Raw genomic sequence first — 288358 nt, forward strand, 5'->3', positions numbered from 1 at the left:
TTTCTCACATAGTTCTTGTACATCCTAATTCTTGAATGATCACCCATTATTAGTGATAATGGTCATGGGTATTCCATGGCAACAAATGATGTAGTTCAAGATAAATGCAACAATTTGTTTTCTTGTGATATTTGTGAGAGGTACTGCCTCAATCCATTTTGTGAAATATTCCGTAGCTACCAGGATGAATTTGTGACCATTAGATGAAGAAGGATTTATATTTCCTACTATATCAAGACCCCATTGATAGAAAGGCCTAGATGTTTCCAAAGCATGAATTTGTTGTGCTGGTGCATGAATCAAATTCTCATAGATCTGACATTGTTTGCATGTTCTAGCTATCTAAAAAGAATCTCATTCCATAGTTGGCCAATAATAGCCCAAGCATATGAGTTTTTTTGAAAGGGTAAGACCACTTGAATGAGTGCCACAAATTCCATTATGGACTTCATGTAAGGCCTTCTCAGATTCTTTTTGTTCGATAAATCTTAAAAGAGTATTGTCTAGACCTCGTTTAAACAGGGTATCCACGACAAGAGTATAATGGGAGGATTGGCGAATAAAGTTTCTCTTTTGGTTTTTTGATAGGTCAGGAGGGAGGATATTATATTTTAGGTATGTGTAAGTTTGACCATAATGGGAGGAATCATGCCCAACGAGGTGACAGATAGTTTGGGAATCAGGACAATTATGAGCAGGGTAAAACAACTCTTCCACCAAGAAGTCATAACGCTATTGATTTTCCCGTGTCTGAAGGAGAGAAGCAAGTGTAGCCATGGCATCTACTGCTTTGTTATCATTCCTTGGAATCTACTAAAAAGTTATTTCTATAAATTATTTCTTGATATCATCAACCATCTTTTTATAAGGCATCAACTTTTCGTCCTTTGTTTGATAATCGCCATTAATTTGATTACTGACGAGCTGAGAGTCTCCAAAGACTTGAAGTTGTGTAATGTTCCATTCTATAGCCATTTTGTTGTCTGTAACCAAAGCTTCATATTCTGTTGTATTGTTGGTGCATGGAAATCTTAATTTGTATGCTTTGGGGATTGTATGACCTTTCGATGTGATAAATAGAATACCTGCTCCTGATCCATGTTGTGTTCCATTATTGATGCCTTCTCCTAGACTAATATTCAGGTGATGTATTGTAAGATATGGATCGAACCCTGAAATGTCTGCATATGACTAGGTAAGAATGATTTGCCATCTTTTGAAGAGTTCTAGATATTTTTTCCTTGCTAGTTCTGATAGAGAAGTTGCTGGATATAGATCAATTGTGCCAATGGTAACTGCCTTTGTTAGTTCTATCAAGATAGATGACCTTTCTTGATAGTATTCAGGTAAGGTGTCAAATCTCCCATCTTTCGACGCCTCGAGGCAGTTTTCACTGTTAGATGCATCCTTTCTTTTTACTTTTTCTTGATCTAATGTTGCCAAGAAATGATTTTCAGCATTAGACCTAATATTGTTTTCTTGATTTTCACTTTTGCGACTAGGAGATTTAACACCCACTTGACTTGAAGATACATTAGCAAAATCCCTGGTGAAAGTTGTTGTGGGTTCGATTTCATTAAGATATACAGATATAGCATGGTCATTAGGAAAGGTATCAATGGTGGCATGTCTTTCTTTTTCCCAGTCCATAGGTTCAGGAGGGATTAAGGATAAAGGATCCTCATGTTGAATTATTTTAAAGATATTAGGGGTCATGATAGAGATGTCAGAGCTTTCAATATGTATTTCCATGTCTAGAACGATACTCTCGTCAAAATGACCTTTCGCAAGTAGCTCCTGATTGTCCTTGATTAAGTCCAAGTTAACCAAATGTGATTCTGATTCAAGTGGGCTAGTTCCTAATGTTTGTCCTACATACACATGAGCTAGATCGACATCTACATATGCTTCTTCCCTTTCAATTTCAAGTTGCTCTTGTTTGCTTTTCCATGATAGCAAATATTCTTCGGTCCCTTAATCTCTTAGCTGCATTTATTTTTCCATGCTTGACAAAATTGATGCGAATGATTGTTCTTTGGATTGTGTGCTTGAAGATGCTGCCTCTATGTTATGTGAAACAATAACCTCTTGAGCTGATTTTAGATTACTACAACACTGCAATGGATTTGAGTCTGCTGAGATCGTGATTTCCTCCCTATTGTAGGGAAATTTTAGGTACTGATGACATGTTGATGGAATAGCCTGTATGTCATGTATCCATGGTCTTCCCAAGAGTATGTTGTATGGTAAGTCCAAGTCTAGAACTTGGCATGTTGTGTCTTTCTGCAAAGGTCCCACTCTGATGGGTAATATCACAATTCCTTTAGAGAAATGTTCTTCTTCATCATATGCTTTGAATGTGATCTTTTTCTAGGGATCAACTGCATCTTCTGAATAACCTAGAGCATGGAAAAGACTCAAAAAGAAAATGTTTAAGCTAGCTCCACCATCTATTAGGACACGTTTAATGAGCATTCTATGAATAAGGACTTCAATTTGCAAGGGAGCGTTATGGGGATGTTGCAAGGAATCAATGCTTGGATATGAAGGAGATGAGCTTTGAATAGGATCCTCTGAAATAGGTTTGATGGCCATTATGGATATCCCTTGGGGAACTTCATCTTTGGGTGTATTGTTTGGTGATGATGCTATGGAAGGTTCTTGCAATTTTTTAAGAGGTGTAGGAATAGATTCCTTTGGAGAGTCAATTTGCTTATGGGGGGATGAACCATTGCTAGACATAGGTGCACGATTTTGATCTTCTTTAGCAAAATCCTTTAGGGATCTCTTTAAGAGTTGTATAAGAGAGTCACCTTTCTTTGGAGATGTATTTGAATCCTTGTGATGTTTTGACATAGTTGGATTTTGATTTTGGACTTGTTTGATTGCTGTGATATGTTGGCTTGTTATACCTTCTTCTTGTATTTTGCTTTGGTATTCCATGTTGATATGATTTTCAGTTATTTCAAATGTTTCGATTTCTGCTTTTGTGATCTTTCATCTCTGAGCCCTGGTTAAAACGGGCATACACGTGTATTAGATATTGCGCTAGGATTTGATTGTCCAAAAGTTGTTTTGATCGCGATCAACTGTAAACGTAAATGCGATATGACACGAAAAGATGATTCAAGTGTTTAAAATTTTGCAAGTTTTTTGATCTTTGGTTTTGGAGTGCAATGATGATGATTTTGATAAATACCGAGTCCAATAGGAACAATATATCCTACGATGTGGGACAAGGTTATCCTGAGAAAACGTTGTAGTTTTGTGATAGAGGATGATAGATCCCGATGAGAAACTATGTTTCAAGTGAGCAGTTTATCAAAGAGGTTGATGATGCACTTTGAGATGTTTAGATCTTGAACTTGTTGAATGTGAATACTTGAAAATCTTGAGGTGTCTATTTCTAGAGTCTGATTTGACAGATGATAACTTGACCAAGCAAATATGACAATCTAAGCACAAAATGACAGATAATAGGTGTCTATGCTCACTGTAAACTGTTAGGATTCCCACAAATACTGAGAGGGGGGGTGAATCAGTATCTAATCGGTTTGTAGATTTTATTAACTTAAAACATGTAGAGCATATTAATATAGTGTACCGGTAAGTAGAAAGTAATGCAATAAACAGAGATAAAAACAACCACATGAAAAACACACCATAACACAAGGATTTAACGAGGAAACCTGATGTGGGAAAAACCTCGGTGGGATTTGTGACCCACAATATTCACTTACTGGCTAATAAGAGAATATTACTGCTACAAGAGGGGCCTGCACATGCAGGAAGGCCGACTGCCTAGAGCTCACTGCTCAAATACAAAATAGGAAGTCTCACTGAATTACAAAATGGATTATATAAATCCAATGTCTTGTACTGCTTCAAAGTAGCATCTATAATGCCAGATCCAGTACCGGTTTCTACTCTGCTTCTTACATAAACCCTTAACCTATAATTTGCATAATAGGTCTACTTTATTTCGCCTAATTACAATCTTCTTCCTTCATTACAAATGTTCTACAATGATCTCTCTTATATAAGAGTCATTTTACAACTTGCCAAGTTGGCTTACAAAGATTTTACAGATAATAAACAAAATATATTAATAACAAAAATCATGTCGGCCTTTGTGCCGGTATGCTTCCTTTCACTGCCGATGTCGGTGATCTGAGTGCCGGTGTAGAGTCTGATCTTGCTAGTGCTGGTGGAATGCCTTGCCAGTGTCATAGGATTGTAAGGTTTCCATCAATGACAAAACCCTCAATCACCTACAATGTCTCATTGGAGTGTGCATATGCCAACAATCTCCCCCTTTGGCATTGATGGCAAAACTCATGAGAAAATTCCAAAACTTGTAATCCAAAAATTATGTACCAAAAATATCTGAGCTCCCCCTGAGCAGATAAGTATTTTGCTGATTATTTTCTCATACTACTACTTCCCCTTTGGCATCAATGACAAAGGTTGTCAAGGTGTCAATAGAGTTGTAGTTTTTTTGTCTCAACCTTGCAACTGGGTGGTTACAATTTGAAAAAGATCCGCCAAAACCAAATTTATGCTTTCCATAAAGTTCTTACTGTCTTTTATTGCTGCCTATGTTCTTTGAACTATACCAGTGAGTTGCTGCATATGCTCTGTCGGTGTTTTCTGTCCTTGTACTAATGCCTCAGATATTTCCTTTCTCAGGGATGCTAGATAGTCCAGTCTTGGACTTAGTCTTAGTCTCAGATTCTTAGCCTTGTTTATTATTCTCTCCTTTTCTCTCTCTAGCTTCAGTAACTTTTCCTCAAAACCTGTTATCTTTTGCTCAAAAACTGATAATGTATCAGGTGGATTAACAAAATTGTCAGCAAGTTTATTAATTTCTTCTTGTGCCTTGCTCATTTTCTTATCTATGTCCACTGTCAAAAAGTTTGTCTTGCAAGTATCTTTGTACAAAGTTTTACATTCCTTCAATATGTTGCATAGTTCCGGTAGAAGTGTGTCAAATTCCCTAGTACACTTCTTTATTTGATCCTCAAAGAATTTTTGTTTTTCAATTTCCAACCTGTCTTTGAATGCTTGTTCCTTTATTTGTTCAACTGTCACTGTGTTGTCAATAATATACTTCAACAAAGTGTCAAATTGACTCAAAGAATCCTTATTATCTATGTTGCATTTTGGAGCTATCATCCTGAAAATTGGGATTGTGTCATCTATAGCTTTATAAGCTTGTGAACTACAATCAATTATTTTCTTCAAAGAATCTAAAAGAACTTTAGTTACATTGGTTGATTTGTAATCTACTGAGGAGGAACCAACATTCTAAATTCCGCCGGTGGAGGAAGTAACCATGCTTGTAGTGACCTCTGGTAGGTCAGTCTGTGTTTCCATTTCCTTAAGCAAGGGTTTTTGTTTCTCTCCTGTTGCTGATGGCACTGTTTCCACATGAACCTGTTCTTGTTCCGGAGCCTGTTGCTTTGCTTGTCTCTCTATCTGTTGATCTGTTCCAGTCTCTATTTGTTTCCTTGTGCTATCATCTTCAACTTTTCCTTCAGTGTTATCAATGTTGTCAGTTGTCGGTGGCTCACTAGCCAGGTCAGTCTTACCAGTTGTGTCTTTATCTACCACAATGTTGACCTTTTGAGTATCAACATCAACTGTGTATAGTATCTCTGAATTAGGATTAGTATCCTCTTGTGATACATCCATACTGTTATTTGTTGGTTGGTCTTCTGTTGTTGTTACCGGTGGAGTAATCAGAGGCTGTGGGGATAAGTTATCTTTTATTTTGATACTAGGAGGTCCACCAATCTTTCCTTTACCCTTATCTTTGTCCTTTTGATAGACTTTGATAGGCTTGGGGTTCCTGTACTCTTCCTGCTTTTCCTTCTCCACAAGGAATATATCCCATCCATTTTCTGTTTCTTTTGTTACCTCTTTTACTCTTCCTGCCATTAGTGCAATATGTTGGTGTGCAGTAGAGAATACTGACCGGTTGGCTTTTGCAATTAGATTATCTATTTCTTTTGGAGAGTTGACTGGGTAGACATCAATTAATTTCTCAATTTTGATTTTCTTGTCAAGTTATACAACAGATTGTCTTCTTTGCTTCTAGTCTCTTGAATAATTCATCTGGTAGTTCATCTACAACTTCCATCAAAAACTTCTTATAGATATCCAGGTGTAAAATAACATTGTTTTCAACTTGCTCTTTCTCATCTACTGATAGTGTATCATATAATTTTTCTATGTTCTTGAGTTTTCCTTCTTCTGTGATTTCGTCCAACAGTCTGTCAATCGGAGAAATATTCTATTGAGTCCTTTTCTTCTTAGGTGTTAGCTTTTTCTTTGGGGTTGTCTTCTTTACCGGAAACCTCACTACCCATTGTTTTTGTCTAGTTCTTCTAGGCGAGGGTGTGGATACCGATGAAGGTTGTCTTTTCCTTACAACTCTTTTGAATTTAGTTGGCATGTCACTCTCTGAAGAAGTTGCTACCAGTGAAAGGTGATTTTTTGGTTGTTGAGCATGTAACTCATCTTCAGTGATACCGGTTTGTTTCAGTACATCTTCTTTTATAGCCTTAGCCTGCCTTGAACCTCTCCTCACTGTTGCTTCTACTTTCTTTATTCTCTTCTTAGATTGAATTTGGATTTCAATGGTCTCAGTACTACCAAATACTTCTTCCTTAGGTTCATTTGGTGCTTCTAGAAGTGCTTTAGCATATGTTTCAATGATGTGGTCATCAGTCTCATAACCCATTTCAGTAACCCAAATTGTTCTTGGGATAACTCCTTCCATCCAGATCTAATCCTTTTTAATCACAAAACATATATCATCTTTGTATTTGTTTACAATTTTTTGTGACAGTCTGACTCTTTTGTTCATTATGGCCTTTAGTGCTTGAAAATACTCATCAATATTCTTTTGTTTTCTTTCACCCATGTTGTTGAACAAGTTTGATAACTGTTTTCCTACCAGTATGTCAAATCCAAGGTTCTTGATACCTATACCGGGCACCTGTTTGGTTATGTGTAGCATTAAGAATACAAGTAAGTTACCAAATCTAAATGTTCCTTTCTTATCCTTCTTGATCTTCCCTAAATTGTCAATCAATTCATCCTTTAACCATTCACATACATCAATTTTTACATTATCCTTAACCATATCATGTGCACTTTTTATGCATAAACTGGAGACTGAGTTAATTTGGTTTGCATGTGTTGCTTTGTAACCTAAAATCATGCTAACAAATCTCACATTTATGTCGGTCACATCATTAACCCTTAGAGACCTTCTGTCGGATGTTGCACCAGTTAGGTTTATTACCAGGTCATTTGAGACCTTCTTTGTCTTGTCTGGTTTGTTACCGGTGGAAGGTAACCCTGTTACAACTTTACAACTTCCTTGGTAATTTTATTAATTGAATCTAGCCAAAAGAATTCTCCATTTACCCTGCTCAATACTATCCTTATCACTTCCTTGGGGAATTCCAGATTGCGGAGGATTTCTGTGAATCCTAGGGTTTCAACAATCTTGTGTTCAGGTTTTACATTTCCGGAGTCATCACATATGACAGTTTTGTACATATTTTTGACTTCTTCATCTCCTAATTCTTCTATATAGCAATGGATATAAATTCTAGGGTCTTCTGCAAAAACAACTCCTTTGGGAATTTGGGAAAAAGCACCTACATTGTCATCCCTTTTAGCTATCTCGGGAACTAACTGAAATATGGGCCTAGGGCATTTGATTACCTCGACCACAGTAGGGTTTGCTATGAATTCAGGTACAAAAGAGGATGTCATGATTATAAATACCTTTTTCTGCCTTTGGAAGGATTGATCGCTAAAATGCTTTGCCTCTTTGCTCAAAATGCCTTAGCTTTGGAAATTTCGCACTCTTCGAATGTTGGAATGCTCGGTGAAGTGAAATGGAGCCAAAAACATTAATTTATAATGTCAATCTGCCAACTACCACATTTAATGTATATCAGTTAAGTAATAACTTAACATAACTGCTGGTATAGAAGTAATTTCAACTTCTTACCATCAACCGAGGGAATAATAGAATATGTCTCATTGATTGCCAAACCCTCAAAGAAATTTCTTCAATTTGATGAAGAGACTTCTGCTGGTGGAGTGCTACTCTGTCCTACCGGTGGAGTGTTGCTTGGTTCTACCGGTGGAGGAGTATTCCTATCCACATTCAGTTTTGATTTCTTGATCCATTGTTTTGAAAATTCTTTCTTAACCTCTTCAACTTTTTCTTTACCTTTCAAACTAGGACCTTTGTTGTCTGCCGGTGAGGACTTGCTTCTACAAAATTTAGCAATATGCCCAATTTTGTTACATGCATAACAAGTCACATTATTTCTCTGAATAGCCTTTCCATAACCTATGTCGGTTTGTGTTCTGCATTGATTAGATAAGTGTCCAAACCTTCCACAAACATAACATCTCACATTCATTCTGCAATTCTCAAAGTTATGACCAACTTTGTTGCATTTTGAACATTGACTGGTGGGTGCATTAGTATTCTGATAGTTTCTAGATCTACATTCATTTTCTCTATGACCATACTTATTATAGTTAAAGCATTTTCCATTGAATTTATAAGCAGTAGGTTGTCTTACCGGTTTGCTATGATCTCGTGTGTTTGCAGTACCGGAGCTTTCACCAACTTCAAAGCCAATTCCAAAAGTGTCACCTTTAGGTTTTTTATTCTTCAACAAGTTACCAAGTACCTCTAAGCTTTTCTTGAATTTTTCTTTATGTTGATTTGTAGTATCTAGTTCTCTTTCTAAGACTTCTTTTTGCCTCATTAGTTCATTTGAGTCATTCTGAGTGTGCATCAGATCTGTCTTCAACAAATCATTTTCATAGCTAAGTCTTGTGTTCTCATTTGCATCATCACTTAGTCTTCTAGTCAAATCTTATTCATTCTTCTTTCTATCTTCAATTTCTTTACAAAATCTCATAGTCATATCCTGCATCTCATTCTTTGTTGTCATGTTCTCTTGCTTCGGCTTGTTTATCATATCATTAAAAGTTTATTTTTCATCATTCTCATTTTGCATCTTTTCACAAATTTCTCTTCTCTTGTTTCTTTAAATAGTAAGATTTTCTTGAAGTGCTTGAATAATATCCTGAGCAGCCTTTAGATCATCTTCAAGTTTGATATTTTTCAATTTTTCTGCATCATAGTCTGAGAGAGCTCCTTCAAGTTGCTTCATCAAGTTTTCCATCTCTACCGGTGTCAAGATCTTCCTCAACTTGTTAGGCTTCTGAAAATAGAGGACCAAGCTCTGATACCAATTGTTAGGATTCCCACAGATACTGAGAGTGGGGGGTGAATCAGTATCTAACCAGTTTGTAGATTTTCTTAACTTAAAACATGTAGAGCATATTAATAAAGTGTACCGAAAAGCAAAAAGTAATGCAATAAACAGAGATAAAAACAACCACATGAAAAACACATCATAACATAAGGATTTAACGAGGAAACCCAGTGTGGGAAAAACCTCGGTGGTATTTGTGACCCACAATATTCACTTACTAGCCAATAAGAGAATATTATTGCTACAAGAGGGGCCTACACATGTAGGAAGGCCAACTGCCTAGAGCTCACTGCTCAAATACAAATAGGAAGTCTCACTAACTTACAAAATGGATTATATAAATTTAGTGTCTTGTACTGCTTCAAAGTAGCATCTATAATGCCAGATCTAGTACCGGTTTCTACTCTGCTTCTTACATAAACCCTTAACCTATAATTCGCATAATAGGTCTGCCTTATTTCGCTTAATTACAATCTTCTTCCTTCATTACAAATGTTCTACAATGATCTCTCTTATATAAGAGTCATTTTACAACTTGCCAAGTTGGCTTACAAAGATTTTACAAATAATAAACAAAATATATTAATAACAAAAATCCTGTCGGCCTTTGTGTCGGTATGCTTCCTTTCACTGTCGGTGCCGATGATTTGAGTGCCGGTGTAGAGTCTGATCTTGCTAGTGCCGGTGGAATGCCTTGTTAGTGTCATAGGATTGTAAGGTTGCCATCAATGACAAAACCTTCAATCACCTACAATGTCTCATTGGAGTGTGCATATGCCAACATAAACTAACCAAGCAAATATGACAGATCTGAAAAAGGCATGCAAGAAGACAGTTCTGGACAGACAGAGACATAAATTCGTACGACAAACTACATAGCCCCAAACGACAATTTATACAGGCTCATACGACAAACCAGAAATCTCTCACGAAAGAAGATATAAACTCGTACGAGCTTTCTCACAGAACCAGATGACAAATGATGGCATAAAATTCCTTGCTAAATTGGCTCGTATGACAATTCTCATTGGACCAGACGGTGAAAGATGACATAAATTGTTTTTCTAAACCAGCTCATACAACAATTCTCACTAGACCATACAACAAAGTAGATACCTTGTACGACAAAATAACAAACTCGTACGACAAAGGACAGAATAGAGAAAAAGATGTTTGTTTGGCAGAATTTTGATTAATGAAGTTTGATGTTTTGCTTATGTTTTCTAGTTTTAAAATGTTTGATTTTCTATTTTAGGGATGAACACAGAACAAACACGCGATATGATAAGTGACCTCAACAACATTATGCTACCTAAGGAATTTGGCTAAGAGAGAAAACCTTTGCTTGCAAACTTAGGTACACACCCAATAGCTAATCAAAATACGGCCGCTGAGTCTCACGAAATGGATTCTCAATGCCGTATCATCTGACTCCAAACGCTAATGGGGGCACGATATGGTAAGTGCCTTGGGAGAGTTACTATCTCTCTTGCACAAAGATTATCACCCTTTTGGAGGTGAATTGGGTAGCTTCTAATTTAATTGGAAATAGAAAGGGATTCGTTCGGCGCGTCGGGGTATAAACTCAATTAAGAGGTCTCTCAGCCTTGAAAACCAAGGTTTCATATACCTGAAGGTATGGAGGAGAGCTATTCTCGAGCAGTGTCATTCACTTGATTTTCATCAAATCACATTTATTTTATAGTGGGTTGGAGTACTTGGCGTTAGCCATTCCCACTTGGGTCGTTCCCCTCTCACCGGCCTTAATGGCTTAGAGTTATTAGCTCCTCGGGAGGGCAAGCCCACTAAAGATATGCACTATTTAAAGCAAAGGATGAGTCTAGCTTTCTGATCACCTAAGAAAGGTGAGAGCATACTTTCCTATCATCAAAACACATAATACATGTTTGTTCATTCCCTTTAGCAAAAACAAGTGTGCCTAGAAAAATTAAAGAAGACATAAAGTTTGGTTGAGTCCTCCTAGGCAACCTGCAAAATAGATGCATTAGTAGTCATGATGTTTGGATGAAATGAAGCTTTGACAAGCATAATCTTCGACAATCGTCCTGCAAAAACTAGTTAGGCTGCCGAAAAACTCACAAACAGACTAGGGTTAGCATTAGTAATAGTCAAATTGAAGCATGAAAACCCTAAAATGCAAAATGTTTTGAAAACACAGAAACATAATTTCGTACGACAATTCTCACCTAATCGTACGACAATTATCTCTGCTCGTATGAGGACACAAAGGAACTTGTACAAGGCACAAAGGGAACTCGTACGAAATTCTGAATCAAACCCAGCCAACAACCTACTAAATTGGAAATTTGATGATGCTAAGAGGCCAAAAATGAGTTTTTTGGCCCCACGGTGGGCGCCAAAAGGTTGTGTCTATGATATGTGATACATGCAGTTGCAACACAAACATTTAATAGATCATTACAAGCATGGTTAGAAAATAAGAAGCAAATGAAGATGAACCATGACAAAGTGACCTATCGCCTCCTAAGAGATGCGAGTAGGGATTTGCTCTCAGATTTGGATAAGCAATCCCAGTGACTTGACTACACCTAGATGGAGGGTTTGAAATGATAATGATATGCAAAGATGAGATTGATTGTTCTAGATTGATCCAAGAGACTAATTAAGCTTATGATATTCATGATTAAGCTAGGATGATGGTGCAATTAAGCTAGAAAAGAGATTGATTAAGCTACATGATTCAACAATTATGCTAGAAAATGATCAAATTAAGCTAATGCAATTGCCTATAACAATGATGCTCAAATGATATGCCTATAGTAACAATGCCTAAATTGATAATGAGATGGGATCTGCTTATAATAACAATGCATAAGATGAAAAATGAGATGGGATCTACCTATAATAACAACGCATAAGATGAAAATGAGATGGTATCCTTTGTGCTCCAAAATGGGGGATATTTATAGGATTTCCAAGGCCAAGGGTGATGTGGCAAGAATCAACGGTCAAGATTGAGTCTGAAGATATCAAGGGTGAAATTGGAGGAGATTTGAGAAGAGGTTGGAGGAAGGGACACTTGTGATCTTTGTGGTGACAAGTGTCAAGGAGCTTTTCTCATAAAAGGGCAAGTGTCCAAGAGAGGAGACATGTGGCCAAAGTGCCATGTGTCTCAAGAAGAAAATATCCACACCATAGGAGGTTAGGATGTTCAAGATAGGATAGGGTTAGTTAAACCCAATGCTAGGTGGAATGGGTTAGGTTAGAGGGATGGTTAGGTTAGGTGGTTAGAAGTTAGGAGGCATGTGGGTAATTTGAATTTAAAAATTTAAATAATAGGAAAAGACTAATTAATTCTCAACAACTCATAAATTGATTTGTTTTAAATAATTAGAGGATTAGAAGAATTGATTGAAATGGGGGGGAAGATTAATTAATCAAAGGGGACTATGGAAATGAAGCTATTAAATAAATCCTTAGATTTATTAATAAGTAGATGAAAGGGAGAACTTAATCAAATTGCCTAATGAATTCAATTAAATTAGGAAGGGGGATTAATTAAATAATTGCTTATTTAATTAATTATCTTCAGACCATTTTTAGGTGTATACAACAGGTTTTGTGTACAAATTTCATAGACGCGGTTAAATATTTCACATTCATCCAGACATAACATCACATTCACCCTGACAGAAATTTGCAATCGTGTTGACAAAAAATCACATTCGTGGTGAGATCAATTCGTAGTTGTCCTCAATTCTCATCACATTCGTCCTTAAGACGTGTCTCATTTGTCTAGATCAATTTTCCATTCTTTTAGTTTAGCCATTTAGGGTGGTAATTTTGTTTTCTAGCTAACCCCTCAGTGATTTATGAATTCTAAATTGATTGCTGCTTAAAATACATTAAATCTTATGGTAAGCAAAGTCATGTTTAAAATTTTAGGTTCCAGAAGGACAACTAAGCAGAGGAGACAAGCAAGACACTATCAGGGTATGCAAAAAGAAAAAAAGAGAATCCAAGACCTGGAAGATCAAATTGCCTTATCTAAATACCATAATATCATGCACAAGTACATCATGAGATACAATATGGTGAACGAAACTGAAGAAATGGTTAACGTGATCTTGGATTGATTCTCTATTTTTGTAGGTTCCTTTATTTAATAGATTCAACTAATCTCCTATGTATTTATTAGATCGCTCATACTAGATTTAGTAAGTGGGTTGAGTTCACACTAGATATATAGTTCTAATTAGTAAAATGCATAGTTATAATTAGTAAAATGCAGAGGAGTGTTTTTTCTAATTTTATTGTTGAGTTTCCTTCCACTATATTAATCACTTACATCAGGTAAATTTTTTATCATATCAACAGTTTGGTCATTTAGAAAGTTGCTACTTGCAACAACTTAATCATTAAGACATTATTCATAATTGTTTTCTATTCAATTTCTTATGAATTTTTTGAGGGGTGCATTCTTAGTAAGAATCCTAAAGGAAAATATGATAAAGACAAATAATGGAGGGGCACATAGATACTAGAGTTATTACACTGTGAGTTGGAAAGATAATTTCCACATCCATATTTCAGTAGTGCTTGATATTTCTTGAAATTTATTGATGATCTCTTAGATACACTTAGATTTATTTTATCAAATCGAAGTTTTAGGTCTTTGAATAATTTTAAGAATTCAAATATTTTACAAATAAATAATTAAAGAATACCATCAATAATTTGCATACATATAATGGGGGTGAATATGTTAACCATTGGTTTGAACAACTTTCTACTTCAAAAGGTATTGAATTACAACACATAGTTTCATATAGTCCCTAGTATAATTGTGCCAAAAAATATAAAAATAGGTCCTTGAAGGAGATGCCAAATTATAAGATACACATCAAATCATTGGAAGCTCAATACTAATTGGGGACCAACTATTGTGCATGTTACATATAGATTTGAGTTGTGAAGGGGTTAACTCCTTTTCAAGATCGGACAATGTCGGGACTCAAATATGTAGTGTCATTTTTTGCTTGATTCCCTTCCATTTTATGTGTTCGTCATTTTTGGCCTATTGTTTATAACTAATTTGAGACATCTTAAATATGTTTTCTAAGTGTCAAAAGATGCAAGAATCCATTAAAAAATCCCAAGTTTGGGTTATCTTTTATTTTTTCTTTGTGTTTTATGTGTTTGTTGGCCTTTTAAAATTTTTGGGTTGCCTACATATCTTTCCTCTCAATCCTAACAACCCACTTAAGTCTTTGCTAATAATTTTTTGAAGCGTTATTTTGTCAAAGTATTAGAGTTTCCCATCCCCTAATACCATCCCATTGACATCATTGAGCCCCAAATCCTAAAAGTATGCTTCAATTGTAAGTCCTTTTTATTTTTTGAACTTTTGGATCTCCCATCCATCCATCCCTTGGTACCCATTCTGATGCATCTCCACTCCCCAAACTTTGATCCCTTGTACTCTAATTTTTTTCTATCTTACGGGTCCAAAATTTTAGCCTTGTCGTTAATTAAGTACCCCTTTCCATCACCCCCAAAATTTTGAAACTTTATTGATTCCTCCATACATCCTATCAAAGTTGGAATTTCAACCTTGAACTTAATTAAATACCTTTCTCCACCCAACCCTAAAAGTCCAAAACTTTGTCGATTTGCTCTATATATCAAATTCAAACTTTTAGCCTTCCCTTAACTTGGTACCAAGTCCAAGTCATGTCCCTTCTCCCCAATCCTAACTTCCCAAAAACATTTTCTATAATGGGGTTTCATTGTTATCCTTTCCCATCTCACATCCTCTCTAGCATGAATTATCTCAATTCCTCAATGCTCTTATCTTTGGTAGGTAACATGAGTTTTCTCAACTTTTTGATCTCGATATCCCAAAACACAAGAGAATATATAGTTATTAATCAAAATTTTGGAGAGGGGCATGCTCCCTTTTGAAATAACATATGATGGCAAGTTCGATAATCTTGAAGAGTCTGACAGTGGTACATAGTGAGTGTCCTTGAATCTGTTGGAGGTCCTAAAATTTGAAATGGGAATTATTATAATATTTATCAAAATTTTGTAGGCATCAATTGAGAATGACATGAATTTTTAGGAAATAATACATAATACCCACATGTTAAATCCATTTCCTACATAACCCCATGAGAAAAAAGTATGCATACAAGCTTATAGAATAACCAAATGCATAGATCAAATAGAAAAACCACAAGATAGCATAGGATACAATCTAATAAAACCCTCAAGAGGGAAAATATTATCCTCCAAATTCATCCATACTTCATCTATTATTTAGCGATAAAATAATACATGCACTTATAGAGTTAAAATAAATAAATTTGAATCATCAAGCCTCTCCAATGTATCTTCAATGTCTCTAAGCATGAATTAACACATCCCATGTCATGATTCACACATGCACACTTCAAAAGAATCAATATTATGATATCCTATTCATTTAGCCAACCTTAACCACTAAACATGTGCTTTCTTATATAGATTCAAGCTCATGTATACAATGAAGTGGTAAGATAAAATCACATGCCTCGAACCCATGAGAACAAAAAAATATTGACCTTACTTTTGAATACTAAGTTTGTAAAATATTAAATATCTTCCCCCAAATAAAACTTAATTATTCTATGTCCTCCACACATAAAATAATCAACCCAATATTACATACAACTCTACAAGTGGTCCCAAATAATTACCTAATGTAGCTAAACACATCTCTTAGATTTGCACCGCAAGTAAAAATTATTTAATTTACAATATTATAATATACATGTTATTCAATGGTGTATAACACCTTATCCTAACATTCTCCCACTTTTTTAACAAATTTCATAAGGTTAAATCAATGAAATACATCATCATAGTTATACTTGAAACCACATGAATCTCCAACATGCCCTCGTGCTCCATCAAGTTAATAGCAATAAAAAAAGGTAACCATAATCTCAAACAAGAACTCCTCTCATCCTTCAACATGCCACCTATGGAAGAAAAGGAACATGCCAAGGTGAAGATGCACCAATATAAGAACACATGCATCAAATATAAGTAATAACAAAGGATTCAAGCTATTGTCAAAGGAAAAAAAAACCACATGAGCAGAAATAAAATCCACAACACATGCCAATACATCCAACCATCCATACCTAGGAGGCATCAATAACATCAATAAAATAATGTAAAAAACATATGCAACCTGTAAACTGTAACCATTAGCTCGTTAGATAAAACCTGTCAATGAAGAATATACACATCCAAGAACTCTCATAGCACGAGTAATGTAAAATCTAAAAACAGAGCAAGGAATATCAAGTTTACTAATAGATGCTCAAACCAAGGTGTAGAAAATAATCAAACCATGTAGTATCAAGAATAAACATAATTATCCACATATGCAACACAAACAACTACATAATCTCTCATAACATTTCATCTCAACTCTTACAAATCATATGAGTATGAACCTCAAGGAAGTAGCAATAGAACGAATAGAGAAAACCTATAAACCATACAATTTTATTCTACCAACACCTCAAATCATGCTAAATTTTGTCAAGTATGATCTACTTTCAACTCTAAATGAAAAAAATTAACAAAACCCAACTACTAAATCTCGTAGATCAAATGCAACAATGTATCATGTAAAACTAAATTGAATATAAGCCTCTCTAACGAAGGAAGATGAAACTCAAAATATCCATTCCCAAACTAGGAAATCATCCCAATAAAACAATCTCCTATATTCCTCATGAACAATATCATAATATAACTCATACATGCACAAGGAGATAACCATGGCAAACATTCCTCAAAATGAATCCTCTAAAACTAACTATTGATAGCTCAAAATCCATATCTCTGAGAAAATAAAGCATAAAGACATAACACATCTCAAACAAGAATGGTAAAATAAATTTCAAATGAAAAACCACTAAGTAGACCAAGATGGTAATGAGAATAATCCTCCAAGATAATCGTTTCATCACGACTCACTCCAGGATTAATATCATCTCAAGTCCATATCCAAGTGAAGGTTCCTTGATCTTCTTGTTGAACCTTCAACATAGAGTACTTGTCTAAAACAATTTCTAGTATCCAAATATCCATGAGCACCTACCATGATCAATCCATGCTAAGCTCCAAATGCAACACCTCACTATCATGAAGCTCCCAAGCACAACCAATGTAATAAACACAAAGAGAACTAACAAGATCATTATTAAAGCTCCAACTGAAGAATTCAGAATCCAATCATGAAATCATTATAGATAACATCTTCTCCTAGGAGATCTCATGCACCAATGCACACATCCTAGTCTCAAGAGAACCTAAATCATGTGAAACCTCTAAGATAGCATCAAGAGTAAACCAAGATACAATACCAAAACACTAAAAATGGAGAATCAATATCTCTAATCACATGCATATGATCATCTCCTTATAGTGAACTTTTAAATGTGAAAAAACTCATACTATAACACATGGTCTTAAATCTCTTTAAATGTATAAATAAACACTAAAGAATATCATCCACTACTATGTGATAGATCTACATCACTACTGAAGCTCCCATTGTGTTGTGATACTAAGCTATACATGATATCATGACAACAATCTCATAAATGAAGATCACTCATGGTGTGCCACTCTCAATTATAATATCAACAACTCCAAAGAACAAGCAGAACCAAGATCTCCAAGCCCAATAGTTACAACTACCATCAAACCATTAGTAATCAATCCTACACCACTAGATTATAGACCCTTAAGATGTCCTTTTAAATATTTAGAGAAAATGTAGCTTCATGATTTAAATATTAAAAATAAGATAAAAGCATGGTGGATTGAGGCCCTTTTGATAAAAGGCTCCAAATTATCTAAAATTTTATAGAAATTAGGCTATGTCAAAGGGAAGATTGAGGATTGGATTTATTTTAAATAACATCTTCATAGAGAAGGAAAAAATAGAGGAGGATTTAGTTTCCCTCAATGAAGTGATCATCATGGATGGAATGGACTAAAGTAGTTATGAGATGGATCCTTACAATCTCTTTGAAGAACAACCCTACTATGTAGGAGGCATCATTAGTGCATTTGCATTGCACAAAGTGTGCTATCTTGCTGAATCCATCCACTATGACATAGACGTCATCATATCCTCTTGGAGATCTAGGTAAACCAAGAAAAAATTCCATACTCACACACTCCCATGGACTTGTTGGTATGGCTAGATGCTGATATAAACCTTCATTACTGGAGGTACCCTTAGCCCTCTGACAAATAACATGTTGCTCCAAAAATCTCCTAACATCTAACTATAGTTTAGGCCAATGGTAGAACCTGCCAACCTACTCTAAGGTCTTGTCAAGACCAAAATGTCCACTTAGATTGCCTTGATGCTTCTCCTTGATGATATTGTCTCTACAGAGAACTGTGGTATACAAAGTAGGTGTTCTTTAAACAATAAACCTTCCTGCAACATAAAATTAAAATAGGCAACATGACAAGCATTAGCAAACTTTGAGCAAACATCATATTTTCACCAAAATCTTTGTCACCTTGGTAGAGGTCTTTGAGGTCATTTAACCCCACACTTTTTAGCTGTACTTCTTGAATGGTTAGAACAATTTTACTTAAGGCATATGCTATCTTATTAGTGACTCCTTTCTTGTGCTTGATGGAAAAGGTGTAGGCCTGCAAATACTCAACCCACTTGAGGTGTCTTTGATTCAATTTCTCCTGCCCATTCAAAAAACTAAGTGCATGATTATGAGTGTAGACTATGAACTCTTTAGGTAACAGATAATGCCGCCATTTCTTGAGTGCTTGCACCATGGCATATAATTCTAGATCATAGGTAGAATACTTTTGTTTTTCTTCATTGAGTTTCTTAGAGAAAAATGCAACTGGGTGACCTTCTTGGCTCAAAATGGCCCCTATAGCCAACTTGCTAGAATCACACTCTATGGTGAAGAGATGATTGAAATCAGGGAGCCTAAGGTAAGGTAGTTCTGCTACCTTTTGCTTTAACAACTCAAACCCCTTGTTTGCTGCACTAGTCCACTTAAACTGACATTTTATCCCACCTTTAATGGTGTTCAAGATAGGTGCACACACACGGCTAAAACCTCTAATGATTTTCCTTTAAAAAGAAGGTAAACCATGGAAACTTCTTACATCTCCTATTGACTTAGGAGTAGGCCAATTCACTATTGCTTCCACTTTTGATGGATCCATTTTTAAACAACCTTGAGAAACTACAAAACCAAGATACACCAATTCATTTTTGAAAAACTCACATTTATCCAAGTTGATTGTCAACTTTTGTTGATGTAGATTCCTCAAAACTTGATTCAAGTGTTTGTTATGCTCCTCCTTCGACCTGCTAAAAATCATAATGTCATCAAGATAAACAATGACAAACTTACCAATGAACTCTACAAGAACCTCATTCACGAGTCTCATGAAGGTGCTAGGTGAATTTGTGAGCCCAAAGGGCATCACCAACCATTCATAGAGCCCTTCATTTGTTTTAAAGGTTGTCTTCCATTCATCACTAGGTCTGATCCTAATTTGATGATAACCGAATTTCAAATCCACCTTAGAAAAGTAGCAAGCTCCACTCAAGTAGTCCATTAGATCCTCAATCCTTGGCATTGGAAACTAGTATCTAATTGTGATTTTGTTTATGGTCCTTGAATCAGTGCACATCCTCCACTTGCCATCTTTCTTAGGTGCCAAAACTGTAGGCACTGCACATGGACTTAAACTCTTTTTTATCAACCCTTTATCTAGCAATTCCTGCACTTGCTTTGCTACTTCCTCATTTTGAGTAGGTGTCATTTTGTAAGCACCTTTGTTTGGCAAAGTTGAACCAGGTATGAGGTCTATTTGATGGTTGATATCTCTCATAGGGGGTAAGGCATCTGGTATCTCATTGATAACTATGCCCTTGTACCGGTCTAGTAAGGTCTGCACCTCTTGAGGTATCAGTGGTTTGGTTTCAGGCTTTATCTCTTCTTTGGGTTTCACTATGAGAGAACATCCTTGGTTCTCTTCATGCTTCAACAACTTCAAGAATTCTTCCCCACTAAGAAACATAACACTTGATCCAACATGTCTATCTTCACCCTGATCAACCAAGGGATCCATTTGAAACTTTCTACCCTCCTTGGTGATAACATAGGATTTATTCTCCCTATCATGTATGTCTTTGACATCATACTGCCAAGGGCATCCCAACAACAAGTGACATGCATCCATGGGTAATATGTCACATAGCAGACTATCCTTGTAATCTCCTATTTCAAAATCTACCCAAGTTTGCTCATCTACAAGCACATGCTGACCCTTACTCAACCAAGATACCTTATAGGGGGTGGTATGTGGCAACCTTTTCAATTTTAGTTTGTCTACCATCTCAACTGCTACAATATTCTCAGTATACCTTGAATCTACTATAACTTTACAAATCTTACCATGAGATCTGCAAGTGGTTTTGAAAAGTGTCTTCCTTTGTGTAGGTTCTTTGGACTGTGGTACCTTCAACAAGGTCTTTCTTAGCATCAAGTTCTCTCTCTCTCTCTAGGACTGGTCATGCCTTGCTGATTGGTGAGGTAACACTTTGATAGTCTTCTTCTTGCACCAACTAAGTTCTCTTGTCTCCCATGTGAGAGCTTGAAGTCTTTTAGGGACATGAGCTCATGCTATGCCCCACTTGATGACAATGGTAGCATTTGCTAGTGAAGACTATGGTTCCTCTTCCTGAATTGCCAAATCTGCCTCTATAGTTATTTCTCCCTCTAGGGTTGCCTCTAAATTGTCCTCCTTCTTTAGGATTATCACCATCGTTCTTTGATTGATTTCCTTCATCATTCTTGCTTGGATTATAGCCCCTTCCAAAGGTGCCTCTTCCTCTATAACCTCTGCCACCTCTGCCCCTTTGATTATGTTCACCTTTCCTTTTGATCTTATCTTCTACTCTCAAGGCTAATTGAAAGCATTTATGGACTATGTCAGGTGCTATCATGCTGATCTAATCTTGAATGTTTTGTCTAAGGCCATTTAAGTACCTTGCAACCTTCTCCACTTCTTCCTCTTGCTTCCTAGCTCTTAGGGTAAGTTTGTTGAACTCCTCTGTATAGGTACTCACATCCATTTCTCTTTGTTTCAAATTCTGCAACTTCTTGTGCATCTGCACCTCATAATCTATAGGTAGGAATTGAGTTTTAATCCTCATCTTCATTCTCTCCCAAGAGATGATCTTCTTCCTCCCGGTTTGTTCTCTTTCTTCTTGCATCATGTTCTACCACACTAGGGCTGATCCCTTCAATCTTGACTTGGCCAAATTGAACCTCTTTTCTTCTGCAACTTCCTTGTATTCAAAATGATTGTTCAAGGCTTCTATCCAATCCAATAACTCTTCTCCATTTAGGTTTCTATTGTAGTTAGGTAAACCTTCTATGTTGTCTTTATTGAGTGACTTGAGGGAATCAAGGAAGATATGATGATCTTTGTCCAACTCCTTCTTTTCTATTATGACTCCTATCACACCTACATCTTCATCATCAGTTGCATCACCCCATTCAGTGACTTTGCCCTTGCCTTTCTTGGTTTCTTGCTCCCGGTCTTCACTAAGCATGTCTTGGACCAACTTCCTAATGGCTTCTTGACTCATTATCTTTGGTGACATGTTGCTGGCTTCTGACTCTACCTCTAGGTCTGACATACATCACTTTGTTCAATCAATTGTCTTTGATACCAATCTGATGTAGAGTGAGTTGACTCTTCAACTTTTTGTGCTACCTTGTCTAGGTATCTCCTCCAAGCTACACAAGAATCATCTAATTATTCTTCACCTCACACCCTCCAAGGGTCTGCAAGAATTACCCTCATTGACCTTCCCAAGGTCCTTAGGCTAAGATAAGCACTTGTTGTTTTGTGAATTCCATTTTCTTGCTTCAAAGACCTTGTTTTCCCACTCCCTTTCACACTCAACGAGAGAGTTCAACCCCTCTACCATATGATCTTCATTCCCCACACTACACACACAAGGATGGATGATTTTAAATGGATTTCCAACCCTACTCCTTTGTTGAAGAGATTTTAACCCTACCGGTTTGGAGTTTTACAAGTAAACTGCACTTTTAGGCCTAATCGGAGACCTAATTCTAGTAGCCCCGTTAGCGAGGAATTCTGCATTTACCGGTTAAACTTCCTTAACAACCCTACAAAATCTTTTACATTCTAGACACCCTTTTAGGTTTTACATATAATATCTAAAAATCGGAGGTGGGTTATGTCATTAACATATCTAACCCTTATCGGTTAATTAGGCTCGATTGCCCCTTCCTAGGCCTAAAAAGTAGGGATTGGCCAAAAATCCTTCACTAGTCTGTTTGCCTAAGTGAATTGATGATAGTTTGGGTTTGTTATTCCATATGGAATTCTAAACCAATCATTCTTCACCTCCACCCACCAGACTCGCCCAATTAGGGCCTGTTATTCATGATTCCTAATGCTTGCCAACTCAACGTGCCAAGCTTAGGGTATGGTGGCAAATCTCTGATCTGGCTTCCCCTATCTCAAAACAAAAAATAAAACATATTATACAATGAAACCTAACATTCCACAAGGTTTCAGAGAGGAAATCCACCAAGGAACGTTAGGTTGGAGCCATTTTGCTCTAAAAACCCTGATTTTTAGGGCTCTTGGACCCGCCTACAACAAAATGAAATTTATTCACAAACTACAACACTTCAAGACTCCAAATAAAAAAAAAATGAAGGTAAGACACTAGACTAACAATCCATGACCCTATTTTGGGATTCTCAATCTGTACAGGTCGTACAACTTGCAAAGAACAACAAAAACTCGGAAGAATACACCCAATGGGAAACCAAAACTTGTTTATTTGCTTTAAGATCTTCAACCACCTTCAACAAACAATTATCTTTTGTCTTTCCAAGCGTTATACTATCCTTGGAGTATTTACACACACTCATAACCCAATGTGTCAACCAACTAGCTTTTGATGCATGAAAACATTACAAAGTTGCTATGAGCAAGTTTTGTAACTTTTGCAATTTGTTGCATAGGTGAACAAATTTTCTCAAACCCAAACTTGGTCACTTTCAAATGACTCATATGATCTTAACAACCTCAAAAATATCAACCAACCTACATTAACCCAAAAACAACTTATCCTATTAAGTGCTCTACTTGGCACCCTTAAGAGCTCACATGCCAACATTGGCCAAAAAAAGACTCTTAGGGCCCTTACAATCATTTTAGCACACACTCAATGATCTCTTAGCCTTATTACAAAACTAAAAACATGATTCTAACATCTTGGAAACAAACTCAACAAAAATTGCTAAGTGCGCCCAGGTTTCAGGTAGGGAAACCCCATTTCCCTGTTTCTTTTCAATATTATGGTAAAAACCCTAGGAAGATTAATACAAGGTGAATGCAATAAAGGAGAATGAAAGATAATTTAAAAGTAGTTCCCAATGTAAGTATTGTTGCTCACGAATAGTTCATAGATGACACTCTTTTGTTTGGTATAACCAATTGAAAAGAGGCTAAAACAATAAAAAATACCTTGAATAAGTATAGTCAAGCTTTGGGTCAAAAAATTAATTTTAATTTTAATTTTTCTTCTTTAGCACTAATTTGAGGAAACATAAAGAGATTGTGTAGATTCTAGGCTTCAAGGTAAGTCAATTGCTAAACAAATATTTAAGGATGCCTTTATTTGTAGGACCTTGTAAATTGAGGTTATGGAATTCTTTAATCTTGTAATGCCCGCCAAATACCCTAGAGAATTAAACCAAAATCTGCCAATAATTTTTTTTTTCTTTTAAATTAATCTTCACTACAACACTAATACTAACTTCTAGTTTGCATCATTATTTGCATCATTACTACCAATAATGCATCATGAATCAACATGAACATAACCATGAATCATATTATGCAATCAAAACATGTATTTAATATTTAACATAACTACATAATAAAAACATATAATGCATTTCCATTCCCTAGGGTATCTCAACGTCACTACTTGACATTAAACTAACACATCACATATCCATCTAGAACACCATATAGTATTATCCAACTAAACATTTACTTCCCATGCAACTATGATAAAACATTAACACATATGCATAACTCTATTCCCTTTCATACTCTTTCTAAGGTTCATTTTAAGTACCAATCGAATGTTTCTAATACCTGTCTTTACTCATTTGAACACTTAACACATCATGAAACTAAATGCATTTATCCTTCTTTTACTAATGGTATTCGGTTATTTTCTCAAGCACAACTCATCAAGAATACTATCCATATCAATATGCAAGATCATAGCAGCAAGTACTTATCTACATCCAAATAGGATTCCAATCTACTAAACAGGTTCGAGAGTCATATGATTCTACAAGAATAAATACAATCTAATATTTCAATCTCCTAATTTCAACATAGGATTTCATTCTCAACATGATAAACGTATCTATAACGTGAACCACATACAAATACATCATCTTATTACAATATCATAGTTCTTCTATATCAAGTTCATTTACATAAGAGCACATGGAGAAAGCACATAGTCTCTTTGCTACGTCCCATCCTAATGCTTAATAATACAAGTTACATAGACACATATTCATATTACTCATTTACAAGACATCATAATATGGTAACATCTCTAATACATAGAAATCAACACCATAGGACAACTGCATAATAAAGAGCCATATTTTCCATATGAACCACAACTACTCTCTTAACTTCCATATCTCAAGATATCTAACATTGGAGATTAACATCTTTCAAATCAAGGCATATATGATAATTAAAATAATCACTACTATCCATAAAATATACTCAAGACATAGCATGCATATCTCTAAATCATTCAGTTCCTTTCTAATCAAGAACATCATCTACAATAGAATATCCATTTTCAACAATCTTATTCAATACATTTCATTCAGAAATCATCCTACTACATGTTCTCAATACACTGATTACATAGCCTTCTTTACATTTCCATCTTTCATAACACATGGTATCAATTTTGATTACATAAATATGCTCCAAGAACCCAAGCTCATGATGAGATACTATAGATCCACATCCACGCACACTAACATCCAAGAAAAATATCTCAATGGTAGAAGGCATCAAACCACCTGACCACATGGAACCAAATAGGAATCACCCCCCGTGCTAGGAGATGACATAAGGTTCCAACTCACACACAAGACCTAAGTTGGCACCTAACAACCATATGATACAACATGACACTACAAGACTCCAACATAGGAATATAACATCAAAATACATCACATGGCTAAATCAAAGCAATCAACCTCCAAAGGCACAATCAACAACAAGGCATATGGATAATGGACACATGTGGGGTAGAGTGTCATCACATGTTAACCTCATGTGGCATCCGTCTCCACCTTGGAGTCACTCAAGGGAGATTAGGTATACCGCTCCAATGACCTTTCCAATCTAGGATCCCAAAAACCACCTCCCCCGGTCTGTCCAATTTGGGCACACAACAACATATTCTTTATCTTGATTAGGTGAATTAATAATTACCTAACTCACTAACCAATTATTAACATTGTTATCACTTGCAAGTTAAACCATAAACTCTTCATGTGGTTTCATCAAGTCTAGACCCCCTCCTAGAGGCCTAATGCTCAAGACCCTAGTCCACACATGCAAGAGCCCACTCTCCCAACCATGGACCATAACCCTAGGGTAAAACACAACAAAAGAAAACACAATAACAACATGAAGATCAACATGGAAAGCATCCAAAAGTCATTACAAAATTGATACAACTGAATCTCAAACCAAGAGCTACTTAACAAGGATCAAGCCATAAGATCATAATGGCAAAATGCAATAAGAAAGAGAGCCTCAAGAATGTAAAATACACATAAACATGGGCAATGCATGAATCCAATAACATAGAATGATCCTCCTGGGAGCTACAATTAACCATCCTCAATAGCAAGGAATCACTCAACTGGGTGGAGCAACATATCAAAACCTCAACGGACAAGCACAAAACCACTTGCCAGAGCCAAAAGGGATTCACACATATCACAAATGAATGACACAGTGCCCCAAAACCATAAAACATAACAAACACGCCTCTCGAATGAAGCCCAAACATATAAATCAACTGAGAGACTAAAAAACCAACCCAAAAATCTCCTGACACTAATTTGGCGCTATTGAAGCCTAGAGTAGTGCTATTGTAACAGGGGACGAACTCATGGAAAACTAGATACAAAGATACTCAAATTTGCCTAGATTCGGGCACAAGCCTTACAATGGCATAAATACGACCTCAAAGTCACTAAAAGCCAATAAGAAACAAAAAGAAAGCCTTGTTAAGGCCAACGATACAACGCATCCAAGAATTCCAACTTATACCGACAATAACTTACACATAAATGATCACAGACATAGCCACTCTAGATCTAATCAAACCAAATGGACACTAGACATGGTATGCAACAACAAATAAACCTCACAAAACCAACAGTTACCACAATGCATTCACAAACAACTTATAATCAACATATCAACATACACAAATGCCCTTTTCCAGCAATACAACACACATATTCATAAAATCATATATAAATCTTTTTCCCAAAATATTATTCCCAATTACTTATAATATAATAACCATTCATTCCCAAATCTCTCCAAACAATCTTTTAGCAGTCACGAAGAAAACAACTCTTTTCAAAAATCAAAATGCAAGAATGCAAAAAAGATCTCCAACTTGGAAGTAGAGTGATGGTAATGCAATCGTAGAAGAGACAAAAATCCAAACCAACAAGCTTTCCAAAATTCAACCCAACCAAGCAATTCTCCCTCCAAGCAATTCTAAAATCCAAAAGTCGCAAAAAGATATCTAGAAGCACACCCACAAAAATGCTCACAAAGCCAATAAATAGAATCTCATTCAAAACTACAGAAGAATATCCACCAATCAAAATATTCCAATAAAATATATTCTATACCAACCCCCCTTCCAAAAATCGAGGTAAGAATATAAAATTATATTATTTACTTACCCTCAAATCTCAACCAATAAAATAATATGGTAGGTATAAACATAATATTCAATTAATCAATTAGTAACAAGAGAATGTAATAATAATATAATAAACAATAATAATATAATAAATAATAATAATAAATTAAAGCCTAATAAAATAAATCAAATGCAATATAAATAAATGCTTCAATTAAATCTAAAACCACAAATAATATAAATAAATAAACAAACAATTAAATAATATTATCCTCACAATCACAACTCTCAAGAGGGCCAATCATAACAAGGGGTAAGTACACAAATAATAGCAAATAAATAAAATAATAATGCAAATAAATAATCAAAACAATAAATAATTAGATAAACAATAAATAATCCAACAATAAATAAATAAATAAATAATCAATAAAGAAGATAAATAAATAAACGGACATACATAAATACCGATCTAGTAATTAAACAATAAATAAATAAATAATAATCCAATAAATCAAAAGCTCAAATAATAAATCAAAACCAATATAAATAAATAATAAATAACCAGTAAATAGATGAGCCAAAAACAAATAAATAGATAAACAATAAACAAATAATTAAATGTGCATATACATATAAATGCTCTAGCCAATATAATTTAAACTCAATACTATAAATATCTCCCACATAGATATAAAGTAATCAAATAAATAATAAATAAACAAATGGATGTATTGATACACATAAATAGTCAACTAATATAATTCCACCATTAATTATTAATTAATTATAAAATTCTAGTAAATAAATATGTATAAATATATTGTATTCGTACTAACCATTATTTAATAATTTACACCAATGACTATATGATGTAATTGATTAATTAATTTTCACAATTTCAAATAACCAATAAAATATAAATCCATAAAATAAACATTAATAAGTAATAATTCTCCAATAATAATAATAATAATAATCGCACATTAATATTAAATATTAATGTCATCTATTGATTTAATTTAATATTTATAAACTATAAACTGATTAATTATTAATTAATAAATAATCACAAACTCACAAGGCAACCCGACATAAGGTTGAACAACATACCCCATGACACAGAGCAACGACTCAAGCCAAGACACTAATTGACAAGGATATCAACTTAAGCCTAAACTATGAGAGGGAAACACATGCCATCTCCAACAACTTGCCATTGGGATAAAGACACACTCAGAACTGTGAGACCAGGTGGAGTAGATGTTTGGAAACTGCAATCCTGTATCCACCATTAAACACAATACACCATATATACAACACATATACATCATAAATGATCAGGCAAGTGATAGAGAATCACAACGTCATATCGTGCTCACATTGAGTTGTATGACATCGTCTCTAATCATGAAGACACTAGAAGACAATCACAAACATCGTAGCATCAACTTAGTCATCATAATCATAGAGTAGGGTTAGTATAATCATAATGTCATCAAAATCCCATAAGCAATATGATCCATCATGAGTAATAATCAAATATAGATCCATCACCATATCCAATACAATCATGAAACATGGTTAATACATAACATGATACCATCAAATCATCATAAAGTAGACTAAGCTAGATCAATATATTCCTTTGATGTTTGTCTTTTGTTGGTAGGGTTTTGAAGCTTAAATAATTTATATGCCATTCCCATGTACTTGATGTTATGCTTAATACCATTTATTTATGATGATATTGCATAGGAAGGTTGTGCTCTCATGCATTTGGATTATTACTTGTCTATCATAATATGGGAGCTAAGGAAACAAACAGATTGATGTACTTTACATGACAAAGCAATGGAGGGTAAGTTTGTTAGAAAATTAGAAGATGTTATTGTGGAAGTAGCAAATTTTGTAATGTTGAGGAACAAATCTTTCACAAATTGGCATGGGGAGATTTCGAAAGATTAAAAAGGATTGATTGTGCCATTTGCTTATGGGAAGCCAAGGGATTATTTATAAAAGAATGCAAGTCTTATGCAAAAGGAAAGCCATTAAAACAAAGGTTAAATTGAATTTTGGTGACACATCTAGGGGAAACCTAGGTGCCTTGGGTGCAAGATATATTTTTGAGAACCATGTTGGAGTTGTTATTGGGATAGTACTGAAAATTTGTCTATTGACACTAATAATGAAGCTAACTTTCAAGTGGTGTTATACACCATTCAAGAAGGAATCAAACTAGGACTAAATAAATTAGTCATCGAGGGAAACTCATTGATAAGAATTAATGCTATTCATAGCGGAATGAGCTTGAACGGGAAATTAAACAATATACTATAGTGTTATTAGGAATTATTGGATTCTTTTGATGCCTTCCATGTGCAACACATGTAGAGAGAATAAAATAGAAAGGTGAATAAGTATGCGAATGTGGTGGCCGATATGGAAGGCAAGTTGGTAGATGTCAAATTGGAAAGTGTGCAAGAAGATTATCATAAAGATTCTCACTTTTTTGGCATTATCATACATTAAAATAATGTGAATGGCATATGAGTTTTTGGACTTGTTGCTTGTAAGAATTGTAAGAGGGTACACAATTAATACTTGAAAAATGATGAGTGCCGATAGGTGTGAGCAAAAATTCATTGGAATTGGTTGGAGAGTCTTTACAAATGAAAAAATGGATTTGACTATGTGTCTCATAGCAAAAAAGAGCAAATATCTTTTATAGGATAGATATTCGAGCTTCAATTGAAGGAGGAGTTTAAAACTAAGTGTGCAATGGTGTTGTGGGTTGTGCAAATGACGATTGGAAAAATATTCACATCTTCAACTCATTGACATAGGGTGAACATAAATATAGCATCAATGTTGTATTGGTAATGTTGGATTTGGGTGAACCAAAAGATTACATTAGGGTGGTGGCTAATATGTTAATCAAGCTGAGTTGGCGTGGAGGCCTAAAGAAAGTGGTGGATGATGTTGTGTTGGGTCTTGATTTGGGCACTTGGCCCTCTATTTTTACCCACACTATAATAGACCATGGGTGCCCTTCGTCATCAATGTAGTGGGTGAAAAACAATTCAAATGTAAACACAATGCAATGTGAGGTTTGATTGATGGTGATTGATGGTGTCTCAAATGTAGAAGAGAAGGATTGATCATTTACTACATAATCCAATGCTACTGTCATTTTAGACTAATTAATTTTGGTTAAAAATAACATTTTTATGGGATATAACTATTTTATAAAAAACTAAAAAGTTTATTGATAATAGAAACAAATAAATGAATAAATAAACGAAATATTTTAATAACATCCAAAACCCAAAATTAGCACACATCCCAAAAACAGAGCATCAAATTAACACACAAATGAGTTGCTAAATAGTGGATTTTCTTGATATGGAAAAGTCCGGAAAAGACCCGAGCGACAGTATATCTTTCCCGACTAATATCTAACATACAAATAGATCGTAGCCGTCCAATATAATAAATTACATCGTAGCCGTCCGATTCACTTTTGTGAATTTTTTGTCGTTCTTTAAAACTGAAGAAGGCCCAAAGAACAAAAAATGCCGTAGCCCTGGAATTTGATATGATCAGCCTTGGGAGTCGAACCATGGACCTGATTGAAAGCAAACGTACATTTCAGTTTATATCTGAATTCTTCAGGGCAGAAATTGCTCAGAGGAATGATGACGAATACGATTACAGTTAACTGAGATTTTCTGTGGTTTAATAGAAGCAAGCTATCAAGAATATCTTGATCCATAGGACAATTCCACTCTCCGAAAAATTACAAGTAAAATTGTAAAGAAATTTCTGAGCGAAGACCGTCATTTGTGTTTTTATGTGCATTTTATTCGTAAATAATTCTTTTGGAGTTTATGTTTAGAAATTGAAAGTATTTTGTTTTTCAGTGTGTTTTTAGAGTTCAATATTTGCTTGAGAGAGGTCGCAATCGTTTTAAAAATATGCATTTGTGTAGCAGAAGGATTCGGTTTGGTCTTTTTGCGTGGATTTGCGTTTACAAGTAAATGACTTCGAGTTCACGCAATTGAGTTCGAAATTGTCTGTAATATACTGTTTAGGTGTGTTTAGGAGTTAATCTTCCATGCTTGCAATGGCTTTTGATGATATTAATTTTGGTTTTAGGGATGGTAAGGTCAGTCTAGAGCTGTAACTTTTGGCAACGTTATAGGTCGGGATTTTTATCTTATATTCTAATTCCACTAGAGTTACACATTTTTTCATATTTCCAGTCTCCCTTTGTTGTACAGGAGTTTCTGTCTTCTGCTGTCACGAGAAAGCTTGCAATATACTTTTTGTTTTCTTGGTTTTGGTCAAGGCTAGGCTGCGTTCATGGGACCTTGTAGGTTATGATTGTGTAGTTTATCATCAGGGGGAATTCAGGATATGTGTTTGAATTTTTTATGTTAATTTTTTGAATTAAGCCGGGATAAATTGAGTGGTGGAGAATTTGAATTGAGGGGGGTGAAATTGAGCACCGGAAATTGTGGTGGAATTGAGAAAATTTTTGGTGCTAATATAATGGGCAATGTGACATCTAATGTGGCTGCAAGATTTGCATTTTTCCCTCCCAAACCACCTACTTATCAGGTGTATGAGGATGGCAACAGATTTTACATTACTGGGAGTCCTCCTGTTAACAATATGGATGTTACTGTGCTGGATACTAAAGTAGGGAATAAAATAGTGGCAACTTATTGGCGTCATCCTTATGCTCACTTCACATTGCTTTATTCCCATGGCAATGCTGCTGATTTGGGTCAGATGTACGATCTTTTTATGGAGCTCAGAGCACATTTACGAGTCAATGTAATGAGGTAGGCGTGTGCATAGGCATTTTCTATCCTCCTTAATTACTAGGGAAAAAAAAGGATAACCTTTTATAATTTTTTAAATGTGTGTTAAAATGTGCTTATTTAAAGAAGATTGGACTCGGTAACTAATCCTGATTCGTCAGACCAAATTTATTTTTGGAATTTCGCAACTCAAAAGCAGAAAACTTGGATGGTAAAAAATAAAACTAAGACATGTTATTCCGTTAGACAAAACCTGAATACAGATATGCACACACTTTGATATTTCAAACTTAAATGAGATTATATCTTAAACTGTAATTATGGGCTCTCTTTCTCCCCGATTTTTGTTTGAGGATATTTTCATTTTGCATGTTCTATACAGAAAAAAGGATATTTTGTTTCCTCATAGAAACATCCAACATTGGTTATTTGTAGGATATTGCAAGCCTAAAACAACAGACCGGCATCAATATTAGAATGTCCTCTTCTTGATTTACCCTAGAATTTGCCCACACAATAATTATTATTGCCATTAGCTGTTTGACATGAGGAATCTGGAGCTGATCTATTACAGGTCCGATCCTTTGCTTGTCTCTGGTGTTCACAATAATCTTTGCCTGATTGGATGATTGCTGTAGATGTTCGATCCTATGGATGCTCTTTTCCAAATGATTGCTTGTTCTTCTTTGATTTACTTCCCTTTTTGTTCTGCTGTTCGATTTGAAATGATACCTTCCTTCTTCTTAAACACCCTTCTATTTCGCTGAGGTTGTGTCTCTTAGGCGGTTACCATTCTTTCCAAACAATGGTGTCTCATGCATGTGCCCCTTACTAATTAATTCTTAACATAAGGATCGCTACCTTGACTCAAATTGTTATTTCTTAATTAATTCGCTACCTTATGATCGCTGCTTTAACTTAATTGCTTTCTGGTCATAATCGCTGTCAATTGGAATATGGTCACTGTCCTGAGTATGCTGATTTCTGTCTCAAATATTTATACTACCTAGGCGGGTGCATTACAGTCCGCCCTTCCCAAAATTTGCTTGTCCTCAAGCAAAGTTACTATTTATTAAATAAAAAATAGAAATATGATGATAGGAATATGTTGACAGTAATCATTGAAAACATATCAGGTATGAACCAAACATGGATCATACACATAAAAACACAAAGAATACACATGAATATATGCAGACACGAAGCATACACACAACTACACATATTGCTAGATCCCTTCTTATTGACTAGAATGCACCCATTGATTTGTTTTTACCTTGAAGGCAGGCAGGATCAAGAAGAAAGAAAGAAGTGTTTTGATTTGCAATAGGCAAGTGCATCAAAGGTTTTGGAGGAGGAAGCATGATAAGGTCTGCCCAAAACCATCCCCGCACTAAGCCCAAGAGCGGACACTTACCCTCTTGGTTTTAGTGGCAGGCACATTGGACATCCACTCGAGGTGGTCTACCTAGTGGGGTGTTCGTATCTGCTTTCCCTATTCACTCTTCATCCTTTTAAGTCAATAGTCAATCATCGAGGGGTAGGAAGAGGGCCTAACCCCGCCTTACTACTCCCATGAGCTGGGAAGGGGGCTTAACCCCACCTTGCTGTTCATAAGTCATTTAGAGCCAAAAAGTGGGCCTAACCCCATCTTGTTGTTCATAAGCCTTCTAGAGCCAGAAAGTGGGTCTAACCTCATCTTGCTGCTCATAAGCCATTTAGAGCCAGAAAGTGGGCTTAACCCCATCTTGCTACTCATAAGCCATTTAGAGTTAGAAAGTGGGCCTAACCACATCTTTCTGTCTATAACCCATTTAAAGCCAAAAGGTGGGCCTAACCCTATCTTGCTGCACATAAGCCATTTAGAGTTAGAAAGTGAGCCTAACCCCATCTTACTACTCATAAGCCATTTAGAGTCAAAAAGTGGGCTTGACCCCATCTTGCTACTCCCACGTGCTTATTAAATTTTCTCCAATATGCTTCAATCCTTTGCTTAATACGTCTCATAGATCTTGAGGATATAAGGGTGTTGTAGTTACTAGATTGACTCCTCCACAAAGCTCCACTTGTTTATTGTCCTTTCTTCTTTTGATTGGATGCCTCTAAGATCTTCCTCATCGTGCATTGTTTTCTTACTTGGATTTCATTTTGCTTCTTCATCAGACATTGCCTCTATATTATGTATTTGGTTTACACATGTGTCTTGGCCTCCTCTCTTCCTTGCATTTGAAGCACACCTTTCTCTTTTGGGTCTTCTTGTCGGCTTTTAAGTTTTTCTTGTTTACAATCGTGTCCATGCTCTCATTTTCTCTTACATTGGAAACAAAGTTCTTTGTTTATGAGCTCCTCTCTTTCATTGTAAGATAGAAGGGATAAGGTTGTTTCTTTGTATGGTATTTGTCCTTTGTAGGTGTAATGTCCAAATTTAGTGCTTTTTGGATTGCATCGTCAAGAGATGTAGGATCGAGGGCACTTACTAAGCCACAAATAGTTTCTTTTAATCTCTCGACAAATAAGTAGGCAAGTCTACTTTGAGATACTTCGGGTACCATAACTAAAAGGTTTTGGAATTTAGTGTCATACTCTTCTACGGTTCCATGTTACCTTATTTGAGTTAGCTCCTTAAAGTAACACTCTAGGTGTTTTTGATCAAACCTTTGTGAAGCAGTCACCGGTAAGGAGGGACCTCAAAGAGATCAATCCGGACCGGTCAGCACAACAGAAACACATAGATATGATGGAGGCAATGCAAAACAGGTTATTTTATTGCATGAAATTTGATTACATCCAACTGGTAACAACTAGGTTACAACATACCGACACACATGCTTGGTAGAATAGGTCACAACCGGGACCTTGAATTGAAAGATCTATCTTCTATGCACAATCTAGATGTCTAATTCTCTGACTTTTCTTGATTACATTCTAAAGCATAATTACAAATATATATATCGATCCAAAGGACCCGGTCGGCCCAAAAGGGATCAAAACCCAAAGAATAAGACCTAACATGAAATTAACAAAGGTCAGCCTCCGCCAAGAGATTCCTCCGGAAAATCCGAAGGATGAAATGTAGAAGGTTGGCCACACGCCAAGAAACATCGAGATCAACGTTCAAGGCTCCACAAGCTTCAGAATGGGTTCCGGTAGATCACCATAATAGGTCTCAGGCAACCGGTAACAAAGGAACAACCGGTAACAATAAACTGTCAAGGAAACCGGTAGCGATATCTTGCTGGAAAGTGATCCAAATGCGATGCGGTCTGAGAGCAAGAAGGATGATCAAGTCTTCAAGTAGAATCCAACTCCACAAGATCTGGTGAGCCAAAACCGGGACACACGGAAAGGAAATCTGAAACTGCAAACAGAAAACAAAACAAAAAGGAAAATGTTTTTGGTTGATGCAAGATTGCTGTGAACCGGGGATGCTCCTGCATCACTTTGGACAAGTTTTTGAGTGGAATTCATCATATGTTGTTATATGTTGGTGGCCTTGGGTAATAAAGCTATGATGCCACCAATCATGGACTGTTCCTTCTAAGTGGAGTATGGCAAAATTTACAGCATCTTCCTTTGTCATGGGACTACGTGAGAGGTAGGTGTCTATCTTTTGGACCCTTGAATGTGTCGTGACTTTCCCAGATCCATCAAAATTAGAAAGGGTTATTTTACTTATCCTTTGTTTCAAATCTTTGTTGGGTTGTTTTCTTTCCCTACTAGAGATAGTTGCACTTTAGCATTACAGTAATCCCTAAAAGAGACATTCTCCTGAATTTGGGATTAAGTCTTGAGTATGCTTCTACAATTTCATCAATATTATCCATGGTTGGAATATTTGCTTCTTCCTCTTCTATGTGTTCTTCCCTAGGTAGGAAGGGAGGTCTTGTTGGCCTAGGGTTTGATACCCTTTGTGACATGTTATTTTTGGAGTGGTTGGAGTTGGTATCCCTCCCATTGGTTTGGCTGGGTTGAAAATTATTGCTACTCATATTTTGAATGGCTTGGAGGAGAAGTTGGGTTGTTCTTTCATTTCTCTCATTTTGTTCCATGAGAGCTTGAGTGGTTTGCTCCATGAAGGTCCTCAATTTGTGCCCATTTGTTCGCCCATTGTGTTGTTTGGTGTAGGATTGGCGGATGCAAAGTCCTTTGAGCCCTTTGGCTGGGTTGCATCAACTACCTAACACAGGATGGCAGGAAGGATTGCTCTGATACCAATTGTAATGCCCCCTTCTTGATTTACCCTAGAATTTGCCCACACAATAGTTATTAATGCTATTAGTTGTTTGACATGAGGAATCTGGAGCTGATCTATTACAGGTCTGATCCTTTGCTTGTCTCTGCTGTTCACAATAATCTTTGTCTGATTGGATGACTGCTGTAGATGTTCAATCCTATGGATGCTCTTCTCCAAATGATTGCTTGTTCTTCTTCGATTACTTCCATTTTTGTTCTTCTATTTGACGCCTTTGGAATGATCCCTTCCTTCTTAAATACCCTTCCATTTCGCTGAAAGGTTGTGTCTCTTAGGCGGCTACCATTCTTTTCAAAGAATGGTGTCTCTTCCATGTGCCCCTGACTAATTAATTCTAAACAATACAGGATAGCTGCCTTGACTCAATTCTTATTTCTTAATTAATTTGCTACCTTATGATCACCGCTTTAACCTAATTGCTTTCTGGGCATAGTCGCTGTCAATTAGAATATAGTTGCTGTCTTGAGTATGCTGATTTCTCTCTCAAATATTCACACTACCTAGGTGGGGGCATAAAGTTTTCACAGTTTATTAGATTGAGATTAAGGGCTTTTTGAAGATCTCTTTTTTTAACATCAATATTTTGGATTACATTCTGTTTCTTCCTGAGCATTTTCAAGGGGCTACTTTTACAATTCTGCTATCATTTGCTATCATCTTGATGATGGATCATGGAGTGCAATCCCCAAACTTTGATGTAAACAAAAAGTGCAATTTCTCCAGAAGTTCTTACTTCTAAACTAGAATTAAATATTATAACTAAGCCATATTAAATCTGTGGTACAACTGGCCTAGTGACAATTGAGGGTGATATTGGCCATTGAACAGGCCCTGAAATGCAATGTTACTAGCAGATAGATAAACACTGCAATGCAAACAAAATTGTATACATATGTTAGTATGAGCTGAATCAATTTTCTTGAGATAATATCTAGTATATACTATGTATTTCAGCTCAGTATACCTTATTTTAAAAGGCTCCAAACCCACCAAAAGGCCAAGTGGCTTACCCAAAGAAAGACAACCTTATTTATTAAATTGATGGAGATAAAATGGCTGGATGGCTGGACAATGCCTAAAGTAAATCAGATTTTTTTCTGAACTCATATACATTTAACTTTTCTCAGTCAAAGTGCTTATGGAATGAAAAGATCTAAGTTCTAACAGTTAACAGCAAATACGAAGGCTTCTGTGAAACTGAATATTAGCGTATTCCCCAAATAAAACAGCATTTCTAATTCCCATCAAGCTTATGAAAATCTACAAGTGATTTTCAATCCTCCTCTTTCTAACACAGGTGCCAACAGAAACAGCCCACGATACTGAATATGCATTATTTATCCTCTCTCATGCACTCAGAAACTTACAATAATTATATCATACTCCTAATTTAGGGTCTTGCGGGCCAAGAAGCCCCATCAAGTTCACAAACTTCTCACATTCTGGTTCAAAGCAAAAAATGAGAAACCTAAAAGGAATACGGTAAATTGAAAGCCCTTCCACATCTTGCTTCTCTGTCATGATCCAAACAGACATTGCTATTTTCTCTCAACATTGCATTACCTCTATTTGTTTTTCATATCTGCTTTGTACACAAAATAAGATAAACATCAAAGAGCCCTTGGTTTGCTGGTGAAATTGAATGGTTCTGAATGAGCCTACCAAGGATCAAGTCTTGCTGAATGCAAGGCCCTCGACATCATAAGGGATGAATCGTGCCTCAAGTGACTTTGGTGGAATGGATAACCTTCAGTCCTTGACTCTTAGTAAAGAGGTTTCAGCTTAGACTTGTGCTTCCAAATCAGGCTGCAAAAACTATCTGGGTTTGACATAAAGCCTTCCATCTTAAAACGAAGAATAAACAGGAAAATGGATTGCAAAAGAAGAAACTAAATATGCAAGTTCTCTTCCACCAAAATCCTGGATGGAGAAACAAGGATGCGATTTATAATAAAATCAGAAGCAGGTCTACATGGCCCAGCACTGTTATCAATGCCAGTATAGATTCAGCACCTGCTTGTCCTTAATGGGAACTCTTAAAAAATGCATATCATATAGATTAATTTTTGAGGGTTATATGAATATCCAAGTTTGAAGTTAAAGCCTCTTTGGCTTCTTTTTAATCGTTATCTGAGGATTCAACTTTGATCAGTTCTTAATCTTGAGGGTTCTCCCTCATATGGTGTGAAGAGCTTCATCAGGTAGTCAAGAAAAAATAAGTCAAAGCAGCATGCCAACAGAATTATTATTTCCTGAAGGGATCTCATTCGGACAAGAATCCTGAAGAGTTAACTGTAGATTTCTCTATGTCAATTTGATAAGGATTCCTCCAGATCATTGTGGTACTGGTGCAATAAATAGTTACCTCCTGCTTCAAAAAGGATTCCTGTAATAGATAGATTTGCACCAGCTTCAAAAATATTCTTTTTCTCAAAGGTTCCTCTTGGGTTAGGCATCATTTCTCTAATGACTTTCCTCAAGTCGGTCCTTCTAGCTCCTTCAAGTCTTGAGTACATTCAAACATATTGCGAACCTATATGCTGAGTTTAGTTTTCTGGATCCTATTATTGGTGAAATAGGTAATATCCAGTTCCATCTCTTTAACAGTCACATTGGATGCTCTCTTTCTTTTCTCAATTTCAGGGTGATAGACAAAAAATATGTTCCCTTTGGCCTTCACTTTGTCATCCCCACTACTACCTCCCTTTGGCATATCTCCTTCACTACCTGCTGAAGATGCCATTTGAAACAAATACAGCTAGGGTACTGGAGAGTGAATACTTAGAAATAGAGTGGTATGAGTAGAAGAAGGATTGAGACTAATAAACGGATTCCTTGCTTGAAACCTACCACAAACCTTTCTCAACAGGTGCTAACCTTTCACAATACTTCTCATTCAATGAGCATAATGAATAGGAATCAGGCCGGACGCATCCTTCATAATTTTTTTCTACTCTCCTAGTCATCAGAATTCCATAAAGCTTCAGAAATTTCATCATATGCAGAAAAGTATGATGCTTGATTTTTTCCTACATTAATTGTTCCAATATCTACATACTGAGAAAAGGTTAACTGGAGAAAGAGGAGAAAGAGGGAAGCAGAAGTGGCAGGTTGCATATGTGCTGAAGGCAGATATACAGCCCTCTACACCCTTATACATTCATTTCTTTCCTTCCAGGAAAAAGTTAATCAGCTTATCATCCTATACAATGATCTTCTTGAAGAAAAATCCAACCAAATAGGTTGAAGGTCCTGAAGAGCTTAAATCTTTACAAATTTGTGCATGTTCACAACAGGTAAGGGAGAACTGAAGGTCACTTTATTCCACTTCTGAAATCCAAGAAGCTTCTCATGAGTGTTTCTCTGAGTTTTGGGGCCAGGGGGATTTGGGGGTGTGGTTTTGGGAATGACATTTTTTTGGCTTTTGGGGCCAGTAGGGGCCGGGGCTCAGTGGTGGGTAGCAATTAAAAATTCTATAAAAAATAATATTTGAAAAAGTCAGTTCAAAAAATAGTAAAAGATGCTAAATTTGTACAAAGTGCTGAAGGTTACATTGACAATTTGACAACTAAATGATTCAGTGATCAACAATAAGCATTTGTAGTATAATATTAATATTCAACAAGTTCAAGATATGAAGTACAAATTACACACAAAATACAAGGCTAATCTAATTCATTTTTTGCTGTAAATGCCATGGAATACTCCCCATAAATGGAATTGCTAGACTTGTTTAGTTGTGCAATGGGAACCTAACTAAACCCTTTGTGTCCAATGTGATCGTCATCAATCTGCATTGGCTCCTTAGGATATATATCCTACCCTATTGCTAGACTCATATGCACACAGTCATAGCCGCAAGCTTCTTCAGTTTCTTAGAGTTAAGCTTGTTTGTCTTGATAGAGAAAATAGAGCTATATGTAGATTATTTCCTCTTAACAGCAGATAAACTACAAAATTGTTGTAAGAAATGAATGGTCTCTGTGTGTATCAATGATGGAGACCTATACAAATGCCACCAATTCATTGAGTTCTTCTATGTCAGATGTGAACACTAAAAAGTTAAAACAGTAAGAAACAAATATCAAAAAGTGAATCCTATCCTATAAAAAGCATGCACCTCAGATTAGAGCAAAAGAAATGCAAATAATAACAAAAAGCATGAAACCTCTTACAATTTAAACCTTTGATGACCTAGGTGTTGTGCTCCAACTCCAGGTGATGGTTGATTGTTGAATCAGAGTGTGGTTGCCCAATTGTGTAGCATACCTTATTGCATCCAATCTTTTTCCTTAAAAATGGCTTAAGGATTGCTTGATTTATAGATTTGATGATGATAAATGGAGGGCTGTGACTGATTTTGGATGGATGGATATGACTGCTAGAGAGAATATCCGAATTTGAATTTGAGAGGGAGAAGGGATTTAATGCTAGTGGTTGGTGGATGGAGGGTTATGAATGATTTCATGTAAGATGCCTCCTTACTGACCTCTGATTTTTGTTTTAAACAGTTTGTTTGCAAGCTGTTCATTAATTTGGTTTGTTCTAAGTTTACAGTTGCTTGTTTGTTGAGTTTGTAGTTGTTTGGACAAGGTATAGATAGTATTGGCAAACACAGTACAACACAGAATTTATCTATATTGCAACTTCACAACATTCATGAACCAAATATATATATAATGTTTATTCAACACCATGATTCTAAAACTGAAACAGTGAATAATGTTCTGATTTCTCAATTAAGAACAACAACAACAAGGGTCTGCACACCAAATCGCTGCTCTGGAATACAATATTGATCACTGTTTATAACAGCAGCTTCACTCACATAAAACCCTTCCTCTTGGCCACGTACAGCAATGCCTACTGCCAGTACGGCCTCCTAGCTCCTGGTACAGCACTCCCAGTGCAGGAACGGCAGTCTGAAGTCTTCTACAGCCTTGTGCGACTCAGTTCTTATGCACTTTGGACAGCTTCAGCACCACATTAATAACACCATTCACCATTCGCTGCTCAAGGTTTGTTATTGTTTACTGGGCACATTTCCAGCATTCACAAGTCCTTGTCTCTCACACTTAGAAGACAATCATTTTATCAATGATTGATAATGCTCAAATAGAAGTCAACTATCAGAATACTGCTTACAAATAATGTAGAAGGAGATGCAATAGAATGAATCTGCACACCCAAATGTTCACAGCTGAACATAAATGATCCACTCAGAAAATCAGATACAAGGTCCCAGCAGAAGACCATTCAAAGAATATCGATCACCATCTTATAATGACCCATGGCACACGAATAAATAATATGCTTCAAACCCGTTAACTCCTCAAGAAGAAGGTGGAAGATAAATAAAAAAGAACAGTGTTAGTTACACACTGACACACACAATGAGTTGGTGAACTTAAATAAAGGAACCGAATTCCAGAAAATACAAGTCGGTGGCAGCTATAAAGAATACAAACCAAGAAGAAGGAATGGAACCATCTCCAGCTGTAGAAGAAGGAACTCAAATAGGAGGAGCACGGCAGCATGATATCTACTGAAGTTATAATCTTTAACAAATCTCAGCTGATAGTTTCACAGCCTCAAAATTGCTTAACCTATGAGAGTTTCTGTTCCCAAAGGCTAAAAAATGGCAGAAACCCAAACTGGTTCCTTCTCCATACAAGAACTCCAAATCAAATATAAAATCCTGGATGATTAGAAGCTTAACTTGACCTCCTTTTATACTTTTTCTCCAACCTTTCAAGAAGCTTCTAGAAATAATATTATTTTAACTTAAGTGACTTTTATGATATTATATTAACTTAAGTCACTTTATTAAATTAATTAAATATAAAGTCACTTTTTTTAATTTTTATTTATTTGATAACTTTATAAATAATTAACTTAATACTTTTAATTAAAATAATCAATTAAGCTATCCTTTAAGAAATATCATTAATTGGGACAACTTAATTAATTAAATTATTCAGCCTCAAAAAATGGGGACATTACACCGATCCCTTAAATGTCTTGGTTAGCCCACAAGATCATCTAAGAATAGTCTAACGTCAAATCATAGGTTAATTGGCTAGAAAGGGGACATAACATTTGATTAGAATGGTTGGGATTATAAATTATTTCGAATTTGGGTCAAATGTGGTTGGAGATGAATGGCTAGGATTAGTTTTGTTGATGTGATGGTTAGGATTGAATGTTGACTTTATTTCGAAATGATGATTTGTATTTCTTTTAATTTTAAATTGTGAATGTGACACGATTGTCCCATTGATGGGGGATTAGAATAGGTTTGGGGATCTATGCTAATTAATCACATAATTAGATTATTTATTCAATTAGGCAAAATGGATGTAGGATGTTAGTTTAATTAAATAAATATGATTTATTTAATTAATATGCTTAGTTTAATTAAATAAATATGATTTATTTAATTAATATGTGGTGAGAGAGAGAATATTAGAGGATTGTCCTAGTTAATTAAATAAATAATATATTTAATTAATTATTGTTGAGACGATGTGAGTGTGGTCATGATGGGGTCTAGAATGGTGTCAAAAGTGGTGAAAGTGATGTTGTTAGGATGTGGTTGATTTTAGGTGTCTACACTAAAGTTCTTTATCTTTTTGTGCTAGACTTATGTAACTCTGAGTTTTACTAATTTTGTCTACAGTGTTTGATGTATGTTGCTTTCTTTGCATTTGACATCTTCTCAATGTTCTTCATGAAACCTCTCTTCATCGCCTCCTCATCTATGAGAGAATTCTGTAATGTCCCTATTTTTTAGGTTCTCTAGCAGTTCTTTTGTCACTTCTTTCTGGGTTTGTGTCAACTTGTTGAAAGGAGTAATTTGATGTTACCCATGAGCTTAGATGGTTTAGAGGAGTCTGTTAAGTTTTCTGATCAGATTAGGTAACACAATAATGCACAGATATTACCCTGGGAAAACCTCCCTCTTAAAGGTGAAAAACCCAGCAATTAAATATGACTTTAATATTTCAAATGTGTGAAGAGATTTTACAAAGGATTTGGCTTCACTCTTGAAGCTATATATATTAATAATATAATATGTGAAATATCTGATCTACAATAAGGAATAGGTATTCCTTTGTTGATCCTCAACCTGTTGCAGATTGTCTTCTTCAATCATACACTATCAACGAACTATTATATATGTCTTCAATCTGCTATGCAATCTCCATGAGGTGTATGCCGAGTGATATACAATTTCCACGAACTATCTGCTATGAATAATCTAATAATCACCGACTATCTGCTTTCTATACATTGGATAAGAATACAAACCTTCATAAATATACCCGATTGAGAGAGTTTTCAACCATCGCAACTCTTCAAATGTTGGTTTCCAATCACACGTTTTGCATTTGTTAAGTTTAATTACACATCGGTTTATTAATCACGACTCCTGAGGTTGACAGGATTTATGTGACTCTATATATTTAATGAATATGCAAATCGTGTTTTACTTTAATCATTTTATATTCAACTATTTAATTTGTCTAAAGCCGATAGGCCAATTAGGCCAATTAGTTATGTCGTTTAGTTAAGAAGGATATCGATCGAAGCTATTTCATCAACACTCCCTCTTAGCTTAGGGATGAATCCTTCTTGATGACTGAGTCACATAGTCACATTCATCATGGCTACTCTCAGAAAGTAAGTATGCACAAGTGCAGGACCATGACATCCACCATACCTACTCGCAGAGTGTGGATCCACCATGCCTAGTCGCAGAGAGTGGAACAAGGGCTGGAACCTCAAACTTCTCTCATAGAGAAGAATGCACAACAAGGGTTGATACCTCAAACTTCTCTCACAAAGAAGAATGCACGACAAGGGCTGATACCTCAAACTTCTCTCACAGAGAAAAATGCACGACAAGGGCTGATACCTCAAACTTCTCTCACAAAGAAGAATGCATGACAAGGGCTATTACCTCAAACTTCTCTCACAGAGAAGAATGCATGACAAGGGCTTGCACCTCAAACTTCTCTCACAGAGAAGAATGCATAATAATACATATTAGGTAATTACTGATGTTGAGACTCCCTCTCAACAAGAGCTTCATTTTCCACGCACCTCAAACTTCTCTCACAGAGAAGAATGCATAATAATACATATCAGGTAATTACTGATGTTGAGACTCCCTCTCAACAAGAGATTCATTTTCCACAATTCCAAGCTTGTCTCGAAAATGCACAAATTTCACTTTCGCAAGAGGCTTGGTGAAAATGTCAGTTGTTTGTTCCTCAATACAAATGTATCTCAACTGAACAACATTCCTTTGTACCATATCTCTGATATAGTGGTACTGAATCTCTACATGTTTCGTTCTGTCATGAAATACTGGATTGACTGAAAGCTTTACACAGCTTTGGTTATCACAATGTATGATGGTAGGCTCCAATGATTGACCAAACATTCCTGCAAGGAGATTACGAAGCCACACTGCTTCGCGAGTTGCTACACATGCTGCAATGTATTCTGCCTCTGCAGTGCTTGGAGCTACTGAAGATTGCTTCCTGCTACACCAGGAAATCATAGCAAATCCCAAACTAAAGCAACAACCAGAAGTGCTCTTCCGATCAGTAACACTCCCTGCCCAATCAAAATCAGAATATCCTTCAAGAATCAGGTCCATACTGGAAGAGTATTTCAAGCCATATCCAACTATGCCACACAAGTATCTCAAGATATGCTTGACTGCAACTAGATGTATCTGTCTAGGTTCACTCATGAACTCACTAAGTGCACTCACCGCATAACAAATATTTGGTCTAGTGTTAACTAAATACATCAGGGACCCAATTAATTGCCTGTACATAGTGTTTACCTCACTGGGTAAACAGGAAGAATACAGAAACTGAACAGCAATGCACAATGCAATTACAAAGGAAGTACCAGAATAAGCTTTCCATTAATGTCAAAAGATGTTCATATTATAATCTGTCGTCAATATTACATCCCCTCCAACACCCGGAGGTGGTACAATATATGATAGCCGAAGGGGTGCGACACAACTGTCGCGACTCCAACTACCTACCCGTCGGCTAACTGACTATCAATAATCAACATTACTAAACATACATATTTTCCGATAACATCATCCCCCCCAAAAAAGAAGAAGTCTCCGACGACTAACAACAAAATGGAGACAATGCATATATACACCCAAACAAAGTCAAGGAGGGTGCTAAGGAAGCGTCCTTGAAGTCGAAGGCTGGGATGCTGGTGTCTGGGCCGCCAGGCGGGCGCGGAGGTCATAAACCTGCTGAGTGCGTGCTGCCACATCCCGCTCCGCCACCAACACCTTCTCTAAAGCCGTCTTCACCATATGCGCAGCTTCCAGCAACTCCTTCTCCTTGGTATCCGCGGACTCTGTCATACCGACCAACTGAGTCTGCAACAAACCCCGCTCTGCAGTAACAGCATCCAACTCCTGTTGCACAAGGCTCCGCGCACTCTGCTCCTCCAACAGGCGGATGTCAACCGCAACCTTCTCTGCACGGGGTGTCTCAAGCTGTGCTAACAACTGCGTCCTCTCGGCTGCCCACGAAGCCTGCTGTCTGGCGAGATCTCTCTCTATTTCTACACGAGCAGCCTCGCGGACCGCGGACTCATGCTGCGTCTGCCGCAGTGCATAGTAGGCATCCCTGTAAACCTGCTCAATCTGTCGGACGAGAGTAGTCACCCTACTCTCCACGACGGGCTGAGGCACACTCCAAGCCTCGAGCATTGCATCTGTCTGAATAGTTGGCCACCCTTGTGACTCAAAGCATGTAGAAAAAGCTGTAGAACAACCTACCCGCATAAACTGGAGGACCTGCTCTAATTCCTCCACAACCTGCTGCAAAGCTCGCGTCTGAGCCGATGCCACCACTCGCCGACCCCTCGTCACCATATCTGCTAAGTAAGCCTCAATGTCCTCCCCATCCTGCCCCGAAGGCTGGGACCCCGATATAGGTGCAGGGGGCTCGAGTGGGACCAAAACTGCTGCATCCTGCTGGCACAAAGGTGTCTCCTCTACCCCTGCCTGCTCCTGGATAGCAGGGACGACTTCTCCTATCTCATGCCCTACTGCTGGTACCTGTGTCTCACCCGATGAATCCTCCAAGTCTACCACCTCCGTCAGAGGCTCTCGCCGAGGTGAGAATACAGCAGCTCCCATTGGTGGCATCACCGTCATCTGAAATCGCCGTGTCAGCCAACTCCCCATAGCCACCACCGATGGATCTGTACTCAACACCTCCGGGCCTCTCTCCACCTCTAAAGTGTGTCTATCCAGGGGCTCCTCCAACAAAGAGGCAGACACAGTCACTACTGCCTCGGATCCCACAACGTCCAACCGCACCTGAGGCTCTGCGTGGACCACCTCCCTGTGCTCCTCCTCTGCCACTACTTGCTGCGGTGATCCACACGACTCCGCCATGCCTTCTGTACGTGCCTCTATGGCCGGAGGCGGTCCCGCGGGTGGCGCACTAGCCTGCGGAGGTGGTACAATGGAAGGTGATGCCACCTGCTACATGGGCCCAAGTGCAACGGGCGTGCGGCCCTCCCCAAAAGCTAGAATCGACGTGCCTCCCACTCCCGCGGATGACCTCACAAGTGTGCCAAGTGGTAGTGAGGGTGGCGCAAACAAGACTCGCTCCCCCGCAGGCTCCATCCTCCCCTCTTCTGTCGCCCTACTGCTACTATCCTCCTCTGAATCCTCTTCCTCTGAAGCCTCTTCGCTGCTGGAAGTCTCTCTTCCACTATTAGGTTCTGCCGAGGGGGTCTCTACTATCCTTTTCCGTTTCACGGAAGAATGGCCAATGTCAAGGTGTCTCCAATGCATGATAGGAGGCTCACCTACAGTCAATGGTCTCTGCGGCTGTATCTCCAATTCTGCCTCCGGTACTACTTCTCGCGTGGCCTCCAGAAACAATCTGATGGCATAGTGGGGCATGTAGAACGTGCGATGCTCCATCCTCAAGAACTCGCACATCCGCTCTGATAACAATGTAGCCCAATCATACACAACGCCATTCAGAAGTTCATTCATCAATATGATCTGCGGTAGAGCGATATCCGATGCCCTACCAGACCCTGTCAACCTGCTCTTGAGGACGTCCATTATGCACCGCCAATGGCCCTCGGCAACAAAAGACCTACGCATCCCACGGCTCTTCGTGGCATCAACAATGCTCTCCAATTCTGCTGTGGTCAAGTCTCGGGATACTCGTTTAATCCAATATTCTTTTTCCTCCCGCGTCATCTTCTTAGCTTTCAATTCCACTTTCTTTCCATGTACTCCTGGAATGCCAAACACTTTCGTGAAATCTGCCGGTTTGAAGGATATCGTGAGATCCTTCCCAAGGTCCTCAAAAGTACTCGTCCGTGAATGGCTATCAAAGGTATCAACCATGAACCGTAATGCTCCCTCATACTCACGGATAGCAAACACAGGCATTCGGATGGCCCACTCCACTCCTACTTTCCGAAGGCTCTTCTTCACCAAATCATCATCTGGTGTATCCTGCCACCACCTCCTGCATTCGGACCCATTCAATCCCTCAAAGGTGATATTCTGCGGAGTCAATGCGTTCTTCCCTCGTGCGGCATGCTGCTGTGGTGTCTTTCTCTTCTGCCTGGCGTGCATTGTGTTACCGGCTATGCGAACACCCGAAGGAAGAACTCGCGTATCCTTATTCCTATGGCTGCTATCCTGCAACTGTTTTTTCCAATTTCTTTTACCTGCCGACTCCATTAACTTCTTCCTGATACTTACTTCTTGGTTTTGCCGATGCGAAAAACCCCTTCAGTACAGGCCTAATTACCTCCTGGCAGCTGGGACCGTGCGGTGGCAGTGAGTGTAACTACCTCCCGCGGCAAGACTTGAATTCCTTCACGACTCAAGCTGCCAACCAATACACTCCCGGCCAATGGTATACAACCATGCAGCTACTGCAATTGCTCGCGCCCACAAATAGGTCAACCGTGCTCGGTAATAATCCACGTCTTCCATTCCGAGGGTTCCATGGCGCTCTTTTCTGGGGTTTCTTCCCCTGTTTTAGAAGATCGCGACGGGTTTGCTCGCCGGTGGCATTGGGGCCGCTGTGGGAAACCCTGCGGATGTGGTGATGGTGAGAATGCAGGCGGACGTACGGCTGCCTTTGGAGCAGAGGCAGAATTACAAAAGTGTTGCTGATGCGGTGGCGCAAATGGTTAGGCAGGAGGGTGTCACTTCGCTCTGGACTGGTTCGGCTTTGACGGTGCAGAGGGCTATGATTGTGACGGCTTCGCAGTTGGCTTCTTATGACCAGTTCAAGGAGAGCATTCTTTCGCATCGTTTAATGGCAGACGGAATCGGTACTCATGTGACTGCAAGTTTTGGGGCCGGATTTGTGGCCGCTGTGGCTTCGAATCCTGTGGATGTCATCAAGACGCGAATCATGAACTGTGCTCTTATGATGTTTGCACGGTGTTTTCTTTTTATCTCCTCGCGCTGTCCGGTGGGGGTTGTAGGTGGTGCGGTGGACACCGCACGGTGGTTCCACCGCGTGGTGGTCACCGCACGGCAGACCCAAATTTAATTTTTTTTTTTTTTTAATATATATATATATATATATATATTTTTTTTTTTATTTTTTTCAATTGTCGAGCTGCCTGCTTGCCTCCAGCCTCTGATGATAGACTTTAAGTTTTGAGCCATTGACAACCTCCGGAATTTTTTGTCCGTTGAGGGTCCAGAGTTTAACGGACCCGTTTGCTACGACCTCTCGGACCCTGTACGGGCCTAACCACTTGACCTTGAACTTGCCAGGCTTAATCTCGTTTCGTCCATTATATTTCAAGACTAACTGCCCCGGGGTGAACCTCGCCCGCCGAATGTGTTGGTCGTGCCAATGTTTCCTTCGTTGCTGGGCCACGTCTGTCACCCATTGTGCCATCAGCCTGCGTTCATCGAGTTTGTTTAGGGCATACAGGCGCTCCCTCAGGCTCTCCATATCGCCAAGTTTATTCTCAATAGCAATTCGGAGACTTGGCACCATGAACTCCATCGGTACTACCGCTTCCTGTCCGTACATTAATTGAAATGGTGTCTGGCCCGTTGTTACTTTGTAGGTGGTGCGGTATGCCCATAACACCGACGGTAGTCGCTCTCCCAATCTTCCTTTTCTACCCCGCACGACTTATAGATGACCGAAACCAGAATCTTGTTGGTCGCCTCCGCTTGACCATTGGCCCTCGGGTAATACGGACTGGACAAGGAGTGAAAAATTTTGAACTCCGTCGTAAGGAGTCTCACCACATGGTTCACAAAATGGCCTCCTCTGTCACTGGTTATCTGAAGCGGGATTCCATATCTCGTGATAATTTGTTCATAAATAAATCTGGCTGTACTCACCGCGGTGTTATCGGGTAGGGCCCGTGCTTTGACCCATTTTGTCAAGTATTCCGTAGCTACCACGATGTATGTACATCGCCGCGGTCTGCTGACTTTTAAAGGCCCCACAAAATCAAGCCCCCAACGTTCGAATAACTCTTGTGCCGCTGAAGGGTTTAATGGCATGAAGTCTCGTTTTAGTGGTTTTCCGGCCCTCTGGCATGTATCACAGCTTCTGACCCATTCTCTGGTGTCGCTGTGTAGCGTCGGCCACCATAGTCCGGCTAACAGTACTTTCCTGGCCGTCGTGTCTGGCCCCATATGACCTCCTGCGGGTCCTTCGTGTGCTTCCTTCAAAATCCCTGGTATCTCTTCCTCCATCACGCATCGGCGGAGTACTTGATCTGTCCCCATTTTGTAAAGGAGTCCATTGATCAGTTGGAACGTTCGGCTCCTCAGAACCAGTTTGCGTCGTTCCCTTGGTGGCATGTCCCGAGGGAACTGGGACGTCGATAGGTACTCGCCAATACGAGTGTACCATGATGGTAAAACCGCAATCCGGAAAATCATCATTCACCCCCTTCGCTCGTTCTCCCGACTTGATTCGTGACAGTTGGTCAGCGATCACATGGCTCTTCCCTGGCCGTACTATAATGTTGAATGTGAATTCTTGCAGTAGTAACAACCACCGACTCACCCGTCCTTGAATAATAGGTTTATTCACCAAGTACATCAAAGCTTGGTGGTCTACATAGAAGGTGAAGGGTGTCGCCAACAAATAATGCCGGAACTTCTGTACTGCGTAAACCATGCCGAGCGCTTCCCGTTCAGTTGTACTGTAATTCCTCTCAGCTTTCGAGAGTAGTCTACTGGCGAAGTAGATCGGGTGATCCAACCCATGATCCCCAACTTGTGCTAATGTTGCACCTATTGCATAGTTGGAGGCGTCGACGTGCACATGAAATTCTCTGTCCCAGTTCGGGTAGGCCAATATTGGTGCTGCCAACAGTCGTGATTTCAATTCCTCGAAGGATTCCGACTGCACTATTCCCCATACGTACGGTTCCCCTGTTCTTGTGAGGTTATCCAGGGGGTAAGATATCTGGGAGAAATTTTTTATAAACCTTCGGTAATATCCGATGTGTCCCAAAAAAGATTTTACCCCTGAGACATCTTGTGGGGGTTCCATCTCCACAATCACCCGAACTTTATCCGGGTCTGTTTTAAGTCCCGCTTTACACACTATGTGTCCGAGTAGTCTACCCTGAGGTACCATGAATCTGCATTTCTTAGGGTTCAGTGCGAGTCGTGCCCTTCGGCACCTGTCCATACATTCTCCGAGTGCCTTCAGATGCGTCTCCTCCCCACTGTAGATGGACCAATCATCCAGGAACGCCTTGAAGTTACCCACGGACATCTTATCAAAAATGTGGAGAATTATTCGTTGGAACGTTGCTGGAGCATTGCAGAGACCGAAGGGCATCCAGTTGTAAGCATATACTCCGTCCTCCACCACAAATGTTGTCTTCAGCGTATCTTCCTCCGCTATTGATATCTGATTATAGCCGAAAAATCCATCCATAAATGAATAGATTTCATGGCCGGCCACCTCTTCAAGAATAGAGTCCGTGAACGGTATGGGAAATGGATCTTTGATGGTAACTGCATTGAGTCGCCGGAAGTCGACACAAATCCGGATCTCGTTACCGTCCTTTTTGAGAGATATTACAATGGGGGATACCCATTCGCTATTCTGCACCCTAAAGATAATCTTGGCCTCCAGCATTCGTTCAATCTCTTTTTGTACTTTTGCAACATAGTTTTTATTCATCCTGTACGGTCGCTGCCGTATTGGTACTGCGCCTGGTACCAACAGAATCCGATGAACACATAACTCCAGTGGGACTCCCTTCAAATCCTTATAAGTCCATGTGAATACATCTTTGTACTCGGTGAAAATCTTGAATGCGGCCGTTTTCAGCACTGGGTTCCAGTCATCTCCTACCAGAATGATTTTCTTATCTGTCTCCGTACCTAGATTCAAAGGTTTCACCGTCGGTTCTTCATACTTCATGGCCTCCTTGTTTCTAAATTGATGTGCGGGTACGGTGTCCATTGTAGCTTCTCCTTCCTTATACTCCCCGTATTCTGGAGGATATTGATCTGGCTCCTCTCCTTCGACGCTTAATACGTTACAGGAGGGTGAGAACATCTCATAGTCCTCCTGCTGCCAATGGAACAATCCATTTAGTGAATCTGTGTCATCCTTCGAATAGCAACCTCCGATTTTTAATATGCCTTCGGCATCTGGGTCCATCCCCTCTCTCCCTTTGTCTCGTGGGTCATTTTCCCTCTCGGATTCAGATCCCGAGGAAGAGGCAAGTTCCTCGCTCACCAACTGCGTCCGGAGATCAATAGTGAATTTCTTGCCTCCGCTCTCCATCGAGAGTGTATTTCGTTTCCAGTTGTGGTTTGCTTTCGCTGCCACCAACCATCCTCTTCCAAGTATGGCGTCATACCCTTTCTGTTTCAATGGAATGACCACGAAGTCGAGTACAAAAGGTTGTGCACCCACGGTGACTTGCTATGCCATCAACATGCCGAGGGGTTTAATCCCGTGTTGGTCTGCACCTAGCAGATTAAACGTAGGTGGCCACAGAGTGGGCTTTCCTAGCTTTTTCCATGTTTCCTCCGGAAGGACATTTACTCCGGAACCGCCGTCTACTATAGTATCCGTCAGGATGGTGCCCAGGATGCCCATCTCCACCACGGCTGGGTGTCGGCCATTGTTGACGGTAAGTACAACTGGATTTGTTGCCGAGCTTCCTAGTATGGGAGCGTCTATGTCTCTGGGTTTGGATTTATCAACCTTTGTGCCCAACAACACTGTCCCCAATTGCGGTATGGTGTGTAGGAGGTCTTCCAGTTTCACAGGTACCTCCATTTGGAGCATCTACCGTACAATGTTCCTCTCCGCGTCTGTGCAGTAGGGTCCAGATGACTCGTGTGTCTCCCCCCGTTGGGCTTTCATGGCCCTTACTATTTCCTCCCTTGCCTCCGTCATTCTCTGCTTCTCCGTGCGGGGATGGGGGTATCGAGCTTCCTTTGCCTGCCCTCGGGTAAGGGCAAGGACGACTTCTTTACCCCGTGTGTTGCCTTCGATATCAATCAAATTGGCCCCTACGCCAGACTTCGGACAATCGGCATCTTCATGGTCACCGGGGCCACACCACCGACATAGCTTTTGAGCGGTGTCATTGTTATTACACTCTCGTGCGTAATGACCCCATTGATTGCAAGCCCTACATTGAATCATCGGGCGTCCCTTCGCATCGTATTGGACCCTGTTTCTGGTGGAATTATTATTATTCCCCCGTCCGCCTCGTCGGTTTCCTCGGTAGCCTCCGGAAGATGCATTATTGTTTGAATCCGATGTGGAGGGCTGCTCCTGGGCAAAGAGCACTTGCTGGTTACATGCCTTCAGATTGTATGGGCATTCCTTCGTAGCATGTCCCATGATCTGGCAGATGTCACAGAATGCCTTCTTGGGACAGGCACCCTTTGTGTGGCTGCTCTCCTTACAATCCGTGCACCACAGTTCGTCATCCTTGCTTGTGGTCCCCTTCATTGTCTTAAACTCTTTTAACATCCGTTCCATATCCTTCTGAAGGGCCGTGACTTTCTTCTTCGGCTTCTCATCACTGCTACTCTCCTCTTCCGACGTATCATCTTCAGAGGATGACGAAGATCTATTCTTCTTCTTTTTGGCCGTCTTGTTTTCACTTTCCAAGTCCATGGCCCAGTTGTATGCATCATCGTAGGATGTCGGAGGCACGATTTTCATCTTTCGTCGTAGCTTAGGGTTCAAACCCTCGACAAACCACCGCTTCTTTAAGCCATCAGCCGGTTGGCTTTCCATCTTTCCGACTAATTCCTTCAACCGGCGGCCATACGCCCGTACGGTCTCCTTCTTTCCTTGCTTTGTTCCATAGATTTCGGAGATTATCTCATTATCATCTCGGAGAAGCCGAAATTCCTTCTCGAATGCTTTCTTCAGTTCATCCCACGTAGTTACCCCGGTTTTATCCAAGTCTGAATACCAGTCAATAGCCACTCCTCTCAGTGTGGTGGGGAACTGCTTCATCCATTCATCCTGGTCAGTCACCCCGTTGGCTGTCCAGATGGTTTCGCATGTACGGCAATGCCGTGCGGGATCATCTTTGCTATCCCCGTTGAATTTGGGCAACTTCTGTTTGCTTGCCATTGATGGAAGTCGTCCACTTGGAGGTGGTTGTGGCTGTGTTTGCCCTCCGGCGCTGCTCCCTCCGATGTCGCTGATGTCTCCTGTGGTGGTGACCGAAGGTACGGTATTCTGCCTTATACCTACCGTGTGGTTAGCTTCCCCTTCGTCGTTACCCGTGCCCGGCTCCCTTCGGTGATCCTCCCTTTGTGGCGTGAGAGATAAGTCTATGAACCGATTTCGAGTCTCTTCAACTAGTTCTCTCCGTAACCTAGTTTCCTCCAGAAACTCTTCGAGGCTTCTCGCTCTACAGTAGTCTGGCGATGCGTAGGAATTCCCCTCGGCTTCTGCACCTTCCGTGACACCTCCTTGGTTCCCCTCGGGCAACCCTTCGGCAGGTCATCCTTCGGCAAGTTGCCTTAGCCTCCGTCTGCGTTCTACACGTTGTTCCAGAATCAAAGCCTTCTGCGCAGCCTCCCACTCGTCGGTTTCTAATTTCTTATTTCGGTCTTTATTCAATAAATTGGGCATTAATTGTGGTACAATTTCATGTTTCACAACACATAAACCAAAACACAACACGTCTTTATTAATTCATTCTTTTGTATACAATCAACATAATTCTTCTGCTTCTAACAGTGTTCTTTATTTCTCTCCCTTCACAATTTAAGGATTATTTGTCCTTCGTCGGTCTTCTCTACGTCCGTCATCCTGGCGCTCATGAAATTCTCGTAAGATTTGCTGTCGTCGGTTCTCACGGTAGGTGTCTTCTCTGCGGTTTTGAAGAGCCAAAAATGCTTGAGCCAGAAGGTTAGGTAAATTGCTCATCAACCGATTCACCGCCAGGCTTACACCAAGCGCGCTCCACACAGCATCCTCTGGAACAGCCTCAATGGTGGCTTCCCTTCGTACGTGTGTTTCGATGGCCGCCTGAAGGATGCAAGCGAAATCTTTTGTGAGTGCTCGTTCTCCTTCGAACAATTCTTGGTGATCTTCGTCAGGGTTACTGCTCGTCCCCTCGGGCAATGGTTGTCCCATTATCCCTGTGCCATGTAGTATATTCCCGTCCCTCCCGAAATAATTTCGGCAACGGCGCCAAATGTTTACCTCACTGGGTAAAGAGGAAGAATACAGAAACTGAACAACAATGCACAATGCAATTACAAAGGAAGTACCAGAATAAGCTTTCCATTAATGTCAAAAGATGTTCATATTATAATCTGTCGTCAATATTACATCCCCTCCAACACCCGAAGGTGGTACAATATATGACAGCCGAAGGGGTGCGACACAACCGTCGCGACTCCAACTACCTACCCGTCGGCTAACTGACTATCAATAATTAACATTACTAAACATACATATTTTCCGATAACACATAGTAGGGTCCACAAGATCTGAACTAGCTGCAGCTTCCCTTAATTTCTTCAAGTTAGTTTCCATGGATGTGAACATGGATTTACCATTCCAAATCTTTTCAATATGTCGATGATGTATTTACCTTGACTTAGGATAATTCCATTGGGCCTCTGCCACACCTCCAACCCCAGAAAGAAGTTCATAACTCCTAAGTCCATCTCAAATTCTGAAGTCAACTCCTCCTTACATCTATTAATGAGATGATCTTCTCCAGTAATAAATAGATCATCAACATAAAGTACCAAGATCAACATATCACCATTGAATGCTTTGAAGTAAAGATTTGGATCAGCATCATTTTTGCAGAAACCCAAACCCACTAAGTATCTATCAATTCTTTCATACCAAGCCCGATGAGCTTGTTTAAGACCATATAGGGCTTTCTTCAATTTACACACATGAGACTCTTTCCCATGAATCATGAACCCCTCAGGTTGCTCGATGTAGACTTCTTCTTCAATCACGCCATTGAGAAAAGCAGTCTTCACATCCATCTGATGTAACTTCCATCCTTTAGCTGCTGCAATAGCAATGATGGTTCTAATGGAAGTATAGCGAGCAACAGGAGCAAATGTTTCTTCGTAGTCTATTCCTTCTTGTTGGGAGAAACCACGAGCCACAAATCTAGCTTTGTACTTTTCAATGTTGCCATCAGCTGCATGTTTTATCTTGAACAACCACTTGGAAGATGCAACAGACTTCCCTTCTAGTCTAGGCACAATATCCCACACATTGTTCTTGAGAATGGATTGATACTCTTTGTCCATTGCATCTTTCCAAACTTGTTGATTTGAGGCTTCTTCTACACTAGAAGGTTCAGATTCAATAAGATTACACATTAATGCAACATAACCAGAGAATCTTTATGGTCTTTTGCTTTCTCTAAATGTGCCTCTAGGAGCAACAAACTGTTCTGCTTCCTGCATAGTGTTTTGTGCCCAAAGAGGTCTCTTTCGAGACACAACAATATCCCTAGGCCCATCAGTGGGATCCAAGGGTTCAATTGGATCATTACTTATATCAGGTTTTGTAGACTCCCTCTGAACCTCAGGAGTATGATCAACATCCATGTCTTGAGGAGTCTCATCATCTATTTCCATGCATGAGCCTTTTGACTTCCTAAATGCAACATCTTCCTCAAATGTGACGTCCTTGCTAACCTCTATCTGCTTCTGTCTAGGAATGTAAATACGGTAGGCTTTGGAGGTTTCACTGTAGCCTACAAATATTCCTCTTTTGCCAAAGGGCTCCAACTTGGTTCTCTTGTCCTTGGGAATATGCACATATATAGGACAACCAAATATTCTCAAGTGGCTAATATCGGGCTTGATACCTGAGAAGGCTTCTTTAGGAGTCATATTTTGTAATATCTGATGGGACATCTATTTTGAATATACACTGCTGTTCTAGAGGCTTCTGCCCATAGAGCAATCTGAAGGTCTTGATCATGAATCATAGCTTTTGCAGCTTCAATAATAGATCTGTTCTTCCTTTCAGCAACCCCATTTTGTTGAGGGTTGTAAGGAACACATAACTCCCTCTTGATCCCTGCCTCAATACAAAAATCACGAAAGCTACCCGATGTGTATTCACCTCCATTATCAAACCTTAAAATTTTAATTTTCTTTCTAGAGATATTTTGTACAAGAGCTTTAAACTCTTTAAACCTACCTAGGACTTCATCAGACTCTTTAGACCTTAAGAAATAAATCCAAGTCTTCCTAGAGTAGTCATCTCTAAAAGTTACATAATACAAACATCCACTTATGGATGAAATTGACATTGGACCACATAAATCTGAATGTACAAGATCTAGTATTTCTTTAGACCTACTTTCACTGCTATGGAAAGGACTTTTAATATTTTTACCCATAGCACAACCTTTACAAGTACCATTATTTACATGAATGAGTTTAGAAATACCTTTTACCATCTTCTCCAAAGATGGAAGAGCCCTGAAGTGAAGATGTCCAAGTCTTCTGTGCCAGAGTTCGCTGGAACTTGCAGAATCATGAATAAGTGCTTGAACTGGGAGAGTGGAGAGTTTGTATAAATTCTCATGTCAATTTCCGATCACACAAGCAGTCTTGATGCTGGAGTTCTTAGGCCAAGCAAGAACTCTTCCTTCAGAAAATGGAATTTGATATCCCTTATCCTCCAAGGCTGAAACGGATACTAGGTTCCTCTTGATCCTTGGTACGAACAATACATCACTTAGGTGTAGAGAAACTCTTGATTGAAGTTTTAGAGATGTAGCACCAACTCCTCTTACAACATAGTGTGCATCATCCCCAATGATGATTTGGAGATGTGACTCTTTCTCTACTAAATCGGAAAGGCGCTCCTGATGACCGGTGATATGTCGAGAGGCTCCACTATCAATTTACCATGTATCACTGCCCGTAGGAACATTGCCTGATAATGTTGATATGAAAAGAAAATCATTGGAGTTATCTTCAACCTCCTTCTAAGATGAGACTTCATTCATGTTTGCTCCTTGATGATTAGGTCTTGTTAAACAATCCTTTGCAAAGTGACCAAACTTGTCACATCTAAAATACTGGATGTAAGAGAGATCTTTCTTCCTCTTCCTAGAATCAGGTGCAAAATTTGATTTGAAATCTCTATTCCTTTTGAAGTTACCCTTCTTCCAATACTTTTGTTTCTTGGTAGATTGAGTGGCAAGAACATGTGTATCTTCATTTTGAGAACTCTTGACGATTCCTCTGGCAGTCAATCTTGATTCTTCTTGAATACAATCTGCACGAAGTCGATCAAACTTAGGTAATTTTGACCTTCCACTTATGCTTTGAATAAATGGCTCCCATTAATGAGGCAGACCATTCAAGGCTAGCATAACAAGGTCTTTATCTATCACTTGATCCCCAATTGCGCATAGTTGATCTCTCAATTCTGAAATTTTCATGAAGTAGGTGATGACTGAATCTCCTTTTGCCATCTTCATCTGGTGGAGTTGTTGTCTCAAGGCAAGAGCCCTACTTACGTTGTTAATCTCATATAAATCCTCCAAGGTCTTGAACATATCTCTTGCAGTTGTCGTCTTGGAGATGAGAGGCACCAAGTGATCCCTTACGGAGTCGATTAATATCTTCTTTTCCTTGATTGCATTCTTCTTGAATTGTAGTTTCTCCTCATGCTCTTCAGGTTCGGATAAATCCTTCTCCTCTATGAATTGAAGAAGATCATTTTCTTCAAGTGCAATAAGCATTCTGAACTTCCATGAGGTGAAGTTAGATGCACCTTCAAGCCTATCTTCGACTTTAAGACCGTTCACCATTTTCGAGACTTAGAGGTACTGCTCGACGGAGAGAGAGGAGAGTATACTTAGAAGTTGTAGAGAATCTGATCACGATCTTCTTTCACCGTGGCTCTGATACCATGTTAAGTTTTATGATCAAATTAGGTAACACAATAATGCACAGATATTACCCTGGGAAAACTTTCCTCTTAAAGGTGAAAAACCTAGCAATTAAATATGACTTTAATATTTCAAACGTGTGAAGAGATTTTACAAAGGATTTGGCTTCACTCTTGAAGCTATATATATTAATAATATAATATGGGATATATCTGATTTGCAATAAGGAATATGTATTCCTTTGTTGATCCTCAACCTGTTGTAGATTGTCTTTTTCAATCATACACTATCAACAAATTATTATATATGTCTTCAATCTGCTATGCAATCTCCACGAGATGTATGCTGAGTGATATACAATTTCCACGAACTATCTGCTGTGAATAATTTGATAATCACCGATTATCTGCTTTCTATACATTGGATAAGAATACGAACCTTCATAAATATACCCAATTGAGAGAAGTCTTCAACCATCGCAACTCTTCAAATGTCGGTTTCCAATCACACATTTTGCATTTGTTAAGTTTAATTACACATCGGTTTATTAATCACGACTCCTGAAGGTTGATGGGATTTATGTGACTCGATATATTTAATGAATATGCAAATCGTGTTTTACTTTAATCATTTTATATTCAACGATTTAATTTGTCTAAGGCCGATAGGCTAATTAGGCAAATTAGTTATGTCGTTTAGTTAAGAAGGATATCGACCGAAGCTATTTCATCAACAGAGTCATATGACGCTTTCAGATAGTGTTTTTGGGCATCCAATTTGGGCTCTAAGTTTCTACGAGGGAGTGTCTATTTTTAGTAAGTCACACTATTGGGTTTATTTATCATCTTTCATCATTGTCATCATTGAGGTCACTCCTATGTGATCAAATTTTGACTTTGATGCATTTTGACCATTGTCGCTAATTGGGTGTATTATTGAGCTATATTTAATTGATTTTAGTAAGGTTGCCATTTCAATTATAATAATTTATCAGGCACCTTAGTATTATAGCTCACTGGAAAGATAATAGAAAGTTTTAAATGTTGAGATGTTTAAAAGTGACTTTAAGTGCTAGAAATGTAAAAGAAATAAATTAAATTACTTTTTGGAGTTAAAAGGCTTAATAAATTATTAAAGTGAATTTAAAAGAGAGTTTTCGGAAAGTTCTCTATAAAGCTTATAAAAAGGGAGATGGAGAGCTCATTTGGTATGTTGGGTTTATTATTTCAGCTATTTCTCTTTGAGAAACCTTGCGTGATTCTAGAGATAAGGACTTGGTCCATCTTAACCTTCTTGAGGATGAAAAACCTTCTTGGAGAAGATAAGCTTTGGTGGTGAAAGATCTATCCTGGCTATAATATTTATTGGAGATATTGTTTAGATATTTCATAGTGCATTCAAGCTTGAGTTATCCATTTGTGTGAGGTGCGTAGGGGTTCCATATCTGATTTCATCTGCTAGATGCCCATTGAGAGTTTGAAGCAAATAATATTAGAGTTCCTTTGACATGGGTGTTTGGATACCTTGGCTAAGTATATTGTTTTGGTGTGGAAATTTGGAAATTATTGCTTTATAAAATCGTCTTGCTGGACATGAGGGTTTGATATTGTTTTTATGTTGGATGCTATGCATTTGCGATGGCGTGAGTCACCTCTTCCTTAGAGCATGGACTTGCTGATCAAAGTGATGCAAGTTGGGCATAAGGATAGTGTGTGTGGCTCTATTTGAGATAGATCAGTTGGTTTATATTGCTTGATGATTGGGATGTGAATTTGAGAAGATTAGTGTCTCTAGGAATCCATGCCTGCCCTTGGGCACTTTGGACCCTCAAAAAACTCTTCCATAACTTCTTGCTTAAATTTTTCCCTTTTTTTTTTTTTTTTTCTCTCATCTTATTTAGATAGACATAAAAAAGCATTGCAAGGTTTACTAGTTCCTAAGCATATATAACTTGAAAATCATGAACAAATTTTGTTTTAGGATGCTTATGGACTTGCATTATACTATATTAAATGACGAAATTGCCCAACAACATTGTCAATACTCGGTTTAGAAAAGCAAACACTTTGAATTTTTGAGTTCATAAACCCTCTTATCTACAAAGTCAATTAAAAATCATAAATACATATTCAAAAATTGAAATTGAATTTAATAGGATTACAATGTCCATTCCTCCATTGTGGAATTCACATTATGTATCTTGATGCCAAATTGTATATACAATTGTGAAAAGTTCTCCAAGTTTCCAAAGCTCCAAAGCCAACCATTGTAATGCTCTTGACCATTACCACACCTTGTTTAAGAGAGAGCAAGTATGGATCCACATTGTCACAAGGTTCAAGTTCGAGTTTGTGTTCGACAACCATTAAATTTAGATGAAAGTTGACAAGGGGAAAAAGTTTGAAAAAAAATTCGTGATTAAATTCACTTTTATACATTTGATTTTTTTAAATATAAGTAATAAATCAATAAAAATAAAACACTATTATATTAAATTTGAATACATGATAATAAATTTTTAAAAGTTATAATATAATGTATTTAAAAATATAATTCAGTTATTATTAATAAACATATTAAATTTTAAATGTTAAATAATGAATATATTATAATTAAAATCTAATTTAAATATTTTAAAATATTAAATTTTAATATATTAAGTAAAAAATAAAAATAAATAACAAATAGACATAGTTTAAATATAAAATATGAATATATAATTTTTATTAGAAAAAACAAAAAAATAAAATAAAAATAAAACAAAATAAATACTTTAAAATATTAAATTTTAATATATTAAGTAAAAAATAAAAATAAATAACAAATAGACATGGTTTAAATATAAAATATGAGTCTATAAATTTTATTAGAAAAAACAAAAAAATAAAATAAAAATAAAACAAAAAAATTAAAATCAAGATATTTAATATTAAAACAATAGCTGCATCACAAACGAACCCTAAAAATAAAAATCGAAATATTAAATATTAAATAGTAGCTGCATTACCCTTCTCCGACCCGAAGCATATAGTCAGTGTGTTCTTGTTTTTTGTGGATCTAGAACACGTTTGTGATTCAGCCTGACCAACTGCTAGAACAAGGAATGACATCGCGTGCTATGATTTGTGGAAATCTTGTCATGAATAAATTGCAAGGCTATATGTGTGTGATTTCTTCTCCTTGGACTTGAAAGAAACAAAAAAAAAACCATTATTTTTAAAATATATTTTGTTAAAAAAAATGCCTTAAACTTGTACAAATTTTAGGTGAATTTAATTTTTTTTTTCATGTTTTAAAGTTCGCAATTTCAAATCTCATGGCCAAAATTGGGCGAACGTTGTGACTAAGGTTCTACACACATAAACATCCAAATATAGGTTTGGCTACAATGAAGAATACATCAATGAAATATAAGATATGATAGCCATTGGAACTCAAGGCAAAGAGTGTATAGCACAAAGTGCATCCTCCATGAAGACAATAGTTCATATACCACATTTCTTTAACAAGAACATAACCATCAAGCAAAATGAATCACCCACTCTTTGTCTCCCACATTTATGGAATCCTACTTGTTAAGGAAAAGTCATCTCATGAAAGGACCTTACCAATACAAGGTAAGCCTAAATCACAAAAGACTTGCTTAACAAGGTCAAACAATCTTACAACTCTTGATGTGTTTTTCATGCACTTCGAACACAAAATAAAGTACCAAGGTATTCTATCCTGTCTTGAACAAAGAAACTTTGAATGCTAAACAAAGTGATCAATCAAAGCAACTCCAAGGTTTACAATGCGAACAATGCAACTTGATTGCTGTGGATAGACTTAGTGATATGATGTGATATTGATGGAATCACAAGGGGACTTACGCTCATGAACTCTTGCTGGAATGTGGGATCTAATTGATTCACTTAGAAGATAAAAGACAAAAGAGATAAAGGGTTTAGAGATCCTATACTAATCCTAAGAAAAATGACAATAAAGGATGATGCTTTGATAGACAAATTCCATAATCAAGCCTTGCTTCGCCATGCAAAAGCAAATACAGAAAACTGATGCAATCTTCTAAGGAATAATGAATGGTTTTCAGATCATGAACATTCTATCAGAAAAATGGGGAATCATATAAGCCAAACATGAAAATTTTCTATACAATAATACTATTTCTATATTCCACACTTCGTTCAATAAACTATTACATATTTATAGGATTGTAATATCCTATTTTGTAGGAAACAACTCCTTAATATATTGAGGTGTTTCAACAACTCAACAAATGTACAAATAAGCACTCCTTAAATAAATATTTTATCACCTAGAATAGTTTCATGAGTTGTTACTACAACTCACTTTTATTTTCGCTTAAAACACATTATTAGACTTACTATTGTGAACACTAACATGATTTCCCAACATTCCCTCCCTTAGTGTGAACATGGTAAGAACTCACAGCCTTTATCTACAGTAAGCCCAACTCTTGTGGCTCATGATCTTGATTCAAAACGAAAGGCACCTCTCATCAACCTTTCATGGTTTTCTCACAGGCTTACCACAAACCTGGACATGAACAAGAATCCACCAACTATCCACCTCATGTAGTTTTCTGGATCCTCCCACAAACCCTTTCAAGATCCATGAACTGATTTGCTTTGGTGCTTTTGTTCACTACTATGCTTGTACATGAGGGAAGTTATATAGAAATCAACATACATATCACAAATCTGAAAAACGCATTCCATATGAACACAATGTTCTTAATTGTAGTCACTATTATTGATTATTGTCACTCGATCTCGAACAACATAGACAACCGCCAATGCCACTAGAAGCTACCCTTGACTTATGTCATTTTGGCATAAAATGGGAATGGAACATTGGTTATTATTCCCCCCCACAATGTGAAATTTCCACTTAATCACACAACTAAGAACACTGAAAAGCATAGAAAATGAAATGCCACCAAAGCTGATAAGCGGCCCCTTTGTTGGTGACTGATGAGAGGACGTTGATTGTCCTCCTTCCTCCATCGCCTCCTACCTCCAATAGCTTTGCTACTTGCTTAGCAAATTTGGCTTTTGAGGCTCATTTCGTTAATTATGAGAAAATAATATATCTTCCATTTTATTATTATTATTATTTTATACAATAAACATATACATGTAGCTCAACATTATATAGAAAGATTACAAAGCTTTAAGGAAGGACTTGTTGATATTTGACCAGATTGAATGTGAGAGATGTGCTAATTCTGCCCCTCAACTTCTATTTGGACCAACAAGATGTTGATGCTTCACCAATAGGTACAACACCTTCTAGATAAAGACACATCAAGGAAAATGGAGCAATTTTCTGTTATGATTCCATGTGATGTTGCAACCAGCATTTATATATACATGGCGATTGGTTGCAGCTTTTGGTGTACTCCCTATCTACCACACACAGCTACAAAATCTGAATATTCCTGCCCAAATAATGTGATTTGCTATACCACAGTGCCCAGATCAAGCTCAACCTCCTATGTGATTCCAAGTCACCAATCCAAATCGATATGGATTTGCCTTGTAAATATGACTTGATATCCCAGCAAGATACTGTACAACGCCAATACTTACAACTTTTCCAAACCAAGGATGAGCCACGAAATGTGGCACCGAATCATTCCAATTCTCGTTTGACCTGCTCTTCCTTGAGTGATGGTTGCTAGATAGGAGATCTAAAACTAACTCGATGCATTCAATCCTTCAATGAAATCCATGCCAATAAAGAGAACTAACGGTCATCAACTGCAAATGGTATCCCCCTTGCTGTCTTAAGCATACACGGCCACCTCCAACTAAAATGACGTGTCAAGGGCAATATACGGCCCACAACATATAAATGTTGCGATCATCAATTCTTCCAATCACAGAAAACTGAGATCCCTCTCACACAAGCTTGCACTTAATAACATGGGCCTCTCAAATTGCAGATACTGCAGTGATCCAAATGTGGAATAGGAGGCGGCCGGTTGATCAAAACCAAGCGTCGGTTAAACAAAAACTCTTCACCATGATTTGCATAAAAGACTCTCTAATCACAATTCTTTTGACACGTAGATCAATGGCAAGTCTGCCTGGTCCAATTGCTCCCAAAATGCCAAGTCCGCTTGCCTTTGTCTTCTATACGATCTACACATGAATGAATGTGGATCAAATAATTCCAGGAGTGATTCCAACATTAAGCAAAGCTCATATATTTGATCACTGCACTAAAAATAGAATTGTATCCTCATCGCAAAATAATAGTCATAGAAAATGAACCTGCTTTGATATCATATCAGGAAAATAGGGTATCATAGAAGCCAAACATGAAAATTTTCTATACAATAATATTGTTTCTATATTCCACACTTCGTTCAATAAACTATTACATATTTATAGGATTGTAATATCCTATATTGTAGGAAACAACTCCTTAATATATTGAGTTGTTTCAACAACTCAACAAATGTACAAACAAGCGCTCCTTAAATAAATATTTTTGCTTCAACCACATTATTAGACTTATAATGTGAACACTAACACGATCTCCCAACACATTCATTCAAATACCCAAGACTGGTGCAATTCAAGTGAACATTCACAATCGAAATTGTGCTTAATGAAGTTCAAACTAACCATACACTGCAACTTACAATCAGCAAATTACAAATGGTAGGAACAGTAATTCCATCAAGATATGATCACATTTCTCCATTTCAATCAATGAAGTTTATCTAAACTTGAGAAGTGACAAGAAACCATGCAACATGTGGAAATTACACATAGAAATCCACCATGCCTCAATGAAGATCATGTATTAAACTCAACAAGTCTTAGCAACAATCTTTGGCTTCCTCCTCCTACTCTACTGCTACTTCTATCTGCTAATTATTAACCTTTACAAATGGGAAGGTTGAGCCTTATATAGAGGTCTCATTACATTTTGAAGGCTCTGATTGATTCTCAAATTAACAACCAATATTTAACTATAAAACCCTAATTAGGGTTTGTTACAACAAACTCCCTGTGGCCAATGAAATAATTACATCATTTGGATGCATGTCCCTCTTCTGAGTGTGTGCCAATAGGATCTGAGGTTAGGTACATAAAATAATATTTGATGAAGCGCCATGTGTCAATTGCTCCACCATGAGATGAATCAGGTTCAACGCATTTGGACGTTTTGATGTGGCACAACTTTGAGTGGGTTGATGATGACTAGGATGCCACCTCATTTTGCTCATCACAAAGTGTTTGAGATTGAGACATCTCTTGATACTCAACATTTCCAATTTGCTCAATGTGTTGATGATGGGGCATATTCCCAAATTGTATCATCTAAGTGATCAAGTTTCTAACTTTGATTAACTCTTTTGAAACTATCTGCTTCCTTGATCACATTTACATTTCAATCCTCTTATCTTGGGAATCTTGAACTTGTATTTGCATGGATGTAGTTCTTGACTTCATGTAGTGATGTTTCTCATCCTTGTTGTACTAATTGTCTTGATGTCCTCCTGAAATATGGAACATGTTGCCTTGGAATGTAGACTTGGACTTTGGTCTTGTTGTAGAGCCTTGATGTGATGCTTTCTTTGACCTTGAACATCCTGGCTTTATGATGTAACTTTATCCTTAATCTTGCATTGCACAATCGAGATTATCTTCCTTGTAGTGGTACCTATTCTTGGATTTCCGAAGGAAGTTCAAGATTGTCTTATGTTTTTCCACATTGAACTCTTGTAATTTGAACATCTTGATGCTTGCAAGGTGAAGCCCTTCACTTTGATTTGGAAATGTAACTCTTTGTTGCAATGCCTCGGACCTTCTTTGGAGTTCCTCTTTGAATGTGTTGAGCTTTATCCTACTGATGTTGTAGTGCAAAGACTGGAAACGCCTCTTTACATGCCTTAATCTTCTTGGCATCTTCCTTCACCTTCACTTGCCTTTGCAACTATACCTGAAAAAGAACAAACACTTATGAATTACAATTGAGAATATAGAGTAATACAAGTAACTTGTGGTGAGGAAATTAAAAAAACTTAAACTTGCACCAATTTGTTCCTTGAGGTTTGCATCAAGATTTGCCCTAATCTTGTTTGTGCTGGTAATTATTTACAATTGCTTGAAAAGTTATTTGAAATTGCCCTTTAATGCACTCAGATCTGAATGAATTCCGCACTCCTTGATAAAAATCAAACTTCCTTTTAAATACCACACTCTTCTTTAATTCGGACTTTCTTTGATCTAGTATGCTTTTCAAATTGAAAGCGAATGCATTGTAAACAAAAAAAAAGAAACGACCTCGAAGTTCTCCATTTTATATGTTCTCTTACCCCTCTACATGCTCAAATTTGACTTAGGTTGGCCAAGGCAAGAAAAAGAACAGACAATTAGCTTTGCTTTGCCCCCTCTTTCAAAAAAGACTGACCTAATTTCTTAACCCTCCTTCAACGGGTTTTAGGATCTGTTGTGCACAAGTAAGAGCGGGTTTAGGAGGTTTAAATGCACGAGGGAAGTGTTGATGTGTTTTTTACGCACATGCAAACTCAGAATAAAATACCAAAGTATCTTATCCTCTCTTGAACAAAATCTCTCAGATGCTGAAGATTGGCTTAAGGATCATTTGAGATGACTCCAAGGTTCTTGAATGTAGGGTCACTACGTGTGGATAAGCTTAGTTGGTTTGATGTGATTATGCTGGAATCACAAGGGGACTTACATTCGAATGCCTGAATGCTTGATTTGCTGGAACTTAGGTCCTATCTAATCAATTGGAAGATAAAAAAGAGCAAAAGAGGTAGCGTTTGAGAGAGTCTATTCTAAGACCTAGAATGTAAGAACATGGATGAATGACTATATGGAATCCTACTGGGCGAGGTCTCACCATCAAACTGAACAATTTGACACAAGCTCAGTGCAATCTTTTAAGGACATTTCAAAGATATTCGAACGAATACTGCCAAACATTGATCACAATTCAAGTTAACGCATAAACAATGAGTGTAGGATGATTCGTGGTTAAGCTCATGTTACTCTAGTTGACCACACAAGGCATGCTCACAATCAGTAAGAGGCTAGTGGTATGGACTAAGCGGATTCCATATGAATACATTCAACAACTTCTTCCATTCAATCCTCAAGAAACCATGCACATTGTAAAGAAACCACTCACTTCACCATAACTTCAATGAAAATAGAGTTCATTTACAACTTAGGCAACAATTTATGCCTTCTCCTACTTTACTTTAACTTCTATTCTATTCTGTTAAGACTATCTATTGACTATTAACTCACTATTAGCTATTTGCTATTAACTATTCACTATTAACTATTCTACTCACTATTAACCAACTATTAACCTTTACAAATGAAGAGCTTGAGCCTTTTATAGTGCTCTCAATACAATTCAATGGCTCATATCAATTTGAGATCAATGGCCAGGATTTTACAATGAAAACCCTAATTAGGGTTTGTTACAACAAACTCTCCTTAGCCAATGAGAAAATTACATTTCATGAGTGTGGACCAATAGATATCATGGCTAGGTGCCTCGGAGTTTGTGCCAGCATAGAGGAATCAAATACATTGTATCTAGACATGCTGATGTAGACCTTCCTTGATTGGTGAGTGGTGACTGGGACGATGACTAGGATTCCACCTCAACTTGCACTTGTAGGTTTGGAAGATTTGATACTCAATATTACAAGCCTGCTCAAAGTAGTGGTGATAGGAAGTATTCATCATGGTCAACCTCCAATCCTTGCTTGTCTATCTTAGGGTGATTGCATGATCTCTTCCTTTAGATCCTTACTCCAATCTTCTTCATGCCTCCAGGGTGTGGTGAGAATATTTGACTATCTGGAGATCTTCTCCTCTTGATGTTCTTGTATTTGCATGGTGAAGCTTTTTTGAACGCATCTTCCTTGTATCTTGTCCTTGGTCTTGCATAGTGATGATAGGAAGTGTTTGTCATGATCAAGTCATCCCTCCATCCTTGCTTGTGTCTCTTGCCTTAGGGTGGTTGTATGATCTTTCCTTCCATTTCTGCAAAACAAAGCAATTATAATATCAAACTCATATGATTTCTTAATTTTGACACAATCTCTGATTTTGAATGATTGCAATCAATAAGTTCATTGGGTAATTTGAATGCCCTAGGGCAAATCTAGGCTGTCTAAAGATGAGTTTGCTGGTTGATAGGCCTCTTAGCTGAGAAAATTCGCTTCTCCTCAATACTTGACTGATAAATTCGCCTTTTCAAGACATCAAACCTGCATCCTCAACAATGAATTTCGCCTATACGCTGGATGAAATTCGCAAATATGCTGATGAAATTCTTTGTCCTGCTGGAGTAATTTGCTGACCTGCCACCGATGGAGGAAAAAAATGTTTGAAATGATGCTTAGAATGATTGATTTGACCTCCCTTTATATGCGATCTAGGATAAAGATACAAGGCCGACCTGATTTAGTATGAATAAAAATAACTTTCAAAGTGTTGGCCGACTTGATCTCTTCTTAGCAATTTGAAATTTTGAATTTGTTTAGCTGTCAAAATACTTGTCTTGTTGAATTTCGCTTTGGATCTCATGCAATCGCTCTATGTCCTTGCCAAGGACGGGACCTATAATAAAGTTCGTTGGCTGACCTTTCTAAGAAGAAGCCTCCTAAGGCAGTTTGCTCTCTGACCAGCCTAAGGAGAAGTTCTAAAACATAATTCGCTCACTAACTTTTGAGAGGACAAGACCTAAATGAGATTTTTCGCTCTTTGTCCTTGCTAAGGACAGGACCTATATTTGTGAGTTTCGCTTGATGACCAGCCCAAGGACAGGTCAAGTTCGTTCAATAACTCTTCTAAGGACATGACATGATTGATTTCACTCTTGATCCAAGGTAATGACAGGCTTGAAACAAAATTTGCTCTATGTCCTTGATGAGGACAGACCCTATAATAGATCGCTCAATGACCATGGTAAGGACAAGGACAAGACATATCAGTTACTTCGCTCTGTGTCCTTCCAAAGGACAAGACCTAAAAGAGGTATTTCGCTTTGTGTCCTTCCCAAGGACAGGACCTATAATGCTGTTCACTCCAAGACCTTGGCAAGGTACGCTCATGATTCTAGACAAAGTTTGCTTTATGACTTCCCCAAGATACATATTCAAGTTCGCTTTGGACCCTCAACAACGACAAGGCAAGGTGACAATTTCGCTCCACATCCTTTGGAAGGACAGGCCCTATATGACAATTTTCGCTCCAAAACCTTTCTAAGGACAAGACCCAAAATGTAAATTTCGCTGTGTGTCCAGCCCAAGGACAAGACTCACAAGAGAGTTCGCTCTGTGTCCTTCCTAAGGACAAGCCCCAAAATGTAAATTTCGCTGTGTGTCCAGCCCAAGGACAAGACTCACAAGAGAGTTCGCTCTGTGTCCTTCCTAAGGACAAGCCCCAAAATGTAAATTTCTCTCTCTGACCTGTCTAAGGACATGATTAGGTTCGCTCAATTGATAGCTCTAAAGACATGATCAAATGACTAATTTCGCTCTCTTGGACCAAGGCAAGGGCAGGCTAGAAAACAAAATTCGCTCTATGTCCTTCCTAAGGACAGGCCCTAAAATAGATCTTTCCATGTCCTTCCTAAGGACAAGATTGATAAGGCAGTTCGGTTTGGAAGGCCAGCAAGGTACATGGTTTGATGGAGAAGTTCGCTTCAAGTGGTGAGTGAGGTACATATTCTCAAGAAAATTTGCTCTAAGCTTTCTCTAAGGTACATAGAAAGAATTCTCTCTAAGACCCTTGCAAGGACAAGGCAAAGACATGTTCAAATTCACTCAATGACCATCAACAGATCGCTCTAGACCCTTAGCAAGGACAAGGTTAAGGTAGGTAAATTTGCCCAATGTCCTTTCCAAGGACATGACCTATATGATCAAGTTCGCTTGATAACTGGCCTAAGGACAAGATTTGAGGTGAATTTAGTCTATGACCATGGTGAGGACAAGCCTTAAAAGGAATTTCGCTTTGTGTCCTTAGTATGGACAAGGCTCAAAGACAAAGCTCGCTCTGGGACCTTGATGAGGACAGGACCTAAAGTGCAGCTCTCGGACCTTTGGGAGGACATTCGCCCTTGGCTATACTTTATTGATCGAAAATTCCAATTCTTGAGTCACTTCAATGTCCATATCAAATTAATCTTCAAAAATGACCCTAGGGAAGACTTCTCATTCAATTCCTTTCCACCTGAGTTGATGAATTCTCTGGCCACTCAAGAAATTTTATCCCTTTAATGCAAAGATTAATAGCTAAGACCCTAAGACAACCTAGGACTAAGCAAAAAGGATTAACCCTAGAAAGTGAAAAGTGGGGGTCCCCATTTGCAATGGGGCAATAACAAGAAGCACACTTCATCTTGATGTTTACACAAACATAGGTCAGCTAGGGAAGACTACCATTGAAACACATATAAATAAAGGTTGAAATGCATTAATCCAACACTATTCACCTTCATTCCTAAATTCAATTAACCTTTGTTCTTGTTGTCGGGAATAATCATTATGTCATTATGTTATGTTGTTATGTTATGTTTATGTTGTCGTCGGTAATAATGAATTACGGCGGTCAGTTAGTTAGCCGACGGGTAGGTAGTTGGAGTCGCGACGGTTGTGTCGCACCCCTTCGGTAGTCATATATTGTATCACCTCCGGGTGTTAGAGGACATGTATTGTTAACGACGGATATAATATGAACATCCTTTGACATTAATGAAAAAGCTTATTCTGGTACTTTTATATTTGCATTGTACATTGCTGTTCAATTTCTGTATTCTTCCTGTTTACCCAGTGAGGTAAACATTTGGCGCCGTTGCCGACACGAACTCAAGAACGGAAGACACGGATGGCGCACAGACACAATGGGCCTACCTGTTGGTGAAGTAAACCCGGAGAACCGACGACAGCAAAAGACGTGTTGTGTTTTGATTTATGTGTGGAGAAACATGAAATTGTACCACAATTAATGCCCAATTTACTGAATAAAGACAGAAATAAGAAATTAGAAACCGACGAGTGGGAGGCTGCGCAGAAGGCTTTGATTCTGGAACAACGTGTAGAACGTAGACGGAGGCTGAGGCAACTTGCCGAAGGACGACCTGCCGAAGGGTTGCCCGAAGGGAACCAAGGAGGTGTCACGGAAGGTGTAGAAGCCGAGGGGAATTTCTACGCGTCGCCAGACTACGGTAGAGCGAGAAGCCTTGAAGAGTTTCTGGAGGAAACTAGGTTACGGAGAGAACTAGTTGAAGAGACTCGAGATCGGTTCAAAAACTTATCTCTCACGCCACAAAGGGAGGATCACCGAAGGGAGCCGCGCACGGGTGACGACGAAGCGCCACAAAGGGAGGATCGCCGAAGGGAGCCTGGCACGGGTGACGACGAAGGGGAAGTTAACCGCACGGTAGGTACAAGGCAGAACACCATACCTTTGGTCACCACCACAGGAGGCATCAGCGGCATCGGAGGGAGCAGCACCGGAGGGCAGACACAGCCACAACCACCTCCAAGTAGACGATTTCCATCAATGGCGACCAAACAGAAGTTACCCAAATTCAACGGGGATAGCAAAGATGATCCCGCACGACATTGCCGTACATGCGAAACCATCTGGACAGCCAACGGGGTGACTGACCAGGATGAATGGATGAAGCAGTTCCCCGCCACACTGAGAGGAGTGGCTATTGACTGGTATGCAGACTTGGATAAAACCAGTGTAACTACATGGGATGAATTGAAGAAGGCATTCGAGAAGGAATTCCGGCTTCTCCGGGATGATAACGAGATAGTTTCCGAAATCTACGGAACAAAGCAAGGAAAGAAGGAGACTGTACGGGCGTACGGGCGCCGACTAAAAGAGTTAGTCGGGAAAATGGAAAGCCAATCGGCCTATGGCTTGAAGAAGAGGTGGTTTGTCGAGGGTTTGAACCCTAAGCTACGACGGAAGATGAAAATTGTGCCTCCAACATCCTACGACGACGCATACAACCGGGCCATGGACCTGGAAAGTGAAAATAAGACGGCCAAAAAGAAGAAGAATAGACCTTCATCATCATCTGAAGATGATGACACATCGGAAGAAGAGAGTAGTAGTGACGAGAAGCCGAGGAAGAAAGTCACAGCCCTTCAAAAAGATATGGAAAGGATGTTAAAAGAATTTAAGACAATGAAGGGGACTACAAGTAAGGACGATGAACTATGGTGCACGGAGTGTAAGGAGAGCGGCCACACGAAAGGTGCCTGTCCCAAGAAGGCATTTTGCGACATCTGCCAGATTATGGGGCATTCTACGAAGGAATGTCCATACAATCTGAAGGCACGTAACCAGCAAGTGCTCTTTGCGCAGGAGCAGCCATCCACATCGGAGGCAAACAATAATGCATCATCTGGAGGATACCGGGACAACAGACGCGGCGGTGGAAGGAATAGCAACAATACCAATAACGGAAGCCGTATCCAGTATGACGTCAAGGGCCGGCCAATTATCCAATGTAGGGCCTGTAATCAGTGGGGGCACTTCGCCCGTGATTGCACGAAGGAAGCCACCCCTCAGCACCTCTGCCGTTGGTGTGGGCCAGGCGACCATGAGGACGCAAATTGCCCGCAGGCAGGGGTGAATCTCCTCAACATTGAGAAGGCTGAGAAGACTGGTGAGAAAGAAGTATTGGCGATCACCCGCGCCCAGACGAAAAAAGCCACTTATCCCGACCCCCGTACGGAGAAGGAGAGATTACGGGAGGCAAAGGCCAATATTGAACGTGAGATGACAACCGAACGACGGGACAACGAGGTGGCGAGTACATCATTCCGTACGGAAGTGGAAAATAACATCATTGGGCAAATATTGCAGATGGAGGTGCCGATAAAGGTAAAAGACCTTCTAGACTCTATGCCACAATTGAGGACTGCCATCCTCACCAATGTGCAAAGCACCGCATCGTCGAGTGCACCACAGGTAGGGGTTCCCGCCACTGCTACGAAGAGTACACCACAGGTGGAGGTTTCCGTTAGCCCTTCGACTGACCCGATGTTACTAGCCTTGAGCAGTGGTAGACACCCAGCTGTGGTAGAAATGGGTATCTGTGGGACCATTCTGAAGGACACCATTGTGGACGGTGGATCTGGGGTGAATGTACTACCAGAAGAAACATGGAAGCGGCTGGGGAAGCCCACCCTGTGGCCACCCACATTCAACCTGGTGGGAGCGGACCAACACGGCATTAAGCCACTCGGCCTGTTGATGGCCCAGCAAGTGACAATTGGTACGCAACCATTCTTGTTAGATTTCGTGGTCATTCCCTCGAAGAAGAAAGGCTATGACGCATCCTGGGGAGAGTGTGGTTGATCAACGCAAGGGTAAACCACAACTGGAAGAAAAATACACTTTCCATGGAGAAGGGAGGGCGAAAATATACCATTGACCTACACACCCAAAATGTCGGCGAAGAGCTCGCCTCTTCCGACTCGGAGGACTCTAATAAAGGGGAAGGGGGTCCCGATGGAAGTAAGGGCAAGAACGTGATGGAGCCGAACAGTGAAGGGGTGCTAGAATTGGAGGGATGTTCTGAAGATGAGAGATGCTCACTTAACGGGCTCTTCCATTGGCAGATGGAAGATTACGAAATGTTCCAAAGCTACAGGCTCGAAGTAGAGGAACCAGAGCAACCAACAGAGGTGTACCTGCCGGAATACAAAGAATATTGGAAGGGAGACGCCCCAAACCCTGGCGACGTAAATAATCCGAAGAGTGTCGGCACCGATTGGAACCCTGTGTGGAAGGCCGCAGCCTTCAAAATCTTTATTATCCTTCTTCTTCTTATGTACGGGAAGGAGGTCGTGGTCCCTGTAGAATTTGTGGTTCCAGGTCTTTCAATGACCAGTGAAAATAGATTGGCCACCAACGGGTACAAATTGAAACCTTACCACGCGAAGCGCGCAGGGGACCCGAGAGGCCAGACAGACACTCGAGAGTCCGGAGGGGGACCCGAGAGGATGGAAGGAGACTCGAGAGGCCGGGCAGGCGACTCGCCAGGTATAGGACCAAAACAGGAGACTGTCGAGCGAGGAAAACCGAGAAGGATGAAGGGCAATCCCAGAGACACGGGACCCGAATAGACGACTTTCTAAGACATCTAAATTAGGAGAGGGAAAAAAAAACCGTACGGTCATATGACAGGCGACTGTACGGTCAAAAAAAAATTAAAAAAAAAAAGAAAGAAAGAAAGAAAGAAAAACGAAGGAAAAGAGACCACCGTACGGTGGCACCACCAACAGTGGACACCACCGAAGGTGGAACCCACCGTGCGGTGGAAGCCACCGATGGTGGAACCCATCGTGCGGTGGACACCACCGAAGGTGGAAGCCACCGTGCGGTGGCACCACCGAAGGTGGAGCCCATCGTGCGGTGGAAGCCACCGTGCGGTGGAAGCCGCGAAGGGCCGCGTGGGCATAAAGCCGCCTACCGAAGGAAAAACCGCCGAAGGAGATAAAAAGCTACCGAAGGGAAAGCCGCACATGCCGAAGGAGATAAAAAGCTACCGAAGGGAAAGCCGCACATGCCGAAGGAAGAAAAGCAGCCGAAGGGAAGACAATCACCGCACAAATGCAAAAAGAACCAATTACACCGCACGAAGTAGGGAAGTCACCGCACGATTGGAGGTGGTATGGCGGGACATTACAGTGCCTTAAAAATAAAAAAAAATAAAAAACGACGACGGATTGAAAAATGATTCGATGACATCTGGAGCCTGGACACTGAAAATATTGGAGTGTAGAAGAAGGGTTTTTGACATCATAAAATATCACAGAAATGCAGTGCGCCATGGACTTTCATGGGGTTCTAAAGGTTGTAAATTGGTGTTGGCGGCGGGGGCACTGCCCCTCGACCCCGCCCTGTACTGCGAGGGGCGCTGCCCCTGGACCCCGCGAGGGGCGCTGCCCCTCGACCCCGCGGGGGCGCTGCCCCTCGACCCCGCTGGGGCGCTGCCCCAGACCCCCCGGGGGCGTTGCCCCCAGACCCCCAGTTTATTTTGGAGCTACAGAATACCACGGGAAGTGTTGTGCTTGTCCGTACTGTGAGAAGGAAGCCTGCAGCTAAGCATTGGCGGGAATGCCATAAGCCGTAGAGGGAGACGGATTTGGAGGTTGGGAACAAACAGAGTTTGAGGGAAGGCATTGCAGGTCCGCACAGTTGTATGACACCAGGGAGTTATTCAGTTCAGTTTTTAGCCTTTGGGGAGTGTGATGGAGGATTTGAGGTGTCTCCTAGCATTTGTGCCAGTGGATTGTGGCCACCTCCAGGCATGACTGGTACGCTTTGAGGAACTCGGAGGATGTCTCGGTTGGACGTGAGATTGCCGTGGTGGATGCACAAAGGGCTCGGGAGGAGCTGACCACCAGGTTGGAGGCAATAGTCGCGTGAGACTTAGTTCAGCATACCCAGGAGAGCGGCATGGGTGGCTATCAAGGACAAATTGGCTAGGGAGACAGTATCATTTGAGTAGCAGTTGGTGGAAGCTGAGACTGAAAAACGTGTTTTGTAGACAAGTTTGGGTTAGGCACAGGAGGACTGTGATGGCTAAGGAAGCCATCTTGGTGAAATCTGCACTTGAGCATCGTGTTGACGTGTCTGAAATCGCATTGCTGCAAACTCCATACGGCCAACGCAGAATAGAATAGCCGACTGATTATCCTACTCTCTCTTGAGATAAGGAAGTCTCTAATGCTGTTTTCTAAGTTTGATCAAAGGAGACTACCTCAAGGTTTCTTTTGTCAGGTCTTGACTGCGGGATCTCTCAGTGGCTTGATGTGTTTATTGCTGGAAACACAAGGGGGCTTATGTTTGATTAGTAATTTCATATACGAATTCCCAGGGACCTCTTTTGGTTTTCTTTCTGGTGATGTTGATTAATTTGAAGCTGATTCAGCAAGACTGTGGATTTCTAAAAAAGGGATAAAATTGGGAGGAAAGAAAGGAAGGGTAGAGAGAGAGAGAACAGTAAATGTTAACTAGGACAACAGATTTACCCAAGCAGACAGACACCTCCAGGAAACCAGGTTAAGCATCATCAGTCATTCAGACACAATGTTTGCATAAACTTAGTGCAATCTTCAAAGGAGAAACCAGATTTTCATATTACCAAATACAATATTAGAACTTCTACATTCATGATATGTGTACTTTTGATAATCGAACTGAATCATAAAATAGCCCAGATTAACCATGCAGAAAGGAAAAAAAGCAATCAGCTATCCTCTAATGGTATGGACTGTGGAGATTCTATCAGATGCTTGGTAAGAACTGCTGTGTAAAATGAACAGACATAATTAAAAGCTTTCTAATTTAAATGAAGAAGGAGACAATGCACTCACAAGGAAATTTGAAGGTAATTTCAATCCATTGTATTAATTCCTGCAAAATTTCTTCAGATCTTTCGCAACAATTCAAGAACTTCCTCCCAAATGAGGGAAAACCAGTCCCCTTAAATAGGTTTCCAAAAATGGATGAATGGCCAAGATCTAATCTAAACAAGTGGCCCAGATTCATCCTTACAAAAAGAGGGACCCACACTCATAAATAGGGAGATAAATATCTACAACTACTCCAAAAGGAGCAATAACTACCAAAGGATAATTACAACTTTGAAATAATCCAAAAAGGGGAGGTGCACAAAAAAAACTTTACAATATGTTGACCAAAAGTCAACTGTCACCCTTTTGGGACAAAAGTGCACTTTTAAGACTTGGAGGGAAAAAAGCATTTTTGAGAAACTACTTTCTCTATCCTGGTTTCACATTCCTTTTGCAGAAATTGGTCTTCGCCATGCAGGTATTCTCGCCATAAATCACGACCTGCTGCTCGTTCCTCGCGGACATATTCCTGAAACTTGATGCATAATTGGAAGAGGGGATTAAAAGGTGGCATGGGAGGGTGGCGAATTTTGTATTGCATGCCTTCGAGATACTGGTCCACGTGCCTTAAACCGTCCTTCCAGCTGGAGCGATTACGCTCGAAGCATAATATGTCTGAATGGAACTGACCAGCAAAACTCAAGTCTTCAATGGAATAAGAAGCCTTGTCTGCTCCCAATCTTCCCTCCCAATCCGGCCGGATTACACTGTCGGACAGGTCATTTATCCACCCCGAAACCATTGATCGGAGGATGGTCTTGCCTAGTTCTTGCATGTTCCCCAGAATCGCCTCACACGCGTCATTTTCTTTGTCAATAATTTCCTGGGCGTCGTTCTTCATGGTGACGGTCCAATACCATTCCTTGAGAACACCGATGCTATGGGGATTCAAGATGTCAGGCAGTGTGGGAATTTGTGTATGTGTCCAGAAAAGAGCTCTTAGGAGTGGAAGGGTAGAGGCCGCTACTTCATGCATGTGAAGGGATTCTCTCTTTACTTCCAACAACCTGACGAGAGTGAGCTCTCTATGGAGAGCCATTTCCTTTACTTCTTTGAGGATCTGTTCTCCCTTTTTCTTGATGTCTTGCACCCATTCCTTAACGGCCTTTGCGGTATCTCGGATTCCTTCAAATTCAGTTGTGGTCCTTTGCGCCAATGCCATTGGGGGAATATGGGATTCAGAGGGGTTGTGTAGTGGCCGTAGGAGCTTATCGATGTATCCCTCGGCTTGTTCAGCACGAGCCCGATACATGTCCTTTTCAATCGTGATTTCCTCGAGCTGTCTGAGTATGTTTTGCACCGAGTCCTTAAATTCCTCCTTTTCTTGCTCTTTTGTAGCTCGTCCGATGGGGACAGTCGTAATGCTATAATCTGCCAGGGTTATTTGATCTGCTGGCTTGTTTACGGGCGGGGTAGCAATATGAAGAGTGCGGTTCCTTTGCCCATCCTTGGTTATCTTAGAGTATGTTCTCGGTTTCTTCTTCCCTTTTGCTTTTGTTTGATCCATTCGTGAGAAGATGTCTTCAAGGTCGATGGGCGCCTTGGTTGCGGCCCTGCGCTGAGCTCTGGCGATCAGCCACTCTTGAGGCACCGTCTGGGTTGAGGATAGGGTTAAGTTAGCACCTTGTGCTCCCATATTTCCAACTGGCTGATCACAAATTAACAGCTGTCCCGCCATCGGAGGGGTGGAAGAAGGAGGAAGCTCTTTGTTTGCATCTGAGTTCTCCCCTATCTCACTGAATAATTGTCTGACATCTTCCTGTGATGGTGGCTCCTTGGTTCCCTCGAGCTCATGGATCTCGTCTGTTCTTTGTTCCCCTTCGACCGTTGAGTCGTCCTTGGCTGCATGGAGGAGTAGTAATTCATGGCGGCTCTGCTGGGTAGGTTCATGCACTTCGATCCCCTGGGTGGATGGGATTTCTCCTTCCTCTATCTGGTCACCCGGCTTAGTCGGATTGGGGCCCTTTTGCTCGGTGTCCGGCATATCTGGAGCAGGAGGATCATTGGCTTGGAATGCCTCTATGTCGCTCTGGGAAGGCGGAGCAGGTATGCAATCCAAATCTATGGCATCATCGGGCGAACTGGGGTCTGAAGATGAAGTGGTCGCTAGCCTTCTTATGGGAATCTTCTCCCTCCTTGTCCTCTTGGACGTCCGAGTCCCTCTGCAAGCCTTAGTTTTCTTCCTTTTCTCTGGTTTTTCAGCTGATGTCCTTTCATCTTCGGAAGACTGAGAGTCGAAATTGCCCATCAGATGGTAAGTAAACTGGACCCCTTCATGGACTAGCCTCTCGATCTGGTGTTGTAACCATTGATCTGTGTATCTTGCCGGGGCTGCCATGATTGCTTCGAAATCCGTGATTGGGTCTTGAGACCAATCAACGCCTGGCAAGAGATGCCTCACTGCTTCGAATTCCCGGACTTGGAGACAGTTCCCCGAGTCTGTGAGCTGATCCGGGACCCGACGGTACTCAAAGAGTCGCATTTGCTGCACACTCAATCTAGAATATTCCCGTCGCCTGACTTCGTAGTCATCGGAGCAATTTTTCTAGTAATCTTCAATTGACTCCTTTGCTCTGTAGCGCCTACCGTAAGCTCTCTTTGCCAAATTGTCATGATCAAAACATTTTCTTGGGAAATGTTCCTGTAGGCCATAGGAGGCTAGCTCTGCAAGGGACTCTTCTGCTAGGGTGGGAGTTCTCAATTGGACATCATGGTTGCCTATGATCATTGGAAATGCGAATCCAGCCTGCTTGCTTTCTCGTAATAATATGCCGGCAGGGCGTGATTGTCTTGCCACCTCCATGAGGACTACTTTATCGGTTGGGTACCGCGGAAGTCGAAGGGGGGCACCTTCAAAGCCAGCGATTCGGATGTAGGAGAATCTTGGGAACTGAATAAACCAGGCCCCATACCTCTGCACTAAAATGGTAGCTTGCTCCGAGAGCCTTATGTGTAACCCTCCCTGCATTAGCCTGACTAGGCGCATTGTGAAGGCGTCGTTGACACGTTCGTACTGTCCAACCGCGTAAGCCGGGCTGCTCTTTTCCCTTTGAGCTATATCCTGGTAGTGCAGCTGCGGGTAGCAATCATAAACCTTTACCTGACCAGGCCCATTCCCGATCTCACCTTTCATTATCAATCCTGGCAGTGGCTGGTTCTTTGCGAACATATAGACCAAATAGGAGGTCATGGTGAAATACTTCTTTGTCTCAAGCTCAATCAGCTGAGCGTGGATGTTATCACTTATGATCTGAGCCCAGTCAAACTTAGACTTTCCGGCAAAGACCTGTTCTGTAAAATAGAACATCCATTCTTCAAAGTAGTTGGACTTAGGGAGTCCCATGACTCGGCTAAGTAAGGTGACCATATCGCCATGTTCATTATGAAAGTCACTTCTGGGGGTCTTTTTCACAATCCTGGTGCTTGAAGGCCTTTTTTCTTTGAACCATTCTTCGTTAATTAGTGCCCTGCATCGAGCTGGGTTCATATCATATGCCCCCTGTGCCTCGTCCATTGTTGTAGCTATGGGATTATTTGGAAAGGGGATATCAAATGCATCGCCGATAGCCTCAGGGGAGAAGTCGGCAATAGTGATATCTTCCAGAAGCACTAATCTGGACTTTGGTTCGTAATGCCGAGCAGCTTCCACTACTAATTCATAGTTCTGGATTGCTGGAGGAAAACCTGCTGCTTGGGCGATGCCACTTTCCAGCATTTGCCTAGGTCTGCCATATGCATTGGGTGAGAAGACCCGATCCCTGAAATCCTGAATATCAATGTGGCCAAGGTCGGTGTCACCGATGTTGTCCCAGATACTCTGGACCTTTGACTCTCTTAACCCTCCTCTCTGATACTGATACTTCATTTTTTCAACTTTCCGTGGGATGTCTGATTTGGATGCTCGTGAGGTTTCTGCTGCAGCGGGTGTTCTTGATGATTCCGCCGCTGATTTAGGCATTTATCCTGCACAGCCAGACACGGATTACAAGGTGACACGAGAATGACGATGCGGGTTAGATAATAACAGAAGTGTTTCAACAGACCGAGATTAGTTTAAATATCACTCTGGGCTAACAATCTGATTAACTTCTACAGCATCATATTCCTGAAGATTTATGACTAAGCATTCTTACTCTCAAATTTTTTGGATTAATTTTAACAAAGGCAAAACATGAGAATTTTGAAAAGAGATGCAGTTTTCGGCCAAACTCCGGGAATAAGTCCTAAATTTTGGATGTTCGCATAACGGAGATGCAGACTCTAAACATTTCAAATTTTGCGTATTTGCTTATTTGATTCACACATTTTAAATGACCGTACGCGATAAGGCGTACTTACCTGATTGGAGCGAATGATAGGTGATTGCCTGACCTTGTTGCGCGGGGCGAGCGGATGATCCTGAAAAATTTGAATCCCAACGGTTATCCTTCCTGTTTAAATTTTCGCGGTTTGGAGGATGAAAGAGGATTTATCAATTTCACATGGTTCTGTGCCTAGCAACCTGAATTTTAAATGGTTGATGGGAGGATGATGCGGTGTCTTACCTCCTTGTTTTCGGATTTAAGAGTTCTTTCAAATTTTGAATCGCATTCTTTGAATTTTGACAAATTGGAGGCTTCTTGATTTAGCCTTCGCGGACTTCGGACCTGGGGTAAGGGGTGTGGTTTGCGCTGAAATAGTAGATTCTGCGTTAAAACTGTGCCTTCTACGTTAAAACTTCGCTTTCTTTTAGGACTTCGTTTTCTGCGTTTTTTGCTTGGCCTGGCCTTGTGTTACAAACTGTGCCTTCGCGTACCAAAGTTCGGATCTTTAGCCCGAAGAGGAGATGCGTTGGATTTTAAACTCGGCTTTGCCCTCGTTTTGGTTCGGACCTAAAGTCCGAAATGCGATCGCACAGTGTTAATTTCCTCGACTTTCGCCGGCGCTCGAGGCTTAGGGTCCGAAAACGATAATCGCGCTTTGTTTCGTTTTTAAACTTTCACTTTGCCCTTTCGGACGCTTAGGGTCCGAAAACAGCATTCGCCCGATGTTTTAACTTTTTAAAACTTCACTTTGTTGAAGTTCGGACCTAAGGTCCGAAATGGATGTTTGCACAATGTTTTAAAACTTCTCTTTGTTTTTTTTTTTCGGAGCTTAGGGTCCGAAGTGCGATGTTCGCCCTATGTTTTAACTTTTAAAACTTCACTTTGCCTTTTTCGGAGCTTAGGGTCCGAAGTGCGATGTTCGCCCTATGTTTTAACTTTTAAAACTTCACTTTGCCTTTGGTCGATATTCGGACGCGGGGGGTCCGAAACGTGGTCTTTTGACGTTGCTTAAAAAAAACTTTAACTTTGTCTCTTTTCGGAGCCTAGGGTCCGAAGACGCTGTTTGATATATTTTTTTTTTTTTAGAACTTAACAGCTTGTGTTATTCGGACACGGGGGTCCGAAGTATGCTATTGCACTGTGTTTTAAACTTAACCTTCACTAAAATTCGGACCTAAGGTCCGAAATGGATGTTGGGCAGTGTTATGTTTTGAAACTTTAATTTTTTGGAAATTTCGGACCTAGGGTCCAGAATGCGATTGCCACCTTATGCTTTCAAATTTTTTGAATTTTCACCTTCGGATGCTTACATCCAAAAAGGGGGGAGTGCACAACGTTTTAAAACTTAACGGCTCATCTTGATTTTCGCCAAGTTCGGACCTGAAGTCCGAAAAGATGCTTGCATTGCGTTAAGTTTTGAAATTTTGGAACAAACTCTCGGTATTTACGCCCGAAAGCCAGATCAGTCAAAAGGGCTCATTGGTTCATTACTCCAACGTTGATCAGCTTACGGACTGATCACGAACTCGCTCGAGGAGACACGAGAAACTCTGATTCGATTCTCGGGATGACGATCAAAAAACTCAAAACTGGAAAGGGGGACCCTGTCGGCGACAGGGGGCGTGTGCAACGCACAACACATCGGAGGGTAGAAAGGGGTTTTCAGGCGAGGACGCAGCAAGTGTATAAGATCTGGGCCCGACTAGCGTCAGTAGTTCCTGCCGTTCCTCTCTAATTTGTATTAAGTCGTCGGAGTCGACTTCTTTTCTTGGGGGGGATGATGTTGTCGGGAATAATCATTATGTCATTATGTTATGTTGTTATGTTATGTTTATGTTGTCGTCGGTAATAATGAATTACGGCGGTCAGTTAGTTAGCCAACGGGTAGGTAGTTGGAGTCGCGACGGTTGTGTCGCACCCCTTCGGTAGTCATATATTGTATCACCTCCGGGTGTTAGAGGACATGTATTGTTAACGACGGATATAATATGAACATCCTTTGACATTAATGAAAAAGCTTATTCTGGTACTTTTATATTTGCATTGTACATTGCTGTTCAATTTCTGTATTCTTCCTGTTTACCCAGTGAGGTAAACAGTTCTACCCTTAGCAAATTAGGTCTTATTTCCAGGTTGGAGTTCCTTCAAATGTTGCATTGAGACAAGTCGGACTTTTATGAAGTCTTGCATTGTGTAAGCCGGACTTCATTTCAACCTTGCACTTTGCACACCACTGCCTCATTGGAGTTTCAACTAAATTTGCATTCCAAGGTCGGAATTTATTCTTGATTTGCATTCTTTTGATAGGGTTAGACTTTGTGATAATTTTGCAATCTTGACCAGATTGGAGTTCATTGAGATTGTGTAACAATCACAGGCAGGTCGGACTTCATTATGGTTTGGCATTAATACATTAGGATGGTCAGACTTTGTAGAAAACTTGCATTGAAGGCATCATTGGTAGATCAGACTTTCACAAAGTTCAACAATGTGTAGGGTCGGAGTTTATAACATATTTGCATTAACGAGGTCAAACTTTGGATCAGTTCTGCAGTCATGCTCTTATTTGGAATTTACACCACTTTTGCACAAGGTGGAGTTTGATACAATTTTGCACAATGCAAGATCAGACCTAACTCAAGTTTGACATCATTGAGGAAATAACCCTCTAAACATTTTTGCATTGTTTCCTGCTTTCTTTGAGCCAGAGTCTTTGAATTGATTTCATCGTTGGAGGTCGGAATTTTAGGCACTTTTGCATTGACAAGTTGGACCTCAAATCATTTTAACATTGATCGACACCTTAACATCATGGCAAACTTTGGCTAGGTTTTGTAATCTTCTCTTCACCATTGGGTTGGGATTTTGATGAGGTTCAGCAATGTGTCAAGGTTGGAGTTTGAAAAAGTTTTGCATTGACAATGCCCCAACAATAATTGAATTTGCATTTTGCACATTAAGATTGGAGTTTAAGAAGAATTTGCAATGATTCACACTCCCCTTAGTGCAAAAATATTAACACAAATGCAACACCCCCAAGTGCTTGACAACTTTAATACTATACCAACACTTGACATCTTGACCATTTCACTCGTTATTCCTTGACACCTCTAATGATCACTTCAACGTTGTAGATCAAGACCGACATGAAAGACTTGCAATTCTCAACAGAATCGTAAGTAAATTTCCACTCCTACATTTGAGCTTGCACTTCAACAATATGCCATAACAACACTTTGCAACTTTTCTAGCATTTCTGACAATTCTGCAATTTTGACAATTCTTGACAACAATTTTCATCCCTTGCACAACATTGCTGACCTAACAAGCTTTAGCAATTTTCAACCCTGAAATTTACAAGACGCATCCTCTCTCGCTAGCAAAGGTTAACAACTTAAGAAACTACTACCAAGCCAAGCAAATCAAGAAAACGACTACCCTAAAAGCAAAAAGTGGGAGTCCTCATTTGCAATGGGGTGATGTGTGAAAACAACACAACAGCAGCCTTCAAGGAGATATATCCATCCTTGGAAACAATAAATGTAGAGGAAAGATACATGGGGTTTTAATGCATCGGGAAGACTTCCATTTTATGAAAGCATCGTAGTCAATGAAAGTATATAGTTGTAGTCAGCTAAATAAATATTGTTATGTTTTGTAATTGAGAAGATTAGTTCCCAACTACCTGTGGGTTGGCAGTTGGCAGTTATCGACGCTTGATAGTCTTAACCTACCCAGTACACTATTTATATGTAGTTTGTAGTGGGGACATGTCTCTCCGATGTCATTGTCCTTATTGCATATGTAGAATGCAATGGATTAAAGCCTCCTATGATCAAAATCAATGAGCAATCAGGTATACCAGCGCTGAATAAGGTCTGATTTCAATAAAGATGATCAAATGTCAGTTAATTCAGACCTGCAGATCGATTAATAATGGGCTGGTAATCTTTGGATAAGTTGTATCTTTTGACAAAATTGCCCTTTATTAAGGCTTCCTTGCTGACGTAGAATTGATAATTTCTTTCCAAATACATTGTTTGATCATTGATAGGTTCGCTGAAGTTCAATAGTCAATGTTGCTGATTCAAGAAGTCAATTTGCTGTGGATGATGATCAAGTTTGATGCCTTCAATGACTTCGCCTTAGTCTTAATGAAAATCGCTGTCAACAAGGAATGAATTCGCCTTCTTAGCAATGGCAAACTTGACCAATTGAAATGTCTGATATGTCTGTTTGGAATCGCTGCCTTCACAAGAGCATTTGCCATATCGATTTTGTGTTGATCAAATGAAATGTTCAACACAACTTTATAGTTGCTTGAAGTGTGCGATACTTAATCACAAGGCTGACTTGTGATTATCAATTAATTATTTGCAATTAAAATCAAAAGGCCGACTTGTGAATTCAATTTCAAATTTAATAAAAAAACGTTTCCTTCAATTTCGTGGGGCCCATTCAAGGTGATAAACACATCAAATGCATCTTCTTTACAAAATATCTTTTCCTTAAGTCGCACATTTTGGGGGTCAATGACAATCGCTCACCCCTTAAGTCGCACTTTTTTGGGGGCCAAAGGAAGTGACCAATCTCTTAAGTTGCACTTTCAGCATGGCAAAGGAAGTGTTCAATCCCTTAGGTCGCACTTTCAAAGGGTCAATGGAACCTAACATAATCCTTATGTTGCATTTTTCACATAGCAAAGGAAATTGCACAATTCCTTAAGTCGCTGATCTAGGCAATCAAAGGAAGCAATGGAAATGCTTAAGTCGCTCATTTGAGGGGTCAATGACAGTCCTCTAAAATGCAAACTTTCGCTGTCTTGATTTGACTTGCTCCAAGCCTCATGATAATTTCAACTTTAGCTCCCTTTCTTTGGAATGTTTGACCTCCAAAATCATCTTGCCTTAGCCAAATTTGCACCTCATTTCCATTAAAGAAAGCAAACGATATGAACCCTTGACTCTTCAAAATGCCGAATGTGAGGTCAACTCAAACTTATTCACTCTCGAAGGATCGCTCCTAACAATCTAACCTAACAAACCCTAAAATTGAAAACAAAAGAGGGCGTCCCCATTTGTGATGGGGCGATGTGTGAAATGGTCACAACAAAACCTTTTGCTCATTTCGTGGGCTTCGCATTTGCACTTGCAACTATGTTCCTAAGGACACTCTGTTTTAGCTAAAGAACACAGCTCCTACACTAACTTTCGGCTTCTCACATGCAACCAAAATATCCTCGAAAAATTTCCCACCATTGCCTCCAATATCATTGGCTTCTTCCATAAATGAAACTAGTACCACCTCATATGGACCAAAAGAGCAAGCCCATACCATGGGGCCTTGCATGCTTGGCCAATAACTCTTCAATCCAAAAATCAAAATCCCTGCCACAAATGAACAATTTTAAAAAGAGAAAGGAATGTAGTCACAAAACAAATGACGATATAATTCAATAAAAAACAAAGCCTTACCAAAGGCCTAATACTGCAACAAGATGGACCATGCAAAACACAATGGCCAACATTCACAAATAAAACTAAGAATGAGAAAGGAAGCAAGTGTGAAAGGAGCAATGGAGGATGACTCTTTGACTTCCCCACCAGATCTCTTCCCAACATTCACAAATAAAACTAAGAATGAGAAAGGAAGAAAGTGTGAAAGGAGCAATGGAGGATGGCTCTTTGACTTCCCCACCAGATCTCTTCCCAGCACCTTCTCTGTTGTATCTCTTTTTTAGGAACCAATCCTCCCCTTTTAAAGGTCTTCTCTTTCTTGCACATTTTTCAAGATAACCAAAAAGAAGTCTTAGCCAAAAATCTGACCTTAAGCATGTTTTCATCATTTATGTTTGATTCAAATAAAAAAATTGTCTCCATAGAGAGCCATACATGCATAATATACAGATCCTAGGATTACCAGATGAAAATTCTACCTCTAGGATAAAATCTGAACCCTCTAGGTCAATTTGTCAATCACCTTTTACAAATTGAAGAGCTAGCTAAAGAACTTGTAGATGAGAAAGGGTTATTTCTTTCCTTTTTGTGGTGTGTATCTCTTTTGGTGGGCAAGATTTGATCTTCTTTTTGCATTCTGCTCCAAAATTCTTGTAATTGGAATACATCTTACTTTGATTTGCTTGTTATCTGTTTAACAAATCCTTTTCCCACGTCACTTTTTGGTTTCTCTCGACATGCCTGATTCTCACTATCTTGTTGCCTTCTTGTAAATTACTTCTTTGCTCTTGCTTTTGCTTCACCCATTCTTTATACTTCTGCCTTTTGTAATGTCCCCTATTTATAAAGTGCCTTAAAATACTATAATTAGAGTTTTTCAGTTCTTAGGATAAGGGTTTAGGAATGTGCTTTAGCCTCTGCTGTGGTCAACCTGCAAAACAAGGTCAGAAGGATACTACAAATTACATAAAGAAGTGACCTAAGTAGAGCATAAAAGAGATTCATATGACAGAGTCATAATCTTATGATTGAGACAACCTCAACACTGTGTGCTATTATGCAGGGTTGATAGGGTGTCTTGATCAATTGTTCAAGCATAATCATGTAGGGTGTCTTATACAACAGTTCCCCTACTAATTATGATCATGTAGGGTGTCTTATATAACAGTTCCCCCACTCATTATGATCATGTAGGGTGTCTTATATAACAGTTCCCCCACTCATTATGATCATGTAGGGTGTCTTATAACAGTTCCCTTACTCAATATGATCATGTAGGGTGTCTTATAACAGTTCCCCTACTCATTATGATCATGTAGGGTGTCTTTCATACCAGTTCCCCTACTCATATGATCATGTAGGGTGTATTTCATAACAATTCCCCTACTCATATTATCAGTCTGGTTTATTCAGATTCTAAATGTTTGAATCGTAACCAGCATTCAGATGTATTACCAGTTGTTTGAATTATTATCAGAAGTTATTATCAATACTCAGATTATTACTAGCTAATTACTTTGTTACCAGTGCTAAAAATTATTATCAGTTATCTAATCTATTAACAGTATTAGAATGGTTATTAAACTCCAGTTTATCCATCAGCACTTTAACAGTTACAGAGAACTAGTAATTTTCAGATTATTCCTAGTTTTATTTTCAAGTGTCATTTGTTACCGTATATCAGTGATCATTCTAATATATATGAGTATTTAAAGGTTATTATTATCATTACTGGAATAACTTACTTATTATTTGCAGAAGTATTGGACCGATAATATACAGAGATTAATACGGTAGTTGCAGTATATGCAAGTTTTAAACATAAATACGTACCAGAATGTCTTAATGTCTTAAACATGGATATGATAGAGAGTCCCTTACTTATGGTCAGTTCAATCTGCTTATAGTAAACAATAACTGCGGTGAATATGAGAAGTTCTGCTGTTGATTTATCTATTATGGGACAGGAATCGTATTCGTGCCTTTCCTTTATATCTCTCAATGTGAGGAAAGGGTCACACTTCTTCATCATGTATGCCCTTTGGCAAGAGGCACACCCTTTCACCATTAGCACCCTTTGGAAGAGACACAACCTTTCACAATCAGATCTGCACTTCTTATTTAAATCAGATTTGCACTTTTGATTCCCAAATTATTCCCCTTTCAAATGAGGTTCACAACCCTTTCACCATTAGCCTACATTATTTCTGCCCTTTGAAAGGGACACAACCTTTCAAAATCATATCTGCACTTCTTATTTAAATCAGATTTGCACTTTTGATTCCCAAATTATTCCCCTTTCAAATGAGGTTCTCCTCTTCCTTTTATATCTCATGTTTGAGGGAGTCACAACTTTTCATTTTGTCTTTTGACCATTCATTAACTTAATTAAATTTTAATAATATTTAATTATATTCTTATATATATATATATATATATATATTTTAATATTTTAATTTTATTATTATTATTATTATTAATTATTAAATTCTATTTCAAAGTGGGGACATTACACCTTTGCCATACCTAAACTTGCTTGCCATTCTGATGACTAGTACAACTTTCAGTTTTATATTTTATGTATGAATTTGATGCTATGAAGTATGAACTATATCACTATCTACCATTAGTACCTTCATTTTTATTTTGTGTCCAGTATACTCCCTACATTGCTATTCTAAAAATATGAGCCTCATTTGCCCATAAAGGGATTCTACATTCGTATTTTATGAATATTGCAAGCCTTAAGAAGATGATCCGCAGTGTAAGAATTTGAACTAAAGCCCTATGATTTCTATAGTGAAACTTACTAGGGGACAGTCCAGGTTTAAGATAGCCATTGGACAAGCCCTAGAATGGCTTGGAAGGAAATTGAAAATAGATGTTTAAAATAAGCAAGTCAATTTTTTGTGAACAAGATATCAAGTTTCAACTGCTACTGTCATCCTTTATTTTTTCAATTTTTGTTCTAGCATATTTTGTTCCTAAATACTCAATTATGAAGAAAGGCTGCCTCTTTTTCTTACATAAAGAATCCAACGTTGACAGGAACTAAGTAATCTTGTGATACCTGTTGACGTGTCTAAGGTCGTGGAACTACGACTTCATCCGGCCAACGCAGAATAGAAATGCTAAGAATCCTATCCTCTCTTGAGATAAGGAAATCCCTAATGTTGTGTTAATTTTGATCAATGGGGATTACCTCAATGTTTCGGTTGTTAGGTCTTGACTGTGGGATAGCTTAGTAGATGATGTGTTTTGCTGGAAACACAAAGGGGACTTACGGTTAGACAGAATTGGTTTCGTACAGGTTCCCTGAAGTTTTACAGTCCTATATCATCTGATTTGCTTCTAATTGATATTATTTCAGCTTGACTGGCGGGTTTCTTTAATTAAAAAAAGGAAAAAAAGAGGATAAAGATAAAGAGTGAGTAAGAACAACTAACTAATTTAACTAAGACAACATATTTCAACACATGGACGGAAGTCTTAAAATAACTAGAAATTACTTTGCTAGCTAATTAGCACAACTAGGTAAAAACCAGTGCAATCATCGAAGGATTTTGAATTTTCAAGCTATTAGATACGAATGATAGACTCTTACACCCGTTCATCCAAATCTAATAACCAAACTTAGCACAAAAGGGGCTCAGACTAACCATGCAGAGGAAACAATAATCAACTATTTCCTAATGGTTGAACCAAGATTTTCCATCAAATACATGCATAAATAACTGTCTGAAAGTAAACACAGTTGCAGAAATACAAAATAAATGGAGAAGAGGACCATGCACTCACAGTAAAACAAACACAACTTTAACATCCATTAAATTCTTTATATATTTCGCCAGAGTTTTTGCAACAATCTTTGTTTTCTGCCTACAACAAAGGAGAAACTAACTCCTTTACATAGAACTCCCAAAAATGGATGAATGGCCAAGATTTAAACTTAAACAAGTGGGTTAGATTCATCCTTTATCAAAACTGCCCATAACCATAAATGGGAGGCAAAATATCAACAACAAAAAAAGAAGAAACAATAACTACCAAAAAGGTAATCAATAACTACCCAAAAAGCTGCTCCAAAAAGTGCACATGCACGGAGCTCAAGATTTACAACTGTTTTGGTAGTTAGGAATGAACTTTATGTCTGAAAAGTGTTTTTTAAGATTTAAAAAGAAACTTGTATTTTAGGAAAGCACTTTCTCCTTTCCTGCTGTGGACTCCTTTTCAATAAATTTGACCTCGTCGCGCAAGTACTCTCCCCAGATATCCCGATCGGCTACACGCTCTACCCGAACGTAATCTTGGAATCTCAGGCACAACTTGAACAGTTCGGTTGTTGGAGGCATAGGAGGATTAAACATTTTATAATGAATACCCTCTAGGAGGCTATCTACATTCTCCAGCTCCTCTCTCCAGTATGATCTATGATCCTCAAAGCATGATATATCTGCTTGTAGCCCACTAGCAAAATCCAGGTCCTCCATGGAGTAGGTGACCCTAGTTTTTAGCCTGTCCTCCCATTGTGGTCGTGCCTCATTGTCTATCATACTACTTTTTCAACCAGGAACCATTGATCTGAGGATCTTTTCACCAAGATCCTTCACATTTGACAAAGCATCATCGAACTTATCTTGCATTTTATTGATATCATCCATCATGTCGTTCTTCATGCTGAGAATCCAATACCATTCCTTGAAGGTATTGACATTACAAGGATCTAGGATAGTATCAAGTGTGGGGATTTGAGAGCAGGTCCAAAATAGAGCCCTTATGAGGGGTAATGCCTTGGCAATCGCCTCATGAGCGTTATAACATTCTTTCCTCAACTTACACATTTTGATAAGAGTGGATTCCCTATGGAGAGCCATTTCTCGCAGATCTTTGAAGATTTGCTCTCCCTTTTCCTTAATGCCTTGAATCCATTCCTTGATGGCTTTGGTGGTATCATGCACTTCGTCAAATTCAGCTATGGTCCTTTGTGTTAATGCTAATGGGGGATCATGGGATTCAGTGGCATGCTGTAGTGACCTCAACAGGTGATCAATATACCCCTCAACCTGCTCAGCACGAGCTCGATACATGTCTCTCTCAATGGTCATTTCGTCGAGCTATCTGAGCATATTCTGCACGAAATCTTTGAACTCTTCCCTTTCTTGCTCTTTGGTGGCTCACCCCATTGGGATGGTCGTAATACTATAATCGGCCAATGCAATCTGATCCGCTGGCTTATCTGTAGGTCGGGTAGCGATATGAATGGTGCAATTCCTCTGCTCATCCTTAGTGATCCTGGAGTAGGTCTTGGGCTTTTTCTTACCTTTGGACTTTATCTCTCCTATGCAAGAGAAGATATCCTCCAGGTTGATAGGTGGCTTGACGACTGCTTTCCGTTGTGTATGAGCAATTAACCAGTCTTGAGGGATGGTTTGTCCGGATGTTATTGCCAAATTACCACTCTGTTCCTTGGAGATTTCAACTAGGTCACTGCCTATCTGCAATTGATCGGTCATAGAAGGAACGAACGCAGTATCCAATCCCTTACTTATGGTTGAGTTTTCCCCTACCTTGTTGAACAATTGTCGGGTATCCCCTTGTGATGGTTGCTCTTTAGTTTTGTTGGGCTCCTGGGTCTCATCCCCCTTTTGTTCTCCCTCAATGGTGGTGTCATCTTTGCCACCGCTATTCAATTGTAATTCATGTAGACTTCCTTGTGTGAGCTCATGCTTACTAGCCTCTTGATTAGGTGCACTTCCTCCCCCCTCAACTTGATTTTCAGGTTCATCAGGGCCAACGATCTCTACCTCTGCATCTAGATCACCTTGTGCCGGAGGATTATTAGCCTCGAACACATCAACATCACTCTGGGAAGGCGGAGCAGGTATATAGTCAAGTTCAACTACATCATCCTTCGAACTAGGGTCTTTGGATGACGAATTGACTTTCGGCCTCCTGATAGGGATCTTTTCCCTTTTGGTCCTTTTTGATGTCCGAGTCCCTCTATTGGCTCTGGCTTTTTTCCTCTTCTTTCTAGGTTTCTTAACCTCTTCCTTTGGCACGCTCGAGGTTCCCTCATCCTTTGAAGACTGGGAATCGAGACTACCCATCAGATTATATGTGCATTGAGTCCCTTCATGGGTCAGTTTCTCAATTTGCTGGGATAACCAATGATCGATATACCTTCTTGGAGCCTCCATGACCGCCTCAAAATCAGTAATTGGATCTTGAGTCCAATCAATGCTTGGCAAGAGGTATTTAACTGCCTCAAATTCTTGGACTCGCAAGCAATTGCCATAATCTGTTACCTGATCTGGGACCCGACGATACTCATAAAGCCGCATTTGCTGCACACTTAGCCTAGAATACTCACGCCGTCGGACCTCATAGTCATCGGAACAGTTGCTCCAATAATCCTCAATTGATGCCTTTGCTTTGTAGCGCCTGCCATAGGCTCTCTTTGCCAAATTGTCATAATCGAAACACTTCCTCGGAAAATGTTCCTGTAGGCCATAGGATGCTAATTCAGCAAATGACTCATCAACTTGCACCGAATTTTTGAAATGCACATCGAGGGCACCCAAGATCATGGGGAAGGTGAATCCGGACTGTTTCTTATCTTTGAGTAAGCCGCCTGCTGGGTGTGCTTGTCTTGCGACTTCCATAAGGACTATTTTGTCTATCGGATAGCGTGGAAGTCGGAATGGTGCTCCCTCAAAGCCTGCTATCCTGAGGTAAGTGAACCTACGGAATTGGATAAACCATGCGCCATACTTCTGTATCAAAATGGTAGCTTGCTCTGAAAGCCTTATGTGCAATCCTCCTTGCATCAACCTGACTAGGTGCATTGTAAAGGCGTCATTGACACGCTAATACTAACCAATTGCGTAAGCAATGTTGTTCTTTTCTCTTTGAGCTATGTCATAGTAATGCAGTTGAGGGTAGCATTCATACACCTTTACCTGATTCGGCCCGTTCCCTATCTCACCTTTCTTGATTAACTCTGTCAGTGGCTGGTGTCGGGCAAACATGTAAATCAGGTAGGAAGTCATGGCAAAGTACTTCTTTTCTTCAAGCTCGACCAATTGTGTATGGATATTATCGCTGATGATTTGAGCCCAGTCGAACTTGGACTTCCCGGCAAAGACCTGTTCAGTAAAGTAGAACATCCATTCCTCAAAAAAATTGGATTGAGGGAGTCCCATAACCTAGCTGAGTAAGGTGACCATGTCGCCATACATTATAAAAATCACTTCTGGGGGTCTTTTTACTGATCCTAATGCTTGGGGGCCTCCTTTCCTTGTACCATTCTTCGTTTATCAACGTCTTGCATTTAGTAGGATTCATGTCATAAGCAACCTGCACCTCATCAATAGTTGTAGTGATAGGATTATCCGGAAATGGGATGTCAAATGCCTCCCCAATGGCCTCATGTGTGAAATCAGCTAGCACCATATTTTCTAGGACCACTAATCTGGTCTCTAGCTGATAATGTCTGGCAGCCTCAACTACTAGTTCATAATTTTGCATGCATGGAGGGAAACCTGCTGCCCGAGCAATACCACTCTCCATCATTCGCCTGGGCTTGCCATAGGCGTTAGGGGAGTATACCCTGTTTTTGAAATCCTGAATGTCTATGTGGCCCAAATCAGTATCACCTATGTTCTCCCATATGCTTTGGACTTTCGACTCCCTAACTCCTTTTTGGTATTGGTACTTCATTTTCTCGCATCTATGGGGAATGTCAGACTTGGAGACCCGAGATGTTCTGGTTGCACCAGGTGTCTTTGAGGATTCTACCGCCGGTCTAGGCATTTATCCTGCACAACCGGACACGGATTACAAGACGAGATGAAGGAAGTGAACGGGTTAGCCAAAACAGAGGATGATGCTAGCGTATAATGATCAATGGGAAAACCGAATTTGAAAAGAGTATGATGCTTCAATAAAAGAGCTTGATTAATTGGAAATGAAATGCTACTTGAAACAGGAAATTAAGCTGGCTCGGTTTAAAATTTACTACTTGGAGCGGGTTCCAAAAAGTGCCACTTCCAACCAATTATGATGATATGGGGAAATGTTCAATTTTACAGCTCAGGGCTCGGATGTTCTAATGATTGCCAATTTTCGCACTTGGAGAAGAGTTTTGCCTAAGTTCAATTTTTTTTTTTAGATATTCAAAATTTCTCTAAGTCTGAATTTTTTTCTACGGTCATTTTCCTGGCAGGTTTTGCTTTTGCACTATGTTTAATGCTTTGCTTGATATCTTTTAAAAAGAAAATTATGATCTACAAAATTTCACCATCTGATTAATTCTTCGATCCACTATTTAAGCATTATGACCAATTTTGCACAAATTAAATACTTACAGGAGAGAATTGAATCGTACCTGGCGAATTGCCCAATCGATGAACGAACTTCGGCCGAAAACGACCCTCTACAAATTGGAATTCTTGGAATTTCGGAGACTTAGGCGATTTTGCAAAGTGCAACACCTTTCGCGACTTTGGACAACAAGGGTTTTGCAAACTTTGAAAGATCAACGTCGCCCTTCCATTCTTCCTAACTTACGTTTTTGCTTCAAGAGGGCTTTTGAAAAAATGTTTAATAGCTCCATGATTTTGGATGTTGGGCGATTTTCGGGGCTGAGGAGACAAATGCAAACCTATAAAATGCCTTACCTACAACTCGCACGATTCTCTGTTTGCCCAATTTTCAGGCTGGAGGAAATAAATGTAAATCTTAAGACACCGCCTGGGCTTTTCATTTCGCGACTTCCACTCCCTTTGCCCATTTTCGGGCTAAGAGATGAAATGCAAACTAAAAAAAAAAAATGACTCTTTATAATTTTTGGGCAAAACGAACCCTTTGCAAGCGCTTTCTAAACTGTGACCCGCGATTTTCTCTTGTATTGTGTGATTTCACTTAACTTGTTTTTGGGTTGAAACGAACTTTTGAAAACTTTAACGCCTTATGTGTATTGCGCGATTTTCCTTGTTTGTCCAATTTCGGGCCCAAAGGATGAAATGTAAACCTCATTCAAGTTAAAAAACGCCCTTTATAACTCATGCAATTTTCCTTGTTTGCCCAATTTCGGGCCCAAACAATCTTTTGCAAACTTTACGATTTTAACTTTCACACCATCTTTGTGTTTTTCGGCTACAAGGCGATTTTTGAAAGTTGATTTTAACGTTAAACACCCTTTATGACTTTTTTTTGGGTTGGAAGGACCATTTGCAAACTTCAAAAACGCCTTTTTTTATTTTCGGGTAAAAAGCTCCTTTTGCGAAATGTTTTAAGTGACACATTACTTCATGACTTACGTGATTTTCACCCTTTTTGCCCAATTTCGGGGTGAAAAGACTTTTTGCAAGCATTTTAAAGTTTTAACGTTTTCTCCCTATTAGGCGATTTTCGGGGCAAGATGGGCATTTTGAAAAGTTTTAAAATTTTAAAGCTTCCCTTCGTGCTTGAAGTTCAGCGTGAAGAGGCCTTTTGAAAAGTTTTATTTTTAAAATGCCTTCGCTAACTTCCCATTTTCGGGCTAGAATCATTTTTTGCAAACGTTAAAATTAAACTACCTTTTTACGTGGTTTTTAAAATTCGGGCAAAAAGGACGTTATGAAAAGTCCTAAGCTTAACGCCTTCCAACTGCACCTCATGATTTTGGATGTTTGCCCATTTTCGGGCCGAAATGACTTTTCGCAAAGTTTAGCTCAATGCCCTTTTGAAATATTGGCATTTTCGGGCTAGAAGGCGATTTTGGAAAGCCTAATAAAGACAAATTCGGCCTAAAAGGCCATTTTGCAAACGCATGGACAACTGACATTCTTGTCTACTTAGCCGACTTTCAAGCTTATGCTAAAACTAGTCTCCCTTGGAAGAAATCTTGAACATTTCAGATTGCTAGACTCTCTGCAAATTAACCCCCTGGCCTTGCGACTTAAAACTTACGGACGCCCCAAAACTTAATGGTTGCATAGCTGATGATTCAATCCTCTTATCCCGGAGGGGATCATTGCTGACCCCCCTACGAACTCCTCAAGACTGGAATAAATGGGCAGGCTTAATTTCCTGTAGGATCACTGCTTCACTACTACCTGCTGGATCCCAAAATGGCGGATAAAAATTCAAAATCCTACACCAGGCGAGACGAAGACTAGAAAAGAAACGAGGGGGACTCTGTCGGCAACAGGGAGTGTGTGCAACGCACAACAATACCTTAAGAGGGCTATGTATATTTGTCTCAATATCGTGTTTATTGATTAAGGGTGAAGAGGTTTTATAGGGATTCTCAAGCCCAGTTACAACAAAGCATCAGCTAAAGAACAACTGACCATCAACATATGAGAAGTAAAAGAAAAGGAGTTTAAGAATAAGAGATAGAATAGAAACCAAAAAACACAAACCTATAGACAAGCTACAACTTCCTCAAGGCCTCAGTGGTCTTTAGCTCCTCATTATGTTGCTATTTTGCCTTGGGTGCAGATATAATCTGTCATTTTTTCTTTGAAGAGACAAAGTAGAACCAATGCTTTTGTCAATGGACAAAGTAACAAATGCTTTCCACTTTCAATTTTGTCTTTTATTTTTTTCTGTCACTCTAATGTATTCCTTTTTTCACTGATTATTGTTGCTCTTGTTAGTTATTGTCTATCATTTAGTGCTTTAGTGGCTTAGCCTCACAAGACGAAATGCTACTATTGAAGAATAGTGGAATAATTTCAATTGAAGAATAGTGGAATAATTTCAAAATTTAGATGAAGTTAACAAATAGTGTGAACTCCATGAACAAGAATAATGAAAAACAACCAAAGCCATCAGCCAATACTTTAAATTAAGCAAGGGACTCTCACTTCAATCTGATAATTCACATTGAAGTTCTTTGCTAAGTTGTCCTATTCTTGCTCATTTAGTAAAGGATTTATAAGCTTCATAATATTGTCCTTTGCTGAATCAAAAGGTTCTTGGTGATTGTATTACCAATGTACATTGTGTAAAGATCATGCAAGGAAAGCTTTACAATTTATGTGAATATTTGTTTTATAGGTCTGATAGACAAGGTTGGTCATAGAGGATGTGCAGAAATCATTGCGTGTTTCATTTATTATTATTTTTTCTTTGCAAGTTATGCAAAACACTTTGTAAAGGTCCATATTCTATGTCAATATGATTCTAAAGTGAATAAGGGAAAATAAGGAATCATTCACTGAAAAGTGAAAACTGTTGCCTTAGAATCTTCACTAGCATTGGTTTAAGAAATTTACATGAGTGCTTGCTGGATAAGGCCAAGGACATGCGAAGAACCTGACAACTGGGTATACAGAGTGAGCTCAGCTAATCTAACTTACTCCCTATCACTTAAGACTCCAGTGAATGGGACCAAGTATATATGCCAAGAGTGATATATTTACAAGATAAAAAAATAGATACAAGGAGAGGAACTCATCAAAATCATTCACTAAGACAAAGAAATCGCATATCGATCACATAATAAAAAGAGGCATTTACTTCAAGAAGTTTACCAACACTTGGTTTAAGCTGTATAAAATTAGCAGGTCTATTTAGTTTTTTCTCTTTGAATTAATTTTGAGGTTCAAATATGCCACATTGGTTTTTATCTGAAGCCTTGTGCTTTTTAACAACCATAGTGACTCAACTATTAAAGTACTTGTTTCTTCATAGTATAACACATTTCTGCTAGTTGGTAATTGGAATGCAGTTAACTTTGTGATCAATGCTGTAGAGAAATAATTTGATAATTAGTAATTACTCATCATTTTCTTGTGGCTTATGTGTACAGTTATGATTACTCAGGATATGGAGCTTCTTCTGGGAAGGTAACCATAAAACACATCATGGCCAGAGAAATTGGATCCCCTCATTGAGACTGTGTGGGGGAAGATGATCAATACTACCAAGTTTTTCTTTCTCTTTAAGTTGGGGATTTCATTATACTTGCAACTTCATTGCTGGGGTCAATATCAGTGACAAATTCAAGCCATTGATGATTCTTATTTTACTTAAGTCAGCTTAGTCTTCTGTATTTGTCAATACATTTTGGATGTTTTCATGCTCAATATAGAGGGTAAGCTTATTTGTAGCATTTGTTACAATGTGCAGGCAACTGAGTTCAATACTTATGCTGACATAGAAGCAGTATACCACTGTTTGAAGAGAGACTATGGAATAAGACAGGAAGACTTGATTTTGTATGGCCAGTCTGTTGGAAGTGGGCCAACATTACATTTGGCCTCCCGTTTACCAAACTTGAGGGCTGTTGTTCTTCACAGTGCCATTCTATCGGGCATCCGTGTACTATACCCTGTCAAAAGGACATTTTGGTTTGACATCTTCAAAGTAAGTTCCGGGCACTCAAAATTGTAAGTTGTATGCATTTAAAATGTTATTTAATGCCTCTGTACAAATGAATTAGTTAGATTTCAAATCAGTGCAGCAGTTTTGAATGGGGCTAATTCTGTATGTGCAGAATATTAATAAGATTCAACATGTCAAATGCTCAGTACTTGTTATGCACGTAAGTCACTTTCTCGATATGGTATAAATATTTTTGAAATCAAGATTCCAATCACTAGTGGTGTCTGATTGAAAATGATACCCTTCATTTGAATCTAGTAGTGTACTAAATATCACTTCTTCCTAGCCCTATTCTGTTTTTCTGCTCTATCGGCATTAGAATGTTTTTATGTATTGCATTGTCAACTTTGAATGCATTGTTTAAGTTTAGCTCTCTTTGGAAAAATATTGCAGCATTAGCCTTTTAAGTACAAATTGCTAGGTTACTTTTCCATGATGATGGCTATGTGCATCATGATTTACACATTTCTTGGTTCATGCCAGTAGTTGATTGCCTTATCATTATATTGTCGGTTGCCTTAAAAACAGAAAGTAAACAAATTATTGTTTTTCAAATCTTGAAAATTCTTGAAGAATGGAGTCATATAATGAAGGTACTATGAGAAAGTAATTAGGGAAAGAGGAAAGCTAGGAGGAGGGAAGATGTTCAGTGGCATCCATTCACAAAGTTGATTAAATCTTTCCTGACTGCAAATAAGCAAAGCCTGAGGGGATTCTATATTGAGATTTACTAATGTCTCTCTTATTTTGTCATTTAGACTCTGAAAAGTTAATATATTTATCAATTTGACAACAAGATTGTCTATCTTTGTTTTCACAAGGTTAGGTTCTTCAAACCTACCCATCATCAAGGCTGTTGTAACATTTCATATTTGAAGCGAATTTGATGAATGAGAAACCCATACATTTTCTTGGCAGGGTTTTCATAATCTAAGTCTTTGTGACCAATGCTTGTTCTATCTTGAATAAGAAAATCCTTGCCTTTGCTCAAACAAAATATTGTAGAATAATCAATTTATTAGTTATTCTTGCATTCTTTCTAGCAAATAAAAGTATTTTCTAAATAGCCAATTTTTCTTTTTTTTCTTTTTCCAATGGACTCCAATAGGATAACCAGTTTGATATGTTTTGAGAAATGTTATTGCATTTTTTCTAGCAAACAAAAGTATTTTTCGAGATAGTCAAAAATGTTTTTTTTAATTCAAATTACTTCATTCAACTGGAGTTATATTATTTTCTAGATGCAATTCACATCATACCTTCTCAATCCTGAGGCTTTTGGTTCCCAAAAGCTCTATAAGTGAAACAATAAAAGATACCTTCGTTAGTTCTAATGGTGGGAATTTGATTGTTGGAGTTTAATGTTCCTATCCAGGTTTGTTTTGGAGTTTATTACTTGTTGTTAGCTTCTTTTTGTTTCTTTGCTAAACCAGACTAAGTTGTAGCCCCACTTGATCAATAAACTGAGCCATATGAACTCCCCATTGCAACCAAATAAAACATAGCACATATTTCCATAACAACATATGCAAATAAGAAAAACAAAGCATTCGTTAACAAGACATCTACCATCATTGATATATATTATATACCTAACAATGGAAATGAAGTTAATACATTTATTATGCGGATAAGCAAAATATAGCATTCATTAACAAAACATTTATTATTATTTAGATCTGCCTAGAAGTGGAAATTAAGTTTACAAAGACAAATGACAACAAGAGAAACTAGAATCAGAAAAAGGAAACTCCATTGTTTTTTTGTCATTTTGTATACAATAGATCAACCTATACTTAAATTATCACCATTTTCTTCTCGTTTTGTCTCATAATATACACTTTGTTGGAGCTCAAATTTGTATTCCCTTTTTTCACTCCAATTATCCTCCCTTTTGTGTTTTTGTGCAGTATGATTACTCCTTGATAATCAATCTTAGATAGTCTACATGTGTCATCTTGTTAGAATCTACCTCTAGTGTGTTCCCTTTTCTTTCCCCTAGCTAATTCATCAAAACTCAAAAATCCGAAAATTGGCTAAGGGAGGGATTTGTTTCTACCCTCCACCTTGTAAAAAAGACAAATGAGTATTTGTGTTTCAATTTTGGCATAATTTGGAGTTGTTTTGAGCAAGTTACGGATGGTCGAAGGTTTCCTTGGTCCTAAGAAACTTCGTCGACGTAGACAGCAATTTTTGAAACCATTAAAAATGCCGATGAGTTTCTAGTTCCTTCCTTGCCGTTGACTGTCAACTTCCTCTTTATGCCTTGGTAGATTTTTTGGGCATGTCGATCGAGAGTTTTTCTGTTTCCTTGGACCATCAGAATCGTCAATGTAATGTCCCCATTTTAGTAGACATGGATTTTGGCTGATTAGCCTATCATTCTGACCCTCGTAGGCTAATAATTGTGGATAGAGGGTCTTCTGAGGCAGAGGTATGGTTAATGGAGGTTCTTATCTTCTATTGAATTCAGTATGTTCCAGTTTGGTCTTCGTTTGTCTTAGATTGGACTTCGTTCGGGCTCAGTTTCATATACTTACTATTTATAGTAATTCAAGAGACGATCAAGATGGACCCTTTCTATTTTTAGTAAGTCATTGGATAGAGGACAAAATGGTCAACACGCTGTTGCAGACAAAATGAAGAAATACTAATAATTCATGGAGTTATGCTTATTTGATTATTAATAAAGTGATAACTTTATTAATAAATTTTATTATGAGGCCATTTAATGTTATATTATAAGTTATTATTATTTCATAAAGAAAGGGTCATATTCATCATTAAAATGGGGCCATGTTTTAATTAATTATTGAGCGCCTAGTCAAGGAGGAAATTAAATGACATAAAGTGCAAAAATAATTTTATAAAAGAGAATCTTCTAGAAGGAGGCTGACCCATGTGAGGAAAAGAATAAATAGAGGGTGAGGCTCATTATTTTGGCATCGAATATTTTGACACCTCCTTTGTTTGATAGCTTGTGGAGCCGAAGGATTCCTACAGTTTATCTTCAGCCATTGGGTACAGTAATGAAAGATCCCAAATGGATCCTTTTGCTGTTGCTGCTGTAAATTCTTAATTAAACATACTATATTTTTGTAATTTTCCGGTGATCTTATAGAATAGACAGAAGTTGCAGAAAGGGATTGTTTCTTTTTGGGTTTTGATGTTATAAGTAAAGTAATTGATAAATAGCAACAACTGTGAAATAAAACAGTAAACAATGTTCATATGTAAGAACACTTAAGCAATCTGAAAATACTGCAAATCATACCAGGCAAATAACCTAGTTTTGTATTTAGCAAGAATCCATACATTTATTTGAAGCTGTTCTCAATCTGGATTGATGCCAGATGGAGGAATATTACTGGCAACGAACAAGGAAGACCAAATAAGCTGAATACAACCCTTCAAGCCAACATACAAACAAGGCGTGGTTGCAAAGGAGGCGTGGAAGCTACTGCAAATCACGTGCCAGCTAAAATAGACCAGCCGCCCTGTTGAAACCCCCAATATGCACGCTGAATCTTCAAGACAAGAAGATGTGTCTTCTACCTCTGACAATCTCTGTGCAATCCTGGATAAATCCACTGTCAACTCTTGCTGAGGGCTATGTCCCAGCAAGCTCAGACCTGGGGTTTGCGTCCCAGACCAAAATCACTCTTCCAGAGCAATTCCCAAATTCGCAAGTTTCAAAATGATCAAAGATGCTATCAATTAGGTTCTCATCTCTTTATAAATCCTTTCCCTTTGCAAGTCGAACCCTAAAGAATAATAAAGATTGCGCTTTATAATTAAAGTGACACTTTCCCAATTATGGCGTCAAACTATAGAAAAATATCACTTTATTGCGAATAAATAGCTTCAAGCATCCAAAAAGACTCCGGGAGGTGAGAATCATGTAGCAAAGTTCAAGACCTTTCCAACGAGCTATAACACATAGGCATATCAAACCAGATGAAGCCAAAAATCCCTTATTATTCCAAAATGGCTATATACATAGCCTTATTTTAATTTATTTAACCGCTAACTTAGGAAATATTTAAATATATTTAAATATTTCCATAGATCCAATAATAGCCCAAAATAACCAACCAAACATGAATCTGACTTTGTCACCTGTCTGTGACTGATGCCAGACAAGATGGGCCAACTGGCAGTCCCATCCCTAAAATCTAGGGATGCTCCTAGAAACTAGGAAACACACCCAATCTTCCTGAAACTGAAACCATGGTATGGTTCCGTGGAACCTCAAATATGGAAACTGCCACAACCTCCTAAAAAGTAGGGAATCGCCCTAAAAAGTAGGAACCTCTCTCCAAACACCTGTAATTGCTCAAAAGGATCCTGCTCTACTCCTTGGTCCCCCAGGTGGTCATTCAGTCAACTGCCAATTCTCCCTAAAAAATAGGAGACCTCCCTAAAATGTAGGAACTGTCGTTTGAAGGTCCAAAACGGCTCACAGAGCCCCTGCAAAGCTCCATGACCCTCAGAATGAATCCCCTAACCATGTCATTGACCTACGGGAACTCGAATGGTAGGTCAACCTCTGCTCATCTCATGTCACCTAGAAAAGGGGACATTACAGGTAACTCTCAATTGGAAATGCGATTTTGAGGTTGTGAAATATCATCCGAATTATTGCTGGTTGTGAGCTCTACTTGAGGAGTTCAACTCGGAGTTTATTGTGTTTTGCAGCAGCATTCATGGAGGTCGAACTGGGAGAATGCTTCAGCTATAGGGTTAATTGACATCCATGTTATGACTGCACTCCAAGGGAAGATAGGTGATCATCTTGGAGGTGACTTGGGAGTATTTTTAGGGTGTTGAAGGCACTTTCTGAGGACTTTATCAGTTCTGTCATGAGGGTCTATCAGACCCATTAATACCCACATTTTCACTCATTTCTATCTGCTGGTTGATCAGAATTTTGTGGGGGCACTGGTGCATTGGTTTCGTGAATTCGAGACAATCATTTTCATAATGATTTGGGAGCTGATGACAACCTACTTAATTTTATTTTACATCTACAATTCCTAGGGCAGGGTGGTCAGCTTTCAAGGGGGCGATTTCTATCATAAAGGCCTCTAAAAATCCTAATTAAATTCTGCAGTCATCGTGGAAGGGGCTTCATTCATTTGGCATCATCAAAAACCAAGTTCTTGTTCATTCTTGGTCCTTGTTAGTCATTTTTTGAGTACTGTCAGTCTGAAGTCCGAGGCAGCCATTAGTATTCCATCTAAGTTAATTAGGTCTAGGTAATGAATGCTATTGTATCTTTTCTATGGTCTTATATTGTAATCAGAATCTTGGACAGCAGTATGGAATAATCATTTTGTAATTTTGAAGCATGTATGGCAACTATTTGACAAATGACAATTTCCCAATTTGATGCATATTCAAGTTGTTTTCAGTTTAGTGTTTCATTTATATGCATTGGAAATATCAAAAAAGTCGTTATGCATTGAGTTTGTAATGTAAAAAATCATTGAAATCTTTTGCAAATACATTCCATGTGTATCAATGTCAATAACACACAAAGTTATGCAAAGCCTTTTCCTGTGTCAATAACACGCAAGGTTATCAGTCTGAAACTCAGAACAACAATCCTAATGTTTGTATGTGAATTGTTTGATATATACCTTGAGCCATAAACATCAAGAAAGCAATCAGATTTTAGTAACAGCTAGTTTGAGGTTTGAAGGACAATTGTTTGACAATATTCCTTGAGCCTATCTTTAGCATTTTAAGGCCATAATCAGCAAGGGATATTATAGTAGTATCAGAGTCTTGATCCTGCCATCCTGGAGGGTTAAAGGCTTCGTATGCAGCCCCAAGAAGTTGGTCCTCACAGGTATTATACACGCAGAAGGGCATTACTATAGAGAGATCAGATTTTAGACATCCGACAGGATACCATGGTTGATAGAAGAGAGAATAGTCCACCACGTGATGAGGCTAGATAAGTGAGGGAAACAATGAGAGGATTACAAGATGGGCAGTAGCGTATAGCAGATACATTGCAGCAACTCATCGCAGCTATACAACAGTTGGCTAATCCTAGGAGGTAGAATCATGAGCAGGAGGATAATAGGAGTGTGGTTGGAACTCCCAGGGTTCGTAGAACTCCTACACACACTGTTGATCGACCTACTAGACCTACTTTCCTGAGGAATGAGCTAGGAGGCGTAGGAGAAGATGACGATGCTATGTTTGTAGACAATGTCATGGCAGTGCATGATGAGTGGAGCTTACTACCCCCTGATGTAAGAGAAAATTTGAACTTTGACAGGTTCCTGACTCAGAAGAGGGAGCATGCTAGAGCTGGGCAGGATAGAAGGCCACAGAATCAGAACAGGGATCTAGAATATGCTACCAGTAAATTGAACCTACCATTGTTTGATGGAAGTGGAAAGGTCACAACACGGTCATGGATACATAAATTGGACACCTATTTCTATTCGCGGCCTATGACAGAGGGAGATGCAATCAAATTTTCTACATTGCATCTTGATGGAGTGGCTAATGATTGGTGGTATAATGAAATGGTCACCCTGCAACATAACCTCATCAATTCATATCAGGAGTTCGCTGATCGGTTGGTTGAACGCTTTGATAAGAAATATCCAGAGTCCTATTTCAGGGAACTTGTTCAACTTAAACAAGTTGGGAGTCTGGAAAATTACATTGGAGATTTTCAGTGGTTATCAATTATGGTTCCCAACATTTCAGGGCAGAGATTAGTTGTGCTCTTCATTGAGGGCTTATTGGAGCCTTTGAGAGGATGGATAAAGGCTTTTGACCCACCATCATTATAGGAGGCAATGAAGAAGGCTAGAAGTATGGAGTTCGCAGTCCCAAAAAACAAGAGTTTACATAAAGATGTTCCTTCTACCAGCAATGAGAGTCCTCAACAATTTGCTGATAAGAAAAAGAAATCAGCAACCTTGGTGGATGAGTCACGGGAGGAGTTGAGGAAAAAGAAACTGTGTTTTTGGTGCAAGGAGCCTTACAACAAAGAGCATGACTGCCCCTTGAGGCCTAAGGGCAAGGCAAATCGTATAGTGTGGGCTTATTATGAGGATTATGATTTTGAAATTTCAGATCAGCAAGCTGCTTCAAGGAATGATCAGGGTGGAAAAGCTTCAGTAGAGTTTGGGCCTAATGGGAATCTATCTCCTATGGCATTATTTGCTAATGTACAGGATGAGATTTCATTCAAATTCAGGGGATTGGTCAATGGACTATGTTGCATTGCTTTGCTTGACACTGGAGCATCGTATAATTTTATCGATGAGGGATTTTTGTCCAAATGTAGACTTCAGGTAGAGGACTTCAATGGATTTAGAGTTATAGTCATCAATGGATATACCCTCACATGCACTAGGCGGATAGGTAATCTCACCTTATAGTTGAATGATTATGAGTTACAAGCTAACTTCTACGTGGTCAACATGGGTGCAGTGGACATAATATTGGGTATGAAATGGCTCCAAGACATTGGAAAATTTACCCTCAATGTACCAAAATTGGAAATGAAATTTGGGTTGAATAGCAAGGAGTATGTGTTGAGGGGAATTGCAGATGGGAGCTTGCATTCTATCTCACTCTGTAGAGAAGAGAATAGGAAGTTAGAGAATGAGATCATTCAGGAAGAGTTCACGTTTGCTCATGACTCCAGGGGTATAGAGTGGTATGATATGGATCAGCATGAAGGTATTGTTCAATTTGTGAACAATCCCTTATTTAAGGCAAATGCTACAATGTCTTATGATAATCCCCTTTTTGAGTTAGATGTTGACCACTCTTTTGACCAAAGTCCTGTGATGAGCAATGATCATAGTGTTTGGGATCCTTCCAGTGCATCGAGATTTCAGACAGGGCTTGCGGAGGAGTTTTCAGCAATGTACATGGTGAGGAGTGCATACAGCTTCACATTTGATCCACATTTACATGACTTATTTCATATGTGCAGTTCAGGGGTGCATGTGATGGACAATTTGTTTGATAGCTCACTTTGCGCAGAGATTATAAGCAAGTATGGTCAGTCTCTTGACTTGCTTCCTCTTGAGGCTTATACTCCTGTGACACTTGATAAGGAGATTGCGTGGGTTCAATAGATTCAGTTAGATGAGTTAGTGTTACAGGAGCTAATTGATGATGATAGGGACATTACACAGATCTTCACTTGGGGCTAGGTGGAGGAGTTATTTCTAGTCGAGATTGCTTGGGGGAAGCAATTTCAGGATGGGCGGACTGTAATGTCCCCATTTTAGCAGACATGAATTTTGGATGATTAACCTATCATTCTGATCCTCGTAGGCTAATAATTGTGGATAGAGGGTCTTCTGAGGCAGAGGTATGGTTAATGGAGGTTCTTGTCTTCTCTTGAATTCAGTATGTTCCAGTTTGGTCTTCGTTTGGCTTAGATTGGACTTCGTTTGGGCTCAATTTCATATACTTACTATTTATACTAATTCAAGAGACGATCAAGTGGGACCCTTTCTATTTTTAGTAAGTCAGTGGGTTGGAAAGAGGACAAAATGGTCAACTCCCCGATGCAGACAAAATGAAGAAATATTGATTAATCATGGAGTTATGCTTATTTGATTTTTAATAAAGTGATAACTTTATTAATAAATTTTATTATGAGGCCATTTAATGTTATATTATAAGTTATTATTATTTCATAAAGAAAGGGTCATATTCATCATTAAAATGGGGCCATGTTTTAATTAATTATTGAGCGCCTAGTCAAAGAGGAAATTAAATGACATAAAGTGCGAATATTATTTTATAAAAGAGAATCTTCTAGAAGGAGGCCGACCCATGTGAGGAAAAGGATAAATTGAGGGTGAGGCTTATTATTTTGTCATCGAATGTTTTGACACCTTCTTTGTTTGATAGCTTGTGGAGCCTTTCTGCAGTTTATCTTCAGCCATTGTGAACGGTAACTCTCAATTGGAAATGCGATTTTAAGGTTGTGAAATATCATCCGAATTATTGCTGGTTGTGAGCTCTATTTGAAGAGTTCAACTGGAAGCTTATTGTGTTTTGCAGCAGCATTCATGGAGGTCGAATTGGGAGAATGCTTCAGCTATAGGGTTAATTGACATCCATGTTATGACTGCACTCCAAGGGAAGATAGGCGATCATCTTGGAGGTGACTTGGGAGTATTTTCAGGGTGTTGAAGGCACTTTCTAAGGACTTTATCAGTTCTGTCATGAGGGTCTATCAGACCCATTAATACCCACATTTTCACTCATTTCTATCTGCTGGTTGATCAGAATTTTGTGCACACTAGTGCATTGGTTTCATGAGTTTGAGACAATCATTTTCATAACAATTTGGGAGCTGATGACAGCCTACTTAATTTTATTTTACATCTGCAATTTCTAGGGCAGGGTGGTCAGCTTTTAATGGGGCGATTTCTATCGTAAAGGCCTCTAAAAATCCTAATTAAATTCTGCAGTCATCGTGGAAGGGGCTTCATTCATTTGGCATCATCAAAAACCAGGTTCTTGTTCATTCTTGGTCCTTGTTAGTCATTTTTCCGAGTACTGTCAGTTTGAAGTCTGAGGAAGCCATAAATATTCCACCTAAGTCAATTGGGTCTGGGTAATGAATGCTATTGTATCTTTTCTATGGTCTTATATTGTAATCAGAATCTTGGACAGCAGTATGGAATAATCATTTTGTAATTCTAAAGCATGTATGGCAACTATTTGACAAAATGACAATTTCCCAATTTGATGCATTTTTCAAGTTGTTTTCAGTTTAGTGTTTCATTTATATGCATTGGAAATATCAAAAGAGTCATTATGCATTGAGTTTGTAATGTAAGAAATCACTGAAATCTTTTGCAAATAAATTCCATGTGTATCGGTGTCAATAACACGCAAAGTTATGCAAAGCCTTTTCCTGTGTCAATATCACGCAAGGTTATCAGTCTGAAACTCAGAACAACAATCCTAATGTTTGTATGTGAATTGTTTGATATAATACCTTGAGCCATAAACATCAAGAAAGTAATCAGATTTTAGTAACAGCTAGTTTGAGGTTTGAAGGACAACTGTTGACAATATTCCTTGAGCCTATCTTTAGCATTTTAAGACCATAATCAGCAAGGGATATTACAGTCGATGGTTCCTATTCCTAATCCTAGACAAAGTGCTGATGGAAGGTGGAGATTTAGTCTAAATGTTGGCATTGATGGTTCTTTCTATTCCTCGAATCGTTGGAACCACCGATTTGTTCTTGGCCTCCCTTTTGTTGTGACCATTTCACACATCGCCCCATTAAAATGGGGACCCCCTCTTTTTTGCTTTTGTTTTTGCTTGTTCTTCTCTCTGCTTTAGGGTTTTGAATTAAATGTGTGAGTCGTCTGGATTAGGGTTAAGCCTTAGAGTTGCCTTTTGATGTTTTCGAGCCGAAGTCCAATCCAATTTTGACAGATTATTAAGCATCCTCGCATTGATTGCAATTTTGAAATAAGATGAGCCTGCCAGGAAGTCAAGTTTGTCTCAGGATGGGTCCAGTTATGATTTTGAGGGCACATTCAAGTTAGGTTTAAAGGGGTTAGCATTTCAATGATTAAATTTTGCAATTTTGTCCAGGTGAATTTTGACCAAATTTTGGAAAGTTTACTAACTTGCCCCTGGCCTTGGAAATGGCCTAATTTTGCCTTGTCAAGTGATTGAAGACCAAAAATGTGGATATTTTAGCCTATAGAGGTGAAATCGCTCCTGTCCCTCACCCAGGGACCAGGGCGAAATTGATATTTAGTGCAAATTGGTTATTGACTTGCTTAATTTGTTTTGTGCAGGATCGCCAGGGGATATGATCGAACACGAATTGAAGATTTTGAAGATTTCGAAGACTCAAAAACGATGAATTTTGAAGATTCAAGACAAGTTCGCTCCTGTCCCTCACCCAGGGACCTGAGCGATTTTCCTCAAACACATCTCCTTGGACGTTTTTGGGATTTTGACTCTTGGTCATAGCTTGCAAAATGATGATATCTTCCCCAGCAAAGAGAATTGAGATGAAAATTATGAAGATTTGACCCTAAGGACCAAAATCGCTCCTGTCCTTCACTGAAGGACCGGAGCTTGTTTTTCAAAGTTGCATCGTCCTTGCAGGGCCAAGACATTTTTTTTGATTGGAAGAGGTCAAGGAGGGCACGTTTTGTCCATGGAATATAATTTGAGCGACCAACTAACAAGGAAATATGCTAAAATGACAAGGATCGCTCCTGTCCCTCACTGAAGGACCGGAGCTTGAAATCCAAACTTACATTGTCCACACAAGATTTAAGTGATTTTGCGATTTAAGAAGGTCAGGAGAAGAATGCTTTGTTCATTGAATATAACTTGAGCCGTCTACGATGTTGAAAATCAACCCAAATTGACTAAGGCGCTCCTGTCCTTGACCAAGGGACCAAAGCGAATATCAAAGGTAGCTCCTGTCCCTCTCCTAGGGACCAGAGCGATTTTCCCTCAAGACATGTTTTTGGCCAAAGTAAAGCGAATTTCAAGATTGATATGAAGGAAAGAGGGCATAGTCACTCCATTTGAAGATAATTTTGAAGGTTGCAAAACGCAAAGTGAGCCTGTAATAGCCAAGGCGCTCCTGTCCCTCTCCAAGGGACCAGAGCGATTTCCTCATAAGGCAAATTTCCCGCAAAGTTAGAACGAATTCTATGATGGAGATGAGTGAAAGAAGGCACAATCAACCCGTTGGAGACAATTTTGAAAGTTGGCGAAACACCAAAGCTTATAAAAGCATGAGGCGCTCCTGTCCCTCACCAAGGGACCAGAGCGATCTTGTTAATATCTATTGTTTTCCATGCTTGGGCGCCAATATCATTCGAAGTGCATTAAATGCCAGTTTCGCTAAAACTCCAAGATATTTTGAAATTAAATTGGCATTTAATGAGAGCGCCTACATTTATTAATTGATTTTAGCCTTTTAAAAAATCGAAATTCAATTGCAAAGGCATTTAATTAATTAATTAAATTATTAAATGAAAGGAATACGCTTGGGGTTTTATTTTAAATATTTTGTAAAGGGTCGGCCTCCTTTCTATTTAATTTTGTTTATTATTTGCTTCATTTCCACCAAGTCGGCCTATTGGAAATTGCCAAGGTAAGCGCCTATATAGTGGAGGGGTGTTGAGCGATTTTAATCCATCATTCATTCATTTGTTCAAATGCGATTTGGAGAAGCCAAGGAAGGAGCGAAATCTCATCCAAGGAGGGGTGCGAATCTTGATCCAAGGAGAGGTGCGAAATCTCAATCCAAGGAGAAGTGCGAGCTTTGCTAGAGGTTAGAGGAGGAGCGATTTTTCCTCAAGGCGTTGAAGGCTAAGGGTGGTGAAATTGCTAGAGGAAGCTCACGTTGAAGACTTCGATCCACATTTTGCCTAGCAAATTCCTTAATTTTTGCATCTTTTTTAGAGATAGTTCTCAAAGAAGGGTATGGCAAGATCTTCCTCAATTTTGAATTTTGAAATTTTGAATTTCCAATTGCATAATCGTCATATTTAGGAAATGATAATTCAAAGATTTATCATGAAGTTTCCTAAATTTAAAGCTTAAACTTAATCTATATCTTTTTTTACGCTCCAAGGTATATTGCTCATTATGAAATGTTATGTAGGTATCACGATGGCGACCCCAAAGGCAGGAGCATCCACCAGTCGTCCAGCCCTTATGAAGGAAGATCAAAAGAATGAAGAATTGGAGACCAAGATCGTGTCAAAGTGGAGCAACATTGGAGATACCAACTTGGGAAACTTCAGTGTGAAGAAGTTTCGAGAGGTCCCTTACATTGGGAAGCCATCACCTGTCGCAAGGAGAATAATTGAGAGTGGCATTATCAAGGCAGCTGGCTTCCCTCCAGCAGTCCAGTGCCATGAGCTGATGATCGAGTGTGCCCGCCATTATGACCCACAGTCAAGATCGATCGTGACCAAGGAAGGAAACACTTTGGCTTATCTTTCAGATGAGGCTATCAGTGAAGCTCTTCATCTACCAGAACATAAGGACATGATTTACAAAAGCTTGGAAGGAGCTAGGTCCATGTACGAAGATGATCCAGACACTTGCTTGAGCATCATCAACAAGAATTGGCTACTCAAAAGTCGTCCTCGCCTGAGCAAAATTCCCAACACACCACATAGGATCGACTTCCAGGAGGAGTACAGAGATTTGATAACCTTACTCAATCGAGTTACAGGGGCTCCTCAAGCCTTCTATTTTGAGAAGTGGATGTTCTTCTTCATCCAAGTGATAGTTCAAGGAAAAGGAACAATTCATTGGGCTAGAATCATTAGCCATTGCTTGGACGTACAGTTGAGAAGACTAAAGGCTACTAAATCCTTCCACATGAGCTTGTACATCATATATGCCTTGATCAGGAGTTTTGAATATGCAGGACTACCTCACAGAGGATCGATTGGAAGAGGACCTGGAGAAGTCAGAGTTTGTGAATCTTATGTTCATTTGCATCATCCACCTGGGAGTAATTACAAGTTAGTCAATGATACCTTCACAATGAACATCACTAGGACACTGCAAGGCGGGATTCATAATCGGCCATCTCAGGAGGCACAAGAACTTGTAAAGAGGTATGGTGCTTGGTTTATCCAATTCCAGAAGTTTACATATATCAGAGTTCATGGATGTCCTTCACCTCCATACATGTTGCCAAGATATCCGACAGACAGGATAGTACTACTTGAGGTAACTAGGCAACTGGCAGCTTATGCGAAGGCATTCAGACACAGACATGGAAATGGGATTCCTGTACCTATCATACTAGGAAATTCAGTTGAGGTGTGTCCTAATGTTCCAGCTTTAGATGATGCAGAAAGGGAGTTGGCCTTATATTCATTTTCATTCTTTTCATTAAGGGAGAATTTTGATCCTTATGGCCATATAGAAGAGACAGTTGGTAGAAAATACAAGCATGAATGTCAGGTAGAAGACTTTTGGATGAATCTCTCAGATGATTTAGAAGTAAAAAGAAAGATGCATTCCAGATTGCCTTTGGATTTCATCAGGAAATGCAAAGTTTACAGAGTGGCCGATCAAACTCAGGACAGTGGCAGGCACCTCCAATCCTCTTATGATAGAGAGGACAAGGCAGTAAAGATAGATTGGAATGAACCTGAGGTTGTGGACTTGAAGACTTTGATGGCTCCAGTTTTGTCCTGTACTCGCAGATGGGTTGATGTGCAACATCAAAAGTTGAGAGAGCAAAACATATCAATGACTTTTACTTTGGAGGAAAGGTCGGTAGAAGGAGCAAGCGTAAGTGAGGGCCATCCTCATCCTAGAAGCACAAGCGAAGGCAATCCTCACCCCAGAAGCGTAAGTGAGGGCAATCGCCATCATAGAGGTGCGAAGAGGAAGGAAAGACCTGAGAAAAGAGAATCTTCCAAGAAAAAGCAAGAGGCCAATCGAGATCGCTCATCCGGCAAATCTTATCGACAAGAGAAGAGGACACTTGAAGTTGAGGAATCTATGGAGTCAATGGTTCAGAATGATAAACCTGAAGAAGGACAGGCATCTCAACGTTCATCAAGTCAATCTCCCCAGGTCAATGAGCTACATGAAGACAAGGATGATGATGAAGCAACATCTCCTCTCCGGAAAGAAGAGTCACTACCTAAAGAAATACAAGTTAGAGAGACAAGGTCTGCCATTCCAGATTGGTTGAAGGAGAGATTAACAAGGGTAATTGTGATCGAAGACGAAGATAATGTGATTGATTTAGATAGCCTTGTTGGAGATTCTCAGGGAGTAACAGAAAAGAGGAAGGCCACCAAAATGTCCAAGATGATCAGAGATGAGACAGGGTCCAGGAAGTTGCAGATAGCTACACCGGCAGTGGACAAATATGAAGGTGAGATCCTTGCAGAAGAATATGATGTAGAAACCGTTGAGCTTGGTCCACTCACCACCGAGCAGGCATTGGATGAGGCAACTGATTCATTTGAGGCACTTAAAGATAAACTTAAGGAAGAGATGGAAAAGAGTAGAAAACTTGAGAGAGAGGTCAGTGCTTGGAGAGGCTACTTTAGCCACCTCAGTCAGCCTTTGGGACGTCAGGATCCAGCAGTACCTCCTGTGCAAGCACTTCCCCTTGAATCAGTTGGTGAAGCAGAGAAAGTTAAGAGCTTGGTCCAGCTTATGAGCTCTTGGATTGACAAATCCCATACAGTCGTCGTTGAGTTTGCAACAAGAATGATGCAGACCATTCATCGGGCTATCCAGGTCCTTGAGATCATCCACAACCTAATGATAACCGTAGGCGCCTTTGCTCATACTAAAGATGTTATCATTCCTGTCCTTCAAGTAATCAGGCAAACACCAAGAAAGATCTTAGCACAAGAAAAGATAATGGATGGAGGAGCTCATAATTTACTCCAGTGGTCTACTTTACTCCAGATGAAGGAAGTTCTCTTCGAGGACACCAGCACTAAATGCAATCAAGTAGAGGAGGTCATCAATCCAATCCAGGACAAGGTGTTTGGGGTTTTATGTACTATTCTCGGCAGAAGGATCGAAGTTGAGACAGATGTGGATCTTCAAGAATTAGAAGAAAGGGTCAAAGTCATCTTTTGCAAGGATGAGAATGTGATTACAGACGAGCAAAGAGATCAAATGTTTGCTACTATGCTCCTGATTGAGAAAATTAAGGAACTCGAACCTGAATGGGATGCAACTCTTCTCAAGGCCTTTGATCAGATTATTCACTTGGAGGAACGAATGAGGAATCTTCCTGAGATTCCTATTGCTGAGATCGAGGGAATCGTGTCTAGATTCATTACATATGCTAAAAAGGAGCATTGGAAAGGGAATAAGGTTCTAGAAGAGAGGTTGCTATAGATGACATGGCACCTTAATTGTCATTGGTCTATGTTTCCTAGATTTTTGTGCCAAATTAAATATTTGGCTATGCATTTAATGTTGTGCAATAAAAAGGGAACTTTTGTAATAAAACCCTAATTAGGGTTTAGGTGTCAGAATCTCAGCCATTGATCTTCTTTTGATCTGGGCCGTTCATTGTAATTGAGGATGCTATATATACCCTCACTCATTTTCATTTTGTAATAATAAGAAATTAGAGATTAGAGAGCAATAAGAAATAGTTAGAAGATTAGAGTTTTGGAGAGAAGAAAGTTATTTTGTAGCAAGATTGAGTTTGAAGAAAGGATTTCAAACAATTGTTGTCTATTTTGGCTTTGAGATCAATAAAATATTGAAGTTATGGTGTTTTATTGCAATTCTTGTGGCTATCTTCATGGTTGTTCATTTTCTTGAATCATTCTCAATCGAAGTAGTTTTTAAGTTTGAAGGACTAAGTGTTGGGCTTGATTTTGGTGAGATTCACGTTCCAAACCACTAGCTTCTTACTGATTGTGGGAACGCCTTGCGTGGTCAACTGGAGATACCTGAATTACTTAAACCTTCAATCGTCATTGAGCTTTGGATATGTGCCTTTGTGGTAGTGTCCATGATCCTTGATGAATTGAAAAATCATTTGTTACCTTAGAAGATCGCATTTCAGTTGGGTTGTTACTTCATGGCAATATTGAAATTGGTAGAATCTTGCCAAGTCTAGCCTACATTGGGTCATTCATAGGATTAGATCAGAATTTATCCCTTGCAAACTCTACCTTTTGATCTTTTTGGAGAAATTGTTAGTTTTAGGAAAACTTGTTCCTGCAGCTTGGAGAACGTAAGGCCCCTTGATGAAACAGCATTCACAACGACCACTGGTGCTTATCCACACGTAGAGACCCTACATAAAAGAACATTGGAGTCACCCTAATTGATCCTTTTTTGTGACATCTTCAGCAATCAGAGGCTTTATTCAAGAGAGGATAAGGTACCCTTGGGTATTTTATTCTGTGTATGATTGTGTACAAAATACACGTCAACACCTTTCCACACTGACAAAGAAGCAGAAAAAGTTTCAAGTGTTGCATCAAGAGTTTCTTTTGGTTCTAGAGTTGGCTTCAATCTTTGATGTGGTTCTTGGAACCTTCTTCTTTGCTGACTTTGTTCTTGAAGAAGTCCAAGTTGCCAATTTGGGAAAAATGAGTGTGGCGCATGTATTTTCAAGTTGTCATCTAGTAGATGAGCTTGTTGGGTGGCCTTGATTTCTTTTTGGCAAGTTTTTTGGAAAATTCGGTAAAGTTATGATGGGTTGAAGATTTTGGTGGTTCTAGGAACTATTGGAACCTCCAACTTGGTTCCTAGTTCCTAATATGTTGCCAATCACTAATTTTGAGATGGTGGAGTTTGGAAAGGCAGAGTTTTGTGTCAAGGTTTTCCATTATTCTTGGAAACATGGGAAGCCTTGACAAGTCCATGTTCCTCTCTAGGTGCCGATGTCAATTTCTTAAATAATTGTCAAAGTGCTTCTTTCGCATGTGTCAAGGTGCACTCTCGATGCTCAATGTTAAATGTGGCTTGGTTGATCAAGGTGTTAGTGGTAAGTGTTTTCTTTCAAGCTTGATGTTCATTGGCATGCAATGGGACTGAAGGTTGTAGCCTTGTATGCAGTCTTTTGGCAAGACTTCATAGCCTCTCTTGTTCCACTACGTGATGGCCATGCAATTGAAGGTGGACTTGAGGGCTAATGCTCAATGGCCTAACGACAAAGTGCTTCAGCAAGATTTTTGTTTTATCCTTCCTTGTTTTGGCCTATTTTGGCATGCGATTATGAGGCTGGTTGATGGTCCGACCCCTGATAACTCTTTTTGTTAGGGTCCGATGATTTTAATGCCAATTTCAAGTTTTGGCTTGTTTGGCACAGTTCATGCTTTTTGGTAATTTTGAACTTTTTTGGTGACCTGACACTATTTTTTGTTGCTGACTTGTTAAATCTACTCACATTGATGGCCCCTGTCCCCCTATAGCTACTAATATATTTGGTGGATGGCCCAATCTGATTGTTGTTGGATTCCCTTTGATCTAGGGCATCCTTTTGGGTGCATTTTCTTCGTCAACCATGGATTTGGGCAGTGTTGATGTTTTTTTTATGACACTTTCAAACACAAAATAAAATACTAAGTATCTTATCCTCTCTTGAACAAAGACTTCTTGGATGCTAAACTATGTGATCAAACAAGACGATTCCAAGGTTTTAATATTCAGGTCTTGAGTTTACATTGTGGATAGACTCAGTGATTGTGATGTGATTATGCTGGAATCACAAGGGGACTTTTGTTTATAGTTGAATGTAGCTGGAACTTGGAAGTTTACTTGACTTAAAAATAAATAAAAGGATGAGGGTTTATAAAGCTAGCCTAATCCTAGAATGTAAGAAACTATGAATGACTCGATGAAATTCAACCATGTTGTGTTTCACCATGTAAGGAACAACTAGGCAAAGCTGGTGCGATCTTCTAAGGAAAGCGAATGATGTTTAAATCACTACTAACTATCATCAACACCATCAAAGGCATGGATATCAATGAGTAAGTAGTAATTGAAGTTAAGCTTATTTTAAGAGTTTAAGCCAACCATACACTACAACTTATAATCAATAAATTGTAAATGGTATGAACTTTAGAGTTTCACCATGAATCGTACACAATAACTTCCATCCATCTAATCAACATTAAAACAAAAAGAAGTAGAGACCATGCAAAATGTTCAATCAATACATGAAATTCACCATGTCTTCAATGAAAATAATATGCTTCTTGCAACAAAGTCTTGGCAACAATCTCCTTTTCTCCTACTCTACTCTAACTGTCTGGTTATTATCTATTGATCAACTAATAACTATTAACCTTCACAAATGAGAGGTTTGAGTCTTATATTGTGCTCTCCATACAATTAATGGCTCAAATTGATTCTCAAATAAATGGTCGAGGTCTTACAATAAAACCCTAATTAGGGTTTTCTAGAAAAAATTTCCTTTTGGCCAATGAAATAGTTACAATGAATTGGACACATGTCCATCTTGATTTCTAACCAATGAGAGTTGAGGTTAGGCACATAAAACAATATTTGATAAAGTGCCATGTGTTAATTGCTCCTCCTTGGATGAATTAGGTACGATGTATTTGGACATGTTGATGTGGCACAACTTTAATGGTTTGAAAGTGAATAGGATGCCACCTCAACTTGTCTTCTTTATAGATCATTACAAAGTATGGGGTTCAACAATATCTCTTGATACTCAACATTTCCAACTTGTTCAACATGATGAAGATGGGGCATATTCCCAAATTGTATCATCTGGGGTGATCAAGCAAACCTTCTAACTTTGCTTAACTCTTTTGAAACTATCTTTGTTTGATCGCACTTGCTTTTTCATTTTCTAAATTGGGAATTTTCTTCCTTGTGAAGTACTTCATCTTGATGATGTTTGATGCAATCTTCATGATGCCTATGCTGGATTCTCTCTTTGTGCATGATGCACTTGAATAGCACACCTTGGTGTGGGGAAGTATCCTCATGTATGTGGTGTATTTGCATATATAGTCTCTCACTATGAAGCCATCTTCATTAATCTCTCCTTGTACTGACAGTAACCTTGGATTTCTGAAGGAAATTCAAGGTTGCAAAGCTTCTTCATCTTCATTGTTATGTCTTGAACCTCGTCCATGATGTTCTTGCACGAAGCTAGAAGTCAAAAATACTGATTTGGAGATGGATAATGCTCAAGGAAATGCTTCAAAATTATTTGTTCCAGAATTTATTTAAGCTCTGTTTTTATTATAATTTTTAAATTTAATTTTAGAAATCAGAATAAGCATTCAAATGGCAATCTTAGGAACACATCATGATCTTGCAAATGACAATTCTCACAAATTGTAAAAAGAAAATCTGGTTTTCTGTCTGATTACTGAATGCTGTTTTAGAATCTATCTCTTTTCCCATGGTGGAAGACGGTTTGGGATTTGATCAATGATCAGCCCTCTTCCTTTAACGATTTTCTTCAAATTCTCACTTTGTCAATCAAATCTTTGAATGTGACCGGCCGAGCGATTCACTTCTTGTGCAAATTTATCTTCCAGCTCTGCCTGAATATTTGAAAGTCTCTATCCTTCTCTAAGCGATTTTGAGATGCTCTTCCTTAGAGCGAATTTGAGAACAATTTCTCTTACTGTGACTTCTGTGTCTTCCTTTTCTCCACATGAATTTGGGAGAGAAGATTGTAATTTAATTCGAATTCGTTCTATTGAAATGCTTCTCTCCTTTCATATATAAGCCTTATAGGTTGATACTCTGTAATGTCCCCATTTTCGGATTCTCTAGTATGTGTGGTTGTCGCTGATATTTTGGGTTTGTGTCAGCATGATCCAAGGGGTGTTTTGGTATTTCCAATAAGCTTGGATGGTTTAGAGGAGTTAAATGATGCTTTCAAATGTTATTTTCAACTTCTGGTTTGGGCTCCAATATTCTTGGAGAGAGCGTCTATTTTTAGTAAGTTACCTAGTCAAGTTCGTTTATCATCTTTCATCATCAGGATCACTTATGTGCCATCAAATTTCAATTCTGATGCTTTTCGGCCATTTTCGCAAGTCGGGTGTACTATTGACTATAATTTAATTAAATTTACTAAGGTTGCTATTTTAATTAAAATTGTTAAATGAGCACCTTAGTGTTATAGCTCGTTGGAACCGGGATGAGAAGTTGTAAATCTTGGGCGCATAAAATACGGATCTTGTGTGTCAAATTATCATTATATTAATGAAAAGGTCATTTTTGGAGCAGCAGGGGAGTTTAAATTAATAAAGTGACTTTATTATAATGTCAACTGCAAATTATAACATTAAGTTACTTTTGAAGGGAAAATGAAATAAAAGAAAGTATTTCTCTCAAAAAGGGAAAAGGCTATCATAAAAGGAGGATAAAGGGAATTGGAATTCATTCAAGAGTTTATTTGTTTTCACTTGTTTTGGAGAGATATCTCTTGGATCATCTTCTAGGACGAAAACCCTTGGAGATATGGCGTGACTTGGACGGAAACCCAATATCACTTAGGGAGGGATTCATCACGGAATTCCATTGGACCTTCATTGCATTTTCAGATCAGATTTGGAACTACATTGCACCGCAGATTTTCAGATCAGTTTGGAGGCATTCATTGGTGGTGTTGTGACTTGAAGACTTAGGGTTTCAAACCTGTTGACGTGTATTTTGTACACTATCAGACACAGAATAAAATACCCAAGGGTACCTTATCCTCTCTTGAGTAAAGCCTCTGAGTGTTGAAGATATCGCGAGAAAGGATCAATCAGGGTGACTTAAAGGTTCTTCGTTGTAGGATCTCTACGTGTGGATAAGCACCAGTGGTCGTTGTGAATGTTGTTTCTTCAAGGGGCCTTACGTTTTCGAGTTGCAGGAACAGGATTTTCCTAAAGCTAACAGGTTCTCAAAAAAAATCAAAAGATAGGGTTTGCAAGAGATGAATTCTAATCTAATCCTAAGAATGCCTCAATGTAGGCTAGTCTTGGTAAGATCCTACCAATTTCAGTATTGCCAAGGAATTACAACTCTACTGTAATTGATGCGATCTTCTAAGGTGATTAGTGATTTTTCAAATCATCAAGAATTATAGACACTACCATGAAGGTATTTATCAATAGTTCAATAATGATTGAAGGTTCAAGCAATCTAGATATCTCCAGTTGACCACACAAGGCGTCCTTACAATCAGTAAGAAGCTAGTGGTTTGGAACGTGAACCTCACCAAAGATCAAGCCCGACACTCAGTCCTTCAAACTTAAATACTACTTCGACCGAGAATGATTCAAGAAAGTAAACAACCATGAAAATAGCCACAAGAATTGCAATAAAACACCATAACTTCAATATTTTATTGATCTCAAAGCCAAAATAGACAACAATTGTTTGGAATTCTTTCTTCAATACTCAATCTTGCTACAAAATAACTTTCTTCTCTCCAAAAGCTCTAACCTTCTAATTTCTAATTGCTAATTATCTAATTTCTAATGACAAAATGAAAATGAGTGAGGGTATATATAGCATCCACAATTACAATGAACGGCCTAGATCAAAAGATCAATGGCTGAGATTTTGACACCTAAACCCTAATTAGGGTTTGTTACAAAAAGTTCCCTTTTTAGTTGAACATTATTAAATGCATAGCCAAATATTTAATTGGCACAAAAATCGAGGAAACATAGACCAATGATAATTAAGATGCCACATCATTCTATAACAACCTTTCTTCTAGAACCTTATTCCCCTTCCAATGTTCTTTCTTAGCATATGCAATGAATTTGGACACAATTCCTTCAATCTCAGCAATAGGAATCTCGGGAAGATTCCTCATTCGCTCCTCCAAGTGGATAACCTGATCAAAGGCCTTGAGAAGAGCAACTTCCCATCCAGGTTCGAGTTCTTTGATCTTCTCAATCAGGAGCATAATAGTGAACATTAGATCCCGTTGCTCATTTGTGATGACACTCTCATTTTTGCAAAAGATGACCTTGACTCTTTCTTCCAACTCTTGAAGGTCCACATCTGTCTCAACTTCGATCCTCCTGCCAAGAATGGTACACAACACCTCAAACACCTTGTCCTGAATTGGATGGATGACACCCTCAACTTGATTGCATTTGGTGCTGATGTCCTCGAAAAGAACCTCTTTCATCTGGAGTAGAGTCGACCACTGAAGTAAATTATGAGCTCCTCCATCCATTATCTTTTCTTGTGCTAGGATCTTCCTAGATGTTTGCCTGATTACATGCAGAACAGGAATGATAACATCTCTAGTGTGAGCGAAAGCAGCTACTGTTATCATTAGGTTGTGGACGATCTCAAGGACCTGGATAGCTCGGTGGATTGTCTGCATCATTCTTGTTGCAAATTCAATGGCTACTGGGTGGGATTTGTCAATCCAAGAGCTCATAAGATGAACCAAGCTCTTGATTCTTTCTGCCTCGCCAACTGATTCAAGGGGAAGTGCTTGCACAGGAGACACTGCTGGATCCTGACGTCCCAGGGGCTGATTGAGATGGCTAAAGTAACCTCTCCAAGCACCGACCTCTCTCTCAAGCTTTCTATTCTTTTCCATTTCTTCCTTAAGCTTGTCTTTAAGTGCTTCAAATGAATCGGTTGCCTCATCCAGTGCCTGTTCAGCATTAAGTGGACCAAGCTCGAATGTTTCTACATCATACTCATCTGCAAGGATTTCACCTTCATACTTGTCCACTACTGGTGTAGCAATCTGCAATTTCCTAGACCCTGTCTCATCTCTGATCATCTTGGACATCTTGGTGGCCTTCTTCTTCTCCGTTGCTTCTTGAGAATTTCCTATAAGGCTCTCTAAGTCAATTACATCATCCTCGTCCTCAATCACAATCACCCTCGTCAGTCTCTCCTTCAACCAATCTGGAATGGCGGATCTCGTCTCTTTAACTTGTATTTCCTTAAGCAATGGTTCATCTTCTCGGAGAGGAGATGTCACTTCATCATCATTCTTTTCTTCATGTAGCTCATCAACTTCGGGAGATCGACTTGACGAATGCTGAGGTGCCTTCCCTTTTTCAGGTTTATCATTTTGTACCATCGACTCCATAGACTCATCAACCTTAGGCACTGTCTTCTCTTGTCCTTCAACTTGACTTGTCCTTTTTTCATGTCGAGAAGATGTGCTTGATGAGCGATCTCGATTGGCCTCTTGCTTCTTCTTGGAGGGCTCTCTTTTCTCAGGTCTTTCTTTCCTCTTCGCGCCTCTAGGATGAGAATTGCCTTCACTTGCGCTTGATCCTCCTCCTTCTGGTTTTTCCTCCAAAGTAAAAGTCATTGGTACGTTATGTTCTCTTAACTTTTGATGTTGTACATCCACCCATCTGCGAGTACATGACAAAACTGGGGCCATCAAAGTTCTTAAGTCTGAAATCTCAGGCTCGTTCCAATCTATCTTCACTGCTTTGTCTTCTCTATCATAGGATGACTAGAGATGTCTGCCACTGTCCTGAGCTTGATCGGCCACTCTGTAGACTTTGCACTTCCTGATGAAATCTAAAGGTAATCTGGAATGCATCTTTCTTTTCACTTCTAAATCATTTGAGAGATTCATACAAAAGTCCTCTACCTGAAATTCATGCTTGTACTTCCTACCAGCTGTCTCTTCCATATACCCATGAGGATCAAAATTCTCCCTCAAGGCAAAGAACGTGAATGAATATAAAGCTAATTCCTTCTCCGCATCATCCAAGGCTTGAGCACTAGGACATACCTCAACTGAATTCCCCAATATGATGGGCACGGGAATTCCATTTCCATGCCTGTGTCTGAATGTCCTCGCATAAGCAGCTAACTGCCTAGTCACCTCAAGTAGCACTATCCTGTCTGTCGGATACCTCGACAACATGTAGGGAGGTGAAGGACACCCATGAACTCTGATATATGTAAACTTTTGAAATTGGATGAACCAAGCACCATACCTCTTTACAAGCTCTTGTGCATCCAGAGATAGTCGATTGTGAATCCCGCCTTGCAATATCCTAGTGATGTTCATCGTGAAGGTATCATTGACTAACTTGTAGTTACTTCTAGGTGGACGATGCAAATGAACATAAGAGTCACAAACTCTCACTTCTCTGGGTCCTCTTCCGATCACTCCTCTGTGAGGTAGTCCTGCATATTCGAAACTCCTGATCAAGGCATATATGATGTATGAGCTCATGTGAAATGACTTGGTAGGCTTTAGTCTTCTTAACTGCACATCCAGGCAATGGCTAATAATTCTAGCCCAATGAATCGTCCCTTTTCCTTGAACTGTCACTTGGATGAAGTAGAACATCCACTTCTCAAAGTAGAAGGCTTGAGGGGCCCCTGTAACTCGATTGAGCAAAGTTATCAAATCCCTGTACTCCTCCTGGAAGTCAATCCTATGTGGTGTGTTGGGAATCTTGCTCAGGCGAGGACGACTTTTGAGTAACCAATTCTTATTGATGATGCTCAAGCAAGTGTCTGGATCATCTTCATACATTGACCTGGCTCCTTATAGGCTTTTGTAAATCATATCTTTATGCTCTGGAAGATGGAGGGCCTCACTTATAGCCTCCTCTGAAAGGTAAGCCAAAGTGTTCCCTTCCTTGGATACGATCGATCTTGATTGTGAGTCATAATGGCGGGCACACTCGATCATCAGCTCATGGCACTGGACTGCTGGAGGGAAACCGACCGCTTTGATGATGCCACTTTCAATTATCCTCTTTGCGACAGGTGATGGTTTTCCAATGTAAGGGACCTCTCGAAACTTCTTGACATTGAAGTTTCCCAAGTTGGTATCTCCAATATTGCTCCACTTGGACACGATCTTGGTCTCCAATTCTTCATTCCTCTGATCTTCCTTCACGAGAGCTGGACGACTAGTAGATGCTCCTGCCTTTGGAGTCGCCATCTTGACACCTACACAACATTTCATAATGAGTAATATATTTTGAAGCGTAGAAATATAGAGTAGAAAGGAAGATAAAAGATATCCATTAGGAAACTTCATGATAAATCTTGAGTTATCATTTCCTAATTAACTACGTCAAACTTAGGATTTTCAAAACAAAGCGCAAAATTCAGATCTTCAATAATGGTGTCAAGGTGATTTCGCCATACCTCCTCTTGAGAATTAACTCTAAGAAATGATGCAAAAATAGGAGAATTTGCTAGGCAAAAATGTGGATCAAAACTCCCTTCAGCAAAATGCGCCTCCTTTAGTCCTCACAAGAATCAACTCCACCTCTTAATTTCCAACACTTGAGGTAAATTCATTCCAAATAGACCAGATTTCGCACTTCCTTCTTGATCTCCAAATTCGCACTTGAAATAATGAGTGAATGATTGATTAAACTTGATCAAAACACCCCTAATATATAGGGCGCTCACCACTTTGCCTCCCCATAGGCCGACTTGGCAAAATAAGTCTAAAAAATAAATAAAATTGCAAAAAGGAGAGGCTGACTTGACAAAATAATAAAAAAAGACCTCAAGTGCTCTATTTTCAATTTTAATTTCACAAAAATTAATTTTAAACGCCTTTATAATAAAAAATTCAATTTTCTAAGGCTCAAAATTAATTTATTAAATACCAATGCGCCTTTTATTAAATACCAATTTAATTTAATTTTTTTTCAAATATTTCGAAGTTAGCAATTTTGGCATTTAATGCAATTTGGGAGGATGTTAACGCTCAAATATGGTAAAAATAAAAATGCCAATAACTTCGCCCTGGACCCTTGGAGAGGGACAGGAGCGAACCTTCAATTTTGGCCTTGCATTCCTCATTTTTAATTGCCAAAACTTCATCTAGGCATCTAAAATGGCATTTTAATTGGAATCTCGAGTTTAATTTCACTTGATCTTTAGAAGGAACGTGCCTTTAAGACTTTTTTGCCTTGGACCCTTGGAGAGGGACAGGAGTTCACTTTTGTCCTCAATCCTTCATCTTTTAATTGCCAACTCTCAATGCGGAGTAAGTAATGATCTCTTTCATTCATTCTATGCATGCTTAACTCGTTTTTGCAAGGCAAAATTGATTCTCCAAAGATTTTCGCCCTGGTCCTCCAGTGAAGGACAGGAGCGACTTTTGCATTTTAGGCTAGGATTATCAAGTTTTGAAGTCAAATCTTTGTTCACCATGCTTTAGAAGACCTTTCCCATCTTGCACAACCTTGCCTAAGCGTAGTCTTGGAGAGAAGTTGTTGATTTTGTAAAAATCGCCCTGGTCCTTCAGTGAGGGACAGGAGCACTTTTTGAGTCCTTTGTACAAATTCTTGATCACTTCAACTTCAAATTACCCTCTAGGCGTAGAATATCACACTTCACTACCTCTTGAGTCTTGGAAACAAAAATATCATCTTGAAATGTAAGGTAAATGGGCACATTTGGAAATTTCGCCCTGGACCCTTGGAGAGGGACAGGAGCGATTTTCCTTATTATCATCAAAATTTGTAAATCTTGCATCTCAATTCCACCTCAAGGCATTTTAAACATCCTTTCAAACTTGCACCTTGGCTTAGGTTTGTCCAAACTTGGAGAGAAAGGCTAGATATTAGGTTTTTCGCCCTGGTCCCTCAGAGAGGGACAGGAGTGATTTTGCAATTTCAAGCTTATCCGTCCTTTGCTAGCCTTCCAAATTATCTTCAACAGGCTAAACATGCCTTCTTCCATTCATTTCAATCACAAAACTTGCCTTGTCTTTGCAAGAAATTTGCACTTTTAGAAAATTGCTCTGGACCCTTGGAGAGGGACAGGAGCGCCTTTTGCCTCCTAGGTATATTTCCTTGTTTTGAAAACCCCCCAATCGCATCTGAGGTATAAAACATCATTTCTCCCTCCTATCCAAGTCAGGTTTTGCCTCAAAATCTCAAACAAAGAGGAGAATCTTGAAAAAATGCCATGGTCCTTCAGTGAGGGACAGGAGCGCCTTTAGTCATTTGGGTTGATTTCCTCCTTTGTGGACCACTCAAATTATATTCAATGGACAAAACATGCTTTCCTTGATCTCTTCCAATCATAAAATCACTTTGATCCTGCAAGAACAGTGCAAATTTGAAAATCAAGCTCCTGACCTTCAGTGAGGGACAGGAGCGAACTTTGTCTTCTAGGCCAAAATGCTTCGTCTTTCATCGTGAAATGTCTTTGCTAGGGAAGATTTCATCTTGTTACATGCCATGAATAAGAGTTCAAGTCCAAGAAGGGTCCAAAAATGTGTACACGAAGAATTTCGCTCTGGACCCTTGGAGAGGGACAGGAGCAAAATTACCCCTCTAGGCAAAACTCCATCATTTCATTGTCTTTAATCAAGTCTGGATGCTTCAATCACGTTCATTTCGTCCTCCACCATGCCTTTGATGTTTCAATTTGACCAAACAAGGTCAGGAATGACTCAAATAAGCTTTTTCGCCCAGGACCTCCAGTGAAGGACAAGAGCGATTTTGATGATTCAAACAAAATCCTTCATCATCTCGAGCTAAAACTCCTTCAGGCAGGTGGAGAAAGTTACTTGTCTTCCATTCATGCTCAACATTTGGCCCCTTTTCACTGCTAGATGAGGGAAATCAAGATTTCGCCCTGGACCCTTGGAGAGGGACAGGAGCGATTCTTCCCTTAATCTTCAAAATTCACCATTTTCATGCCTTCAACATCTTCAAAAGTGTAAAGTTACGTCCAATCATCTCTCCTGGAGACCCTGCACAAAACAAAATAGAAAAGTCAGTGACAAATATGCATTACATAACATTTTCGCCCTGGACCCTCAGTAAGGGACAGGAGCGATTTCATCCTTTTTGGCTAATCCATCCAAAATTTAAGTCCCCAATTACTTCACTAGGCAGAGTTAGGTCATCTTCAAGGCCAGGAACCAGTTAGCAAGCCATCTCAAAACAAGAATTTGCACTTAGAATGAATTTCGCCCTGGACCTCCAGTAAAGGACAGGAGCGAATTCTCTGTTTCAGGCGTCATCTTGCCTCCAAAATTTGATCAAAATTCACCTAGGCAAGAACACACAATTCCACCTTCAAAATGCTAACACTTAGACAAAATTTGGATTTTACCCCAAAACCCTGATTAGACCTAACCTGAGACCTATCTGACTTTCTTGACAGGCTTACCCTATTGCCTCAATCTCAATCCTTGGGAGGACGCTTAACAACTCTCAAAATTTGACTGGACTCAGCTTGAAAAACATTCGGAAGAAACCCCTAAAGCTTAGCCCTAGCCCAGACAGACAACTCACTCACTCAAAACCCTAAAAGCAGAGAGAAGAACAGACAAAACAAAAGCGAAAAAGAGGGGGTCCCCATTCTAATGGGGCGATATGTGAAATGTTCACATCAAAACCCTAACCTTGACGCCATTCATTGAGGAAGGTAGCGACTTGATCAAACGAGTGTTTTTATGCGTATGTTGGCTGCCAGGGTTTGGTTGGCAATCTGATTCTCAAAGCAGACCTTTGGAACAGTCCTTCTACATTTAGATCAGCATTTTCTTCCCTTTTTGGGACAGCCCTGCACATCTCACTTCAGCAAATCCTTGCGCTGCCATTAGGAGGTATTTTTGGAGCTAATTTGTATGTCATTTGATTGTAATACATCTTTCTTGTTTGGAGGGATGGGTTCACCCAGCTAGGTCGTGTTTATCAATATTGTAAATGTATATGCAATTTTCAAATTGAAAAGCAAGTTTTATATATATATATATATTGTAGTGTACTTATTATTTCTTTGATTCACAATATAATATGTCTGGTTTTTTCTTTGCTGCAGATGGAGAGAGAACATTAATTGATTTCGATGCCCTTCTCCAAGCAAATGAATCGGGTTATATATGGCAATGAGGGGAGACCAAGTGTTACCTTGGTCGGTTATGTCCGATCAAGATAACCCTTGATCACACCTTTTGATTACCCAAACAACACATTGCTAATTAACCCGATATAAATCGGTGCCATTACATGTTTCATATTAACCGATATGTGTATCGGTGTCAATGCATAACCCGATAATATATATCGGTAACTATGATATCCTTAACTAATTCCCAATCGATGGCAGTTAAAGAGGCCCGATAACTATATCAATCGGTGGCAATAAATAAACAAAACATACCCGATAACTAAGCGGGGTATTACTAATAACATCCGATAATATATCGGTGGCATCATTATTAAGTGCAATTTGATAATTATGAAGGGGTTCGGTATATTATAAATCATGCATATAGAAATGATATATCAATATATATTCATATATATTTATACATCTCCAAGATCGAACATATATATCTGCATTAATGCCATTCTTCATTTGATGTAAATGGATCTATATTAGATTTTATCTGGCCGATGCTATTTGCATCAACACTCCCTCTTAGCTAGGGAAGATAAAGTCATCATGTCTAGAATCTCATTTCTCATGATGGTCAGGATTCCTTATGGAGTCTCATAATCTCACTCTACATAGGATCATACCATACAAACATGAAGTATCACCTAAACACGTGATACAAGAAGTTCATCATCTTGTGATGACATGATATCACCTAACCTCGTGATATCAGTACTACCTAAACACGCAATACTTAAGGATAAACATATGAAAATAGTTAAATCTTCAACTTCTCCAAGTTGCGGTATGTGCACTAACATTTTATTCAAATGTTATACCACAACACAATCATGACACATCCATGACATACCAGAGATCCAACATGATAACTGGTTTGAACATCATAAGATCGTCACCTTACAATGTCTACATACAAGTGTTCATTATCTGAGAGATCGTCACCTCTTGGACATGAACACAGGGGGTTAAACCCATAAAAGTCCTAACATGACAAAGAAGTTTACACATTAAGCATCTTATTGATATGCAAGTACAGATTATAAAGAAAATTACCTTTCTATCATACCTAAACCTTTTCTGAAGTGATCAACCTTCACTCTGGAAAGTGGTTTGGTCAGAATATGTGCAGTCTGATCCCCTGTATTAACATATTCCAATTTGATCACATTTTTGTCTACCACGTCTCGCACATAATGGTATGGAATCTCAATATGCTTGGATCTGTCATGGAATACTGGATTTACAGAAATTTTTATGCAGCTCTGGTTGTCACAATGGATGACAGTGGGTTTCATAGGTTCACCAAACAATCCCACAAGCAACTTCCTAAGCCATACTGCCCCTCGGGCAGCCATGGAAGCTACAATGTACTCGGCCTTGGTAGAACTCTAAGCTATAGAAGACTGTTTTCTGTTGATCCAAGATATCATGGCTGACCCTAAACTGAAGCAACACCTTGAAGTGCTTTTCCTGTCAGTCACACTTCCAGCCCAATTTGAGTTTGTAAATCTGTGTAGGTCTAAATCAACTTTCTCATATTTGAGACCAAGGTTTAGAGTACCTTGTAAGTATCTCATAATGTGTTTCACTACAATCAGGTGGATCTCTTTAGGCTCACACATAAATTGACTTAAGGCATTGACTGCATAACAAATATCTGGCCTTGTATTTATCAGGTACATCAGGGACCCAATCATCTGCCTGTATTGAGTAGGATCAGTGGATTGTGACTCTGTTGCTGCTTCCTTAAGATTATGTAAATTTGTCTCCATGGGAGAGGTCATAGGTCTACAGTTTAGCATTTCGAATCTCTTCAAAATGTCCAAGGTATACTTACCTTGGTTTAGTATAATGTTATCAGAATTTTGCCATATTTCCAAACCTAGGAAGTAATGAAGGAGTCCCAAGTCCTTCATATCAAATTCTTTAGATAGATCTTTCTTGCATTGATCTATAAGGTGATCTTCTCCTGTGATTAATAAGTCATCAACATATAGAATCAATATTAGCATATCACCTTTATTTTGTTTGTAGTAGAGATTAGGATCTGCATCATTTTTAGAGAAGCCTAGTTCTGAGAGATAGGTGTCAATTTTTTCATACCATGCTCTGGGAGCCTGTTTAAGCCCATAGAGAGCTTTCTTGAGTCTACACACATGAGACTTTGTATCATGAATTTCAAATCCTTCAGGTTGCTCTAGGTAGACTTCTTCTGAAATCTCACCATTAAGAAATGATGTCTTAACATCCATCTGGTGCACCTTCCACCCTTTTGCTACTGCAATGGCTAGTACTGCTCTTACTGAGGTATATCTGGCTACAGGTGCAAAGGTTTCTTCATAATCTATCCCTTCCCTTTGAGAGAACCCTCTAGCTACAAATCTGGCCTTGTGCTTTTCAATACTGCCATCTGCAACATGTTTGATCTTGAAAAGCCATTTAGATGAAACAACAGATTTCTTAGTACGCCTAGGAACAATCTCCCAAACATCATTCTTCATAATGGACTGATACTCTTCAGACATGGCATCCTTCCATACTTGATGTTTAAGTGCATCTGATACATTGTTTGGTTCAACTTTAGAGAGATCATTCATAAGGGCAACATAGCTAGTGAATTTATTAGGTCTTTTGCTTTCTCTGAAGGTTCCTGAAGGAGCAGTAAACTTCTGAGCTTCTGTTATAGTCTTGGTGGCCCATAGTGGTCTTTTCTTGAGGTTTTCTCTAGGTGGGTTTTGAGTTTCACCTATAGTTTCCTCAAGATCCTCCCTCTGAAGCTCAGGAGTAGGATCTTCTTCTCTGTTAGGAGTAGGGATATAGATTTCAGGCTCTATTGTACTTTGGGCTCTTTTGAAGGCTTAGTTTTCTTCAAAGATTACATCCCTACTAAGTTCAATATTTCTCTGACCTTGTATATAGATTCTATAGGCCTTGGATGTTTCACTATATCCTACAAGTATTCCCCTTTTTCCAGAAGGTTCTAGTTTCAGTCTTTTCTCTTTAGGTACATGTATATAGACAGGACACCCAAATATCCTAAGGTGGCTGATATCTGGCTTTATTTTGGTAAAGACTTCCTTAGGAGTTTTATCTCCAAGATGGGAGTGAGGACATCTGTTTTGTATATACACAACAGTGCTAGTTGCTTCTGCCCAAAGATTGATATTTAGATTCTGATCAAGAATCATGGCTTTGGCAGCTTCTACAATTGTCCTATTTTTCCTCTCAGCTACCCCATTTTGTTGAGGATTATAAGGTATTGTTAACTCTCTCTTAATCCCTGATTTTTTACAAAAATCTTTAAATAATTCTGATGTGTATTCCCCCCCATTATCAGTTCTTAGGGTTTTAATTTTATTTCCTGAATAGTTCTCTGTTATTGATTTAAACTCTTTAAACCTATTGAGGTTCTCTTCTGATTCTTTACACTTTAGAAAGTAGATCCAAGTTTTCCTAGAGTAGTCATCAACAAATATTACATAATACAAAAATCCCCCTAGAGAGGGTACGGACATAGGTCCACATACATTAGAATGAACTAACTCTAAAACTTTGCTTGTCTTCCTAGTACTATTTTGGAAGGCACCCTTGGTATTTTTACCTAGGGCACATCCCTTGCATGCCTCTGAATGATATTGCTTCAACTTAGGTAGACCTATGACAAGGTTTCCCATAGATGATAAAGCTCTATAATTCAGATGGCCTAGTCTTCTATGCCAAACTTCATTTGCATTTGTCGCTTCATGAATTAGGGCTAGGTTGGGCTCTATGCATAACTCATACAAATAGGCTCGTCTTTGACCAATGACTTTAGCTTTCTTGATGGAAGAATTCCTTGGCCAAGCCAACACCTTGTTTTCCATGAAGGTTACTCTGTATCCGTTATCTTCTAGTGCTGATAAGGAGACTAGATTTCTCTTGATGCTGGGGACATATAGTACTCCTTCGAGTTGCAATGATATGCCTGTCTTCAGTTTGATGGTGCAGGATTCAATTCCTCTGACTGGATGTGAGGAATCATCTCCAATAGTCACTTCTTCATCATTCTCCTCTATCATGGAGTCTAGCACTTCTCTAAACCCTGTAATGTGTTTGGACGAGCCACTGTCGATCACCTAGGAGTTACACTTGTTTGTTGCATGGCTTGTAAGTGCTGAGTAGAGGACATAGTTCTTGGAGTCATCTTCTCTTTTGGATTTTCCTGCTTTGGCAAATGTGGCTTGATGTTTGGCTCTCTCCGGACATTTTGCAACATAGTGCCCGAATTTGTCACACCTATAGCATTGAATATGTGATAGGTCTTTCTTTGAAGTGTTCTTGCCTTGATGACCTTTCCTCTTCCTAAATTGCTTCTTCTTGGTTTTCTTATTTGTGTTAGTATTTAGGACTTGAAGGTCTTCGTCTATGTTCTTTTGTTTTATTCCCATCTTGTTCAATCTTGATTCTTCTTGGAGACAATCATCTCTTAATCTTTCAAACTTAGGATATTTGGACCTTGCACTGATGCCTTGAACGAATGTACTCCATCCACTAGGCAACCCATCTAGAGCAATGAGTGTTAACTTTTTTGCTTTGGATCTCGTAATCAAGAGTTTGCTAGTTCATCTCTTAGGGTTGATATCCACATAAAGTAGGCATTGATTGTCTCCCCTTTGTTCATGGTGATATGATTTATCTCTTGTTTTAATGCCAAAGTTCGACTTGCATTTGATATCTCAAATGTGCTTTCAAGTGCTTTGAACATTTTATAGGTCGTCTGATGTTTCCTTATGATGGGCATTATGTTGTTTCTCACCCCATCAACTATTATTTTAATGGCCTTTTCATTTCCCTCAATCCATGCTGCTTTGTCAAGTTCATTTTCAGGTTGTGCATTTTCAGTTTGAACAAATGAATCCATTTTGTTTTCCTTTAAGATCATCTTGATTCTAAACTTCCAAGCTGAAAAATCATCGCCACCTCCAAGTCTATCTTCGAATCTGATAGCGCTGGCCATTTGAGAAATGTGATGTAGTATATAACCTTGTTCTTAAATTATTCACAAAATCGAATAGCCTTAGGTTCGATCAACTATAGCTCTGATACCATGTAAATGTATATGCAATTTTCAATTTGAAGAGCAAGTTTTATATATATATATATATATATAATGTAGTGTACTTATTATTTCTTTGATTCACAATATAATATGTCTGATTTTTTCTTTGCTGCAGATGGAGAGAGAACATTAATTGATTTTGATGCCCTTCTCCAAGCAAATGAATCGGGTTATATATGGCAATGAGGGGACACCAAGTGTTACCTTGGTCGGTTATGTCCTTTGGACATAACCGACCAAGATAACCCTTGATCGCACCTTTTGATTACCCAAACAACACATTGCTAATTAACCCGATATAAATTGGTGCCATTACATGTTTCATATTAACCGATATGTGTATCGGTGTCAATGCATAACCCAATAATATATATCAGTAACTATGATATCCTTAACCGATTCCCAATTGGTGGCAGTTAAACAGGCCCGATAACTATATCAATCAGTGGCAATAAATAAACCAAACATACCCAATAACTAATCGGGGTATTACTAATAACATCCGATAATAGATCGGTGGCATCATTATTAAGTGCAATTTGATAATTATGAAGGGGTTCGATATATTATAAATCATGCATATAGAAATGATCTATCAATATATATTAATATACATATGAAGTAATAATAATTACTTCATATATATTTATACATGTCCAAGATCGAACATATATATCTGCATTAATGCCATTCTTCTTTTGATGTAAATGGATCTGTATTAGATTTTATCTGACCAATGCTATTTGCATCAACAAATATCTTTTGGCATACTTCATGAGACTTGAAGGATTCAAATTTTATGCATGATATAAGTGACTGAGATGTTTATGCATGGTATTTCTGAAGATTCTGAGCATTATAAGTTTGATATAATTACACAGGTCAGCAAGTAAAGTCAGATATTCACATTATTGGTTTGTAGTCTGCATATATGTTATTTCTGCAGTCACTGTTATTTCATTATATTTATGTTCTCTCCTAAAATAATGTGAGGGCAACAAAGTTTCCATGAAATATGAAAGGTTGTTGATTGTGGACAGCATAATATTCATTCTCTATGCATTCTATCTGAAGTGGCAATAGTCATAAACCCCCAAAACATAAACTATAATTAGAAATCAGATAGCAGTAGGTTGTGTGCCAAGTGTTGACAAATTGTCAAACATCTAAAAATAGGAGAAAATTAGTCGAGATTTAGTAGGGGTTCTTAAATAGTCACACCCTTTCACCTCCATGATACAACCGACTTGGAAAAAAATACATTTTTTTGTTTTCTTTGACTTACCAAGGGAATTGCACCCACTCACTTAGCAGCCTAGCCGACTTGGCAAATAAATGAAACGTTTTTTGTTTGCTATCAAATTCGCATTACTTTGATTTCCTTTGCAGCCGACTTCATCCTTTCTACAAAAAACGTTCATGTGTTTTGCCTCTAAAATTCGTCTTCCTCATTTGTGAGGGAAAATTTGTATCATGTATCTTCTTCTTTGTTTTTTAGAATATAAATTTGAATTCCTTAATTTCCAACGGCTAGCTTGCATCTCTTGCAATTTGATCCTTAAGTGGGGTAATTTTTACCTTTGCCTTCTGATGGAAATATTGTCATTGATGTCAAAGGTGTGAAGGAGTTGTCTTTGATGTCAAAGGAATTTGTTAATGAAGGTTTTGATGAACACATTGTCCTAAATCTGATAGATATTTTACAGTGCAGTTTGATCATACAGTGGTTATATAATGCTAGTATATGATGCTAGTAGATATGAAGCTATAAACTCAGTATACTGTGTATACTGCACAAATAAATGCAGTGATAAAGTCAGTCTGATCTTACAGTAATCAGATATATTGAAGATACAGTGATCTTCATAAGCAAGCGGTCTGGAAGATACATTGTCTTGCAGCGATGTGAATGGAATGAACACCCAAGCAAAGTATCCCATACATCAGCAGTTTGTCCAAGTAACATGCAGCAATGTGAATGATAAAGAATTAATAAAAGCAGAGGCCTCATCAAAGATTTTTTTATAAGCAACAAATGTGTTTGACAAGTCAGCGAGTATATGGGTGATCATACCTGTGATCTAAAAGCAAGCATTTGTTAAAGTGATCAACAGCAATTACATTTATTGTATAGGTGGTGGGATGATAAAGAAGGCATCGACCTATCAGCAATCTAGTTATTTGTATGCATGCAGCACTAAGGAGCAAGTTCGATAAAGTGTGGAATGATGCGACAATTTTGGAGGTTTCATTAATCTGGCCGGCTCACTGAAGATAGCCAACATTTTGTATTAAACAAATGAACTATTGTGAAGAGCGGCTTCAGTTTGTAGACAGTAAGGATTGATTTATATTGCAAAGGATCTATTTGAGTAATACAGCGATTTCATTGTGTGAACAGCAACAGTATAAAGGCAGAAATGTAAATAATCTAATGAAAAGAATTTGCAATGTAATTTGATGGTAATCGATTGACTAAGATTGGTGCAAATTGAAGAAGATGTCATTATTTTCAAAGCCGAATCATATGATGGGAATTATTTGTAGGAATCTTGATGCATCAAGGCAATGATATAAGCAGCGATTAATTATTGAGAAGCAAGCTGATACAAAAATAGTTGAAACTAATAAATGAAATCATTCATGTTTGTGACAGCGTCTTAGAGAATAGAGCAGTGGCGGGGTCAACATATCAGCAATCAAAAATCGACTTATTAAAAAGAGACTGAGATTAACATAACCATGAGACAGCCATGGTCAAGTCAAAACAATAAGAAAACACGTACATGTAATCCTCAACAGCGACAACAGTAATAATTGTTTCATGAGAAAGCATTGATCATGAACAAAGACAGCGATAATATAATATGATGTCAATAAGTCCACAGCTTAGCGACTATACTCTACGAGACTGGATTTTTCTTGTATTGAAAAGACCCGAGACCTATTATCCAATTGGAGTTGAAGACCTTATTATCGATGGCCTTGTCAAAAGAAATCGGGCACTATATATATAGTTGGTTTCGACTTATTTGACAGAGTCGATAAAGAAAGAACAGCAATTTGTTTGATAAAAAAAAATGGCAACAGTTTCAGGAATTTTATTAGAGACAAATGACAAAGCAACGTGGCAGGTTTATTTCCTCATAAGGTGGCGATTTGAGCTATAGACAACAACTATATCTAATATGTTATGCAGCGGTGGATTATTATAAAGTGTTGTGATCCACTAATAATACAAATTGTCTTCTTCATAAAAGATATAAAAGTGGAGCAATTAAATTAAATAAAGTGTTAACAATATGGTGCAAGTAAAATGAATGTTAAAGGAGTCAGCGGCACATTAACAAAGGCCACGATTTCATTAAAAGTCAGCGATACAAATAATAAAGTATAATGATTTGATTATGAATGATGGAATTTTTTTATAGACAAAACCAATTCATTAAAGGATTTGTTGATGTAAAGAAAAGGTGCAATTAGTGAAAAGAGAGATATTAAAATTGGGGGTGCATTGTCCTATGAAATGATATGTCTTTCCACGTAAAGACATAAAGGTACAATAAGGTATATAAGAAAATAGAAGTCAGAAAATAAAAGTAGAGTTGAGTAATAAAATAAAAATTATCTCTGAGAAAAGAGTGAGTATATGGAATAGAAAGAATATCTTAAAAGGTGTGTGTAGAGTATGGAATAAAAAGAAGGAAGATCTTTGAGATGTAAGTGTGCAGTATATGAGAAGTTTATATCAGATATACATATGAAGAAATATGAGCAGATAGGATAGATCTCAAGGCAGAAATGTATATGAAGAAATTACCATATTTATGATCAGATTTATAACAGAGTTGAGAAGGGAATTGCAGCATATATAGAAGAAGATAATACAGATTTAAAGGTAGATTTGTAGAGTTTATAACAGAATTATAAGTGCAGATTGGAGAACAGATTGGAAAGGATTTTATCAGGGAATTGTGATCAGTTTTGTGTTTTGCCTCTAAAATTCACCTTCCTCATTTGTGAGGGTAAATTTGTATCATGTTTCTTCTTCTTTGTTTTTTAGAAGAAAAATTTGAATTCCTTAATTTCCAATGACTAGCTTGCATCTCTTGCAATTTGATCCTTAAAGTGGGGTAATTTTTACCTTTGCCTTCCACGTTTTGGGAGGTTGACTTTCTTTGCCTTCCACGTTTGTGGAAGTTGACTTTCTTACCTTCCACATTTACCTAGCTTGTTGTACACCTCTTCCATGTTTACCTAGGTTGATTCGCACTCCTTCCATGTTTATGTAGGTTGATCTGCACCGTTTCCATGTTTATCTAGGTTGATCCACACTTTTCTTCCACACTTTGGAGGGTTAAACCTTTACTTAGGCAATTATCTTCCTTAGAAGGATGTGATGCAACATCCCCGGTTGATGAGCAATCTTGCATCAACCAAAAATATTTGTTTTCAGTTTTGTGTTGCAGCTTCCGTGTTTCTTTCAACATTCTCCGATAGTTGTTCATTTTCCGTTGCGGATCAGATTTTTGGCTTCCAGACTTGTTCTCGTTCCTTGTTCTAGATTTTCAATTCATTTGGATCCTTTTTTGGCAAGTTGTTGCTTCCAGATTGTCTGTTTCTTGGTACTCGGAGTAGTTTGACCTTAATGGCTAGTTGGAGAGTCCTTCTCTTGCGGATCTAATTGACACCGCACACGATGTTCCCAGGCCCTTGGCCGACCTTCCTTTGTGGTTTGCGCTTCATTTTTTTGTCCTTGGCGGAGGAGATCTTCACACTTTGGGTCTGACCTATTTTACACGTTTCATTTTCCTGTCTTGGAGAATGTAATCTTTTGTGGCCGACCCGGATGTGTTCCAGATGCTATATATATTGTTGTATTTGATCCTTTGGGGGATAGGAAAGAGATAGAATGATATCGATTCATGATCTATGATTAGAACACCTCTTGGAGGTCCGGATGGATTGTAATCTGGAATGTATTCTGTAACTAGGTTTGTAAGCCTGCAAGTTTACCCGCATGTTGCCGGCTAGTTTATGATGAATCTATGATATTGGGGATGTCTGATCTTGCATTTCTCTATTTTGTGTTGGTGCTTCTGTTGTGTTACTCTTGCTACATGATCTAGATTGTTCTCCTTGAGGACCCCCCGGACCATGGCCGCATCAGGATGACTTCACTTCCTTGTTTACCTAGCTTAATCCGCACCCCACTTCCATGTTTTAGGAGGTTAAAATCGCACAAGGTAATTTTTTATTTTTTTTCTTCCTCACTAGCTTAAGTTATTGTGCACCCCCTTCCTTGTTTGCTAAGGTTGTCGTGCACCCCTTTCCTTGTTTGCTAAGGTTGTCATGCGCCCCCTTGTTTGCTAAGGTTGTTTTGTACCCCCTTCCACTTTTTTGGATGTTAAGTTTTTGCAAGGCAATTAAAGTTCGTTGTTTTTGGAGGAATTTTTTTTTATCACTCATGTTTGAAAACTTCCTTATTTTTTAGCCTTTATGATTTCCACTTAATTTCCACTTTCTTGATTTTTGAGGAAAATTGATTTGGGCATTTTGAAAGTAACATTTTTTTAAGGAAGACTTCCACATTTTGGAGGGTAGATTTGCACTTCCATGTTTTGGAGGTTGATGTGAACTTAGACTTGAAATCTTCCGTGTTGTAGAGGTAAATTCGCACCCCCTTGTGGTTGATTGACTTCCTGACAACCTTGGCAATTATTTCAACATATTGACATTATTGACAACTTCTTAGAACCTCAAGCGATTTCACAACGTGACCTCAACCTGACATCTCTTACTCAGTAGCAAAGGTTAATGACTAAAGAAACTATTGCCAAGCTAAGCAAACTAAGACACCTAACTAAGGCACCTAATCTAAGAAAAAATTGGGGTCCCCATTTGCAATGGGGTGATGTGTGAAAACATCACAACAGGCAGTACTATAGTGTTGTCGTTTAGGTTTTGGAACCCAGGTAAATGTTGTGAAATTGTTATCATTTTGATGAGGTTGGTTCTTTTGGTGGTTGCTTGAGGCTATGCAAGTGCAGAGTTTTGTCTAGGGTTTCAAATCACACTTTGTCCAATTCTAGGATGGTTATGGATTCCCAGAGCATGTATACATATATAAAAGTGTGTGTGTGTGTGTAGGTATTGTATTGAGATTGTCTCCATCATTGTTTGTATTTCTCTAGGAAGTCTTTTATGGTTGTAAAGGTTTTCCCTTGCCACATTCACTAGTATGATTGTAAATGAAATTGGTGAATGTAATAGATTTCCAAATATTGCAAGCTTTGTAATGGCCTTTTGCATGTTTCAAATGGATGCATGCAGTTCAATGTGGATTACTAAGTATTATCTTTGTGTGATGTTTTCTCTTTGTTGGCATGTATACCTAGATCATTTCTTTTATGCTTCCTCCATGGTTTTCTTTCTTACTATTTGTGACTTTGTAGTCCAATGGATAGGCACCAGTCTCTTTGCCCACTTGGCCAATATCAATCTTTTAAAATAAAAAAACACAAATCAATAGTTAAGGAGTAGGGTAGTTTTGCGTGTTCATAAAGCCTTGTATCACAACTAGGAATCTATTTTCAAAGAATAGTTAATAAATCTTGTTGTGTCCTAAACACACGCCCCATTGCAAATGAGAACCCCCTTTTTTTAAGCTTGTTAGCTTAGTTTGGCTTAGCTTGGCAGCATTTTTTGTCTCCTAGCCTTTGGGAGAAGGTGGCAATGTCTTGTCAATCCGTAGGAAAACACTGATCAATCCATGAAGTGTGAAGTTCGTCCTTGGAAAAGGGGCATGTTCAAGTCAGGAACAGCTAGGCCGAGTCGAGAATTCCAAGTCCAAGATGAGGAATGAATACTCAATCCTTAAGGAAAATTAGGAAAATCCAAGACTTGAACAAGGAATGTGTAATTAATCCAAGTCTAAAATCCATGAATGTGCAACTTGCAAGATGAGAAATAAGGGCAGAATCATGAGGAAACTCACTTGACAAAACATGAAATTTGATGAGGGTGAGGGATGTCAAGGATAGGATGATGAATCCAAAATTGAGTCATGGAAAAATTCCTAAGTTGAAATGTGGAAAGAAGGAAAGTCCAAAGTTGAGACAAGGATTATAGAGGAAAATTCCAAGGTTAGGATGAGGATTATGAAAATTCCAAAATTTGAAGGAGGATTTTATCCTTGGAACGAAAGTGAAATAAGGGTTTTATCCTTGGGAATGAAAATATAATGAGGAAATTATCCAAGGAATGGAGATATTAAAAGGGATTTTTTCCAAAACTCAACAAAAGGAAAGGATTTATTTTCTACATAACCCAGGGACGTGTCCCTGGCCTGAAAACTCCCGTCCCGGTCCCGGGGACGTTTCGGGGATGGCCAGAGGACGTTTCCCCCCATCCCCAAAATGTGGGAATTTGTTGGGGATGTCCTGGAAACAGGAGGACATTTGCCCCAGCCGTGGGGGATGTCCGTACGTCCCGAGGATGGAGGGGGGCGGTTGGGATGTCCCCAATCTGTCCCAAGGACAGCCGGACGTCCCCCACGGCTGGGGCTAGTTAAAAAATTAAGAAAATGTCATATTTTTAATTTTCTTTTCCTAATGTGGGCCCCAAATTTTTTGCCCTAAATCGTTCCATTTATTAAAAATTTAAAAGGCAACGATATTAAATTATTAATATAAGTCTTGACTATGTGATAATTCATAATATCGTTGCCTTGTATTAAAATTTAATATAATTTGAAGATCAAGACTGTGATAAATTATTAAAGACAATGATAAATATTTATGTTTCATATCAGACCATATTTCATGTTTGACTATATGATATATTTAAAACTTTAAAAGGGAATGATATAAATATTTCATATCTTACTATATGATATTCATATATTTAAAAGGGAAGGATATGCCATATGAGAGATAAAAACAATTATTTCCGGCGGTTATTGTTTAAGCAGAGCGATCAGGTTTTCAGCAAATCAAACAAGTGCTGGCATATTGACAATGAATTTTCAATTATGAATGCATATTGAGTATTGATAATGAATTCTGAATTATGAATGCATATTTGAGTATTGACAATTAATTTTGAATACAAATGTGGTATTTTAAGGTTCTATAATGTACACATAGCTTCTTTATCCATGTTTTCATATGAATATAATGTATATATACATGCTTTATCTATTTTTCATATGAAAATTTAAATTTCCCGATATATTGTAAATTTTCCATATATTTTATCTAGCCGTCCCCCCTTTGTCCCCAACATTGGCAAAAAAAATTGTCGTCCTGGAAACCCGTCCCGCTGTCCCCTGTCTTCCCCGTCCCAAAAACTTGGGGTAACATAGTTTATTTTCCATGGAAAAAAGTGGGGAAATCCATGTCCAAGGAGAAGAAATCCACGTCCAAGGAGAAATCCTGCTCAAAAATCCTTGTCCATGCTCAAATCCCGCTTAGAAATCCAAGGAGGAGAATTCTGCCCAGCTATCCTTGCATACCTCAAATTCCCACTAGGAAATGCATGCTTAAGGCTAATCTCCACTGGAAATTCCAGACTTAGGGAAGACATCTGCCCAATAATCCACATGCAAGGCAAAATACTGCTGGAAAATCCACCTCTAAGGCAGAAATTCGCATGGAGTCAATGCATGGGCACTTCAAATTCTTGCCAAGGAAAATGAGCGCTCATCTTAAATTTATAGCCCTTCATGGCAATGTTGAATCAAGGAGGCCGACCTGGATTGAGACACAAAAAGTTCCTTCCAAAAACTCAATTTAAAATGGAAAAAATCAACCTGAGAAGGCGAAAGTTGCAATATGAAAAATGAAATAAAATCCATCTCCTATAGCTGACCCTTACCAAGGAGAAGGGATTACTATATGAGTGCCTATAAAGGTAAGATAAGGGGATTCTTCTCTACAATGCAATTCACATCAAATCAAAACAATTCCCAGCAGAGCAAAGCAAATTGTAGCAGACTTCAATGCAAATCAAAAGTGAAATCAGACCCGAGGAAAACAAATCAGACCTGAAGAAAAGTGAATCAGATCCAAAAGAGGTAAAATTGTGTCAAGGATCGGATCAAAGCAAACAAGAAGCAAATTCACAACAGAGAAGACCAGAAGTGAACCATGGCAGCAGATACGTGTGAATTTGGACAAGGAAAATCAGGATTTCAAGTCAAATAAAAAGAGGGAAGGTTGATGTTTAAAATAGTAAGGAGATTTCTTGAAGGGCATAGAAGTAATTTATGTGCAGATCTGACTGAATTTCCTCACCCAATTTGAGCATTTCCAGTTTGAAACATCATTTCAGAATTTTCCAAATCAAGAATTCCCAGCTTGAAAGTGAATTTCCAGATTGTTGTAAGCAAAACCAGAAGTCATTAAGATTAATTTTCTGGAAATTTTGTGCAAAAAAATGAAAATCAAGGGATTTTGAGGGGTTTGTGAAACATTCCATTGCATTATGGATTGTGAATTCTTGATGACGTTTTGAAAAATCCTAATGATTTTGTTGGTTAGGCTAAGATTTGTTTCACAATTTCACAATTGAAGAATGAGTTGTCATGTTTAAAATTTTAACTGTTTGAAGATGAATTAGGAATGAAAGGTTTTGGATTTTCATTTTCTTATTATAAATTTCTTTCATTTCACTTAAGGAATTCCAAAATCTGGAATTAATAAGAGTAATTTATCCATAACCTTAATCCAAGGATTCTCTCTCTTTTTTCAGGTATTGCAAGGAAGCTAATGATGGAGAAGGATGAAGAAACAAGAATTATGGAAGACAAGATCAACATGTTCAAGAGGAGGATGGCGAAACATGAAGAACATTTCAAGAAGATAACAAAGGACTCAACAACACGAAGGATACAACTACAACAAGATGGCTTTTCAAGGATTGTCATGAAGATGAAGATGGAAATGCAAATGAAAGACCAAGGAAAGCACTTTGAAGTTTTAGAAGAGTTAATCAAAGTTAGAAACTCATGAGGCGAAGATACAAAGACATCTTTATGATAATATAGAATTGGAGTTCAAACAAAGAGCTAGATGAAATGAAAAGAGAAACTTTGCAAGGTGTACAAGCTGAGGTGGCATCTATTCACCTTCACCAATCAAATAATCTGAGGTCAACATGTCCAGATTCATCAAACCTAACTCATCCAAAGAACGAGTTAATGGGCACACAATCATAGAAGACGTGTAATTTTCTTATTTTCTCTTGCTCCTCGCAAATTGTGCCATGGAGGATATCTTATTCTTCATTGGTCAAAAGTTTTAAAAAGATGGATGACATTAAATATTGTATGAGGTGTTAGCTATAACTAATCCCACCTTAGAGTTTCATTGAATTATCTTGGCCATTGATTTAGAATCAATTTGGGCCCTTGCTTTGTAACTTTAAGTCTATAAAAGGCTTGCTTAGTTCATTTGTAAGGGTTAATAGCAAGTTAGAAGTTAATAGCAACAATATTAGGAATAGGAGTAATAGTAGTAGGAGGAGGATATCAGAAATTGTTGCCAAGACTATGTTGAAATCAATACATCATTTTCATTGAAGATATGGTGGATCTTTGTATGAGTTTCAACATTTTGCTTGGTTTCTACTTCTCAAGTTTTAGTTGAAGTTCATTGATTTTAATGGAAGAATGTGAAGATATCTGATGAATTCCTTGGTTCATACCATCTGTAGTTTGTTGATTGCAAATTGTAGTGTATGGTTAGTCTAAACTTATTATGATCTTAGTTTGATTGTGGATGATCATTTGAATTGTGCTAGCATTGGGTATTTGGATGAATGTTTACAATATGAAAATCTTTCACTACCTTTGGAGATCGCATAAGTTTTGTATAGTTGTTTTCATGTCGCAAAGAAAAGCTTGATTTAAGGAGTTTGTCTATCTAAATCACCATCCATTATCATCATTGTTCATAGGTCTTAGATTAGATTCCCTAACCCTAATCCTTTTGTCTTTTGTTTGGTGGAAGTTTGAGTTAGTTTAGGAAGAAAACATCACCTAAATTTCTATATCAGATGTTCAAGTTCTAGCTGCTTTGTAGAAGTGTACAACATAAGTCCCTTTGTGAGAACAAAATATCACATCATTTCATTGAGTCTATCCATTGCAACATCAAGACCTGACTATAGGAACCTTGGGGTAACCTTTTTTGATCATATTGTTTAGCATTTGAGGTTTCCTTGTTCAAGAGAGAATAGAATACTTGGTATTTTATTTTGTGTTGGAGAGTGTCACAAAACACCCATCAACAATGCAAAATCATATCACCTATATAGGGATCATGGATGCTAGTGTTTCTTGGTCCAGTGGTCATCCTTGGGACCAAGACATCAAGTTGGGTTTGGTTGTAATTGGTTATTGATTGTATATTCTATGTGAATTTAATACCTATTAAGGTATACCTCTAGGAACACCCTCTTGATTCTAAGCTAAGCTTGAATCATGGGAGATCTAACCCACTCTTGTAGAGTTAACCATTAACCCTCCACAATTTGTGGATGAGCTGCTTTCACTTGCACAATGACAACCTTGGCCTTGTGAGTGAGATTTGTTTCTAGGAAGTGGAGCAGCGTTTTGAGCACCAACACATTTCACATGTCTAAGTTGACAATAATTATACAATCTAACTAGCATCCATCTATACTTGTTTATTTTCCCAAGCCAACAAAGTTCTAATTGATACACAACTACAATGTGTTGCAATTCACACCATTTGTTTAGCCCATTTGATCACATCATATTTCTCACTGTGACATAAGGTTGTATTCTCCTTAACATTCTCCTAGATTAAAGTGTTGTTTTGTCTTGAGACAACATCTACCAATAACATTATTCCACAAAAATGAGTAATTTTCGTCAAACGTCAATGCAAAATACATATAAGCAACATTGGTAGTTGATGATTTGGTCATGGGACCCTTGTAGGTTATCACTATTTCTACTCCACCTAGAGCACTGTACTTGTTTTCACTATAGTAAGACTTAGATGACCATCCTTGCTTATTTTCAACCATCTAGGAAGAGTCATCCAACCACCTTTTTTAGTTTTGAGTTGGATTCTTTAAGATATCCTACAATGTGTGTGAATTTCACAAAATTGGGCTTCTATAATTACTCGCCCAACTTAATAAAATTGGCATAAACATTTTTCACTTTGCTCATAGGTGTAGATGGTATGATTTTAAATAGTGTTTGTAGTTGGCGAGCAATTGTTAAGACATCATCTTGGATGATGGTCCAATTTGCAATGGCCTCTTCTAAGTCGATCTTCTACATCTACAAATTGGTCAACAAAGTGGTCACTATTTCTAGATTGTTCGAGGCTATCTTAAAAATGTTTATTACAATTTTCTATTGACATCTCTACAAGGTAAAGAAGATTTTTCATCCAATCCCATTGCCTCTTCACTTGAATGCCTAACAACTTCTTAGTACTTGCCTTTGCCTCGTGTTGTCTCTTTTCAAACTTTGAATCTCTTCAGCAAGAACTTGAGTAGAATCTTCCTAGACTCGATTATGAAGTGTGCTTAATGTAACAACCTGAGCATCATATTGCTCATATATTTCGATGAAATTGAATAAGGGCTATCGCATCTGTGTAGCAATTTTCTTTGAGTCTCATAGTTTGCTTTGCATCTAGGGCACTTCTTCCACTACATCTTCTAGCTGATTTCCCTTTTGTCTTGATTGATTAGGCTTTTGCACCTTCTAATGTTCTTCAATGATCTTATTCACCAAAATTGTTACCTTATCTATTGCAGCCATGGTCAAAAGATCCCCAGTTTGTGTCAAAAGACGGGCATTTAGTAGTTACTTTCGGTTCAACTTGCTTCAATTTGGCACTGGTCTTTTGTGTTTATTGTGTAATGCTGGGAAAGCCATCAAACACATGGTAAATTATATTCAACTCATATTCAACTCCTAAAGATTGCCCTTTTATAAGTAAGTTTTTCATGACGTGCTCGATGAATTCAGATAATACTATAGATTACTGATTAGTAGGTTGAATTTGCAATCCCATAGCTCCAACCAAGGGATGCCTGTTGGAATCAAGGAACACTGAGAGGGGGGGTGAATCAATGTTCTGCAATTTTTGATCTTCTTTAACTGTTCCTTAATCCACTTAATGCAAATGAACAAGAAAGATAAGCATAAGTAAAACACACATAAAACTGCCATCATAACATAAGGATTTTGTACGTGGAAAACCCGGTCAAGGGAAAAACCATAGTGGGAATCTTACCTACAGTAAGATGATACTCCGTTAAAAGTATGTGAAAAGTTTAAATAGGAACGCACATGCATTCAAGCTCACTGCTCAAATACAATAAGGGCTACAACCCTGGAAGGCTCAGTGCCTTACAAAAGAGCTACAAGAGTAACATACATGAAAATGAACTTTGAAATAGCATTTGCAAATGCTTGGGATAGTTCCTGTTTAAGCACAAAGTACAACTGTCTCTTTGCTCTAAGACTCACTGCTCTGTTCTGCTGATTTGCTTTAATCCGGAGCAAAAATCCTTTAATGGCGCACATGAAACTATGCACAATCACACATACACACAACTCGCATACTTCCTGATATCTAAAATGAACTTCTCGATCTCTAATTTGTATCCGCAACATGAATTTCTCTCACCAACAAGTTGGCTTCAAAACACTTGCAAAATATGAGACGTGTAAGATGCGTCAGCTAAATCCGTTCCCCAATGCATATGCGGACCAAAAAAAATTGACTACACGCTACCCACATGCTGGCCAAACAACCTCGAACATAGAAGCAGTCGTCAAAATCATCCCAATTATTCCGCATAACACGATACTTCACTAGACGGCCAAATAGCACTGTTCTTCCTTAAATGTCAAATACTAGATCTTCAATCTTGCACGATGATCAACACCGGAGGCTAAGATTTTGGAATAAGCTACTCCAGGCATCCAACCAACTAGCTGAATCACCGCAAATCAAAATATGCAACCAAAGCGAAGTTCTACACAAAATACTCTCAACTGTCAAATATTGTGTTCCACCTTCTAGACTTGAGCAAAAAGGATTTCTTACTTCTGGTAGGATGAATTTGTGCAAACTGGATGAAATCTCTGAGCTGGGTTGCCATCAATGACAACTCCCATACACTTATCTACATCGGAATGGTGTCTCTTGCCAACAATTTCCCCCTTTGGCATTGATGGCATCATAGTGAAAAATAAATAAGTGTCGGATCAAAACCAAAGTACTGTACACTCTGCAACCAAAAATTTTGAGACAAGACTCCCCCAAAGATTATACACCATTTTTCACTTCCCTATCTCCCCCTTTGACATCAATGACAAAGTCAAAATACCGAAGATCAAAATTTACACAAAATTGAAAATATCTGCAAAAATGTTCTTCAATGATTGCAAATGGTTATCCCATCCCTTCTTCGGATTCTCCAGAATAGATATGAGAGCACTGAATAGATAAGCATGCATTTCTGCTTCCCGGAGGTCTTTAGGAGCACTTTTATTCAATGCATTCTAGGCATCCTGCAGGCTGCTAAGAAGACTGTCTAATCGGGGAGTGATTAGATTCTTTAGCTCTCCCACTCTACCTACAATTTCTTCTTTCTCTTGATTTTATCAAGCAGAAATATTACTTGATTTTCTTTACCGCTCGCAAAAACAGACTGAGGATCATAAGATTGAGATAGACTGGCCAACCGCCCTTCACACTCTTTTATCTTCTTATCAATCTCAGTAGAGAACTTAGGTAATACTAGGCATGACTTGTTGATTTTTCCTCCTTGAGCCATTGCATCTTGAATGCTTTCAACATAGGTGACCAAACTTTTCTTATCTCCTTCAATCATTCTCAGAACTGTCTTCATCCTCATAGCATTGATTTCTTAAAATCTTTGCCTCAATAGCTTTCTTCAATGATTCAAAATGAAAATCAACTGATTCAGGCAAACTCTTTAGCTTACCGGAGGGTGAGATGGATGAGTCCTGCTGGAAAGATGGCAAAATCTTCTCAAGAACACTCGTTACCAAGGATATCACCTCACTATCCTCTGTGTGGGATTTCAGTAAGTCTTCACTAGCTTTGGCTTGAGCGAGTGCAGCCAATCTGAGTGCTTGAACATGGGATAGAGAATCAAGATTGATGGGGCCTTGGGCGAAATCTCTATCGCTCATGATCTGCTTCCCCTTCATTGATTTCTTAGTGTCTCTTGTCACCTGAATCTGGTCAACCTTGCTTTGCATTTCTCTACTTCTCCAATTCAACAATCACCACCGGAGGGTTCTGAGTTCCCTCATCTACATTAGCTTCCTGAACTGAAGGGTTGTCACTCATGTCCTTACCCTCATCATTCTACCTGCATTGTCTCCACCTTTGTCAGCTGGTTCTTCAGTTCCAACACCTTCGTGCGCAACAGTCTAAACATTCGGAACAGAAGGGTCATCCCCTTTTTGCTCAGCTTCTGGATTAGGGTCACTTGGATGATTGACTTCATTGATTATCTAACAAAATTTTTGCCAAAATCTTTTATGTTTCCTTTGCAACTTCATTGATTTTCCCTAACATGACTTTGTTAACCCTATGTTTACTTCTGAATTCACTCTTTGTTGACTATAGTAATCTGTCTATCTCCTCTTTAGAGATATCTGAACATAAGTTGACCAATACATACTCTTTTAGTTTCTCATCTTCCTTACTTGTTGTTAGCCTTCTAGCATCCAAAATTTCATACAGACTCTTTGGAATTACAGATGATAACTCTATCAAGGTTTTACTATATACATTCATATATTTTACTACAGCTTCTTCCAATGACCTCTTCCCATTTTCATCAAAATTTTATACCACTCGGATAGTGGTTTCAAATTACCATCTTTGACAACCGAATTAACAATTTGTTCTAATGTAACAGTAGACACAATAGTGTAATTACCTTGTAGTTTTCTAGACTTCAATGCCTCATCAAGCTCAGATTTAGACTTCTTACCGGGCGGATGGTTTCTCCCTTGAGATCATAGTGACCTTAGCAGCTTGGGCTTTGACCACCTTGACTTGTTCATCTGACTCTGTTTCCTCTTCATCTACAAGAGTGAATGTTCTAGCTTGTTCTCTCTTCCTTTTTCCCTCATCAGATGGTTTGGCCCAGTGATGAAAAAATCGTTAAAAAATTGCCTAAATTGCGATTTATCGCGAGTCAATAATGCAGACAATTTAATTGTTGTTTAAATTGCGAATGATTTTTTTTTTAAATCGCAACTATCAGACACTAAAAAACGCGATAAAATCGCGACTAAAATGTAAAAAATCACAATAACGGTGAAGAGGGTTGGTGAAAAACGTGCGGTGAAACGATTGCGACGAGGGAAACAGTCGACCATTGCCCGTCATTTTTCCGTTCTTAAATAGAAGTTTCTGTGATTTATTGACTTTCTCCATCCAACAATGAACAAAAAATTCGGCAAGGTCTTTACACTTCTTCAAGCGACTCAAGGTTATTTTATTTTAAAAAACTTAAAGTTCCCCAAGTTGCGTGTATATTCATTTAAAAAATCTTTGAAAGATTCTCCCCTTATTTATATAAAGGTATCAATTTAATTTTATTTTTTTTATATCTTATCATGTAATATTTATTTATATTTTTTAAATGATATTTTGTTTTATTAAATTTTTATTTTTATTTTTTTTCTAAATTATAACTGAAGTTAATTTACTTTTTAAAATTAATGTAATCCATTTTTTTTTTTACATTTTAAGTTGATTTATATATGATGGAAATCAGTAATATGTTATTATGTTCTATAAATTTAGTGTATGTGTGTTTTTTAAGAATATTTCAAGAAATTATATATTTTCAAATGTTCGATAATTTTTCTGATTTATTGCCGATTTTTTCCCCATTTTTTACCGAGTCCGATTTTTTAAAATTTTTGGGCCAAAAGATTTATTGCTGATTAAGAGTTTTTCATCTTTGGTTTGGCCTAAGGCTTAGGTGAGCTTGTAGGTTTCTGAGCACTGGAGGAGGGTGCAGAGCTCTTAGGCTGCTTCGGCTTGGAGACAGGAGCTTCCGGTTTGGCCTTCTATGATTTGACCATATCTTCTTCCTTCAGATGTTCTTTTCTCGGGCTCTTCGGACCGCTTCCTTGGATATCCCCATATTCTTTGCCAGCTGCTCCATCTCCTTCCATACTTTCTTCTGAATCTCAAGTTTCTTGAACTAACTATGCAAACTCAAGCTCTTCTCCTTGTATGTCCCAAACCTCTCCTCAGATTTGTCCACCGGTTTGCTCAATAAGTGTTGAGCATACATGTCAAGAACATGTCCCTCGACCTCATACCCCATGGGCATGATCCATGAAGTCCTCGACTCAACGGCTTCCATAAGACATTGGTCGGTTTCAACCATGAAACAGATAGAGTCTTCATATTTTTCCACAATCTCATTAGGAACCATTTCTTTGCTCTTCATTATACTTTGGAAAGTCTTAAAGTATCCCCAAAGAATGGCTTTCTGTGTTTGTGCATCTCCTAGACTCTTAAGTGTTTCCTTTATTTGTAAAAGCACCGACCTGTCATAGGCCCACTGAACTTTGCCTACTCCCAAAATCTCATTCATGAAAAAGAAGTAGAGACAAATAATCAAGGTGCCAAATTTGAATACATGCTTTTTGTCTTGCTTGATTTTCTTCAGGTTGCTCATAAGCTCACTCCGAAGCACCTCACATAGATCATACAACTTATCTTCTTTCAGAATATGATAAGTAGCATAGATAGTCGTACCGGATACTGAATTGTCCCTGCTAGACTGATAGACCTGGTATCCTGTCACCATCGATACAAATTTGACATCATATTCAATTATATCACTGATTGTCATTGATCTCCTATCAAATTGCAAACCGGTTGCTTCTATCACTGTTTGGTTCTTCACATTTCTTAGGCTAGGCACTTTGCCGGTTGCATTTAAATAGGTTACGGCCTTGATTGCTGCCTTGGTAATGAATTCATCATGTACTCTGCTCAAGACATATCTAACCCATTCGGGTTCGTCAAAATTGGGAAAATTGACAAACTGTAAGAAACCCTTCTCCTCAAGAGGTTTGAATTCTGATTTCAAGATTCCCATGTTATCAATTATGTGCTCTGAGTAAAGTTTAAACATTTGTGTCCTCCCGAGTTCCTCAATACTGCAATGCACATAAGCCCTAATATCTTCCACATGCAAAACTCCATAAGGGACTGATGAAAATCACTGTTCGGATCGTCTTCCATCTACTTGAAAGGATGTTTCTTGAATTTAGGCCTTGCCCTCTCAATTACATCTACAACTAGTGGAGTTGCAACACCAGGTCATGCCATATCGAAAAATTTAGGTTCAAACTAAAAATGGTTCTAACTCAAGAAATACCTCTTAGTCTTGAATCGGATGCAAGATCTCTTCACCAAATCTCTAATCCGTTCTAAAATATTTTGAAAATCTTTTTCACCATGCTCTTCAACTCTCTCGTTTCGAATGCAAAGTGATAAATGAAAGTTTAAGTTGCCTTTTATCCACCGCATTCCTAACCTTTAGGTATAATAAATGCTCTTAACCCTAACTCTTCTGGATATTCTGCATTCACAGAGTTCCCTTCTGTGGACCTTTAGATCGGCTCAAATCTTTTGGAAATGCATTAGTGACCATCACACACATCTCTGCAACCTACCGGAAACAAGTACAGATCCTCAGCAGGGGGTTTGTAAGAAATTTCATGAAAGACTCCCCCTAAGGCCGGATGCCTTAGCTTAGTAACCGGATGAGATTCCATCAACGGAATTAGGAGCGAACCCACTTCTTGCCTCATTATCGCTCTTTTTCACCCAATTCTTCTTCATCTACTCTCTAATCTCTTCAATTTTTGCTTTTCCCTACTCATCTGGTTTCACATTCTTGTTTTTGTCTTCCGGACCTCTCTTATTAACATTTATGCTTCTGCAATACTTAGCAATGTGACCGGATTTGTTGCAAGCATAGCAAACAACATTGTTCCTCTGATTAGGTCTAAAATTTCCTTGATTTGTCCTTGATCTGCATTGATTAGCAGTATGTCCAAACATACCACATGCATAACATCTGACATTTCTTCTATTCTGAAAGTTGTTTATCATACTTCTACATACATTTGCCTTATGACCATACTTATTGCATTTGAAACATTGACCAGTAAAAGATGGACCAATGTTGTTCATCCTATTTCAACATCTCATCAATCTTGGTTGAGCTGACTCGAAACTTCTCTTTGTAATTATTTTTAGCTTCAAGATCAACCTTAAGAACTAGGATTTGCTTTTCAAGATCTTCTTCATGATCTCTAGCATCTTATAAATCGCTTATCAACTGTCCATTCTCATTCTCAAGTCTGCAACATTCATCAGATTTGTCTTTCAGTAACTGAGCAAGTTTTTCCTCATTCTTCTTCCTTTCTTCAATTTCCTTTGTCTATCTCATCACAATGGTTTCCATCTTATTCTTTTGGACTATATTAGCTCTAGCTAGTTTCTCACATTCCTTTGTCTTCTGTTTTAGGGCTTCTTCATCATTTCTTTGATTTTCTTTTTCCTTCAGCTTGTCAACAAGTTCCTTTCTCTTATCCCTTAATTTGTTCAACTGATCTTTCAATGTTTCAATGTATTCCTCAGCATCCTTGAGATTTGCTTTTACTTGCTGGATCTCAGCTTGTGCATGATCAAGATCCTCAAGAGCAACAACCAGCTGCTTTCTAAGACTACTGGAATCCATGGATTTGCTTTCCCGAATCTTCCTCAAGTTGTTAGGCTTCCTCCGAGGAACTAGGCTCTGATACCAATTGTTGGAATCAAGGAACACTAAGGGGGGGAGTGAATCAGTGTTCTGCAATTTTTTGTCTTCTCTAACCGTTCCTTAATCCACTTAATGCAAATGAACAAGAAAGATAAGCATAAGCAAAACGCACACAAAACTGCCACCATAACACAAGGATTGTGTACATGGAAAACCCGATCAAGGGAAAAACCACAGTGGGAAACCTACCTACAGTAAGATGATACTCGATTAAAAGTATGTGAAAAGTTAACATAGGAATGCACATGCATTCAGGCTCACTACCTAGAGTTTACTGCTCAAATACAATAAGGGCTACAACCCTGGAAGGCTCACTGTCTTACAAAAGAGTTACAAGAGTAACATACATGAAAATGAACTATGAAATAGCATATGCAAATGCTTGGGATAGTTCCAATTTAAGCACAAAGTACAACTGTCTCTTTTCTCTAAGATCCACTGCTTTGTTCTGCTAATCTGCTTTAATCCGGAGCAAAAATCCTTCAATGATGCATGTGAAACTGCACACAATCGCACATACACACAACTCACATACTTCCTGATATCTAAAATGAACTTCTCGATTACTAATTTGTATCTGCAACATGAATTTTTCTCACCAACAAGTTAGCTTCAAAACACTTGCAAAATATGAGACATGTAAGATGCGTCGACTAAATCCATTCCCCGATGCATGTGGACCAAAACAAATTGACTACATGCCACCCACATACTGGCCAAACAACCTCAAACATAGAAACAATCACCAAAATCATCCCAATAATTCCGCATAACACAATACTTCACTGATGGCCAAATAGCATTGTTCTTCCTAAAATGTCAAATACCGGATCTTCAATCTTGCACGATGATCAACACCAGAGGCTAAGATTTTGAAATAAGCTACTCCAGACATCCAACCAACTACCTGAATCACCGCAAATCAATATATGCAACCAAAGTGAAGTTCTACACAAAATACTCCCAATTGTCAAATATTGTGTTCCACCTTCCAGACTTAAGCAAAAAGGATTTCATACTTCCGGTAGGATGAATTTGTGCAAACCGGATGAAATCTCTGAGCTGGGTTGCCATCAATGACAACTCCCATACACTTATCTACACCGGAATGGTGTCTCTTGCTAACAATGCCTTCTTTGCTTCTACTCACAGATTACCGAAGGCATCAAATTGGTGAGTTGTCCAAGCACCATTTTCATGATCTTTGTGTTGTGTTGCTCCTCTTGTTTTGCATCTTCTTCCTTCATTTTTTTTTTCTTGATTTCCTTTTTGTTTCATGTAAGGGGATTTTGAAGGTTGCTTTGGAGTGCCTTTTCTTGCCATATTGCTGATATTGGTATCTTGTAGTTATAGACATGGATTTTTCTCCTTTTTGTTACAGTTTTATTGAACCCTTCTACCAAAGTTTGTAGCATCTCCTTTTCAACTTTTGCTTCACCCATCTTTTCATCATTCTTATCCAATGGTGGAGGTACCTCTTTTGGTTGGTTTTCCAATAGCAAGGCTTTATTAATTCTTAACTCAAGTAGCCATCCCATTAAAGTGCATACCATGGATGAAACTAAGGACCCAATTCCTTGAACAATTTATCCGTGAGTGCTCTTTACTCCTGATCCTTCTTGTAGTAGGGGATAAATCGTTTGGGATAGGAGATGGAGGGGATTGGCTGCTGAAATAATTAGGGGACACGGGGTTGCTATTATGATATTGTTTCTTCTTTTAACACATCCAAAGATTGTTGTGTCTCTAATCGGGATATGGTGGATTGTGCTACAAGAGCCTCCCTTGACCAACCTTCATTATTTTCCCCTAGAATTGAAATAGACTTTACAATTCCATCACCTTTGTAAAAGATTTTATTTATTTATAGTTTAATAATCTATGTTTTTTTATTCCTTTCTTACCTGGACTAGGATTCTTTTCTCATCATGTTTTTTGTATGATAGTTGTGTAACTAGGATGATTAAAGAAATGAAGACATACATTGTCTAGTACAAGTAGTAAAACTATTATATTACTGGTACATAGGCCTCTAGGGCAATACCAGTAACATAGTTATTTGTTATTCTGTTTTATTACTTGAGACTTATTGTTGGATTATTGTCAATGATGTCAAAGGGCAAATTTGTGGCATAATGATTGGAGAAGTTGTGCAATTTTATGGCACTGATCGTTTTGTCTTCAAACAAGGAGTTGGTAAATTGTTGAGTTCAAAGTTGCAAAATATCTATTTATTGTTGTGGCTGACTTCCCTTTTGGGCCAACCCATTTGTGTAAACAAAAATGCATTTAATATTGTGCTTATGAGGGACATACTTCTAATGATTGCCCGACGAAAATGGGGAAAACAATTCTTATCTTATGTCTGTTCTTCAGTACTTTATCATATGTGGTCAATTATCTTACTAACTCAAGCAATAGTATCTTGTCGGTGGGATATCTCGATAGCATGTAAGACGGACAAGGGCATCCTTGAATCCTTATATAAGTGAACTCGGGAAATTGGATATACCAAGCATCAAATTTCTTTATCAACTCTTTTGTTTGTGGGGATAACCTTTGATGTATGTCGCCTTGCAATGTTCTTGTCAAGTGCATGGTGAAAGCATCATTCACCCTTTTATAGTGCGCTTTGCCGGGGTAATGTATCTTTGTATATGATTTGCACACTTGCATCTCTCCAGCTCCTGTTCTGACTGGACCTCTATACATTAATTCAGCGTACTCATGAGCTCTGGCAAGTGAATATATGAGATAGGAACTTATGTAGAATGTCTTAGTGCACTGGAGTCTCTTCAGTTGTATATCAATTTTGTTTCTTATGATTCTCACCTAGTTGATCTTTTCTTTTCCATTTGATATTGTCTCCATGAAGAACATCCAATTCTCAAACCAATATGCTTGAGGACTGCCTATAACTCGGTTAAGTAGAGTGATCAAATCACCAAACTCTTCCTTGAAATCAATTTTGTGTAGTCACCTGGGAACCTTTGATAAGTTGGGTCTAGTCTTCAATACCCAATACTTGTTGATTATGCCCAGTAATCTGTTGGGATCATCCTCATAGACTGCTTGCACTCCTCCTTTTCTCTTGTAGATCATGCCACTGGGTTCGGGTATTTGGAAAGATTCACTAATAGTTGTCTCAAATAGGTAAGCAAGTGTTCTACCATTAGTTGCCACCACCTTTCTATTGCTGGCATCATAATGTTTGGCGCATTCTACTATCAATTCATTGCATTGGATGGCTGGAAGGAAACCTATCGCCTTCACTATCCCACTCTTGATAATCTTCTATGAGAATCCAGATGGCTTGCTTGTGTATAGGGGACCTTGAAACTTCATGTCAAATTGTCCGAGATTTGTTTCTCCTACGTTGCTCAAGAATGAGGCGACCTTGGTTTTGCGCATCACTCCTCTTGAATCCTCCTTGATGAGGGTTTGCCTAGAGACTACTCCTGCCTTTGGGGTCGCCATGCTCTACCTAAAAGAGGCATCTAAAGGTGGTGATATGATTTCAATGCTAATAATATCTAAAATGCATTAGGTTAGTAATTTGTTCTAAAAAAACATATAAGGTCGTTGAAATTTTGGTGAATTACTAAAACCCTAGGCGTAGGTAAAATAGCAAACATGAATCTATACCAGCGTAAAAGTTAGGGTCTGATCTGATTTTACTGAAAATGATCAAACAAACTTACTTCAGACTTGAAAATCAATCCTAAAAAGACTGGTAACTTCAAATTGATTGCTTATTTGGCAAAATTGCCCCTTATATCAAGGCGCTCTTGCTCAAATGCTGATGTAGAATCGTCAATCTCCCTATTGAATTTGCTGATTGCAATAATGAATTCGCTGATCTTTTATGGTGACTTGCTGGGCTGCTATGAGGTTCACTGATTTTGGATGGAATTCACCTTGCTTTTATGGAGCTCGCTGCTGGTTATGACAAATTTGCTATCCCTTGAATCCCTTCGCCTCTATTTGATCAAAATTGTTGTCACTTGATGAAGGAATATCGTCTAGCTTGGGTAAGATTGCTGCTTATGAAGCAAAGAATCGTGGATTGATCAAATGAAATGATCAATCCAGCCTTTATAGAGATGAAAGGGTGTGTCTATTGGTTGTACTAGCCCGACTTGTTGCTACAATTAAATGTTTTGCAAGCACGTTTCCCCAGACAAGGCTGACTTGCTTTTCTTTCAAATTTAAATAAAAACGTCTATCTCTTGGGCGGGCCTTTGCCTTAGGCATAAGCGCTTCAAATGTCATCTTTATCGCCAAATTAAGCAAAATTGAAAAAGTTCGGACTTTTAGTAGGGCATTGACTAAGCTGGAAGAAAGTTCCAACTTTAGAGGGATCATCAACTGTCATGCCAAGGCAGATTGGACTTTTGATAGGTCATTGACTAGGCTCAAGAAAAGTTTGGACTTTTGGTACCCCATGGACTGGAAAAGTTTGGACTTCCAGGGGGCACTAAGGTGCAAACTTGTTGAACTTCCTTGATCTTCATTTCACACTCAAATGCCTTGGGTTGATCTTCTTTCATCGTCCTCTTGATCATCAACTTCGTCATCTTCTTACATCTCCCAACAGGAGATTTCACAGGGCACTGGCTGAGCTCCAAGTGAGGTTGTGGTTTAGACAAGGCACTGACTGTGCTCAAAGATAGCTACCTTCACTTGCTCAATTGCCTCTATTTCATCAAACATCAAACATTAACCTCTTAACATGTTCATCTTACCTAGCAAAAACATTTTCACCTTAAATCAAACCCTGGAGGGGTCACTGACTAAGCAAGGGAGAGATCAGGTTTTGGAGGGGTCACTGACTGGAAAAGTTTGGACTTTTGAGGGGTCACTGACTGTCAACTGAGAAAGTTCGGACTTTCTGGGGGTCACTAACTGAGAGTTAAGGCCAGGTGGTGGATTTGGGGGGTCAATGACTGTGACTTGACTTAGCCAAATTTTGAGCGAAAATCACTGACCTTGCCAACTCAAAGGGTCCTTAGTCGTTGTTTGAAGCCTTCTTCACAGTCTAAGTCTCCATACTGCATCAATGATTTGGATCTCATAGTAATCCCTATGCTTGATTCTAATGTTTTCATCTCAGGTGATGATGATCAAATGCAATGGTCATCATATGTCACTCATATCTAAGGTGTTGAGGAACAAATCCACTCAACATCATTTCATCTAATAAAGGATCGGACTGCCTAACCTAACTAAAGCAAAAGAGGGGGTCCCCATTTGTGATGGGGCGATGTGTGAAATGGTCACAACACTACTCTTTATGGTTTTCTCTCGAAAGGATTTCCATGTAAAATCTTGTGTCTTTTATTTGTGTGGATGCTTTCAATGATTTCTCATATTATAAACTTATTGAGAGCTGAGGCTCTTGAGAAAGGAAGAAACAAGGAGAAAATTCCCATGCCTTGCTTCTCCATCCATTCAATTTACAATGACATAAGTAATCAGGTCAACATCAGATTGGCGAAGTTCCATTGGATTACTATAAATCCTAGTTTTTCAGCTGGAAGGGTGCAACTATGCTTCATATTAGGAAGGGCCACAAGAATATGTTCAGAATGTTTCTCCGAGTTTCTGGGTTGGGGATGTTGGGACAGAGTGTTCCTAGGGCATCAATTTTTTTCCTGGATTTCAGGGATAGCTAATGAAATGATATTTAAAAATTAATATTTTAAATTAAAAACCAAAATAGTTCAAATTAAATGAAAAGAAGTGATCCAATAATCCATTTGATAATCTTAATGATGTAAATAAGACTCTTAAATTTTATTTATATTAATAAAAGTCGCAAAGTAAAAAAGGAGCTGAGAATCACAAGTACATGTAGCAAATATCAAAATGGGAAATGCCAAAAGAAGATATGCACTTTTAGACTCGTTTTGGTAATGGGCTGAGGCCCTGAGATGTAGGAAGGATGTTGGGGACAGCAGGCCACCCCAAAGAATAGCTTAAAAAGGGGATGTCTGCCAAATTGGAGGAGTGTCCCATATTTTGGGATGGGAATGGGGACATGGACAGGGACAGGGATGTTTTGCAAAATGTTCACAAATAGGGGGTTTCATCTTATTAGCCTTGTAACATATCAATAAGGTACACTTGTTTAAACATAGATCTCCAAACTACGCAAGAAATCTAGCAGTTTGTGAACTTTCAGTATGTTGAGAAACATGCTTAAATTCACAGTATTTTCAAGAAATACCTCTTATAACAGGTTGGGAAGGACTTTCCACATGACTTAGAATGGCCCTTTAAGCAGATCAATAACTCCACGCCAGCAGTCAGAGGTCTGAATCAATATATCCCAAGGATGAATGAAGATAGAAATAGTGAAATGTAGTAGAACTTTGAAGATATAAAATAAGAAGCTTGACATTATCTTTTGTGAGAAACAATAAATAACCAAGACTTAGTTCTTTGGAAAAGTAAACGACGGGGCACTTATCCCACAAAATTGTGATGAACATATTTCACTTTATTTAGGAATTTTATAAAATGCCTTGTAGTAGTACTTGGAATTCAAGTAAACTAGCGAGGTAAGGCTAACGACAAAGATAGAATCAGGTTAGTATCTGCACTTTTTGTAAATTATCAAATATCTAGATGACAACTAAATTGAAATAATGAAGGGCATCTGTAACTGTAATCTTTGACTTGCCTATTAGATTAAAAAACATCACAATTTACATTAAGTTTAGCTAGCTCAATAAGGTGAAAGCTCAATCGTGGCATCAATGTGGAAGAGCATAAACAAGTGTAAATATCACTGATGCAGGATCTGACCAGGTTTACATTCAGTAGTTTAGTCTGAGCTGAAATAGTATTCTAAAGCAGTAACTGAGTTAACTTTGTTTTTCTCAAATTTCACTGCCAGAAGACTCGCCTTTTTGCTGACTTAGATTATATTGTCTAATTGATCTAATGGAAATGTACCATTTTAGAAAAGCAAATAAATTGGTTGTAATAAGCCAATATGGCTATTGATAACTCCTATTTCTTTGGTTGGGGAATAGGATCTATAGTTAGGTTTTATCCTCATTTTCTCTCGATGATAGTATTTGTTAAAGCAATGAATGTTAAGAGAATTGCCATTATGGATAAGAGCTTTGAAGGGATCATTGACTGTTCAGATTTTACTTTTAGTGTCTAGGTGAGTGGTCTTTTTCCAATTTTATATAAAGTTTAAAATTGTTCCTTTTGGGGGAAATATTACTTTGATCATAAAATATTTTATCATACATTTGAAAATGGTTCACTGCATATCTTTCATCAGGGAACAAATGATGAGATAGTCGACTGGTCCCATGGAAAGCGATTGTGGGAGCTAAGTAAGGAAAAGTATGAACCTCTGTGGATCAAAGGCGGTGGTCACTGCAACTTAGAGCTCTATCCTGAGTATATTAAACACTTGCGCAAGTTTATGCACTCAATGGAAAAGTTGTCAGCCACAGAAAGTGTCAAGCAAGTACCTAAAGTGCATCATCAGACACGACATAACAAGTGCTTGAGGTTTAGTTTATGTGACCGACTTGTCTCTCAGGTCTAGCCAAATTTGAGTTGCCTTGTTCAAGCTAGACAAACAATTTATATGGAGACTGCATGAAGTTTTACAGCCAATAAATTGTTTATCTTTACATACGGATATGTCAATAGGACAACTGTGTGCAAGGCCAGGAATCCTGGTATGGTTGCTTAATTTTGCATGGGCTTCCTCATAAGGTATACTGTTCTGTCAGGAAGCTGGTTTTTCTTCTATTCCAAAGGGTCAACACACTCAAGTGCCTGGAATATTTGTATGAGTTCAAAGGTGAGCACTATGTCTTATTGTGAGGGCATTGTGCTAGATTTTTTCATAATCTCTGTGCTACGTTCTTTAGATGGGGTTCGTCAATGTAGGATTCACCATACTGTTATGTTTTAGGATGATATCAGAATTGTATGGGAGAAATGTAAGTCCCTGACATGTATTATTGTGGTGTGTAATTTTGATGCATGACTCTGCATTCATATCAAAATGTAAGTGTAATTTGATGTATGTCTGAGTACATTGGTAGATCTTCAAATTAAAGTTTTGTTCTATATGTTTATACTGCCTCATGGACCATTGTATTTATTGGGTGGTAAATGTGACTCGGTCTCATAGAGAAGTGCTATGACTGCAAATTTGTGTATGTAAAATAAGCTACAATTTATTTCCTTCTGCATCCAACTGAAGCTGCTCATAAACAGGAGTATCTTTCATAAATTGCAAATTTGATGATAGATCCATGAATTGTAAACATTTGATATATGGTTTTTTAAGATTGCCTTATGCATTACTTTTAAAAAAAAATTGTATTTTTAATTGATGCGAACTTTATAATCTCTTTCTATGAGTCCATTGATGTTGCAAATTTATTATTATGTCTAAAGGTGTAACTACAGTGGCAAACAAGGGGTTGTAATGACATGGTGTGAACCTTTACTTTTCACGTGGGTGACTCACAAAATTCAAAAGCCATTAGGGTTAATATTATATGTCTTTAAAATTATTATATGATTATAGTGTTAAATACATATAGGGTTAATATTTAAATTGTTTTTTTTACATTATGTTGTATGCAAAATTTAAATGTTTGACTACAATGATTCTATTTTACAATTTTACACATGGCATAAAATGAAAAGATATAATCTAAATATTTTAAATATCTTTTGAATATTATAATTGTAGTCCAAAAAATTGGTAGAACCAAATTTGATATAGATGAGCAAAGACTAGGCAAAACTTTGATAATAATTATTTTAAAACATAAATTATATTCAAACGGAGTAGCAAAATGCATCAATCAAGTTTGTAAAACATTGGGGAAGTGTTTTTTATTAGATTTGATTACAAAGACAGTACAATATTGCATCATTAGGCAAATATAACAATGTACAATCGATAAAAATGATGTGTATATGAATTTATAATATTTGTCTTTTTTCTGAAAACCATCAGAAAAAACTTTACATACACGTACAAGTTAAAACAATTGATAATTTTTTCTTCTAATGAAATATTAGAGCTTTCTCCTTGTAGTCAACCTTGGCTTTACTTGTAGTGAAATATTAGAGCTTTCTCCTTGTAGTCAACCTTGGCTTTACTTATATTAGAAGTCTTTGGCTCTGCTCTAGAATTAGATGTCAATAACTCCTTTATATAAAGTTCAACATCATTTGTGCTGGTGTCATCCAATTCAATGTTTCCTTTTGTTGTAGTTAGATCCATCTTTATTTGTATTTGAAATTAAAAAACTCATCTTTTGTAGTGTTCTCATTTTATATAGTCCAATTTTTATATTGATCAATCTCATTGAAGTGTATAGGATCCTTAATAAACGTGTCCCTTTTTTTGTGCATAGGTAAAAGTTACATTGTACAATAATGAGGCCATTAGGTGTTGAGGACAACTCGTTGCTTTTCTTTGAATAAAGACCTCAAATAAATTCTAATTAAGCTTACATTATTAAAAAAATAAAAGGTTGAGATGAAATATAAAGGGCCAACTTTTGAAGATTTGAGATATTTACACCCCCATTTTTCTACCAAACTTTTGTAAATAAATTATATACAAAAGTTTGTAAGCAATAACTATAATTTGTAAGCTATATGAGGACTCCAAAAATTTTCGATTATTGGGTGTTTGGGTGGCTCTTTCTTGGGTAGCTAGTGGCAAAGAATGGAGCTCCTTCTTATGTCCTTATCCGTAATTGACCCCCCTCTAACTGATTTAAATAATTTTGAAACCCTTGAATAATTAGGTCCTTGATGTAGAAGCATCCAAGTTGTAAAAGCAATCTTGCATCACCAAAAAAATATTTTTTATTTTGATTTATGTTTGGTTTGGTGAATACCTATGGAATTTATTTCCTTCAAAAACTCTTATAGAGTGGTTTAAAATTTTCAAAATTTTCAAAATGGTTAAATTTTGCAAGATATCTATTTTTAGTAAGTTTGCATATGAGCACACAAGGACTTAAATTTTTTCCCAAAGTGTTGAAACTGAATTTTATACATTGTAGGTTAGTTTAGGCAAGATTAGGTTAGAGTGAGAAGATATTAAAGATTTAAGCTTTTCTTTTTGAAAAAAAATAAAATTTGGTTTTTGAGGTTTCAAATGATGTTTTGGGGCCTCAAAAATTGAAGAAATTGGATAAGTCGAATTCTTTAGCATGTAGAGTACTTTGAAATCTTCAATTTAAAACAATGAGATCAATTAGTGACCCATATCAAAAGTTATGGCTCTCAAAAGTTGGCTATTTTGGGCGAGAATACAAATTTAAAAATTTTGCTTTAAGGTGGCAAGGAGCTATTTATGACCATTATTTCGAGCATTTTTGGGTTGTGGAATGATGATGAGAAGGTGGTAAGTTGTGAGGAAGGAGGGAAAACATGATTCAAAGGTAGATTTGAAGAGTGCAGGCAAAAAGCTCTAGAAACTAGAGGAAGGAAATTGTAATGCGTTGCAGCCTAGAAGTATTTAATCCTCTATTTTTTGACATTTTTGTAATGTGATATGTGTTTAGTTCAATAAAGAATATTCATATTTTTTTATAAGAAATCTGTGTTTTTGTGTGTTGTGTGATTTTCCCTTTCGTCAATCCTCCACATCAATTGAAGGGAAAATGAGCATCCCAGAAAACAACCAGATGAGATCAATATGCACATCCAACATCAAATACAAACGCACACTACTATGCAATAAAGCGGAATCAAGCATGATTGATTTCCCACATTAACCCTTAGATGAAAGTGATTGCAATTTTAGATCTTGCTAGATCGAAGAGCAGTTTCAGCAACATGCATACATTTAGATTCAACAACACAGAACCATAAAACATAAGAAAAAGATAGAAGAATAGAACACAAATTTACCGTTGGGAAAACCCTTTCGAGTAAAAAAAACCCCACACTCCTAAACTTGAGAGCCATTGTATTATTCAACAACAAAAATACAGTTACAATACAATATTCAGGCTCTAGGCCTTAACATGGAGATTTACATCCTGCTCCATTCTGGAGAAAACATAACCCTTGTAAAAATGAACTCCTCTCTCCTCACAGCTCCTCTAGCAATTCTTATATTTATAGAGCTTACAATGCAAAACCAATAGCTTCCCAAAAGCGTCCACATTCAATGTATCTACGAATGTAATTAGAAACTTCCTTTTGCATAACTCTTTCATAAATAATATTTAATACAAATATTATTTATCCACAAATACAAGTCATCCAAGATGAGATAAACAAGCCTTTTGCTAATTTGGAACTTTCCATTTTACACCAAGCCTATCCAAGTGGAAGATTTGGTCCTGTTGAAAATCTTTCCAAAAACGTGCTAAAGAATGCAATTACCACATGTCACTTGGAGGGGGGTTTGAGAAGCTCCTAAGAATTTTTACTTCTCTAAAGTTCCCTCCTTGTTCCAAGTGTCACAATTTCCTTTCACCTCAAAGCTTGTTGCACCCAGCTTGCCATCGGGCCCTGCAATTAAGCTTTGCACTTCGGAAACTTAATATATTCCATTAAATAAATAAAATCAGCCCACAAGACCACTAAATTAATTAAATAATATTCTTGGGACTCCTAAGGTTGAGGCACCTTAATCCCAACATCAACCTTATGCGCAATATGTTTCAAATACATTAAAAATTCAATGCCAACCTATACTACAATATCCTCTAGCATTATACTCATTTTTTTTATTTACCTTATTAGATGGATTTGTTGATTTCAAAAACACCATTTCACAATTCAAATTCACTAGAAGTTTATGAGGGCATGCTCCTTCTATTTATCCATCGATGTGAAAGTATGATGAATCCAAACTTGCACCACTGCTTCCTCTATTTTTTCAAAATTGATTTTTCATCTACGACAACCTTCTAGAGCAATTGTCCACTCTAATTATATAGAGAAGGCACCTTTTATTCATTCCTTGCATTTGTTAACACCGTGACCAAATACACCCAATATGGGCTCTTTTTCATGTTGAGTGGAAGGTTGTAGAATAAAAAATAACATATCATATTTGCTTCATTGTGCATCTCTTTCTTCCAAGGTGTACCTTAAATTGAAGGTTATGTTGAAGTTGTGTTTTGAGGTACAAAAAGCCTTGTGATTGGGATTTGCTTGAGTTATATCAAGTGGATGTGTAGCATATACATAGACTATGATTGGAACCTACAATCTTTATCAACCTCTTTCCGATGTTGCTAGAATTAATGACTACTCCTATGTTGCATTATTATCATCCTCTAATTTTTATCTATCAATATAGGGGTTATTTACATCTCTCATTTTAAATTATTCATGGCATTGAGACATGCTTTGACATCATTGCATCCACTCATTTGCCACCCATTGCAGTTGCAAATAATAGTCCTCTATGTTGGTTTTGATGTGTTTTAAAGGCATGACACCCTTTTCCATTGGTGTGTTTGTTTCCAATCTCTAATGAATGCAAATTTTGTTGTATGCTAATTTCTTATGTGTAAACCCAACATTCATAGAATTAAAAAATGTATTTTAATAGAAATCTTTTAGTTTAAAAAATAATATTCAAAATAAAAAATAGTGCTTTGAACTTGAAACACAAACTCTATTGGCCACATAAGTAAAATAAATATTTTTTCACTTAAAACATAATGTCAAATCAAACATAACATGGCTTTCATTTCAAATGTAAACGAATAGCATTAATAATTGAAGCAAAATAATATTGTTATACCATAATTTGATAAACCCTAGCTGGTAAAAGAAGTTAGGGTTTTCATTTATAAACAACTTAAGTCAACATTAAAACTTATGAAAATTGAAGTCATTATTTTCAAAACATGTAGAAACCTTAAACAACATTTAATTAAGAAACTAGATTCTTGTAATGCTCAAAAAAGAAAGGATTTTATATCTAAATTTCACAATTGTAAAAAATGTATGCCCCCATTGAACTTTGAAAAAGAGGAGTATGTGTGTCCTAAAAAAGTATGTGTTCAAAAGTTTACTTTGAGTTGAAATAGGATGCTAAAGTGCTAACTATGTCAAGATTGTTCTTCTCAATTGCATTGCCAAAAGACTCATCTTTTTATTGATCTGGATTATATTGGATAATTGATCTAATGGAAATGTAAGATTTTGGGAAAACAAATAAATTTGTTAAAAGAGCTAATATGGCTATTAGTAGTAGATTTTTTGGTTGGGGAATAAAATCTAATAGTAATGTGAGGTGCTATCTACCCAAACTTAGTAATTACCAAAGAGAATACCTCATGGGGAAGAGAGAACAAGCACTATTGGAGGGGATTTTAAGAGATTATAGAAAGAGGAAAATGGGGGAGGGAGAAAATTTTATTGCTTTTCTTGACAATAATAAGAAAGGATAATAATATACCTTTCCCATGAAGGCCCAAACCTCATAGATAAACTTGACAAATTGATGAAATACGAATGAGATGTAACTCCCATTGCATGAATCCATTGTTTTTTAAGGTGATTGTAAGAAAGGGTCACAAGAATGAAATATGATAACATAAGAGTAGTGATGGGTACATTAATAGTTCCCTTGGTATCTCCCCAATATTACCAACCTTTTTATAGATACATAACAAGGGACGAGATTAGTCATATGAACATAAATGTGTTTGAGAAAATCCAAGCAAAAAGTATTGTTTTTGAAAATATTATCAAGAATATATATTTAGTTTTGATGGTATATACATCAATCATTACAATAAGAGTAATATTCTCCATTTAATAATCATCATGAGGAAGCTTGAAAGAAAGAAAATCGAAACAAAAAATATTGATTTTAAATCTATTATCAAGTGTGTGTGTGTGTGTGTGTGTGTGTGTGTGTGTGTGTGTGTGTGTGTGTGTGTGTGTGTGTGTGTGTGTGAGAGAGAGAGAGAGAGAGAGAGAGAGAGTTGTTTTTGAAACTATTATCAAGAATATATATTTAATTTTGATGGTATATATATCAATCATTAAAATAAGAGTAATATTCTCCATTTAAAAATCATCATGAGGAAGCTTGAAAGAAATAAAATCCAAACAAAAAATATTGATTTTGAATCTATTATCAAGTGTGTGGGTGTGTGTACACACACACAGACACGTACATATATATATATATATATATATATATATACCCTTTAGAATGGTAGGGAGCGAAAAATCTTAACCTTAAGGGGGTGGGTAATAGGTCAAGTGCCCCCCTCTACTATGGTTTGGACGCTTCCACTCACACTTGACTCGACCAGAGCCCTATCAATCATATTGCGGGTTGAGTCTATGAATCGTTAGATAGGGAGAATGTCCCACTTGGGAGGATGGGGGAACTCGTTATTGACATACACTGAACCTCGTTCTCAGTCAGTTGGAACCTTGGGACCTACCTCGTTGTTGATTAGTTAAGCTACTTCCTTCCAGAGATTAGAGTAGTTTGTTGCTAGGGCCTCCATCCACCGGGGCTATAGGAAGCTCAACAAATGCTATAGCCTCTACTTTTGATTTTGTTGGGGGCTAGTCTAAGGGGGGGGGAAACAATAATAGTATAGATGCTCCCGCCAGATGACTTATAGCGACCATATATATAAGGAGAGTAATATTTTCTATTTAAAACTCTCAAGGATAAGCTTGAAAGAAAGAAAAAATGATCTCTATTAAGTTGGTCTAAATATAGTCAACCATTTCTATGATCATGGTAGGTCTAGTAGGAGGTGGGAACAAATATTTTTGTAAAGCTTCTAAAGTAAGTCATGATGTGAGATAGAGAGAGAATACATAAATCGAGTTGTTCTAGACATGATCATATTCCTTCTAAGGGGATACAAGGAAACAATAAAAGAACAATATTGAGAAGAGGATGGGAAACCACAAGTGAATTATTTTTCCTTTTTCATTAGGTATTATACATGCATTTTGCTACTTAAATTAGTGAGAGATGAGGATTGTGACCTATAACAAAAGAGTGAGGAGTTGGTGAAGGGGAGCCATCAGGGTTATCAATAAATTCTTAGAGAATCAAAACCAAATAAATTGGTGGGGGAATGGGGAACCTTATATACTACTAGCCAAAGAAAATCTTATTATAAAATTGTGGCTAGCATAGATAGTTTTTTATTTTGATTGATTATATTTTGATGGTTAACATCAACTAACTTTTATTGGGACTAGTGACTACTTGGGTTATCATTTTGGTCATATCACAAATTATATTACCTATGGCCATGTTGATATTAGGATTGAAAGACAAGGGAGAAGGAATATAAATGATTTCTCTTAGCTCTAATAATATCATTGTTCCAATGAAGGGAATGTGTTTCTTGATTTATATTAGATAACAAAATATCATAACCAAAGAAATTAAATATAGACATAGCTAAATATTTGACCAAAACGTTAACGAGAATAATGAAAGCTTCATATTAGGTTTGCCAAAAATGTGGATAGGAAATAGAAAACCTACTTCGTTTAAATTTGATGCTTTTTTTGCATTATATTATCCTAAAATTCGACTTGTTAATAGTTCAAAGAAAACACAAAATACTATAACACTAACCAAAATTTGATTTACTTGTCATTTCTCTTAGTTTACTAAAGATGTCCTATTTAAAGTGGATACCTAACTTAACAAGAACTCAATTAGAAATAATAATAACAAGATAAAAAAAATAGGTTTGTTCTAATTGGAAAAACTTTTTTTTAAAACAAGATTATGACAACAATAGGTTGCAAATTTGATTTACTTGTCATTTCTCTTAGTTTACTAAAGATGTCCTATTTAAAGTGGATACCTAACTTAACAAGAACTCAATTAGAAATAATAATAACAAGATTAAAAAAATAGGTTCGTTCTAATTGGAAAAACTTTTTTTTAAAACAAGATTATGACAACAATAGGTTGCACTTGCACTACAACATGTGCACAAGTGTTATATAGAACATTGTAACACAAAGGAAATGACAACCAGAATAACCTCACCAATGCATATGCAAGGTGGTACTAGCACAAGACTAAATATCATGTGACAAAACCACCGTAATGAACCTACACGAGAGAAATATCAATATACAAACTCATAATCATGTTCTCTCATGACACTACAAAATGATAGGATGTGAGAACCATCATTGTCCAATTCATAACAAGGCACAAATAAAAAACACTAATGACATACTTAGAAACCAACACCAGCAATCATTGCCTAACAGCTCAACTAGATGAAGGCACTATCAATTTGAGACAAGGAATAGAATGAGGATAGTAGCACCTACTTTCCACTTAATAAGACCAAGAAGATCTTTAAAAAAGGCCAACCTATGCAAGAGGTTGTCTAACCAAGAGGTCTTACTCCCTCTTGACCTTGTCGAGCTTCGATGGTTAGGGATTTGGTGTCTAATCATCTCAATCAAGAAACAAGCGAAACACGAAAAGGGAAAGCAGACACAGTGGTCAATCCTACTAGAATTCTTGAGGGTCAATGATAGAGCTTACCAGTTATCCCCCACTTATTGAGGATGAAGGTAGAAGGATGAAAGTCCAATGTCTAAAGAACAAAAAAATGAGATCAAGTTTTAGGGTTAGTGGTTCTGGTTTACCTCTTTCACAAAAGAAAATAACTTTGAAACGACGAAGCTCAAATTCTGAAGCCTAACAAACTAGAAACTTTGAAGCTCGAGGAGGGACTTATCAAGGTTTGAGTGTTGGCGTTTCAACTTACCTCCCTCACAAATTTGACGAAGTTTGTAATGTAGAAGTTCGATGGCCGAGGCTTGATAAATTCAACCAAAAATGTCTTTGAGGCATACTTCGAGGATCGGGTATAAGGGTTACGACTTACTCATTTCACCAGTTTGATCCCCAATGCCCGATAACTAATGAAGAAGAAGGGTTGAACGTTATACCTTAGGGGTCGGGGATTGAGGATGAGGGATGAGCCTTTCCTAAAAGCTAATGTGATACAAAAATATTCTAATGTCTGATGCCTAAAAACCTTAAGAGAATTTTGGTGATAAGAAGCAACTACTAGTGATCAGGGTTCAAGGTTAAGCCTTACTTCTTTCATAGACTTTGCAAAACCCAAGGATGTAATAACCCACCTTACTTAACCCAACAAAATTTGATCATTCCTTTTTTTTTTTTTAATTTAATCATTTGTGTTTGATTCAATCACATACTCTGGGCATCCATACATTAGGATTAGGCATTCATCCATCCGGGATGAGCATCTAACCATACGAGTTAGGCATCTGTCCATACGGAGCAGGAGGTTTCTGATAGTTCTGATACTTAATATAAGTACAGATCCAATAGCCAACAAGATGAGAGGGGGGGGGGGTGAATCATTAAAACTTAATCATCCATAAAAACATCAGATTCAACCTCGATAACATATATATTAGTCATATATCCAAAACTGTCAAACATGCAAACTCAAAAGCATATGAACAATATAAACCTCATAACACCAGATTTAACGTGAAAACCCAAATAGGGAAAAACCACTTTGGGATTTCGGACCCACTAAGAAATATACTCTTCTAGAGTATGCTCGGTTAAAAGCAAATCCTGATAAAGATTACAAACACATTGCTAGATGTGACCCGGTTAAGGGATTTCCCTCAGATATGTTAGGATCTTCACTTTGTTAGAAGTGACCTTGTCAAAGGATTTCAAACACTCAATCACAATGTCACCTTGCTAGAGGATTTACATATAAGACTGTTAAGTCCACTCGGTTAAGAGATTTTCTGTCACTTTCACAAAATAACAGTAATAAAAATCTATCTGCAACTTCACATCTAAAATGCTAAAGCAGATTCTTATTTGTTCAATACAATCTAGACATAGAACTAATCTTGTCTATCTGCTGGGATTCTATACTCTGTTATTCTAACATGTCTTCAAGCTTCTGTGCTCGATAATCACTATGTAGCATCCATGTGCATACACTTGCCCGCATACATTGTTTATCAACAGTTTCCTATTTATAAACAATTAGGTAGCCGCTAAATCTCCTTGATCACATTTCCCATGATCAATCATAGCCATCAGATCTTCAATCTTGTCCAGGTTCAATGCATCTTTCGATCTGAAAACATTTTACCCTACCTTGGAACTTACATAATAGTCTTGGAACTTGTGCCAAGGTATTGCGGTTCAATCTGAGATGTAGATCTTCATGCCGACTTTCCATTGCCTTAGATTCATTAACAAACTTCTTCCATGGCTTACCAATCATTGATCCGCTCCAGCTCATTAGCTTCTTTCATTAAATACCGCATGCAAACATTTAATGCTTTCTATTATAGCTCGGTTACAACTCAGTAACAACTCGGTGAATACTAAACTTCACTCGGTAGACATTCCGCCTTCATGAACCGATAGCGATAACCTTAGGGTTTACCGACTAGGTTCCTTAGGGTTTACCGACTAGGTTCTTTGGTTGATAACATAGTATAGTATTAACCTTTACATTTTACAACATATGTATGATGTTAAAACAATCTAAAACATCATGATCTCATCATTGTCTGACTCGGTAGTAGTTGCCCATTGAATACCTTATTCATCCCTTTATTCATCATATTTTTTCCTGTGTCTTTTACCGACTTCTTCATAATCTTCATATCATACTTCTCAAGATATGGCAACATCATACTGAATTAGAAAATCAATTTCTTGACATCAATGACAAAATAATAATACCAAGATAGTAAAACATCTTTAATCAGTTATATCCATAATCATCAACAACCTTCTCAATATCCTTAAGAAATGCCAACAATCTTTCATTGTCTATTATAATACAATATTGCCAACAATCTCCCCCTTTGGCATTGATGGCAAAACCAATTGATTTGACCTTAGTAGATTCGGATTGCTGTGATTCTGAAATGCTGAAATTCTCTCCCCCATACATTAGACTTCTCCTATTTTCTCAGTCTTCTTTCCAATTTGTAGTCTGCTCTTCTCCCCTTTCATAGGTATTCTCCCCCTTTGACAACAATGCCAAAAAGAAAAGAACTAAAACATAATTTGTTTCTATAAGAAGTTATTTCCTGCTGTTGTGTATCAACTGAGTCTCGATCAGAGCATTTGTCTTCAATTCCTGTTCCCTGTAATATTCTCTGTATTATTTCCAGTACACTTTTAGAAAACATCCTAAAATGTATAACTCAGTATCAACTCCCAAAAAGATATTCAATAGAGTCATCGGATTGATGCTTTCACCAAACTCGGTCAGTGAGTAGAAAATAGGGGTAGGACCCCTAACTTACTTCTGAGATATTCAAAAGTGTCATTTGGTAGTGGCTTGGTGAAGATATCTGCTATTTGCTCCTTTGTGCTAACATATTCCAACACCACTTTCTTCTCTTGAGCTTCTTCTCTAAGATAATGATATTTGATAGATATGTGCTTTGTCTTAGAGTGCATAACAGGATTTTTTGAAATATTGATGGCACTAGTATTGTCATAGAATTTAGTTACTAGCTCGGTAATTTTCTCATTTATACCTTCCAACAGTTGTTTGATCCATGCAATGTTGGTACAATTCAATGTTGCAGCAACGTATTCAGCTTCTGTTGTTGACTGTGAAACACATCCTTGTTTCTTGCTAAGCCAACTCACTAGTCTTTCTCCTAAAAAGAAAGCTCCACCACTTGTGCTTTTTCTGTCACCAATGTTGCCTGCCCAGTCAGCATCAGTATAAACTTTTAAATCAAAATAATTTCTTTTCTAATATACTAAGCCATAATCCTCTGTGCCTTTCAAGTATCTAAAAATTCTTTTGAATGGTGTCATGTGTGTTTCCTTAGGATCTGTAGAGAATCTTGCAACTATACCTACTGCATGTGCTATGTCTGGTCTGCTGTGAAGAACATATTGTAGTTTTCCAATCATGGATTGGTAGAGTGTCTCATCAACAGATGCAGATTCATCATTCTTTGATAATTTACAGTTGGTAGTCATAGGAGTACTTACTGGTTTTGAATCATCCATTCCAAATTTCTTCAAGATTTCCTTTATGTACTTGGATTGAGTAATGAAAATCTCATTTTTCATTTGTAGTATCTGTAAACCTATAAAATACTTTATCTCACCGATTAATGACATCTCAAATTCTTTGCTCATTTCATTTCCAAAGTTCTTGCATAAAGAGTCATTTCCACAAAATATAATATCATCAACAAATATGGCTGAGATCAGTATTCCATTTTCATCATTCTTCATATACATGTTGATGTTCTCATTTGTCCTTATAAAACCAATCTTAATCAAATAAGAGTGCAATCTTTCATACCATGCTCTTGGTGCTTGTTTCAAACCATATAAAGCTTTGTTCAACTTACATACCTGATCTTTATTATTGTCTTCAACAAATCCTTCAGGTTGTTCAATGAAAACTTCTTCTTCTAACATTCCATTCAAAAATGCAGATTTGACATCCATTTGATATATCTTGAAGTTCTTGAAAGAAGCATAGGCCAACAATGTTCTTACTCCTTCAAGTCTAGCAACAGGTGCAAAAGTTTCACCATAATCAATTCCTTCTTCTTGTGCATAACCTTTGCAAACTAATCTTGCTTTGTTTCGAATGACCTCCCCTTTTTCATTTAGCTTGTTTCTGAAAATCCACTTTGTACCGATTACATTTTTGTCTTTCGGTCTTGGAATTAGTGTCCATGTGTCATTCTTCTTTATTTGATCAATCTCTTATGTCATAGCATTTACCCAATCTTCACTGTTAAATGCCTTTTTTACTATCCTTGGTTCAAATTCAAATATCAAACATGTGTTCTATCTTAGTTTGTTCTTTGTCATCACTGGATCATCCTTATCTCCTATAATCTAACTTGGTGCATGATGTCTTCTGACATACTTGGCTAATACAGGCTCGGTAGGTTCTGTATGATCTTCTTCATCACTCAGTAACTGGATATTTTCTTCATTTTCTTCAACAGTTTTCTCGGTAGGACTTCTCGGTTGCACATAGACAAATTCATCATAGTCTTCTGGTTCTTTGGAATTTCCTTCATCATTTCTTTCAGCAAATTCATCAATTTTCATATTTGCACTTTCTACTATTTCGTTAGATGATTTGATCAGACATTTAAATGCTTTGCTTCTAGAAGAATAACCTAGAAATGTTCCTTCTTCACTTTTCTGATCAAACTTGCCATTTCTATCATCTTTATGAACATAGCTTCTACTTCCAAAGATTTTAAAATAACTAACATTAGGTTTCTTATCATACCATATCTCATATGGTGTCTTCAAAGTACCTTTCTTCAATTGAGCTCGGTTCAAGGTGTAAACAACTGTGCTTATTGCTTCTCTCCAAAATGTTTGTGGCACCTTCTTCTCAAACATCAGTGTTCTAGCACAATCCACAATAGATCTATTTCTTCTTTCAGCTATTCCATTCTACTGTGGAGTTCTCAGTGCAAAGACTTGTCTTTTAATACCATGATGATTGCAGAATAAGTTGAATTCATCAGATGTGAACTCTCCTCCTCTATCTGATCTAAGACATTTCAGTTGTCTTCCTGTTTCATTTTCAACTCTTGCCTTGTACCATTTAAACATTTGAAAAGCTTCTGATTTTTCCTTTCAAAACATTACTGACATCATCCTTGAATAGTCATCCACAAATAATATGAAATACTTATCACCATAATAGCTTTGAACTTTCATAGGACCACAAAGATCAGTGTGCACTAGATCTAAAATTCCCTTAGAAGTGTAAGACTTACTTGTAAAGCTTGATCTTGTCATCTTACCCAACTGGCATCCTCGACACATAGCATTCTCAAGTTTTTCAAGGCTCGGTAGACCTCTTACTCTGTGCTTCTTACTTATCTTGATCAGGTTATCAAAATTTACATGACAAAACCTCTTATGCCATAGCCAGGTATCATCAATCTTTTCATTCAAACACTTATTCCGAGTTGAGTCAAGGTGAAATGTATTACCTTTTGTTTGTGTCCCTGTAGCAGCTAACTTTCCATTCTTGTCATGAACTTTGACAATTCCTTTCTGAAATTCTATTTGGTAACCTATGTAGTTTAGTTGTGCTACACTCAACAAATTGTATTTCAAACCTTCAACCCAATAGACATCATTACATCTTGCATTATCAAGAAGTGTTATAGATCCTTTACCTCTTACCGGACATGGTGCATCATTACCAAATCTAACATAGCCTCCATCATAATCTTCTAACATAACAAACTTGTGTTTATCTCCTGTCATATGATGTGAGCATCCACTATCTATAATCCAAGAATCATTCGTGTTTATGTGAGATATTAGGGCTTTTTCTTCATACCTTTCTTCACCTGATCCATCCTTGATAGCCACATAAACAACTTCCTCTGTATCAGTCTCATCTGATTTATCATCATTAGATTCTTCATCAGCTATTAAGCATGTCTTTCTATCTCTTTTTCTAAAGTCTCGGTGTCCTCTGTAATAGTTATCTTTCTGTCTGTCATCTCGGTAATCTTTCTTTTCAGTAAAATCTTTGTCAGGACAGTTAGAAGCCATATGTCCAATCTTATCACAATTGAAACATTTCAAAGGTAGTTTTCCTTTATACTTACCTTTGCCTCTCGGTAACCTTTTGGCTAATAGTGCTTCAAACTCTTCTTGCTTTCTGATTTCTTCATACAGTTTGTGTACTGCTTCCATGTTCTTCCGAAATCTTTCACTTGCTCCACTGTGATCTCCTTCAAAGTACTTATACTTTCTTTCATTGTAATCATTAGATTCATCAAGATGAAAAGAACTAAATGCAAATTCAACTTTATTTACCGAAGATCCACTGTTATCAAAATTACTTAACTCAAATGCATGTAGCTTACCAATAGTAGCATCCAAGGAAACTGACATATTAGGTTCAGACCTCAATTCATTGATTGCTGAGACTCGGATTGCATAAGCTGGTAGAAGGGTTCTTAACAACTTACTTGTTATATCTTTTTCTTCAATAGTTCCACCTGCTCCTTTGATTTGATTGACAATCTCCTTTAGTCTTGTACTATACTAAGTTATGTTCTCACCTTCATTCATCCTCATAGATTCAAGTTGTCCTCTTAAACTATCTACTTTTTCTCTTTGAACATGTTCATCTCCTCTATATACTGATATGAGCTTATCCCACATTGCCTTTGCATCATTGCAGCCTTCTAGATCATTAAACTCTAAATTGGTCAATGCAGATGTTATTTCAATCATTACTTGAATATGTTCTTGCTTTGCCTTTATCTCTTCCATAGTCAATGGATAGGTGCTTGGTGTGACAAAATCATTCTCCAGATAGTATACAACATATTCTCCAACTCCTGATAGATGTAACTTCATCCTTTTCTGCCATGTAGAGAAACTTGACTTGTTCAACTTCGGTGCATCCCTCTTATACATCTTTGGATCTTTAACTCAAGTGCCTTTAAACTTTCCTTCTGGAGTCCAAAGCTCTGATACCAATTGATAGTTCTGATATTTAATATAAGTACAGATCCAATAGCCAACAAGATGAGAGGGGGGGGGGTGAATCATACAAACTTAATCATCCATAAAAACATCAGATTCAACCTCGGTAACATATATATCAGTCATATATCCAAAACCGTCAAACATGCAAACTCAAAAGCATATGAACAATATAAACCTCATAACACCAGATTTAACGTGGAAACCCAAATAGGGAAAAACCACTATGGGATTTCGAACCCACTAAGAAATATACTCTTCTAGAGTATGCTCGGTTAAAAGCAAATCCTGTTAAAGATTACAAACACATTGCTAGATGTGACCCGGTTAAGGGATTTCCCTCAGATCTGTTAGGATCTTCACTTTGTTAGAAGTGACCTTGTTAAAGGATTTCAAACACTCAATCAGAATGTCACCTTGCTAGAGGATTTACATATAAGACTATTAAGTCCACTCGGTCAAGAGATTTTTTGTCACTTTCACAAAATAACAGTAATAAAAATCTATCTGCAACTTCACATCTAAAATGCTAAAGCAGATTCTTATTTGTTCAATACAATCTAGACATAGAACTAATCTTGTCTATCTGTTGGGCTTCTATACTCTGTTATTCTAACAGGTCTTCAAGCTTCTGTGCTCGGTAATCACTATGTAGCATCCCTGTGCATACACTTGCCCGCATACATTGTTTATCAACAGTTTCCTATTTATAAACAATTAGGTAACCGCTAAATCTCCTTGATCACATTTCCCATGATCAATCATAGCCATCAGATCTTCAATCTTGTCCAGGTTCAATGCATCTTTCGATCTGAAAACGTTTTACCCCACCTTGGAACTTACATAATAGTCTTGGAACTTGTGCCAGGGTATTGCGGTTCAATCTGAGCTGTAGATCTTCATGCCGACTTTCCATTGCCTTAGATTCGTTAACAAACTTCTTCCACGGCTTACCAATCATTGATCCGCTCTAGCTCATTAGCTTCTTTCATTAAATACCGCATGCAAACATTTGATGCTTTTTGTTATAGCTCGTTACAACTCGGTAACAACTCGGTGAATACTAAACTTCACTTGGTAGACATTCCGCCTTCATTAACTGATAGCGATAACCTTAGGGTTTACCAACTAGGTTCCTTAGGGTTTACCGACTAGGTTCTTTGGTTGACAACATAGTATAGTATTAACCTTTACATTTTACAACATATGTATGATGTTAAAACAATCTAAAACATCATGATCTCATCATTGTCTGACTCAGTAGTACTTGCCCATTGAATACCTTATTCATCCCTTTATTCATCATATTCTTTCCTGTGTCTTTTACCAACTTCTTTATTATCTTCATTTCATACTTCTCAAGATATGGCAACATCATACAAAATTAGAAAATCAATTTCTTGACATCAATGATAAAATACTAATATCAAGATAGTAAAACATCTTTATCAGTTATGTCCATAATCATCAACAACCTTCTCAATATCCTTAAGAAATGCCAACAATCTTTCATTGTCTGTTATAATGCAATATTGCCAACAGTTTCATCTGTCCAATCCGGGATAGGCATCTACCCATACAGGGTAGACATCTATCCAATTGGGATAGGAGGTGCTCTGGCCAGAGAATTAGACTCATTGGGACCATTCGGGTCCTAAGTCACTCACTAAGTACTACACTCTTCTAATAGGAGTGCACTGAGGTCGCCGTCCTTAGGAGAAATCAAAATAACATAATACAAGCTTGAATTCCGCCTCAGAATTTGGCTTAAAGCCTCGGGAAGTCAAGCGAATCCATACAGGATTCCTTCCGAGTATGCATTGAATTACTTTTTTCTTTTTTTTATTATACTTATCTTTCAAATTAGGATTCTACTCAATCCTTCTTCTTACCAAACCTAGACCCCACCCACGAACACGTGAGTACTAGGGACAACTCTGTCCCAAGACTACCTACATACCCGTTTTGGCACGGGATCAAGGCGTAAAGTATGTAGTTCTATTTTCTACTCTATGGTTTGATGTAAACTGATTAGTGGGTACGCAACCCTTTGTAGGGTCAATGTCCCAGACAGTTTCTCTGCGGTTGCTACCCATGGTGGTAGCACTTAAGCAAAGGCTCAAGGTGGCCTATTGCTTGTGGCCTAAACAACTAGATCCTAATACTTATCATAAGTGTCACCCTTGACCCAATTGTCAATCATCAACAACTCTTCAAGATTAAATCAATTTCATAAAAGCATTTCACTTAATCAACCCTAAAGGGGGTTTACTATGGTTTAACTCAACGGATGTAAAAATCATTTAAGGATTATCTTATTAGATTATCAATCAAAAGGGGATTACCCGCGGGTGAACTCACAATACTGGTTCCCACTTTTTGACCAACTTTGACACTTATATGAATATTTTGAAAAAAACCTTCACTTTCCGACACCTATAACTTTTAAACCGTTAAGAACTTGAAGATGATATAAACTAGTGATTTTTAACATCTTGTTTGTAGATTCTAAATTTTTTTTTTCAAATTTGTATGAATAAAATTTTATTGATTCTTCCATCTCCCTCAAAAAGAAGTTTCTTACAGCAAACAACATTTTTTAAGAGTGATGTGTATCTCGAAACGCATAATTTTTTTTTTATAAATGATAAAAACTTAATTCTTTTGAATTTTGGTTTGTAACATCAATACCCAAGGCATGCAGTTGGTTTGATAGTGATATGTTGAATATTTTTCATTTTATTAAGTTTTGAAGTTAGACTAATTATAATTTAGATATTGGTATACGTTTGAACACATAACTTGTTCTATATATATCAAAATTCAATTTTCTTTTTATTGTTAGAAAGAAAACATCAATACCTAGTGCATAGATATTTTTCAGAATTTTTTTGAATTAGTTTACTATTTTTCCCAGTGCATTGAACAAAGAAGTTCACGTTTGGTGAAAAACCTACATTCATAAGAAATAAAATAAAAATGTATTAATGAAATTAAATATACTAATTGTTATACTATTTGGAAATCTTATAATAAGGACTAAATACTTTTTTTTAAAAAACTTTTAAATGAATTAATTTGACTCCCCAAAAGCTAATGTAAAATTGTTTTTTTATCAGCATTTGATAGATGCAAAGGAGACTCCATTGCAAGCATGATTTAGAAGTAGAGAGGTTCTATCCAAGAAATTTTGATCTAAGAGCCTTTGATTTAACTCTCTTCAATTAATTACTTAAAATGGGACCTCTTAAAGCTTAAATCATTATAATTTTTTAAAAATGTATGATTTCAGCAAAAATCAGGACATACCAAAAAGTGGGAACCAGCTTTGTGAGTTCACCCCCGCCCCTTGGATTTTAACTTCCAAGTGTCCCTTATTACTCCCCGATGATTTATAGGGACGATGCCACATACGTCATTGATGCAGCTTTATTAGGTGTTAAGTGCAGTAGTTCAACACGACAACATTACCCGTAAGCATGACCCAGAGGCACTGTATATATCGAACGCTGCTAAGTTTTGGTTTTTCGACTTCCTTTATTTAGTTTTCTAATTAAGAAGCTATGAAAAACATCATGCTTGAAAACAATTATGAATTGAACGTACATAATTAGACATTGCAAAGTTTAATTAATTGAAATAACTACCTCGATGGCATTCATGTACCACTTGATAAAAATACCATCTCCCTACAACTAAACTATTTAATATTTCAAACTTGAAATCTAACTTACACAATAATGACAATTACGAAACTCGCATATTGATAAAAAACGTGTAACTTGCATGGAGATGATGAAGACGTCAATAAATGCAATTAATGTATAAGTAATTTGCATGATGCAAGAATAGTGTAACTTACATGCAAGATTAAGCAATGGTTTATTCCTACCATGGGAATAATTAATTATAGAGTCATAGGTTCCAAAAATAGCAATTAGTTTAGACATTTGACAATTTGGTTCAATCATGAATTAATTATTTTTGATGAATCCAAAATGTCAACTAATGAATCTTAAATAGATTGAAAGATCTAATTATAATATTTGATATATTTAATTTACAATTATAAAATTTACTAAAGATAAATTAATTGTAAATTTACTAAAGATAGTTTAATTATGAATTTACCTAAGTTTGATTTTATTTAAACTAAGTAAATAATAAAAAAAAAGAAATTAACAAATTCATTTGCCAATAATTAAATTTATGTCATGGCTTTAATAGTTAAGTGGGAGTGGGGCCCACGGGTCCCATCATCACTACGGACCTGAGGGTACAGGCCCGCAGTGATGAGGGGACCGCAGTGGTCCCCTCCACTACCCTGCGGCCACTGCCGTAACATTGAGTGCAAGTTAGTGGATGGTACCACTCCCCTGTGGTGGTAACAACCTCGCCCCTACATCGGCCCATTATTCCATGCACGGGATGAAGTTTAATCTACGGATTTCTTCGTACTATTTTGCATATATTTTGTTTTGTATAAATTTTAATGGTAATATATATAGTTTTTCATTCCAGTTTGTTTAATAGCATAGGAGAGAAATATATAAAAAGATATATGTATAAGAGAAATGTTAATGTAAAAATGAGAATAAGAATTTAATCACAGAAATAACATAGAGAAATTAATTTGTTTCAGCAATGTACAGATAACTAAATTATTCCAGAGATAGGTAGATGCTTGAATTTGATTTCACAGTGATCACATCAATTTTGCCCTTCTGTTGAGATAACAAAGCTTTCTTTGAGAGATTTCTAGGAACTAATATTCACAAAGAGATATTTATACTTTATTTTCACAGAGAATAATGAATACAGTGAAATTTATACTTTATTTCCAAATGTTTTCTTTTTCATGGAGAAGTAAAACTGCTCTTAGAGGAGAATGAATTAATTAACGAATTAAGATTTATGATCAAATCTACATTCAAAGAGAGAGAAATGGGTTTTTACTCACAGGAAAAATATTTAAATAACTTCATATGCAGATGATCAAACTTGTATTCACATAGAGGTGAGATTTTTCACACGGAAGTAAGATTTAATGTAAGAATTAAGATTTACATTCAAATTCCCATCCCAGGAGCGAGAGTAATGAATTTAAGAGAAGAATAATAAGGAACAAGATTCATATACAAGTGATTATCATTTAATCACACAGAGAAGAGTTTATTCTCAGAAAAAGTAATTAAATAAGGGAAATATGATTTTTGCACAGATCTAGAAAATCTCTTTTTTTTTTTTGGAAAAGCAAAAGCAAGATCTAATATATATATTTTTTTCTAAAGAAAATTAAATAAATAATAAAGCTATCTTTTACATGCATAATATGAAAAGTACTTTTATCAATATTTATCCCTAAATAAAGAAAGATTTACAATCTATTTTTTTTTTTTAATAAAGGAAGATCTAGAAGCTATATTTTCTTTGATAATACAAATTTCTCATATGTAAATGAGAGATGACAAAAGAAGAGATTCTGGCTTATCAAAGCTCGATGTTGAATCCTCTCCAATCTTCTAGCTATCCTTCTTAGATCCTTCCTTGCAACTTGAGAGAAATCTTCAAGAACAACTTAACAATCCTACAACGAAATGTGACTACCAAGGAAGATCCTACTACTAACAACAAGGAAATTTGGGAAATTTTCTTCAAAGCATAATCAACTCCCTCTTTTGAAAACTGGCATACAATATATAGGAAGAATCCCTTAATTCCACTATCTAGAGAAATTAATTAAGAATGAGATTCTTTTCCAATATTGGACCCATGCAAAATTGATTAATATCCTAGTGGGGGAGTTACATGCAAGGTATTGAAGATTCCTTTAGAAGCTTCTAATTCCTCCTACAACATGTGCCATAATTGGGGATGGGAAAAATAAAAATAAAAATAAATAATGCCTTTTGAATTATATTCTCCAAGTGTGTATGTGGGTCCATTATTTATTCTTTTATAATATTCATTCAATTATTTTCAATAGCTCAACCCAAAATATAATATAATTGTATCAAATCGAAAAGTGATAAAGGAGGGTTGTGACATCCTCCCCCCGTTAATTTGTGCATCGTCCTGATGCACTTATTGAATGTATCCAAAAGAGTCTATAGTTCATGATTAGTTTAAAACAAAAAAGGAAACAACTATTGCATTTCCCTAGTATCTTCCCACGTGGCATTCTTTTCATCATACTGATTCCATTGTACTTTGCATTGATCAACCTCTCTGTTGCGCAATTGGCACTAGCGCCTCTCCAAGATTTTGAATGGCTCTATCATTATTCCTCCCATTTCCTGGACCTATAAAGCATCCCAATTCAAAATATGTCTCTCATCAGGTACATACTTTTTAAGAAGAGATACATGGAAGACATCATGGATTCGACTCAACTAGGGAGGTAAGGCCAACCGGTATGCAACTAGATTAATCCTTTCTAATATTTCAAAATGTCCAACATAACGAGGTGCAAGCTTGGTCTTTTTCCCAAACCTTATGGAACTCTTGTGTGGCCTAACCCTTAGGAAGACTTTCTCTCCCACCTCAAACTCCCTTGGTGTCTTGTTCTTGTCTGCATAACTTTTCTGCCTATTTGAGGCTTCCTTCAATATTTGCCTAATTTCCTTAGTTTTCCTTTCCATCTCCTTCAACATATCTAGTCCAACAATTACTCTATCTTCAAGACTATCCCAACTCAAAGGTGTTCGACATGGTCTACCATACAATGCTTCGAAAGGTGCCATTCCCAAAGATGTTTGATATGTATTTTTGTAAGCAAACTCTACCAGAGGTAGGTAATCTTCCCATTTCTTCTGTTAGTCCATGCAGTACATGTGAAGTAGGTCTTCCAAAATCTGATTTGTCCTCTTTGTTTGACCGTCAGTTTCAGAATGGTATGCAATGCTAAAATTTAGTTGAGTTCACAGAGCTGATTGAAGAGTTGTCCAAAACCTTGAAGTGAATCTAGCATCTCTATTTGATATGATTTTCTTTGGCATTCCATGCAACCTAAATATTTCCTTAACAAAGCGCCTTGCCAAGGTAGGTGCATCATCCGTTAGATTCCCTGGTATAAAGTGTGCCAGCTTAGTGAGTATGTCAATTACCACCATTATTGTATCATGCCTAGAAGGTGACATGGGCAACCCTTGCACAAAATCCATGCTAATAACTTGCCACTTGTGTTGAGGTACATCGTGTAACTGTAATAATCCAGTTGGATGTCTATGCTCTGCCTTTACCCTTTGACACCCCAAACATTTAGCCACATACTTGACTATGTCATTCTTCATCCCTTGCCAAAAGTATAACTTCTTTAGATCTGCATAAAGTTTGTTAACTCCCGGGTGCCCTGAATAAGGGGCATTATGAGCCTCCAACAAGACTACTTCCCTTAAGTCTCCTGAATTAGGAATATAGATTCTATTATTGTATCTGAGCAACCCATCTTCATCTAATGTATACCCTTCAACCTTAGGATCGGTTGGATCGTATTCTAAAGTCAATTTGACTTGTTCCTACCATGGGTCATGTCCCTGCTCATCCATTACTTGCCTTTTGAAAGAATTTTTGAATGTTGCTATAGTCATCAAGTGTCTCCTCCTACTTAAAGCATCTGCCACCCTATTTTCCTTCCCCTTAATATATTCAATTTCAAAATCATATTCACTTAGAAACTCTAACCACCTTCTTTGTCTAGCATTTAAGTGGGGTTGGGTAAAGATGTACTTTAGTCCTTGGTTGTTTGACTTTAACTCAAAGGGCTTCCCTAGTAAGAAGTGTCTCCATTTCTGTAGGGCATGCACAATCGCTGCTAACTCTAAGTCATGGGGTGCATAATTAACTTCATGAGTCTTCAGCTTCCTAGATTCGTAAGCGACTACCCCTTCATCTTGAACAAGTACACCTCCTAAACCTTCGATAGAAGCGTCAGTTACAACTGTGAAGTGTCCATTCGGATCTGGTACTTTTAGAATGGGTGTTGAAGTTAGTTTCCCCTTCAAAATTTGAAATGCCTTATCACTTTGTTCTGTCCACACAAACCTTTTACCCTTCCTCTGTAATGAGGTGATGGGGTTTGCTATCTTAGAGAATCCTTCCACAAGCCTCCTATAGTACCCTGCTATCCCCATAAAGCTTCTTACCTCTAAAACATTTTTAGGGATCAACCATTCTACTATTGCCTTTATCTTATCTGAATCAACTACTATTCCTTTCTTTGATATTATATGCCCAAGGTAGTGAATCTTTTCCTCGAAGAAGGCACATTTTGACAGTTTCCCATATAACTTATGTTCCCTCAACCTTTGCAAAACAATTTGTAGGTGCACTAAATGTTCCTCCTCATTCCTAGAGTAAATCAATATGTCATCCAGAAATATCAAAACAAATTTGTCCAAGTAGTCATGGAGTACACTATTCATTAGGTTCATAAATGCAGCTGGGGCATTGGTTACACCAAAAGGAACTACTGTGAATTCATAATACCCATATCTAGTCCTGAAAGCTATCTTTGGAATGTCCTCCTCCTTAATTCTGAGTTGATGATATCCTGATCAGAGGTCTATCTTCGAGAAAATTGCTGCTCCTTTCATTTGATCAAAAAGATCCTCTATTTGAGGTAAGGGATACCCATTCTTTATTGTGACCTTGTTCAACATCCTATAGTCGATGCATAGCCTTAAGGTTCAATCCTTCTCTTAATGAATAAGACTGGTGCTCCCCATGGTGATACACTTGGCCTTATTAATCCCTTAGCTAAGAGTTCCTCTAATTGCATTTTGAGTTCTTGTAATTCAGTTGTGTTCATTTGGTAAGGTGCCCTTGATACTGGTTTAGCTCCCGGTAGTAAGTCGATAGAAAAGTCAAACTTCCTTTTAGGGGGTAAGCCAGGTAAATCTTCTGGAAATACATCCTTGAATTCTCGTAAGAAAGGGGTATTTTCAAAGGTTGGGGTATTTTCCTCTTTTCCTTCATCAATTTCAACCATATAGATTAGGCCTCCTCTTCTTCTTTCCTTCTTTAATTGCATGGCTGATATGGTTTCTATATTAATGGGGCTAAACTTTCCTTGGATTTTGACCCTTTCCCCCCCATCATCTAATCATTCAACAACTTTGTTAAAGAAATCTACATTAGCTTGATGATCTGTTAACCAACTTATTCCAATAATTACATCATATAATCCTAGGGGTGCCACATAGAGATCTACCCTTGTTTCAAACTTAGGAAATTGTACCCTTGCCTTCGGCAAACACTTAGTTACTTCCCTAGTTGCCTTATCCCCATATTGAATCATCCATGATGACTCCATTTGATTAACTTTTAATGCATATTTGCTTACTAATTCAAGTGAGATGAAACATTCAGATGACCCAGTGTCAATTAGAATTGAAATTGGTTGTTCAAATAGTGTACCTGTAGTTTCCACGGGAACATTCTAGAATCTTGCTCTTCGGTTCCTAACTGCTGCATGAATCCTTTGTTGGGGCCCTTGTTGTGGTTGATTGTCCCTAATCTGACCTTGCATCCTGGGACATTTTCTAGCAAAATGGTTTCCTCCACACATAAAGCATCCACCTGGAGGACCCCTCCTGCCTTGATTCCTAGGGGGATCATTCCTTGTTTCATTAGCCCTGGGTGGATAAGTTATCCTATTCTGTTGGTAATTCCTATTATAGTTGCCTCTGTTATTATTGCCCCTGTTATTATTATTATTTCCATTCCTCTGATATTGATTAGGGGATGGCCTTCTTTCAAAAGAATTATTCCTTTGGCCCTTGTTGAAGTTAGTGTTCCCCTTGAATTCCTGCTTCCTTTTAAAAGAGTGGTTCCCATTATAGTTCTGCCCTGCTAGGGTTTGAATCTTCCTCTCTTGCCTTAGGGACTTTTCAAGTACTTCGTTCATGTTTTTGGGTCCATGCATGTCAACCTCTACCCCTATGTTGGTATTTAGTCTCAAAATGAACTTCCTCACTTGGCCTTCTTCATCTTTCTAGTACATAGGCACATACTTAAGCAATTTGGCAAACTTATCCCAATATTGTTGGACTAATAGGGGCCCTTGACGTAGGTTATGGAATTCTGTCACCTTCTCATCAAAGAACAATTGAGGGAGCCACCTTTTTTGGAAGTGGTGAACAAATTGATCCCATGTGATCGTATCCCTGCTATACCCATTTTGCTCCTTGGTGTTGGTCCACCAACTAGCCGCCTCCCCTGTGAGTTGATAGGAAACCCATAAGGCCTTGGTTGTTTCGCTAAAATCTCTTAGTTCAAAATACTTTTCCATTTCATTTAACCAATTTTCAGCTCCTTCACCAATTTGCCTCCCATCGAACTTAGGAGGGGTGATTTTTTTCAAATCCTTGGAGAGTTCCAATATGTTATTTTCTTTTCTATTATCCATCATATTCCCTTGATTGCTACCAGGGTTTCCATTTTCAATTCCACTTCGATTTTCAATGTCATTCTGCCTTGCCCTAAGGTCCTGCATTGATTGTTCCAAGAAGTTGATTTTATCCCTTTGTTCGGTTAGAAGGTTGATTATAGCCTCGACCCCATCTTCGTTATTCCCTTGGTTATGTTGATTTCCTTCATGGTCTTCCTCATGGTTTTCTTCATGGTTTTCTTCATGATTTTCCTCATGGTTAGCTTCCCTTTGTCTCCTAGGGGTAGTACGTCTTCCATTACCCCTTCCTATTCCTCTTCCTCTTCTTCTAGCCATTCTAGGGTTTTACCTGAAAATTAAATTATTTAGTTAGCTCTAGATTTAAGATTTTATAATGTAATCTCTACCATTGCAAAATATTCCCTATGTTGTGTAAATTGAAGTGAGCACAAGGCCTAGATTTGAACCTTTTCTTTGATACCACATGTAATAACCCACCTTACTTAACCCAACAAAATTTGACCATTCCTTTTTTTTTTTTTTTTAAATTTAATCATTTGTGTTTGATTCAATCACATACTCTGGGCATCCATCCATTAGGATTAGAAATTCATCCATCCAGGATGAGCATTGAACCATACGGGTTAGGCATCTGTCCATATGGAGCAGGAGGTTTCATCTATCAAATACGGGATAGGCATCTACCCATACGAGGTAGGCATCTATCCAATTGGGATAGGAGGTTCTCTGGCCAGAGACTTAGACTCATCAGGACCATTCGGGTCCTGAGTCACTCACTAAGTACTACACTCTTCTAATAGGAGTGCACCGAGGTCGCCGTCCTTAGGAGAAATCAAAATAACATAATACAAGCTTGAATTCCGCCTCGGAATTTGGCTTAAAGCCTCAGGAAGTCAAGCGAATTCATACAGGATTCCTTCCGAGTATGCGTTGAATTGCTTTTTTCTTTTTTTTTTATTATACTTATCTTTCAAATTAGGATTCTACTCAATCCTTCTTCTTACCAAACCTAGACCCCACCCACGAACGCCTGAGTACTAGGAACAACTCCGTCCCAAGACTGCCTACATACCCGTTTCGGCACGGGATCAAAGCGTAAAGTATGTAGTTCTATTTTCTACTCTATGGTTTGATGTAAATTGATTAGTGGGTACGCAACCCTTTGTAGGGTCAATGTCCCAGACAGTTTCTCTGTGGTTGCTACCCACAGTGGTAGCACTTAAGCAAAGGCTCAAGGTGGCCTATTTCTTGTGGCCTAAACAACTAGATCCTAATACTTATCATAAGCATCACCCTTGACCCAATTGTCAATCATCAACAACTCTTCAAGATTAAATCAATTTCATAAAAGCATTTCACCTAATCAACCCTAAAGGGGGTTTACTATGGTTTAACTCAACGGATGTAAAAATCATTTAAGGATTATCTTATTAGATTATCGATCCAAGGGGGATTACCCACCCCTTGGATTTTAACTTCCAAGTGTCCCTTATTACTCCCCAACGATTTATAGGGACATTGCCACATACATCGTTGATGCAACTTTATTAGGCGTTAATTGCAGTAGTTCAACACGACGACATTACCCGTAAGCGTGACCCAAAGGCACTGTATATACCGAACGCTGCTAAGTTTTGGTTTTCCGACTTCCTTTATTTAGTTTTCTAACTAAGAAGCTATGAAAAACATCATGCTTGAAAACAATTATGAATTGAACGTACATAATTAGACATTGCAAAGTTCAATTAATTGAAATAACTAACTCGATGGCATTCATGTACCACTTGATAAAAATACCATCTTCCTACAACTAAACTATTTAATATTTCAAACTTGAAATCTAACTTACACAATAATGACAATTACGAAACTCGCATATTGATAAAAAATGTGTAACTTGCATGGAGATGATGAAGACGTCAATAAATGCAATTAATGTATAAGTAATTTGCATGATGCAAGAATAGTGTAACTTACATGCAAGATTAAGCAATGGTTTATTCCTACCACGGGAATAATTAATTATAGAGTCATAGGTTCCAAAAATAGCAATTAGTTTAGACATTTGACAATTTGGTTCAATCATGAATTAATTGTTTTTGATGAATCCAAAATGCGAACTAATGAATCTTAAATAGATTGAAAGATCTAATTATAATATTTGATATAATTTAATTTACAATTATAAAATTTACTAAAGATAAATTAATTGTAAATTTACTAAAGATAGTTTAATTATGAATTTACCTAAGTTTGATTTTATTTAAACTAAGTAAATAATAATAAAAAAAGAAATTAACAAATTCATTTGCCAATAATTAAATTTATGTCATGGCTTTAATAGTTAAGTGGGAGTGGGGCCCACGGGTCCCATCACCACTGCGGACTTGAGGGTACAGGCCCGCAACGATGAGGGGACCACTGTGGTCCCCTCCACTACCCTACGGCCACTGCCGTAACAGTGACCACAGGTTAGTTGAGGGTACCACTCCCCTGTGGTGGTAACAACCCCACCCCTGCGTCGGCCCATTATTCCATGCACAGGACGAAGTTTAATCTACGGATTTCTTCGTACTATTTTCGCATATATTTTGTTTTGTATAAATCTTAATGGTAATATATATAGTTTTTCATTCCAGTTTGTTTAATAGCATAGGAGAGAAATATATAAAAAGATATATGTATAAGAGAAATGCTAATGTAAAAATGAGAATAAGAATTTAATCATAGAAATAACATGGAGAAATTAATTTGTTTCAGCAATGTACAAATAACTAAATTATTCCAGAGATAGGTAGATGCTTAAATTTGATTTCACAGTGATCACATCAATTTTGCCCTTCTGATGAGATAACAAAGCTTTCTTTGAGAGATTTTCAGGAATTAATATTCACAGAGAGAGATTTATGTTAGGCCCAATATGGAAAGCTAATGTACTGAGAGGGGAGGGGTGAATCAGTACTTCAAATCTTTTCTTCAACAATAACTTTACTATTAAGCATAAACCGAAAACTGCTGTAACATAATATAATGTTAAAACAAATAAATAATAATCATACATGATTCACTCCATAACACATATATTTTGGTTACATGGAAACTCTTGGTTAGAGATAAAAACTGTGGTGGGGATGACACCCACAACTTCACTACTGCAATAATAAAGGTTGCTCGGTTAGAGCTACATGTTTAGCTATTTCTGATAGCTTACCCTGTTACGAGTATCAAGATCTTTAAATCTACCTTGGTAAAGGATTTTACAACACTTATTCTAAATGTTGCACCTGGTTAAAGGCTTTACAATTTATAGACTTTGTTAGAGTCTTTTACCCTGTTAAAGGTTTCTCTTACAACTCAAAATATTACAATCAAAATCTTACAAAATATCTGCAACTTCACATCTGAAATGTTATAGCAGATTTTATGTGCTCAAAATGAAATTACCTTGCTTATAGCATACCTCGGTAAACCATAAATTAACTTGGTAAACCTTTCTGTTTACTTTATTCCTTGACTGTTCTCTGAAATCCTTCTCGGTGACCTCTGTGTATCTCAGTTAATCGTAACAGTCATAACACTCAGTGCTTTCCCATGATTTTGCTTTTCACATATGTCTTGCTACACACACACATATTTGATCCTCAATTCATGCTGTATAAATAGATCTCTTGTAACGGTGATCTTGTTCATGCTTCAATCTTACAAACATGATTCATTAAATGAATAACCATACAAAATTATTTCATTGGATAGATGTCCTCAAAATCATATAAAATCTATAAGTGCAATTTCCAATGTGTTAATGGTTTCTTGCTCCTCGATCTTTGTAACACGTTTCCCATATGTGTCTAGGTTCAATGAATCTAGTAACACATTTCACTCGATGTGTATTAACTCGATATACCATCTTTGCTGCTCGATAGTCATAGAACATTACTTAGTAGACAGCTCAGTGTATACTAAACTTTGTGACTTGTAACTTCTGTAACCGACTGCTCTGTGCTTACCGACTTAATATTTCGGTAGTAATAACCGACTAGAGTATATAGAATGACTTTGGACATAAAACTAATGACAACTTAGTAAATAGTAACAATCTCCCCTTTTGACATTAGTTTTGAAATGTTTGACAAAACTTCTTTCAAAGTCATAACTCAAAAAAATCTATATACTTACAAAATTTGACTAAACTGACAGTATATACAATTGTCAATAAATAGTATACTCAGATATACTCCCCTTATCAATATACTATACATAACTCTGATTATGCATGCGCTATGATCAATATTTTGTATTCACTACTTGGTTCACTGCTCGGTGATCACTACTCCCCCTGTCAAAATTATCTGTACACTTCCTCTTGTATACACTTACTCCCCCTTTTTGACAAACATCAAAAGTAGTTACCATTCGGTGGAGGCAACTAGTCAAAAATGGATTTATACTTTGTTCTTGCATCAATGAGAGCGGTAGAGAGTGCATCCTTGACACTATCCATGAGTGAATTCTAAGCTGTAATATCAACTAACAGTGAAATTAGACAATCTAAAGTGCTTCCCTCTGGCTGAGTGGATAAGGAGGTAGCCTTGTTGATCTGTTCTTGGATGGAGGACAAGTGTGGAATGAATAAGGTTTGAAGAGTCATAATGTCCATCCTTATTTTGTGCTCTTCATTCCTAAGTTCCAATTGTTGAGCCATGAGTGTTTGCAACTTGGTATAGAAATTCTGAATAGAATTTGGCTTAGTGGTCAATTTATTGGAGAGATCAGTGATCTATTTCTCAATCACTTCTATTTTATTCTTGATATCTTTAATGAATAAAGAAAATGTATAGAGCTTTTGAAATAAATAAAGAATATGTTTGAGTTGAGGGGACAACTCAGTAATGAGTCCGGCTAGCTTAACTTTACCGATAGCAATGGCTTTCTGTACCTCTTCAATCATTTTTGCAATGAGCTCTTTGTCCTTAAATTTGCTCAAGTATTTAGATGCGTCTACTCCAGATGTCTCGATCTTATTGAGGAGTTCATCCAGTTGAATATGGATGGCTGCATATTTTGTCACTGTAGCTTTAGGTAGCATTTCTATTAATAGTGCTTTGACCTTCTGAAGTACTCTATTTTTCTTTTGTATAGCCATTTGTTTCTCTTGTTCGGCTTTGGCTTTGCATAGTTCACCAAATTCAATAAGTGCTTGCCCTTTTAATTTGGATATGTCTACATTCGGCAACACAATTGGTTTTGACAAATCTAACTTGAAAATATGCTTTTTCATTTTCTTTTCTTTACAGGAGGAGGCTTTCACCGGTTGAACTAATACAATGGCTTGGGAGGCTTGTTCACCCTCGGTATGTTGCTTGGTAGAGGCAATACTTTTGTTAATTTCTTTAGCCTCAGATGTAGCCTTCAGTGAATCCTTGCTCGGGCTCTCAGTTGTAACATTGTCAGTACTTGAAGGGGCTTGAGAATTTTGTTCCCCAGTGGCCTGAGAAGTAGCTTCTCCTTCTGTAGACTGGTGACCCTCTTTTCCTTGTTCAGTATCCTGAGGTGTCTTGGTTGAAACATGTTGACTTACCGGAGGATAGGACTTGACTTGTTCCAAAACTGACTCACTTGATACTAGTTTGGCATAAGCATTCCCTTCTATCATTTCCTGTTCCTGTACGTCGGTATCCATGACATCCTCATCAGGTTGTATAGTTTCAGCGGGATCTTTCTTGGTGATATCAACTATTTCAACTTCACTTTGCTCATCAGCACTCTTGATTTGAAAAATTTCTTGCCATTTTTCTTTTGTCTCTTTCTCTACTTCAAGATAAAGTCCATTCATCAGTTTCAAGGCTTTTTGCTTGACTAGGAAGTTTGTTTGGTAGTTTTTCAAATGTTCACTTATCTCATCTACTGACATGTCTGGAAAGAGATGTACCAGACTTCTTTCTCTCATCTTCTTTTCTGAGTCCATAGCATATTTCCACCTATTATCAATGTGTAAGTACAATGCTTTTGGAAGAGAATTAGTTACTTCCAATGGGACTAATCGGAATTTATGAAGTGTACATACAACTGACTCTTCTATTTGCCTCTTTTCTTCTTCTGTCTGAGAGTCATATTTGACATACCTAAATGACCCACATCCACCATATTGTTTCAAATTGGCACAAAAATTATCAACACTATGTACATCTTCCTTTTTGGTTTTGACAATTTGAAATTTATTTTTGTCTTTAGATTCGATGTCACTTGACTCTTTATTTAAAATGAGTCTCTGAGTAGACTTCTTATAAGTTTTTGTTACCTTAGGCATTATAACATTTTTCTACTTCTTACTCAGTGATACTACAGATGATCTAGTATTGGGGTGCTTCACTGGAGGAGTAGGTGATACCTGTGATGTATCCTGTTTCTTCCTTTTCAAATTTTTGCCTTTTGGCAACTCAGTGCTCAATGTAATTGCTACTTCTTGGGCTTCAGATTCCTCCTCAGTGATGACTTGATCGCTCTTGATAGGAGTGGAGGAAGAACCTTCTCCAAATTTCTCTGTTAATACTTTGATCATTTTGGTTGCTTTCCTTGTAGCCTTTGGTACTACAATGCTCATTTTGACTTTTTCTTTAACTTCTTCATATGTACCATATCTGATCTCGGTAGCATGCCTTGGCAGTGAAAGAAAGGAATCTATCTGCTACTGTGTAATGTCAAAATCAATCTCATAACCCATAGGCGGCAAAGATTGAGTTCTCGGTTCTACTGCATTGAGATAGCAGTAGTCGGTGTCCACTTCAAAACATATATTGTCCTTATATTTTTCCACTAACTAGGGTGGTATCCTGCGCCTGTTATGCATCTTTTCTTGAAACTTGCTAAAATAATCATCCATAATCTCATTGAAGTTATCACCTAGCTATTTGATGAAGTCATTGATTTGATGGGTGATTGGTCGGTGTAGCTCCCAAACTACATTACCGACTGATGGAAAGAATTTCTCAAAATAGAAAAACATGCATACCAAAAGTTATCCAGACTTTAGTGTGTTTGTCGAGTTGTTCTTCTTTGGCTTCCTTATGGTGTTGAGATTTTCAAACAGATTTTTCAACAACACTTCGAATAGATCAATCTTCATACCTTTCTTCACAATTTTATAGGCTAAATCAACAATAGCACAAGGTACACTATTTTCCCTTGCCGATTGAAAGAAACAATAACCTATGACTCTAATTGCAAACTTCAGCTCTGCATCAGTGACATTGTTCAGTTTCAGACCTCTATAATCAGATTCAACTCCGGTTAAAGTGATCAATTCCTTCTGTGAAATCATTTTCTGAGCTCGAGCATGGTCAAATATAGGGTATCCGGTGATTAAGTGGATGATTTCCTTGGTGATCTTGAATGGTTGCTCCTCTAACCACATAAAGTCATCATGAACTCTGCTCAAAACAAATTTAACCCATTGGGGTTTGAAGACTCGTAGGCAGGTTAGGGCTTTGGTCAATCCATTGACTTTAATATGTTCAAACTTGCTATCCAGTTTTCCATCGGTACACAATTCATCATACGTGTCCTTGATCTCTGTGTGACCTAGTTCCTCAACATGACACTTAGTGAAGAATCTGACATCCTCAACTAATAAAACCCTATCCGGAATGAGTGAAAATGCAGTTTTATCATCCGATTCAGATGCTACTTTGGGAGGTAGTGAGTATTTCAGTGAGGGCTTCTCAATGTTCTCAACAACAATGGGTTTGTGAATCTTAGGAGCCATTTCAAACTTTGGATAATCACTAACAAAAGAGCCTTAGGGTTTGAAAATTTTTAACCAATAGACGCTTTCCACTTAGTAAATATAAAACAGATATTCACAACTGATATGATTGGTTAACTTGCTTGACAATGCGTTGTGATTGATATAAATACCTTGAATTTCGCTTCGGAAGAGATTTGATCGCCTTTGAATCGCTTCTCTATGCTTTCTGAAAACTTGGCAAGTGTAAAATGACCATGCAAAAGCTTTAAGTACACATTTTACCTTATCGGGCTCCATGCAGTTAGGTCAGAAAACATTAAATGCACTTGGTTCCATTAAACCGATTTACCTTCCTTTTTATGCTTTTACCTAGTAGCCAGACTTCCTGCATTTACCAACTTGACAAGCTTCCTGTATTTACCGACTTGACTAGTGCTCCAAAAGACTTGATAAAATTTCAAACTTGCTAATGCATCTTAGCTATGCAGATTTTGAATTAAGTACATGATAAAATAGGAACTATTAAGATTTAACCTTGAGAGAATGCAGTCCCTTCATACCTTTACCGATTAATTTGGAATAGACGCACCTAACTCAGTAGGTAAGGTGCTTTCTTCATTTGACACAATTTCCTTCTTTTTCCAAATCATCTGGAATTTTCTTTTTATTTCTTCAATATCTCCTCTAGGTTGATCTCTGCAATCTCTAGCCAAGTGTCCAACTTTGTGACAATGAAAACATGCCATACCAGGATTTCTCCATGATCTTTGGTTGTTCACTCCAAACCTTATAAAGCAGTTGGCACTTATATGTCCATATCTTCCACAACATTCACACCATATCCTTGTATTATAATCCCATGGTACTACAGTATACTATCGGTTAAGATCTGTGTGAGTTCGGTAGCCTCTAGTATTTGCTCAATGTGCAGACCACATATAGTTCTTCTACTTAAACCAACACTTCTCGGTACTGTGTCCATATCTATTGCAGTTTTTACAAAACCCCTTGAATTTTGCCTTCTGATAATTGCTAACAGACTTTGTCCTACATTGATTAGATGTGTGACCATACTTATTGCAATTGTAGCAATAACCATTAGACCTAGTGACATTCGGTTGCTTACCTTTTTTGATTTGGCATATGTTGGCAGTATGTCCTTGTTCTCCACAGTAGTTGCAAATAGGCTTCTTTCCTTTGATGTTCTTCTTGTTTACAACTTGTTTTGATGATTCTCCTCTCTCGATGATGTTGATCCCTTTCTCGGTGGAGTTCTTTCCTTTGTAACCGAGTCCTGCATATTTGTTGGGTCTTCTTGTAGTTAGTTGCTCATCCAACATCCTCGATGCTTCATAACTTTTCTTCAGTGTTTCTTTGGATTTCTTTTATGTTTCAAGTTCATCGGTTAATCTTGATATTTCAAGTTTCAATACTTGATTCTCATTTTCTTTCAGATTTGCTTCATGATGTGCATAACCCAATTGATCAGATAGATTTTGTTGAATTCCAGTCATCCTTGTGATTTCATCATTCTTTTTAGACACTAATGCTTCAAGCTGTTGTTTTTCTCTTTCTGTATCTCTTATGTTATCCTTGGTTGTCCTCAATGCATCAAGATTTTCAATCATCTATGTGTTGAAATGTTTATGTTCTCTTTTCATTGCTTTTAGCTAATCAGTCAGTGCTTTGTTCTTTTCTTTCAATGCTCCAATCATTTCTTCAGTCTCTTCAGATATATTGTTCTCAGATGATGTCTCAATTTGTTCCACCAGCTCTTGAGAGTCCTACAAATCATCAGACAATCTTCTTCTAACTTTCAGTGATCTTTGCATTTGTTTCTGCATGTCTGCAATCACTTGATTAACATGATCCAATTCATTCTGAAGATTCACAATTCTCTGAGATTGTTTGTAGCCTTGCATTGATAAGATCTTTCTCTTTAGGCAGTTAAACCCTTTTCCAAGATTAAAGCTCTGATACCAATTGTTAGGCCCAATATGGAAAGCTAATGTACTGAGAGGGGAGGGGTGAATCAGTACTTCAAATCTTTTCTTCAACAATAACTTTACTGTTAAGCATAAACTGAAAACTGCTGTAACATAATATAATGCTAAAACAAATAAATAATAATAATACATGATTCACTCCATAACACATATATTTTGGTTACGCAGAAACTCTTGGTTAGAGAGAAAAACTGTGGTGGGGAGGACACCCACAACTTCACTACTGCAATAATAAAGGTTGCTCGGTCAGAGCTACATGTTTAGCTATTTCTGATAGCTTACCCTGTTAGGAGTATCAAGATCTTTGGATCTACCTTGCTAAAAGATTTTACAACACTTATTCTAAATACTGCACCTGGTTAAAGGCTTTACAATTTATAGACTTTGTTAGAGTCTTTTACCCTGTTAAAGATTTCTCTTACAACTCAAAATATTACAATCAAAATCTTACAAAATATCTGCAACTTCACATCTGAAATGTTATAGCAGATTTTATGTGCTCAAAATGAAATTACCTTGCTTATAGCATACCTCGGTAAACCATAAATTAACTCGGTAAACCTTTTTGTTTACTCTATTCCTTGACTATTCTCTGAAATCCTTCTCGATGACCTATGTGTATCTTTGTCAATCATAACCGTCATAACACTCAGTGCTTTCCCATGGTTTTGCTTTTCACATATGTCTTGCTTCACACACATATATTTGATCCTCAATTCATGTTGTATAAATAGATCTCTTGTAATGGTGATCTTGTTCATGCTTCGATCTTACAAACATGATTCATTAAATGAATAACCATACAAAATTATTTCATTGGATAGATGTCCTCAAAATCATATAAAATCTATAAGTGCAATTTCCAATGTGTTAATGGTTGCTTGTTCCTTGATCTTTGTAACATGTTTCCCATATGTGTCTAGGTTCAATGAATCGGGTAACACGTTTCACTCAGTGTGTATTAACTTGGTATACCATCTTTGCTGCTCGGTAGTCATAGAACGTTACTCGGTAGACAGCTCGGTGTATACTAAACTTTGTGACTTGTAACTTCTGTAACCGACTGAATATTTCGGCAGTAATAACCAACTAGAGTATATAGAATGACTTTGGACATAAAACTAATGACAACTTAGTAAATAGTAACAATTTATACTTTATTTCCACAGAGAATAATGAATACAATGAAGTTTATACTTTATTTCCAAACGTTTTCTGTTTCATAGAGAAGCAAAACTGCTCTTAGAGGAGAATGAATTAATTAAGGAATTAAGATTTATGATCAAATCTACATTCAGAGAGAGAGAAATGGGTTTTTACTCACAGGAAAAATATTTAAATAACTTCATATGCAGATGATCAAACTTGTATTCACATAGAGGTGAGATTTTTCACAAGGAAGTAAGATTTAATGTAAGAAATAAGATTTACATTCAAATTCCCATTCGAGGAGCGAGAGTAGTGAATTTAAGAGGAATAATAAGGAACAAGATTCATACACAAGTGATTATCATTTAATCACACAGAGAAGAGTTTATTCTCAGAAAAAGTAATTAAATAAGGGAAATATGATTTTTGCACAGATCTAGAAATTTTTTTTTTTTTTTTGGAAAAGCAAAAGCAAGATCTGATATATATATTTTTTTCTAAAGAAAATTAAATAAATAATAAAGCTATCTTTTACATGCATAATATTAAAAGTACTTTTATCAATATTTATCCCTAAATAAAGAAAGATTTACAATCTAATTTTTTTTTTTTATAAAGGAAGATCTAGAAGCTATATTTTCTTTGATAATACAAATTTCTCATATGTAAATGAGAGATGACAAAAGAAGAGAACCTGGCTTATCAAAGCTCGATGTTGAATCCTCTCCAATCTTCTAGCTATCCTTCTTAGATCCTTCCTTGCAACTTGAGAGAAATCTTCAAGAACAACTTAACAATCCTACAACAAAATGTGACTACCAAGGAAGATCCTACTACTAGCAACAAGGATATTTGGGAAATTTTCTTCAAAGCATAATCAACTCCCTCTTTTGAAAACTTGCATACAATATATAGGAAGAATCCCTTAATTCCACTATCTAGAGAAATTAATTAAGAATGAGATTCTTTTCCAATATTGGACCCATGCAAAATTGATTAATATCCTAGTGGGGGAGTTACATGCAAGGTATTGAAGATTTCTCTAGAAGCTTCTAATTCCTCCTACAACATGTGCCATAATTGGGGATGGGAAAAATAAAAATAAAAATAAATAATGCCTTTTGAATTATATTCTCCAAGTGTGTATGTGGGTCCATTATTTATTCTTTTATAATATTCATTCAATTATTTTCAATAGCTCAACCCAAAATATAATAGAATTGTATCAAATCAAAAAGTGATAAAGGAGGGTTGTGACAAAGGAGCAGACACCCGGTCAACAAAGCTTGGAACTTAGAGATTTTTCTACAATTTTGACTATGATTATAGGGTTCAAGGAAGATTTATTACTACAATAGAGAGGTTCAGTTTAAGCCAAAATACAAGTTCCTAAATTCATTTTATGTCAAAATTGAAAAGTGCCTAAGTGTATTTTACCAATTGTACCATGAAGCATAAAGCAACTTGATCAAATCATTACACAATCATGCTTGATTTCAACACCGAGTCACGCAATCCAATTCAATCACCAGTACAGTCCATCCAAATGCATACCATCTTAATAAAGAGGTCCAATGAATGAATATTAATATACACTCCCACTGTGCTAGAAGATGGTCACACTAGCCATAGGGACACTTAGGGACACTCACACCAAACACAAAGGGAGAGGGCTTACACATAAACCATACACAAGTATACACACTCATACACATCATGAAAAGAAGTTATCGATAACATCTAGGGGAAAATATAATTCCTCATTGAGCAAGTTAAAATGGCCCAGAACAACACACTCACCAATGTAGGAAGACAATACATCATCATTAGGCGAGATCATCAATGGTACAAAACCAACACTCACACACACAAGACATATGGGAAGAAGGCATAAGAACATCCATGCATAAAGAGTACATGAAATTAAAGAATACAAGCATGGAGCCAACACCATTAGGAAAGGAACAATGCATCTTTTAGGTGCTACTCAAACTATACTAGGATTAGACGCTAAAAAATCTAGTTAGAGAGTGTCATCACAAAGTGCAATGCATAACTACCATGTGGAACCAAATACCCTCTCATATAGATGAGGATGTTTTATTATACAAGTGCCATGCTCCTAGAGCGGGCTTGTTACCACATAATAATCTATATAAATCATCATAATTTATCTTTTTCTCCATTTTCACAATTTTACCAAAAACTAGAAATTTTCATGAAACTCCATTAAAATAGCTTCAAACTTTATCAAATTTTAGATTTTTTTCCTTCTAAAATTACCCTTTTGTTCTAAAAGTGTTAAAGACCCCTCTTTTAACATAAAATACACATTTTGATCATTTCCTAAAAATTTGGGCACATAATAACCCCACATTTTGGAAAGTTTATAAAAAAAATTACATCATAAAATATATATGACCAAATCAAATTAAACAAAATGCAAAATAGGGTAGTAACACCCTACCAATACTAATCCAAACTTTTAAAATGATTAAAATAAAGCATAAACAAAGATTCAATGAAATACCTCATTTTTCAAGAAATAACTTTGTATGAAGAAATCTTTGAAAGCGGTGAATGAAAGAACTCCTGAATGGAGAAGACAACTCCCTTCCCAATTTCTTTCCAACTACAATTGATACCCAATTTATCCCACTATGAACAAATCATTTTTCCTCCCATTTCTCTTAATTTTTACTTCCAAAAATATGCTAACAAATGAAATTGATGCAGGAGCATCCAAGGTGTAAGAGTAATCTTGCATCACCCAGAAAAATATTGTTTCTTTTTCAATAAGGGCTAAACGATAGGGTTACTTTTTTTAGCTAGTTTGCATTTGTGCATGTATGAACTTGAGAAATAACCCCAAGGAGAAAAATTGAAATATAAAGTGAATGGCAAAATAATCATCTCAATATCTTGTGGCATTCAAGAGATATTGAATTTTTGGTTTTGGAAAATTTCTCTAATACAACTTCGAATACAATTTTGGGGACCTTAGAAGACTCATATGGGCTCAAAAGTTTGGAAAATTTGCAATAGTACAATCCAGAGTTGTAGATCTTTTCATGAGCTTTCTAATGATATATAATTGATTGAAAATCAAATGGTCGAATCAGAAGATATGGCTCCTAGTTCGGACTACTGAAATCAAAATTTCCAATTTCCAATCAAATCTCTTATTGAGCGAAAAAATAGACTGTCAGACTTCTGGTACTCAAAATGGGGGTTACATGTTCCAAAACATTCTAGGCTAGTTACATATTCTAGATAAAGAAGGCAAACAGGGGTTAAAGAGGACAATTTAGAGTGCAGATTGTGGTTCCAACTTGTAGATTTTTGTAATTATAAAGTATTGGTGTTGAGACCTTCATTCATCACTCATCTTATCACTTATCTTCATTTGCATTATCTATTTTTTAGAGAGGAGTTTTTCCCATGAGGTTTTCTCCTTTTCTTCATTTGTAAGAGATTAGTTGTAGGAATAGTTGTACATGGGTACCTAATATGATGATGTTGTCAAGACCCACAATCCATCTCAAATTGCATATTGCATTTTCATTCATTGATTGCATCTTTACATTTTTCTCCCTAAGTTGCACTTAAGGGGGTTGTTAGAGTAAATATCATTTACTCACACTTAAGTCCAACTCAGGCATTTTTATTTACTATTTTGCATTTAGGTTCACTTTCTTTCCCTCCTATGGGGGGATATCACTTGTATTCTCATGATGGACATAGTTCTCGGGATATATTGGTGTTGAGACCTCAATTTATCACTCATCCTATCACTTATCTTCATTTGAATTCTCTCTTTTTTGGAAAGGATTTTTGTCACATGTGAGGTTTTCTCCTTTTCTTCATTTGTAAGAGATTAGTTGTATGATTATTTGTACATCGGTACCTAATATGGTGATGTTACCAAGACCCATAATGCATCTCATATTGCATATTGTATTTTCTTTCGTTGATTGCATCTTTACATTTTTCTCCATGAGTTGCACTTAAGGGGGGAGTTATAGTAAATATAATTTACTCATTCTTAATTCAAACTTAGGCATTATTATTTATTATTTTTTATTTAGGTTAATATTATTTGTATTGCATATTTCCTAAGTGCATTGATATTTGTAGCTAGATAGTTGATGCTACTTGTCTTTACCTACTCTCTACCTACCTTTGCACCTCATCGGTGCTCTCATCTCTGCTCTTGCCTTTATAAGAAAACCTTTTGCACATTATTAAGCATCTCATCTCAATGTCATTTATCATTTCGTAGTGAATTCTATCATCTCTCTCTTTTGGTAGAAGTCGTTGTGGTTGTGATCCTAGCTTGGAAGGTTGCAAACTCCAATAGAAATCCCATGCAGTTGTAGCTTGTATTTTTTCTTAATGTTGTAATTTCATTTCATTGAGATAATAGAAAGAAGGTATTTCTTTCTCTCTTTTTTTATTTATTTCTCCATTGTTGTTGTGTGTTTGGGTTTGTAAGAAGATTACCCTTCATTAGAACTCTATTTTTCTTTTTTAACATGTAGCATCCTAAATTGTACCCCCTTACAATTTTGTCCTCATTTGGGCCCTCACCTTGGCGTTTATCCTTTGAGGCCTGATTTGAGTCATGATTCTGCTCACAACATGCACCAAACTCAACTCTTTCAACACCTACACTTTCTCCCCTAAAATTTTGAGTCCCTGATTGGTTAGGACCAAAGTGTTGGCACCCTGGTCCTCTTAATCAGGGCCCATTTTGAGGCCTCATAATGGTAACATAAATTGGGTGGGAACTTGGATCCCGTGTTAGCCCATGTCAGAAAATTAATTTTTTTTTTGACCATACATGTATAAAACGAGGTCTAACCCTCTCATTTTGACATGCATCCAGGAATACATTCAATCAATCCAACATCTGATCAATCAAGTATTCATTCAAATTCAAGTGAGCCAGAAATCAGTCTTCTTTCAAACATTGGAGCAAAAGTGAATTCAAGATTCAAGTATTGGATATGACATTCATGATCTATGTTTTGTGAAGACTACATGAAACCCTAATTCCTCGTGGAGACAAACAAAACTTCATGAAGGGGTATATCATTAGTGTTTCAGATATTTTCAGCATTTCCCTCAAAAGGAAATCATTTTCATTACAAAAATTCATTTACATTACAATTTCATTTCATAGTTAATTACAAAATCAAGGTTTGACCTAAGGCAAACCCCTATTCCCAACCATTTCCCCTTCTCTATTGTGCGCAGGAATAGGTACAGAGCTGCAATTTTTAGGATCGACATTATTCACAGAGATGAATAGGTTCCCCTTTGAACAAAAAAATGTTTGGAGGACCAGAGCGACAATAATTTCGATCTCGACAATTCGAGTCGACCTTCTGAGAACAAATCAAAACATTCACATATTGCTCAGATCCAGGTTTGTGGCTCGTCAAAGGCTCTGTTTGATGACTCTAGCTCACTGTTTATGCATAATTACTTCAATTTCAACACATTTACCCTAATTTCAACATTTTCACAATTGAAACTAAAAAGAGGGTATTCAAATCCTTACCAATGAATCTAATCAAAATTCTCATCCCTATTCTTTGTTGGATTGAGGCTAGATCTATTGGATTCACCCCTCTTTAATGTAATTGGTCCCTAAGCAAAAATATTAGGTTTTTTACTACATCATTGGGTGAAACTCTAATATTTTTCACCACACCACATAACCAAACTACACTTTTCACATTTTGAATGCCAACTAATATAATTCATCCTCATTTTCTCAAAACACATAATAAACATTCATTAATAATCATATAATTTCCATTTCAACATGAAATGATGATATTAAAACATAGAATATTTTTAATTATGAAAATATAAAATTGCATAAAATATTGAAATGCTCATTTACAGTGCACCCACATAAGGATTAGAGTTTTTAAAATGCTGCCAACCATGATATCTAGGGTAATTGTTGAACACAATATAATAGGAAACCATACTCAAACTTATTACAATGAGTTAGGGCTAAACATTTACAACCAATGTCAAATATCTCAAATAACCACCATTGGGATATAACTAAAACCTATGGATCAAGGTGAAAAAATACCCTATACCTATAATCACTCCACAAACTTCAATTGTACCTGTGCATGTCATAAGAGCAAAAGTATAGCCAATTCACCCAATGGGGTCAAATATCACATATATAACTTTGTTGCATTCAATTGATCTAAATCACATTGCCATTTAATTTCAACATAAATATTAATATCTCAAACATCGTAAGTTCATAATCACATTTTTTCCATATTTAACAATATCTCTCACGCTACTAAAATTAAGCATAACAAAATTTGGGCATAATACCATCTCACATACAACACATGTAATATCATCACAAAATAATACCTCAAGTCCTCACAAAGAACTTGGAAAAATATCATGCACACATCTCAATGCAAATAACTCCAAAAGGTGACATGTTGAGGAACACCCCCTAAAACATGCAGGTAGTCCATACACACCATGGGTCATGTTATCCAAATTTCAGCTGAGTGCAATTATGGGATAACCCCCACGATTTTTGTCTAGTCATGGCCCATAAACTCTAAGCTCTTTTTGATTCAGAATGATTAATTCATCTCTGGCATCATTCTTTAAATTAGTTTTATTTTTGGTCATTTTAAGTGTATTGTTAGACCCTAGACCCGACTTGACACTTAGTTTGTCTTTAAGGTGCAAATCGGGTTCATGAACCCAAAATGCATATTTGAGTGCAAATCAGGTCCACAAACCCAATTTGTACCTCATTTATTGCTCATGACTTGGTGCATTTATGTTTCCAATTTCAATTCCTATTAGGTCTCTATCTCTCTTTTGGATCCATCTTTCAAGCAGTTTATTTTCTTTTCTTCCTCATCATTTGATTTGGAAGGCAAAGCTTATCATTTTTTCTTCAATATCATATTTTCTCAATTCATTTTTCACCTAAGTATGTTTCTTTTCCTTTCTTTCACACATTGCTTTGTTTTGTTTTTCTATTTTCCCCTATATTCAAGCCCATGGCCACAATTTTTTTTCTTTTCAGTGGTGCCCTACAATTATCTTTATGTTATTTGGGTATGTAATGATTTGGATTTCATGGCCATGAATAACACCACAACAGTTTTCACTACGATGTGGTTTAGGTCCATGAACCCAAACCATTTTATTTGGTTGCTTTATCAGTTGCATTAATGTTTCGTCATGTAGTTAGGGTTTATAGGCCCGCTCCACACGACATAACATCACTGTTATATCATGTGATGCAGGTCCATAAAACCTCAACATAATTTTTTTTTCCTTCGCATCACCTTTGAACAATGTCATTCACGCCAATGGACCCGAACTAAACTATAATTTGGTGTAGTCAGAATTGTTGACCCAAACTACACTAGAAACATTTCCTCTTTTTGTTTGGTGTAGTCGGGTCTATCAACCTGAACTCCATCAAAGTATTACCTTTGTTATTGTATGGTGTTAGTCGAGTTCATAGGCCCGAATGACACCATCCTTCATACTCAATGGTGTAGTTCAAACCTATGGACCCGAACTACATTATAATGTGCAATCTTCCTAAGTTGTACATCAAACCAAGTATGATGTAGTTTGGGTCCATAGACTTGAACTACACCTGAAAACAACTCTTCTATTTGTAGTTCAGACGTATGAATCCAAATCACATAAACCTTGTTTTAGCCTTTCCAAGATACAAATAAGGTCTATAGACCCGATTTACATGATTTTCACACCTTTTTTACTTGGAGGTGTAAATCGGGTCTATAGATCCAATTTCCATCTAAATAGTGAATATGCCAAGTTTGCTAATGTGCAGATTGGACCTACAGGCCCAATATGCACCCAATACTTAGAATTTTTTTCTAAGTATCAAATTTTCCAATGTTGAAAATTGTCAGTACTAAAGATGTTTTTCCACTAATGTTGGAGGACCTTTTTGAACCTTGATGCAGTTCAAGCTATTTTCAGATGTCAAAACCGTCTCCAAGAAAGAAAACAATGAAGTTCACAAAACTAGATCCTCATCTGGTCTTTCCACCATCTGCGATGGCATCAAATATCACAAATTTCAAGTACACATAGATAGGTCATGTGGATATTGATGAGTTACTAGGCAGGTTGAGAATCCTCCATAATACTATCTAAAAGAACCTAGCATTAATAGTAGTATTCATTTAGTTGCAGTTTTTCCTTTTTAGCATAGAATCCAGAGTTCATACTTGTAGTGGCAAATCACTTTGATCCTATGAGCTGGAGTGTAAAGGATGTAGATGGTGAGAAAGTGATATGGTTGAATGAGGATTTATTTTACTCCTTATTCTAGTGTCTCGATATAGGGCAATATACGGATATTGATATAAAGTTTGTTGAGGCCTATTATGAGAAGCACTTAGAGAAATGCAGAAGGAATATAAATGACAATTGGCTAAAGACTCCCAAGCCTACAATTTCCAAATGGCCTAAGACCTTTCCTCGAAGTGACTTCAAGGAGGACATGGATGGCTTGATTACTCTTCTTAGTAGAGTAAAAGAGCTTCCCACTTTCAATACATACTATGAGTGGTGTATCATTACATTCATATCATCAGACAAAATAACAAGAAGATCAGTGATTCCTTCTGCGAGTAGCTCACTAAGGTACCTACCACCTGTTGGAATCCAAGAACACTAAGAGGGGGGGGGCATGAATCAATGTTCTACTGGAATGATTAATTTTATCCCTATTAAAACATGCATTCACCAACCAGTATATCGATACATATATAATTGAAAGAAGTAAAGCAACCAATAAGCCAATCACACAAATGAATACCATAACACAGAGAATTATATGTGGAATACCTCAAAGAGGAAAAACCACGGTGGGATTTGTGACCCACAATATCAATCCACTGGCCATATGAAGAGATATTACAAAATATAGGGGCCTGCACTTGCAGGAAGGCTTACAGCCTAGAGCACACTGCTCAATCACAAAAGGAGCCTCACTAACTACATACAAATCCAAACTACAATCCAGAGAAATGATTGAACTGCAAAGATAGCATCTTCTATGTCTAAATACAGTTCCTGTTAAGCTCCGTCTATTCTGATTTGAAACCATAAACCCTTACCAAAATACCCTCTTACATAAATTTCCTCACATACATGATCTCTCTCATATATCTTGCATATCCTTCATTATTTTCTTAAAATATTACCTCTTACAAAATGATCTAATCAACTGACCTATATGCCCTTTACAAACTATCATGCCTTATGTCGACTTACAAAGATAATTACAATATGAATATACATGTCGATTCTATAACATAAATATATGAATATAAAAAAAATTTGCCGATGTCGGATCTCCCAAATGATGTCGGCCTCCAATACTGATAACTTGAATGTGAACCATGCCGGCCTGCATTGCCAATAACTAAAAAATTACATCCAACCTACCTGTGTCTGTGAAGTGTCTGTCGGTACACTACTAAACCAAAATATGAAGTCAAAACATGTTGTCATGCTGCCATCAATGACAACATATTGAAACCAATCAATTGAGTGTCAATTTCCAACAATCTCCCCTTTGGCATTGATGGCAACACTCAGTGAAAAATGATCATGGTTTCCATCTGTCGGTTTCATCCTGAGCCTGCTCCCCCTGAGATGAATATCCATCTGAACAAAATACTCCATACCTCCAAATCTCCTAAATTTTTTTCACCTATACCCCCCCCTTTGACATCAATGCCAAAAATACCAAAAAAATACTAAAACCCGGGACGAAGAATGAAAGATTGTACAAAGAATGTCCCAAAAATACCTTACTGAAGCTGAATGTATTTGAAAATTTTCAAATAGGCCTTCTCCAAAATCTCTAGATAGGTATCCCAGCCTAGTTTGAATGTGTCATAAATAGATACAAGTCCATTTAGCATATGGACATATGACTCTTTCTCACTAAGCTCCGCCGGTGTGGGCTTACCAACTATATCTATACACTCCTTCTCATGTACACTTAATGAATCCAACCGGGGACTCACCAATTCTCTAAGACCTCTCACTCTCCTTATGAGTTTATCTTTTTCCCTCTCAAGAGCTAAAACTTGGGCTTCCAAAACCAAAATCTGACCATCTATAGATGTAGTTAGAGAATTTGATCCATCAAAAGAATTGACTATACCTACAATCTCCTCCTGAATATCCTTAATCCTTTTATCTGTTTCTACAGTAAGAAAACTTGTGTTACAACATACTCTATAAATATTAGTACACCACCTTAATGCATTATCAATAAACTTCAACTTATCATTAATCTCCTTCCTCTCTGACTCAACCATCTGATCAAATGTTTCTCTATTTTCCTATGTAAACCTTTGTAATGCCTATCGGTTTGATATTTGTTGTAAATATTGAAAGTCCTTTGAAATTTTCTCTGTGATTACTTTAAGCTTGCCGGATGGGCTCACTTCTTTGTCAAATTTGTACTCTAGGACAAGTCTATGCAAAACAAGGATAGACTGGTCAATAACTCCTTTATCCATAGATCCTTCCTTCATCATTTTCTGTGTAGCCATCATCATGAGCTCAATAGAACTCATCTTCATTATGCTTTTCTTTTCAACCTGCGAGGTGTCAATTGACAACAATGATGGGCTCACTAACGGTTCCTTGCTAGATTCCTCTTTCTTCTCCTCTAATGGTTTATTAACTTTTATAGCTTCCTCACTTGCATTGGTGGCTTCGCCACTTGGTGCAGTATCAGTTATTGTTGGTTCCTCCTTAGGAACTATGTCCTCATCCTGTACATTCTAATCCAGAGGACTATTGTCCTCAACATTAGTAACCTATACACTTGCAACCTTTACACTATTTGATTTTGTCACTATCTCAACATTTTCCTATACATTAGTTTCTACTGGGAGCTCTATATCCAATATCTTAATATTTTTCAAAATTGAGGGTGAAGTAGCCATAATACCTTTACCCTTCCCTTCAACCAGGATATATGTAGTATCTGTCTTAGGTTCAAGTGAAGTATAAAAACCATGGTTTATTGTAAAAAATTAAACTCTCCTTGACTATCTCATTGACCCTAGCTAACATAAGACTTATTATTTTGTGCTTGCTGAGAAAGATTTTCCTATCTGCAACCTCAAGTGTCCTATCCATCTCCCTGGAGTAATAGAAACACAAATAGATAATAACTCCTGAATCTTTATATGCCTATCCTCTTCCATTGCTGATAATCTTCTATCATCTAAAACGTCATATAACTATGTCGGTAATTGGTTTTCAATTTATAATAAGGATTTCTTATAAATATCCAAATACAACAAAATTGATTCCTCAACTTCTCTTTTTTCATCATCATTCAAATGCTCATATTAAAATTGTACATTCTTCAACATACCATCTTTAGTTATTTCATCAACTAATTCTGCACAAGTCTTAGGTGGAATAATAGTTGCATTACCAGATACAAGTGCAAGATCGGTGTCATCCTTCTTCTTTCTTCTTCCAGTACCAGATGGGGCAGAAGGTGTTTCCTTAGGAGCTCTCTTTTGTGTCGGTACCTTGATAGTAACTTTGCTAACCGGTTGCTTCTTAGCTTCCACCTTAGTCTCTTCACTTTTCTTCCTCAATGCCCTTTTGAATGCCAAGGGTGTGTCATCATCAGATCCAGATTTTGCTGCAATTGGCTCAATGAATATTTCTGGCTCTTTTCTCTTCCTTCCTTTCTCTGGAACAACATCAATTAATGATTTAATGTCCTATGAAACTTGTAGTAGATGACATCCATCCATGGGCAACACATCACAAAGGATTTTGTCCTTGTATCCTCCAATGGAAAACTCTACCCAAGTCTGTTCATTGACCAACACACTCTGCTCATGATTCAACCATGTCACCTTGTATGGGTTAGTGTGGGGTATCCTTGAGAGTTTCAACTTCCTAACTGCCTCTTCTGATATGATATTGTCAGTTGAGCCTGAATCAACTATCACCTTGCACACTTTACCAAGAATCTTGCACCTCACCCTAAACAATGCTCTCCTATGCTTAGGTTCACTCTTGACTGGCTGTCTTATCAAGACCCTATTGAACATTAGATTTTCTCCACTCTCTAATTCAATATGGTCCACCTTAGGTGTCTTGCTGCTTGAAGAGTCTTCATGTGCATAAGCAACCCTCTTTCCACTGCTTGATGATGTAGGCTTGTCAGGGCATTTATATGTCGGGTGTCCCGATTGTCCACAATTGTAACACTTCATTGTTGCAAAGTAGGAGTTACCTCTACCGGTACCTCTACCCCTATTTGGACCACCTTGTGCACCTGTTCCTTTAGAATGTCCTCCTCTAGGATTGGTTTCACTGCCATGTTTAGTCAACTTGGCTTCTCCTTGGTTCCTCTACTCATTTGTCTTGCTTTGGTAACCACCTCGATGATTCACTTGATCTCTACCTCTACCTCTGCCCCTATTATTGGAGTCTCCTTTCCTTTTGTTCCTCTCTTCTACCTTGGTATCAAGCTGATGACACTTCTGGATAGTAGTAGGAGTCCATAGGCTTATCTCCTCTTGAATGTTCCACTTTAGGCCGCTTAGATACCTAGCCACCTTAATGGATTCATCTTCTTGGACTTTGGATCTAAGACATAGCTTTTGAAACTCCTCTGTGTAGGAGGCCACATCAAGATCCTTCTGCTTCAATCCTTGTCTCTTCTTATGAAGCTGGACTTCATAATCCTCTGGTAAGTAGTTCTCCTTAATCTTACCCACCATAGCTTTCCAATTTGCAATAGGTAGCTTTCCCATACTAACTATTTCTTCTTGCAGGTACTTCCACCATGTCAAAGCTGCTCCCCTTAATCTTGATTTGGCAACTTTAACCTTCTGAGCCTCTGTCACTCCTTCATACTCAAAGTGGTTTTCCATGCCCTCAATCCATTCCATAATGGTATCAATGTCCATTCTTCCACTAAAATGTGGCAATCCTTCAAAGGCTTTGGTGTTCAAGGCCTTAATAGCCTTCACAAAAGGTTCTTCATTGAACAAGGGATCTGGTTTAGGGATAATGCCATCTATGTCTATAGTCTTCTTGCCTTTACCCTTGGTGTCTTCATCCCAAGGTCCTTGTGTCCTCTGATCCACCTCTTCCTACAGTTTATCCCTCATCTCACTCACAGCCTCTTCAAGGAGTCTATTTTTCTCCTTCTATTCTTCCACCTCTCTAGCCAGCTCTGCATTAGTGACCATTCTGCTCTCCCCTACTGATTCACTAGTATATAGAGACATACATAGTCCAACAAGTCTTTTACTTTCTCTGATACCAATCTGATGGGATGGGGTTAGGGATAGACTAGCCTAGTCTATGCTCTTGGATCCTTTCCTTGGATCACATGGTGTTCTCTGCACACCCTAGGGTCTCTAGGACTTCCCTTTGCTTGAGGAATCCCCTGACCTTTCCCAATCCACCCACCAATGAGTTGCAATGCTGCTCTTAAGGTCTCACCTACTCATGAGACTCAAACCCCTTACTATGGCTAATAAGGGCTAATCTTGTTCCACACCTTCCAAGGTCTTAGCAAGGTTGTTTCAGGTCTATTTCATGGTTTATCCACCCATTCATGAGCCCCCAAGAGGTTTCAAGATTCTAACCCCTTACCGATTTTATAAATTTTGGTTTTTGCCTTCAAATAGGGCTACAAGGATTAGGACCAATTAGGCCTCCTACCCGGTCTTTTAGGGCTCCCTCTCACAAATGGTGCACAAACAACCCAAACTCCCAAAAAGGACTACCATTCATTTGGCAAGGACTCAAGGATTTTCTAGGTTTTAGGCCTCCAAGTGTCCGTACACTATCCTGGGTGGATTTTAAGGTTTTCAAGGGTTTTTGTGAGGGTTTTTAGGGTCTGCCTGGGTCATAGTGAGTGTTTTGAGTTTTAGCCACCTTGTTTGGATTGGTGGAGGCTCCTCCTTCACACCAATGATACTTCACTCACTCCTCTGCACCTCCTCCAAAGGATGCACTCTACACTAACCAACCTTGCTCTCCAAGACCTCTGCAATTTGACCTCTCCTAACTGGGCACTGTCCAGTCTCACCTAGGAGTGGGTCTTAGCTTGGCCTTCCTGCATTTTTGAGGGCCCTATTTTCTTTGTAGTATGGTACAAGGTGTTCACTCTCATTCCCCATGGTTTCATGGTGGTTCCACAACGGGGAATGGAGTTATGCAGCCACTTACACAATCCTGCCCAAAACTGGACAGTAAGAAGACAATTTACAAACTATTTACAAACACACTCAATCTGTAGATAAACACCTAAACTAATTGCTTGAAATGAAATTATTTACACCATGAAATACATTCCACACATTTTTGGACATATCTCAATCCATTGACTTGCTTGGTTGCTTCATTCAAACTGACCGGTAACAGTTTTATAGTCTCAGTCTGGTCTTTTTGCTAGGGCCGTACAATGTCTGACATCCAACCCATTCAATTAGGGTTTGCAACATCTTATACTACCCATACCTCGGTCTATGTGCCCATACTAGGGTTTTCCACGCTAACCTAAAGAACTTGGCATCATGGTGGAAAAGTTGCTTGACAACTTTTAAAAGTTGTCATGCAACTTTTGAGCAACTTTCCCAATGTTGCTTTTCATGACTCCTAGACCCACATTGGGCCAACCTAAGGACACCACCATGTTATAAAGGACCCCTAAACACCACAAAGACACACATGCCCTCCATTTTCAACAAAATCACAATCTTGACTTATGACCTCTAAGATCTCCACTAGGACCCTACCTAGGACCTATGAGCACATGACTCATTATTTTATGTACAATGGCTTCATAAGAAGCATAACACCAGCAAAACAAGGAGGGAGAGCTTGAAAGGGTACTCCTACACCATCCTTGACCTCAACAACAATAGGATTCACAATAAAAGTAGGTACAAATGATGATCCTACTTCCATGATGAAAGATAAATACATGAAAGATAGTTGTCGGTGAAAACCCTAAAGAACTCTTCCGATTGTTGGTGAAATCGCTCAAGATGATATCAATCACACTGAATCTCCTTAAACTTTCTATGAATCGCTCTGAATGCAAAGTGATTAGAAATGAAGTGAATTCATCCTTTTAACCTCCAAGAAAAACCCTAATCCATCATTGACATGAATGAATTTAGGTGAAAGATATCGGATCTCGATCAAACATCTCCATGCTGGATAAGCATCTCCAATGTCTGGAACATCTTCTAGAACCTCTTCCCAGGGCATATGTACTATCTTTATGGATTTTTTCTACCCCTAAGTCATTTGCCTTAGTTACTAGATGAGCTTCCTACCAGTGCAAGAGCAACCTCCTCTGTCGGTTGAGTAACGGTGCATTTCCATATGTACATTGATCTTCTGACTTCCTGACCCATCTCTGGGTATGATCTTGCTAGATTTCATTAACCTTCTCTTTTCCTTTTTCATTTGATCCATTATTACCAATAGGTGGATTTCTACTTCTACAGAACTTAGCAATATGTCCAACCTCATTGCATGCATAACATGTAACATTGTTCTTTTGAATTGCTTTGCTAAAACTAGTATAATTACTTAACCTGCACTGATTAGCCATATGTACAAATTTTCCACATGCATAACATTTAACATTCATTCTACAATCTTATGTCTTATGACCATACTTATTGCATTTAGAACATTGACCGAGAGCAAAATCAGAGTTCTGATTTTCTCTATTTCTACATTACCTAGCCATGTGACCATATTTATTACAAACAAAGCATCTACCATTAAATTTATAAGCATTAAATTGTCTTACTAGTGCCTGTTGGTTTTGATCTTCATTTGCAATACCAGAACTCTATCCTTGTTCAAATCTAAGTCCATTGGAATCTCCATTATGTCTTTGTCTCCTCAATAACTCATCAAGTTGTGTTGAACTAACCTTGAATTTTTCTTTATACTCACTTGCAATAGTCAAATCATCTCTCAGAATTATCATTTGTCTCTCAAGTTCTTTTTCATTACTCTGGGATTGTACTAAATCAGTTCTCAACATATCATTTTCATGAACCAACCTACCACATTCTTCAAATTTTTTTTTCAGAGATACAATAAGATTTTCTTCCTTTTTCTTCCAGTCCTCAATCTCCTTAGACATCCTCATAGTTATAGCTTGCATTTCATTCCTCATAACCATGTTCTCCTGACTCAACTTCCGATATCTCTCATTAAGTGCATCTTTCTCTTCATTATCCTTATTTTGCAAAAGTTCCTTCCTCCTAGCTTGAACAGATGATATCCTCTCCTGTAGGACAAGAATGAATTCCTGAGCAGAATTCAATTCATCTTGTAACTTCAAGTTCTTCATCCTTTCAACATCATAATCTTCAAGTGCCACCTCAAGTTGCTTCTCCAAACTCATATCCAGGGATTCCAGATTCAGTATCTTCCTCAAGTTGTTAAAATTCCTCCGAGGCACAAGGCTTTGATACCAATTGTTGGAATCCAAGAATACTGAGAGGGGGAGGTGAATTAGTGTTCTATCAGAATAATCAATTTTATCCTTATTAAAATATGCATTCACCAACCAATATATCGATACATATATAATTGAAAGAAGTAAAGAAACTAATAAGTCAATCACACAAATGAATACCATAACATAGAGAATTATACATGGAAAACCTCAAAGAGGAAAAATCATGGTAGGATTTGTGACCCACAATATCAATCCACTAGCCATATGAAGAGATATTACAAAATATAGGGCCCTACACTTGTAGGAAGGCTTACAGCCTAGAGCACATTGCTCAATCACAAAAGGAGCCTCACTGACTACATACAAATCGAGACTACAATCTGGAGAAATGATTGAACTGCAAAGATAACATCTTCTATGCCTGAATACAGTTTCAGTTAAGCTCTATTTGTTCTAGTCTGAAACCCTAAACCCTTACCAGAATACCCTCTTACATAAATGTCCTCACATACATGATCTCTCTCATATATCTCGCATATCCTTCCTTATTTCCATAAATATTACCTCTTACAAAATGATCTAATCAACTGACCTATATACCCTTTACAAACTATTATGACTTATGTCTTCTTACAAAGATAATTATAATATGAATATACATGTCGGCTCAATAACATAAATATATGAATATCAAAAACAATTGTTGATGCCAACTCTTCCAAATGATGTCAACCTCCAATACCGATAACCTGAATGTGAACCATGTTAGCCTGCAATGCCGGTAACCAAAGAATTCCATCCAACCTGTTGGGTTCGGTGATGTGTATTTTGGTACACTACTAAACCAAAATATGAAGCTGGAACATGTTGCCATGTTTCCATCAATGACAACATATTGAAACCAATCAATTGAGTGTCAATTTCCAACACCACCTTGAAGTTCTACATGACTTCCTACTTGGTGTATGTTGTTGTTTCTATGAGGAATTTCACAGGTTTGTCCTTAGAAGGAGATAAAAGATAAGTCTCAGTTTGGAAACACTATTCTTAGTTAACTCTCAAATAAAGTTTACATCATTTTAGAATAGTTAATTATGTCTTCTTTGGTTCATATGTTTGATAAGAAACTTGAGAAGAATACGATTCTAATGAGGCTCAAGAAGTTGTCAACCAGTATGGATGTATGTTTTTACAGTTTCCTACTTTCACCTATCTAAGGATAGGATGTTATAATGATCAACCTTTCATTCTCCCAAGGTACCCATCTGATAAAATTATTTTGATGGATTTGGAAAGGAAAACGGTGGTGGTTCATGAGAGATAATTTGGTTCTCATAAAACAGGTTTCAAGTTTACTTTGTCTATTGGTAGATACTCTATCAACTTAGTTTTCAAAGAAAGAGCTATGGAAGAAGAGATGAGAAGAGTGACAGTGAGGCAATTCAATTCCAGGAATGGTTTTGACTATAGAGGTATGAAGAACACATTAAAAAATAAGTACACTCATGTTCATAGAGTTGAAGATATCCGGGTTGATTGTAGAACTGAGGAAGATATCAGGAAGCTAGATTATTGTCACCTCACAAAGGACCAAATTATCATTCTCAACTTGGTAGATATTCAAGATGACTTGGTTGATGACGGTAATGTCCTAGACCTGGTCTATGAAAATAATAAGATTGCCAATACTCATCTTCCTTTCATCCAATGGTCTTAGAAGGAGGTGGTTTCTATAAGGACCATATTTCATAGGATTCTTGCAAACAAAAATATTTGGCTAGAACCAAGAGGAATCTAGTTGAAGCCATTTACCACTAGATCAAATGATGATACTGATGGGCTTGTTGGAAAGAGATTAGAATTAAGAACAAAGAACAGGCAAGATCTTGTTTCTTCTCCTAAATCTCCCAAGTACAAGCTCACTACAGGAATGAGTAAAGGAAAGGAACAAGAGAAGTCTTCTACCTCATGTTCTCAATAGGGGCAAGAACAAGAATCAAAAGAAGGGGCATGTGAGGAAGAATCTATTGATATGGACCAACTTGAGGAGGAACAACATCATCAAGAAGAGGAGGAAGAAGAATAATTTAGTGAAGAAGGTTTACTAGAGATTTCTAAAGGCATTAAAATTGGAGACATAGAAGGTCATGTTCCATAGGTATCAAGTCTTATTTCAGATGCCACTTCTTCTCAAGTTCATGTTTCTGAATCCATACCATTTGGGTCCACTATTTCATATGTGTCAGATTCTTCTAGTGTGACCATTCCTATTGTTTCTTCTTATGCTACTAGTGAAGTTGTCTTATATACTCCTTGAGATAACATTGAGAATGTGTTCTCCACTTTCCCAAATTTTTCTAAAGTATATACATCCATGTTTTAGGATTTTGATAAGTTCATGTCAAATATGGGGCCATTACCAAATGTATTAGCTATTGAAAACCCATCTTTTGTTATGACTTCTACTCCTCGAATTGTAACTATTGTTTTTTCAAGGTCAAGGAACTTCTTTTCAACTGTTGGCTACAAGTACTGATGAAGATTCTATTTTGCCACCCTAATTGCTTTCTAACACTCCCAAGAGGAAGAAGAAAACTATATCTCCTAATGATTTTGATTTTGATCAACTAGTGCTTGTCAAGCCAAAGAGTGTAAAGAAAGCCAAGACCATCTGAAGGGTTTAGGTAGATAGTGCCAAGAACAAGTATGTGGAAGTCAAAGAGACTCCTCCTAATAAAAATATAAGTAAATTCCAAGCAAAGGACTATGTGATAAGGAGGGTTGAGCTTGGAAATAAAACCCATGAAGGTACAATGGAAGATGCTCATTCGTCTTTCACTGCTCTTGTGGCCAAATATAATGAAGAAAAAATCAATGAATATGAGCTTAAGACACAAGTGAAGCAACTTTTCGTTGTGATAATTACGATCACAAATTCTTCATAGGTGATTGAACTAGTGACTTTATCGATTGATGAACAAGTCATTAAGAAAGCCGAGTGGGTTACCTTGTGAGGTGGAGAAACAAGAGAATGGATGGACAAGATACTCAATCAAGGAATCTATCTTTTGAGTTTCGATACCAAATTGATTAACAATGTGCACAGGGTTCAATTTGAAATGGATGCAACACTAGAAGTATTCTTGGAGGCAACGACTAATCATGAAAATAATTTTGATGCTTGGACAAATCTCAGAGACTTCTCTCTAGATGTTTTGGTCGATCATAATGTGATCCCTTCATAGAAATTGTATGTTCAGTACAAAGAGTTGCTAAAACATCATATGGAAGTTTTAGAGAAACTCATTTAAGATCTAGATAAGGCAAAGGGTTTGGGTGAAAAGATAGTTAAAATATCACTAAAAAATTGATGAACTTCCTTGTGACTTTCTTGATCAAGATCCATAGATACTACCCCTAGATCCATCCATACATAAATTCAGTTTGCTCATTCAAGTTGAAGTTGAGAGAGTTGATTTTTATCTCTCATCTATTGATAAATTAATAGAAATCCAAGTTATGTTAGATAGTCTAGGAACCATCTTGAAGAAATATAAGGAGAAATATTCTAGCTTGATGGACTCAATTTCATGAGCTCAAGTCATCTCAGGTCATGCTGATGAACCAAAGGATTAAAAAGTACAAGTTTCTCTCCAGAAATTTGAGGATTCCTTGAAGAAAAATGGAGATGACAATGCTCAAGATGGAGATCTAGACACTTAGTCATTTTTTCATGCTTTCTAGCTATAGGTGCATTTTTGTAAATCCAAACAACACTTCAAGTGTCATTTTGTATATTTAGTTTTGCGTGTAGGAGTACACAAGTCCTGATTCAAATCAAACTCTACTTTTGACTTAGTCATTGTTAGTTGAGTTTTTCCTAATTTTTCTCACTATCCCTCTCCTATATATATGAGGGTTCTTATTGTAATTTTTATCTTTTATCTTTATGCAACTTGACTCTACCAAAGTAAAAAGAAAGTGAAGCTTTGAGTTCATTTGTGATTTTGCAAATTCAATCAATAAAGACAACATCTTTGGCACTGAAACTTTGTGTTGAGTTCATTGTGTTCTATGGTGAAAGTGTTCTTATGTCATTCTTTCTATGGTAATTGAATTGATTGAGTAAAAGTAGTCTTGTATGAATATTGTGAAAGAGTAGAATAAATTTGGTTGTGTAGACTTTGTGCTACATTTCAAAATTGATAAAGAAGAATTTGTTGGAGTATAACATCATAAAGACTTTGAGCTTTATCTTGTTACCTTGGAGTACTTATATCTTGTGTTTTTGCTTAAAAATATCATCATAAAGACTTTGAGCTTTATTTTGATATTAAAATAAAGTTGCTTGGGTTACATAAGTTATTATAAAAAGGTATATAGAATAATAGTAAGCTGAAGACTTTGAGCTTCACCATTATTTTCCCATCTCGGGAAACAATGGAAGACCTTTTGCTTTTATTAAAAAATTGCTTCTTACTTGTGAATCTCTTATATGTGCTCCTAAGTTGTTTCTTAGGAATTTTGAAGTTGTTTAAATCATTGTTGCTCTAAATTATAATATCCTTTCTGAAAATAGAGAAAAGGATAAACATCTATTCTAAAGAAAGAGAATGAGATGGTGTAACACCCAAGATTAGAATAGGCTTAGCAGTTAGAATTTTGTTTTAAGTTAGAGTAATAAGAGAAAGGAGGAGCCTTCCCTTATAATTAGGAGATAATTTAATGTCACACACTGTGTCTAAAAGAAAAATTTCTGAACTTCCCCAGTTTACAAAAAAATTAACCAATAGTTTTTGGTGACTCTCCTGGGAATAACACACAACCAAGCACCTCAGGTTTTGGTTGTAGCATACTAGTGCTCTTATTGTTGGTATTATATTTCAATTTTTCCTCTTGTACTTGTTTCTGAAGCTTCTAATTTGGTCGGTCCAAGTTATACTCGTGGTAGATGAAATCAAGGTATTATATTTTCGAGTTGTTGTAGAAAAATAATTTTGATCATTTTTCTTCTAGAGCAGTATCTCCATTACATCGTACAATTTTTTTTCCTTCTACAAGCAAGAGATCACCTATTCCCAACAAAGCTTCAAGTTCTCCAAGATCCTTATTGTTATATGAAGCTCAGATGTTTGTTATTCCACCTTGTCAACTGGTGATCATGGCTACTAGTGGTGGCCAAGCCGCTCAAGGTCCATGGGGGCAAAATCTTGTTCCTCTCAATTTGTCTCTTCCACAAAGTTGAAGGAAAAATATTCCTAAGTTTTGTGGAGATTGAAAACAAGATCCTAATGAACATATTACTTATTTTTGCATTGCGTGCAGTGTTCTTAGAGTTGAACACGAAGATGTTTCAGTGAGATTGTTCATTGAGACGCTACAAGTTGTTGTCGTTGATTGGTTTTGTCACTTGGCTTCACAAAGTATCACTAATTGGGACACCCTCAAATTTCATTTTGAGGCAAGGTTCAAGATGACTAAAGACGCACATTCTCTCTTGGCTCAACTTACACAAATGAAGAAGGAACCTCATGAGCCCATGCACAATTTCATCACAAATTTGAACAAGTTGTAGAATCGCATTCCCACCATTACTCAACCAACTAGTGAGAATCTTAAATGTTTCTTTTTTAATTCTCAGCTGCGAGAAGTGAGTTTCTTATTAACGAGAGAACCTGCTAGAGATTTGGCTCATGTGAAAACTCTATCAATTGAAGTTGAAAATTATCTTATTATTATTGGTAAGATCAGGATATCCGAACAAGTCTAAGCATTCTCCTACATTGCCTGAATCAACTTCTTTAGGTACTACCGATTCTATGGTACAAAGGCTAACAAATGAGATTCTTGCTCTCAAGAAGAAAATTTCTAAAAATTCATTCTTCACTCCATATAAGGATATTCCAAGGAGAACATATCCAAATAATGCTAGCAATTATGCAGTTAAGAATCAAAATAAGCTTTTGCCTCCACCAAAGAGGCTTTCTCTTGAAGCCTCACCTACCAACACAACAGTTGGGTACTTTGAGGTTGATCAAGAAGAACTTTATATTCCTGAAGATTATGTTACAACTCTCTTTCAAGAGAAAGGAGAGGTTGTGACTAGCGACTCTACTATTAGTTGCATTCATTATGAAGAACCCATGAGATAGGAACAAGAAGTTGTTGCTCATGCTTATGAGGTTATCAATCATTCACAAAATTAACCTAATCATCTAAAAGATGATGAGTCAAAGAAGAAGGATACTCCTTAATTACCAGTCACTATTGCAAAGAGGGCGAGTCATATTCTTTTTTTTCCTAAGACCACAATGGGAGATAAGCAAGTAAGTACATCTGCTCAACCTTCTACTTCTAATGTAGAAAAAACCAATGCCCCAAATCCTAAGTCTTAGGCTGAATTTTTTTTTCTTTTACAACCAGTTCATATCAAACATTTGATATAATTGATCGTGTTAAGAAGACTAAGATTCAAATGTCTGAGGTAGAATACCTACAAGCCAACTTGGACCAGATTGATAGATTGGCTAGATTTGTTAAGGGTAAGGATACTCAACCTATTGTAAATTCTTTCCAGAGTATACTTTCCTCCTCACCTAAGTCCAAGAATCTTCCAAATAACTTAGTTACTATTCCTTTATCTGTTCTAGGAAAACTATAGCCTTTGTATACTTCCTTGTTGATAAATGGATTTAAGCTAAGTAATTGTGTTATTGATTTTGGAGCATCAGATAATGTTATGCCAGCTAAAGTGGCTACCGCCTTAGGATTAACATTGACCAAAACCTTTGGAAATTATTATTCTATGAAAAATAAACAAGATGCACAGTTTGCATTTGCATCTTTTCTAGATAAAAGGATCAAGATGACAGTCTTGGTTGTAGATGTTCTCGCCTCTTATGGGATGTTGTTATGATGCAATTTATGCAAGGATATAGGAAGTGAGATTCACATGGATATGTCTCAAGCTAAGATTACTATTAAAGGAGATGCAAAAATTTCTTCTTGAAAAAGAGACTAAGTATAAAGTGATAAAAACCGATGATCCACATGATCAAATTCTCTTTGAGTCTACTGGAATGTGAAACTACTACCTACATGTTGATTAGGTCTCTGAATTTGCTCAAGATTGGTCTAAAGTTTCTGATGCATCTGAAGGTTCTAAATTTTTCAGAGATTTCAGATAGTGAAAAGTTCATAGATGCTAATGAAGATCTTATGTCATCAGGAAATGATGACAATGGAGGTCCTATGTCTGAATCTAATGAATCTTTTGAAATGATTGATACAAAAGATCAAGGTTCTACTACTTATCATGTTCAAGGCTCCTCAAATAGTGAAAATGAAGGTAGTAGCAATGATGTTTGGATACCTTAGTTTGATGGTAGTTATGCTTCAATTGGATCCAGAGCAGACATTGTCCTTATTTCTCCTCAACCAGAGATTTTTTTTCTCTTTTAAGTTGCAATTTTCAAATACTAACAACACAGACAAATATGAATCTTTGTTGTTGGGAATTGAATTTGCACAAAAGAGGGGTATAAAGAATCTACATGCACAAGGTGATGTTGAGTTGGTAGTATGTTAGGTAAGGAAGATATATCAAACAAGGAATGATAGGCTCAAGCATTATCTAAACTTGGTATGGGATAACATCAAAGTTTTCAATGCTTTCAAAATCTTTGTAGTTCCTGAGGAATTCAATGATAGGGTTGTTTCTCTTGAAAAATTCACCACTGTCTTGATTCCTCATAAGGATTTCAACCAAGATAAGTATATTATTGAGTTATTTTCAAGGCCAAGTGTTCCTGACAATTGGGATCATTGGCAGATTTTTAATGATGATAAGCACATCATTAAATTTCTTAAAGTTAAGGATGACTATAATAATTTTTACTTTGAAGATAGCAATTGTTCTAATTCAATATTCGATCAAAATTTCAAGCATGATAAAGAATTATTGCAGCTAAAAGCAAATTAAATCCCTAAAGGTTTGGTTTCAATTGAAAAATTGTTTGATAAATATGATCGTTATATCAAAAGTCAACAACATGTAGAACCCGAATCTTACATGGGATATCATAAATATAATATTGGATCAAATGATGATGCAAAGTTTTTAAATATTGGTAACAATTGTACTCCAGTAGAAAGAGACCAGTTCATTTAATTGTTACGCCAGTACATTGATGTACTAGCATATTCATATGACGATCTCAAGTCTTTTCAGCCAAAGGAGTTACAACGTGATATTCCTCTCAAAACCAGTGTGCCACCTTTCTGACAGAAGCAATGGAAATATAATCCTAAAATTTCAGGTACCATTCTTTTTGAAATTCAAAAAATGTTGAATGCATGAATTATCTTTCCTATCCATCATTTAACGTGGGTAGAAAACCTAGTTTGAGTTTGCACGAAGAATGGAGAGATTTGTATTTGTGTAAATTTCAAGAATCTCAATCAAATTTCACTTAAAAACAATTACCCTTTGCCAGTAATAGATCAAGTTCTACAAACAGTGATAGGATCCCAAATGATGTCCATGTTGGATAAATTTTCTAGTTATAATCAGACTGAGGTGAGTGAAGTGGATCAACACAAAACTACATTTACAAATCCATGGGGTACATTTTCCTATCATAGGATATCTTTTGGACTAATCAATGCAGGAGATAATTTTCAAAGGGTCGTGGACTTAGCTTTCCAAGGAATCCTTGGAAGAATCATTGTTGTATATCTGATGATCTCATGGTTTTCTCCATAGATGGTGAAAACTTTATTATTTATAGGAAGTATTGGAGAGATGTTGAAAGCACGACATTTCTTGGGGTAACTAAAGGAAATCCCTTGGGATACATTCCATCCAAAGAGGGAATCAAAATTCATCATGAGAGGGTCAAATCTATTCAGAAACTTTTATTACATACCAATAAGATGGTTGTTCATTCATTTTTTGGAAAGGTGAATTTCTTGTGCAGTCTTATTCTCAATTTTGCTAGAAAAGACTTGTCTTATTGTTGATATGATGAAGGGTAAATCCACTTTCTATTGGAGTGTTGAAGGGAAATCAACTTTCAATGAAATCAAGGATGTTATTGTGCATGCTCCATTTTTAGTTTGTCCAAACTATACCAAATATTTCATCATGTATAGCTATGCTTCACAACATACCATGTCCACCATCTTGATCCAAAAGAATGAAGAGGGGATTAAGTCTCCTATTGCTTTCATGATATGTCCATTAAAGTCTAATGAATTCAAGTATTCCATCACTATTTGTTAAGGTAGTGAAATGTTTTCGATTTTATATCCTTAATTCACATACTCTTGTTTTAGTCCTTTACAAGAATTTGGCACTAAGAGAGGCAACTAGATTTCCAAGATTCCAGAGTATGATCTAGGGATCAAACCTACAAAGCTTGTTCATGGTAAAGGTTTATGTCAACTCATGGCTGAAAACAACCCTAATGAAGAAGGTTAAACTTTTGGATCTTTCCCTCCAGTTCTTTTTGTTAGCACTACTAATGAATGGTATTTTAATATTGTGTATTTTATTACATATGGAGAATGCCCTCATCATTTGAGTTATAAGGAAAGGAGGAATATTAAGCTTAAAGCTGCAAATTTTGTTCTTTGGGACAATTGTTTGTACAAAATGAATATTGATGGTGCTTTTTTGAGATATGTTGATAAAGAACAACAAGAGAAATTGTTGAAATCTTTTCACAATTTGGCTTGTGGTGGACATTGTTCTGCACCAATTACAACTCATAAAACTTTGAGCACTAGATATTATTGGCCTATACTCTTTCAAGATGCATACAAATGGGTTCAAAATTGTGATCTTTGTCAACAATTTTTTCAAAAGCAAAAGTTGGTAGCTCTTCTTTTGAAGCCAGTTGTAATTGACGAACCTTTCAAGAAACAAGAAATTGATTTCATTGGTGTCATCAATCCATCCTCAAGTGTTGAGCATACATATGCTCTCACAACGATAAATTATTTCACCAAGTGGGTGGAGGCTATTTCGATAAGGGAAAAGTTCAACGTGACTAGCAACCAAAGGCTTTCAAGAAACACTCACCCAATGATGTACATTAGGGAGATAAGGCCAAAACCCAACAAATTTGCACACAAACCCACAATGTTGATAGAAAACAAAATTTTCAACCACATCTTTGTAAAGTTCTGATGCCAATAGCTAACAAGATGAGAGGGGGGGGGGGGGTGAATCATACAAACTTAATCTTCCATAAAATCAACAGATTCAACCTCGATAACTTATACTTCAGCAATATAACTAAAAAACTACTAAACATGCAAACTCATAAACACATAATCATCATAACACATATAACACCAAATTTAACGTGGAAACCCAAATAGGGAAAAACCACTGTGGTATTTCGGACCCACTAAGAAATATACTCTTCTAGAGTATGCTCGGTTAAAAGCAAATCTTGTGAAAGATTACAAACACATTGCTAGATGTGACCCGGTTAAGGGATTTCCCTCAGATCTGTTAGGATCTTCACTTTGTTAGAAGTGACCTTGTCAAAGGATTTCAAACACTCATTTAGAATGTTACCTTGCTAGAGGGTTTACAAATAAGATTGTTAAGTCCACTCGGTTAAGAGATTTTCTGTCACTTACAAAATAACAGTAATAAAAATATATCTGCAACTTCACATCTGAAATGCTAAAGCAGATTCTATTTGCTCAAAACAATCTTGTCATAGGACTTATCTTGTCCCTCTGCTGGGCTCCTTACTCTGTTATTCAAACAGGTCTTCAAGCTTCTGTGCTCGGTAATCACTGTGTAGCATCCATGTGCTTACACTTGCCCGCATACATTGTTTATCAACAAATCCTTATTTATAAGCAATTTTCTAACCGCTGAATCTCCTTGATCACATTTCCCATGATCAATCTTACCCGACAGATCTTTAATCTTGACTAGGTTCAATGTATCCTTCGATCTGAAAATGTTTTACCTCGCCTTGGAACTTGTATACCTTCCTAGGAACTTGTGCTAGGTTATTGCGGTTCAATCTATGCTGTAGATCTTCCTCTTGATTTTCCATTGTCATAGATCCTTAACAAACTTCATGCGTGGCATACCAATCATTTATACATCTTTAGCTTATCAGCATCCTTCATTAAATAATGCTTTTATCCATCCAATGCGATCTATCATAACTCGGTTGCAACTCGGTAATACTAAACTTTACTCGATAGACATTCTGCCTTCATTAACCGATATCGATAACCTTAGGGTTTACCGACTAGGTTCTTTGCTCGGTGACATAGTATAGTATTAACCTTACAATCAACAACATATGTAGGATATCAAAATAATCTAAACATCATGATTTCATCATTGTCTAACTCGGTAATAGTTGCCCATTGAATAACTAATTTCTCCCCTTATTCATCACATTCTTTCTATGTCTTTTACCAACATCTTAATTCTCTTCAAATCAATCTTCTCAAAATATGGCAACATCATACTGAATCAGAAAATCAATTTCTTGACATTAATGACAAAATAATGTTATAAAGATAGTTATCATCCTTTTTTCAGTTATATCAATAATCTCCAACAACCTTCTCAATATCCTTAATGAATATCAACAATCTCCTTCTATTGAAATGCCAACAATCTCCCCCTTTGGCATTGATGGCAAAACCAACAATTAAATGGTAATACCAACAAGATATTCAAATCGATTCAGATCCAAATTGCTATTAGACTTCTCCTGTTATCCTTGAGCTGTTAAAATCTTCTGAAGTCTTCTCCCTTTTCATTAGGCTTCTGAGTTGTTGTCTTGCATTTAGTCTTCTCCCCTTTGTAATCTTCTCCCCTTGTCATTAGTATTATGTTATCTTCTTCATTAAGGGCTTTACCATTCAGTCAACCATTTAGTCTTCTCCCCCTTTGACAACAATGCCAAAAAGTAAAAGAACTTAAATCATGATTTCTTCCCCTGTGAAGTGATTTACCTTGCTATGTATCATCTCAGTCTCGGTCAGAGCAACTTGTCTCTATTCACTATTTCCTGCACATGTTTAGAAAACCTTCTAAAGTGCGTAAATCAGCATCAATCAACACATAATATTCTGTAGATTCATCGAATTGATGCTTTCACCGAAATCTGTCAGTGAGTAGAAGATAGGGGTAGGACCCCTAACTTGCTTCTGAGATACTCAAAAGTGTCCCTTGGTAGTGGCTTTGTGAAGATGTCTGCTAATTGCTCCTTTGAACTGATATATTCCAGCACAACTTTCTTCTCTTGAACTTCTTCTTTGAGATAATGATACTTTATAGAGATATGTTTTGTCTTAGAGTGCATTACCAGATTCTTTGAAATTTTAATGGCACTAGTATTATCATAGAATATAGTTACTGCTCGGTAACTTTCTCATTTATACCTTCTAATAGTTGCTTGATCCATACTATATTGGTATAATTCAATGTTGCAGCAACATATTCAGCTTCTCCTGTTGACTGTGAAATACATCCTTGTTTCTTACTAAGCCAACTCACTAGTCTTTCTCCTAAAAAGAAAGCTCCACCACTTGTGCTTTTCCTGTCATCTATGTTCCCTGCCCAATCAGCATCAGTATAAACTTTTAAATCAAAATCATTCCTCTTTTCATATACTAAGCCATAATCTTCAGTGTCTCTCAGGTATCTGAAAATTCTCTTAATTGTTGTCATATGGGTTTCTTTGGGATCTGCAGAGAATCTTACAACAATACCTACTGCATGTGCTATATCTAGTCTACTGTGCACAACATATTGCAACTTCCCAATCATAGATCAGTTAAGTGTCTCATCAATAGATGCAGATTCATCATTCTTTGATAGTTTATAGTTAGTAGTCATAGGAGTACTTACAGGTTTAGAATCCTCCATTCCAAATTTCTTCAAGATTTCCTTTATGTACTTGGATTGAGTAATGAAAATCTCATCTTTCATTTGCAGTATCTATAAACCTATAAAATATTTTATCTCACCGATTAATGACATCTCAAATTCTTTGCACATTTCATTTCCAAAGTTCTTGCATAAGGAGTCATTACCACAAAAAATAATATCATCAACAAATATGGCTGAGATCAGTATTCCATTGTCCTCATCATTCTTCATGTACATATTGTTGTTTTCACTTGTCCTTATAAAACCAATCTTGATCAAATCAAAGTGCAGTCTTTCACACCAAGCTCTAGGTGCTTGTTTCAGACCATATAAAGCTTTGTTTAGTTTACATACCTGATCTTTACTCTTGCCTTCAACAAATCCTTCAGGTTGTTCAATATAGACTTCTTCTTCTAGTATACCATTCAAAAATGCAGATTTAACATCCATTTGATATACCTTGAAATTTTTGAAAGCAGCATATCCCAACAATGTTCTTACTCCCTCAAGTCTAGCCACAGGTGCAAAAGTCTCACCATAATCTATTCCTTCTTCTTGAGCATAACCTTTGCAAACTAGTCTTGCTTTGTTGCGAATGACCTCACCTTTTTCATTTAGCTTGTTTCTGAAAATCCACTTTGTACCGATTACATTTTTGTCCTTCGGTCTTGGGATCAGTGTCCATGTGTCATTCTTCTTGATTTGATCAATCTCTTCTGTCATAGCATTTACCCAATCTTCACTGTTAAATAACTCTTTTACTATTCTTGGTTCAAATTCAGATATCAGACATCTCTTATGTCTCAGTTTGTTCCTTGTCATCACTGGATCATCCTTATCTCCTATAAACTGACTTGATGCATGATGTCTTCTGACATATTTGGCTAATATAGGCATGGTAGATTCTGTATGATCTTCTTCATCACTCGGTAACTAGACATTATCTTTATTTTCTTCTGCAGCTTTCTCGGTAGGACTTCTCAGTTGAACATAAATGAATTCTTCATAACCTTCTGGTTTTTTGGAATTTCCTTCATCATTTCTTTCTTCAAATTCATCAATTTTCACATTTGCACTTTCTACTATTTTGTTAGATGATTTGATCAGACATTTAAATGTTTTACTTCGAGAATAATAACCAAGAAATGTTCCTTCTTCACTTTTCTGATCAAACTTTCCATTTCTGCCATCTTTGTGAACATAACATCTACTTCCAAAGATTTTAAAATAACTTACATTAGGTTTCTTGTCATACCAGATCTCATATGGTGTCTTCATAGTTCCTTTCTTCAGTTGAACTTAGTTCAGGGTGTAAACTGCAGTGCTGATTGCTTCTCTCCAAAATGTTTGAGGTACCCTCTTTTCTATCATCAGGGTTTTGGCACAATCTACAATTGATCTGTTTCTTCTCTCGGCTATCCCATTTTGCTGAGGTGTTCTCGGTGCAGATACTTGCCTTTTTATACCATGATCATTGCAGAATAAGTTAAATTCATCATAATTGAATTTTCCTCCTTTGTCAGATCTAAGACATTTCAGCTGTCATCCTGTTTCATTTTCAACTCTTGCCTTGTACCATTTAAACATTTGAAAAGCTTCTGATTTTTCTTTTAAAAACATAATTGACATCATCCTTGAGTAATCATCCACAAATAATATGAAATATTTATCACCATAATAACTTTGAAGTTTCATGGGACCACAAAGATCAGTGTGTACTAGATCTAAAATTCCTTTAGAAGTGTAGGACTTACTTGTAAAGATTGATCTTATCATCTTACCCATCTGGCATCCTCGGCACATAGCATTCTTAGGTTTTTCTAACCTCGGTAGACCTCTTACTTGGTGCTTCTTACTTATTTTGATCAGATTATCAAAATTTACATGACAAAACCTTTTATGCCATAACCAAGTATCATCTATCCTTGCATAAAGACACTTGTTCCAAGTTGAGTCAAGATGAAATGTATTACCTTTTGTTTGTGTTGCTTGTTATGAACTTTGACACATCCTTTCTGGAATTCTATTCAGCATCCTGTATTGTTTAGTTGTGCTACACTCAACAAATTGTATTTCAAACCTTCAACCCAGTATACATCATCACATTTAGCATTATCAAGAAGTGTTATAGATCCTTTACCTTTCACTGGACATGGTGCATCATTACCAAATCTTACATAACCTCCATCATAATCTTCTAATTTAACAAACTTGTGTTTATCACATGTCATGTGATGTGAGCATCCACTGTCTGTGATCCAATAATCATTATTATTTATATGAGATATTAGGGCTTTTTCTTCATACCTTTCTTCATCAAATCCATCTTTAATAGCCACATAAACAACTTCCTCAGTATCAGTTTCATCAAATTTATCATCGTTGGATTCCTCATCAGCTACTAGGCATGTCTTTCTGTCTCTCCTTCTAAAGTCTCGGTGTCCTCTGTATTGGTTGTCTTTTTGCCTATTATTTCGGTATTCTCTCTTTTCACTAGATGCTTTGTCAGGGCAGTTAGAAGCCATATGTCCTATTTTATCACAATTGAAACATTTTAAAGGTACCCTTCCTTTATACTTACCTTTTCCTCTCGATAACCTTCTGGCTAATAATGCTTCAAAATCTTCTTGCTTCTTGATTTCCTCATACAGTTTGTGCACTTCTTCCATGTTCTTGTGAAATCTTTCACTTTCTCCACTATGATTCCCTTCAGAGTACTTACTCATTCTATCATTGTAATCATCAGATTCACCAATATGAAAAGAACTGAATGCAGATTCTACTTTATTTACCAAAGACCCACTGTTATCAAAATTACTTAACTCAAATGCATGTAGCTTACCAATAGTAGCATCCAAAGAAACTAGCATGTTAGGTACAAACCTTAGTTCATTGATTGCAGAGACTCGAATGGCATAAGCAGGTAGAAGGGTTCTCAACAACTTAATTGTTACATCCTTTTCTTCAATAGTTCCTCCTGCTCCTTTAATTTGATTGACAGTCTCCTTTAACCTTGTACTGTATTGGGTTATGTTCTCACCTTCATTCATTCTCATGGATTCAAGTTGTCCTCTTAGACTGTCTAGTTTTGCTCTTTGAACATGTTCATCACTGCCATACACAGATATGAGCTTAGTCCACATTGCTTTTGCATCATTACAACCTTCTAGATCATTAAACTCCAAGTCGATCAATGCTGATGTTATTTCAATCATAGCTTGAATATGTTCTTGCTTTTCCTTTATCTCTTCCAAGGTCATTGGGTTGGTGCTTGGTGGTATGTAATCATTCTCCAAATAATATGTTGCATATTCTCCAATTCCTGATAAATGCAGCTTCATCCTTTTCTGCCATGTGGAGAAACTTGACTTGTTCAGCTTCGGTGCATCCCTTTTATACATCTTCGGATATTTGCCTCAAGTACCTTTAAACTTTTCTTCCAGAGTTCAAAGCTCTGATACCAATTGTAAAGTTCTGATGCTAATAGCTAACAAGATGAGAGGGGGGGGTGAATCATACAAACTTAATCTTCCATAAAATCAACAGATTCAACCTCGATAACTTATACTTCAGCAATATAACTAAAAACCTGCTAAACATGCAAACTCATAAACACATAATCATCATTACACATATAACACTAGATTTAACGTGGAAACCCAAATAGGGAAAAACCACTATGGTATTTCGGACCCACTAAGAAATATACTCTTCTAGAGTATGCTCGATTAAAAGCAAATCCTGTTAAAGATTACAAACACATTGCTAGATGTGACCCGGTTAGGGGATTTCCCTCAGATCTGTTAAGATCTTCACTTTGTTAGAAGTGACCTTGTCAAAGGATTTCAAACACTCATTTAGAATGTTACCTTGCTAGAGGGTTTACAAATAAGACTGTTAAGTCCACTCGGTTAAGAGATTTTCTATCACTTACAAAATAACAATAATAAAAATATATCTGCAACTTCACATCGAAAATGCTAAAGCAGATTCTATTTGCTCAAAACAATCTTGTCATAGGACTTATCTTGTCCCTCTGCTGGGCTCCTTACTCTGTTATTCAAACAGGTCTTCAAGCTTTTGTGCTCGTTAATCACTATGTAGAATCCCTGTGCTTACACTTGCCCGCATATATTGTTTATCAACAATTCCTTATTTATAAACAATTTGCTAACTGTTGAATCTCCTTGATCACATTTCCCATGATCAATCTTAGCCATCAGATCTTCAATCTTGACTAGGTTCAATGTATCCTTCGATCTGAAAATGTTTTACCTCGCCTTGGAACTTGTATACCTTCCTAGGAACTTGTGCTAGGTTATTGTGATTCAATCTGTGCTATAGATCTTCCTCTTGATTTTCCATTGCCGTAGATCCTTAACAAACTTCATGCGTGGCATACCAATCATTTATACATCTCCAACTTATCAGCATCCTTGATTAAATAATGCTTTTATCCATCCAATGTGATCTGTCATAACTCGGTTGCAACTCAGTAAATACTAAACTTTACTCGGTAGACATTCCACCTTCATTAACCGATATCGATAACCTTAGGGTTTACCGACTAGGTTCCTTAGGGTTTACTGACTAGGTTCTTTTCTCGGTGACATAGTATAGTATTAACCTTACAATCAACAACATATGTAGGATATCAAAACAATCTAAACATCATGATTTCATCATTGTCTAACTCGGTAATAGTTGCCCATTGAATAACTAATTTCTCCCCTTATTCATCACATTCTTTCTGTGTCTTTTACCGACATCTTAATTCTCTTCGAATCAATCTTATCAAGATATGGCAACATCATACTAAATCAGAAAAACAATTTCTTGACATTAATGACAAAATAATGTTATAAAGATAGTTATCATCCTTTTTCAGTTATATCAATAATCTCCAACAACCTTCTCAATATCCTTAATGAATATCAACAATCTCCTTCTATTGAAATGCCAACAATCTTGACCACAAGCCACAACTGGGGAGGTCTTGACACAAGGAAGAGGGAAAGATTTCCCATGGGAGGATGAGTAGTAGCAGATCTGGCAACATCTCCACCCACCAATAGTAGAAAAATTTGTAGGAGGGACCCTAGCATCCACAGTAGCCCTGACATGTCCACCATCATTGGAAGCCTTGGCATGACCACCACTTGTAGAAGCTAGTGTAGAAGCCTCACTGTCCACCAAAATCATAGGAGATGTAGAGGACTCAGACCCAAACCCAAACCCAATTGAAAGGGGCACCACAGGTAGAGATGTAGTGGGCCCATAACCAAGCAAGCCAAAGACCATTGGGGGAGCGAGAACATTTTTCAAAATGGATGTTGCGGGAGTGGATGCTATAGGAGACGTTACTCACTCCTCTTTGAGATATGATATTTTTGAAGATCATGTTTTCATAATAATAGGATCAAATATATAGATATGGGTCACAAATTTGAAAAATATTTCTAAGTTTAGTTTAAGTAATATTTGATTGTCTAGTTGTTCAATTATTTCAATAGATTGTTTAATTACTAGTAAATATTTTTCTCCATCCATCATGCTACTCTTTTGATTTTTCTTCAAAAATATTCTAAGAATTTAACCTAATCTCTTAGAAGATTTTTTTTATCTCCATATGAAATTTAATGGTTAGCTCGAAACTAATCCCTGGTACAATATGTAAGAAGAATGTGTTGGAAACCAAGAGATAAGTAGATAGATTTCATAATATTCTACGGTGCTTGCATCTAACAATAGAAATAATTAATAAAAATAAAATCGAAGTTGAACATTCATTTTTTGAAATGGACAATCTAAAGGATATCTCAACATATTACACATTAATCAACAAATAATTCATAACTTCTTGGAATATCATATATAAATGGAAAAGAATAAAATATTAGAAACTAAATTTATATATTTGTCAAAGGGAACTTGGTTTAATGGAAAATTCCATGATGTAGGTTGTAGCTTCACCAATCAAGAAAATCCAGTAGAAATAAAAATATTTTATTTTACAATAACAAAACATTTCTACACAGTATTGAACATATACCCCCTTTTTCAAAATTTTAAATTGCTTAAACAAGTTTCGTTAATGGTACAAGGTCAAGAACTTTACCTTAAGATATTTAAGCATTTTAGATGATATATTTACATTCTCCTTGGCTTCACTTCTTGAATTCTTCATAATTATTTGAAGGTATCCCACAAGAAGGGAGAATAATTCATTATGGAGACATCAAACTCAACCCTTCTATGAACATCCCATGTTAAAATACACATGAAACTCCTCCACCCCATCTACAATGAGATCTAGGTTTCATTTCCCTTTAAATTTTGACTCAACTCTTGCTAGACCTTGACCCCTTTTCATGCTATAATGTAAATTCATCTTTCAGTAGGATCTTGCACCCTTTTCTTGCTATAATGTAAATTCATCTTTCCATAGGATCTTGAACCCTACTATGAGTAATTGTAATATGGTCCTCACCAAGTCTTATTTGAGTCTATACTTGGCCTTCTTTGGCCTCTATTGAATTCATTGAACATTAGATCCCCTTTGAGCCATATAAGCTTACCCAAAAAGCAATATTAGTTCACATTCAAGAATTATCACTACATATGTTCCATTCTTCGTGTTTCTGAAATCAATGCATTTTGTCCATAAAAATTAACACACCAACACATTTCCTTTACCACTATCAACTTTCATCATGGGAAAAGTGCATGCATAAAACATCTGCAATGAAACAAATTTGTTTGTAATCGACTAAGGTACCATATTGTAATCCCCTAAGGTATCATCTATTCTTCATGTTTCTAGAATCAATGTGTTGTGTCAACAAAAATAACATCAACATATTTCCTTTACTACTGTTAGATTTTCTCATGAGCAAAATGCATGCTTAAAACATTTGTCGTGAGACAAATTTGATTATATCCACCAAGGTACCATCTATTTAATTTCCACTATTTGTATTTCCAACATTAAAGAAAACTAACAAAATGTTGTATAACTTGAACAAGGAAAACAATTGGGGCTTGGTTTAATTGGGAAGAGTTTCTTGTGGTAAAGCACAAGGTCACGAGGTTCAATATCCCCAGACCAAGTGGCATCAAAGAATGTGTCACACGAACATCACTTTTCATGTTAAATACCAACACCGTTGCAGTTTATATAAGAAACTACAGTCTAAAAAACTTTAACAAAGAAACCAACAACAAAACATCTATAGAAGATTTCTCTACATTATTGAAAAAAAAAACATTATCAATAATGTAAATCTATTCACTCCAATCCAAAAGCAAAAGATAATGATGGACTCAACTCTTTCTCCAAAAACCCTTATCAAATATCTACCTAGATTCTAAAATGGTTTTCTGCAACCACAAAAACAAATTCAAACAATGAGTTACATTACAAATGTAGTTGAGATGGTGATGGTGGTGTAAATATGATGGTTATTCAATATCATAGGATACTTTGACATTTACTTAGTTGAGTGGGATGTGGATGTCCACATGGTTTGCAACTTTATATCACTGTTTTGACTTAAAAGAGAACACTCCTTCTCGTTCAACATCTCCAAACTAACCTCTAATAGATTTTGTTGCATTTTCTCTTGATTCATTTCCAATTAGGAGGCCAATGTCATCTAGAAATATTATTCATATCTTAAAATGAACTCTGAAAATGAGTTCCATGATATCTCTTTTCCTATTCATTATCTAAAATTATAGATTATTAAGGGACTCAAAATAAAATTCATATAAAATTTGTTTAAATTCTTCATCTTTACTGAGCCTAGATGACCATTTTAGGAGCACAATTGCTAAGTTTTTGTTGTTGGATCAGCCACCATGGAATGTATTGTGTAATAATATTGATTTGCTGCATCTTTTTTATAATGCTCTCAATTGTTACAAGAAAGGATACAAAACTCTAATCTACCAAATGATCCAACTATAAAATGTGACTAGAAGTCAACCTATAAAAATAAGTTTCCAAAGATGTATGATTTCATAGCAATAACACTTTGAAGAAAATAAGTATTGAAGTAATCCTATGAAATAAGATGCTTATGGTACATAGCTACATATGAAAGGTAAAGATTAACCAAAAATAAATTAAGAAAGAAAAAAGAAAATTGTTTGTGGGATGATTAAAATCTATTAAATTAGCTTCTCTAAGAAAAGAACTCTAAAAAATAAAGGATTTCACAAATATCTCAAAAATATAAATTTTGGGGATAATATCACTCCTCTTTAATATATTGAGATTGAAACACATATGATTTTAGGGTCCATGGAAAACTAGATCTATACAGATTATAATAGATGAGGCTTGTTGATCAAATGAATTCTATCTTTATTCATGACATCCCCCAATATGGCACATGCATGTATTCCTTAATAATGTCATGAGAACTAATGCATGGTTAAGTCATTAAATGAAAAAAATACTCACATACTCGTACTAAAATCATAATACACTCAAAATTACCCTTTAGTTGACATTTTGAGAGAGCCCAACCATATTCTTTAATAACATCATGAGAAATAATGCATGTTTATGTCATCAAATGAAAAAAAATAGTCACATATTCATACCAAAATCATTAATACACTCAAATTTACCCATTACTTGACATTTTGAAAGAGCCCAACAATTTATAGTCTGTATGTCCAAGCAAAATAAAATAAATTCTAAATAGAAGAATTGAAATAATGAGGGCTAATGACAGAGCACCTTGTTGAACCATGGATTGTGAGGAATGTTGTTGTAGTGTTTATGAACAATGTTTGGAAAGTTTATTGTTTGTTGAGCTTCTTTGCCTCATGACATTACCAAGCTAGTAAGCTCTACAACAGGCCAATCAGAACCCAAATAGAGCTCAGCTCAACTTGAAAGGCATAAGATATGATGTGCCAAGTCTTTCAATCAGACTGATGTTGGGCTGTCACTCAAAGCTTATTCACAAATTCTAAAAGGCATAAGATGTGATGCGCTAGGCTTCAGATCAATTTCATGCATCATATCTTATGCCTTGTAAGTCATTTATTGTGTTAGGTGTCTCTCTTGGATAAGAAAAGAAGTCATTTGATAATACTTTTGAAACCATTTGATACTCCTAGATATCATAAGAAATATCTCCAAAACTAAGTGTGACATGTTACTTCTCCCCTCGTTACATGAACAATTGCTCCCACATGCATATGTGCCAATCCTGTGCACTGAATCCCTATATATTACAATTGAAAATATATGTTAAACACCATAAAACGTCATAAAACAAATGAAGCTAGATCATTGCACTACCTATACATAATTATTGTCCTCTTGATCTGCACAAAAATATACATTAAATTTCTTCTAATATTACAAAAAAGTTAAACAACCACTAAAAACAAGAGACTGCTTCTGCCCTTTTATGATGGACTCACCAATGACCGGTATTTCCTCGTATTCACCCAAATCCATATCAACTCCTCTTCATTGGGCCTCATTGAGCTCTACCCACGTCACCTACCACAAAATACTATAAACATATTGATTTAGTACTGAAATATAAACATATTGATTTAGTACTGAAATATATCCAAATAAGAGAAAGAATTCCTTAAAAGAGTACATAACAATCTAATTTTTGGGGTTTTTTTTAGCATACAAGATTTAAATTCTTAAAACGTCAATACTGATTTACCTTGTGTTTTTAATTAGATCATCATATGGAGGAAGAATGAGGAGAAAACGGTCCAATGGTGTTAAGCTCCATTAAAAGTAGCTTGTGATTCAGTTTTTCAACTTCTCACATAAACACGACATTTATAGAGAAATAAAGCAGCATGCAGAACAACACTTATAAATTTGAGTGTGCCATAATTCAACAACATATTGTTTTACTTCAGTCGTTGGCCAAAAGAATTAGGCCCACGTAAAGACATACAACCTCATCTCAAGTTTTATGATAGCAATTTGGTAACGTATATAATTGTTTGCAATGTGTTCCATTCAACATAAATGTAACAGTTCAAAACATATAATCTAAATTAAAAACAAGTGCCACCTAGTGGCTAGTACTTGTCGTTTTAATATTACTTGCCGTTTTAATATTAAGATTCAATTTTGATTCATAGCAATTATAAGTGCAACTAGTATATTACATAAAGAAAAATAAATAAATAAATGAACCTTAATATATTGTTATATCTAGTGATATTTATTAGTTTTATTTATTTTATTGTTATTGTATAGAAAAATATTTTACTAATAATTAACATTCAGTTAGTATAATAATTACCATTCAATTAGTATTATAATAAGAGTTAATTGAATTTAGGATTCAATTAAATTTATAATTAACATTCAATTAGGTATATTTATTGAATTAATTTTACATAGTTTAAATTTTTTATTAATTCAAAGTTATATTTATAAGAAAAAACTATATTTGAGTAATTATATTTTTAGCAATAAATTATTGAATGTGATTTTTAATTTAATATTTTAAATATTGTTTTGAAATATTTTTAAGAAAATAAATCATCTTTCTTTATTCTTTCTAGTTGTAAAAACTATGTAATAACGATTTTCGATTAACATTTTAAAAAGTTTATAAAATTTTTAATATTTTTTTATTTCAAATATAAACAACAATATTTGAATATGTTTTATAATAAAATAATATTTTTTGTCAATATAACAATCTTGAGAATCTAGATATCTTTATTATTATTTTTTATGGGTTAGAGGTAGTTTTGAATGTGGTAAAAGAGATAAATTGTTAACAATATAGTTGGTAAAATGGTGTCTAGTTTTTACTTTTGGTGTATATAGATATTGTAAGTTTTATTATTATTATTATTATTATTATTATTATTTGACAATAGTTTTCATAGTATTCATTATATAATCATTACAAATAATTTTGAATGTGGTAAGAGAGATAATCGAGATAATTTTATTCAATATTTAGAGGGTTTGGTGATTAATTATTATTAATAAAATGTATTAAATACTAAGAATAATTTATTATTAAATCTTAAACTGTAACTTAAATATATAATTATATAGTAAATAATTAGTATACAATATGGATTGTGCATTGTAGAATTATTAAAGAAAAATTCACTCATGCTTTAATCATATTTTATTTTCCATACAAGATGTTCATGTTTAACCAATTAACATGTAGATAAATTTGTTGCCTTCTACATGTGTTTTCATATCTAAAGAATCATTCTTGATGTAATTTTTTAGAGGAATAAACTAACATTTAATTCTATTACAATGTTGCCCTAATTTTATGCTTAAATCTCTTCATACATTATGGTTGATTTTAACCTAATTTTAATAAAATATGCACACATTCTACCACATTTATTAATTATATAAATATATTTCTGCTATATAGTTGCCACTAAAACTAATTATTTTAGATTTCCCAAAAAACCGCTTATAACAGCTAAATTGTATTTAGCCAATAAGTGTACAGAAAAATAATTTTCTTAATTTATAATGTTAAAAATTGTACAATTAGACTTTGGTAAATAAAAAGATTGAAAAAATTAAAAGTTAAAATTTGTTTGTGATTGGTTCAAATTAATTTTCTTAATAACTAGTTAACTGGAAAAACCAAAAAACTCATTACAATAGTATTGCCTAACGGCAAGTACTAATAAGAGTTTGAAGAATTATGTTTGCAATGTATTTCATTTAAATCGAATTTATTAAAAAAGTGGCGTGTGATAATATAACTGTTATTGTAATGTGTTTCTATTGTGTAGAATTTATTTGCATCAATGTTTTGGATCACATTCCATGATCCATCATCAATATAAGAGAATTGTAGAATTTATTTTCTTTTAACAACTCTCTTATTCTAATGATGAATCATGGAGTGTGATTTGATACGTCCATGTAAATAAATTCTACATAGTTGAATCCAAAAACACATCACAACAATCATTATGGACTGTGGAAATCAAATGTCTTGAAACGTAATTGTTATTAGTATTATTGTTCTACAAGGAATTTGACAAAGAAATGAGTTGAAGAAGGGTTATTTATTTTTTCTAACAATTCACATGGAATAAAGTTGTCTTTCAATATAGATGATGACAAGTCTCTCTTGTCTTATTGGATCATATTTTCTCCATCATTAGATTAAGATGTTTTGGCAAGGACTTAAAATTCATAAGTATTCTATCTCTAGTTTGAATCACATAAGTTATATGCAATATGTAGTGGTTAATTCACTTATATTCAACCACATGTTGATTCGATTTAGTGCATCCACAGCATAATTGGACCGATGTAAAGACATACAACCCAATCTCTTATGATAACAATTAAAACTAATGTATAGAATTGTTTACAATTTGTTCCATTCAATCTAAATTAATTATTCAAAGAATACTAATATCAAATTAATCAAAAAAAATTAAATCAAACATGAGAGTAATGTAGAATTAAGTTTGCAATATATTTCATTTGATTTGAATATGTGTAAGTGCTAGTTAAAAAATAAAGTGTGTGATAAGACAATTGTTATTAACATGTATGTTATACGAGGAATATAATAAATAATGAGTTGAAGAGAGGTTATTTGTGTTCTCTAACAATCATATGGAGTTATGTTGCCTTCCAACATAGATGATGATACATCTCTCTTTTATTGTTCGATCCTATGTTCACCATTATTGGATTAAGGTGTTTTTGGCAAGGACTTATAAAATTATAAGTATTTGGTCTCTAGTTGGAATCGCATGACCTATACAATATACATTGGTTAATTCAATATCTTCCCTCTAAGAAGGGTGGATCTCCAGGGCCCTATGGACTATTGTTAATGAACATAAAGTTTTTTACCAAATGCTTCACATTTTGCAAGTAAATAGTTTTCTCGTTCCAATCACACAACCTACACAATGGGTGGTAGTTAATTTCTCATCTACCTTGGTTTTGTGTTCTGGAAAGGACACACATTTCACAAGCACTTGGGTTGAGTTTAGTCACATAACATATCCAATATAAAATGGTTAATTTTTAATCCATCATCTAATATGGGTGGGTCCCTTAGGAAGTGTGGACTATTGTCAATTAAAATGAAGTGCCTTACAAAACACCTGGGTTAGATGTTTTAGCAAGGACTCATATTTTGTGAGTACCTTATCTCTAGTTTCAAGTCAGGCAATTTGAACAATAGGGATTGATTAATTACCTATCTACTATTTAATACCTATGTGGATCCTTCAAGGTCATTTGGCCTATTTTTAATAAATATGGTGTCCCAATGAAAACTCTTATTGGTGTATTAGCAATTAGTTGTTTTTTATTACAGAAAAAACAGGTTTTGAAGGGGCCCCGAAACCCTTTACATTAAAGCCTTAAGAAGATATTATTAGCAATTAGTTGTTGGTATTATGGATGTGTTGCATTAGTTTTGTCATTGATGTCAACACTTATCCTTCTAGAGATCTATGGTTATGTTGAACCGGCAAGTTCGGTGACTTATGCACAGTCACCAGTATATTGTTCACCAGTAGGTTATTTTGTTCACCGGCACTGAGGATGACTTGTTATCATCTGGAGATCACTTGATTATGTCGAAGACATGGTTTGGATACTTGGTTTTGGTATTTTGGTTAATGGTCTAATCGGGTTGACATATTTGCTATTACCGACAGATTGATCTAGGTTATGGACTAGTATGCATTATCTATTCCAAATCAACATGACACGTTATTGAGATGATTTATTGCTTGGATATTGTTATAAATGTATTGAGCTGACATGATGCATCACATCTATACTTGTTTGTAATTGATTTTATTGTAACATTCTTAGTGAGCCGACATACACATTTGGTCTTAGGTTTTGTATATATGTAAGATCCCAATTGATGAGATATAGGACACATGGTATATGGTATGTAAGGTTATGGTATTGTAACATGGTATGTATGAATATTGAAGATCATATGAGCAGACCATAGAGAAGGTTCAAGGAAGGTTTGAAGGTGATTATCAAAGCTTAACCGGTACTGAATCCAGCATTGGAGATGCTATCTTGAGCAATACATTATTCTAGGATTTAACCATCCTATTGTAGTCATTGCGACTCCCATTTGAGTGGTGTGGTCTAGGCGGTTGGCCTTTCTGCATGTGCAGACCTCATTTGTATACACATACTATTTGCAGTAGTATCATCTGATTGTGGGTAAGGTTTCCCATTGTGGTTTTTCCCCTTACAGGGTTTCCACGTTAAAATCTATGTGTTATGTGTTGTGGATATTGTTTCTCTTTCTATTTCATGCATTAAGTTTCACCGGTATTGATATTAACTGTTAATCTGTTAACCGACATTAAGTTTGGTTTACCGGTATTATGTATCAAGCTTGATTAAGTTATAATTGGGTTGAAATTAATTGACAACTGATTCACCCCTCCCCCCTCTCAGTTGCCTTCTGGGTCCTAAGAATTGGTATCAGAGCCAAGTCCTCTTTTTGCAGAAGCCTAATAGCTTGAGGAGATCCTATGGTGACTAACATTTTCAAGAAGGACAACATGAAACTTGATGGAACCAACTATGGTATATGGAAGATCAAAATGGAGACACATTTGAATTGCATTGGAAGAGACATATGGGAGGTTACAAAGAATGGCTATGTTGGTCCTACACCGAATCAACCTAATCCACCAACATTGGGTAAAGATCAAGAATGATTGCAAAGCAAGAGAAAAAATTTTGAGCGCACTACCAGATCAACAAATCATGGGATTATCAGACCGATCTACTACTAAAGCTATTTGGGATAAATTGGAGACATTGAATGAAGGAGATACCACTATCAAAATTGCAAAAATGGAATGTTTCCGAGTTAGGTATGAAAATTTAAAAATGGAAGAAGAAGAAAGAATTTTTGCTTTTATGGAAAGAGTTAATGAAATTGTTTTAGGTATACAATGTTCTGGAGGATCCTTAAGTGAAGATGAAATTGTTTCTAAATTTTTAAGAGCTTTGCCACCGGCATATAAAATGAAAGTAACTGCTATTAATGAGTTGAGAACAATGCCTAATACATCAGTATCTAGAGATACCTTGGTTTGAAAACTTTCAGCATTTGAGCTTGAGGAATTTGGTCCTGTTGCTACAATTAAAACAGATTCAGCCTTCAAAGCATCATCATCTGACAAATCTAATTGGAAAGCACTTTATGCAAGAGAACTTGAAGATATCAGAAGGGAAAATGAAGAACTGGAAGAATTTGAAGCACTTTCTGCAAGGAATTTAATGCCTAAAGGTCCAGTTGGAAGTAAGTATGAAGGTAAAGCACCTTTTAAATGTTTTAATTGCAATAAAATTGGTCATATGGCATCTAGATGTCCCGACAGACATGCAAGATTAAGAGAGGAAGCTAAAAGAACATATAAGCCTAACCCTGAATATCAGAGATACAGATTTAAGAAGAATAAAGACAAATATTGTTACTATGCTGATGAAGGAGTTACTGATGATTATGATGAAGAACCGATAGACAATGGATGGGCTTTTGTTGCAATAAAAGAAGATCAACCGATACCTATTGTTCCACCAGTAGAGTAGGTCTCGGCAACTAAAATTGAAGAAAATGATGAATGGATCATAGATTCCTGATGTTCACATCATATGACTGGTGATAAAAATAAATTCTTATCTTTTCAGGAATATAGTGTAGGTCTAGTAAGATTTGGTGATGATAAAGCTTGTTTGATCAAAGGAAAAGGCACTATATCTTTGGATGGTAAGCACAATACTGACAATGTTTATTATATTGAAGGTTTGAAGCATAATCTTTTGAGTGTTGCTCAATTAGTTGAAAAGGGATTTCAGTTATAGTTCAAGAATGGTAAATGCAAAATCATGAATAGAACTAGATTGGAGATTGCAACCGGTAATCAGACTAAAGGTAATATCTTTCATTTGAACAACAATGACGAGACATGCTTGATTGCACATATTGATGAAATTTGGTTATGGCATAAGAGACTTTGTCATGTGAAATTTGATTGCATTGTAAAGATCAGTTCAACTAAGGCAGTAAGGGATTTACCTAAGATTGTGAAACCTCATAATCCGGTATGTAAGGAATGTCAAATGGGAAAGCAAGTTAGAACAACTTTAAAGAGTGTTTCTGAGAAATCCAATAATGTTCTTGATTTAATTCATACTGACTTGTGTGGTCCGACAAGAGAAAGAAGTCTACAGGGAGATAGATACTTTATGCTAATTATTGATGATTATTCTAGAATGTGTTGGGTTACTTTTCTCAGGGAGAAATCAGAAGCTTTTGGAAAATTCAAACTATTCAAGGCAATGGTAGAGAATGAAACTGGTAAGAAAATCAAATGTTTGAGATTTGATCAAGGAGGTGAATTTACATCTAAGGAATTTAATACATTATGTGAAGTAAATGGAATCAAAAGACAATTATCAGCACCTGGGACACCTCGGCAAAATGGAATTGTGGAAACGAAGAACAAAACTATTTTGTATGCAGCTAGAAGCATGATATTGGAAGCAGATCTACCTCATGTGTATTGGAGAGAAGCAGTGAATATAATAGTTTACACTTTCAACAGAGTTCACATCAAAGGTGAAACCGGTAAGACCCCTTATGAACTATGGTTTGGTAATACTCCCACTCTTAAATACTTTAGAATATTTGGAAGCAAATGTTATATTAGGAGAGATGAGTATATTGGTAAATTTGATCCTAGAAGTGATGAAGGAATATTTCTTGGTTATTCATCTAAGAGAAAGACATATAGATATTTTAATAAAAGACTGCAGAAGATCATTGAGAGTGCAAATGTGAAGATAGATAAACAATTTAGAGGAAATTCAAGGTCTATAAATTCTGAACCAGCAGTTGAGATGATCATAAATGAACCTATACAGAGTGCATCGCTACAAAATGTGGATCCAATCACACCGACATCATCAAAGCATTCCATAATGACTGAAGAACAACAACATGTGAATAAACCCAGGTATGTAAGACTGAATCACTCGGAAAATCAAATAATTGGGAACAAGTATCAAGGTATTATGACAAGAGGAAGTTGGCAAATGAAGAGGTATGTTTAATTTCTCAAATTGAACCATCATCTGTTATTGAGGCATGTGAAGATAAATTTTGGATAAAAGCTATGGAAGATGAACTAGAACAAATTGAAAAGAACAATACATGGACATTAGTTCCCCGGCCTAAAGACAAAAATGTAATTGGAACTAAATGGGTATTCAGAAATAAACTTAATGAAGATGGTAAGGTAATCAGGAACAAAGAAAGATTAGTGTGTAAAGGATATTCATAGAAAGAGGGAATTGATTATAATGAAACCTTTGCACCGGTAGCTAGAATTGAGGCAGTCAGGTTATTTCTTGCATTTGCAACTCACAAGAACTACAAAGTATATCAAATGGATGTAAAATGTGCATTTTTGAATGGTGATCTTGAAGAAGGAGTTTACACTGAACAACCTAATGGATTTTCATTGACAAATGATAAATATATGGTTTGTAGATTAAGGAAAGCTTTGTATGGATTGAAGCAATCTCCTAGAGCTTGGTATGCTAGATTGGACAAATATCTTTTGAAGCTTGGTTACACTAAAGGTAATGCTGACAACAACTTATATTTCAAAGTGACTAATGATGACATCTTGGTTATTGAAGTTTTTGTTGATGATATCATTTTTGGAGGAGAAGATGGATTGTGTAAAGACTTTGCTAACAAGATGCAAGAAGAATTTGAAATGTCTATGATTGGAGAAATAATTATTTTTTTTAGGATTGTAGATCTCACAGACTGATAAAGGTATATTCATATGTCAAACAAAATACTTGAAGGAACTACTGAAGAAATTTGGTATGGAAAACTCTAAACCAGTAAGTACTCCTATGACTACAACTAATAAATTGACATTGAAGGATGATTCCACTCTTGTTAATCCGACAAGATACAAATCTATGATTGGAGGTTTACTATATTTGACACAAACAAGGCATGATATTATGAATGTAGTATGCATTGTTTCAAGATTTCAGAGTAATCCTAAAGAAAATCATGAATCAACAGTAAAAAGGATTTTCCGGTATCTACAAGGCACAACAAATCTTGGTTTATGGTATCCTAAAGATGAAAATTTTGATTTATGTGCATACACCGATACAAATTGGGCAGGAGATGTAGATGACAGAAAAAGAACCACTGGTGGAGAATTATTTCTTGGTAGCAGATTGATTTCATGGTTGAGCAAGAAGCAAAGTTGTACATCATTATCAACAACCGAATCAGAATATGTTGCAACAACAACTAATTGTACTCAGATATTATGGATTAAGAAAATGTTGAAGGACATTAAGGTAGAATGTAAAGAACCTACAATCATTTATTGTGATAACTCAACAACAATTGATATATCAAAGAATCTGGTATTTCACTCTAAGACTAAACATGTTTCTATCAAATATAATTTTTTGAAAGAGAATGTTGAAGCAAAAGAAGTAAGATTGGTTTATGTGAATACTAAAGAGCAGATTGCAGATATCTTTATTAAGCCTTTGCCTAAGGAAACTTTTGAATATGTCAAAGAGCAGCTTGGGGTAATACCCTCATCAGTAGAGACTTAGATAGTCTAAGATTGGCATCAAACTGACAGAACCTAACATAGAAATTATTTTTGCAGCTTTGATGGAGGAGAGCTACTTCACAGGGGGAGTAGTTGGCTATATTAATTGGTTGTATTAGTTGGTTGTATGTTCTGGTATTTTTATTTTCTTTGGTATTTGATGTCAAAGTGGGAGAGATGTCTATGGAAAAACCTTGTATTTAGGAAACATTATCCATGGAAGAGAGATTATTCATTGGGGGAGAGATATATACTCTCTGCATTTTGGTTTTGATTTCTGGTATTAATCTATTCTGGAGATTGTTGGTTTTTGGCATTCTATTTTGGCACTTAGATGTTTTTCCATCTAGTGTTGTCATCAATGCCAAAGGGGGAGATTGTTGGTATTATGGATGTGTTGCATTATTTTTGTCATTGATGTCAACACTTATCCTTCTGGAGATCTATGGTTATGTTGAGCCGGCAAGTTCAGTGACTTATGCACAGTCACCAATATATTGTTCACCAACACTAAGGATGACTTGTTATCATTTGGAGATCACTTGATTATGTCGAAGACATGGTTTGGATACTTGGTTTTGGTATTTTGGTTAATGGTCTAATCGGGTTGACATATTTGTTGTTACTGACAGATTGGTCTAGGTTATAGACTGGTATGCAGTATCTATTCCATATTAGCACGACACGTTATGGAGATGATTTATTGCTTGGATATTGTTATAAATGTATTGAGCCAACATGATGCATCACATCTAGACTTGTTTGTAATTGATTTTATTGTAACATTCTTAGTGAGCCAACCTACACATTTGGTCTTCGGTTTTGTATATATGTAAGATCTCAATTGATGAGATATAGGACACATGGTATATGGTATGTAAGGTTATGGTATTGTAACATGATATGTGTGAATATTGAAGATCATATGAGCAGACCATAGAGAAGGTTCAAGGAAGGTTTGAAGGTGATTATTAGAGCTTAACAGGTATTGAATCCAGCATTGGAGATGCTATCTTGAGGAGTACATTATTATAGGATTTAACCATTCTACTGTAGTCATTGCGACTCCCATTTGAGTAGTGTGCTCTAGGCAGTTGGCCTTTCTGCATGTCCATACCCCATTTGTATACACATACTATCTATAGTAGTATCATTTGATTGTGGGTAAGGTTTCCCACCATGGTTTTTCCCCTTACAGGGTTTCCACGTTTAAATCTTTGTGTTATGTGTTGTGGATGTTGTTTCTCTTTCTATTTCATGCATTAAGTTTCACCGGTATTGATATTAACTGTTATTTTGCTAACTAACATTAAGTTTGGTTTACCGGTATTATGTATCAAATTTGATTAAGTTATAATTGGGTTGAAATCCATTGACAACTGATTCACCTCCCCCCCCCTCTCAGTTGCATTCTAGGTCCTAACATTACTCATATTTCACAAGTAATTGGTCTCAAGTTCCGATTGCATATCTTACACAAAAAGTAATTGTCCACTTCATTCCTTGATGCAATTTAGACTATCACCAATGAACACAAGAGCCTTATCAAACATGTTTGGTATTTTTTCAATGGTTCACATGTTGTGTTTACTTGGTCTCTTATTCCAACCAAATGGCTTACCCAACATTATGTAGTGTCACAAAGAAGATGCATTGTGGATCTCCTTATAAGAAAAGAAAGTATCATTGCACATATCATGGAGACACAAGTGTGAAAATTATAACTTTACTAAGCTTTCTAGTAAGGGATCATAGTAACCCATGCAATACATAAATGATCATTGAGACCTTTGCTAGAAAGAGATCGTGAGAGTTCCATTTGAATCCAAGTGCACTAGAGGCTTCAAATCATATCAAATGATATTTGTGGGAACTTTTGCAAGGACCACATGTGTTTTATAATAATTGCATCATCAAGAAATACATTTATAAAATTACTAATTCATTTTTTTAATAAAATGCATGTCTCAAATGAGAACTATAATTGGTTAAATGTGTCTACTTAAATTTATATAGTCAAAAGTCGGGTTTTGTATTCATTAAAACATGTTGGTTGTAATAAGATTTTATTTAACTAAGAGATTTTTTTTAAAAAAAATTATTAATTGAGAACCTACTTGGTTAACATTTGTGTGACAATTTTTCAGCAGATAGTTCGAATGGAGGGAACAACGGAGGGAACAACATTTGCAGGGGGAAATTTGAATTCAGGAAATGGAGGGAACAACAATGTTGGGTCCTCTAGGTCTGTATCCACTATAGCTCGGGGACATACAGCTGATGATGAGGATGGAAGACAGGATGGGGACCCACGAACATGGGACCCTCCTCCCGATCCTGAAAAGTTAAAAAACAAGCAAGATTCTTGTCTCGAGGTGATGCAGGCTGTTTTAGGTTCTACTAAGGAGGGACGAATACCTAAACCATGGAATAGCCTCTTCGCTAGACATGCCTCTGGTAAATCCTCTCTCCCCTTTGTGAAGGATATATCAGATAATAGAATAGGTAAACTTGCGATAGAGGTTCCTAATTTGGTTATTGATCATAGCATTTCTTTAATGACTCTCTCTTTGGTGGGAAAATTTGTCGGACCCCAACCTAATATTGATAATGTTAGATCCTTTGTTAAAAGAAAATGGAGAATGAAAGGACAGGTTGAAGTTTCTGCCCTGCCAAGGGGTTTTTTTGTGTTTTCTTTTTCATGCGGGGAAGATTTGGAAGCAGTTCTAAGTGGAGGCCCCTGGATGTTTGGTAAATCATCTCTTTCTTTAAGAAAATGGACCCCTAACATGGAACTAAATGATTCCTTTTTTGAATCTGCCCTGGTGTGGGTAAGACTGCCTATACTACCGTTGGAATACTGGGTGGAGGATGTTTTCTCAGGAATCACTAACTCCTTTGGGGAGCTTATTGTGATAGACCCAATGACTGCAGCTCGCAAGAGACTTGTGTATGCACACATCTGCGTAAACATTTCACAGAATATGGATCTCCCAATTACCATTCATATAAATTCCAAACTTGGGGTATGGGAACAAACCATTGAATTTGAATCTCTCCCTTTTGTGTGCTTCTCTTGCAAAAAAGCACGTCACTGGGCTAAGGCTTGTCCCAGCAACCCTAAAAGACCTATGATTAAAGACAAAAATATTAATAAACCGGTATGGAAAGAAAAAATAACAACAAAGTTTGCAATAAGGTAGAAGAAAAAAGTGGAAATCTTTTTACAGAAAATCAGGAAAATGAATCCAATGACTTAACTAAAGACCCTACTTTGAAGGGGAACAAGAAGAATGAAACTAAGGAGTTTGAGATCAAAATATGTAATACCTTTTAAGCCCTTCAGTTGCAAGAAAAGGAGGATGAAATCAGTACAGAGACCCTTGAGGATGGTGAGATTGAGGATATCATTGACTCGCATCATGAGGAATGAAATGAACCCATGTCAGAGAAAGAAGAACCCTGTTTAGGGAAAGAGTTTCAGGAACAGGAAATAGAAATGAGAAGGAGCAACAAGTTTGGATCACCACAAGCAAACTTAAATGCCTTATTCCAGAACATAGAAGTAAATATGACCACTTCACCCCAGAAGAGAGAAAAGCTTTGGAGTAACATACAAGATGAATCTAGGGAAAATGATGAATCCAGGGCAAAACAACAAGAAGAAAACACAATAGAAAATGAAAAGAAAATTAAGACCAAGAAGACAGGAGGTCCTAATGGAGTAAAAACTAGAACCAGATCCAAGGCAGATTTTGGGGCATCAAGATCCCCACCAGGACGCAAAACCATGAAATGGCACAGGGACCAGGAGAGTAAACAAAGCATAGCTGATGGAAGGCAGAGAACTATCAAGGAGTCCTACCCCCAGGTCTCAAAATGAAGGTAATATCATGGAACATCAGAGGCCTAAATGGTCTCAATAAACAAGATATATTAAGGAATCTTATTCGAGATCAAAATCCGGATATTATCCTGATTCAGGAAACTAAAATGAGCAAAGAAAAAGTGGAGAAAATTAAGTTTTTTAAAAATGGGGGAGTCTGTGGCAGTAGCTCAAATGGCACCTCTGGTGGAGTTGCTATATTCTAGAATAAAAGCACAACTTCTGGAGACATGATTGAAGAGGATGGTAATATTCTATCCTTAAAAGCTAGAAATATTTTTGATGAGAAGGAATTTGTTATAACTAACATCTATGCCCCTAATTCCAAACATGCTAGAAGTAAATTTTGGGAAAAAGTTTAGCAAAAAAGGAAAAATTTCTCTATGAACAGTTGGATTGTTATGGGAGATTTCAATACTCCTCTGCAAGATAGAGAAAAATTTGGAGGAAGTCAAGCTCAACCTGAAAGCATATCCGACCTGATGGACTTTATCAATGACAATGCTCTCATTGATCTGGATCTTAGTGGAGCCTCCTACACTTGGTCAAATCAAAGAGATGGGGAAGATCTTATCCAGGTAAGACTTGATAGAGTTCTTCTCTCTAATGATTGGATTCTTTCTCATAGTTGTTCCCTTTCTGTCATTGATAGAATTGGATCAGATCATTATCCCATTTCCTTTGTTGCTGAGAACTCTAAGCAAAATCAAAGATTCCCCTTTCGCTTTGAAAAGATGTGGATATCCCACCCCAATCTTGAAAAGTCCATTGTTGAATGGTGGAATCTTGATATTAATGGAATAGCCATGTATAAAGTTGCCAAAAAACTTAAACATGTCAAAACCAACATCAAGACTTGGAACAAAAAGGTCTTTGGTGATATTTTTGATTCAAAGAAAAAGCTAAAGGAGGAACTGAACCAGATTCAAATATCCATTCAGAAAGAGGGCTACACAAAGTATTCCAGAGCCATGGAAGATAAGGTCCTTGACAACATTCATACCATAATTTTAAGGGAAGAAATATATTGGAGACAGAGATCCAGGGCTATATGGCTGAAGGCAGGGGACAGAAACACTAAGTTTTTCCACATGACCTCCCTAAAACATAAGGCAGCTAATAGAATAACCAAGTTAACTGTTGAGAACATCACTCTAACAAATAAGGATGAAATTAGGGATGAAGCTGTTAGATTCTTCAAGCAGTTGTTGTCTAGTAATGAGGAGCTTGATCAAACCCATAAACTCAATCTGGTCAGCAATATTCCTAATATTATAAACTCTTTTCAGAATAAGACCCTTATTGCCATCCCGTCTGCTGAAGAAATCAAAAAAGCTGTCTTCTCCTTTCAAGGGGATAAAGCTCCAGGCCCTGATGGATTCCCTATGTTTTTCTTTCAAGAATTTTGGAATATTGTGGGGAAGGATACGGTTAATGCAGTAAAAGAATTTTTTGGGTCCAGAAGAATCCTTAAGGAGTTGAACTCCACTTTTATTGCCTTAATCCCCAAAGTTGCTGGGGCAGATTCTATGGGAAAATTTAGGCCTATTAGTCTATGCAACTCTTTCTATAAAATAATATCCAAAGTGATGATGACAATAATGTTGGCGATGCTTCTCTTCATCATATCTGAAGAGCAAAAAGGATTTGTTCCTGGTAGACATATTCTTGATTCAATCATTCTTGTTCATGAGAACATTCACTCTCTCAGCACTGCAAAAAAAGAAGGTTTCTTGATAAAGTTGGATTTGGCTAAGGCTTATGATAGAGTTGAATGGGATGTTCTATTTAAAATCATGGGGGCTTTTGGTTTTGATGGTAAGGTTATCAAAATAATTAGAGAACTAATCACTACTCCTATGTTCTCTATTTTGGTTAATGGATCTCCTACAATTTTTTTTAAAAACTCTAGAGGGCTAAGACAAGGAGACCCCATATCACCTATCCTTTTTACCATTCTGGCTGAAAGTATGAGTAGAATGATTCATAAATTGAAACAAAGCAAAATTATCAAAGGTCTTCAACCTTCTTCTGCCAATGTGTTTTGCACTCATCAACAGTTTGTTGATGATACTATCATCATGGGATATTCTTCAGTCAAGGAGGTTGAAGCCTTCAAAACTACTCTCAACTCCTATGCTTTGGCAACTGGTCAACTGGGTAACTGGGACAAATCAGCTATGTACTTTCTCAATACTCCAATCATAAGACAACAGAGAATAGCCAATATAATTGGTTGTAAAGTGGACTTGCTGCCTTCTACCTACCTGGGTCTTCCTTTAGGGATGGCTCCCCCAAACTCTTTCTGGAATACGATCATTGATAAAATTAATAAGAGACTTGTAGGATGGAAAGGTTCAATGTTATCTCAAGCTGGGAAAATGCAGCTCCTCCAAGCTACTCTTCAAAATCTCCCTGTTTATGCCCTCAGTCTGTTTGGTATTCTAGCAAAAATTGCTGAAACTATGGAAAGAATTCAGAAGAGATTCTTATGGTCAGGAGTTGAAGAAAAGAAGAGAATACCTTTGATTTCTTGGGACAAGGTGTGTAGACCAAAGAACAAAGGAGGGTTGGGGATTAAAATTATTAAAACTTTTAATAAAGCTCTTCTTGCCAAGCAATTATGGAGAGCTTTTGACATTAAGAAAGACTGGAGCCAAATTTGGTTTGATAAATACATTAAGAATCAGACTATCCAAGGGATCCTCAATGATGAAGATATCCCAGCTAGATCTTTCATCTAGAATAGTGTAACCAAAGCCATAAAAGTTGCAAAAGTTGGAGCTAGATGGGTCCTTGGAAAAGGTGACTGAATAAGGTTTTGGGAAGACCCCTGGATGAAGAATGAAGCCCTATTTGATCAAAACAACAATCAAGTCATTGAAGAGTGTAAAAGGAGGTTTGGGTTGATGGTTTGTGACTATTGGAAGGAGAATAAATGGGTCAATCTTGAGGACATCCATCCTGGTCTTTCCTCTATTCAGAAAGAGTTGTTGTCCTTTTCCCCTAACAACAACTATGATGATGTTTTCCTTTGGAAAAGTGACCCTAAAGGTGAATTCATAGTTTCTTCTGCTTATAAAAACACTTTTTCTCAAATCCGCAATCCTTTCTGGAATAAAGTTTGGAACAACATCCTGATCCCAAAAGTCAACATGTTCTTTTGGCTTGCTTCATATAATAGTATCCTTATTATTGATAATTTAATTCGAAGGGGCTTCAATTTCCCTAACAGATGTGAGCTCTGTCAGAAGGAGGAGGAATCAGTTGATCACCTATTTTTTCATTGCTCCTACACTTGGGAAATCTGGTGTAAAATATGGGAAAAATGGAAAATTAATTGGGTCATGAACAAAAGCATTAAGGATATAATATGGCAATGGAATTTTCCTACCAATTGCCAAATTATTAAAAACCTGTGGTCCCTGACCCTCCCCATGATATGCTGGGGCATTTGGAAAGAAAGGAATAACATGATATTTAGGGAAGAAAAGTGTAATACTCAGGTTGTCTTTGAAAAAATATGCAAGGCTATAAAGGAGAACATCAACATCCCTCATAAGAATAATCAGCAATGGGCTATTATAAATTTGAATGATATGGAAAAAGGCATTATTACTGAATGGAACTTGATTGATAAGGTCTACAGAGTGGATAACAAGAAGAAGAGAGAAAACATTGTTTGGAGGTTCCTTGATTATGACTAGATAAAGGTTAATTTTGATGGGGCTGCTAAAGGGAACCCTGGAAAGGCTGGTGGAGGTGGAGTTATCAGAAATGCTCAAGGAAGGTGTATTGTTGCTTTTTCTTCCCCTTTTGGAATCCAAAACAACCATGTGGCTGAAGCTATGGCCATGCTTAAGAGCCTCCAGTTAGCCCAGGAATTCAAATTTAAACAAATCTAGCTTGAAGGGGATTCCTTAAATATTATACAAGCCCTCCAAGGGATTAGTTTAGTCTCTTGGAATATTGCTAATATTATTAAAAATGCTAAGACTATCCTTAATAACTATGTTAGCATTATTTTAACCCACACTTTTAGAGAGGGTAGCAAGGTAGCGGATATCCTTGCTAATGAAGGGGTTAATTTGGAAAAGGGGATCAAATATATAGGGGAAGATCACATTAAGTGGGAGATTAAGGAACAATTATTTTTTGGTCGCCTTAATGGAGCAAGCAAATATTATGATTGAATTTTGGGGAACGAGTACCAATGACAGAGTATGGAGGCGGATGAACTGCCAGTCGATGAGTGCTTCTAGGCATCATTACCAAGAACACATGTGTGTGAGAGATAATTGTAATAATAGCTAGGTTCATATGAACATGAAAGACAATTTCAAAATTGTGAAAGTATCTTTTCAAGGAGAAACCAGAAACACAGAGTTTTACTTGCAGGCTGAGAGTTGTAACAGAGGTGATTGTGACCTGAAAAGCAGAATGGGAGGCAACCTTAACAGGAATGAACTGTCCCGGTGTGAGCATTGGAAGAGCAAAAGGAAGGTGTGGAGAAGGCTCCACCGACATGGGTTCACGGATTACATGGAGAAGCTCCATGGTAGTAGAAGCTCTCTTTCTCATGGGTTCACAAAAAGCTGGAGCAATAATAGGGCTACCCTGTTTGGGGAAATCTGGCACATTGATGAAAGCCTGATCTCGGAGGTAACGGGGCTCAAGATGGAGGGGACCAAATTCTATAGGGATAGAAAGTATGCCACTGAGGCCTTCAAAAACTTCCCTAAGATGGAGGATGAGAAGAGCAACCTGGAGAAGAAGGATAATATCTCTTACTTCACCCCCCAACAGGTAAAACCTTTCTGGCAAAAAATTCTTAGGGCATTAATGGAATATTTAACTATGGATGGTAGGTTTATGAAAATTTACAATTATCACTTTGCCATCCTGAACCACTTCTGCCATGGGGTGAAAATTTCTTTTCCCTTCTATCTTGCTTCTTCTCTGAACAAGAGTTTGGCCGACCACATTAAAAAACCCAGCTCCTACCCTCTTGCGCACCAGGGTCTCATCCTACTGATTTATGAATATATGAAGAATAAGACTAGGGCAACAAAGGATGACCCTTTAATTCTCAATGCTCAGACTTCTGAGAAAAGCATAGACTCTGGTTCGACTGAGGAGACCAAAACCCCTTCCCATAAAAAAAGGAAGATTAATGTGCAGGAAGAAACGGATGTGCTTTGTGAGGAAGAAGAAGGAAAAAATAATGAAGAAATTTCTGAAAAGGAGATCAATAAGGAGGAGGAGTATGGGGAAGGAGAGGAAGGGGGCAATTCTGAGAATTGCCAACATAATATTGTCGGCTCGAAAATTGAGAAAGAGGCTCTGAAGCCTAAGGAAGGTGAAAACCCTAATGAGGAGGAGATGGAACAAAGTAAGGATTCTGCAAAAACCATACTGAATACCGCCCGCAATTGCACCCTTGAATTCTTCAGCTTTTAGAAGTGGGTGGTGGAAAACATTACCAGCGCGCAGGGTAAATAGAGGGAGTTGGAAGTTAAGATCAACAAGTTGATCAACATGTCTGATTCTGGGAAGCAGCATGAGGAGATGGAGAATAGTGAAGCGGAGGAAGAATAGAAATGGAAGACTGGCAGGAGAAAGAATTGATTAAAGGCGACCTAAAAAACCTAGAGGACGTCATCAAAATTCTGAAGGAACAGGTGGAGGAGGATAAGGACAATGTCAATTCCCGGATGGCTAGAAACGAGAAAGCCCTGAAAAGCCTTATGGATCATAGCCTCCAGGTTCTAAAAGTCTCCTCCCAGAACATGAATGCGCTGGTGAACCACCTGGAAAAGAAAAACCAGGAGAAGGACCTCGTGGTTATTGAAGATGCTCCTACTTCCAACGTAAAACACCAGACCTCTAGGCGCAGAACCAGGCAAACTACGACGGAGAAGGAAATGAAGATAAAAGATAGCCAGACTACTTAGAAAAATACTGATTTGAGGGAAGCGGCAAAAGGTATGATGCTTTTGGTACAGCATGCAGAAGAAACCATAAAGAATTTCTAATTGTTGTCTTTTGCTGGGCTTGAGGCCAATTTCTTGCTAGCCTTTTGCTGTCCTTTCCTTTGTTGCTGGTCTTTTTGCTGGTGTTTTGTTGTTGTTATATTTTGTTGCTATAATGAATATCTTTCTTATGTATGTGGGTTTCGGGTCCCTTAAAACCTGTTTTTAATTAATCAAAAACATTTGTGTGACAACTCATTATGTTCTTTAAATAAATATATTTATTTGAACATTAATTCCCATTCTAAATTTATTCACAATCATAACACTTCAAGGAGAACTAAGTAGAGTAATGTTTTCAACAATTCATTAAAAGGAATACTACTTACATCAACATTCTCATCTAGGACACTTGTATTGCTTGGTTTATGAATAATTTGTTCCTCGTTTGTATTTTAATCATGCTTTCTTATTGTTGTTATTATTGTGTGTAATATAATTTCTTTTTTGATGTATCTAATGAAAAAAAAAATAGCTTCATATCAAGATTCCTTTCGAATTTAAATGTAAGCATATCAAGTTAAATGTCTCAATTCCATAGTGGTATCATATGATTCTTGTGAAACCTTAACAATTTTTCCTGCGTGCAATTTTTTTATGCATTAATGTATACATGAAGTTATTGGTTTCAAGTGTTCAATGCATGGTTTCCCAAGAAGTATATAAAAACAATTCTAATAAGGAATAATAATACATGATATTTTTTTCTAAAAGGCCAAAAAAGCCTAAACTTATATCATCAATAACATGATCATGACAATAAAAAAATGGGTTCGTTTGCTCTTGCAACAGCTCTCCCACTCATCGTATTTTCAAAACTCGTTGCTACTAGCCCACATGGTTGGGAAGGTCCATCTAACTCACAAGTTATGGGAGGGTCGGATCTTGTTGTTGCGGTGGATTCTTGTCTTGCTCCTCGTTTTGTCTCTTCCTCTGCAACTGTTGTGCATGAGAATCCTCTCCCTCATACTATTGTCGCTCATGAGGGTTTTTTTCCTTCTACTGTGGTTGTGGGTGTTGGGGCACCCCCTCCAAAACCTTTTTATTTTGCTAGTGTCAAAGATTCATTCATGTTGTGAGCTCTATTTCTTATCATCCTATTAAGGGGAAATCTCACCCTCTTTCTTGTGCCAAGACCTCCCCTATTGTGGTATGTGGTCAAGATGTTGTGGACAATGTTGATTTTTATCAATTATGTGAATTGGTGTGTAGATTTGTTGGTCTCTGGCCTTCTCTCTTAGATCTACATCAATGGTTGGTGGATTCTTGGAAGCCCTTAATTGTGGGTAACATTGAACTTTTCCCTTGTGCCAATGGTTTTATGTTGCTACTTTTATTTCTTCTAATGACCATGATTTGGTGTGATGAAAGTTGTGTATTTGTGGTGTTCACTCCCTCTCGATTAAACCTTGGATGACCTCCTTTAACCCTATTACTAAACCACTCAATGTGTATCCAATGTGGTTTTGTCTCCCCAATCTTCCTCTTCATTTTTGGCAGAACTCTTGTTTTGATGTCATTGGTAACTCTATTGGTCACTTCTTGAAGGTTTATGATACCACCTCCTCATGGGTCTTTCTACTTTCAAATGTATCCAGATCAATATTGACATCTCCATTCCCCTTCCAAGAGATGTGGTTATCATGGTTGGGGATAGTTCATGGATTCAATCGCTAGACTATGATGGCCTCTCCTTTCGATGTCATTGTTTCTTGTCTACTGGTCACGTGGACATAGATTGTTCTCTCTCACATCATAAGGGTGTTGCCACTTGGTAAAAGGATTCTAATGATAACCACCTTACTATCTTGGATTTGGATTCTTTCTCTAATAAATCTTCATTGGTTGTTTATGATTCCTCCCATGATGGTGTTCCTCCTACTGTTGGTTTGGCTTCCACAGACCCTGTGGATTTGTCTCTACCTCTTGATGTTGGTGTGACCCCCTTTGGCCCCATGGACCCTTCTCTGCTTGTTGCTCCTATTTTTCTCCAGCCTTTGGTGGCTAATGTTTCACCTTGTCATCATTCTACTCCCTATGCTGGCAGTCTCACTATGGGGATTCCCCCCTGTTGATCCCCCTTGTGATGGTGTTCCAAATGATAGTATTACTTGGATTCTTGTTTGTCAATGAATGAGAGATCGTTCTTTCTCCTCCCAAACTCTTCCCCAATTTTTTTCTCCACACCCTTGATGTGGGTTACTAATGTTCTTCTAGTGTGTTGTAAGTGGTCTGTTTTGGCCTTTGTTGTCAATGGCCTATTCTTGACCAGTTGTTTGTGGCCTTTTTAGTCTATCTTTGTGCAGGGTCAATACCCTTGTTGTGTTTCTTTTTTAATCAAAAAGCTGATCATATATTCAAACTAGCACATACAATGTCCCATTATGATTATATTATGGTATACCACACAAAAAAAGGTAATTTGTGTAGTGGACCAAGAAGAGGAAGAAAATTTAGCATTAATTTCCATTTTCCCACAAAACAACATATGTATATGAGATATCCTCATGAAAATCACCTATATGGTCATTATATTAATCTGATACCTTTAATAGATCAGGTCTCTCCAAATTATTTGTATGATCACATAAGGGGTAGATGTACACAACCAATTTCCTATATATGGATAGTAGAAATCAAGGTTTTCTATTATCTTTGATAGGTCTTCAACATGAATCATTTTCTTCTCTATACAATATTTTATCTTGTGTTTTAGACCTATCAATGTGTATTATTCCTCTTAACTCTATTGAAATTACAACTTGTTCTTGTTCATTATGAGTTCCTAAGTAAATCTTTTTGGGATCCAATAGATGCATAAGAGTGAGAGTAATCAAATTGAAAGTCAATAAACTTTGAAGTACATAATCCAACATTTCTTATAATAAATTAGTGAACTTCTTTGTCTTAAATTAAGGAAAAGTTAAAGTAATATATATTCATTTAAGTATCATATAGCTTAAGTAATATGTAATGAACATAACCTTTGAATAGTATAGTCCTTGAAGGTTCATGGAAAGAACTTAATGTTGGGATCCAATAGATACATAAGAGTGAGAGTAATCAAATTGAAACTCAATAAACTTTGAAGTACATAATCCAACATTTCTTATAATAAATTAGTGAACTTTCTAAGCTATTGCCTTAAATTAAGGAAAGGTTGAAGTAATATATATTCATTTTAGTATCATATAGTCTTGGTAAGATGTAATGAACATAACCATTGAATAGTGTAGTCCTCGAAGGTTCATGGAAAGAACTTAATTAATATATATTATCATCATAAGAAAAATATGTCCATGATACAATAAAAAATTATGTAGACACTTAGATCTCCTTTCCTACTACATGATTCATATCTAGAAGCTACATATCCTATAGGGGGTGAATACGTAACTAATTTGTAATGCCTGCCAAGAATACCCTAGAGAAACTAACCCGAAAACTAAGAAAATAGGGATAGTTTTTTTTTAAAGAAAAAATACAACATATATATTAACTACACATAATCATATAAACATAAATATGAAAGTGGAAATAATTTACATCACATAGAATAACATCAAATAGATTCACATTCCCTAGGGTATCTCAATGTCACTAATTAACTTAACATAACATACAGATATGAACAATGTCTATTCACTCTACTACATAAATCCTTTATTATTTCTAACATTTATTCCAACTAAAATACATAGACAGATAACTTTGAAACTACATCATTGCACATACATGAAATACACTTCTCTAACAATAACCAAATTTCACATTAAAACTTGTTCATCAATCCAAGACATACTATTAATATAAAAATGAAGGGTTCATTTTAATGCACCAAAACCAAATGTTCCTGATCATTACTTCCAACTACTAGATAACACCATCAATTCTAATCATAAACAATTCATTTCTTAATAAGGACATTTACATAAGCATTTAATATATTACATAGTCTCATGTCACAAATATTACAAATATGATCATTACAAGAATGTATCATCCACTACTACAAAGAACCATGATCTCTAACTACAAGAAAGATCATCCTAATTACATCACATATCCTTCTCAATGAAATCACTCACTATACAACTTCTATTCCTATAATGAATCATAGATCCTAATTACAAGATAGATATTTAGGTTACATCTCTCTCAACTAAGAACATAGAACCTTTTTGCTCCAAGAATCCAAGCACAAGCTAGAAAGATGAAGAATCCACAATACGCACATGAATAAACAATGAGGACAATTTCCAATGGAAGAAGGCATCAAACCAACCGACCATGTGGAACCCAAAGTTCCACACCTCATGCTCTAGAGAATGACATAAGGTCCCACACACACATTCTAAACCTAGGTTGACACCTAACCTCCAAAGAACATAACAAGGAGCTCACTATCAACAAAAACAATCCAAAGATATAAACATAAAGCATAGAACAAGGTTTAATCATAAATCACCAAAAAAAACACCAGAGGCAACCATCAAATCAAAGATAAGGTGGTAGGAAACATGTAGGGAAAAGAGTATCATCACATGCCATCAACAAGGATTTTCGTGGTGGTCTCTAAACTCTGATGCCCATCAACAAGGATTTCCTTGGTTGTCTCTCTGTGGACCCCAACACCCAAGTGATACCTATGCAGAACCAACACAACCTTTCATGAAGATAAGGAAGTATAATCATGCTATTCCATGCCTTCCCAATCTCATCTTGTGCTTGTACTATCATGATAGGCCATGAGTGGAACACCACAAATTATCTTATTTAATGTGAGAACTACCCAAAACCCTAAATTAATTAATATTGTCACTTCATTAAAGGAAACTTCCAATGAGATTCCTTGGTATCAACTTGTGGGACCCGACACCCACTTGGAAGCCACTCCCCCTATCATGCTCCTAAAACTAGGTTAAAACATCAATACAATAAATACACATGGAATCTCAATAATCTCATAAAAATAATCATCCAAAGGTTCCAATATCCAAACTGATCCATAATCACAATAAATCCATATGCCAATACCAACATCACACAATAATACCATATCGTTGAACCAATAGTCTCAATCATGTAATTCATCCAATACGAGATTCCAAAAGTAAAATATCAAGGCATAGCCATATGATGGTCCCCAATAAATCATTATGCAAAACATAACCAATAATCGAATAACCAAAAAATCTATAGTAGCTTCTTCAATTCTGTTATTTTTTCCCAGCTTTTTGCTTTTTGTTGACCTTTCATGATGCAGAGCATCCAAAAAACACACACACTAGGGGATATCTTTCTCCCAACTCAGCTACTCAAGTAGGTGATTAATCTTCACAAACCTTCAAGAGCCCTCACAAGGCCAATAGGTGCAAATAAGGCTTCAACACCCCAAAAGTGAATCCATTCTTCTCAACCCTTATCCAACCATTGTTAAACATTAGTCTAGGCTTATTAAACATTCCCAAGGCCAACTTGAGAATTTCCAACCTCTAGATCACACCAAACCCTTAAACCCTACTCACACAAGCCCATCTCCCATTAGGACTCCAAGTTGTCCATAGAGACAACTCCCAAAGACAAGTGGGCGTTCACTAACCCAATAATTTTCATGACATCATGGTAGAGACTCCTTATCATGCCCAAACTGCTACTATTCACCCTCCCATCCACCCTAAAGGCCAAAAAGAAAGCTACAGTAGAAACCTTGTCTCCCTATGACAATCATAAAAAATGGGGTCATCTCCCCCCTCTAGGAATTTATAGCACCTCCAAGGGTCACTAAGGGTCTCCACACACCTTTCCTAGTTGTTCCCCACTCACCAATTCCACTCTTTGCATCTTATTCATAAGATCTCAGTCCACTAATCCTATAGGACAGTCATAGGCTCAATTTAGGACAATCATTTTAAGGATGGTCAATATAATCCACCAAGGGCCACAATTCCTTGGGAAGGGTTTTCACTAACCCCTCACACCCCTTACTACCTTCCTCCAACCTTCGAAGTTCCCTTTCACTCTTATATCCACTCAAACAACTCCAATCTTGTTGTCTTTAGCAGTCTGAGGCACAAAATCAGACTTTGTGTCATCCTCAACACATGTCAAAATCATCATGGGGCCTTGCAACCATTACAAAAATAAAGAAAACAATAAAATGCAATGTTCCAGCCATTTGTGGGCTTTTGCAAGGGTGGAAAGTGAGGTTTTACATTTTATTTGTACCACTATAAACCCTACGCGGGGTTATGACAATTTTCACCAAAATTATGATAACTTAAACCAAAATGAAATTAAATGAAATCAAAAAAAATTTGAGGGAATTAAATCCCCTTTCACATCCAATCAATAACCAATTCTGGAGGGAATTATTTCATAGAAAAATACAAAACAACAGACTGCAACGTTTGAAAACTCAAAAGAAGTGTAGGAAAAGTTTGATGTTTCATTGATTGTGCTTGATTAAATTGTCCAACCAAATATTGGTCATGGAGAGTGATTTTTTAAATGAATTCCAAGCCTCCTACAATGCCTATAGTTGTATCTAAAATCTCACCTAACAAGATGTATTAAATGACTAATGTTGCCCCTCAAGGTTGCATTGACAATTTTGTCAAAAATGATAATTTTTAACCAAAACTTGCCATGAACCTAAACAAAAACCTCTTATGAATTAAACCTATTTAATATATATTCAAAGAGGCCTAGAAGATCTTCACACATCATTGAACCCCTTATTTGGCCCCTTGATACACATTTTCAATACAATGACAATTTTGACAATATTTGTCAACATGACTTCTTGAAGACTCAAAACACCACCTAATGATCACAAGAACCTTGATTACATAAAGGATGGTCATTCGTGACCTTATTACATCTTAGCATGACATAGAACTTGAAATAACTCATGGTGTCCAAATAGGAGCATATGACCACCTAGGTGCTCTTGCACCATTTTGTTGCCTCTGGACTATAATTCTTTTGCTTTTACTCATGGAAGCTTTTTGATGTACTTCTATGTTAAAGGGTTCCAGGTCCCTTCAAAACATGTTTGTTTTGTAATAAAAAACATTACAAATCCATAAGAATCAAAAGCTAGGAGAACAACACTGGGAATCACTGGAATAATCGAAATCAAGCCTCTGACTTGAAAGTAAAAACTCAAAAAAATTCAACACAGATATTGATTGACAAAGTAGAACATTAGAACAATGCTTATACCAAATACAATGGTGCATTTGCATAGAACATTGGCACTTAAACTGAATACTTTATCGTATATATTGAATATTTTGGCACCTTTATCACATATATTAGTGCATATGACCTTTGAAACAATGCATCCATTACATAATTTGGCACATATGTTGCCCAGAATAACCCATTTGATAGATACAATAGCACATATGAGGAGCAAAATAGTGCATACAGCGAAATAAATAGTGCCTATGATCATCAAAATAGTGCATATGAAACAAAGAGTTGAATATGACTAAGAAACAAGATAAAATTGAACTAATGAATCTAGTATTTAGTCTCATATGCAAATTACGACACCAACATAAGCTCATATAATACAATTACATGATTACAACATAAGAAATAAAGACAACAGTTTAAAACAAAATATAAACATCACTCAATGCCATACAAAACTCCATTACCAACACTTCGAATATGGATATTATAAAACAAGGGATTATAATACAACTGATCCTTCAAGGAGACAAATTCAAATCCTTCAAGACACAATCCCAAATTCACTCACACACTAACAAGAAACAATCTACTTCCTTTCATCCAATGATAGATACAGGAAGAATGGAGATATAGACAACTCCCAACACCACACAAATCTAAAAAATAAGAGTAACCAAATTTGCTACAATGCACAATGCATAACAAATTCTTTCAACGTATGACAATCAATATTTTGAAGAGAATCTTTTCTTTCAAAATGGAATACATAAAATCGGATCTGAACCACTAAACTAGAGAAATGAAGAAATGGTCAGTGGGAATCAAAGAAGAAGAAATTTTGAAGTTCTCAAGAAAATCCGAAATCTAGCAACAATGCAATCCAAATGCCAAAGCTTCAAATCCTCAAATATTCATAGAAAAAATCCAGCCAAATCAAAATTTGAAACTTCAATAATTTCTTCAGCAAAAAGAACCCTTAGGCAATACCAAAATTTCATATTTAACATTAATCTTCAAACCATACCTCATCACAACACAAAACAAAAATAATAAAATTAATAATAAACTTTACCAACCATTTCAAAAATTGAGGTAAGATATTATTAAATAATATTATTCTCCAATTTTAACCAATAGAAGAAAAGGGTAAGTAAAATAAATAATAAATCAAATAAATAAAAAGAGGTGAACAATTAATTAAATCAATAAGGAAGAAGGGTGGGTAAATAAACAATAAAACAAGTAAAAATATTAATAAATAAAATAACCAATTAAATAATAATCAAATAAGCCAACAAATCAAATGCCAAAATAATATAAATGCTCAATCAAATATAGAACCTCAACATAACAATAATTTATTTAATTATAACTATAATAAATAATTATATCTATATTTATATTAATACCAACCAAATTAATTTTAAACATTAATAAATTATATAAATCGATTAATTAATAATTTAATTAATAACCACAACTCCACAAAGCATCCCAGCATAGGATAAAATAATATACCACATAACAACCAACAAGGCAACTCTAACCAAGACTCTAGAACTGACAAGGTACCAGCTAAGCCTAGACTGTGTGATAGGGTCTCATGTCACCTCCAATCAACTTGCCATTGAAATTAAAGACACGCTCAAACCTGTGAAACCAGGTGGAGTTGATGTCTACTATCTACATTCCTACACAACACCAACGTCTATACAACAACATATATATTGCATATAACATGAAATAATCAAATAGGTGAAAGAGAATTGCAACATCACTTCTTGCTTGTAAACGAGTGGTATAACATTGGACATCTCTTTCATGATTACGGTGATAGCACAATCATGGCAACCATAGCATTATTAATAACATCAACATATCCCATAAAGCATGAAGTAGGGTTAGCACATAACATGATATCATCATAAGCAAATAGAAACCTTCACAAACATATAATGAGTGCTCACAAATATCTAGCAAATGTCCAATCATCATGACAATCCTATATATATATATATATATATGCATGTGTGTGTATACACACACACACACACACACACACACACACATATACATACATACATACATATATATATATGTATGTATGCATATGTATATATGTATGTATGCATATGTATATATGTATGTATATGTGTGTGTGTGTGTGTATACATATACATACATATATACATACATATATACACATATATACATATATACATACACACACACACACACACACATATATACATATATACACATACATATATACATATATATACATATACATATACATATACATATACATATACATATACATATACATATACATATACATATAAATACACATACATTTACATACACATACATATACATATACATACATATATATACATACATATATACATACACACACACACACACACACACACACACACACACACACACACACACACACACACACACACACACACACACACACATATACATATATATATTGTTGGCTTGATGATGATTGTGATGACTAACTTCATCATATGTTGTCATTGATGAAACACATACACACACATATGTTCATATTGTCTATCGGTGTGACTTCAACTTTGTTTATATTACAACCGGTATACTAGAGGTTTATATCTAAGCAATACATGGTGACAACTGGTATACATGGAGACAACTAGTGGATATACATAACTCAACATCTACCTGAAGATCCAGTGGAGATTATCACAAGAGCATCAAAGGATAAACAGTTTAGATGTTTAACTCCAACCAGTATTCATTGATTATGTGAAGATTTATCACTAGTCGTGATGAGTTATCCTTATCGACATTTCTTGGCGGTATTTTTGTGATGAGTTATGATTGTTTGACCAGATACACTGCACCTAGGAAATTGTGATATGATTTCTAGAGGCCGACATGAAATCTAAATGTCTATATATTGACATCACAATGAATTATTTTGTATGAGTGAAGGAGATATGTTATGTGCGAAGGCAGAAACATTAAGTGGCAGGGTATGTTGGTAAAGAAGTGTTGAGTGTGCAAAAGAGGATCTATACAAGCAAGTTGTGCTACTACTAGATCACATCACCTCTTGTTTTCTAATCACTGCAACAGTCAAATCCCCTAACCGGGTAAGCTCTAACAAGCTTCATTGTTCAAATCCTCTAAGCAGGTGATCCATTAGTTTGGATTTAGAAATCCTCTACCAAGTTTACTCCTTACAAGGTACTACCTTTTACAGGGTATAGCTTTTAACTAAGCTTTGGGATCTTTAACAGGATTTGTTCCTAGCAGAGCACTTTGTAGACCTTAATCGGTCAATTATCTATTACTGCAGATAGTTAACTTGTGAGTCCCATCTCACCATGGTTTTTACCTATTTGGGTTTTCCACGTATAAACACTTGTATTATGGTGGATGTTTTACTTATTGTGGATGTTGTTATATCATTTTGGATTACATGCATATTGTTTAACAAATTTGTTAAGTATATCTACCGGTCAGTGATTAAAGTAGTATTGTTTTTGGTGTCACTGATTCACCCCCCCACCTCAGTGCTTTACAAGTCCATCAATTGGTATCAGAGCCTAACTTCTTTAAAGCCTAATCACTTGGAAGGAAACCCTAAAGCTACCATGGGGGATATGAGCTACTTTGAGATGGCTAGAGAGCTTGAAGCTAGTAGAAATGAGCTTGAAAACCTAAGGGTCAAACTAAAATCTTCTCAAGTCAAAAGGAGAGAGCTAACTGAACAATTGTTAGAAATATCTAATAATAGTTCTTCAGATGAGACCAATATTGATGCTTTAGCTGAGGAAGTTGAAAAACTAAACAATGAAAAGCTAAATCTGAGGAGAGAGATAGAAGGTCTTACTATCTGCATGAGTCAGGAACTAGAAGCTAGGAGAACTGATGAAGATCTCATCAAGGAAAGAGATCATGAGATTGTCAAGATCAAGAAAGAAAATGCTACTTTGCATGAGCATTGGAATGTAGAGAGAGAAGAAAAAGAGAACTTATAGCTAGATCTTGAATTAGCATCATCTCTGAGAGAGAACCTGTCAAAACATAATGAAGATCTCACCAGACAGCTCACTGAAGCAAATGGGAAATTGGAAAAGTTCAATAGAAGTTCTACCTTGCTAGAAGAGAAAATTCAATCACAAAGGATGAATGGTGATACATCTAGACTTGGTGTTTGCACAGCTGAAAAAGGAGAATCCTCCGGTACCAAGAGAAACACTCATAAGAACAAATCTGCTCCTAAGGCTAAAAAACCTACCAGTAAGAAGGTCTTCAAACCTATTTTTTTTATTTCCCATAAACTTGGTCACACTGCAAATGCTTGTAGAAACAAACCTAATGGAAATGCAAGCTACAATTCTAATGCTAGGTATGTGTCCAATAAATTTGAAGGTCATTGCTTCACATGCAAAATGTATGGACATAGATCAGTTGAATGTAGATATGGAGCAAATAATCTAGTACAGCATATAATCCTAGACCAAATGGCAAGTGGATGAGAAATTATGATAACCAGGGTAACATGAACTGGCATAGACCCTACAACAACCGGTTTAGTCCATTTGAGATGGAAAAAGTAACAAATGTCATTTGCACCATCTGTAACAACTTTGGTCATGTGGCTATGAATTGCAGAAGAAGAATTGGGAGAGGCAATTTAGGACCTTGGAGATCATATGGAATGGCCTGCTATCATTTTCATAAACCGGGACACATGGCAAAATTTTGTAGATCCAAAAAGAGAAAACCAGTCAATCCTTCTAAAGATCAAAAAGGCAAGCAGAAGGTCAATATTGAAGAAACCAGAGAAGAAATGAATTGAATATGGAAGAAGAAGAGTGATGATTCACTTGGAGAAGAAACCAATCCTTCACCCAGTGTGGAGAATCCTGCACCAATGAACTAAGCCTTTTCAATATGGCTAAGGGGAGCATAATGGTAAACCTACTTCCAGACCCCTTCAAATGAATGAGTGGTAAGAGAATTTGAATGCATGAAATTTTGATAACTTTTTGTCAATCGATTATCAACCAGTTTTACATCTGTCAATATTGTATGTATCATTAAGCGGTGTAATTAGGGTTTGGAACCCTAACGGGAAAGCATTTAATGCAGTAGGTAAAAAGGATAAAAGTGAGTTTTCACTTTGTTATTTTTACCCTAACGCATACGATAAAGAATTTTTGAGCGCTTGAAAAGCTAAGAAAGGATTGTTAACTGATTTTAGTCAAAATTGTATCGTGATTTGAGTGATCGAGCTGATTTGAAGGTTGGTGAAGACTGAACTGGTGTGCACTTGAGTATACAACCAGTAAACGAGGTAGCACACATAAAATAAGGTATATCTTTGAAAAATCCTTGTTCGAATCTAGTTTATCTAAAATGGAATTGTCTTCTAAAGTAGTAGAGAAATTGATGATCACATCTGAACCTATGGAAGTTGTAAAGGCAGAACGAATTGTATCTTATAATGCTTTATCACAAGTTCCTAGTGGTTTCGTAGTGAAAGGAGATGTGTCCAACTACATTGATTGCAAGATTGAGGATTTAGGATCATTGTCGATATATTCTCAGTTGAAATCCCTTTGCAATGAAAACAGAAAGATTCAACTAGAATACATTAGGGTTTATGAGAAAGGTTTTCATAATGCAGCTTATTTTCTTGAAGATTTTGAAGAGGAACATATCCGAATTATTCTGAGTCATGTTCATGGGGAAAACATGTATTTAGAAAGGACTCATACTATAACCAAGGAAGCTATTTAAGTTGTAACTAGTTTTTACTCAACTGGTGAAGTACCTAAGCTGAGGAGAATTTCAAAAGAGATAGCAAACACTCTAACTGGATCAACCTCTGATGGGCATGCTTTTTCTGTCAATAACATCAAGGACCCAGTGGTAAAGTTGGCAACTATGGTTATAGGCTACCGGATATTCTATTCTAGTAGATTGAATAGTGTTCCATCTGCAATGGTCCATACTGCTTATAAGATGATAGCTGAAAATGCTAATTATGACCTATGTGAGGCCATAAGGAGCCAATTATTGTTGAATCTTCAGTCTATCAAGAAGGATAGCAGTTAAAAGTTTAAATTTGGACAGTTGTTGATCAGTCTATTCTTTTATTTCCAGAATTTTCTACCGGGAATTGGTGATCTTGAATGGTCTAAGGATCTACTGGTATCTGCCTAGATTAAGAACAACATCAAGGTTGTGAGGAATACCTTCTCTGTTGCAATGAATAAATATTTCAATGAATTTCAGAAGAAAATGAGTATGAGAGTAAGATTGGCTGAGGATGTGGTAAAACACTTTGCTAAGGACATTATTTTCACAGTTACCATTGATTTATGTTTGATGGAGGCTATTGAGCCTAGAGAAGAAGAAATGGAAGATATGAGCTATGAAGTCAACTATAACTTATTGATCGGTTATGCCAATAACCTGTTGGCATCTCCAGTGGATAAAAAGAAGGCAAAATTGGATACAGTTGAAGTTCAAACTACAACAGTTGAAACCGGTAGTGTTCCAACCATAAGTGGTAAAGGTAAGAAGAAGAAGGTTGAGCAAGCACCTCCAGTAACAAAAAGTACAAGAGTGACATGAAGTGTCCAAACCAAAAAGGAACCGATACCTAAAGTATATGCAAAGGAGATTGCATCAAAGAAAGAGGTTGGAAACTAATTCTCCAAGTAGAATCTAAAGGTACTAATACTAAGGAGGAACCCAAGGAAATGAAAGCAACCGGTAAAATAGCCAAACAAGTGAAGGAAGTGCCAAAGGCAACTATGCCTATTGATGTCTTAACTTACAAGCCCAGGACTAACTTTGAGAGAATAGTGTAGACATTAGGAAGAAACAGATTTGATAATGTCAAAGATCATTTTGATTCATTCAATGAAGATGAAAAGGAACAAATTATTCAATAGGTAATCAATTATTTTGTCATTATAATAGATTACCTCATGATCTTGAAATGATATCTCTCATTTCTTATATACTATTCTTTTGAATAAATGGGCGGAAGCAATAAAGAAAGAAAAAGAAATAATAGATGATGTATTTGTGCAATATTTTCCTAATTTGTCAAAGGATGAGCTAAATGAATTGGTTGATAAGTACAAAGTTCATTTTGCTTACAAAACAAGAAGATTGAAGCTAATTAGTAGAAAGGTGCAACCTGTTGAGACTGAGACTCATCAGATTGCTCGTAATATCCAACGGATGGAAGAACTTATACATTCCTCTAAGGATGAGAAAGATGTTGTTGATCGACTTGAAATGGATGAGGAAGAAATTGTGCAATCTAATGTTATCTATCCTGTCAAGAAGAAGGATGGCACTATTTTCCAATGATTCATACTTGTTGACGATATTCAAGATGCAATAGATCTATCTGGAGACAATACTGCACAAGATATGCAACCACTGGCAATTTCAGATTCACAAATTACTAAAGTTGAGCAACCGGCAACTCAACCAAGAGTGGATATTCCACCAGTCAAGGAACAACTAGTGAAACCCCAACTCCCACTAGTTTCATAGGCCACTCAAAAGAAATCCGATGAAAAATTTGATACACAGATTTTGAAACAGGAAACAGAGAAAGAACAAGAGAAAGAAGAGATTATTAAGGTAACATCTTCTGAACCAGTAACATCATTAGTTTTATAGTAGACCGATGAAGATGATGATGACTCATTAGGCATCTCAAGGCCTATAATTGTTGATAATATGAGTGCATCTGAAATGATGAAGATTGCAATTGTCATGCAATCTAGGGCACACAAGAAGAGACTTAAAGAACAAAGAATGGAAGTAGAAATCATTCTGAATGTTGTGGATATTCTAACGAGTCTACTATCGAAAACTGCTACAGGGCATTTGACAACACCTATTAGGAAACTTGGTCAATTGGTTGTTGATGCATCTAACCAAATTAAGTCCCTAGAAGAAGAAGTGCAAACTTATGTTGTGAAGAGCTACAGGAAGAAGCGTGGAGAGAAGCTTATGAAAGAGATTGATACAGGAAAAATTGCTCTATCTCTTAATAAAGATTTATTAAGAAAAGCTATTGAAACGGGAGGGAAATATCTTGCATCTACTTCTAATGTTTCATTATTTTATTCTGATATCAATAACAGGCGAATTGAAATAGAGCAAGAGCTAGAGAAGCTATGCAATGCATATGTACCACTTCAAGATTATATTTTTTCTTTTAGCAAATCTGTGGATGATTTATAAAATAGGTTAGATACCTATGATCTTGAAAAAGCAAAAAGACTCTGATCCCTGAAGGAATTGAAGAGTCTACTCACATCCCAAGTGGACATACTGCAAAGAGCCTACAAGAATGCAGAAGCTATTTTGGCTACTCAAGAGACATGTACACTTGATTCAATGGAAGAATTCCATACTCAGATTATGTCTACACTTGAGTTCACTGAGAACTTGCTGGAGACATGGGAACATGCTTTATCTCAGTTGAAGGGAAACTTTAATGCCATTTTTTATGAGGCTCGCAATGCATGAATCTTGATTCGGTTTTTCAAGTTTTTGTATATGTAAAACATTTTGATACGAATTTTCTATGTGTGTGTGTGTGTGTGTGTGTGTGTGTGTGTGTGTGTGTGTGTGTGTGTGTTTTGCTTTTCAATTTGGCATTGTTGTCAAAGGGGGAGTAGAAATATGTATGTGTGTTGTAAAAAAATTATATGTTGTATGTAATAAGGGGGAGTATATGTATATGTGTATAAAAAAAAATTGTAAGCACACAGCGGTATTACTGTAAACTTTCTAAGTGTTGCCATCAATGCCAAAGGGGGAGATTGTTGGCTTGATGATGATTGTAATGAATAACTTCATCATATGTTGTCATTGATGAAACACATACACACACATATGTTCATATTGTCTACCTGTTTGACTTCAAAGTTGTTTATATTACAACCGATATACTAGAGGTTTATATCTAACCAGTACATGGTGACAACCGGTATACATGGAGACAACCAGTGGATATACATAACTCGGCATCTACCTAAAGATCCAGTGGAGATTATCACAAGAGCATCAAAGGATAAACAATTTATATGTTTAACTCCAACGGGTATTGTTGTTCCAACCGATATTCATTGATTATGTGATGAGTTATCACTAGTCGTGATGAGTTATCCTTACCGATAATTTTTGGTGGTATTTTTGTGATGAGTTATGATTGTTTGACTAGATACACTACACCTCGGAAATTGTGATATGATTTCTAGAGGCCGACATGAAATCTAAATGTCTATATATTGACATCACAATGAATTACTTTGTATGAGTGAAGGAGATATGTTATGTGCGAAGGAAGAAGCATTAAGTTGCAGAGTATGTTGGTAAAGAAGTGTTGAGTGCGCAGAAGAGGATTTATACAAGCAAGTTGTGTTACTACTAGATCACGTCACCTGTTGTTTTCTAATCACTGCAACACTCAAATCCCCTAACTGAGTAAGCTCTAACAAGATTCATTGTTCAAATCCTCTAACCAAGTGATCCTTTAGTTTGGACTCAAAAATCCTCTACCGAGGTTACTCCTTACAGGGTACTACCTTTTACATGGTATAACTTTTAACTAAGCTTTGGGATCTTTAACAAGATTCGCTCCTAGAAGAGCACTTTATAGACCTTAACCAGTCAGTTATCTATTACTACAGATAGTTAACTTTTGAGTCCCATTTCATCATTCTTTTTATCTATTTGGGTTTTTCACGTATAAACACTTGTGTTATGGTGGATGTTTTACTTATTGTGGATGTTGTTATATCATTTTGGATTACATGCATATTGTTTAACAAACTTGTTAAGTATATCTACCAGTCAGTGTTTAAAGCAGTATTGTTTTTGGTGTCACTAATTCACACCCCCCCCTCCCCACCTCTCAGTGCCTTACAAGTCCATCATATATATATATATATATATATATATATATATATATATATATATATATATATATATATATATATATATATATATATGTATGTATGTATGTATATATGTATATATACATGTATACATACATACATACATATATGTACATATATGTATGTATATATATATATATACATACATATATGTACATATATGTATGTATGTATGTATACATGTATATATACATATATACATACATATATATATATATACATATACATACATACATATATATATACATATATATTTATATATATATATATATATGTATGTATGTATATATATGTATGTATATATATATATATATATGTATGTATATATGTATATATACATATATATACATACATACATACATATATGTATGTATGTATGTATGTATGTATGTATGTATGTATGTATATACATACATATACATACATATATATATATATACATACATACACACATATATACATTTAAAACACACACACACACACACACACATCATCATCATCATCATCGGCATGAAACCATAATATGTCAACTATCAAAATGCATTGTCTAACATCAACTATAAGAATCTAAAATATAATAGATCCATAAGTATCAATCAAAAGCATCATAATAAGTCTAAACTAGGTCTATAAAGTCTATCGATGCATAAAAGAAAGATGAATCAATGAAGAACACTACATAATCTATAAACTCTTGTTTTAGATTTCATAGATCAAGACTTAACCTATAATGATACATGTAATTTAAATAATAATGTAGTTAATAGTTTGCAAAAGGAATTCTTCAAATTAGAAAGAAAAAAAAAGTTATTCATAAGAATAAAGACAAGATTTTGGGTAAGTGCACAAAGTTGTGTCCACTTAGTGTGGAAGTTTTACACTTAGAAAAAAATGGCAAATCTTACGGAGCGCATGAGAAACGAAATGGGATCCCATTTCACATCTGGATCACAAGCCAAAATTTGAAACGGGATCCCGTTTAGCTTCGAGATCCCGAGCCTAGATCTGAGAAACGGGATCCTGTTTCAAAAACAAAACAGGATAATGGGATCCCGTTTCAAAAATAAAACGAGATCCCGTTTTAAAACGGGATCTTCCTTTTTTTTAATTTTTAATTTTTTTAATTTTTTTTTTTTTTAATTATTATAAAAAATACAAACTATATATACATTAAATATAAAATTTATATATAAGTCACATTTCTCTTTGTCTTTTTTTCCTTTCTATCTCAATTTGTCCCCTCTCTCCCAAAATCTAAAACTATGTCTCTACCTCTCTCTCGTGTCCTTAACTCTTTACTCTTTATCTTCGCTATCTCTATACACCTCCCCTTACCCCCTACCTACCTATATTTCTATATACATACATCTCTACCTCTCTCTTAACATACCATCTCTCTCTCCCAACCAACTTATGTTTCTCTACATATGTCATAATAGGTCCTACTAAGGGGTCTTATGTCATAATAGGTCTTAGTAAGAGGTATAATGTCTTAATAGATCCTCTTAAGGGGTCTTATGACATAATAGGACCTATTATGTCATAATAGGTCGTATTATGTCATAATAGGACCTATTATGTCACAATGGGACCTATTATGACATAATAGGTCATATTATGACATTATAGGTCATATTATGACATTATAGGTCCTATTATGTCACAATAGGTCCTATTATGACATTATAGGTCCTATTATGTCACAATAGGTCCTATTATGACATAATACCCCTTAACAAGTCCTAGTAAGGGGTATAAAGTCATAATAGGTCTTCTTACGGGGTTTTATGAAATAATATGACCTATGATGTCATAATAGGATCTATGATGACATAATAGGACCTGTTACATCATCATAGATCTTATTATGTCATTATCAGTCCTATTATGACATAATACCCTTTAACAGGTCCTACTAAGGAGTATAATATCATAATAGGTCCTCTTAAGGGGTCTTATGACATTATAGGACCTATTATGACATAATAGGTTCTATTATGTGATAATCAACCTTATTATGTCATAATAGATCCTACTAAGGGGTCTTATGTCATAATATGTCCTCTTAAGGAGTCTTATGACATAATAGGTCGTATTATGTCACAATAGGACCTATTATGACATAATAGGTCGTATTATGTCACAATAGGGCCTATTATGACATAATAGGTCGTATTATGTCACAATAGGGCCTATTATGACATAATAGGTCGTATTATGTCACAATAGGACCTATTATGACATAATAGGTCGTATTATGTCACAATAGGACCTATTATGACATAATAGGTCGTATTATGTCACAATAGGACCTATTATGTCACAATAGGTCGTATTGTGACATTATAGGTCCTATTATGTCACAATGTGACCTATTATGACATAATAGAACCTATTACACCATCATAGATCCTATTATGACATAATACCCTTTAACAAGTCCTAGTAAGGGGTATAATGTCATAATAGGTCCTCTTAAGGGGTCTTATGACATAATAGGACCTATTAAGACATGACAGGTCCTCTTAAGGGGTCTTATGACATTATAGGACCTATTATGACATAATAGGTCCTATTATGTGATAATCAACCCTATTATGTCATAATAGGTCCTACTAAGGTCCGTCTTATGTCATAATAGGTCCTAGTAAGAGGTATAATGTCATAATAGGTCCTCTTAAGGGGACTTATGACATAATAGGTCATATTATGTGATAATCGATCATATTATGTCATAATAGGTCCTACTAAGGGGTCTTATGTTATAATAGGTCATAGTAAGATGTATGATGCCATAATAGGTTCTCTTAAGGGGTCTTATGACATAATAGGTCGTATTATGACATAATAGGTCGTATTATGACATAATAGGTCGTATTATGACATAATAGGTCGTATTATGACATAATAGGTCGTATTATGTCACAATAGGACCTATTATGACACAATAAGACCTATTATGTTACAATAGGACCTATTATCATATTGTGACATTATAGGTCCTATACAATAGATCTTGTTATGACATAATACCCCTCAACTCTCTCTAAACATACCATCTCTCTCTTCCAACCAACTTATCTTTCTCTACATATGTCTTAATAGGTCCTCTTAAGGGGTCTTATGACATAATAGGTCGTATTATGACATAATAACCTATTATGTCACAATGGGACCTATTATGACATAATAGGTCGTATTATGACATAATAGGTCGTATTATGACATTATAGGTCATATTATGACATTATAAGTCATATTATGTTACAATAAGTCCTATTATGACATAATACCCCTTAACATGTCCTAGTAAGGGGTATAAAGTCATAATAGGTCCTCTTAAGGGATTTTATGACATAATATGACCTATGATGTCATAATAGGACCTACGATGACATAATAGGACCTATTACATCATCATAGATCCTATTATGTCATAACTGGTCCTTTTATGACATAATACCTTTTAACAGGTCCTACTAAGGGGCATAATGTTATAATAGGTCCTCTTAAGGGGTCTTATAACATAATAGGACCAATTATGACATGACAGGTTCTCTTAAGGGGTCTTATGACATTATAGGACCTATATGACATAATAGGTCCTGTTATATGATAATCGATCATATTATGTCATAATAGGTCCTACTAAGGGATCTTATGTCATAATAGGTCCTAGTAAGAGGTATAATGTCATAATAGGTCCTCTTAAGGGGCATTATGACACAAAAGGACCTATTATGACACAAAAGGACCTATTATGTCACAATGAGACCTATTATGACATAATAGGTCGTATTATGACATTATAGGTCATATTATGTCACAATAGGTCTTGTTATGACATAATACCCCTTAACAAGTCCTACTAAGGGGTATAAAGTCATAATAGGTCCTCTTAAGAGATTTTATGACATAATATGACCTATGATGTCATAATAGGACCTATGATGACATAATAGGACCTATGATGACATGACCTATTATGTCATCATAGGTCCTATTATGTCATAATCAGTCCTATTATGACAATACCCTTAAATAGGTCCTACTAAGGGGTATAATGTCATAATACATCCTCTTAAGGGGTCTTATGACATAATAGGACCTATTATGACATTATAGGACCTATTATGACATGATAGGTCCTACTAAGGGGTCTTAAGTCATAATGGTTCCTATTAAGAGGTATAATGTTATAATAGGTCATTTTGAGGGGTCTTATGACATTATAGGACCTATTATGACTTAATAGGTCGTATTATGTCATAATAGGACCTATTATGACTTAATAGGTCGTATTATGTCATAATAGGACCTATTATGACACATTAGGACCTATTATGTCACAATGGGACTTATTATGACATAATAGGTTGTATTATGACATTATAGGTCCTATTATGTCACAATTTATAAGATCTTCTAAAATATAGAATCTGTATTGTAACTCCTAAAGATCTGAAACCACTCTCAAACATCCTACCAATATATACATGAAATATAACTTAAAGTATAAGAAAGGAAAAAGACAAAGGGAAATGTGACTTAAACTTAAATGTTATATTTCATGTATATATAGTTTGTTTTTAAAAAAAAAATTAATTTAAAAAAAAATAAAAATGTATATAGTTTATTTAAAAAAAAAAATTAAATTTTAAAAAAAGAGAAATGGGATCCTATTTGCTAAATGTTTTTTTAATTATTTTAAAAAATGAAATGGGATCCCGTTTTTTAAAATTTCAAACTTTAGTTCGGTTGTAGCTTCGATTTTGGCTTGGGAAATGGCTTGGAGAGTCAACCCTTTGGCTTGGACTTGGGTTGACCTGCAACTTGAAGGCCAAATCAATCTTCATGTAAAATAATGACTTCAAAAATATATCTGAACACCAAATTTTCAGAATGTTTTTAAACAATGAAAACCCATTATAGTAGAGACTGTCTAGATTCGAAATATGTAATTTTTTTAAAAAATTGATCAATATTTTTATTTTTAAAATAATTACCAATGAAAGAGGTCTATAAACTTGAAATAACATGGTTTTTTAGTTTTTTAATTCTCTTTTTTGTCTCTAAGGTTTTTGAAAAAAAAATTATATGGCATCAAACTAGAGACAATTCTATATAGTTTGTTTTTTTAAATAAAAAATAAAATGTTAAGTTTAGGTCAAATTATGCTTGCCCTACACAAGAATTTTTCAAAACAATGATTATGCCCAATAAAAAATTAACAAAAAAAAAATATGTACAAAAAAATTATAAAAAAATATTCTCATCAAAGGTGAGTGAGTTATAGATATTTTCCCAAAAGGATTTATAAAAATTATTTCATTTAGGTCAAATTATGCTTGTCATACACGGGCATGGTATGGTCCTGAAAAGTGACTTTTAAACTATAGGTTTTAGTAATGCCTATTCAAACTTCATTTTTAAGATCTGGGTATTAAAATAAATTACATATTTGGAAATTAGACTTCGAGCACTACATTTTCTATTAATGATTTTTTTCAAGATTCATTCTTTAAGTGCCTCAAATATTTAGGTCAAACAGGATGAAATTGAAAAAATGGGAAAAAACTTCCACTTTTTGGCCAAAAAGTGGACACAACTTCTTGCAGGTACCCTTTTATTGTAGAAAATCATTGTAGAGGAAAAAAACTAGATTGATAGGTAGTGGAAAATACTTCTGCATTTTGTTAAAAAATAAATTACCATGTTTAGGAGTATAGTTGGGAGTAAGATGACTCCCTACTCCTTAATGTATACATTATTGTCTCTATATTTAGGAAAATACTATAGATAGTTGGATTCTCCTAATATTGCTCATAAAAATTTTCTTAGTTACTACCGTGACTTTTGTAACAAGTAAAAGCATATAACTATAGAACCTTATCTGCAACAGAATTCTCTTAGGCCCAAGAATAATTTATAACATGACAGGAAGCTAGACTAGTGCTTGTTCAATATGAATCAAAGTTTCAATGTTTAGAGTTAGGGAAACTAGTACACCTACAATTTGATCTTAGACTTTAGTTTAACAATGTTACTATCCTACCAATCGCACTATCATCCATACTTAATACAATTTGTATTCTTAATAAACACTCATCCTTATATTTAATTATTCTAAATCTAACATATTATTTATAAATTTGCATTTTTGTGCACAATTTATTACATTTAAATTGATCTAGTTCTATCACACCTCCCTTTTTAGTGATAATTGTGGTCCCATATAATATTAGTGAGACTCAAGGTGGGGAGAAGGATCTCCCACGACTTCCTCTTTATTAGACCACGAAATGAGCTTAAACACATGCTTCATCTAGTTTTAACAAGTTGGAGGTGTTTATGAGGAAAGGTCATCAGTGTTAATAAACTGAAAGGTAACCATAAAACTTGTATCTATTAGCAATCATCCAATCATAAATCAATAAAGGAATACGAAATGAAATTAAACAAAACAAAAGCATAATCAAGAGATAAAGAAATTCATGTTGACTCCAATATATCTAGCCTCCATTGTCCTTCTTCTTGTGGAATGTGGCTATCAAAGTTTCACTTGGGGAGATACCTACAAGATAGTTAGCACAAGAATTATGAAGATCGTGGTTTTTAGATAGTGGTTGTCAAATAGAGAGGATTGATGTTCAATCTATAGATTTGGAGAGGCTTTATTGAATGGTTGAGATCGATTTGGGAACAAGATTGATCAACGATTGAGATTCAATGAGACAGGTTGGTATGAGAGAATTACACATCCTTATTGGGTATGATTGAAAGATTAACTTACTTGACTAACTAGTTAAGTGGCATGATTGGGAGTGGAATTAATTGATTGATTAGTTAGGAAAAGTTGATTATGAAAAAGGGAGAAGTAACTGACTAGTCAAAAAAAGTTGATTGAGGACTAACTCAGAGTTAGTGTCAATTAGGAGTTTTCACATGTAATGTAAGAAATTAGGAGGAAATGTCATTTGATTTTCATTTGAGTTTTCAGGAATGTGAGATGAAATTGAAATTAATGGTTTATGCATTAAATTCAAATTTGGAGGGAAATTTGATTTATTCAAAATGAAAGGGAAATTAGATTAAATATATTTTATAAATTTATTTAATTGGGAGGACATAGTTAGATAATTAAATAATTTAAAGAAAGTATTCAAAGAAGGTGGGAATTAATTTTAATTAAACAATCTTTATTGTTTATTGAAGTAGAAAATTGAATTTAATTAAAAAGAAATTTATTTAATTAATTTGAAGGCAGGAATGGTTAATTGATTAAATGATTAAGAGGCAAATTGAATAATTAATTTGAAATGAAAGAAGAAAATTAACCAAGTCAAATTAAGTAAATAATTAAAATTATTTAATTAATATAGAAGAATAATTAGTGACACTAACGTTATGGAGACGCGTGACAATTTTGAGTGTCTATAGGTGGCAACTATTATGCTATTCTATGAGGTTGGAGAGCTCCAAGGTATTTGATTGGGGTCTTTCATCATTCAATTGTATGCCCACTAGCATGGCTTGTTGTCAAAACTTTATGGTGTAATCCTACACACTTTGCTCATTATTTTAATCCAAGAAAATCCAATGAATCTTTTATTCATATTTATCACGTATGGGATAAAAAAATCGAATTAGCTCTTTCAATTCCTTCCAAGTTAAATATAATTATTTTTTTCAACTTTTCACAATTAGATACATGTTTTTTCCACCATAAAAGAGAATGATCTATCATCTTGAGGTGTGCAAAATTAATTCTTTATGCCCCATTAACTTTGTCAAACAAACATAATTATTTTAACCATAAATCTATTTTTTACATTGATGTATTCCTTGTAATATTAAATTTTCACCTTATTTTGTACTTTTTGTACTTTAAATATAACTATAAATGACTCTTCTAAGGACTCACTTGAAATACCTCCTCCTTCCTCCATTCCAAATTTCTTAGTAGAGATTTCACCAAATTATCTATTAAGGTTTGTTCATGTGCCATCATTATTTTCCATCTTTGTGACTACCCTTTTTCTTGGACCAAACATTGTAGATTTTTTGCTACACATTTCATGTGGTTCCTTTAATTCTATTGTAAAACCCAAACTAATAGGTAGTGTCAAATACCTAGTACCTTTTTATTATATGAATAGTTTACATGTATAGTAGTATGCTTGGATGTAATATTCTCCTTACTCCTTGATAACTATATTGTTGTATTTGCCTTTACAAAACTACGATATAATGTTCTTAATTCCTCTTATGAATTTTGATAACTAATATTAGAATATATTTATAGAATCTTATATAGAACAAATTTCTCCTAGACCCAAGAAAATTTCTACCATCATAGAAAGTTAAAATCATTCCTACTTAGTTTGAATTTTGAGTTTGAATCACTATGAGTTAGGGATACTTCATACCTATGATATGGTCTTGTACTTCAAAACAAGTGTTATATCTCCTTACCAATAATGTTGTTATTTATTATTGGAAAAGTGTACATTCCTTCCAAATACTTGTTCCTATATTTAATCACTCTCTATTTAACCTATGGTTCATAAAATTACATGTTTGTAAATAATTTATTTCATTCAAACCAATCCATTTGTATCAATAACAACCTCAAAATATAAAGGAATGTGACATGGAGGATTACAATCAATATAATTATTCTTATTTTTATTGATTTCATTCTTAATATTAATTAATTATAGCGACAATGTATCCCAGGTGTAGGTAGAAATAATGATAGCATTAGGGGTAAGGACATAACAATGGATGAACCAAATTATATGAAGTATCATTCATGGGGTAAGAAGGGTCAATAATATGAACTGGAGGTTGGTAAAGGGCTATGATATAAGATAGATAAAAGCAAGCTATACAACTAGTGACCATGTGGGTGGAAGGATGTGATGTCAATGGGACACTAAATAGGATATGAATACTTGTAGTAGAGATAATGGGAGGAGTGTATCCATTAAATAAGTCATATTATGGAATACATATAATAAAGAAGGTGGAAGGAAGGATAATAGAAATAAGGGTTACATCAAAACAACAATGATATTGGCTATGGAAATGGTTGGGTAGGATTGGGATTGGAAGGAGAGGACAGATATGACCATTGGAATGATTCAATAAGGATCTTAGATAATGAAAAATATTTATTCCATAAAAAAACCCTCCAATGTCGTATTAAATATATTCTCTGGTTGATGAGGATATTCTACTAGAGTAGATGATTTAACTAGATCTTGACTATTAAATGAGCTTGTTAACCAAATTGGCCTAATTATCATAATATTTTATATCCTCGAAGTGATTCCTAAAATGAGAACCTTTATTATTATTAGAGTGGCTACCCAATTAGGGTTTAGAGTTGAGCACTCCTTAGTAGAAGATTAGGATCATAAGTAGATCACAAGATTCAAAAAAAAAAATTATGAAAAAGATTAATCAATATTAGATGTCAAAAAATAGAAGTATAGCAAATAAAAATATAACCCTAATGATTATTTCCATATTGCGTAAGGGTAGGAAAAACTAATCTCGTAATAAATCGCAAACTCTAGAATGAAAATATAGCAATAGAATAATAATAAGAACAAAAATCTAACAAGATCGTAAAATGATAATGTAATTAGAAATTACAAATATGAAAAACTAAGAAGTAATGAAAGTTTATCCCTAAGTTTATGCCCTAAGAGGAGTATGATTGTATGAGTTAACAAAAATGTTAAGGAAAATACTATATCCTTAACTATTAATTTATAAATTAATTTATAAATTAATTAAGTAAATTCCTATAGTCCTAGGTTTAATTATTATAGATTAAATCTAAAGGAAGGATAAACATGTGTAATGTATGCTATTTTAGGAAATTAAATTCAAGATCTATCAATTATCTTATGAAACTATGATTAAGATTAATATCTATGTCATTAAAAATTTGTCATTTGCTACAAAACTACATGCACATTATCTAATTTCTTGGAATTATCACAACCTCTAATTTTTATAAAGGTCACATTCTTGGATCTATGACAATTTTACATGACATAACATTAGACTCTAAGATGTGGTATTCATTTGGAATATACAAAACTTCTCATTTTTAGTTCATTGTGATCTATAATCCTTACTAATTGTTTTTAATATTAAAAGCAACAAAAACTAGGTGATGGCCCAAAGTACAAAACACTAGTAACTGCACATTAACAACGTATTAACAACAGACTACCAGTAAACTAGGAACTTAATAACAGTAAAAACCTGAGAGCTTCGGGATAATAGTCGAAACAAAATTAACACTAACAGTAAATAGAGATATAGTAAAACTCCCAACCAAAAAAGGCAAAAGCAAGAGTAAAATAGGCCCAACCCCTAACTATTTTTTTATTCTGCAACCTACCTGGTGGAAGACATTCGTCCAGTCCTCAATTAGGAACTTGTAGAGTTCCCTGTGGTTTTCCTTGTCTTCCTCCAACTAACCTACCATTCTTTGTTGGAGAAGACATATCCTAGTGGCAGAGCTATGGAAAACTCTAAGCCATAATCTTGAAACTAATTCCATTTTTCTTTCAATGTCATCCACCCTCTCCTTTGTTTTGGCTAGTTCAGCATCTAGCTCCACACATTTAGAATAGGTCCCTGCCCAAAAAATATGATAGGTTCCTTCCAATTTTTTGGTTGCCTCATCCTCCTCTTCGGGCATCATCTCCTGTGTTAGTTCTAATGTGTCTTCTTTGGTCAAATCTGATGCATGAGTAGAACTATTAGCAGCATCAAAATCATCACCCCTTTTGGATTCCTCCTTACTGACAAGGACCTTTTGGCATTCTTTTACAATCTTTGATATTCTTGTCGTCATCCGCTTCAGAGTCTAACTTGCCAATGATCCTCTTCCTTCCCAAATGAATTTGCTTCGAGGCTAGCTTGTTGGATCGCCTTGGAGTAATAGTATCATCCACCAAATCATCTTCTAAGTCCACCTCCTACAAATTGTCTTTAGCTTTCTTGGTCTTGGTCGGTTTCATATTGGTGGGGGAGGTTTTTTCTTGGATAGAGTCAAAGACTTAGGGGTTTTGTTGGTTAGGGAAGGAGGCTAACTCTAATGGGAGTAGAGGAAGGGTCTCTTAGTACCTTTCATCTGGCTTGGTCTTGACATATCCATAGCATTAACAGTGGGTGCAGGCAAAATGTTGGTACTTTGTACAGTGATAAAGCAAGGTGGAAGTGATAAAGCCGAATGATAAGACCCTAGTGAATAGGGATAGGCTTTTTACCTGAGACTTGGCATTTTCAACCACTTGTAAAACCACATTTTCAAGGGAATAAAGGAGAAAAAAAGGAAAAAAAATCCTAGTATTATTGTGGAAATGGTTGAAAAGAGGGAAATGGTAGTAGTATAGAATTTTAAACCTTCCTTCTTGTGTAAAATATTTCATAATCATCAGACAAACCTTGTCCCATGGGTCTAGAAACTCCTCCCTATCGTATCCACCATGAAGCTTGACTGGGTGCACATTATCCCCGAAGAACTAGTTGAGACTTTTAGAATTCGTAACCCTACTGGTATTTTTGCATTTCTTCCCTTCGTTGAAAGCCTGGTCTCTTGAGTGATGACTTCCTCATTAATTTTGAAGGAAATCCCTCTGATAGTGACCCCATGTTCTATCCATGAGGAGGCAAACCGGATCAAGAGGATTCCATCATGCCCATTCATTGATTCAATGAATTGGGCAACCCTATCATCCTTACAAATGTGTCAGATGGCTTCTTTGGACTTGAAGTCTTCATGGATATCAGGTTTCATCCTTACTCTATCATCTCCCATACTTTCAACTTCAATAGCAGTAAATTTCACAGTGAAAGGGGAATTACTACACTCACTGTTCAATATTTGATAGAGAGATTTACTTTTTTACAAGTTTTGTAAAGGCAACATGGTTGGTGAGGCCATCATGACTCTATAGGTTATTAATTATCCCATCACATACAACCATACTCCACACGTGTTGAAAGGTTTCCTCTTTTAAAACAATGAGGGTGATGAATTGGCCAAGATCACACCAAATATTTTCACTGATGGGAAGGCCAATAAGTTTTTTATTAGTGGCCCTGTGGTGCCGCCATTCTATAAATGACTCAAGTTCTTGAAAAGGAGGGTTATCATGATTTTTAGTCCCTAGGAACTTGCAATTGTGGATAGAAGTCATGTCATCATCCCCTCCTTCCATTGTACTCAAACTAGGCATGAAAGTTGAATTCACTACCACCTCATCCATTCTTGCTCTTTTGACCATTTGCTTAGTTAGCAGGTTCAAATTATTTACCACCTTCATCAAAATAAAATATTGAGTTAGAACCCCATCACTCTCAATGTAACTGTGAAGGCCAAGAAGCAGCAAACATAGAAAGAGTAACAGATGATTATTCATTGAACTCAAGAAGGATTACAACTCTCCTCTAAGAGGAGTGTTCATATCCACCTAGGTAGGGCTTCCCTGTTCCTCCAAACTCTAATACCATCAAGATATAAGCCAACGGTTGTCATAGAGTTAGCACGTCTATCCCCTTCTCTAAAAATGTGAGTGATAGATACATTATTTAGGATGAGGAGAAGCTTATTAACATCATTTATGATATCCATCAATTTCACATCAACTTTTGCAATACCTTTGGTAGCATTTATAACCAATTTAGAATCGCATTCAACATCCAGAGATTGAATATTCAACAAAAAGGCAATTTTAATTCCCCAGTATAGGGCCATCCTCACTAATTGTTAGCAACTATTAGTATTAAGAAATACTTGGGGATTTTATCATATCACTAGGATCAAAATTTCCTAAATCGAATCCTTTTGATTACTAGTTTTACATATTTTGCATTTATACTAGTAGATTATAAGAAAGTGATGCAAATGAGCTAGATGGAAATGTTGTTGCAAATATTGTTCTTTTTAATGCATGTGTAGCATCCTAAATTGTACTTCCTTACAATTTTCTCCATAGTTGGGCCCTCACCTTGGATTTTGTGCCTTGAGGCCTGATTGGGACTTGATTCTTCTCATAGAATGGATATTTGCTATATTTTTCACCTCACGTCACATCTTGCCCTTAATTTTTGGTCTCTAATTAGGTAGGACCAAGCATGTTACCCTAGTCCTCCCAATTTTGGGCCCCTTAATGGTCATAAAGTTTGGGCAGGAATTTTGACCCCATGTCGGCTCATGTCAGAAAATTAAGTTGTTTTTCGATGGGCAAGTATAAAAGGAGGTCTATCCCTCTCATTTTAGTATCCACACACGTGAAATTCAATTAGACATCAAGCGATCAAACATTCAAATTCAAGTGATCAAGCAATCAGTCTTTTTTAAATGATTGGAGTAGAGATAAGGTCAAGATTCAAGTAGTGGAGTTGGCATTCATGTTCTATGTTATTGAAGACTTCATGAAACCCTAATTCTGTGTGAAGACAAAAAAAATTCACAAGGAGTTATCACATTTGTGTTTTCAATCATTATTCTGCATCTCCCTCAAAAGGAGAACACTTCCTTATTGATAACAATACCATATTTGTAGCTAATGTGAATGACAAAGAAAATAAATTTGTAGCTCCTCCAAATCAAAACCTCCAAATCTTTACTAAACCTTTTCCTTCTCATTCTATTAATGTGATTGAGTCTCAACACCTCTCCTTTTCTCCTAATGATCTTGGCCTTGAGTCTCACAATATGGTGAATCTTATTGATAAACCTACACACCCTAAGGACCTATGCATTACCTTTGATCATAGTGAGACTATTGAAGAACCAAACAAACCATTATATATCATTGCAATGATCAAAGTCATACTCTCATCAAGAATGTTGATTGATCTAGTGTGTATGGTGAATGTGATAATTGAAGAATATCTTTATACCTTACAATTACATCAAGTAACATATGATAAATTTAATGTGTTAATTAAGATTTTTGATGGTTTCTCTTGTCCCACTATTGGTTCTATTACTGTTCTCATTTAGGTTGCTACTTAGTGCTTAGATGTGATGAATACTAAGAGGGGGGGGTTGAATTAGTATGCCAACAATCTCTGCACTTAAACACTTTGCAAGACTAACAGTGAACCGGTAAAACAATTTAGCAAACAAACTGGTTAGCACACATGCAAACCAAATAGCAAATAATGCATTCACCCACAAAAACACAAACACCATAACACATGAGATTTTGACGTGGAAACCCAAATGGGAAAAACCACGGTGAGATGGAACTCA

General features: G+C 36.8%; 1 protein-coding gene and 1 long non-coding RNA gene across 5 annotated transcripts; one reads left to right on the forward strand and one right to left on the reverse strand.

Moving 5' to 3' along the window:
• Window positions 1-30988: 30988 nt before the first annotated feature.
• Window positions 30989-162032, forward strand: LOC131063761 (uncharacterized). Of its 4 annotated transcripts, none has more exons than XM_057997671.2 (5): window positions 30989-32285; window positions 98989-99025; window positions 99309-99545; window positions 99676-99723; window positions 100092-100157. In XM_057997671.2, the coding sequence occupies exons 1-5, from the start codon at window positions 31990-31992 to the stop codon at window positions 100122-100124; spliced, it is 651 nt and encodes a 216-aa protein (XP_057853654.2). In that variant the 5' UTR covers window positions 30989-31989; the 3' UTR covers window positions 100125-100157. The 4 variants fall into 4 exon arrangements, with proteins under 4 accessions (XP_057853654.2, XP_057853655.2, XP_057853657.2 ...); XM_057997672.2 differs by lacking the exon at window positions 100092-100157 and adding an exon at window positions 143770-144554 and having other exon boundaries at window positions 30990-32285; XM_057997674.2 differs by having other exon boundaries at window positions 30990-32285; window positions 100137-100476.
• Window positions 162033-236877: 74845 nt separating this feature from the next.
• LOC131063727 (uncharacterized) lies at window positions 236878-238043 on the reverse strand. Its single transcript, XR_009111123.2, has 3 exons — window positions 237967-238043; window positions 237707-237801; window positions 236878-237504 (listed from the first exon to the last, which is right to left on the reverse strand). It is a non-coding gene; the product is annotated as an uncharacterized LOC131063727 (long non-coding RNA).
• Window positions 238044-288358: the final 50315 nt, after the last annotated feature.

Source organism: Cryptomeria japonica, chromosome 5 (genome assembly GCF_030272615.1).
Source record: "Cryptomeria japonica chromosome 5, Sugi_1.0, whole genome shotgun sequence".
Classification (NCBI taxonomy): domain Eukaryota; kingdom Viridiplantae; phylum Streptophyta; class Pinopsida; order Cupressales; family Cupressaceae; genus Cryptomeria; species Cryptomeria japonica.

What these genes read in the sequence shown, in the direction of transcription:
- LOC131063761 (XM_057997670.2), top strand. Translation starts at nt 31,990, where the DNA reads ATGGGCAATGTGACATCTAATGTGGCTGCAAGATTTGCATTTTTCCCT. An exon ending in ATGGAGCTTCTTCTGGGAAG is followed by an intron (nt 99,026 to 99,308) that starts GTAACCATAAAA and finishes TACAATGTGCAG; the next exon opens with GCAACTGAGTTCAATACTTA. An exon ending in TTTGGTTTGACATCTTCAAA is followed by an intron (nt 99,546 to 99,675) that starts GTAAGTTCCGGG and finishes CTGTATGTGCAG; the next exon opens with AATATTAATAAGATTCAACA.